The 288,358-nt window shown below is 36.3% G+C and overlaps 3 protein-coding genes across 3 annotated transcripts; 1 reads left to right on the top strand and 2 right to left on the bottom strand.

The window, feature by feature from the left end:
* Positions 1-73,243: 73,243 nt before the first annotated feature.
* Positions 73,244-91,839, bottom strand: ALX1 (ALX homeobox 1). The gene is made up of 4 exons (XM_005446210.2): positions 91,608-91,839; positions 89,093-89,397; positions 85,531-85,659; positions 73,244-73,564 (listed from the first exon to the last, which is right to left on the bottom strand). The coding sequence occupies exons 1-4, from the start codon at positions 91,837-91,839 to the stop codon at positions 73,244-73,246; spliced, it is 987 nt and encodes a 328-aa protein (XP_005446267.1).
* A 13,607-nt stretch (positions 91,840-105,446) lies between these two features.
* LRRIQ1 (leucine rich repeats and IQ motif containing 1) lies at positions 105,447-219,212 on the bottom strand. The gene is given in 27 exon segments (XM_027815279.2): positions 105,447-105,766; positions 120,531-120,651; positions 125,539-125,599; positions 127,145-127,277; positions 148,888-148,989; positions 157,154-157,239; positions 157,587-157,682; positions 158,278-158,402; positions 159,115-159,204; positions 174,653-174,772; positions 177,028-177,166; positions 179,003-179,479; positions 187,943-188,119; positions 192,233-192,326; positions 192,623-192,696; positions 198,847-198,974; positions 199,785-199,978; positions 205,899-206,049; positions 209,959-210,111; positions 211,039-211,119; positions 211,121-212,245; positions 212,416-212,490; positions 214,427-214,656; positions 215,361-215,463; positions 216,633-216,727; positions 217,722-217,833; positions 219,056-219,212. Coding segments are annotated over 27 exon segments (4,611 nt in total). The 5' UTR covers positions 219,185-219,212; the 3' UTR covers positions 105,447-105,626.
* Positions 219,213-220,023: 811 nt separating this feature from the next.
* On the top strand, positions 220,024-231,576 carry TSPAN19 (tetraspanin 19). Its single transcript, XM_005446211.3, is given in 10 exon segments — positions 220,024-222,456; positions 223,500-223,591; positions 223,700-223,773; positions 224,829-224,906; positions 224,909-224,958; positions 225,783-225,861; positions 227,666-227,770; positions 228,805-228,950; positions 230,273-230,407; positions 231,520-231,576. Coding segments are annotated over 10 exon segments (870 nt in total). The 5' UTR covers positions 220,024-222,402.
* The last annotated feature ends 56,782 nt before the right edge of the window (positions 231,577-288,358 follow it).

Below are 288,358 nucleotides of genomic sequence, written 5' to 3'. Positions count from 1 at the left end.
TGTAGATTATTGATTATGGCATTAAGAATTATTGTGTGGAAAAAAAAAGAAGCGGTGGGGAGAAAAGTTTTTTGGAATGATACCTTAAAGAATAGAGCTTATGGGAAAACATTTTTTAAAACATAAGATACAGGGTTGTTGGCTGCCTGCCTTTCAAATATATTTTTTTTTCCTCTGCGATGTAGCCACAGGCCATTTAGGTGGCAATCAGATCCAGCTGTAACTGTTGCAGGTGAAGGGAGTAATGCTGTGATTTCTTTCTATGAGTCATCTGGGACTCCTGTAAGTTGTTGCTCCATGACAGATGACTGACAGCTTAGAGGTAATTGTTTCAATGGAAGGTGGAAATGATATAGATAGGTGAAACTACGATAAATTTTCTCTGAAGTCAGATAAAATGCTCTTCCCTACAGCAGCTGTTCTAGCAATGACGCACCCTCTGTTCCCAAATGAAACATTTCAATGAAACCATCAGTATTTCATGAAGGTTCTTTCATTTAATTCTTTCATGAACACCAGAAAGGAATCTTAAAATCCACTTAAAGTCTTTCATAGAAACAGTCTCTTGGGCTTTTAGCTTGGTTTGTGTGGGTTTTTTTGGTGAGCACCTTCATGCTTGCTCTGATATTCACTGGGGTGTAGGCATCTTTCTGTTGACCTCAGAGCCAGACGAGTCTCTCTCCAGTGGTTAGCAAGTACCCTCATCCCACTGCAGCCTTCTGGAGTAAATACAAAACCTCCAATCTAACTTTTTACTTGAGATTTCCAAACGCAGTGTCGCTGCCTTACAGTGACACCTCGTGGAAGAAAGAAACACTCCGGCTTTAAAAATGTGTTATGCCTGTATCTTGTTTTTTTGAAATGCAAAGTGCACTGAAGTTATGTAAACTGCTTGATATAAAATACAGATCGGCAAGAAACTCATGTCAGTTGTGATTTCAGTTGAAAGAAAAAGCATAGTCTGATTTCATCCCAGGGTATTTTATGGTTCACACTTCTATTAGTAGTAGTGTCTGAACACACATCAAACTGAGAATTACCTGCTTCCTTCTCAAAGGACCATAGGAAGGAATAATGGTTTTGCCTAAAACTGTGGTAACCCTAGCAATTATATTGGGTTTTTACCTGAAAAGAAGCATTCACAAAATCTGGCTGACCAAAACCTCTGCAGAAATCTAAATCTGCACCCAAACCAGGTCAAAAAGTAATGCTTTCTACCTTCACTAGTAATTTGGCCCAAAGGTGTAATCCCCCTTGCAGCTGAGGCTAGCCACCAAATTCGTCAAATCCTTCTTTCTGTTTCCAAAGTCTATTTTCAAGCTGCTCTAGTAAGTCTTCTATTGAAAAATTCATATTTGTATGATGAGAATTTTCCAGTTTCTTACAGGATACTATCCTGTCTTTTGTTTAACAAGAAGACAGATGATATATGTGAAATCAGTGTGATCATCTTGTGCTACTCAAAGGCAATGAAGGGAGAGGCACAACTGCCTGAAGTGCGAGTAACTACTCTAGCTATTTCTGTTTGTATTGATTGCTTTTTACCTCTTTCATAAGCTACATGAAAGTTTGATTACACATCTCTTTCTGCCAAACAGGCCCGGTAACACCAGCACAGTTTCCACTGCAGCTTCCTGGTGTATGGGTAGAGACATTAATCTATGTTATGATAAGTCATAGTTTACCTAGCTCAAGCCCGGAGTGTTTATTTTTCATTTTAGCAGGAAAGCCTTTTTTGGTACACAAAAGCATTATAATCTGTGCTTAAGATATTTAAAATGCAAAAAGCAGAGGAGCTTATAAGGATTCTGGTTAACAGAGATCCCTCAGACAAGTTATTTTGCCACTTCTCTGATCTCCCGATTTCTTTGTCTTGGCAACATCTCTCCTGAATACTGTTAAAAGTATTTTTAACTTAGCTACCACATTCCAAACACCAAGAATAATGGTATGACTATGTAGTCACAAGGGAGTTCAACTGCTAAGAGGTTATCTAAGACCTACAAGAACAATTACATTGCTTTTGTTGGCTATGCATGAGCCTGGGCTTTCAGTTAACCACAGCACATGGCTCTCACAAGCTGGGTTCATACTGCTAAGGTAGGCAGGATTTGAGTACATTAAATAGGAAGGCAGATTTGAGCATGAATATGAATGCTGAAATTATCCACTTGGAGAGGCTGCTTGCTCGAGGGGTCAGCTGAATTGTGTGACATGGGTAGAACTGAGGTGCTCGTCTTGGGACCTGAAGTAATACAACATTCAGAGCAGGGAAGACTTCATTCTTTTTGTGCATCTTGAGGTTTCCTCATGCACCCTCTGATTGCCTGACTCCGTGTTGTGAAGAAAATTTCTGTCAGAGAAACAAAGTACTTGAGCTTGGGGGAAAATTGATTTCCACCATAACAGCTGCTGTTAAGAGGGAGAGAAATATTTTTGCCTAATAAGACATGGAGGCAAAAAGGGGTACAATCAGAGATCAGGGGTGTAATCATTCTCTCCACTGCCAGAAGGCAGAGCTCCCAGTCTCATTAGCCCTTCAGGACACACATGTCCAGAGCTTTCAAAAGCTGTTTTGTAGTGGTTTCCTTGCAGGCTGAGGAGAGAAGGAACAATGCTATAGAAGCCATTCCTTTCCAAGCCTGGCCTCGTGCCTGCATCTAGGATTACGATCCCTAGATTCTACAGCAATATGTTTACCTTTTGTGCCATGTTTTGAAGACAGGTGCTAAGTAAGTTTTGCTTTTCTGACTGTTGTATACTCCTAATTCAGTGGGACCCTGAGGGTTCAACATGTCTGTAAATCAGGCTATTCTGTTTTTAAATTGCAATTCTGTCAGAAAGCTTTTTACACACTCATAATTCAAAACCTTCTTTCCCAAACCAAAATTATGCTGGGGAACTGGATGAGTCATGGGACTGGGAATTGAATATGAAGCCTTTCATCTCTAGATCACAAGTTTAAATATGCCCTGGGTCACCAAGGCTTTGCCTTGTACTGGCTTTTCAGCACTGTAAGTTACAATGTATATGAGAATGGCAAAATTCCATTCTTCAGGACTATGGAGAAATTGCACAAAGAGGGAAAAAGGCCCATGCTACAACAAGTTCCATTTGCTTTGCCTGAAAAAGCAGAGGGTGGGGCGGTATTTTTAATGCCTTTTTTTTTTTTTTTTTTTGAGTGGGGGGGTGGAGTTGGTAGCAAAAATAAATGAATCTGCCTTGTGACTTGGGAAAATACAGATAGATAGATAGATAGATATACCTATTTAATTTAAAAGAAATGACACAAGAATTTTCCTCAACTTCACAGACAGTGGGGTGACTAAGCATCAGGGAGAATCTGACCAAAAGGGACCTGATAAACATGAATGGTTAAAATTAATTTAGGGCTATGTTACTGTTCTCTTATGTGTGGGGCTTTTTTGTTTGTTTGTTTGGGTTTTTTTAATCTTGGAAGAAATCAGAATAAAAGTATTGTTGATTAGGATTGTTATTATAGTTATCAATAATTTTAGATTTTTTTTTATTTGCACTTTATCAAGCCTTGCAGACTATATTTTTGTGTAGTTAAATCATTATAGATACATTTCTTTCAGCCCCCCCTTTCCTAAAACACTGAAAAAGGGAATGAAGATCTAAGATGGAGAACAAGAAGTCAGGACACAATATTTATGATCTCATTCAACCTCAAGACGTTATCAGTCTGGAGGAGAAATTTAATCTTGAACATAAATTGCATTTCCTAAAAAAACATAATCTTGCCTTAAGATACCAAACGCACTGATTACAGAGAAGGTCTCTGTTTACACATTTGTACAGACCATGCTGACTGTATTAGTGTCCTAGGAAACAAACTGTGCAGCATACAGACCTGCTCTAAGCACTAAGCAGAAAAAGAAAAAGAAATTTTGAAATCAGACCCTCTGATCTCTAAATCCTTTCAAATTCCTGAAGCACATTAGCTTTACTACTGCATGATGTGCACGGTAGTATTTCACCTAATGAAATCTGACTAAAAGTTTAAATGAGTTTAATTCATGAAATGTATAAATAAAATGTGGCCTTGATTAAATTTGGACGTGATACATAACTTAAATGGGTAGCACAAGAGCAGCTTCAGTATCATGTGTCCCAGCTATTTTAGGCTATGCTTTGTTAAAAAGGGAGTGAATTTTAGCATTTCACATACCTTGCAAAGAAAAAGTAATACAGGGAGGCTACATACAAACAATTAAACTACAACTCACTTTAAAAAAAATAAAACTACATTTTTTTCTCTCATTTTATAATGTTTTAGAAGGGATTGTTATGTCAAAATGGGTGATGTAATGTTTCTCCACCCACTTTGAAATAAAGTCTGTCTAGGACTGTCTGTGACACCCAGCTGACACACACCCTCCAAGCAGCCGTAGAAGTAGTACCAGCGCAAGATTTGTCACATTACCTCACTAATGTGTCTGAACCCTGACCTGTGGGAGCTCATTCATGGTGAAGAAGGTAATTCACCTTCTGTATCCATTAAACCTTTGGCTTCTTTCCAACATCAAAACCAGGTTACCTATGCAGTCTTCTGTCGCAACCTGTGAGAAGCTGTCAATTCAAGTAATTTTACAGTGACTAAAAAGAAGGTGCTCTTTCATTGTTATGTCTGCAACCTCAGTGGTACCACCACTGCTAACTTCCATTCAGCTAAGATACTGTACCTAAGTGTCCTCCAACAGACAACTTTGTGCAGTAAGAAAATCCATGTGGCCAATTTTCAGTCCACAATTCCCATTTCATTTGTTAAATTTACATTTGGGCTACAATCAGCTACAAATTTCCTTGAGGTAAAATATTCCAAGGGGAGAAGGATTTTCTGGGAAGGGCAGAAAGTTATCCAACACTAACATGTATATTTTCTGTTACTGTCAAGCAGATATGTGACAATCACAATCTTGTATTTGGGAGTCATTTACTACACTTGTGAACACCCTCTGCCAGGACTTGTTTTTCTCAGCAAGTTCCCTTCTGGTCTCCATCAATTTTAACCTCTGTGTGGACCCAAAACTCAATCCTTACTCCAGTTCTGTTTGTCCTGTAGACCCAACACTGATTTTCAGTAACAGACCCACTTTTGAAGTTAATAAAAGTGAACCTGAAAATAGCACTTGCTGTTCACTGAGAAGCATAGAGACTTGCAAAGCAAATTTTACCTGCTGAAAGAAGCGTTGCAAATTCTTATCTAATGAGCACTTGATAATATTTTCTCCTCTGCATAGGATCTTTGCTATATGGTTTGCACTCTACAGACAGTGGAAATGCAGATAGCGATCCCCTAATGACGGTAGAATTGACCAGGAGGAAAGTAAAGTCATGTTCAGATTGTCCCAGATGGTGGAGGTTCTCCTGGCACGTGTCATAAAGGCAGTAGAGATTATCTGAAACAAGCTAAGGGTTTTGTGCTACTAATGGTACTTTCAAAACAAAAGAGATGCTACTGTATTATGTAAATGGTTTTCAAGTCTGAAAGACAGCCAAAACTGCTCAAGCAACCCCATGAGGGGAAAAAACAGGTAATATTATACCAGCTTCTGCTGGTATTATTCTACACTCTGCATTCAAGTGGATTTTTCTTTTCCTGGTAATCGGAAGTACTGTCTTCCCATGCATTTTTCAGTAGGGCTCATCAGAGGAAGTACACCAAAATTTCCACAGACGCACAATGCCATCCTTCAAAATTTTGCTTCTTCTGAATGAGAAGCAATTCTTAAAATGAGGATTATTCCTAACATCTTCAGAAACATTCTCCAGGTTACAGCTTCATACTAAAACTGTACCTTAAAAAAAAATGAGTTTGCACAATGAGCAGCTTGAGGTTTTTGTTTCTTTTCCTTCTTTCTTTTTTTAAAGCTCACTTTGGATTCTGCCACTTCTGAAACAATGAACACTGTAAAATTGGATTTGAAACCACAGCATTAAATGCTTAAAATCGGATCCTTCTGTTGGGACCTGGGATAAATTAAGCTGATGTAGATTATTTTTAAAGAAAGGAAAAAATATGGGAAGCGGGTTTTGAAGCCCGAAGGCAGAGAACAAAACAAGTTATGCAGGTGATATAAACCATCTTATTTTCATTTTTTTAATGTTTTTCTGCTTCCATATGGTTACTCAGACTGGAAATAATTCTCTAGAAAACACATTTCAATGTAATAACTAAAATGATTTATATACATGTTTTACGAAATGACAGCAACTATAGCTATTGACTAAAATACAGATTTTTTTCCCCTACAGTTGTGTGACTTCTAGCACATAGTGACTTTTAATATATGCATACCTTACAGAGATTGATCAGGTGCAAATGCAGATTGGTAAACAGCATTAGGTGAGATATTTTAAACTATTTCTCATGAAACTAAATTAAACATAGGATGAAATTAGCTGTGATTTTAATCCAAAATTTAGAAATATAAAACAAAATACCATCTGGCACTAGCTGTGATGAACTTCTGGGTGAAATGTTTGACAGTAAATTTTTGATTATTAGCAACTGGCTCTGTAATAAAATATTTATTAAATTATTATTAGAAAAGAATATTCAGAATATCAGAATCAAATCAGTGGAGAGTAAGGGAGAACCAGGATACCTGAGAGTCTTCATGCACTATTCCAAATTAACTATCTATTCCTTAAAATTAACTTAATTCAACACAGAAAAAATACTTTCTTCACAAATTATACTCAGATATTCAGGATGACTGTAGAATATTTAATGAATTCAGCATCACCACAGGAATGCTATTCTTCCTTCTTAGATCAGGAAAGAGAAAAATAGATTGGTTGAATTCCCATCTGTTGCCTTGCAAAAGGCCTGCACAGGAGCATGTTCCTCCACCTAGATCCTCCTGCAGCTCTGAATGGCTTAATATTTCTGTTGTCCCCAGTAATGCAGTTCCAAACCCCTTTCATGTGCATCATGCACTAACTATAGCAAATGGAATCCAAGAGTGCAGAGGATGCACATCTCAACCTTTCTATCATCTCATTGCAGTAACATTTTGTTCCCAGTTTCAAGACTCACACATGCTCCAGACAATGGAACTTGCTCATAATCACAGAGCAAGTCTTGAACAGAGCAAGAAATAAAACAATCCATGATGCTGTTGCTGTTCAGAACTATGTTAGCAACTGAGAAAATCAATAGCTTTTAGATATCTGAAAAGGCCAAAATATCCATAGGAAAGAGATGTAAGTGTAGCCATAGGCTGGAAATCTTTCTAACTCCATAGGAGAATTAATATAATATTTGAGTATTCAGAAGGCAAATGTCTGAGGCTTGTGAAGGGGAACATAATGCGCCAATTCTGTGCAATAAGGATAGAGAGTCAGACATGCTGTTCTGGTTCTCACTGATCCATGTAAAATGGTTTGTATCCCTAGTCTGGTCCCAATTCCGTAGTCAACATGGTTAATATTTTTAGCGGCTGCATTCTTCTGCCCAGGACCTAACAGAACTGGATAGGATGGGACGACCTTGGTAGGAAGTGAGAGGAGGGAAAGGACAAGGAGTAAACGGCCAGGGACAGTAACCTCTTAATGCAGATGGTCAGGCAAGGTGGGACAGTCGCATCCCCTGGCTGGAGCTGTTGCTCTGACCTCAGACTCAGTGCATGGTCTAGATTACACCGTGGGGCATACATCATTGGAAGTACAGATACTTGTCCTGGAAAGGACAAGTCATTCCTGAATACAGCAAAATTTGTGAAAAATTGAATAACAAAGACCCACCATCTGAGTTAATTTATGGTCAGAGGGATATCTTATAACTGGTTCATCACTAAAATACCATATTTTAGATTTGTTTGAAATGCCTCAGTTTGGGTTTTCTATTTTGTTTTCCCTAGCTGCTAACTTTTAAAGTCTTTTCCAGCTTTGAGGAGTACTCAGAGTGCCAAATGGAAAGTGTAAATTTGTCACTAAAACTTTTCCAACTTCTTTCAGTAGAAGTTACGAGGAACTTTTTTTCTTTTCAAAAATGGCTAGATGAGGGTAAAAAACAAACAGAAGAAAAATGGCATGTAGAGACTGGAACTGATTTTACCTTTAGTTAAAAATGGGAAAAGGAAACAGAATTGCAAAATTCACGTTCCTTAAATATTTTTAACATATTTGAATTTCACAATAATACAACCATTTAAAAGCAACTCATGTTTTCAAAATAGTGTTATCCATGTTCTATACATGTTACATGACTACAGTGGTCTTGTTATGTATCTTAATAGTGATGATGATGCCTGTTTTTCATAATACATCTACAGTGAAACCTCATATCCAAAATAAAAGGAGCATTGTAATTGAATTCTGTGGAGAAAAGAGCCAAAATATCATCCCTTCATAAGGGTGTTTTGTGTTTTACATAGGCAAACATTAAACAAATGGTGTTACAGAGCAATAACTTTAACAGAGAACAAATTCAAAATTAATGAAGAGAATGTTTGAGAAAGCACTTAAAGCACAGTTCTACAATATATTGTGCCTCTTCAAGGTCCATTTGTAACCTTCTGTTTCATTTTTCAAAGTTGTTGTTGTTTTTTCAAAATCACAAAATAAAGTTTCCAGTAACAAATTTTTAATTCTTTGTGGTTTCAACAGCAGTGACAGGAACCATTCTGTACTACTTAAATTTGAATTGTCACCATTTGTCTTCCCAAAAAATAAACTGAAGCATATAGGAGATCTGTGTTGCCCTCTTGTTATCTTGCATATCTATATATGTCTACTAAAGTATTTATTACATTGGAATGGAATTTTTTTTTTGTTAAAAATTTCTGTTTCATTAGTATGGCCACCAATGAAAATTCATGTCTTTCTATGAAACTTTATCTCTGCCATCATATGGTTTTGTAAAACTCAAGCCTACTTTGTCTTATAACAAAAGTCAGAAAATAAATTTAACAAAATGTTTTCAATTTTTATTTTAAAAACAAGGTTAAAAAAAAACTTTCCCAAAATAATTGATTTTTCCCTGTAGCGTCTTTTACGTGGTTACTGTTGTGCTGTATGTAAACACCAGAATATAAATGAATTGTGGGGGTTTCTTAACATTTTGTCCACACTCCCAATAAACACTGAAATAATTTGTTGCCTGCAGTTATTTCTGGTAGTTCTATCATCTATGGGAAGCCAAAAGCTGTGAAAACCCCTTTAAAAAGTTTTTAACTTTCTATCATTAAGAAATGCTGTGCATTTACCTCTTTCTTATGAAGGAAATTATTATTCCCTCTAGCCTCCTCCTTTTAATCAAAAGCCCTTAGGAGTAAAGAGTAATTTATAAGGCAATTAATAAAATGTACCAGCATCAGTAAATCAAAATGAAGAAGCTGTGTCTGTGCTGGAAAAAATGGAGGAGGTCATTTCCTACTTTGACAATCTTACTTTTGGAGATCAAGACTGCAGAGCAATAGAATCATTTCATTGCTCTTGGCTTTGCACAGCAAAACCTCACCTCACGGGCAATTGTCACAGAATCTTAGAGTTTCATGGGCCTAAATGGCAAAATCGGGGTTTGAATTTTGTTTTTAAATATACTGTTTTGAACGTATTTGTGAAGTAATTGGGGACAAATAAATGACCCAAGATGTATATCCATTCTGTAGTGTCTCACTCTGTCTTGATTCACCATTTCTCTCGCAGATTTCTTGCAGTTCCCTTTTCTCTTTGTAGGTAAGTGTGGCTCAAAGCTAACATAATGCGTGAAAAGCAGCGTAAGCCTCTTCTTATACATTTTTTATATTCCAGAAGAAGCTACCCAGAATGACTTGCCATGTTGCCATTTGTCACATCGTATTACCTTGGCTACACTATGGTAACTTACAGCAAGGATGTGACTAACAATAACCACATGTAATGCTATGTAGTACCATCTTGTCTTCTAAGGAAATTTAACAAGGTATGGTTTCAGAGATCAAGACCTTTTTTGTAATTGCAGATTTTAGTAGCTAGATGACAGAAGTGGGGAGCCTTTAACCCATTAACAATCATCTTGTGTGCTTCAAAGGGTTCAGTGCTATTAAGCCTCATGTCCATATATACAATCTGTTTGTTCAATACGGCAAATTAAAAGTTAAAAGTGGAAGGAAATCTGGAGGCTGATCTTGCTCTTATTCTCACTGAAGTCAATGGGCAAACCTGTGCAAGTTCACCTGAAGAATGGGATCTCATTAGTCTTAAATCCAACAGCTCTGTAAACCTGAAGGAACTGTTGCTGCTTCAGGTCTTGAACTCCTGGAGTCAATAGGATATGAACCCACTATAGACAGTATCTAATTCCAAAGTGAGAAGGCCCAGATCCTCAGGTTAATTAAAATTTACATTTGCATTAAGGACCATCTGGTCCTTAAATTAGATTTTGTTCCATCGGTGTGTGCAAAGCAAAATGATGCAATATTAAGCATATTCTGATTCCTAAATGTCTAAGGTACTCCTAACCTGTGTTTTCTAAGCTTGCTATGTAGTATGAAAAGTGGTTGCTTGTCAGAAGTTAAATAAAATCAAGAGGATTAAACATATTTTTTAAAGTATCGTAAAATTTGCCTTGCTTTCTGTCAGTTAAACTATTGTTATTTGGTACACAGACAGGATTTAAGACGGCTCCTGCAGCATGGCAAGACATACACTGAAGATGATTGGCAGCTTGAGAAGAATGGGCTGAAAAGTGTTACTACTAACTGCTGCTTTCACAGGGTACAGTATTTTTCCCCTGAGCACAGTTTCCCATTGTATGTATAACCTTCCTCGAATATAAAAACAGAATAATTTTGTTATAACCTTTTGTTTTATACAAAGCATGAAGTAATGACTTTCACTGCAAACCAGTTTAGTTGTACACATATGTACAATGGAGAGTCTCTCAACAGTAACTGGTCCTGTTTTCAGCCTTTATAATTGTTCAGATTCCTAGACTTGTGTAATACTTGTGTCACCAAAAGGATCACATGGAAAACAACAATACTGCAGATGTGATTTCAACCTTTACATAGAAATACTTCTATTTAGTACAGTTCTTACAGACTTCTATGCTGTTCTTTTTATAATATTAATTTAGTGATTACAGAGAATCTCCAGGAGTTAGAGCTTAGAAAAGTAAAACTAAATTTTGAAACTAAATCCCCAAATCAGGGAAAAGTGTTTTGAGTTTTCAGAAAAAAAAAATAAAAAATCATTCACCACGTTCTTATGTCACCACCATTGCTCATTCCAGCATTTCCAGAAGAAAAGTCACTCAACTCATATTCTGTCATGGAAGTTTTACAGTGTTTTCTGATTTGTAAGGGAATATTTTATGCTTCTTCTTTCTTCCTGTTTAATTAATCTACATAAACACTGACAATATTAACAGTGTGGCCATAATTCTCATTTTTGAAAAACTGACTCCCATAGTCAAGCAGTTCAGAAAGGTATCAAAACTTTTTAGTACCTCTTATCCCTCAGCTAATCAGTTTGAATTTTATTTGGATAACTCATATAAAGAAAGAAAAATTAAAATAGATTAAAGCGCCACTATGTGAAGGGGTAGGTTGGCAGGTCAGTAAATGGTGTGACTGACTTAATGTGCCCAAAATTTCCTTCCTACATACTTAGAAAGTTGCTTCTTCCTCTTTTTGTATATCAACTTCTCTTTTGAAGTCATGCTTTATTAGCTTTTTTTTTCCAAGCTCCTATAATTTAATAGAGGACAGCAGAGAATACTTTAATCTTTAGATTATGCTCCTTATTTTGTGTTCATGAGGAGCATATTAATTTATGTTGTCACCACTATTTGTTACCCTGTGTCTGGTTCTGCCTGGTGCGGATAAAGTTTAATTTAAACTATTTTGGAGAACTGTTTACGGATCTTTGGATGTTTTTCTGTTTTTTTTTCCTAACTTTGTAAGAGTTCTAAGTTTTCTTGCCCAGAGGAGTATCTCCCGAGATGCTATTTTGTTACTGTACTGATTTCCCCTGAAGTAGGTTTAGCTTTCCTCACACCAGCTTGTATAGTGCTATGTTTTGGATTTGTGACCAACACCACTGATAACACACCACTGTTTTAGCTATTACTGAGCAGTGCTCACACAGAGTTAAGGCCTTTTCTGTTTCTCATACCACCCCTTCGGTGAGTAGGCTGGGGATGGGCAAGAAGTTGGAAGGGAACACAGCTGGGACAGCTGATCCCAGCTGTCCAAAGGGCTATGCCACATCATGTGATGTTGTGCTCAGCAAAAAACTGGGGGAAGATGAAGGGAGTGGAAGTGTTGTGGTATTTGTTTTCCCAAGTTACCATCACGCATGATGGAGACCTGGTTTCCTGGAGATGGCTGCACACCTGCTTGATGATGGGAAGCAGTGAAAAATTCCTTCTTTTTGCTTTGCTTGTGCACATAGTTTTTCTTTATCTACTGAACTGTCTTTACCTCAACCCACGGCTTTTCTTCCTTCTGCCATTCCAATTCTCTCCTCCATTCCTTTGCAGGGTGAGTGAGCAATTGGCTGTATGAGGCTTGGCTGTCTACCAGTGCTAACCCACAACAGTTAATCACATTAGATGGTCAAGCAAATTAGATAAAAATAAAATAGATTATGTATTGCATAAATGAATCTAACTTAAGCTGAAACTTCTCCTGAGGATATTACAAGATTGTCTTATCATTTATTGCTTTATTGTTAATACCATTTTTCAAAAATTAGTAAACTTGTGAGGTAAAGAGACGCAATCAGTTTGTGAGGGCTCAGTCTGTGGGTAAAGGAAAGGTTCAAGTAGTTCACGTACCAGCTATTATTCAAGTACTTTGAACTGAGTCCTCTAAGATGTTCATTGTGAGGCTTCTACATGCTGTAATAAAGTCATCCTATTGCTGTTGATCCTATACTACAAAAAGAGAGGGAACATCTCAACCACAGCTTTGGGACAGAAGCTCCAGATAAACATCAGTCGATGGTCTAACTTATAAGAAAAATCTAACTGTAAATACAGAAAAATTTGTTGGAAAACTAACCCCAGCCCCACCCTGTCTGCCTGCAATAGGCTTGCAGTAGTACTCTATTTTGTTCCATCACCATGTTACCCACTGCAGTATTTACAATACAAGGGGATTGCTTTTCAAATCCTGTCACTCTGCGTTACATGCTAGATTCATACTTTAATTATATTCATATTCATGTGATTTCAGGGAAATTGTGGAATTTTGTTTTAAACTCATCAGGTTGTTGATTTGAGAAGGATGGACTTAACTTTTTTATAACTTCTAGATATTTCATAATTACTGGGTAAATACAATTTGAAATATCAGATTGTTTATAATTTATTGATCCTACTTAGAATGCATGAAAGGAAATTTTCAATAATTCATAGTAGATGACATTTGTCAGATTCCATTGCTGTAACAATTAAGGCTTTTCTTAGTATTTTTATTGCAGAGTAACTGATAGAAATTTAAAAACTGACAAAACAACAAAGAAGCCTGATGATAAATATCAGTAAATTTTGGTAGTCTTGAACCTCATCCCTTTGTAAACTTTAGTCATATAAAGATTTTGTTGGATAAGAATTCCATGCATGAGCAATTTGGAGGATAAGAGCTTTTTCTGACAGAAGTAAAAGTTTAGTTGTATCTTGTACCTACACAATAGCAAATATATTGTAATAATGACATCATAAATGGGAAATAATGAAGGAAATGTCACAAGCTGTGACATTTCATTCATCTTATCTATGTTGACGGACAGTTTAAGGATGAGATGGAAGTTCACTGAGGGTCCAAATTTCTTACTATCTGCTAAGGTTGGAAATACAGGGTAATTAAGTTTGGGTTACATTGTGTTACTTGCCTTGCTTTCATCTAAAGTAGGGTGAGCTAATTTCATTAGTCAAATGAACTAATTTAGAAAACCTCCTAATTTTGGAGAGTAAAAATTGAGAATTCTTGACGCATGCTGAGATTTTCTGTCAGTATAGCTATTTGAGTTATTGAGATGAGGCTTTTGAATTTTTCTATGCCAGCAAGAACTTCATTCCACATAGTATAAACTTCATTCCACACAGTAAAAAATCATTTTCATATACATATATACATATACAATTTCATACACAGATACAGATACAGATACATGTATCAATTGAGGTGGCCAACATAAGCTTGAATAAAAGGTAAAGATATAATTTTATGTTTTTATTTTTATGTTTCTGTGACAGTACAGTAGGAAGCTCCTCTCTGCATGTAGAACTGGCCATGGTCTATTTGGTAAAAAACAAAGAGAGTTAATACCCTCTTAAATGCTGTTAATTAGAAACAGGGACATTACAAGAAAGGACAAAGTAAGAATTCAAATGAGTGAAAAATCCCAAACAATCTTATGCAGTTTTTGTTTATCCAACAATACTGTAAATAGCAAGCTGACACCCCCAGTGTTACATTTCACCAGCTATCTGATAAACCAAAACAAGAGACACATTGGCACACTGGGTAGTCCTGTCAGTCACCCTAACTAGTACACAAATGGCTCCACAGGACACCCAGACTATTCAGATATATAGTTTAATCTCTATTGTGGGCAAGAAACATTTTTTTAATTAATCTTTTAAGTAAGTGTCTTTAAAGAAACATTTTAGCCCATTAAGCTGGGCCTCAAATTTAAATCTGAATAGATCACTGAATTTTTATCTAACCAAATGTTAATAATACACAGACATGCACACAACTTTTGGTTTGGTTTAACTTATATAAGCGGGTTTCCAGGAAAAAGACATCTGCAGAAAAAATCCTGGAGAGAGAAACCCTTTTACCTATGCTTCCTGGGGTGGAAGGGAGAAAAAAGTAACACACAAAAAAAAGCGTACTACTTAGTGACCTGAGTGGATTTCAAATCCTGTTACTGAATGGATGTATAAGGAAAAGTTGCTACATGTAAGATGACAACATGTCCATAGGGTCAGGAAAAAAATTCAGATTGTAAAATGCTTTTCAAAATGAACTCTGAACCTTCATGGTTCCCCTTTTGCTCTGTGTTGTAAGCTGCCTTGGTTTATTGGGCATCTTACATCTATTTTCCTTCATGCCCTAAAACAGTTTTTTTGCTGATTAATCCTAAGAATTTTATGAATTATTTGGGGTCCTACCCCTCAATGCTTCTGGATATTAACAAAGACCTTTTAAAGGGGTTGCTAGATGGGGACTGTATTTTTTCAAGGAAAGCTTGGAAGTATTAATAAGGATTATTGCATACTTTAAATTCAAAACCAAAATAAAACCTAATACTAACTGAATGGTATTCAGAAATCAAAATCTTTAAGACACTATTGCTAAAGAAGATGTCTAGACTAACTTGAAAACTGCATACTTGATTTGTCATATTTAGCCACCAAATTAAAAATAAGACATTTTCAATTGAGATTAACATGCATTGTTTTTTTTATTATTATTATTATTATTATTATTATTATTATTATTATTATTATTATTATTATTATTATTATTATTATTATTAACATATCTTGACACAACCTTCTGTTCACTAAAATTTTCCATTGAGGAGTGACTAGTGATATAATTCAATTCATAGAAAAACAAACACAGACTGGCTTATGATGGATTTTTTAAGACAGATATATATATATATGTTGTCATCTAACCTTTCACAGAGCAGGTCTACATGATGCAAAGCACCAGTAGAGGCTTGACGTTATCACATTTACCGCTTCTAGTGTCTGTGCCTTTGTACTTCTACAGTGGGGGGATTCTATGACTAGCAAAATAAAGTAACAATCTGGTGTAAAAATCTTATGAAATACAGCAGAAAGAGATGAACATTTCTGTGAATTTTGTTCTATCTTTTAAGTACCAATAAATTACACTCCTTATATAAAAAAGTATATAATTTATAAATAGATACAGGATTTAAAAAAAGAAGAAAAACAAAAAAAAAAAAACCCAACCAACCAACTGCAAACCTTTAAGAAAGGAGAGTTTTAAAATACTTCCACAACTGATAAGTATGTTCTATAGACCACATTCTTCTGGCTTCTGGAAAAGGCCCATTGGATAAAATTTTTAATTCCATAGAAAGATCTGGTGGGGTTTTTTACCACAGTATAGAGAAAATTATGTCTATCAAGAGCAGCTTCCACTTATTCAGAGCTGTTAGGCTGTATTTGAAGCTGAGTGACTGCTCCCTTTTGGGCTTCAGGATTCACTAAGTAATGAAAAGATTACTGTGTTTCAAAAAGTGACATTATTTGTTAATTTTACTAGACAGGAAAAAATACAAAATAATCTAAAATAATAAAATGCTAATGCAATTCATTAAATAAATTTATATGAGTGGAGTTGGAACATAAATAAATGATAATTCCTGAAGTATGTGTATTTGTTTAAATTTTATTTTCATTGAAACACAAAAAATGATAAAGAATTTGTTTTGGTTTTCCATATCTTTTCAGTAAAACTGAACAAATAATATTGTAATTTTAGTGACTTCAATGTTCTGAATGTTAAAATAAATTTATGCAATATTTAATTTATTCCTTTACACTAAGGGAAATAGAAGTTTTGCCACTCTGTAACTACCAAAACCTTTCTCAGATTTCTTTATAATATATTGACTTCACTAAGCATAATGAAACCTTCCTTCAATTGTGTTTCCACAGGTTTCTTTCCCCAGGTAAAGCTAAATTATTTTTCTTTTCTTTTTAAATGAACCAATACTGTGACTCTTTCTGGAGAAATAGATAACTAGAAGTAATTAAACTCTCTATCTCTCCTCTGAATGGTTTTTATTTTCTCTTTAGACCAAACAATAATAAAAAATTAGAATTTAATATCTAAAATAAAGCTTGAGAAAACTTCCAGAGGGATTTAATTAGATTATAATACTGTAAGTCCTGTCAACCACTGCTGCATTCTCTTCCATAATGCTGTTAAGTAGGAATAATTATACTAAAAGTTTGCTTGCAAATTCCATAGGGCATTAGCCATAGCATATGGTTTTGAGTCTGGGTAGACTATTCCCTCATTTCAAACTAAAGTGCTGTATGGTATACATTTAGAAAGAATATTATTGCCTATAGTATAAAACATATCTATCATTTATAGCTAGAAATTGCATAAAGACACTTTCCAAAATACATTTTTTATTATTCCATAAGATTGACTAGTAATTTCACAGTCTAATAAAACAGCAATGGTATTCCACACATATGTACTACCCAATAATGTTGATCATTTTCTTTTCCTGGCATCAGCTGAAATTAATTTGAATCTCTCATTAACAAGCACACTAACATAAACCAAAAACATAATGTTAAAAATTGGTTTTCCAGCAAATAAATAGGATCTCTTGCCCAGTGGTGATTAGTGTTCCCAGGTTTTTTTTCTGCATCTGACTGACTTCAATAACTTACCACTGCTCTGGAACTTATTGATTATGTAGGCCTTTTCACACCCAAGCTATAAAAAACAACAAATACTGTTTTTAATCAAAGCCACATTTTATCTACTTCTCTATTCTTCAAATTTTAGTAACACATACATTGAAAAGGAATGTGGAAGTTTATTGAAACAAGAAGTTTTGTTGCTTTAGTGTTTTCACTTTGAGTCATCTTAATTATTTGTGTATTACCAGTTGCAGTAGGTCATATGACAATGTTTGGTTACCCTGAGTGAACAAGGGAACAAAAAGACATAAACCACTTGTTCAGCACCGAGATCCATGGACTGTGGGTAATCTCTGAGGTCACTGTCAGTGGCCTGGTGCGAGCCCATGAATCCGTAGAGCATTTACATTGTTTTCAATCAGATCAGTTAAATGTTATACAAGCTGGTATGTGAGAAAGACTGAAGGTCAGCAGTATTTTGGAAGTCAACGAACTAGATAAGAGCTATGAAAAAAAAAGAAGTTAAAATTTTACTAGGAAAGGCCTGGAGAGCTATAGCACAACCAGAGATAGTAAATCCTTCAATTGATTTGGGTCAAGTTGTAGCTACAGTAATAACTACACTTGACCTAGCCAGCGATCTGAGTTTGACTGTGGCATCATATTAATGTTGGCTTGTCCTTAGTAATTTAAAAGAGTTGGAATATAACATTTCCCTGTTCTATATAATGTATTAAAGACATACACACAGTTCTGTGTCTTTACAGGTCTGTTACACCACCACTTATATTAACCCAGTTCTTTTAAAGCTAACTTGTCACCTGTTGAGTACATGTATGTTAATTTTGCTTGAGGGGATGAGGAAGGAAAGATCAGAAAGGTCTATTGTGAACTCTTGCATCATGGTTGAAGGGAAAGAGTGTTGACATTTTAACAAAGATATCTTTTGTCCGGAGAGTCATTAGATGTTGGATAGCAGTCAGCAGAAACAATAGACCTAATTGCTTTTTCACCCACTGAAGATCAAGATGACCCTACAGAAGTTAATTCATTTGGGTGGTAGAAAACGATGTTTATAAGGCTTGCAAAAGCATTTTTCTTCAAATTTTCCAGTGTTGCACTACAATTTGGATGGAGATGTCAATTACAACATGAAAAGAACTGCTGACATATTATCTGCTGTCTCCTCAAAGCCTATGTTAAGCCATATGTCTAGGAGCTTGAGTCATCTCATCTAGATATATTTTAATCATACGAATCACTGGAGACAGACAGGAACACCTAGGCCAGATTCATTCCATCATAAAGTAGGGACAAAGGCTAAAATAGGTCAGGCAAACCCTGTCTTAGAAGTTCTGGCTTGAATCTGTTAATTAGTGGGGAGTTTAGTATTACTAACTCAGGTATAGAGATGCCTAAAGGTTGGCAAAACTTACCTTCACTATCAACTAAGTGTCCACAGCCACCTACAATACCCTTTTTTAGGAGGCTACAATACTTTTTGGCAATTTTTGTGTATATGAAGGAAATAATCCTGCCTTCCTTTTCCTCTTTAGTCTGCAGCCTGTGCCCAAGGAAGGAGTAACAGAGACACCAAGGATAACACCTTTCTTCAAGGCTGATAATGGAATGGAAAAGCTATTCTTTTTTTCTGAACACAGTTTCTGAGTAAAACATGTTGGCAAATCATTTGACATCCTAAAATCCCTATCACTTCTCTGCAGTTTTGCTCTACTGGCAATTCTGTTGAAATGCTCACAGCAGAACATTTCCATCATTCTTGAAAGCTGACTTTGGGCTCTTCCATGAATAGCAGAAGATTTTTAATTCATCAGTAATGCAGAGGTGAATATTTTGTCCCCTGTTAATTGCCCACATTTTTATAATTACCACATGACTTATTTGACAGATCACCTTCCTCACTGAGGGCATAGATTAAATGTGTTACTTAATAACTTTGCTGTACTTATTTGTGATGTGTAAACTTTGTTGCAAAATAAAGAAAAATGTGAACTAAGAATCAAGAAGTCTCGTTCTAAGAGTCACATGTTGTCTAATTCTGGAACCTACACATGCTAGTATGAGTAACTAGCTACCTTAAAATGTACTTGCTGAAATGTAAATGTTTTAAAATCCTAAAGTAATGGTTGTTAAGACACATATTTGAAACACTGTAGAAACTAATTCAAAGTGCATGTTAGTTATAAGCTAGCTTTACATTAGCCCTACAAAATAAAATCCCTAATTCAATTAACTTGATCAACCAAACTCAAGCCATGAAGTTCTTTTGGACAGATGTTCTACTTAACTACATTCTGATTTACTATATTAACTTGATATCACTTACTGCAAGAGCAGTCTCAAGCTAATTTTTAATTAAAAGAAAAAATATGCAGACATAAAATTGGTTGTGTAGATCAGATCTGTTTAATTTAACTTCATGGCTTTGTCACATCATTTTCCTTCTTTGAAGCATGCTGGGTATGTGTAGTTTTCTTTCTATAACAGGGGTGATTCGTAATAATAGAGTGAGGGAGATGGTTTTTGGACTGTTTCTTCCCTCAGTTCTGTCTGTCTTCACATCATCACATTTCCAGGAAGAAGAATTGGCTGAAAAATGACTCTGAGTAAGCCCTGCTTAGTGCTTTTTCAGTGTAAAACTTAAAAGTGACATTATGGTATCAGGCAGCTGCTTTTTTTTTTTGCTTTTTTTTCCCCCCAGCCAGATGCAAGGGCAATGATATGAAACTGAAAGAAACCACAGCTCAATCGTCTGCCTTCCACTTAATTTTTCATACAAATTTAAGGTCAGGTTATGGCCTGGTAACCAGTGAGGTGTATGTAACATTAGAACAGTAATTCTCTGAAACTGATTATGAGGAGAAACCAGGGAGAATGGACAGGAGCCTGCTCTTGGTTAAACTAAAACTAGATCAGCTCCATTACTGTATGGAGTAATGGACTTCTTCAGATTTATGCTGCTGTTAAGTAAGCGCAGAATCTGTCAGTGGATAACAATGACACAATTCTCTTAGACTTTCAAGAAAATTATCTTTTATGTGCATGTACATGCATTTTATATACTTTGCATACTTATATATATATGTTCGGGTGTATAAAAGACATGTATCAAAGCATGCCAATATGCTATATGCTGCCACATATTTCTGACTAGATAGTAAAATCATTGTTTATAATAGAAAACTCATTATTTACACAAGCAAAAGGACAACTATCAGTACAGCAACACTTAAAGAGCTTCCATTGTTTTTTACATTTATTTGTTAAATAAAAGATCTCCCCGTGCTTGTGCTTTATGCAAACACGTCTCTCTTATTTAAGAAAATACATATATGTCAGGGATAAATATTCTTGTGGGTTTTTTCAGACATTTCTGTATTGACAGAAAGGTTATTTGAAAATGTGACAGGATCTATCGAAATGTACTTTCTGTCTAGCTTTATTGCAACAGTGCAATAAAGCAATGCTGAGCCTAAGTTGTGGGGATGTGCAGAGGCTGTTGGGGACCCCTCAGCAGAACTATAAAGGTTCATGTTGCAGAAACTAATCCTAAATTTTCAATGCACTGAATTTTCTTTTGAAGTCTGTGAAAAAAATTACAAAGGCTATCTATGATGGAATGTAAAATATTTCTTCTTTGATAAATTCATGAGGGAACCCAAGGAAACCTCAAAACTGTCCTGATTCTCTGTTTTCTTACTTGCCTTCTCTGAAGCTTATCTCCTGAGCTTCCAGCTGTGCAGGCTTCCTCAGAGATTTATATAGTAACTGTATGTACAGCTATATATAGTAGCTTCTTAGACTCCCTAACTCTCAAGGCCTGAAAATATAGCTAACTTGGGAATCCAGGAAAAACAGGGACCCCAGCTACCCTCTAGTCTCTGGCCTGAGCTATCTCCATGTACCCTGACTCTGGAATCCTGCAACTGAAGGCTGCAACAAAGAACTTGCAAACACATTTATGTAATTCTTGTCAGATATTGCCATGTATGAAAACTCATACTAAGCCTAAGCATACTATTAACAACAAAAGCCTGACAAAAATATCTGGCTGTTAGCTAGTGGTGAGTAACTGGGAGCCTGAGGTATTCTGCCAGCGCCAGGGAGCCAGTGCCATTCTAACAAGAACCGACAGGCCACCAGGTGCCAGCAGAGGATGCAAAGGACATACAGGCAGAATGTCACATAAAGGCTCACAGTGAAAATAACACATTACAGTGTGAAGTGAAACAGTGAAAATTACTTTCTCTCTTTTTTTTTTTTTAATGTTTTGATTTTATCCTTGTATCACACAGGCCAAAAATTCTGCAAATGTGAGCATCTTCACTGAACCATAATGCCTTTTCCAAAAGTACGGCTGGCAAATCCACCCTTGCAAATAGTAGTCATTTCTTTATTTGACTGCAGAGAAACAAAAAAGGTCCTGTTCCTCTGCATTGCTTTGATTGATTTTTAAGACCTAAGCGTGAAGATCATCTCATTTAAACTTCAGTGTTAGTACGAACAGTTTCAGTGTTAATATGAGCTGTTTAATAATAATTCCTATCTGATTCTTGAGCATCAGTGGAGGGAAATACTAATCCCTTTTTACAATCATTAGATGGGTCTAAAATGAAAAAGTAGATCAGATTACAGCAGACATTTTAGATTTATGTCAAATCAGACAGTTCAGGAAAATATTCTGGTTAAGGCAGAGAACATCCAAATAGAAGAGCTTCAAATGCAATATTGACTCTTCCACCCCTTCATTGACTGTGTACTGAATAAAGTTTATTTTACAGTGTTGCTTGTTTACAGTATCATACACTAAAAGGTCAGAGAAGAACTTAGGAAAAGGGACCTTGATAATGCATAAGATGAATCTGTTACTGTGTGAGAGAGTCTCATATTTATTCTAGCCAGTTACAGACAAGGTTCATCAGACAGACCAATTTTTTACAACTGAGTTAGTTAAAGACAGTGAAAAACAGAACTGGCTAACAAAATACCATGATTTTCTAGCATCTTCTCTGAATGAGGGTTCTGAAGGCAGAAAACTGCCCGCGTTAAGATAATACTCATTCCTCTGTCAATGGGCAAAGTGATGGTGATTTTATTGCAAACATGTTCCCAGCCTCACTTACAAAACCTCAACGTTGCTGAAATAATTTTGATTTTTCCCATTAATTTCTGTGAGGCTTTAAGCTCCCCCTTTGGGCTTTTAATACAATGGAAATGTTGTTGACATTCACAAAAGGTGAAGATATCGGTCAAAAAAGAATAACCCTTACACTGTAGAAATTCAATAATATAATGCATCACAGATGAACAGAATAGCTCAAAAAGAGCAAATAATTTCCTGTTTAGATATTAAAGGAAGATCTAGCATTTCCAGCACTTTAAACAATACTGTATATAAGCTGTATAAATATGTAGCACATTCAACTTGCAAAAGTAGTGTATTTTAAGTGAAAATTTAAAAGTACTGATATTTAATAGCTGGCTAATATATCCATACCATTGCTCGCTGTTATGCATTTTGTTTCAGTTCTGCATAATGATAACTTTCTTGTCAATCACTGAATGTCCAGGAATGCAAATAAGAAATTGCATCTGTTACTTGTAATTTCCCCAATCAAACTCTGAACTCTTTCCTTAACGTTTTCAACAATTCTAGCATGTGGTACTTGAGATAATCCTGAACCCGGTATGTTTTCCTGATGGCTAGATTTGCCTGTCACTAGTGTTTGCTTACCAGCAGTATCATATGAATGAGGTGAAGTTTCATTGGAAGAAGCATATTGAAAACGTGTGTGTATCCTGCTTTGCTACATCTGTGTAAAGTTTCCCCCCTCCCAATGCAATTGTTTTTACTTTCTTTTAATCTTGCAAAGAAATGTAAAAGTGGAATAACTGACCCCATGTTCAAAGTCATTGTCAAAGACAATGAAGTCATAGGCTTCTGTTTTTAATAATGTCTTGCAAAACACAAAGCATCATTAATCATATTCAGAGGATAAAAGACACACAGATTTCCTATTCTCAAACTTTTCTGAAGTCTTGAACATTTCAGTGTTGTAGATTTGCATAGATAACATCCCACAACGCCACACAGAAACTCAATCAGCAAAAGAAATGTGAAATAAAACCATTTTTATTCCGATGTCTAAAAACTGAGACTGTTTTATGCAAAGCAAAATAGACTAGAATGATTCTGTAATAGCAGTTCAACACCAGATGATGTCTGTAAATAGATTGTCTTATTCTTCCTTTGGGTATGGATTCAGTTAAACTACACCTACGAACATAAATAAGGGTGTCCATGCAAGAAATAAAACATAACAATCACACTGTTGTGATATTCACATTCTTACTTCTTTCCCAAATACTTCCACTTGCAGACAAGCCCTGTGTTTTATTGGTTTTAGATGAATGGCAGGAGCAAAACTGGATTACAAATTCCTCTAAATATCATTCTCCTAGCCAACTGTCCAGATTTTCACACCAAGCCAACTTGTGCCAAATCTGATTACCTTCAATTTTGAATTAATTTTGTCTGGAAATACAGTCTTAGTTCATTTGTGCATTAAGACCTCAGGAAAATAATTTTGCTCTAAAAGGAGGGAATTGTAATAGTACAGTTGAAATTTGGCCCTCTTCAACCCAGTGCATGCCAAGTTGGATCCAAAAGAAGAAATAACCCCAATACTGTGTTTAAAGATGTTGGTCTCAGTTCAGCAAAGTGTTTGACAATTGGCTTTACTCTGGCTTAAGTTTAAACATGTGCATAAAATACTAAGATGACTTAGGACAATGTTCTCAATATGCATGTAAACAGGTAGTAAAAAGGGAAATGTATAATGCACCTATAACATATGCTGCCTTTGTCTGATAAGCAAGAAAGACTCTCTAACTCTCCTACAGTTACAGCTCATGTGGCCCAGACTAAAGGACTAGCTGGGTTCAGTGTAGTCTGCAGGGTGAAGTCTTCTTTGAAGCTCATGTGAGACTGATTTCAGAACAACCAAGGTTTCACTTTCAGAGTGATACCGCTTTGCACTAGGATAGATACATCAGTAAAAGGTTTCCCAACACTGAAGTCTAGAGAACTGCAGTGTAATTTTTTTGCAGTGTAGTTGGTTGATAGGAGAGGGGGGCATCAGGAGTCATCAACAAAGGGGTGAAATAATCAGTATCAATTTGAGAAAGATGTAGGGAAAAGCCTCAGAGGGATTTCCACAAATTTAATTTTCACATCCCATCATTCAGAAGCTGAGACCTCAACACGCTCCTCCCAGCACCTTGCATTCACACACACACCAGCACTCCACACACCCACTCACTGTTTTCTGTCTGTCCTCCAGTGGCCTTCACAGACCAACTGATTCATCTTCCCCACCTTTACAGCAAGGAAGCATGTAGCACAGACAGATCATTTAGGTTACAGCATCCTACCCACATCTCTTCAGACAACCCACTCCAGCCTGCAAAGCTATCTGCTGACCACCTACAGTACTGTCTTGAGTCAGCTCAAGAATACTTTTTTCCATTTTCATGACAAAAATACCTCAGTCATTATTTATGGGTTGGAATGATTTCCACATAAACAGCTTTTGTACAGAAGTGTATTACAAAAGACTGTGACTCTAAATTAATGACTTGGCTTAAATGTATCAATGAATTAATGTTATGGATATAATTATTGATAAATATGTATTTGTGTGACTTCTGTATAGTGCACATGCTCAGATCTGTGAGAAAAAGAAGAAATATTTTTTTCTTCATTCTTGATAGCAGGAAAGTACCTATCATCTACAATTTTATGCTATTTTTTTATTTACAGTAACCGTTTTCGTTATTATATTATTTATTTTTAGTGTTAAATGGCCCTTCCTGCTAAATGACTTCTCTGTTGATATTTAGTAAGGTCGTAAAAAATTAGTAGGGAATGGGAAAACTCCTATTCCCTTAAATCTGAAGGGAAGCATTTATTCATTGAAATAAAACTTAGAGGCCAGAAGTACAGAGGTTAAGTGAGAAGGTTCTACTTACTCCAAAGACTTAATGGAAAAAAGGTTTCATATATTTTGGTCTGGGTGTGTATAGTTATGGATTATTGTTTGGCTGCACGTGCTTCTCCATATTTACAGCAACTTTTGTAAACATTGCAAACACCTTCTGCAGCTGTCTTCAGAATTTGTAAACATCTAGACAGTAGTTTTATATATATATTGTGTTTATTCTAAGAAATTACTTTTTTGCATCTATAGCATTCAGTCACTATTAAGGAATGGTAATGGCAAGAAAAATTTCAAAATTGTGATTGTGCCTTTTCTCACTGAAAATCCAGTTCTGGGGATTGTCTTTATGCATTAAAGTAGTCAATGCATTGTATGATCTATTATTAAGTCAATTTGTATGATGCTATCATCTCAAGGTACTGTAAATCGTGTAACAGATGTGTTGCCAAGTTTGTAAGATGTACAAAGCTATATTCAGAAGAAACAGTTAATAAGCTGCAATCAATAATCTAGTTAAATCATTCCTAACAACAAGCGGGATGAAATGTAAAATAAAACCAGATCATTGCTCTATGTTATCTATGCAACAGTTTATTTTTAACTAAAATATATAAAATTTGTGGCCCAAGCTCTCCCTTCCTACTGAATGAATGAAGATAAAAATCATATTGCAGTGTTACAACATAAAATTCACAATGATGAGATCTTTAGATGTGATCCAGATTCAACAGCCGACTTTGGTTTTTCAGTGAAGAATAAATCTGTCTCTGAAAGCTGGGTTTCCAGGGAGCTCAGAATGTTCGTGGATGTATTGAGGAACTAGCTAACTGGGGTGGCTAAAACAAGGATGGGAAATGATTGAAAGTGGTGAAATTTCACTTTTTTCAAAATGTTTCTTTCTGGAATTCCACAATGCTTTTAGGGTATACTGTAAATTGTTTCTAGTTCAAAATACCATTTTTCATTTGAAAATTAACTGGGAAGTTTGGGGGGCAGACAGGGGTTTCAATTTTTGGGGTAGTTTTGTTTAGTTCTTTGTTAATTTTGTCAAAAAAAAAAACCTGGAAAATCTTTCTTTCCATTTTAGCAAAAGTAACATTTTCCTCCTACTATATTTTGTGGCTAGTTTAGTGCAGAGGATGCAATTTCTTTGCATCTCATATTCTTACTCATACACTTGAGGGGTTTTTGTGATTTTTTTACCTTGGTATCAAGTGCTTAACACCATTTTAAGGTCAAATATCAGTACATATTAAATAATATGGGCTGCCATATCAAGACTGAGAATCATTCATCACTGTTTAGTTGTCATCACAATCGCATCCCTGTGGACTGAGTAACACACCACAGGGTGTATGTAAACATGGTGGTGTTTTGCATTTGTGTGTACACTTGCATGTGAGGTCTTGCATAAACAAGACTAAAGACTGAGGTACATTCTCATTGGAAAAATTAATATAACCCAGCTTCCTATATTGCTATCTAACTGCACTGCAAGATGCAACTTTGATTATTCATGGAATGTCCTTAATCAGTGTTTTACTCTTTCTGAATTCTGTTGGGGTGTCCTTGAGTGTTTTAGACTTGACACAGATTAAAAAAAAAAGTTTCCTGGGTCCCTTCATTGGATATTTTTCCAGAATTCAATCCAACCTATGAATATTTATTCAATATAATCAAAAATATAAATTAAGAAGTAGGCATGAGAGGATTTTTGTTGTTGTTGTTGTTGTCTTTAAAATGCAGGTTTTCTTCATTTCACCATACATTAACTTTTCATTTGTTTTGGGCTCAAGTATTGTTTCTCACAGAACAAAATCTAAAAATCATATGCTGAATGTAATGAATGCAAGATGCAGTCTAGTGATAAGTAATTTGTGTTTAATAAAAACAAAGCTATTTTCTAATCACTTCATAATAATGATGACACAAATAAAACATATTCAATTTAAAAAAAAGACTCCAAAAGAATAATTCAAAAGTGAAAGAGTTAAAATAGTGAAAGATGGTGGGATGAAATAAACTAGTTGCAGTAGAGATCAGAGCCACAAAAATATAAGCTTCAAAAACTTTACTTATTTATTTCACAGGACTAGGAAATAGTACTGTCTTTCTTTACTGGGGATCACTGAGATATATATACTCCTGTTCCCATTAAGATTAAAAATTTAAATTATAAAATCATCTTTTGCACTTAATCAATATTAATACAACTATGGGGTACCTCTGACTGTAGCTCTCTTTAGTTCTCTTTTTAAACAGTCCTTGGCACTAAAATAAGTGGTCCACACAAACTGCCCCCCTCCTCCTGTTCCCTGCCCCACAGAATAACAAAAGCATTCATTTGTGGTCAGCTGAACTGGGAAACTGGTCTGTGCTGACACTGCCTTTCTTTTTCTTATGGACTAGATACATTCTCCAGTCTGATTTATTGCTCAGCTACACAAGTGCTTGTGACACTGCAAAACTGAGGCAGTAAGGGCAGGAAACAAGGATGTGGATAAAAGATAGGAATGCTTCTTTCACTAGCAGTAACTTTATGCCAGTTTAAAATGTACACTGAACGACTCTTTCAATCAAGGCTAAGGAATGTCAAAATCAAGCCTATGAGGGTGAAGATAAGAGATCTGCTGCCACCTCTTCTGCTTTGCTTTATTGTCAAATGCTACTGGTAAATATTGGGGGGAAATTTACACAGAGATAGCGTAATTCTTACTAGTGAAAAACTTCATAATGTTACACTGCAGTAAGTCCAAATAAAAAGGATATTGTTATGTTATATGTGTGAGCTCTTTTTCATCCAAATGAGTTTGAACAACAGCATCTGTACAATGAAAAACAAACAAAAAAGCCAACAACAAAAAAACCCACACCTCACCTAGGAGGATGTAATGTCTCTCTAGCCAAAGCACTGAAAATATATAGATGACTTTGTCAGTGTGGATACCATTCACAATATCATTATCTTTTTTGATGAGGGATTGTGGAAGGGACAGAGGAAACAGATCTCAGAATCTCATTACTACCCTAAGCTGAATGTTTTCATTTTTGCATTGTCCACTTCCCAAACACTGAAAGTAGCTGAGATTCGGTTTATTACCAGTGTATTTCAGTATGTCATAATATTGCCTAGAATTAACATAAAAAGCCAACAGTGTTTGTTACAGATAATACCTGACTTTACTAAGAGAGAGAAAAAACCAAGAGTGATTATTCCTGAAGTTTCAGAGTTTATCTTCTTTTGAGTTTACTTGCGCTTTCCTTTGTCACATACAAAAAAAATCACATGATTCTAAACAACTTGTGTGCAGGTTTTCCGAATATAAATGTGGCAGAGCTGTTTTTTACCACATGGCACAAGGGTCAGCCTTAGTCCATTACCTTTTTTCTATAGATGCTTGATTACTACTTGCTGATTTCTTTAACCTTGAACCATATAAATCAGTAAAACCTTTCTGGGAGCTGAGCCATTTAGTAATACAATGTTGAACATCTGTCTTTAGAAAAACTGTAAATTTATTTTATAAAGAGGCAATTCAGCATAACTAATAAATATGATTTCATGCTTTTTACTTCCCAGCTGGTTCTAGGTTCTGTAGTGTAATGAATTAGTAACTTCTGAAATCCATTGTAAGGGAATAAGCTACTAAATGAAAAAGAGAAGATTTCTGAATAATAACCTTGTACTTTACGGAAGTATTAAGGTGTACATTTCTCATGGGGACCACAAATCTTTGAGGCTCAGAGTTGTGCTGTATATCATTCTGACACTTTCTTAGCTGGTGTAAATATAAATGGTCTCAGTAGCTACAGTGAAGCATGTTTCCATAGCTGAATATTTAGCTTTACAGCTGTGTTTTGAATACCAGTTCTTTCTATAGTCTCATACCATTATTTATGTACCAGATTTCATAAAGAAACCTGATAATAGAGGAGAAGTAAATAGCAAGTGATAGACCACAACTGAAATCTCATCCTATGGAAGACACTTGAAACAATCTGATAAATTGTGCTGTGAAATCCTTTTCATTCTTCAGATGGTATGAGACAAGGATGACCAGTCCAGATTTATGCCAGGCCCTGAAACGTGGGCACCTACAGTTAGGTAAGGTGAATTTCTCAGCCTCTGTTGAGAATGCACCACCCTCAACTCAGTGTTGAAGGAGAAGTGTTACTCTTCAGTGGCGGCAGCTAGAGTAACAAGAATGACTATCTTTGCCTCAATCCTCTGGCCTTAACGTTTGGTTCTTTATTCAGACTTCTCCCACAAAACATGTTTATTTTTATTTTATAAGTAAATGCCCTTTGAACATGAGAAAAGTCAGTCTAAACTTTATTCTTGTTTTCTTCTGATACCATTTGGAGACTACTTTTGATGTACAACGGTATTCCTAAGGAATCTTGTAATTTCTTCTCATATTATTGTAGGTGTCAGTGGTTTGGACTTGGCTGGGTTAATACACTTAGCCATGCTTCCCAGCCTTCAGGACCATTAACCTGAATTTGCTGTCTTTGTTTTCCCAGAGGTGAGCCATCAATTAGATGCATACTAACCAGAATAAGAGAGGGACTGGAGGCATTAGCACTTCCTTTCTAAAATGGGAGCACCTGCTGAGTGCTCAGTGGTAAATGTGAAATGGAGGAAAACGTCTAAATATTTGCTGGGTAGATACTTTGGGTAACTATCCATCCTGGGCTGCCCATTAGGCTTAACTGCAATTAGAGGGTGAGTGGCTATCACTGCCCTTAATTCGCTAAGAAAACACGAATTCTAATTAGCTTCAGGCAAAAGTAGGAGTCTCCCCAGAGGGGTTCTAGGTCCACAAGGAAGCTCCCAGTGGGATACAGCCTGAACATCCTCCAGCCTCGTAGCAGGCTGGAGACGGAACTTTATTAGAAACATCTCCTTTTCCCCACTGCTGTGCCTTCAGTACCACAAATAACAGCACATGGAGTCCGTTTTTTATAAATCCTGGTTTCAGCTTGTAAAAAATCCAAAGGATATTTTATGTTAATAGCAACATCATGGGCTCTGTCTTCTCAAGCTTTACTGGGGACTTCACAGGCAAAATTGCCATAGACTTGAATAGGTGATTTGCCTTTGAAAACTAGGTGAAGTAATTGCTTAAATAACTAATTTAAATTTTCAAAGTATCCATAAAAGCATTCTCACTGCATTATTCTAAACTCTTTTAAGGGGTGGTTATGAACTACTGATGCTTTTTTAAGCTAACCACACTTTATTTCTTGGTTTGAATTGAACAAAAGCACTATTCAAATTTATGTGATTGGATTCCCAATGCTAAGAGTATCTCTGTTGCTTGTTGAGTGAGTCCTACCCAGCTTTCCTGTGCAAAATGGCTTATAAACAATTCTGCACCTAACACTCAGGGAATGGCATACCACTCAGATTATCAAAACAGTCTCTGTTCCTCACAGTCCTTTAACACACAAACTGTAACAATTCAACTTTCTAGAAATTTGAATTGCTCTCAGTTTCCAAAGGGATTTGCATATATTAATTTTATGAGCACAAAGATTCCGTGAAGTCTTTTTTGAGCCCTAGTTTGGAGTTTAAGTCTCAGTTTACCTTTATCAAAAAATGCTGGGGTCTGCCATTGCCTAGTTTGAGCTGTAGTGATTAGTGATTTAATGGTTCTTCAAATTTAATTATTCAGCCAGTGTGGTATTTAATCTTAGTTTTTGAATTGAACAGTTTCTCTTTCTTCAGCAAGATCCAGAACTCTTTAACTTTTTATCTTGAATTATCAGAGCATTAACCTCAGTGCTGGTGGACCCATAGTGGACTCTATGTATGTATCCACCCGCTTGGGAGCACAAAAATGACACAAAGTACTTGCACTCCCCATCCCTGGTCACTCCTGCACTGGAAGGACAAGCAGAAAGCATGTCAAAGAGATCACCATGTCAGCAGGACACTGGAAGCAAAATAAAGAGTGAAGGAAAAGGTGGGACAGGCAGAGGAATATGTCTTCTGTAGAGATTACTCTTTGGCCTGTGATCATTCAATATTTATCATCCGCAAAAGAAATTTTTACACAAAGTCTGCACTCTTCTAAAATACCAGTCATTGCAAGTTTAGCAAGAACTGAAACGTTCAGCTACTCTTAGCAATCTTCCTAAACTCCTCCTGTTCCTCAGTTTCCACCATAAACTGCTGTCTTTTATATTCCTCCCAGTTTCACATACATGAAAGGATGTAATGGAGAAAGGAACTGCTGGATTTTTACATTCCTCCCATTGTAGTTCTTTGTTTTGGTTTTATTCAAAATGCGGACGGCATGACTCCATTAATGCAATACCTCTTTCAGCCTAAGCCAATCACCCACATAATGATCAAAATCTTTTGCCTTTCATGTAGGACCTCAGCTGAAGGTTTTCTTACTCTCCAGAAGTTCTGGACCACTGGAACTTTAGTCTGACAATAGAAATTGGGAGGTATTTATGAATTCTGTACCCCTTTTACATCATTATTCAGATAGGAAGGAAGGGAATGAGGAAATGCAAGGGAAAGCAAGGCAAGGGAGGGGAGATCTTTTCCAACATAAAAAAGTATCTGACATCAAACTGAACTTGCTGTTAAAGAACAAGGATAGAAAGATAAGAATCAATGATCTGCAGTTTTCCAGGACTGTTGTTGGTCTGTAGCTTCTTATCTTGGTTCATGTAACATTTTTAGAAATCTTTAATCCATGAAAATTGACAATACTAGATTTTTTTTTTAAAAAAAGCTAGAAAACAATATAAGGAATATTGCAAAAGGTGATTAATTAGACGACCTACCAAACCCCTTGCAGATCTAGTTTATTCTAATTTCTTCACCTGGAATACAGACAAATGAGGTTACAAAAAAATCCCCTAAAATATTCAGTAAACTGGCCCATCTCTTTTTAGGTAGGTCAAGTGCTCTATGAGTTGTCTATCCAGACAGTTAGATAATGCTTTGCTGCTGCCAGCAACAAGTGCCAGTATTTTGTAGAGAAAGATGAATGTTGTACCAGCTGAGGGGCAAGGGAAAATTAATTGTTTTCTCACTATTCCTTCTCTTCTTTTTGCTTTGGACAGAGACTTTGATGCAGCTCAGTGCTTGGAATGCTTAAGGTAGTCCAGGCAGAGATGGATGAATAAGGCAAGCAAAGGTGGATGATAAATATAGTTTATTTCTTGACCACATATGTGGTACATACTTCTTTAGGAACAGTCTGGCAGGGTCCCAGGTATATACTATTCATCAGTATATTACACTGTTGCATGAATGTACTTTTGTTTTCATTCTCCTATTTGTAAATCTAGAGACTGTATTTTAGGCAATTTTAGGGCAAATCTGTAAGCAGCCTTCCAAAATTTTGTATAATTTAACAATTGCATGATGGCAATGAAAAGCTTTTGCAAAGTTGTAAACACACAGCCAAGTAATGTTTTTAACTTGGTGAATAATATCACTTGTTTCAAAATTAGTAAAGAAACGCTCAGGTATGCTGTTGTGTGGAAAGCACTGATGAAACTGTCTTGGTCACAATTCAGAAAAAAGTGCATTATCTAACTCTGGGCCTGATCTTTTCTGTTCCAAGTCACTTACATTCCTTATTTAGGATGCGCACTGCCTGCCCTTTGTGCAGGATGCACTTACTCTCAGGGATGCAGCTGGCTACAGAAGTCCCCAAGGTAAAATGTACAGTAAGCTGTAAAGGGACCAGCATCCTTTAAGTGCTGTGGGAAAACACCAGGATTATGTGCATGAACACCACCAGCGATTAGTTTTTCATGGATGGAAAATACTTTCCCTGAGGCAATAGAAACTAAATTAAATAAAATATAGTAATTCTGGAATCAGAGGGCATAACCAAATCGTTTCCTTACATATATTTTTTGTTCAAACTTATTTCCATTTTGAAGGACTGCCAAAATAGTCCAGCTTCTCTCTCCATAAAGTTATGTGCAAATCCCTCTGGAGTGGGTGTGGAAAGGGGAGTCAAATGAGGTATGTTATCAGGTAACATAAATAGTTTACAGTATTTAGAAATCATGGTGCCTTTACCTGACATGGGGAATTTTGCAAGTATCGGCATTAAAAGCAGGAAGAATTTAAATAAGATTGAATCCTAGCCTGCCAGAGGATGGTTCTTTATGATTTCACCCCAAACCTGCAGCCCCACTATTTTGCTTAAAAACATATTTTGGCTCCTCTCCATCTAAAATTTTGCTGATCCACTGTACTTGGCACAATTTTCTGTGATGATTTTGGCAGCCATTAGACATTGCCTATGCCTAGCATGGGGGGAAAAAAAAAAAAAGAAAGAAGGGAAACATGGATATGCTTGACATAGGGTAATTTTTCCTTTCTCTTGCATTACTGATAGCAAGTACCACTTCATTTATCATCAATAAAGTGTAAGAAAAATTAATAGAAAAGATATTATGATTTTTTTAATAAAATCTGACCATCTACATGTTACTGGATGCTAAGTAAGAGCTGCTTTTCAAAGCTATAGTACTCACACTACTAGTAGTTTACTCAAACTTTATAAAAATGTCTTTTACCAATATGGATGCAGCAAAACTTTCCTAAGGCCTAAGTGATGTCATTATCTGTCTGGCAAGTTCATGGTCCATACTAACAACTGAATAGCTCATTTATCACTCAACATAAAAAATGTGGAGTTGTGATAGAATCTTCTGCTTAGGTCCTATCAGTTTTTAGCTGCTTTTCCACACATTTCCATTTCTTCTTCTCTCATCTATTTCTTCCCTTTTGTCCTTGCAGTTGGTGAATAAAACCATGACATTAAGTCTGAAGACTACAGAGAGAAACAGATGCATCTTACTCATTAAAAACTTGGCCATTGCTGTAGAGCATCCCAGAAGACTACATTATTCACAAGTCTTACATTTTTCGTATACCAAAAACAAACACTGAAAATTTTAGATTAAAGGAAAGAGCAAATGAAAAGTTTCTCAAAGGGGGCATGAAGTTTATTTGTGGTGTCTCAAAATGCAGTAAATCAAATTATTAGCTCTTCATCCTCATTTTCCACCAAAAGTATGAAATCCTACATTGGGAGCACTGGGCTTGAGAGCAGAGCACTTGCTCGTCACACTCGTCATTTTATGAAGAAACAAGGAAATTGATGTGACGCACAAAAAGGAAAAGGAGAAACTGGAGAGGCAATTGGAGTATATCTAAAGTTCAGCACTGGAATATCATCCTTATTTTCTGCGTTCAGATCTCTCTCTACTCTGAAACTATGGATCAGATTCTGATCACTGTTGCAGTCTGCAAACAGATTTATTCTCAAGTATGTCTGAAGTTTCACTGGCACTGGAACATGAACATGAGCCTGAAAGAGCATTCGGTAAAAATGAGGATGTTTGGCTTAGTCTTCAGGTTTGTCACACACAAAGAGACCTCTCATGGCAGGCGCAGGAATCACCATGAAGCTACAATCACACCTAGAAAAAAAGGATTTTACCTAAGCCAACTATGTAAAGAAAGTAGTTTCAAGTAAGGAAAATAGTTCCAAAAAAATCACAATGTTTTTATATTATGTCTTGTTTTAATAACAGAATGCAGTGCAATCAAAATCAACCATAACTAGGTGAAAATCTGGGGAAAAAGGAGCAAATTTGGTGAAAAAAAGTTTCAATTGAACTACAGAAGGATTTATCAAGGTCCCATAGCAAGATTTAACAATTTCATGTTGCTAACCAACTCCTAATTTCCTTGTCATTGCCAGTGGTTTGTGGCTACAGTGCTGCAGTCAGCAAATATTAAAAGAGGTTTTATGCCAAAGCTGGGCTGGTCATCCCTCCATAGCAGCCAGTCTGAATATATATAGTACGTGGCATCTCTCATGTATCCTGCTGATGATACAGGATGCATAAAACAAGTTAAGATCAAACAAGTAAAATGTATATTAAGATTAAACAAAACAATCTGTTATTTGTGACCTGATTTCAAACTGCCTTATTCAGACTGCTTCTATTTAATAAACAAATCACCTTTTAAACATTATCAGTGGGGAATACAGTCAAATATATCCTGAAGCATGGTAAAAATTAAAATTTATGTGCAGCATGCACAGTTATTTTGAAGCCCATAATTTTCAACCAGTAGAAAATAGAATGTTGTGTGTAAGTGTGTCTAAAATCAGTGTTCATGATACAAGTCTTATGTTATGCACGGAGAAAATAACTAGCTTGGTCATTTTCTGTTAAAACAAATTCCTCCATCTTTAAAGAAATACTCTTGCCAACAGAAGTTCTGAGTAACTAGGAAATTCACAATTTAGCCAACGAAGAGTTTTTCTTAGAAAAATCATGGCTTATAATACATTTCTCAGCAATGTCATTTGTAAATTTAGGTGGAAGCCAGAAAGCATGAACAAGATCTCAGAATAGGCAGTACTCCTAAAAGTTAGAGAAATTTTCCTGAAGAGCCAGCTTTGTGCAATTTTTGAGACTTAATATTCTAGAGAAAAACACAGGCTGAGTGATGACTTTGATATGAAATCTTTCCCTCTTCCCTGGTATATTATTTCACTCTGGCTTAGCAAGCAAGTTTCTCAGTCTTTAAAGTACTCCCATTGAAACTATTTTGCTCTCATTAAATATTCATCGACAGCTGTTTCTGGAGAACTCCATGCCACACAGCAGATATATTCAAGAACTTGCTCTGAAACACATAGTGTTAGACGATGAACCTTAATGGATGTGCTGTAGCTCAGGCGGGTATTTACTGCCATTTCCCCCCTTCCTTGTCTTGGAAATTCTCTCTTTTGAGATGTCTTCAGGTAGAACAAAAACAGTGGTTAAAACCTCAGAGTATTTCAACCATTCTTTCCCAGCCATACCCAGCAAATGCAAACCAAGTTCATTCTATGAGGGTGGAAGCAGCACAGAGAAGAGGTGCAAAAAAAGAAAGTGTGTTATTCCATTCTGTTGATGATTTTTCATAGGCTTTTGTCATTCAAATTATCCTCAGATAAAGACAATAAGAAAATGGCTGATTTATGCATAATAGTTTCCTGCCTGCCTTTTGCATCTTCCCACTATTTTAGGAAGCTGCAGGGGTATTTTGCAGCTCTTAAAGGAGAGTAGAGGAAGATGTGGCTTTCTCAGTCTTGTTCTAGTCAGTCCAGATTTTATAGGAATGCTCCTCTTGTTTGATAAGAACTGTCTTCTAGAGCAGGCCCACCAGGACATATAACTGGTAGAGAGTCCATACCATGACTCCTGGTGTACCTATGGGTGCATTATCCCCTCTGTCTTGGCAAGTCTGGGGAAGTTCTGCCAACATCCAGCAGCAGAAATACAGGCAACCATGGTCTGCCAGGGCAACACAACATCTGAGCTAGACTTCAAGTACCTGAAATTTGGACTTATGGACCTAAAATGTGAAATTGTTACTCCTGTTCTTTTATGACTGTAGCTGCCACATTACTTATCCGCTGAATCTCTGATTAGGGCCTCCAGACAATACTGCAAATTAAAAAAAGACTTTGGAATGTAATAATTCTCTAAGAAAGTAGCGTAAATGCAGTCGTCTTTATTAGTGCTCTGCCATTCCTGTCTGGTTTTAGTGGTTTGGGGTTTTTTTCTCTCTCTCGTGGCTGACAAACTTCATAAAGGCAGCAAATAGAGAAGTTATGTGACTGTGATAAGCACTTACATACTCTGACTGTTGACTCAGCAGTGTCTCTCCCCAGACTTCCATAACAAAGAGCAAAGAACTAACCCCTGGGGAAAAAAAAAGATTATAAGTGGTGTGTTGCTCTGTGAAAATAAACACTAAACAAAGCTTTTGGGGATATTTTCCATGAAGTTATTGTGTATAATTATCAGCACCCTAAAGAGAGCCAAAATGAAAAATCTTGGAAAGGTGCATATATTTCATGTTACCAAATGTACTTTGATGTTTCAGTAGGAAGTACAATTAACATAACTCAACTTATGAATCATCTTTCAAGTTGTTTATACTTATTTATTCCTACTCTTTTTTCCCCTTTAATTATTTATTCAGTATTCCCACAGAGAAGTATATGAGGGGGAAAGAATTATTTATATAATGGAGACCACATACTGTATAACGAAACATTTCATAAGTAGCACACTCATTCTTGTTTTTCATGAGTGTTCTCAAAGAATGGTTTTATCCTTCATAAGGCATCCAAAGTAAACAATGTCCTCCTCGAGGAGTGTATGTTGACATGTTTGTGAAAAATGCACGAACTCTGCAAGAGAGACATTGCCCTGGATTACAGCTAAAAGCCAATAAAGATGGATACTTTTGTGAGATGGGGAAAATGGTTGCATTGAGGATATAATTCACGGTAAGCTTATTCAATTGAAATCTTTATATTTAGAAACAAATGCAGCATGTAACTATTAATCTTCATTTAGAAGGGGGTACTATAATAGCATTATGATAAGTGAACTGTTTGACTTCATTGTAGAAACAGTTGGGAAACTTTCAAAGAAACATTTTTTCATCTCCCTGCTGTTCATTGAGAATTAAATCACATGCCTCTAAACAGCACTGCACTGTTTCATGTAGGTGAATCAATACTGTCTCTTCGTCTCATTTCTCTGATAATAATCCTTTTTTCCATACTGGCTTATTTGCCCAGCAGTTGTGTTCAGTGTGTTTGGAAGCAAATTCTTATTTAGGAGGCAATTTTTTGGTGAGGATAGATTATTCTGTAATTATAAATGGTAAGATCTTTGAAAAATACTATTTCTATCTGAAAAGGCCTAAGTTAAGACTGGATTTATAAAAATCTAAATCTTTTTACATTTTAAAAAAATGCATCTTTGAAATGAAAACACTCCACAGAATTGTGCTACTATTGTAGAAAATGCATACCAAATTCAGGAAAGAAATATAAAAAGAGGTTTTTCAAAATACTCTACACTGTTGTTTCAGAAAAAAAAAAAATCTGTTTGAGTGATCTTTGTGTTGAAACTTTCCATGTTGTGATGGAACATACAAGTCAAATTCAAATAAAACATTTTGACTGAATGAAAAGAAAACTTAACTGCTCCTAGCATTTTGTTTGTGGATTATATGGAAATGCAGAGAGCTTGTTCTTAGTCAGAACAATCTCAAAACCTCATCTTCCAAATTGTAACTTCATTCTCCTGTCAGCTTTTGGTAAGGACCAAAAAATAGAATCAAATATTCACATTCACAAAAAATTATGGAACTTAGTCCTATATGCATTTCTGTTATATATATCTGCTCATCAACATTTGACTATTTAGCTGTATTTGATTCTTCTGTCATGATTTAAACACCAGTTCATTAAAATTTTTGTGGTTTCATATTCAGTTCACAAATGGAGGTCATCATATTAAAGAAATCATATCAAGAAATCAGAGTTTTGGTCAGCTCTTTGAAAAATAATTCTCTGATTTCAACTTTTTGCTTTCCATACTCTTGTCTGAAAGGGATGCCTTTTCACCTCCTCCATTATCTAGTTTTGGATAGATAGAAGAATGTGTGGGACTTTTTGTTCAGAAACCTAGGCAGAAATAAGACATTTAGACACCTCCAGAATGCAATGAATCTTCAAAAATCTGTATTTTGTATCTAGTTTTCTACAGTTACATGTAGGCAGTGGACAAGCATTTACAATTCCTTGGTCCTGGTGTAATCCTCAAGTAATGGCAATACTCCATGCTGGGGCAAGAGTCAGCTTTGAAGCCACTGCCCTCACTCCCTAGTTCCCCTGAAATGCTTTTTCTGGACTTGCTGTCTTGTAAACAGTCACAGAGTACTCCAAAATGTGAGTGATCTGGAAAATTAGGCATCTTGGGGTGTGATTTGTGTGCTACACTGTTTAAATTTATTTGTAGCCTAAAGTTCTGGTCAGACAGCTCAGTTCCTTAAAAGTAGCATGCAAAACTTTTAGCAGCTTATTATGTCACCAATACTCTGTTCCTTACAATTGGCATTTAGTCTATTCTTTAAGTACTTTACCCATCTATAAGAAAATCTAGAAGTTTGGCGAAGTCAAGCCTTCGATTGGATACTATTTTGTTCTTACATAGAGCCTCTTGTCTACTATTTTTTCCTGGAACAATGAATATTCAGAATGCTTATAATGGGAGATATCTTGAGACATGTAAGAAATACACTTCATGAGATGAACTGGCGTAGTTTAAATGAAGAGAAACAAATGTCCTGAGAAGCAGCTTTAGGGATGGGATCAGAAGCTAAGCACAGATTTTTTGGAATGAAAATCTTAACGAGGATTGATTTATGATTTATCATTGATTTGTGATCACAGTACAGATTATTATAAATTACCATCAGTAAATCTAGAGTGCAAATGAGCAAAAAAACAGTAAATATATGTAATTCATGATGCTGCACAGCCAAAGGGATGGATTGAAAGAGATTGGTTTTAACCTAGTCTCTTCACTGCGCATAGCATCAGATTTGTTCCCTGGTGCAGCTCGCAATAGCAAAGGATTGCACAAAAAAGGCCTTCACAACGGTTTCTTCTTTGTTTCATGCACAACAAAGCTAAGATTTCCGAAAGGAATTGAAAGCATGAGAAGCCCATCTGTTAGGCAGAAATCCTTATGGTGCCTTCCACATGGGAATGAGTTTTACTTGACACAAATAACCATGAAGCTGTTGTAATTGGCAAAATCTTTAGTCAGATAAGAAATGAAAAAGTTCACTTATTAGATTATATTTTTATTAGATGCAGTTTGGAAAATTTTTATGTGACATGGCATAAGTCTATTTGACTTCAATAATGCTTCTGATATAAACTCTTTGCATTAAAAACTACCACCAGGTTTATTTCAAAAAATAAAGATGCCAGTCACTCAGTTTAAGGTGAATTTGTTGAATTTTTTTAAAAAATAATTTCTTCAAACCATCCTTTGGAAATATATGATATAATGCTAATGATCCAACGGATGAATTCTCAAGAAATGACCACTAAGCGTACCATGCTGGATGTACCACCCCATGGACATTAGTTTTTTTTATTTTGTTATTTCAAGATGTAAGGGCTTTTATGAGAACCAACTCTTCTGCAAGGAAAGTGTGTCTCCTTAGCACTCTTTTGTAGTCACCTGGGAGAGAAAGGCTCAAAAATAAGCTTCAAGTCTTTTATTTTTCCAATTGAAAGGCTACATAACCTTAAAAAAAGAATTAAAAAAGAAAAAAAATCTAAGTACAGTGTTATGAAGTGTTGTCATAATGGTTTTCATTTACAGCCAAGTGCCCTTTCAAGGTTTGTTTATTACTTTTAAAATCTCCCAAATTGATTGTTTGCTTGTGTGCATACGCAGGGATTTCTGTATATAGTTTGGAAGTGTTTTCTGCAGGGGAAGGTTAAATGTTTCCAATGTTTTCATGAACTACCATCAGATGTCTTCCAGATCACTACTGGTTCCCAGAGCACAGATTGAGGAATACTGCATTAAAGGAGACATTTCCTTTTTCAACTGACTGTGGAGGGATTCTAAGGGGATTTGGCACCTCAGGCTAAGGTTAACCTTTGTGAACACCATCTGTAGTTTAATTTTAGACACACATTTTGGGGGAGGGTGTTATGTGATCACAAATGGTTAAATGTTCATGGATAGGCAGTCCTTAAGCAAACAGAGCTCATAGTAAGAAAGAAATTCATCACAGTGGGCCAATAAAAGCTGCTATACAATACTCACACCATTATTAAGACCTTATTGAGGTCTTCATGAGACCACAGATAAAAGTGGCAGAGATGATTGACTAAGGCAGGGAAATAGCTACAGATTCTATATGGGCACAAAGAGCACCATTTGGTCTGCATTCTTGAATCTCTTATATTTAGCTTTTTGGGGACTACCTGGGCATCTCCAGACCTTTGGGAGGGACTACACCAGGGACCTGGGATGTGATCAGGACTACATATTAGCATACAAACTGACATGCTTCTGGTAAAGTAAGTGGCATCTTAATCACTATGTCACAGTAGCTGTGTCTGGTATTTGCCACAGCTAGGGATATTGTAAGGCTTATGGGGTTTAGGAGCTTACAATAATTTTCCAGAAAACTTCCATCTACTGTGCCAGTGCTAGCTTTCAAACTAGAAGGATAAGGAACTAAACCAAATACATCTGAATAAATAGAAGCCACTACCCCAGAGCTTCATGCTCTGTTCACAGGGTGAGCTCAGGAAGCTATGAAAGCAAAAACAGAAGAGCTGGAATTGTATTCAGCTCAGTATGAGTGTCACAGGCCACCAACAATTGTGTTTAAGTTCAATATCATTTGAAGAAATAAGGAAGAATTTGAAATTAAGTCTGGGAATGAGGTAAAACTTATTGTTCATAATGGACTTTTCTCACTGAAATGGAAGGTTATAGTCCTTTTACACATGGAGTGGTTTTATTGTCTAACCAAAAGGGAGAACCACTTCAAAACACAGCGTGATATAAATGAGTGGTCAATAGTTGGCATGCATACCATATTTAATTCTTCTTTCAATATTTCCCCCTTCCCCCAAGCCCAGGTTTTTATGCTAAGCTCTGAAGTACCAAGACAGTTACTCTGCTGTTTCAAATTCCCACTTCATCTAGTCAGTAGCCAGAAAGCACGACGTTAACTGCCAAAATGAAAATCTCCAATAAAACAATGGGTTTGGACTGTGTTTCCTTCTCTATTAGAGCACTAGAGGTTAAATACATTTTCATAAGTATTTGTGCCAAAGAAGCTTACATTTTCCTGGAGAGAGGAGTCTACCACATGCAGATATATCATCTAGGTCACAAAGTATTTTAAAAATTAATACTTCCTGTGTATGCAGAAACAAATGATACTAATCCTTCTTAACCAGCTACATACACATGTGCATATGTGAGCATATATCCCACATACAGTAATATATAATGAATAACATAATGTATAGTACACAAATCAGACTATTTTTATACTAACTTGACATTTTCAAAGCTGTTTACAAGGAAGAGGAAGGGAGAAAGCTTTTATTACTTGTAGGACAACTCATCCCAAAGATGTATCAGGAGGATAGGTACGCAGTGTTGAAGCAGTGTAACTGTGCCAAAGCTGATAAGGGTTCAAGTCCTGAGCTACAAAAATGGAAGAAGGAAGAGACAAGCCCAGATAACTGGCTGATCAAATGGACTCCAAGAATCTTAACTAACAACACTACACTGATGAAGGGTAGAAAGACTGAGTCATCCTCTATAAATCACTAAGGAAATACCATGTTTGCTGTGATAATAGACATTAAAGCAGGTAAAAGAAGAAGCAAAGATGATCTCTTGAACTTTTCAACAAAATACCCGATTGCTGCTGGGCTGCTGTTTCTTCTCATAATGACTCCTGTTTTTAGAGGCTGCCCCATCTCTCCCTTGTCCAGCTAACATGTCAGAGGCAAGACAGATGGAGCAGGTTATCAGTGGCCAATACTGTCAAGCTAGCACTATAACATACTCTTTGTAGCTACATCATCTGACACTACATTTTTGGTTTTCTCAGAAATCTGGACCTGCGCTATACCATAATTTCAAGAAACGTCATGTGTAAAAAGTTAATCAATAACTAGAAACCAAACCCCTATATTTAAAATATCTCAGACTATATACAGTTTCTTAAAAAAAAAAAAAATCAGAGGCAAATTATAAAATCGTAGCTAATGGAAATGTTTCAAATATAAATGCCAGTGACACATCTGAAGGGCTTCTGGGCTATTAAAAGAATTGAAAGTTTTATTGCAAGATGATGACAAGAAGGAAAGTGCTATCATTCTGACTTAGGGTAGAGCTATTAGGAAGCCTGAAACCCTGAAACCAATGGAAAAAGGTAAGTCAGGCTCTAATATTTCTTCCATAATCACTTTTATATATACCAAAGCCACATGCTGTTCCATCAACATAACATCATACACAAAGGTGTTTCATTAGAGTGTAAGAGCTTCCATCTATGAGACACCATTCTCCTACTCTTTAACACGTGTGTAATGTTTACTTGCATGAGCAGGCTTACTAGTCTTCTTGGTGCAATTTGTACAGGCCTGGATGAGGTTCTGAGCAGGGATGTTTTCTCCTGTGGTCCTCTTTTAAGTATATTTTATGTGTACTGTAAGAATTCCCATATCCACAGCTTTTTCCCCTGTATTTACACCAAGGGAGCAAAGGCATGATTGGTTTTGCTAGCTTCAGCTAGGAGAAAAGATTTTATTTGAAAGATGGGAAAAAAATCAGATTTCTGCCCAACAGTTCCTCAGGTAATGTCACTTTGGTTCATATGTGCATGTTTAAACTCTATCAATAAATAGATGAAGAAAAGCAATGATTAAGTATTTGTGAAACATAAAGCAGACATTTAAAGGAGAGTCATTAAAGACAAAGACAATTAGTCAGACTAAAAAAAACAAAACACTGAGATATGTATGTCTAGCCTAGATACACACAGTAGCTGCAGTCTGGAAGCATTTATCCTTGGATTACTTTTTATCTATTAATAACATTTGAAAAATTATTCTTACCCCAAGTCATTTTCATGAGGCAAGTATAATGTAAAAACTTGTACAGTCTCAAATGTAAATAAGAGCTACAGATGGTACTTGAAGAACTTTCCATATGTTGCAGTCTCTGGACTAAGGTTCCCATAGAATTTTATTCCTTAAAATTAAGAAAAAAATCCAGCTTGTACATTCTGAACAATAGAGAAAATGTGAATTTATTTTATTTTCTTTGCTGTGACTAGCTTTATGCAGAGATGAAGGGCGCTTGAAAAGAACAATCAGATGCACAAGGAATAGCCTAAATTGACATGCCCTGAAAAAGCATGTTATTCATAGCCTGACCCAAGCCCATTAAAAACAACTAGAGTCCTCTCACTCATCTGACTGCATTCTGAATCAGAGCTCTAGCCATGAAAAAGTACAAAATCATGCATAGTCGACTCCTAGTAGCTGATTTTCTTTTTCCTGAAATATGTGAAACTGCATGATCAGATCGACAGTGAGAATATAGTAATGAGAATGGTGAGGAAGAAAATCCCAGAGGAGTATATAATGTGGCAAGTCACGTTCATTAAAAGATCAAAACCAAAGGAGAGTGCGTAAATCACAAGGCAGCCTCACTTTGAGCTCTGGCTGTTAATGCAGGTTTTATTGCAACCCTTTTCTGTGACTTTCAATAAAAAAAAGCATCTGCTGAACTATCAGCAGGATTTGATACATACACTGCTCCCAAAATACAGAGCACCTTCTGAAAGAAATGTGATCACCCCTGAGCAATTTGAACTGTTGAATCTTTTACTGCATTTTAAAAGAAAAATATGTTCTCTGTAATTCAATAATTTCCCCACTCCTTTCTTTTTCTTTTTTTTTTCTCCTTTTAATGTTAAAGTTTAAAAAGTTATTGGTTCCTAAATCAAAAGCATACATATTGTTCATAAGACAGGGCACATAAGAGGAAGCCTGCAGATGCAGAACAGTAGTAATATGAAATATATAGCTCTTGCATCAATAGTGAGATTATAGCTTCTTAACTATTGTCTATGGAAGCTTTTTCTCACTACACTAATGGAAATGAAGTAGAGATGTGTGCCTTTCAACATCTCTGAAGGAGCAAAAGTATTACGTTAACCCAAGTATGTTTCCAATCTACTTTTCTGACAGTCAGCTCTGCTTTTGCATCTGTAGCCTTCACAGAAAGATACTTTCTTCTTCCTGTGTAAGCAACTTGAATAGAGCAGAATATTGTTAATATGCAAAATATTTGATGCTTCTTGATAAACATCATGGACAGACTTAACGTCCCAGCACTACGGGAGACACAGAAAGGCACTGTCAGTCCTCAAGCTTTTTGTTATGTTGTTAGCTGGCAGCTTTTCAACAGTATGCCAGTTACGGAGCAGGACCATCACCAGCGTGAATTTGGTGGCAAGCCCATTGAAATGCAGGGTAGAAATTACTGTTATCGTCAGGTACCATAAGAGATATAACATTACTAAGTCCTGAGGAAGCAAGTACTTGTGCGGATTATTTGCAAATAGGCCTGTTAGGTATACATAAGTAAATGTCTCCAAATGCACATAATTATCACTGTACTTTACATCTCTAGCTGTAAAATAATAACCATCACCAAAACACCTTGAGAGAAGTTCCTCTTCTGGCAACGTTGAGCTTTTTGTGTGTGGATTCGTTTGTAAAACTAAAGGCAAGGCTAGGGTAAGACAGTAAAGAGAGGGCTGAGGGTCAGCAAGGTTGTTTTGCTCATTTATTGAGAGAATCATAGCAGCTAATAACAGCCAGCAGGAAAATAAATGTACAAAACAATTTGGTAATGAGAGCTACTTCAGATGTAACTGGTTTTCTTCAATGAGCAGGATGGGTTTAATACAACTTTTACAAACCAGAAGGCTAGAGTTTACAGCTGTAGTAAATGACACTTTGAAATAATATGTACTGGTGAGACAAACATGAGGTTGTCCAGTAACTCTGCTCTCACTACTACAGCCCAAATTAAACTGTGTTATTGTTACAGGATGATTTAGTCTCCCTGAGCTGTTAAGTTTCACTGGTTTTCATTTAGAAGTTGCTGGGAGAAAGACCTAAGTGGAAGACTGCTCAAGAGAAGTGAACAGTGTGAGCCAAGTGTTTAGCAGAAAGTAGTCAGTGCACTCACTGTTTATGAGCTGGGTTGTGAACTTGCGTAGAAAATCATAGCTATATGCTCTAACATAAAGACTGAAAGAAAAATGTTGCTCAGCTTAAACAGCTGACTTTTGGCTTGAAAAGGAACCTTAATGGTCGTCTTATTTCAATAGGAGTGCTGGCTGAAAGAGGTGTAGGTAGGGAAAACACCTGATTAGATGGCACACCTTTTAAGAAAGTTGACATTTTATTTTTCTTGTTAATAAATAGGAAAAAAAATCCAAAGATAATTTACTGTGTAATTGCCCTGTCTCCAGATGGACTAAAACATTATTTTGTGTAGTCTTTTAACTTAAAATAAGTTAAAATAATATGTATTATCTATAATAGTAGCAAACCTAACATGTTGCAAACAGGTCTTCAAGACTTACTTGATATAAAGGGATAATAAAAATACTAATACACCGCTAAACCAGTTTGAAATCACAGTGTCTCTCATTCTGAGTAAAATAAACAAGGAGAAGTACTGCTGTTACAACTGTGACAATCTCGAGACAAAAAAAGACTTGTGTGCCTGAATTGTCCAACATTTTTCAAATTTATCAGTTAATCCAATAAAAGAAAATGCTTTGTCTCACATTTATGTTTCATAATTACATTAGAAGGATTCATATATATATATCAAATATATAAAATCATATATATGTAATCAAATATAAATGTGACCGAATTTTTGTGACATCAAAATAATATAGAAAAACACTTTTAGTCTTGATATAAAAACAGAGATTGTGACATTCCATCTATCCCTGTGTTGTTGTTTCCTCTAATGATTAAAATCACATGTTTAAAGCTTACCTGTATTCCAGAAAATGTCTGGAAATGCCAGGAAATCCTACATACAATCCCAGAATGTTTGTCAGGCAGAAGCCCAATGGAACAAATTTTAGGGACATTTCAGACCATTGTGAAATCAGTGGGAAAATGCTTCTGGCTTTGTTGACATCAAATTTTCATCTTCTATATCTCCATCCAATGACTACACAAAATTTTTTGTTTTAAAAAAAAATATTGTACTAATATAGTTGATATTTGTTTCTTTTAAGCTATTTGCATGTCAGTGTGTATGTTCCTTACTGCAATATATGAGGCTCAATAATTGAATATAGTTCAAATTCAACAGACAAGATTTACTCACATAACTACCTTGTAAAGCTCCTTTAGAATGCAATGATGACAAATAGCTAGAATTACTGATGCCATTTTAAAGTAAAAAAAGCATTAAAAATACATTCTTGCCCAAATGCAAATAACTGTTCATTTTCTAAAGCAAAGGGAATTTGTTGGAGTCTGCAGTAAACTCCTAAAAAGCTTTTGCAGAAAATGTAGTAGCTTACATTTGTTTAGGGATTCAGTTGTTCTTAAGTTCCAGTTTCATTGTTTAATCAAAAACTTGTTTTATGAGGTGATTATTTTTTTAGCACAGGATAAAACCATTACCTAACATTAACATAAAACACTTAGAAAAACATTTGACTTAACAAATGTGTTCATTTCAGTCCAAATACCTGAGTAATGACAGTTATTAATTTATGAACAGCCTCTTACCACAATAAAAAAAAGATAATGCGCATGATTAAACTATTAATTATTTTATTTCCTCCCAATTTACTTGCATCACACTTGGATGCATAATAAACTAGACACTTGGTGCTTCCAGTGGTAGCCTTCAGCTTTTTTTTTGCTTTTTCTTCATTGTGACTAAAATGAAACAAACCTGTTTAACATGATTAAAAATATATAGTTCTGTTACTTCGCATGACATTTGAATTGCTGGAGACATTCTGCTTTCCTCTTCTAATGAGGTGCATTAGTCAAGAGCTAAAAGACCTTTGACCCTAGGATCAAGTGCCTACCCTGCAGGGACAGAGCTCAGTATATGGGATTATGGGTTGACAGGAGACAGCTGGTAGAATTACCTGTGAATTCACACTTAAAGTAATCCCTGAGAATTGAATGTAGGTATGTGGAAATAACAATTATGTTCTCTAGTGATGTTCTCTAGTGAAAAGCCTTATAAAAACTTAACAAGAGTTTTGGGACCCCATCAATGGCTGTGCTATTGAACGAAGCAGTCAAGCATGTTTAACACTGTGCTCAACAGGAACTGAAGTTTTGTGAATGAGCTTAATCTCCAGTTGATTTTATTGCTGACTCTTTTCCTCTGCTAATGATGTCCTGTGTTGTATACTAGTATAATACCACAGGATTTACTTGTTATCAAATAGCGAAAAACCAAATGGTTTATGTGTAAATGTTTTTCAGAGGAAAGTGATGACAGATACTTATAAATGCTTGAGACACATGGATTGATGGATACATGGAAGTGGCAGAATAAAAAAATTTCTCATGTTTTCTGTACAGAAGAGAGATCAATTCTTAAAAACAAAATGCTTTGTACACTGTATATTTAATAATTCATATTTTAAAAATCTAGCTACCTTTTTTGAGTTATTTCTCCCTTTTGTTCACCCATTTGTAATTTATGACAAGAAATGTGCCATTTAAAAACATTTTAAATCATGATAGAATAGATTCCAGCAAGAATTCAGTTTTTGATTGACTAGTAGAGTGAAAATATAGCAAAAAAATATTTTCAGCTCAACATAAGAATAATAACAAATAAATCTATTGATGAGTTTTGAACTTTCTGAGAGTTTAATTAAATTAGTATGTTTTCTTTATTAAAATGTAATTGTAACCAAAATACCGAAATTTAGAGTCTTCCTAAATTTCCTTGAGATTTATTTAGGTTTTTTCCATTAAACTATTTGCTGAAATCAAATTAAGTTTGTTAATTCTGCAAACCCTGTTCTTAGGGTTTTTTTAATGGGAAATTAATTACCTGAAAACATTTCTAAGTTTTACATAATAAATTTTCTCTGGGACAAGACAGTGTTAAGAGCTCCAGTTTTTACATAAGCTGAAATAAGATGCTTCTGTCTGCATCTTAAAACTATACTAGAACCTCCCATACACCTTTTTTTTTCTCATTTCTTGGGCTTAGACCAACCACTGCCATGACATGACACCTTTGTGTCTTTCCAGTGAAATGATCTGAGGCTTTTGCCCCTGCTCTGTACCTGAAAATCCTTATACTTCTTCAGATTACCTTAATTACAAAAGGCAAATCAGGAGGTCAAAACTGTAGCTGGGCCTGACACAAGAGGGGAACATTTCTTTGCTGCTACTCTGTTAAACCAGAAGGACAGAGGTGAGCAGGATGCAGCTGTCTTCTCCTTTTCTTTCTGCTCTAAGGGACTGTCCAGCACTGAGACAGTTTTCCAGTAGTACTATAGGGTCTGCTGATGTTGTAGCATGAAGCAACAATAAATTCCACCTGAGAAACTATTACCCAAACAATTGACCACAAAATGAATGTAGTATATCAATTCATTAAGTAGACTGTACATCTATTTACATTAATAGTACATTTACATATAGGTTGATTCAGATTTAGAAATATAAATTATAATTAGAAAAAATAAAATTAGAAAAATTTTATTATTAGAAAAATAAAATTACGTTGCAGAAATCCAAAAGCCTCCAAAGGTCCTGGGGAGGTCCTTAAAGCATTTTATGGCCTTAATCGTACCTCCAGTTTCTAGGGAAAGAGGTGGTACAAAACCAGTCTGACTGAGTCAAGGCAACCAGAAGTTCCAGGAGGAAACTTGCTTTCTTGGCAGCACATTTTGGTCTTTTGTATTCAATTGCTGCTTGGCAGATCCAAGCACAAGTTTATCTCGATAGCCTAACTAAGTGTTCAGACATGATCACCATGGACTATTGCTGTTTCTCATGGAAAAGTACATCATTTTTTATATATTGTATATACTTCAGGGTTGCCATTTTTAAAATTCAACTGTTTTAAAAACACAATCAGGATTTTGTCTCGAATGATAAATTACAATCTAAAGCTAAGTGAACTTGTTTTGTGATAATCCCTTAAGATCAACAGCTGCCTGGCTGTCTGGCTTACATTGGCTAAAGAAACCTAAATACAACCATATATTGCCCATTATTATAATTGCACGGAAAGGAAGCAAATCTGTCCTCCTTTCTGGAAAACAAAATAAATTTGTGGCAAGGAGCACATTTATTTACAATTGCAGCAATCACAAGGATAGTAATAAAATAAATCCTGTAAACAGTGCAATTATTCTGTTTATTGTAAACTTGACATTGCATTCGGAATGAGCTCCTGAGAGACTTCCCTTCCCTTCCACAACTAACAAGATGGATGTTTCTGCACATAAAATGAAAGCTTCTGTCTGTGCAGTATATGTATGTTTGGATGTGGGTGGGTGTACCTAAATTCTTGGTACAGAAGCAAGTGGGTTAAAAAGCCACAAATGTAAAGCAAGTAAACAGAATGCTCCACAGAAGAAATGCATGGAATAGCAATACCTATTCTGCAAAATAAGACAATTTCAGGTAATCTTTTTACTAAAAAACAGCATCAGAAATATAGCATATTTAGGGCATTGACTATATTAGTACTGAGGCCATCCTTTTTTTTTTTTTTTAGGTGCACTTATACACAAATAGTAGCATATAGAAAAATAACCCAAGTTGGAGTGATAAAAAGAGGAAAAGCATGATCTTAATTAACAAATGCTGGAGCACATCTCCTATGAAGACAGGCTGAGAGACTTGGGGTAGTTCAGCCTGGAGAAGAGAAGGCTCCAAGGAGGCCTTATAGCAGCCTTTCAGTACCTAAAGGGGGTCTACAAGCAAGCTGGAGAGGCACTTTTTGCAAGGGCATGTAGTGATAGGACAAGGGGTCATGGCTTTAAACTGAAAGAGGGAAGATTTAGACTGGATGTTGGGAAGAAATTCTTTACTGTGAGGGTGGTGAGGCACTGGCACAGGTTTCCCAGAGCAGCTGTGGATGCCCCATCCCTGGCAGTGTTCAAGGCCAGGTTGGATGGGGCTTTGAGCAACCTGGTCTAGTGGAAGGTGTCCCTGCCCATGGCAGGGGAGGTGAAACTAGATCATCTCTAAGGTCCCTTCCAGCCCAAACCATTCTATGATTCTATGCTTCTACAATAAATATGAGCGTACCAAAAAGAAAATTAAACTGATGTTGCATCCATCCTTCAAGCATTCTCCTCTGAGATATCATACATCTTTCCTAGTTTTTTGAAGCTATGCATAGGATTATGATGATAATCGGTGGGAAGGGACTATAACTGTTGGACTGTTTAATGGAAAAATAACTGAGGAGTATTATGGATTTCATTAGTCTAAAGCAGGCAGCAGCAACCCAGAGGAATCTAATACAAGCCAGTCTTGCTGTCACAAACCCAGTTCAACCCGGAAGGGTACAAGCTTTTCTGCAACATCTTACTATATTCCAGCCTTTACCAAGGGCCAAAACACCATCCTGGTTTCAGCTGGGATAGAGCTAACACTAAGAACACAGTGAGGTATTTTGTGTGGAGATTTTGGGGGTTGCGGGTTTTTCTTGGTTTTGTTTGTTTGGGTTGGTTTTTTTTTTGACTGGCCAAGTATCTTAGACAATTAGAAATACGTATTAAAAACATGTGTTTTCATCCCTGGCACAAATTCAATGATAAGGGTCATTAGAGAAAATTTTAAAATATTAAATGATTTTTTTTATTTTTATCTGATAGCTTTGAAAGTTATATTTCCAAATATTTATAAATTCATAAACATTTATTAATGAATTTAACTTTGGAAAAACTACTTCTTCCATTTCTTTTTTTAGTAAACAAATTTGTGCATCTTAATGTCAGATGTCACCTGTGCTGATTAGCATGATTGAAAAAACACAGGTAAAAGAAATTCATCTACTAACTTCTCCTAAACCTGTAACCTCTGTATGAGTTATAGCAGCTTTTAGAAGTGCATTCAGAATCTATCACATCCTTAAGAAAATTTTTCCAGTTGCTATTTGTTAAAAAAAATATATATTTCTAGCTAGGGAAATAGAAATGTGCTTGAAGCAATGAAATTTTATGGCTGTCAGTTAAACAAACATCTTTGAGATTATGATATTATCAACAGTTACATCTCTTTGTGTATTACCAGTTGCAAGATTGAGCTATCTGAGTGTAAAATTTTTAAAACATGATCTCTTCTCTTCCACAGGGGGCCAAGAATCAAAGAATCGTGATCTGAACTCGCCATTCCATGGAAAACCAAATATAAAATATGTTCACAACAGGAGTAAGGTCACAATGAGAAAGAGACTTTGAAAGCCTTCAGAAATATTGCAAAAACAGAGGACTCCAACTAGCTTGTGCTTTACCTTAGCATTCTATACATGTTTCAAAATTGTTTCCTATGTAAATATGAACGGACTAGGTTTTTCTTCAGTTTTTCCTAATTTCTCCCCCATTGGTTTGCCTTTTAGGACTCTGATGTAAGTGCAGCTGTGGTTTTTTAAGAGGTGTTTACACCATTTCTTGCACACAGCTCATCCATCACTCCACTTACATACAGCAAGAATTCCAAATGCAGCCTGAGTGGCACAACCTTTTGCCTTTCACAAAGCAGCTTAGCTGGACATAGAGCATCAGTGTGTCACCAACAGCACATTCTTGGATTGAATGCAGTGGTTTCTCCCGTGTTCCAGAATATGTCAAAGAGCAGAAATACTAATGTTTACATATGCTATAGTGAAACTGGAGACTCATGATAGAATAATACCACTTCATACTCACCACAGGTCTTACAGGGGCTCTGTTTCAGGTGTCATCCTTGACACAAGAAGTTCTCCTTTGCTCCAATTTACTGTTCCTAATTGTTTCTAATGAAACAGTTTCTGGTAACATATAATCTGTTTTTCTTTCATATACAAGGCCATCTCTCTGGCTAAGTGCTATATTCAGATATTTCATAATAAAAACATATTATCAGTTTCTGACATGGCTCACTCCCTTAGACAAAGTTTGACCAACTCCAGTTAGAGCTGCTTCCACACGCTGCTTGACAAGGCCAAAGAAGTCTGTCCAGAGTGATTAGTTTATATCTGAAATGGCAATTCACAAAAAATCCCTTCACCTTTGAGGGAAGTATACAGGTGGTACCAAATTCTTACCATCAGTGGGAGAAGATAGAGCAAAAATCTGTCCTCTGAAGTTATTGGATATGAAAATGTATCTGGTAGCGGCCCTGACTGAACACTGCATCTCATAACCTGCTTGTCTTATACCAGGAAAAAGGCAGAATTTTGTCTGTATTTCCTTCTCCCCTTTTCTAAACTAAATTCACATCATAACTGAGAAAAAAATAAACAGTAATAAATAGTCTTGATCAGTCCTAAGAACATAGAATTGAAAAATATTATTTTTAACATTAATTTGAGATAATTGCCAATAATAGCATAATTTTAACAGAAAAAAAAAAAAGTAAAATCAGTCTTAAGTTACTTTATTATCTAATAACTAGCGGGGAGCTTAGTGGGTGTACCAGCTGCAAGTCAAGGAAGCGCAAGCTCCAGATTGTTTTCCTAGGGACGGGTTTTCCAGTTTAGCTCAGGACTGGATATGCTTAGTTTCACCTCTGCAGAGGTGATTTCATAAGCACACCATTTAGAAGTCAGATTTTCAATACATCTCAAAGTTTTAAACTTGCATACTGCATCTCAGGTGCTCCTTCCAAAAAGGAAAATCATGGATAGCAATTTTAATAGAAGAATATAAAATCAAAATAAATTCAGCACTCAGAGAAGGTAAGTGTAAATTAGAGATGAACAAGTGCTACAATATTGTCTAGTCTCTACCAAACAGCCTGAGCCTGCTCTAGCTCAAGCTAAGAATCCTGGACTTCTAAATCTAACTCTAAGAGCTTCAACTTAATTCCAGGATGCTAACAAATATGTTCATTTTCACAAAGGAAGTGTTTGAACAAAATCTTCTATCAAGATAAGACTAACTAAAAACAATAACAATAAATTTATTATACAGTCACATAAATAAGTTTTTTAAAAAATCTAGAATGTGGCTTTATAATCTGCCATTTACCCTGTTGTGTTCTTACCTCAGAATAAATATGGGGTAGTATTTTGAGAGGAAAAGCCTGCATACAAACCGACAAAGCTGGTAGGCTTTACACTGCTGGTGTGAACCATACATTACAAAGTAACCTTAAGAGGTACCTGTAAGGAAAAAAAGTAGCGGGAAAAAAATCAAATTTTTTAACAACGAAGTCAATTTAGAGAAATAAACTAAATTTACATCAGAGAAATACTTACATTGTGTTACCATAGTGTTTTTTATCTAATACCAAAAGCTCAAAAGCCGGATTAATTCTATCATCAAACTGTAGTTCTTAAGAGAACTGTGTGAGAAGCAGGACTACCATGGCTCCTCGCAAGTTGTTAGCTCTGAACTCCAGCACTTCAAATAATGATAGCTAGTTGTTTCACTGCTGAGCAATAAATGTGTGGTCATACCTTGAAAAACTGTTTCAGTGGAGTATCTGGGCATGGCAAATGGTTTGTGCATCATCTAAGTTAAGTGGTGAAATGCAATCCATGTTCTGTAAATGTTACAGAAAAGTTAGTGGGATTTGAAAAAAGTTCCAATCAAAAAGGAAAGAGGTAGCATATATTTCATAACATTCAAAGAAAGCCCACCCGTAAAAGAAGAAACAACTACAAAGCTGATTGAACTATAAATCTGCAACTATTAACACCACAATGAATTTTGGGGTTTGAGAGCAAATCATGCTAAGATAAAGTAGAGGAGAAATGCAAAACCTTCTGCATTTGGTCTGTGGAAAACAATGTAAACACGCTAGGATAGTAGAGGTGACACAGAACAAGAATAAACATATTAGGAATTGGGGGAGGTTTTTCTTTGATTTCATCTAAATCAGGATTTAACCTTCTCTGTTCTGCGTATATCTTCTATCTCCATTAAGGAGCACTGAAAACTTAAGGGCACTCTATTCCATATTCTTGTATTTAAGATTTTTTAAATTGTTTTTAGGGTGTAATAGAAGAATAAATCTATGGACTACTTACTATCTGGCACTAGCCTATGTAAGTACTTAGAAAATCTCTTCTTAAAAAAAGAAAGTAACCCCAAAGCAGAACATGCCTACATTTTCCTGAAGTTTACTTACAAATATGAAGTTTAAATTGCTTTTGTCCCCACTTCTTTATGTCAGTTTCTATATACAATTTCAGAATCCTTCTAAACTTTGGGGAAGTCCTGAACTAGATCCAAACCTTGGCTACTCTACGATTTAAAATGTAACAGAAATGTGTGTGTTTGTCTAATAGTATGGAAATGGTTCAACATGATTTAAGTACACATGCCGCTTGAATTTATTACCCAGAAAAAACCTTCCTTTAAGCCTACCCCACATTGCCAGCTTTCAGCCAATTTACCAGCAGGGGTTTTTATTTATATTTTCAATAAATCATTGTTTTCTGCTAGCAGTTCTGCAATAAGCACTACTCATTTTTTCTGTTACATATATCTGGGAAACAAAAATATGAAATTACATGAAGATAGTCACTAAAGAATGAAGCACTAGGTGCCTTTCCCAGCACTGCTAGCTGGGCATGCCACTTGCCATGGTAATGGATCAGAGACACAGCTGTGGAATTATCTGGGGTTCTGCTAGCTGCAACCAATGTGAACTCTGAAAGTACAGATCTCACCAGCATTTCCTTTGATTCCAGGCAGCTTTGTAGACAGCTAGTCTCAGAGTGAACCACCTTGGACAATTTTGATTTACTCTCTGCCAAAGGTATTTTTCTTCATATGGATTTGATCCTATGGAGCCATTCTTTTTTTTTTTTTCCTCTTTTGGTGCTGCTTTCACATTTTAGGTTTGTTTAATGAGAAGATTTTTTACAAAGATGGAAAGAAGCAGAAAACTCTTGTTCCCATCTCTCCATCCTACTTACCTTTCTTTACTGAACATTTTTCTCCTATCCAGTCTTTTTCCTTGTTTCTTCTGATCCTGCATAACAGTTATTAACTAGATTTTTGTTTTTACCTGAAGTCCTTATTTAAGAAGAAAAAAAGTAGGAAAAGAAATCTTTGACCAATGATTTACTGTCCAAGCCACTATCATCTCCCTTATTTCTCTCCACATATATTGCTCATTTTACCCAATCAAATTACAAAAGTTGCATTTGATTCCCCCTGTTTCAGCTGAGTTGTACTTAATACATACACTTAAGAAAAAATATTGTTTCCAAGTTATTAATGCTGCTTCTGATCATCTGAGCGCAGCTTGGGGCCTGCCTGTCTATGACATAAATTAAAATAGTCTGAAGATCTGTGTGCAACTGACAGTAGTAACCTTAAATATCTTCCTCCACTGTTGTTGCAAAGGAGAGACAGCCTCCTTGATCAGCTTTGTATTGACTAGAGAGCTAGAGAGTCACCTTACTTCAAAAGTGAGGCACCAACTTTAAGATTCTAGTAAATCACTGGAGCAGTTGAAAGGAGGTGTATGAAAAATCATGCCTGCAGTTTTTCTCAAGTTGTACTTACTATAAATATTGTTACACATGTATGCTACTCAATATATGCATCTGACTCAGTTTCATGGAGGAAAACCTTAGTACTTTGCTAGTAAGGTCTAGATTGGTTGGTCTAGATTCACCATTTACAATATTCTCACAGCATATGTCATATACTATATGACTGATACTCAACTACAACTAAAATGTTTTCTGTGTAGGCACATTTATTTTCCTTGAAGCAGACAGAGATCCTGTTTCTCCCACTTCACTTGATTAAACTGAGATGTCTGGGCACAGAAATCAGGGAAAAAAAGCATTAGAAGACCTAAAAGTATATACAGTTTTGGCATAAGGCAACATTTATTTCTGAGAACAAGGAACTGTTATTCCTGACCCAGAGCTGGAGCCCTAGCCTCTTGTCTGCTCTGTGTCTTCTAAACTTGGTTTTATTAGCATTTTTTTTTAACCTTTGACTAGTTTCCCCTAGCTGGGAAATTGAAGAAATATAAACAAAGACAGACTGGATAAGCAAATGTATAGTTATAATGCACAGTTCTAAGTATTTAATCTACATACATAAGGTTATTTCACCTGTCCTTAGGTGAGGTGGTAGTTTTTGTGAGACCTCCTCTTCTGCAAGACACTGACAAAAGAAGTGTATGTTATTGTTTATGCGAATTCCAAGAGGTAAGGAATCACAAAATGAATCTAGCAGAGTAATAGTGTCATGTTCATTATTGCAAGAGTCAAAGCACAGGATCAAAGGCTCAGGAAAAAACAAAGTTTGACAAAAAAGAATCAGTTGGGAGTAAGGGTCACAGTCAAACAGGAACAAAAGAATAAAGAGCAGAAGAAAACATCTGCAAGCCTTGCTTGGGGGGGGGGGGGGGGGGGAGATGGAGGGATGGGGGTGGAGAAGGAAGTAGGAAGAGGGAGGAACCTTTCCACATACTTGCCCTCAGAGGTTTGCATGTATTTGTGCAGTCCACATTGTTTGAACCTGATTTATAAAATAGTTGCATTTCAGAGATAATGTACATCACAGATGACCTCTCCAGGGGGGTTTCCCTTCCCCTTTAGGGACAGCGGGAGGAGAACTTTCTTGCCACAGAATGTAAAGACTTTTAGGAGCTTTAACCACGTAACTCCCATAACTTTTGTGAGATATGTTACAAATGTAGAGACTGGGTCATGTAATTTGTTAAAAAATATAGTCTCCCTATTTCCTTCCAGGTTCTCATCTTAAACTTTACGTGTGGCTCCACTAAATAGCAGGGGCAGCACTATGAAAGAAAGAGCCAGAGGAGGCGAATTCATGTAGGGTGAGTAGAACCACACTTGCTCTGGCTCCTGGCAGAGACTCAGAGTAATGAGTCCCAGCCTGGGCAGCAACCAAGCACTTAGACAGAGACAGCATAGAATTCACCTTATATTTGTCCTTACTGCCCATAGTCATTTTGGGATAGGCTGCAGTAAGCCACTGCAAACCTAGGAAGGCTTTAATTTACACCAGTAGTGACTCTTGCAATCACCTTTCATTCCTGTGCCTTAAAGCCAGAAATATATATGTACCTTCTGCAAAGCAAGCCAGTGGTAAGGCCTTAATAAAACCATTAATTTCCCAAAGTGTTCACAAAAACTGAGTTCAGATAGCCAAGGCCAGCTTTCCTAGACTTCCTTTACAGCCAATGAGGTGAAAAATACTGGTTAGGAGTTTCCTTTAATATCTGAGGAGACTATCACTTTCTATTAATACGGAAGTTTCCTGAGCAGAAATATTCCTTTATACCACTACAGAATATTGCTGCTTCCTTATCTTGTCATGCTTATTTCCTGCAGAACAGGTTAGCAGTAGTAGATTGGTACATCTCCATGGACTAGTCATTACAGGAGTTGGAAAGTATCATACAACTCACTTTTTATCCTTTGCACTTTAGGAATGCATCAGGAAAACATCCTTTACATGTGTTTTCACAAATGAGTGTTAGAATATACAGAAAATGTTTAACAGGTAGAAATAGGGTAAACAATAGCACCCACAAAAGGGATAGTTCTTATTACTCCCTCTTGCATGTCTGTTACAGTTTTACAGTGCATGTTTTGCTCCTTATAATACTTACTTGGCTATTTTTTTTATTCACCTACTCCTAAGGTAATGCTACTATTTGTGGCTAATGGGATGTTTAAAGAAGTGCAGTCTACTCATCAAAGACCTGGTTCTGCAGTATTCTTATCTTCTTCACCCCTGTAAAGTTTTGGAGCCGTTTAATTTGTCACTGTGTGAGTCCTTTCACTGTGAATACTCGTAACTGCTGTCAATGATTTCCAATATACTGCAAAGGAAAAAGAGCAAAATTGGGAGATGGTCTTTCTAAGATGTGACATTAAGCTCAAAATAAGAAACCTTTTCTTCAAACTCTGACTCAGACTATTAAAACCTCTTTTCCATCCAGCTCACCATAAATAGGTATTAGATGTGGTCACTAAGTAAACTAGAGTCACTAAACTTCCCTATAAAATCAGCGGGAATTCTTGCAAAGTAGGACTGGTGAACTGTTTTGAGAAACAATGTTAAAATGTTTCACAATGGGAAGGACTGCCAAGTGGAACAAATTTGTTGTGGGCAGTGGCAGATTTTTAATAGCTTGAGATCTTCAGACTGATGACTGAAGAACATGTCTTAGCCAGACCCAGTATGCTGGGACCCAGAACCAGTTTGGTTATTGTGGCGGGCTAAGGTCGGCTAAGGGTCAAACCCCCATCCAGCTGCTCAGTCACTCCCCACCCCAGCATGAGAGGGGGAGAAAACAGGCTTAGAAAGCTTGCAGGTCAAGATAAAGACAGAGAGATTACTTACCAATTATTGTGATGGGCAAAACTACCTCACCTTGGGGAAAATTAATTAGGTTTTTTACCAGTTAAAATAGAGCAGTGCAGTGAGAAACAAAGACAAACATTAAAACAACTTTCTTCCCCCCTTCCCCAGGCACAGCTTTGCCCCTTCACCGCCAGCTCCTCTACTCACCCTGACAGCGGCACAGGGGGATGGGGAAGTGATGGTCAATATGTAATAGTTCCTCTCTGCCACTCCTTCCCTACCACACTTCTACCCTGCTCCAGCATGGACTCTCCCCACGAGCTTTAGTTCCTTCAGGAAATAACCATTCTGCCACAAGTCCTGCACAGGCTGCAATGGATGCCTGCTCTGCTGCCTGGTTCCACCTCCACCTCTTCCTCCTCTTCCTCTGATCTTGTTCCCTCCACTTTCTCATTCTTTTTGTTACCTCCTCTTCTCCCTGTCCAGCAGCATTGCCTTTTCTTCAGTGCTTTCTCAGAGGTGCCGCCAGCTTCACTGATGGGCCCAGCCATGTCCTGCAATGCACCTGGCACAGGGCAGCCCTGTCTCCTCCCACAGAGGCCTCGCCTGTAGCCCCCCACTGCCAGCACCTTGGTGTCTACACACAACATGGTTGTCCACAAGGGAAGGGGGTAATATCCAGCAACTGGTACTAGAGCTGGAGCATGAGCACTATGACATTAAAATTCTAAGTTAATCATACACACCAAGCGTTCTCATCTAAGCAAGTGCCAACTACTGATCAGCCACGGTTTGCACCCAGTGCTTGTAATTGCTTACACCATTTATCTGTAGCTTCTCTGAAATGTGAAAAATAAAAACCATATTTTTATGGAAGACAAAGTCAGAAATTAAAATTAGTTTCTGAAACTGGATACAAATCCCACTTTAAGGCTTGTAAATATTGCAGATCATGTGGTTTTGACTGATCAACACTTTAATATAAATATCACCTATCTCAGAAAAGCCACATAGTTTCAATTTCTGCATTTTAATGTCATTCGCAAAACTTTCTGCAAAGAATTTGACATACTGTTTAAAATATATGTAGAGAAATTCAAACATAAATATTTTATGACAGATAAAATATTTGCCTGTATATTTGGAATATATCAACAACATATTGTGTTATGCTGTCTTTGAATATTGAAATATGAAAAAGCAGCCTGGATATCCTTAATCATGGTAACACTGTTTTATACATATGGTAATAAATATTAAAACCTATGTAATGCACATATGGAAGATGTAGAGTTTTTGAGAGACACAGGGTCATTTCTGCTCTGCAAATCATGAACCTTAAGAGACACACCACTTAAAAGAGACAAAAGGGAGAAGAATTTGGGAGCAGGGTCAACATTTTATGATAGACCCACATAGGAGCTGTGGAAGATTTAGGTGTCTAGCTGCCAATTTATATGCCTAAATCTAAAGGTTACAACTCCAGCACCCCATCTAAGATGAAACCTAACCCAAGGGGTACCTGTGTCTTTGACTTTCAAGTATTCTAGGTGTGGGGAAGCCTGTTCTGGGCATGTCCTTAAAGGCCACCTTCTCCCTAGGTTTCAGGAACACAAAGCATAGCTCACAGCTAAAACTTTCAGGATCTGCAAAATTCTTTGCAAAAGGTGGATCTGAATTTTCAGAGTATGTGAAAACCTCACATAGGTGGGTTTATTACTGGGCTCTGGTTTTTATGAGATAAGGCTCCGCTCCTTCTTCTATTTGAAAAACTATAATAATTTTTACCCAAACACTATCCTTGGAACAAGCAATTGGGTATTTTAGGGAAAGGTGTCCTTCTATTACCCTCTGTTGAAATCATAAGCTTAAAAAATCACCATGCAAGCGGGGAAATGAAGGAAAATATGAGTAAAACTGACTTTTTTTTATCATCTAGTAGGCTCTCATTTGAAAAGTTTTCCATCCTCTTCCAGCAATATTTGCCAGGTTCATCAATTAAGTATTTATGGGAGTAAAACTGGACTCCTGTCTTGAAAAATTTCATGTAGCAGAATTCCCTTTGACGGTCTTGAGCTGAATAATAGCTCCATCATATCTCCTAATGATTTTTTCAGTCTTAAAGAATGATTCCTCTGCTTCAGATGTTAGTTTAAGTTTTCTACCAGGAGCTGGAAAGCCACTTCTCAGCTCCTATGATCCAGGCAAAGTAAAACTCATTGGGTAAATTCTTAGGGAAGAACAACTATAAGTCAAGTATACAGATTATGATTTCTAATTCTACCTTTAAAACCCTTATTTGCATTATTAATTAGACAGGTGGGAGGACAATACAGTTTTATGTATCTGTAGCATAAGGCAGCAGAAATGTGATGGCCAGCATCTTTACTTAAAAATGCCCAAAAAAGGAAAATGATACATCGTGGCTATTAAAACAGGAAATCTGTTATGTTCTGTGACATATGCAAAATCAATTGGTTCTATATGAATACGATATTAAAAAACAGATAAATCACCCAGCAGCATATAGTCCATATAGTTCTTCCCTTTCAACTAATCTCTCCATATTCAGTATATGAACTTGTTCCACGTGTTTGTTAGCCAAAGAGAAAGTTTCATGTAAAGGATCTCCTCAGGAGATACTTATGCAGTGATGAAGAAATCAAGTATTTTTTTCTCATGCCGCTGGAATTTTTCTCATGCAGCTGGAACTTTGCAGAAAGACAGCTGGTAAAGAACTAACCAGATCCAGGCAGGTGCCCATTGCTTGTTACACCTTGAGTGAGCAAAAATTTATAACTTATGGTTAATTTGTTTCTACCATGATTTCCCTACTACCAATATATTTGCAACATGAGTATGGTGCTAGTAAAAGCTAGAAGCTGACAGCACTTTTGTAGTAAACACTGAATGGAAGAAGTCTTTGAGTATGAATCACATATGAAAGAGCATCAGCAAAACCAAATAATGCACACACTTGTGTGGAAAAATATGTTGGCCGGTACATGGAAACTGTATTGAGCCTGCAAGCAGAAAAAGGGACTAGGCTAATGAGGAGTGATGTGGCTGAAAAAGGAAATGGACTCTGTATGGTGATGAAGTGTACTAGTTTATAACAGTTAGGGTCCTGAATAGATGGAAGGTATCCACTAGGAAGCAAATATAGAATCTTTATTCAGAATGAGAATTAAAAGTGAAGAAACTGAGAGGATGCATAAATCTGGTGACCTACAAAAATTATTTTACATAGTTGTTTGTGCCAATCATTCTGCATAAAATTATTTTCTGCTTTGAGGTGTCACAAGCTGAACATTCAGGAAAACTAATGGCATTAGATCATTTTTGTATAAATCCATAGCATCCTACAAAACCAAGGAAGACAATTTAAAAGAACTCATTTTTGAGTCAGCCAAATATTGCACGGGAAGACTCCAATACTCTATCAGGGCTAAATAAAAGGAGTATGTAAGTTTCCCCACAATAACTTTGCAAGCATCAGTGAAACAGAGACAATAGGTAACAGCCAGCTTGCGTATTAACAAAATAAAAGCACAGATGTGTGAAGCCCTGAAGAGTTACAATAAACTTGATTTTGTTTTGACATACTACGGAAATGTAACAGAACTACTTTATATAAAAACAAAGAGCTCTAAACTTAAACTGGAAAGTACCAGCTACACTTTATATATGCATATTAGATGCCAAAGGGGAATGGAGGTAGAGAAGTTAAAAATAAATAAAATGTCTTCTGTAGCAAGCTATTGCAGTTTATAGAATTCTTGCCTCTGACAGCTTCCCAGGGTCCCTCAGCTGAATACTGACACACCAAAAAAATGGAAATAGCACCTTTTTATCCTAGGCTATAGTTTCCAGCAGAATCAATAAAGCTGAAGGACAACAGAAATGTGATTGCCCCATTAATCCACTGCCAAATTTAGCACAGCAATCATCTCTACAAACATCCTAATGAATTTTCAGGCAAAACAAAACTGTGACAGTTGATTTCAGGATGAATTAGTGCTTTTAAAGAAATTTTGAGACATAGTAGAACATCTTTCACTAAGTATCACCCATCTTGAATGTTTCCTGCCTGGTGCAAAAGAGGAGAGAGGGACAGATTTGTTTTTGTTTCATTTAAGACAGATAATAAACCATGTTTTCTTCTTTAAAAAAAAAAAAAAAAAAAGATTAATTTCTTCCCAGGGTAATAAAAATTTTCTGTGAACTCTGATCTTCCTCTTAAAGAGTGTAAACAGATGCGTACTTACAAAAAATGTGAGTCAAGATAAATAAGTTACACATCAGGACTCAGTGAATTGTTCTTTGCTACAGTTTTCTCCTTTTTCAGTAACTTGTATATTTTAATTGTAAGTATACTGGGTCCAGGGCCCAAGGTCCTGAGTCCGTTCTTCCTTACACACCTGGAAATCAGAGTGGAGATGTGACTACAAAATGAGGGAAAATAACATCAGAACTGGGTCCCTCATCTCTGTATTTGACTCAGAAACACCCAGCAAACACTGAGAGAGAGGTGCATGAATAATGAATAATAGCTGTAAGAAGCAGGCAAGTGGCCTTTCCTCTTTTCTCAGCCAAATAGCAGAAGACCTTTAGAACCTGACCTACTGAAGAATAAGGCGTAAATCTGCTAAGCAGCTATGAATGTATGCAATATAGTGCCTTCTAAGGACTTGGGAAATTCTTTTCATTGTTCTGACCTCAAGAGGGTCAGCATTGTTATCTCCTGGCAATGAAACATAGTTGAGACTGTTGTTTTGTTTTTTGAACATTAAAGACCTTCTGTGACGAAGCAGGCAAGACTTGGACAGCATAGATTTCTCCTGACCTAAAATATGTATTGAGATCTTGGCTATTCACATAAGACTCATAAAAGATAGAGGCTCCATGTCTTCTGAAAGCTTTGGGAAATTTAATGGCTTGAAAGACTCCACATACGGTCTATTAAAGCTTCTAAATATTAGAAGAAGGAGTTCCTTCTCACAGTCATCAACCCTAACTACGACTTCTAAAACAGTATCAACAAAACCTGCAGTAAAACATTATCACTGTGCACAGGCTTACTACTCTAGACTTTGAGGTATGTAGTAACTTCACCTCTTGTGTTTGGATAGATGCCATAGGAAAAGCGAGTCTAAGAGACCAGTGAATATTTTGGTCATTTGCCTTCTACAAATGCTCCACGATTCCCTTTCTGGAGACAGAGAGGAGATTATAACACTACTGGCTCTGCTGGCACAACTAAGGTTGATCCAGAGGGGGATGTATGTTCTAGAAGTTACAGTAAAAGCTTTTTTGTCAGTATGTAGCTTATACATCTAGTGAGCCTTTCCTCCACTTTGCCATGAAGCTGATTGCCATGGTATTGCCATGGGTTGGCATATAGTCTTCCTTTACCACACAACAGGATTGCCTTTGAGCCACTGAAAATCCTTTTTTATTTTGCCTTTCTTACTATTATTGGACAGGACAAAAAGATACAGGTCATTGTGCTTTTGTAACACTGAAACACTGCTCCCACTTAAAAAGCACATGTGGTACAGGCTTGGGAGAGGAAGAGTTAAAATTCCTACCTGCAGTTTAACTATCCTATTAAAAGAAGAAAAGCTACCAGCAGAAATGGGAGCACTGGCTGGTCTAAACAACTTCATAGCAAGTCATTGACTCTTCATATTCTTTTTCCAATACTGGAAATAAAATAGAAACACAATGAATTGATTTTGTTATCCTGTTAGTGTTCTGACAGGTAGATGCCATCCAATTTCATACTGGACACTATCTTCCATATAGGTGTTGCTTATACAAACAACATTATAATAATGGCAAATTAAAGTATAAATTTGTGCTCTGATAAATATGCTAAATATCAAATGGAGTTCTAATTTGGGTAGTGATCAGCAACTTTTGCCAAGAACAAGATAGCAAGGTGGGTGGACATATTTCTATGCAGCCTCTAGGGAGGGAAGTAACCCTATGCTATCCCACTCTTTCTAGATACATCTGTGATATCTCTCAGCACCCTATATTTCAGGAAGTCAGCCTGTTTGTGAAGTTATTGTAAGGTAGCAGCGGGCATAAGTAAAACACTGCTAATATAGTACTTGGCCAAAAGTAGCCTCCCCTGTAGGAGTTTGTTTATAAATTGCTTTGGTCCACTTGACAAGGTCAAATCCATTCTCTTAATGATGAATCTCATCTGTTCTGGTGCAGAAAGAAATGTTTTCTTTCACTTCTACGTGTGGTAAGAGCTCATTCATCTCTGTATGTTCTAAAGGGAAATCTAGCTACATCAGAGAGAGAAGGAGTATTCAGAGGGCAACTGATGGCCAGGAAGATATATTGAATTCACTTTCCTGGGACAGACATTCAAATGGTAACAAGTGATAGAAAACAGCTCTATATTTCAGCATGATGTGTGTTCTCTCTCTTATGATTAAACCCCCTGTGGGCCATCTGCATTTAATGGGTTAGAACTACTTTGTAGCTGCAGTTTTTTCCTTCCATGGCTCTTATTTATTTGAGAGGAGACCAAACTGCACTCTTAAAAGTGCAGCATGTAGGAAACACTGCCAAAAGAATGAGAATGAAAAGGCAAATTTATGGGCCAGTGTTGTTTTAAGCATTTAGCAGTATAAATAGGAAGTGTAGATAAATGTAGACATATAAGTGACTTTCTGTTTATCTCAGTTACGCTATTTGCCTAAATTTCAGAAGAGAATTAGCCCAATTAGTTGATACAAGGGTTAATGATCTGCCTCTGGACTAGCAATTTAGCATATGCATAGAACTGTTTTCAGACTAAAACTAACACTCCTCCTTAGAACAGGTTTCCCTAAAAAGAAAAAACATTGCTCAGTCCATCTTTGTCTCTCTGATTCTTTAAAAAAAAAATCAGACACAAATATGGAAACTATTGTAGTAAATTAGGTGTAAAACACTGATTTAATAAAATGCAGTGTTTTAAAACTAACAGAATGGACTACCTAAAAAAAAAGCATTCATATAAACCAAGCAATTTTGTTCTAGGACAATTTGATTTAGCATTGTAAATCTATTCTATATTTATTAGGGATCATATTCTGCTCGCAAATGAAGTCATTGGCAAGATTCCCATTAACTTCAATTGGAATTTGATCATAAGGAGATTTTTGAGTAGAGTTAAGGAAATTTCATCCCTCTTTGCCAACACTGAGTTTTCTGGCTCTAAATATTCAATAAACTCCCAGCCAATGAGTGTATTTTACTCTTTTCTCTTTATATATACTAAAGCTTTTGCTAAATAATACTCATTAACTCAGATCTCTGTTCCAGATTTTTTTCTAAAAGGCTTCCAAAATCATTCAGTGTTTTATTTACCCTATGTGTTTGAGTGATATCTGACAGATTTTTCCATACATAAATGTGCATTTCATTATATCATACTTAAAATCATACTTAGCACTCTAGAAGCTGAGTTGTTCCCTTCTTATCACTTAGGAAAAAAAATGCAATGAACATGTTTTATATTGTCATTTTCACAATTAAAGATCTCCGTTGTTTTCCATTTTTAGTGATTAAAACAAAACCATTTGAGTAAATACAACTAGTTAAATACAGTCTTACAAGGATTCAGATACTTCTGGCCCTCTTTAAAGATATTGTTTTATGAAGTTTTCATTTTAACTATACCCTTGTCTTTCTCAGAAAGACAAAAATATTATGAAAGTGTTAACTAGGACCTTATTCCACCTACAAGCAGTTTGTTAATGAGACTGGATTTAACATTAAAAGAAGAAAAAAAAAGATTTTCCTGATTTTAACAAAAGAAGTCTTTAAGTCTTTTTAGTCATTCCTCTCCATATGAATAAACTGCTATTCATATATTCACAGAGGAATTTTGGGGACAAGAACCTAAACTTTTACAACTACTGGATTATAGCAGAAGACTTTGCCCAGCTGTAACGACAGTGGGATTATACTAAACTGTGTTTAGTACACATATGGATATTCTCACAGGAGTACAAGGCAGGGAGGATCAAGCCTATTACAATTATTTTTCATAATTAAAGGATGCAGAAACCATCATTGCGTCAGCTTCTGAAAGATGCAGTGGCCAGCTGTTAGTTACAGAGGGTTGCTGTAGTTAGAGCCAGAGCATGGAAAAGCACTCATGTAACAGGCTCTTGTGAGCCATTAAGTTCTACTGTATAAGCCAATCAGAAAGCACAATTTTAGTCCTGATGTTATAACCTACAGTTTTCCAAATGATGCTTTTCATTGTAAAAGCATCATTTACTTTAACCAGTACTATTGCCTATACATTGATCTACTTATTAGTCTAGTCTACTGCTTATTCCTATGAGAATAATCACTGTAATGAAGGTGGACAGCATGAGCTAAGTTGAAGTTTTGAGCTATTGAGTGTGAGGCCTCAAACATCTCTTATTCTTTGAGAAGATAATGGATTTGGAAGAGTCACCTATTTGGGTGTTGTCGGGTTTTTTAATATATTGAAAAATCAATGATATCTCATGTGTGAACTGCATTTGAACAAGCAGATTTGGTGAGGTGTTATGTATTTTTTTATATTGTTATTTAAATAGAGTAAAAAATAACTAGAAGAAACAAACCAATATCTCAAATACATCCTATGTGAGAGTGTTGTGTTATGTTCTCTTTCGCATGCCAAAGCTGTATGAGGTTTAGTGAGTTTGTGGTGCAAAAGAGAACTACAGGAATATGGTAGAGTCACTGGCCCAACCATCAGCATGCTTTAATGTTCTGCCCTCGTGCTGCCTTAAAAATGCAGGGAAAGAAAACCTGGAATTCATGATTAGAGATGCTTCTGCCCAAAAGTACTCTTATATTTCCCAATAAGTTTTTTTTGGCAGTGATAGTCATACACCTACCAGCCCTGCCTCTTCAAGACTTATTTTTGTGGGGTTTTATACCCTTCTTTAAACCCATATTGTTCTTGCAGATGGAGATAGGAGAGGTAGCAATAAAATAAATCTTATGTTCACAGGTCCTCATGAGACTTAGAAGGGGGAATTTAGAAAAGAGAGGGAAGGGAGGGCTGCACTGGGTTTAGTTTTCTTTCTTACTAAGGCACTGCACCCTGACTCTCCTCCCAGATTATTCTTCCATTCTCAGTCATCATACCACCACACTCACTGCACACTCCTCTCATACCCACACCTCACAATCAGTGTTTGCCCAGCCTGCTGCATATTTTACACAACTTATATCTAAAATATGTTCTTTCAACTACCACAACTTTACATTCTGGATGTTTACTTAATAAGTTGGCTTATACCACCAATATTTCATATAATTCACCCATGTACCACAGCTGTTTTGTGTTGCACTGGAAATACAAATCAGTTGTAAGCCTAGTTAAACTAGATATATACTTCAGCTTCTTTGGGCTACTCAAAAGTGGTATAAAATAAATGGGTCCCAATCTTTGGATAACTCACTATGTCTCACTATCATTCTGATGCGGGCCAAATGTAAAAAGATCACTGTAGAGGGATAAGAAGGGTGTATTCTGTAGATGAGTGGGCCACTTGTTAATTGGGTATGAAAGTGCTGGGGGAAAAATCGGTGCCTTGTCACAGGAAAAACTTCCCCTGGTTTTTAGAACTTTAGCAGTATAAGTGTTTTAAATGAGTTCTAACTCTGATTAGCCTGATTTCTAAATATCTCTGATATTTAGAAATTTATTAATAAAATATTAATTTCTTTGTGTCATTTTGAAAACACTATATTTTATTCTTTGCAAACAAAATAATTTACTTCTATCATGCTAAAGTATCTCAGTATTAAACGACAATATTGGTCATATTTGTTACATTATATACTTCAGGACCTTACCATGAAGTTCACAGTCAAAAAAAATGCCTTTAACATATTGAACTGGATTTTTTCAACACCTGAAAGTGTAAAATATTATGACAGTAAAGAAGTGAAGTGAGAAATAAAGTTCATTTCAGCTTATTCTCAGCAACAAAAGATGCCTTCATTGGTATGTTCCTGTGGTATGTAACACTACTGATTAAACTGTAGGTAGAAATCAGTTTTGTCAAACTTTTCTGACCATCTTTATGGTAAGGAGACTGAGTCTTTAGCTGCTAAATGCAGTGTTGTCCATCACTCACACGAGTCTTAAATCTTAAAAAGTACTTATAATTTTCATAGATAAATTTATATCTGTTCAAGAATTTGTTCAAATACAGGCTTAACATTTTCAAATTGTTGATGAATCAATCACTGGAAAAAAAACAACGCAGTGCTATGTCATCACAAATTCTTTACAGCAATAATTACAACAATATTTCACTTTCTCTTTTAACAGGATAGGGATTCTTTGCCCAGAAGTTCTATAAATTTACTTCTCAGCATTGCATGGTGATCACATATCTCAAACATTAGTTAAGGTACTTGGCAGGAAGGCTATGTAAATCACCTCTTTTTGTTTTTAGTGCATTTGCCACATGTTGAAGAAGCAGCAAAAAGATTAGTTGCTCATGCTAAGAAATCATTGAGTGGATAAAATCAAAGCACAAGAACACAAGTCCTGTCAAATGTGGGAGCATAGTCCAGTGGAAAATAAAATAATATACTTTTAATAGAAACTTACTCAAACTATTTACATATACTGAAATACGTTTTTTCTAGAATTTTCTTATTAAAAAATAACCCTACAAATAGCCCTGTTGGCTCTATTTCACTTTTTGTGGAATAAGGAGCTACTCATCTTGGTTAAAAAACCTGAGCCTGGCCTTAAGCCAGCATGGGCCAGATTCTGCCATCCTTACCAGAGCTGAATAGTACCTACCTTAAGCTGGGCCTGATTATGAACCAATTACTCATGTTGTGCTGAGCGGCTCTATGCATGAATGGGGCCATTGTGAATAAACATTTACAAGTGATTCACAATTTGGCCTATGTGAGTAGTCCCCCTCACATCAATGCGTCTACTCATGGCGTAAAGCACTACTAAATAAAAGTGGCAGAATGTGACCCTGTTGTAGTACTTGACATCTAACATGAAGATACTTTTTCATTAGCTAAATGAAACACTGCAACCAACAGACTATCATTCATTCTTTGAAACGAGGCTGATGCAAGAGCACGACAAGCTTAATGCAGGCCTGCAACTCATCACACCTCAGGTTTAATGAAGGCTTGAATACCTGTTTGTCTAATGCATAAAGTTATGCTAGCAACATGTAACAAATAATTTCCATTGCTAAAATTGAGGATGAAGAATTAATTATAATTGTGTCCCTTTCACTTAATTAAAATCAGCAGGAAGATGACATAGTATTTTATTTTCCCCTTTGATTTTGGAGGCTTCAGGCATCTAAAAATATTGTAATGTTTTGAAAATAGATATTTATTCTCCCCAAGTACTCTGTCACTGCAATAAATTCCTAGGAATTCTTTAATTTTACTCTTGACATAAAAAGCCTTATAAAAATGAACTTTTTCTGGATTTCACAAGACAATAATAGAGAATTCTGCTATCAAAATAAATAAGTAAATTGTAAGAGAGGTAACAATAAAATTGGCTTGAAGTTTACCAGCTAAGATCTTGCTTCTTTATCCACTAATGATACTCTAATAAAAATGATCTCGTTTTCACTTTGACATGTTCTAAATTCTATACCTTAAAAATAATTATGTCAAAACTATGGAAAAAAAAAATTGTAAAAATAATTGTGTCAAAAAAAACTAAAAGAAAAAAGAGAAACACATTTTGGAACTGGAGATCACTGACCTGCTTAAAAAAACCCTTGTATTTCCACCAATTCCATCCTTCTTTCTGCATGGGGCACAAGTGTCTATATAAAATTAGTATCTTTACCTGTACTAATAAAATTATTCTTTTGCTTTGAATCATAAAGTTCATTTTGCTACTGTCTAAACAGATCATAAAAAAGGAAAAGATAAATTCTAGCCAGAATACTGTTTCCCAGTTCCTCAGGCCAAAGTCGAAGTTAATTTTTGGAAGGAGAATAAAACTAGGAAACCACAAATTGGAGTATACGTATGTGTTAAACTCTGAGTTTATTACTAGTGGCAGGTAGCACAACCTTCCTTTCAATCATTTGTGTAAGAATCTGCTGTAAAATTCCCATTTTCAGATGATCTTAATGGTTTCAAAGTTAAGTTTGCTTATTCCACTGGAAGATTACAGAATGGACCCATCTCCTACCCTTGTTTTCAAGTTTAGCCTCATGAGTGGGAGCAGAGACAATGTGGGGGTTCCTGTGAGTTTCTGCAAGTACTGATAGTTCTGCAGTTGCTGTGATGAAATGTGCTTCCCTGATCTTCCCTTCTCCCCCCACCCGCCCTCCATTCCTAACTAATGGCCAAAGAGAAAAGCAAGAAAGAGCAGGAGGTGCCCAGAGAGTCGTATCCTGTTCTAATCACAGCCATGCAAGTCCTTCTTTATTTCAATTAATTTACTTTGCCTTTATGAACCTGAGAGACTGTTGCTTTCAAAGAGGCTGACATTTCACTCATCTGAAGGAGCTTGGAATGTGACAGGGGAAAGGGAGGAGAAGTAAATCAAAGCAGATAGCAATTCTCCAGATGTAAAGTATTTTTCTTCTCCTCTATTTTTTTTTCCACCAGAAATGTCAGAAAGTCTGCTGACATTTTAATTCCTTTGTGATAGACTGGGAGCTGAGAGCCAAATCCTGCTGCCACTGCAGTCGAAGATTTTTCCTATTGACTTTAAAGGGAGCAAACCAGTCTTAGACTGAAAAAAAAAAAAAAAACCCCTAACCCAAAACAAATAAGCAAAGTATCAACAAACTGTAACTAAAACTAAACTAAATGTGCTCTTAGAACATCTTGAGATCAGTTACAGACTGAAACTGGCAAGCCTTGTAGAAGTTTCCTCTTTTCAATTTGAAAAAAAACTAAAACTGACTAGTTTAGAAGTAACACTGCTGTTGTGGGTTTTTTCTAAATCTGGGTTCTGTAGAAAGTGTCTCAGTACTATTCCATGCTCTCTTCTAGTCACCTCAGTTTCAAGATACTCTATCTGCAACCTTGAAGATTTTATTTAAACACTAGTTGACTTCCATAATCTGTGCACATCTTCTTCGAAAACTCTGTTATACACTGTGACCCTCCTTTTAGTGGTATGTTTGGAAAAAAATCTCATCTTTAAATAGGAATACACTCAGGCGCATAAAATAAAGGAGTACCTTCTATTCTCATTACATTAGTTGTGCATTGATATAACTCCAACAAGGTCAACATGCATTTAGCAAAACAGCAGAACTGGCTCAGAACAGCAGCACAGTGCTGAGAGAGTTAGGTCTACAAGTTCCACCTACAACATAAGCGATCATATATTTGCTTCTCTGCATGGTGTGCTTAGAGATTTACTTCATGGTTTTAGTATAATAAATTTATTTTCCTTCACAGAGTTGTTCCCTTATGAAGTATTCAATTGTAAAACATTAATTAAAGGACTGCTAAAAACCAATGAAGTAGACATACTTGCTTAATAGTTTTATTCTTTCTTGCAGATTCTATAATCATATTTCATCAACTGGTACAACAAAACACATTTATATATAAAATCCAAGACAAAGAGGGCTTGTTGAGCTTGATGCATGGTAAATCTATTTGGTTTATTCTTGTTTTATTGTTAAATATTATATTGCATTTGTTTAAGCAGATATTGTGTATATTGTGATTTCTAGCATTCCACGCACAGCAGCTTATTGTTGTGTCCTTTAAATATGAGAAATAAAAACGTTTTCAGTTTGCTATTTAAAAAAAAAAAAACAAACAAGGAAATTAAGAAAGGGTATGGCTGTATTACATGGCCCAGGAAATATTGGCAGCATGCTCTTTGGCTTTCATCCGTAGAACTGCAATGCTGGAGGACCTCCTTTCAAACTCCGGCTTGGTTTCAAAAGCATGTCCATTGGTTGCCCCAGAAAGTAAAGAGTCAGTGAAAAAATTATTGAGGGGCACGTGGCTGAACTGATTCTGGTGGTTTGAAAAGCCTGTGTAGCCAGAATCTGTCCGGGGTGAATGGGAATAAGGTGTCATACAGGAGGACGTATCTCGTGGCAGCATGCAGGAGGTAACCACAGAACCACTAGCCGCGTTCCCTGCCCACAGATTGTTCTGAATCTGGAACATATAAAATGAATAAGATCAAATTTAGAAAGTTCTTCTTTTGTTTTCTGCAATGCTTGGTTTGCTTAACACATCCATCATTAGTTCTCCTCTAAAACAAGCAACAAGTACTTAACTAGTTCTCCGCAATCATATTAGATAATACCATGAAGACATTACATGAGTCAAAATATTGGATCATTCACGTAAGAGCAAGGGCTACCGAATCATATTCCTTGCTCTGTCATCCATTTGTTCTGTGGCTCTATCCTTAGCGTTTAACTATTGAACCTCAGGATGCCATCAGCCCAGCTAGTCAGTAAAATTAGTGGAAGCAAACAACTGACTTCAAAGAAAACATGTCAAAAGAGGACAATATCATAGTTGATTTCACCATCAAAGCTTCTCCTCATCAGAATTCTTCCTTAGTGCAGCGGTAGGAAACAGTATAAAAGGGTGAACAAAACAAACCAGGATTTCTCAAGCAACAAAGCCCAACAAAGATTTGCAAAATTAAATACTGAGAATCCTTGCGTAATTACTTTAAAACAAATTAATCCATAAAATACAGGCACGGTTGATAAAAATTCAAGAGTTTTTCCTAAAGTTGTTTCAAAGATGGTTTAAAGATAAAAATCATTTTCATGATGGTTTTATACAAAATTATACTTGAGGGCATTTCTGTTTCAGCTCTCTCAGCCTTAACTGGCTACGCTGTGCATCCCTGGAAAACGCTGCATGACAGACTAGGACACAAACTTTGTGGTTACCAGCAATGTCTGCTGAAGATCTGGAGGAACCACGTATTCAAGCTTTGATGTATAATGCCTTCTTTACTTAGCAATCACTTAAAGCTTCATTCTGAGCCTCAGGCCTTCTACTATTTTCTATGCATAGATGCTACTTATGGATAGGTATTTTTCACTTATCTGTTGCTAGATGAACAGATAGTAAGAATTAGCAAGGCCTAGCACAAGTCAGCTTCCGTCATTGTCTCAAACTGTGCATTCTTTCATTCCTCCTCTATTCACTGTGCTTGAATCAAACTTCACACTCAGCAGCTGTCCTGTCTTTTTAAACTCTCCACTCCATATGTCTCTGTCGGTACTACATGGATGTAATTTCTGACATACTCTAACAGTCATTTCTCACTTGTAGTCACCATTATAAAATGTACAGCTCTGTATTTCTTCTCCACTTTTACTTATATCTCTTTCCTGAGTACTGATTTTTTTAAATGTACAAATATCATGACACAAGACATTTTTAGCCCTCATTCATAGTACACAACTTCTCAGCCAGTAACTATATACTTTTATGTTTTACCTCACTAAAATTGTCTTCATCCTAAAAATCTGTTGTCTGTTCAGTGTATCATTTCTCTGATGCACTGGGATTGAGCCCACATGTCTTTGTTCTCTGCTGTACATTGAAGTAATTGCAATTACTCTTCAGTTAGCACTGTAAAGTGAATTTCCACTTCAAACTTAATTTTGTCTTCACGTTCCAAACCCATAGACAAAGGAATTTTGGCTTTCAGATATGTAGGTTATCACTTTAGCTGAGTGATTTTTTTCTGCCAAAGTAAGGTCAGGGGAAGTAATGAATTATGAAAGACACACACATACACAGAGAATGAAAACATATTTCTACTGCTGAGCTGTTTTTTTCCCATTGCCCTATTACTTTCCAACAACACATACCCACCAAACCACCAGCAAGCTAGAGATAAATTATGGTTCACTGAACTTATCTAGCTGAGATCTAGTGCAGATAGCAAGGATGAGATAGTGTCTTATTTTAAAAGTTAGTATTTTGAACAGTTGTATTAGCAGGGGTCATCAGGAGCTTGCAAACTAATATGGGCTCCTTGGCAACTGCAGCAACAAAAAAGAACGAGAAAATACTCCGTTTTCATTTCCTGCAGAAGGCTGGGGAAAAGCCATGGTAACAACACATCTCCCCAAACTCTTAGTCTGCCCAACTCCTAGTTCGCACAGACGTGCATACATACAGGCACACGTACACTTCCACACCCACTCACATAAATGCAGCTTGCCTTTCCACACGCGCACACACACACAGCTGGTTGGCCACACCTCAGTCATCTGCTCCTGCAGGTGATCTGCTGAGAGGTAATGGAGTGAATAAGGTGCTTGGGAAGGATATTGAGAATTTTTCCTCCTTTGTGTGGGCCTCCTGAGATCTACAGGAGGAAAGAGGCTCAACTGAGAGTTTCAGAACTTTCTAGTTCCCATCCTTCCCTCCTCCGTTCAACAGTTTTTAGAAGACTTTCAAACAACAGCCCACAGGAGACCCTCTACAGCAGGGGTCCTCAAACTTTTTAAACAGGGGGCCGACACGCGGATGCAGTGGCAGGCAGTCATCTGCGGCTGCTTGGTTTCCCCCCCCAACCCCGGGGGGGGGGGTGTCTGTAAATACGGGGGGCTGGATTGAGGACCCTGGGGGGCCGTATCCAGCCTGCGGGCCATAGTTTGAGGACCCCTGCTCTACAGCTTGTCATGACCCTCAGCTGCCTTATTACTCCTTAATTAACCCACCTGAGCCAGTTTTGACTTATAATCAAACTTTTTTGCTCTTCAGAGAACAGGTGGTTTACCTGGAGATTAAAAGACATGTCTTATCTGGACATGTATGAACCACTGTCTTGCTTACAAAAGTTTGTTGCATTCAACCACACAGAATATTCCCAAAGAGAGCAGTACATCTCTAATGGCTCAAAATTCAGGGATTCTTTTGTGTCCTGTTGCCTGGAAGGTTTCTCCAATCCTAGTACAGATTTACAGATTACGACAAGAAGGAAGCAAGGGACCCTGAAAGAGCTGCAAAGTGTGGTAGTTAAGTGTGCAGCAACTGGGAGGTCATCTGCTAAGACTCAAAAAGCTTACTGCCTCCTCAGACTTAATGTGTTTGGAGCCACATAGAATAATTAGAGTACAGAGGAAAGTAGTAAAGAATGTAGTCACTGAAAGCCTATAAAATCCAGAGAATATCTCCACTTTGCCTGAAAGCCCAAGCTGCACACATTCTTAGTCATGAACTGTGAAAATCAGAAACCCAGTTATCTGTAGAAAAATTGTTGTCTTTTGGGTTTTTTGTTCAGGAACATTAGAAACTTTTAACTGTACTTTTTAACTTGCACATGAAATGTATCATTTTGTGGCTACATATATGCTTCTTGCAGCAGCATTGTCAAGACTAAGCAACTGTTGGGAGTGGTTTTTCTTTCTTCCTACAAAGCAAGTCACCCATTCCTATTTCTGGGCTGTTCCATTTCAGTTTGTTTTGCTGGTACAACTCTTTACTGAATTGAAACAGTGAGCTGATACAGCTAAAAAAGAATCTGGGGGGGAGTTGGAGACATTTCAAACACATGCACAGAGAACCTCATTCTTTTTTTATGTTATTTCCAGGCCAAATAGTCAGCCTTAAAACCTTCACAACAGGATGAATTTACCCAGGGAGACACTAGTTCATCTGTGAAGCATCTAATACAGAAGCTAATTCTGAAGGAGCTCATCATCTGCAAAGCTAACACACATGTGACAGTCTCATCTACCTGACTTAATAAGATTTCTTTCTAAGAAACACTATGCCAAATGCTGCAGTTGACCAGGCTGCACAGGTATAATTATGAGAAGAATTTTCCCAAAAAATCTGTTTAAATAGGAACGTGTATGAATTTACCTTTAATATAATCATGATGGGAAGACTTCAAGAGGTTCGGAAGCTCAATTTGGAAGTGCCCAATAACCTATGTGGTCTGGAGGCATCACAAAATCACCTTTTTCCCCCATATTTCTAGTAGTTTGGTTTGCAGCAAACTAAGTTTCGTATGACCAATTTTCCTGATATTTTTATCCTAGACAAATCTCTTTCAATTTAATTTCAGTGAGATTGCACAGGTGTAAATGAGAACAGACTACAGCTGCAAATCCTAAAACATACTAATGTCTTGTTAAAGAAATATATGAACAAGTTATTAATTCCTAAAACTTTCAAAGGGATGCCCTAGGTTTCTTCCTTAGAGAAAGGAATCCAAATTAGAAAACTTAACTTGAAAAGTGTCACAAGTTGCTAGGAAAACTTTACATCTTTTCTCATGAGACAGTTATGTGTTTTGAAAGAATGTTTCAGTCATATCAACTTTCTATTCATTTTAGTTGGTCAGGTCACTTCACTTTTGACATTACATTTTCAGGTTTTAGCAAGGATTTACAACATAAATATCTTGTAGTGAAATTTAGGTGCAGAAGGTATTCCTGTATTAAAAATAAATACAGTAATGTTTTACAATAAGTCAAAATTATCAGACCCTCTTCTGGTATGTTGGAAGGAAAAGGGACATTATGTACATGAATTTTAAAAAAATATTTTTCCTCTTAAACTCTTGTGTGATCCATGAACTATATAAAAGGCAATTCAGAGACTGTGAATGAGGCTATACATACAGCACATCTCTGGTTTCTGTTAACATCACAAACAACTTGAGCTTTGCTCTTGTGGTTACCATGAAATTACCAGAGCCCTTCAATATATTTACCTACTGTATGTTTTATACACACACATACACACCCTTCCCAGTGGAAAAAAAAGAAATAGAATTTCATAGCTGTGACAAGAACATAACTGGAAAGTTATGGTTGTTAACATGGTTATGATATCATTTCCTAAGTATATGACCTTCTGCTTGACACGGCAGAGGAAAATTAGCTGAGGTAATTGGTCATCCCATCTGATGTTACTGCTTTTTTTCTGCTAAAATTTCAAGCTCCTGGAGCTTCAGTCTTCTTACACAGCACGTGGAGAAATAACATAAAGTCAAATCTCCAAATTTTCTGAGAGTTTTACTATCACTTACCCATCTTTGGTTCTCCCATCACCAAATGTCTTGACTCACGCTATTTGAGCCACCTACCTATCCAGACTGGTGTCTGTTCCCAACAGACACACATATGAGCACACACAGCTTTTGTTTGAGTGGACATGCGGTTTAGTGCTTCACATAGGAAATGTTAATCTCTTTTAAGATGTCTAGATATGAAGTAATAAATTATTATTGTTATTATATTGCATAATGTATGTTATGTTATATTGTACATTATTATAATTACTCTAGTAAGTAATACGGAACTACACATTGACTGTTTTCAGGCTGTTCCTGGGCATTGCAAGGGAGAAAACAGTGGCACTAACTGAAGAGTTAAGAATTTACCTAATTGTAGAAAAGTCAGGGACTGATTTGTTAAATTTTTGTCGCTCCTCTCTTTATGTGAAGCAACAATCCTTGCACTGCCAGAAAACATGAAACCTGTGCTTGAACAAGGAGCTACTTTAGGCAGACTAAATGAAATCGCTGTTTAACTGCTCAGAACTGCTAGTTTACAACTTATGACCTGCAGGCTACTTCTAGTCCATCAGCACAATTAATTTGGTCTGTCACTTGCTACAGTATTTTTTTTCTGGGGACCGCTTCAGGACATCCAAACTATGGGCAGAGATTTGCCTGTACTTCCTGAGTTTGCAGATTTGTAGATTCTCAGAATAATTTAAACTGACAAGGACCTCTAGGATTATTATTCCAAACCCTTGCTGACAGCTTAGAATTTAGATCAGGATACTGAAGCCCTATCCAGACAAGTTTTGAGTAGCTCCAGTTACAGAGATTCAATAACTTCTGTGGGCAACTTGTTCCAAGGCTTTACCACTCTCATTGTATTTTTTCCTTTAGACAGAATATTTCTTGGTATTATTTGTGATCATTTTATTGGAGCCACTGTACCTAATGAACATGAGAAGATCATCTGTACTGTATTGGATTCAGGCACATATGAGAGAGATGCAGCACGCCATTTTCAGATATGTCCATAAAATGCAGGTTGGCCCTTGGTAGTGAGAGGCTTAATGCTACAGTTCTAAAATAATGATAGATGCATTTAGTCCACATTTGGGCCTTACACATGGTGAACAAAATGACAACCTGTTCATTTGATTCCATGCTTAACAAGTTTGCTAAAGTGCAAAATAATGCAGGATTCAAAAAGTCATCAAGCTTTCATTCTTGTATGGGATGTTTTCTAGATAAACTGTAACTTCTCCATACTGCAATCTCAAGGCCAGTTACAATACAAATTAATTATATTTCACATTTATGATACAGTTAAAGACAGAATGCCATACTTTGAAAAATATTATTAAAAAAGTGTTTCTATCTCAGAAAAAAACAGATTTACCTTACAATTAAACCCCAGTTAAAGCTACTTACACACTTAAAGAAATACATGTTTCACAAAAAAAATATAACAAAGCGAGAAACCGAATTTTGAGACTGCAAGAAGGACCACATACAGTGATGATTTAGAACTAAGAAAAAAATTAAAGCACAGTGCACAAACTATTTTGTGTGGAACAGACACCACCCAAAAAGATTAGAAGTGTTACTCTTGTTGGAAGATCAGCCACAGCAGTGCAGCAGTCAGCACATATGCAGCGAGCAATGTACCATCCAGGTGGTGGCCCAGCCTGAGATCCATGCTGTCACAGCTAGACAGCATGAGTATATAATAAAACTTCTTTGAAGCTAGCTCAGATATGTCTACCACATCTACTCCTACTTAATCAGTGTACCCATGGCCTTAATGAACTATTGTGATTAACTGTCATTTATATGTCTATTACAGTTAAAAGAATTTTTAAGTCATATAACATGTGGTGTCTAATATATGCCATATGAAAGATTTAATTGGAGCATGTAACTTTGATTATTGCTAATGAGAATTACCCATATGTACTAAGGCTAGAGCAGAACTGTAATGATGATCCAAGGACTTAGTACATAACACATGTATACTGATACCATTTCTACACTCTTTGATTGCCAAAACATATCATGTGATGCCATGCTGTTCAACTTATTTGTTTTATCAGTCTGGTGGATGGAATGTAAACTTCAGCCTCTTCCTTCTATTTTTGACATTTCAACACTCTCCCTTCTTTCTATACCTTCTGTATCACTCCAGTTCCCGTACCATTGAAATGCTTTTTTCTTCTTGGGATTCCCACCTGCACTAGGCTGGTTTTTTTCCACCAAAAATAAAAAAGATTAAATTCAGTCCTATCCAACTATTGCCTGCATTTTCAAGTAAATAAAAGAAGCAAACAATACCTTTTACATGTGATAGCCAGAGGGAAAGCATAATGGTGTGACAATATAAACCCTTCCAAAAGAACTTAGAAGAACAATGGCAACAAATGAACCAGACTCAAAGAGGAAACAAGAAGAAAAGATGCAAAGTGTGGAAAGAGTCTACCCAGGGGAAGAGTGTTGCCCCTTATACCTGCTTTTCAAGGATACAATTTCATGTTTATTTACATACTGATGCACTTACATTTATAAACATAACATCTTTATAAATTTAACTCATTCAGGGAAAGCTAGGTCTGTGTGATAACAGTGTAGGCTTTTGATCAAATTTCACTCTCGTGTGTCTGAATAAGGAGGGGATGCAAATGAAATTTTGTCTCAGGTATTTTGTTCCCTTGCTACTTCTCATACTTAAACATTAAACCTGAGAAGGTCAAGTACCCTTTATAACATTAGCCTTCTCACTAGGCATGGGACAGCAATAGTCAGGTAAAGACCAATAAAGTAAGAGAAGAGCAAGGCTAACTAATCAGTTTATTGTTCCTTTCCTACCACACAATGTATAGATTTATGTAAGATGACTGTAAATGTCTGCAGCTGAACCAGGCATTGGAGAAAAATTACATTTTTAAAGATCATCTTACCTATTTTACACCTTATACTTTAGGAAGAAAAAAATAATCTACTAGATTTTCACCAACTTTGAAGGGAACCGTCCCTTTGACTAAGTATTTGTCATTTGACTGAGCACAAATGTCTAATGTTTATCCAATCACCAGCTGCCTCCCCCTGAAGGATGTATCCTTCTCATAAGTCCTGTTCATCAGCACTGTAACAATGTCTCAGATATCCCATGACATCTTTATTAACACTAGGCACTATATTTAGGTGATCAAATCAACTACTGCTTGTTTAGTGGCATTTACTAGAATGAGTTGAAATAAACATCTCCATGAAGTGAATGTGCATTCATTTCCCCACTGATGTTAAGATGCCCCTCTCAGCTTTCATACCATCAGCACAATATTGCTAGTTAATGAGGCTCAAAGTGTCTGGGATAAAAGTTTTACCCAGTGAATTGTTTTCTGAGTGCACTTAAGATGACTCAGACTACAATGTGTTGCATCTGCAAGAGAAACTTGAAGCTTAAATACTGAAACTAATGCAATTTAAACCTTTTACTAAAATGAATGAGAAGTACCATATATAGCACTTTCCTAGAAAAAAACTGATTTTTAGCATAGTGTTTTCAAAAGTTAGATATTTCATCTGAGTGAAAACTTAACAATGCTGTGGTATGTTTAATGCTGAAGCCAAATAAAAAAAAAAAACAACACATGAATAACAGATGATTATCCTTCTCTGCAATCTAGGTGTTGCCAGTGTAATTAATAGAAGATGTATGTGTGCAGAATTTGGACAGTTTAGGACACACTGAACTTCTTGGCAGCCAGCTGAGCCACTACTTTGCACATTAAGTAGCACCTGAAGCCAACATACTGTAAAAATAATTGAAGTAATACTGAATTAGCAAAGCAAACAATTATGATCTAGGAAAAAAACTAAATTGTGTATTACTATTTTGAAGATAAAGATGTGTAATTTAATAGCAAAATTAGACTTGATTATAGAAATGTGGGTTGGACCAGGCCACCTGCAGAGGCGTCTTCCAACCTCAAACATTCTCTGATTCAGAGCCAATCTTCTATCTGAAATAAGATTAAAAGATCGTTTCCTCACAAGAAAACATTTCAGGTTGCATAGTTGTACGGTACATAGCAGCAGCATGTTCTTAATTTGTACTTGATGAAGATAATTGGTAAAGAGAGTAAGCACAGGTCTCCACACCCTCTGTTGACTGCAAAAGGGACTGATGTTTCTGCTGGAATGCAAGTGGGATGTCCATTTTGTGAACATAACATATCCATGGTAGGATTCAAAACAGAAATCTTTAGAATGCAAAATCATATAATGCACACCAGAAATTCACATTTGTTCCCGTTCCTTCTGCCACACAACAGTAAATACCTCAGCTTGATTTGATCCTTTTTCAACATTCATCCTATATTTTTTGCCAGCAACAGAGTCTGTTTTCCCCTATGTTTATAAAGGCTTCATAAATAAGCTCTAGTGATCTGTGTTCCACAATCCTCAAGAAAAATTATTTACTCAAAAGTATGGCAAAGCTTGTCCAATATTTACTGATTTCAGGGTCTCAATAAGAGTGCTTGTACATGGGGGCAGGGAAGGGGAAGAGAAGGGGAAAGGAAGGGAAAATATTTTATTTCTTTTCTTGCATTAACTACACTGAAATAATGGAATTGTTTGGGAAATCAATCTATAACACTAAAACCAAATATGCAGATAACAATTTTAAATAACTTTCTACCTGAAATGTGGGATACATTAATAGGTTTATAGCAAGTCAAGTACTGTAGATTTATTTTCTTTAAGTGAGGCTAGTTCAAAAGATTTGAATGTAGTGATGTTAGTGGTTGTTTAATATAGATTTTCATTCTCTCAAACATTCTCATTGGAAATGTTATTTATGTGATACAGACATGGTTTTACTGAAGGTGAGGATTTAAGAATGTGAAACTACGAAGAATTACCACCAGGTTAGCAAGAATGTGAACTTGCATTGACTCTTCTGTGATAATCGCCTGGATACCTGTTCATAGCCCAGTATACAGCAAAGGAGCCACCTTCTTCACTGAGGAGTAAGATGCCTTGTTTTTATCATGTAGCCAAACTATGCATGCAAGCACTCAGCTGAAACAGCCAATGTGAAGTGGACTCACGCCTTCATTTAGCTCCTTGTTCCTGTTCATGAAGTACAGTACAGTGCAGTACAACACAACTCTCACATGCAAGTGACCAGACTCAATTACATGTTTGTGCCTGTTTACCTGCAGTGTGTTAGTCAGTGATTGTAGGTGAGTACTACACATTTATGTTTATGAATGAGTATATATTTTATATTTCTATAAACATTAGTGATGCTTTATTTAAGATTATGGTACCAACATTTCTGTTTCAATGTCTCGTTTTTAAGAACTTATAAATTAATGGTAGAAAGTTTTGCCAGCCTGAAATTTAGTTCTGTCATCAGCCTACAAAACATGTTTTGTAACAAATTTATAAATAGAAATCCAATTAATTCACTCATCTTTTTAACAATCTGAAAGTACAGAAGAGATATTTCATTTGGTTTAGGTTTTTATGATGATACTCTCATATAATTAAAAATTGTTTCTTTTTTAGAACTTGAATTTTAGGACAACCATTTCAAGTGTTTACCAATTGTTTATATTATTCCATTATCTTATGCTCATGAAACTTCTGTCAGTTGGGTAAATTTCTAGATGAAGTCCTACTAAAATTACAAAATTAACTTGGAGACACAAAATTTATTCTAAAGAACTGAGTCAGGCCCAAAGCTTAAGTACTATTCCTTTTGTCATCTGTTGTGATGCTATAGATAAGTCAGGTATCAAAAGATACTTGAATACCTTGAGTAAGATCTGTGAGTGATTGTGCATCTGTCTTTGTGAATCTGCCTAGGAGTGCTTAAGGTCTTTTTGCACAGCTCCACCTACATAGGTCTCCTCCTACTTAAACTTAAATACAGAGCGTGTCATGCAGTGGTTTCTGATGTAATTTGAGCTAATGCACAATTACATTATAAAATAAAAACAGGCAGAAGTGCCACCAAATCTGAAATTGTTGTACCCATATTCTGTGCTGCTGGAACACAAACCAGCTCTGTCCCAGGCATCAAATCTAGTAACATGCAACTTTTTCAGAGGTAAAGCACTTTAAGCTGGGTAGATAACACACGGGCCCAAGGCCTCTGGTTCAAAACTAATCACATTCAGTCAATGTAGAACATGACCAAAGCAAGCTCTCATAGAATGAGCCTATTCTTAAGGTTAGCAGAAACTCTGCTACCTAATGAACTAGAAGAGCACCAGGACAACAGCAGTGGAAGGATTCTGCCACAGGGACCCATACAAGATTTGTGCTTTGTATAGTACTTTTTTTTTTTTTTTAATTATGTGGTAAAAGGGCTGGGAAGCTAAAGACATGAAAAACAATGGTTTCAGAATAAAAGTATTCAATGTACTAAAACAAGCAAGAAGAAAAACAATAGCAGAGAATGAAACAAGGCAGTAAACCAAGGGACTGGAGAACAGGGACAGAAGATTATGATCTTATTACACAGTATACCTTACAGGGGGTGGGGGGGAACAACCACATGAAAACAATCAACTACTGTCTGAGAGAGCTTTTCTGTCTCTCTGCCTCCCTCTCCCAGATATATCCATTAAATTCTGATTGTACGTTGCCGTAGTAAGGTTTCATGCTAGGAGGAGACTACTTGTGTTCAATGGTCTGTTGAGGTCCGTAAAGAAATGGTGCCTGTTTAAAAGGAAGTTGTCTGGAGATCAGAGAGTTTATGCCTCATCTTACTAAAGCATACAAGACCAGAGTTGTTAAGTGATTCAAATCCCTGCAAAATTTTACGTGCAGAGAAGATTTAGCTGCACAACCACATTGCCAGCCATTCTCAGTACATAACTTATGCAAAACTCTGCAGCTCCTATAATTGTTTTAAAAAAACTTGTATTTTAAGAGTTAATTATTCATATTAGATGTCAAAACTGTTGTTCATGGTGGTAGGTTCTGTTGACATGGCTAAAGAACACTGAAACCTAACACAGGGACATCTTCATGCATCTTCTGTGCACATATGTGCCCAAGGATGGAAGAGAAGGTAAATGTAGAACCAAAGTACTACTGGTCTTTACCATACCTGAGGGTAGCTGTCAGTCCTTGGAAGAACAGATATGTCATAGGTGGCAGCAAAATGGCTCTTAGCTTGCTGGATCTGACCATAGCGTTCTCTTTTCCTCCATTTTGCTCTTCGATTTTGGAACCAAACCTATAGTATATGTGGAAACAATCACCAAGGTAAACTCAATTACATACTGTGCAAAGAGTTTTAGGAAAAAGCCAAGAGGTTTTGGACAGTAGCTTTGGAAATTTCTGTTTATCTAAGAAAGGGAAATTTTCTGTCTGAGGATGAACTTCTAGCAGTTTCAATCTTCTCAGTGTCAGACTTGCTTAAGTTTTTTCTGGATATTTTAAAAGTTTATATTATTTTCTTTCTAGCATCTAAAAAAAAAAAAACGCAGAGGAAAGATCAGTCTGTCAGGAAGTGCTAATTCTGACAGAGTTCAGTTCTGTAGAGGAAAATCAATAAGAAGCAGCAAGTCAAATTGTAAAGAAACTTTCTCTTAATTTCACATGCCCACTGATTTGATATGACTATCTATGATCTGCCTCCCAGAGGTATATATAATCTTTACCAAATTCAGTAATGAAAAGGCAGGGAGAGCTGGCACCAGGACAGTAGTCTGCAATGCAGAAAAGGTTTCTATAAGGAAGGCTAACAGGGCAGGAAGATAAAAAAGAATTATGAGATCACTTTTAAACTATTGTGACATTTTTTTCACATCTGTTAGGTGATAACTCTTTTTGAAAATCTAAAACTAAAGAATGACACTTTACATTTAGACTATGAAATAATTTAGACCTGAAACAATGTGTCCTTGACAACTAAAAGCTATTTTCTTTATGCTTAAATAACCTTTGCACTGTTCTGTAATGTCTTGAGTATCAGACATTATCTCAAAACCTATTATATGCACATTTCTTGCTGTGTCTGATACCTGTCACTCTCCTGTGGTTTTCAGATTTATTTTTTTCTTTCAAACAGTTAAGTTTGGACTGGCTAAGGCTTATCCTTATGCATTAAATGGATTGCTAAAAAAGTAATTGTTCCTTTATAAAAGTAATATTATCCAACTAAGCCTTTATTGTTCAACTATGAGCAAACTCATTCCAACTTTTTTTAAATAAGTCACACTACTAACAGAACCATTACTTTTTTTTTTATGGAAACAATACCATTGGCTAGTCTTCCTGCTAAATAGACGGTGAATCTATTTGGATAGATACAGACAATAAACAATTTTTTTAATATATATATATATATAGACACTGCCTGCGAATCCCATTTTGAGGGGTATATTCTTATCCCTGATGGTAGGATACTTAAAATAACACTGGTTTATAATTCTGTTTTTGCCTTGATCTTTGGAGAGCTCAACTGTCCTTTGATGCTGCTTAAGCATATGCTGTTTAATTCTGAAGGACTTGTTGCAAGTTTAGTATGTGCAATCTTTTAAAGTGTACTCAGCAATCAAAGCAAGGCCTATGCAATATATGCTGAGTATATATTGTTAGGGACCTTGTTGGTAAATTTGTGTTATTTATGATGCCTGAGGCTCAGCAAAAAGAAAAGAAAAAAAAATTCTGTCTCCACAGGAGGCATTAAGAACACACTAAGGGAATTTAATCTTGAGGCTTTTTCATTGAAAAAAGACCTTGACAATCTCCTTAAAAAGGGTGCCAATTACTTCACTGACATGCAGCAGGAAAGAGAACAACTTAGATAAATTAGATTCAGGTTGGCGCTCTCTGCGTGTATGCAGGACAAATATTAAATTGGATGTTGATGAAATGGCGGTGAAGGGAAATGTGGGTAAGGTATCCAGCTGATCACTCTGCTAAACTAAATCAAACAATTTGCTTGAATTTATAGAAACTAAAGGGAAAAAGTGCACATTTTTTTCCTTTGACAATCCCCCAAAATGTTTCTGTTTACATCACTTTACTAGAAACTGACTCTTGGCAGAGATAAAGTAACCATTTGCCTCCACAAAGCAATATAAAAATCTGCTGCTTGTTATCCTTGAATTGCCAGATGCTTGCCTCTAATGATGTAAGGCCTTTTAAATTGCTTAATCTTGTGATGGAATACTGTTGCTACTCTATAGAAATGATCACAGTTTCCTTTCATATTTAGCATACGAGAAATGCAAAGATCAATAATCTTTTAAGAAAGGGGAGAACAGGTTTAAATAAAATAGAAATAGATGTTCTATGGAAGTTTGGTGCAGTCATACAGAGTCATAGTTTACTCTAATTTTTAATACTTTTACAATATGAAGCTTCTAAAACTTAGGGAAAAAAGGTGACAAAAATTCAGTTGACCCATTTTAGACAAATTCTCCCCTCCCTCTTCTGACAATTAATTTATTCTTGGACTAGGTCTCATTATTCCAGATTTATGCAATTGTAAGAATAGTATTTCAACATTATGCATTTCAACATTACAGTTGAATAGACATGAAAAGAACAGTTCTTTACAAAATTAATCAGCTAAGTTCATTTCTGAAAGTGATCCTGGATTAATTTCAGTTGTGTGCATGTGCACTGATGTCTATTTCTCTATATGCATGTGTGAGTATGTGTTTAATTACAAGTTGTGAAGTTGTTATCATATTCAAGTGACTAAATTAAAAAAATTAATCGCAGTCTATAAGAATCGACAGGACTTCCTATCCTCTAAATTGAAATTATGATTATTACCAGAATGGGGAATATTTCTAAAAACAGGATAGACTCCAAAATGCAGCTCACAGCCTTTTCTAAGAAAAGATCTCTAAACGGGTTAAGGGCTGCACTTCCTGGATATTCAGCTTCTTTTCTCACCATTACACATCCAAAGCCATAAATGTTGTTGAGGTTACTGTACAAGCACATACCGCATGAATCGGCTTCATAGGCAGTTAAGATACCCAAATACTGCACAAAGTGGTGAACAGCATGCTTTGTTCCAAAAATTAGCATAACATTATCCATCCGCTGTGCAAGTTTAAAAGACAACAAATGTACTTCCCAATTTTTTGATTTTTTAAGTTATTCCATTCAACAGTGATGAAAGGATTACATCCTTGTTTTACACAGACACATACATATTTATCCACTTTTATGTATGTGCAGTTTCACTGCATGCTCCTTAGATAGAAATAAGGAATTTGATTACTTTTTAGATTGTACTGTTCATGCCATAACACACACAGAATCCTCTGCGTCCTAATTCTGCATCATCATCTGTCTGAACTACATGCAACTCTTCTCTTTAGCGGGATCTTTACATGTAACACACAATTTATTCACCGCCTGGAATGCTGACAGTAAAAAGGACTACCAGAGATCAAGACTGCTTTACTACTGATGTTATTTTCTCATCATTTAAACAAGTTTCTAGAACAGCAACACAAGCTATTTTTTAAAATAAGAAGTTATTTCAGTACTGCAGCATAACAGCTCATATCCATAAAGAAATAAAGCAAAATGAGCTATTTACTTCAGCTTTACAGGCTTTTGTACAAACCCCAAGAGTGTCGTTTACTAGTTCCTACAATGCACAACTTGTCATGGAAATGCTGAAGTTTGGTTCCTACCTGGACTCTGGCCTCAGTGAGCTCTGTTCTGAGAGCTAGCTGTTCTCTGACATAGACATCGGGGTAGTGAGTTTTCTGGAATACTTTCTCCAGTTCCTCCAGCTGCAAACTGGTGAAAGTTGTTCTGTGTCTCCTCTTCTTACTGCTGGAGACATTGCTGTCACACTTATCACCGAGCTCATCCAGTTCCCCTTTCTCCTGTATCCCTTTCACCGGAGACATCCTGAGGTTGTTGCAATTGTCCATGGGCCTGCTCAGCTCTGTGTGAAGAGGCTGTCCTTCCACTTTAGTAATCCCATAGTTCACTGTACACAAGGTGGGGGAGGGAAATAACTAGTTAGAGAGGGGGGGCTTTAGATTCAAAAGTTCATATCAAACAGTTTCACAGGGAACCAGGTCCTATGCGGCTGCATGTTTCTATAAGAGATGGTGGAAGAGGAATCTGTAGCATTAACAACACACAGGGTAAAAGTACTAAATCACACAGAATTTTAACTGAGAATTGTATCTGAAAATATCATCTAAAATCTTTCAGTATAAGGAGACTGCGTGAAAGTACTTGAATACTTTTACTCTGCCACTAAACTGGTTAATAGCCCGTGAAATCAGCTTCAAGTATTGTTGCACAGATAAGGAACCTTAGCCCAAACAGATTTTCATAGAAGATAAGTGGCATAAAGCTATTGACAAATGTGCCTTTAAACTTGGAAGCAGATGTAGAAAAACTATTTCTATGAGAGTAAAAAATAACTGTGAAGTAAACTAAATAGCTGTAAACTGACAAATCAAGAAGCGATTGAAACCGAAAATTAACTTTGCTTTACAAACTCAATAGATTCCATATACCTTCTTTTGGATTTGTAAAGTGGAATTGTTTCCAATTAAGTTTGTTATGCTTAGAAAATACAGAGACTTTCTGCAAAATGTTAACTTATTAAAAGAGATCGTTTCATATACTTTGTATAAGGATTGCAGGAACTATTTGTCTTTAGGTAAAATCTGAGTAGGAGAGAGAAGAAATATTCCTCCGTAGCTTCTTAATCAGAAATGGAAATATTTCCTACTCTTTTCGATTTCTACACGTCTCACATCACTGAAAATGTCATGCGATATGTTACAAGATTCGAAAAGATTTTGGTTTTCTTTTTTTCTCTGACACAGGCGAAAAAAGTTTAGAACTCTGTTGAATTTAAAATCGACAAAGATGGCATGTAACACATGATAAGAAGCTTGCTTTGGGATTTTCTTACATTCCGAGTAATTTCTTTCCTTTCAGTCCGAGCTCATTTTAACCAAACACAATTTTTAGACACTTGCTACCAGCACACATGTAGATAGGAAATGCCCCAAAGCCCCCAAGGTACACATTAAAGAAAAACTTCAATGTATAAACCAATTTTCTGTAGGGTTGTTTGGTTGGTTGGTTTTTGTTTGGTTGGTTTATTTTTTTAAGTTGCACTTGCAGAAATCTGTCATTATTTCTCGCAAACCGTTTCGTACGTTCTGAAAAACTAATATTTCAATGCCTCTGTGAAGTCAAAACCTGTGAGATGTTGTTAGTCTCCTTACCGTAGCTGGTGTTAACCACATTTTCCGATTCTGCCAGGAAAATATTTTTTAATTATTTTTTCTATACATGGTTTATATCCTGCTGGAAAAACGGGGGCTACCTTGAACGTTTCAAAAGTGAAACGTTCCACTTTCTCCGTGCCGATCATCTGGGAAAAAACACTCCCGGACGCTGGTGGCCGAGTTACCGAAGTCGTTTCGGTCGGCGTGAAGAGCGGCCGCTGCGCGTTATCGGGTAACGAGCCGAAAGCGGCCCCGCCGGCCTCACAGGGCGCCGCTAGGAAGCAGCAGGCTCCCCCCGGTGCCGGTGCCTGGCCGTGCCCGGGGCGCCGCAGCCGCCGGCGCCCGCCGCTGCTTCCCCGTGCCCTTGGCGGGGCGGCCGCGGGGGACGTCGCACGGCGGCCCCGGCGCCGCGCGGAGCCGCACCGGGCTGCCGGGGCCGAGCCCTCCCGCAGCCGCCGGGCCCCGCCGGCCGCCGCCGCTCCGGCAGCGCGGGGCCGCCGCGGCCCACCCCGCCCGGTTCCCCGCCGCCGGCCTGGGGGTGCCCCGGGCGGGCGGCTGCGGGGCCGGGCGGTCCGTGGCTGCGTGCTCCGCGCTGCGCTGCCCGCGCCCCGCGCCGGCGGGGACAGGCCGCGGGAGCCGGGCCGGGCCGGCAGGGAGGGCGGCAGCCGGAGGGCAGCGCTGGAAGGAGCAGAGCGCTTCGAAGCGGGAGATCGCCTGCTCCCAGTTCCGGGTGGTACGATTGTTACTGTTGTTGCTATTGCTACTGTTATTACCGTAGTCATTATCATTATTGTTGTAATGATTTACTGCTACCTGACAGCCCCCGGCACGCCGGCACGGTGCAGCCCTGGGTCTCGGCGGGCAGGAGAAGCCCTGACCTCCCCGTTCATCTGCAGGAGGGGCAAAGCGTGGCAGCCAGAATAACCTCGGGATGGCAACTCACCGTTGTTGTCCTGGCAGGGTGATGTCCTCTCCAGCCTCACATGATGCTCAGCCCTTTGCAGAGGGTTGAAGGCCTGCACACATTTGCTGCTTGACGTTTTGCTATAAAAGGACTCGTTGTCCAAAGTTTCCATAACGTGCTCCAAAGTGCCTCCTGCTCCCATGTAAAAGTCACTGTTCTTGCTCGGCTGGCTCTTCAGGGCAAACTTCTCGCTCAGAAAATCCATAATCATCTAAGGCTGCTTGAGAGCCTCTTCCCTAGACAGAGGCTGGACTGTGAGCAGGAGAGGGAGGGAGAGTGGGTGAGTGGATGGGAGGGAAGGAAGGAGGGAGGGAAAGACTTTCGGCGCTCAGGGAGCTGTTTTGCCTCTGAGCCTTTGATTTGTCTCGTCTTGAAAGGGGGAACCCGAAGTTGCTCTTATATCTTGAAGCTCAGCGGGGCTCCTTATGCAACCTCCCATTTCTAATGAATATGAAAATAGGCAAGCCATGTAACTCCACCCCAGGTCCCCCAAGACCTAATCCCAACACAGGAGGGAGTTCCAGGCCCATTTTCAACAGACAGATCTGTTTCAGACAAACAGACACACACAATCCTGCGAAGAGGGTGAGGAGACGGAGGGAGGGAGGGAGGGAGGGAGGGAGGGAGGGAGGGAGGGAGGAAGGACACATGAAAAGGACATTTCCCCTCTGCAACCTATTCACATTTCTCCAGGGATCCTGGAAAAAGAGTAATCCCTCACTTCCCTCCCTCTTCCCCAGCTCCCCGAGAGGCTTAGAGCAAGGTAATTTCAGGGGCACATACCCTCAAGTAAAGGATCTTCTTTAATCAATTTGACTGATACCTCGGTAGCTGCAGTCCTGTTCTCTGAAGCTGTAAAATTAAGAACCGGTGTTCCTTCTTTATGAAAAAGCTCAGAAGTTTGGTCCTAGAGAGGAAGTTCGGTCCTAAAGAGAGAAAGAAATATTATAGGCCGTTGTTTGTGCAGAGGGAACAAAGAATAGAGGAACTTCAAACTAGAAATCTATCCCATCAGAAACTGGCCTAGAAGAGAATTTGGCCACTGTCAGACAGACCTCCAATCTGCCCCTGTGTGCGTGTCTCTCTCTGTGTTTGTGCAAAGTGGTTAAAACGGCTTTTATTTTAAATCTCCTGAAATATTATCACTACCGACTTGGAAAAAAAAATACAACTTCTAAATGAAAGTATTAAAACAGAGTCTTAGGTAATAAAAGAAAAAGAAATGAGCCATGTATACATGCATTCCTATGGATATTGAAAAGGCGCGTGGTTTTCACCCAAAGTGTGAGCTTTGAAGTGTTGAATTCCTTGGTCCTTTAGCACACAGACAGGATTTACAACACAGGCAAGAGAGAGATAGGGAACTATTTAGAAAAGGCCCACTTTATGGAAAAGAGCTGCTCCCTGCTTCCCGGTAAAAGGAGCGCCTGTTGGAGTAAAGGAAAACCGCGTCTGCAATCACTTCGGATGAGTATTTCGGCATCGTGGGCCCGAGCTTGTCTGTTCCATTAAGGCTGTTTTAGAAATAGTTTCAGTGGCCCCTTCCCCCATGTCCCCCGGGGCGGGGGCGGGGGGAGATAAGCTTTAACGAGCGGTTGAAGTATAGGTGCGGGAATGACCGGCCGGGACCACTGAGCATTCGACAGACCTGTGAGCCCAGCCAAAGGGAACGAGAAGGCCAGCTCGAGTCCCGCGTTATCTCCCGGCGAGCAGCTCCTCTCCTTCCCCAGCTGGTCTCCGATTCGATGTTTCCCCGAAGAAACGGGTAGCCAAGTGAGGGATGATTGTTTCAGGTACAGTCGAGTACCTGCGAGCATCACCCGAGACAAGCACAGCCGAGCCTGCCCTTCCCCGCCGCCCCGCAGAGCCGGCCCGCCGCCCCCGCACCCCGCCCGCTGCCCAGCGCTACCTGCCTGCGGCTGCGGGAAGGCCGCCCCCGCCCCCGCTGCCGCCGCAGGGGTGCTCAGCCCCGCCGGGGGAGAGCGCAGAGGTGGCGCTCGGGGGCTCGGCGCTGGTCGGGGTGTTTTCGTGGGCGCGGGTGCTGCTTTGCCCGCCTGGGGAGAGGGAGAAGGGGCAGCCGTTCCCGAAAGCTCCCGGGGGAAGGCGCGCGCAGGGCGAGCGGTGCCCGCGGTGCGCGGCCAGGTGCGACGGGGGCCAGCCCGCTGCCTCCCCCGGGCGAGGGGCAGCGCTGGGCCCCGGAGCCGAGCCAGGGGTAATTACCGTCCCTGGATTTATTTGAAGAAGCGGTACGGTTCCTCCTTGCACCTTTTGGAGCAACGCCTGCTCCAGCCTCGGGGAAACAGGTCCCGTCCCTGCCCCCCGCCCCTGCCGCCCGCATCTCCGTGTGCTGGCGTTTCGGCAGCTTGTGTATAGCGGTGCCTTAAAAGCTCTAAATGCCTTGGGGGACGGACAAAAATGAGAAGAAAAAAAGGAGGTCTCGGTGTCTTTTAAATGAAAGACACATGCAACGTCGTTGCAGCCTGCGATCCACTTTTGCCCCAATAAATGTCCCTCTTTAAAGGCAGCTATTAAACTCCAGGGGAGCCGGGGACGAGGAGCATCTCATGTGCCCGTAAAAAAGCCAAGAGCTCCCAGCAGCAGCAGGGCTTTTTCGAGAGCGGCTGAGGAAGCGCGGGTGCCCGCCCGTGGGGACACGCGTGTCCCGCTGGCGGCGACGAGCCGGCGACGGCGCTCGCTCCCTGCCGGGCGGCGGCGAACAGCCCCGCGCCCCGGCAGCGCCGCCGCTCCTCGCCCACCCCCGCGGCCGCCCCGGCCACCCCGGCGGCCGTGGCTCACCCGCAGGGCGGGGGCAGCGCCGGCCCGGCTGGGCACCGGGCTCGGGGCGGGTTGCGCGTCCTCTGTGCCCCCCGCCCCCCCGCTCCGCTGCGGAGAACAGGGCCCCTCCCTCAGCATCTTCACCCCGCGGGGCTGCGCGCGCGTTGCGCCCCGTCTCTGCGCAGCGCTCCCCGGCGAGGGCAGCGCCATGAGTTATGCACGCGCTCGCAGCGCCGGAGTATTGAAGGTAGAGAGCGACACGAATTATAACCGGATTTCAAAACCCGTTCCTCCTCCACCCCGGAGGAAAAAAAAAATAAAAATCAGAGTAGTTCCACATCATTGTTAGCTCCAGGGGCCAAATTCTGCTCTCATTTACCTCTGCGCAACCCAGCTGACTTCAAAGGGAAGGGGAGATGTAACCTAGGGGAGAATTGGCGCCACGTATGGCGTTCGTTCTCTTTAAAAGCCTGAAAACAGAAAGCTGACTTCAGCGGGCTAAAACCATTTAAAAGGGGTTGGACAGATCCCGGGAGAGAAGGCGGCAAAGCAAAAAATAAAATAAAATAAAATAAAATAAAATAAAATAAAATAAAAATCCTGTGCTGAGGTGAGACAGCTTTGAAAAGCATCTTTCTTCAGGGACTGACTCCCTCCGCCAGGCAGCCCCGGTTATTAAGAGCTGTGTGCAGATGTGCCGCTGTGTTTCCAGAGATGGACTATCTCCTAAACCTTCTGTGAAAGGGTGTTACGTGTGATGGAGAGACGTTTCGTGGCCAGAGGTGGTGTGAGGGAGCTCGCCCTTGCCGTGCCTAGGAGCTCCTCGGGGGAAGCCTGCCCCCGGAGACACGGCGGGCGCGCACACCGCGGGAGTCTTCCCCGCCTCGGCACGGCGGGGCTCCTGCGGGGAAGGAGGGCTGCCTTCCCCCTCCGCTTTCGCATTCCTTCCCTTCCAGAACCAGAACTTAGAGAGACCCGAGCGCAGGAATGAGGATCCCGCATAAATCGCAAGCGTCTCGCTGCCGGAGAGTGAACGGGTTTAGGAGCAGAGATGGGCGAGCCCGGTGCGGGACGCGCGGTGCGGGACAGAGCGGGTTCCCAGCTGATGCTGCCGCGGCTGCTCTGGGCCGCGGTTCCCAGCCGAAACATTGCTGCTGCATGTTTGAGGGGTCTCCTCAACAGCCCTCCTCGCATTCTTGCGTTTGTGTATAGTGAGAACGGCATCACTGCGGGCGAGGGTCTCCCTTCCACATGCCCAGGAATCCCCACCCCCCCGGTCCCATCCTCCCCATTTCTAATACCGGGTTTTAACTGTGGATGTCAGGACACAGAGAAGATACTTCTATTATTTAATTTATTTTTCACCAACACTTCTCGTTCCTCCAGAAAAGTTGTAACAGGAAATTTATTTAGGGACTGAATGGGAAGAAAACAGCAGTACCTGGGACTGGGCTTAACGAATTTTGGGGGTACTGTTCGCTTCCTTCCACTTACACACACTCCAGTTACCCGGGAAAATGGAAGGGGAAGCTACGCAGGTGAGAGCTGGGTGTTCCGGCGGGGGGAACAGCTCCAGCAGCGAGGGGCGGCCGGGGGCTGGCGGCAGGGGCGGAAGGGGGGAGATGCGCTTCCTTGAATGGGATCGAATACCCCAACATCCGCGGGGGAAAGGAGGGTCCATGAAATGCGAAGAGAACTATCTCGAAAAACAGGTGCTCAAATGGTTCAGTATTTCCACAAGCCTTGTTTTCTTTGGTGAGGCTTTACCTAGTTGCTCATTCCACGTTCGGACCCAGAGCTTTCATGGCGCTAGGTCGGTTCAGCAGTTCGGCTACAGAGAGACCCTCCGAGAGACCATCACCCCCGTTTCCATCGGCTGGCCCTGGGAACGACCGCCCTGACCTGCGGAGGCGAAAGAAGGTGTAGAAAGACATTGCGCGACTTGCTCCACATCTCCCTCCCAGCGGAATGTGGCGAATTGCAAATTACAGATTCAAAATGTAGCTCGGCTGAGTTAGGATTTTCCAGACATCCTGTTTGTGAGAAGAATCATGTGAAGTATTCTTACTGCCAGCAAAAAAATCCTCGTGCAATACATCTCAATGAACACTGAAAGAAGCCGAGATTTGGGGGCTGTTAGACTTTTTTTGGGTGTCCGTCCTTCCCCCCCCCCCCCCCCAAGTATGTTAAGCATCACTATCCTAAAGCCTAAAAGTAACGATTGCGTTTCGGATCTGCGCAGCCAGGCTGCGAAAAGGTCCCGATCCAAGCCCAGTTTAACGAACTTTCTTCTTAAAAGGCAGTTTGTGTTCACCCCAGAAATCAAACAAACATCGGCTGGGGTGTGGGTGGGTACCCTTCCGCTTGGAAGGGAAGTGTCTAACTGACATTGGAATGATTGGAGTGACTTTATCAAAAACCTTGGGATCTGTATTTTCGGATGTAAGTGGAATAGCAGGAGCCAACCGACTACGCTTCCCCTCGGTACTTCAGTTAGTTCTGCGGGGGCAGGGGACGGAACCGGAGAGTCCTGCTCATCTCGCACAGGGAAGACGATGTGTCGTTCCTCGTTACGCTGGGCCCGAGGCCGGGGCATATCCCAGCCACACTCGAGGTTCAGACGCTCACAGGTTTTGCCCACACACCAGCCAACACGTAACGACAGCAGTCATTTCACGGTGCCTGCAGTTTGGCGCTTTGACAGCACCTCAGCTGTTCGGGAAGTTTCCTGCGTGGCACCTGCGCAGATAAAATGAAGAAACTGCGGTGAACGGGAAAGTTGCCCCGTCCCTCTTTTCCCGTTGGGAAAGCGGGATGGCTGTCAGAGCTAGACAAACCTCGACACTTTCCTTCTTGCAGCACGTAATGACTCTTCTCAAACCGTCTAACGTTTCTTTCAACACAAAACGGAATGAGATAATATTTAGTGTGTGGATTTAATCTTAGCCCCATAGGAAATCTCAGCAAAGATGCTCTATAAAAGTATTAATCTCTTATTTTGATCTAGTCCAAATTATAATGAATCCTACTTACATATGTGCTATAAAAACAAATCCTACAAGAATTTAATCTCTGTGTTATCGGGCTGCTATTGTAGCCCTTTATCAAGTTTAGAAAGGATTTGAAAGTCGGGCCGTGGGACTCAAAGCCCCGTGCAGTTTAACATTACCAGGAAGAAGAGATCTGTTCCTAAAGACGCTTCTCGCATCCGCTTTTTTTTTTTTTTTTTTCCCTCTCTCTTCCCTCTGCACTTCAAATCAGAGTAGGATCGCGCTTTCCACTCCGGATCATAGGGAAGACAGGCACAGCCTTTCTCTCCCTCAGCCGGAGGCGCCTGTCCCACCCGCCTTCGGGGGAGGGAGGGGGGCAAACCTGCTGCCTGGATTAGCCCAGCCGGGTTTGTGCCCCAGCGGCTGCATCTGCTCTAGGGAAGCTGAGTCCTCCCCCCGCCCGCTCCGCCCTGCTTTACAGCAGATTATAGAGATACACGCAAGGCAAAATACAAACACCATTCTTCATACCAAGAAACAGACGCCTTAGGAGAAAAATCCAAACGTTAAAAAGCTTACTAGTAGGTTACGCAGTATGTTATGGGTGAACATTTGCTTCTCCCCCCGCTCCCCGGAATTTATTTCCAAGGAAGAGGCGCTCCCCCAACGGAGCTGATTAAGAGTTTTAAATGTAGAAGTCTAATTAAATAAAGCTGTTTTGTTTTGTTTAGTTTTGGTTTTGTTTTTTGGCCGACGAGCTCATCCCGCTCTCCCATCGCGAACCGCTGCAGAGCGCTGACTGCAGAGCACCGAGCATTAGCGCACCTCTGCAAACGAGCAGAGCAGCAGAAAAACCCTCCTTTGCCAGGTACTCCGTCTGCCCGCCTGCTGGCAGTTTGATTAATATTGGGACGATTCCGAAAATATACGGGCTACATTACCGGAGCGACCCCGCGGCTCTGAATGTATCGAGGGGCCTGGAGAGTGTGTGGGGGGCTGCCTTGTCATCTCAGATGAATTGATTTCTTCTAAGGCATGAAATATAGGTCGACATTCTGGTTTCTAAGCACGAAGCTAAAGGAAGGTGTGAGACAGAGGGACAGGGGCTAAGAAATAGATCCCTGTTCAGGTTGGAGGCACTAACAAACGGATGCATTGAGCTGCTTTGACAGGGACTGCTGGTTTTCAAGGCTAGCTCGTTTGAAAGAACCGTTGCTTTTCCCGCCCCCCCCCCCCCCCCCCATGCGATGTGTGCTAGATCTGATTAAAAATGTGTAATTCAGCGATGCTGAAAGCCACAGAGCAATTTTATTCCGGTCTTTCAGCGCCCGGCTCTGTACAGTCTCAGCCTTATTTTGTCCTTTGCTGAGAGCTGCCTGTATCTTTTGAAACGCTAGCCTGCATTAAGGAGCATCTATCCTCGAGTCTTCAGACTCTCTGCCCTTCTTACCAGAAACAGCTAGATGAATACAAAAAAGGATTTAGTGGTTAACCGATATGCTGCTAATATTTCATCCACGGGCCTCCTCCTTCTCCTCCCCTTTTAAAACTTCAGCTCTTGGAAAAACAACATATTTTAAGTTTTCCACGTAAATATTGATATTGGCAAATAAAGCCAGCCCCCAGCCTATGGTTAGAAACAGTCTTCTTTTTGTTGCTACCCTGGGCAATCAAAATTAATCCAGTGTATTACAAATTGCCTCGGAATATTTCACTTTTCCTGACAAAACCCGTACTTGGCATATGTCACAGCCAGAGACCTTTTCCCCAGCCCGTTTGTGCGGTGGCTCTTCCTGGAGGGGTTCGGGCAGCGCCAGGAGGGGCCGTGCCCCAGCGGGCACGTCTCGCACTTGCGTCCGCATTCGCGCTGGGGCCGCGGGGTGTTATTAGGGACAGCGGGGGTGGTGCGAGCTGAAGCCTTACCTCGCCTCCTGCTGTCAGGCCAAGAGGTACCCGCCAAGAGAGAGGACGTCGCCCTCTGGACCACTTGACACCACGGCCAGCACATCCCTCCAGAGCCGGGACAAGCCCTCCCCGCGCCCTCCGGGCGAGGCTCCCAGCTTCACCCGGCGCACGGCCAAGCTGCACGTTACCAGAGCGCAGCAGCCTCCCGAGACATCACCTGCAATAAAAAAACCAGTGAAAATGGCACTAACGTGAGGCGGCTGCCCAAAGGGGCAGCTCTCTGCTATTGTTTTTTTGTTGGTTTTTTTTTTTTACCCTCTTTTTTTTTTTCCCCCCGGCAGGCAAAAGTCGCACAGAAATCAATGGGGTTACACCCGCAATGAAGAATGAAGCCGTGGCTCGTAAACTGGGGAACGAACGTACTTGAGGACGCCCCAAACGCAGATCCCCCCGCGGGGTCCCCGTCGCCGTCCCCACACACACAGCGGCACCCCGCGCCCGCGCTCAGCCCTCGGTAGTTTTCACAGGAGCCGCAAATTAAGAATAAACTGCAACGGAAGAGAAAACGCCACCAGAAATTACCATTTCTTGGGACTGCGTGGTCGATATGTTCTCCTTTTCCCTGCCGTCGCTCGCCTAGCCGTGCTGTCCGCCCCGCGGCACGCCTCTTTTTCTCACATTAAGGGAACTGTTGTTTTAAAGGCAAATTGCTGGAGCATTTTATTAAATCGCGCGAACGGCAACGTATTAGGCAAATTAGAGACAAGCTTACGGCTGACTTGTGTTCTTGCAATGAATAACCTCTCGAACTTCCCACGCATGGCGATGGTGGCAGAAAACACGCAATTTTGAAGGGACAGCTCTCACCTAATTAACGGAGCATAGCAGGGAAATATAATTTTTTTTCTTCTTTTTTTCTTACGTTCTCCTTTTCTAAGCATGGCTCTCACACACAGAAAATTAAGCTGTCTTGGAACAGAGGCATTTATCCTTTATTAGAATTTTAACTAAATAGCTATAGCGATCTTGACTAGAAAGCTGTCTGTCTTGTACCTCGGAATGTCTGTGGCGCACACCGGCTGTGGCTCCGTTAATTGCTGCTGCTTATTTGCGTTCAGGCTTGAAGTAGTGCCTCACGAAAAAAAAATATATGCTAACCTCTGGTTTCTTTGTCTAAGAGAAATTTAATAAATGAATGCACTAGGAATAAAGAAAACCCACCCCTCAGCTTTTAACAAACATTTTTTTTTTATCATGTCTTAACTTTGTGAAATCGGCATTGGTTGTTATCAATACAAAATGCTCTTACCTGCTTATTGTCAAAGAGATATCAATTGCTTTTCATCCAGAAGAAATTTTGCATCTAGCCGGGCATTTGAGCTTCTTTAGTGTTTGATGCAAAAAAATCCCCCCAAAACCTAGCTATATAAATAGCAATCAATCAACTAAGAAAGTAAGAAAATGTTGCTAACCCCAAACAAATCTATCATTCAAGTGAAGACCATGAGAGGAACAAATGCTAGTCCTTGGCAACTAGGTCTGTGCTAACCTCTTGTGTCAGCATCTATGGCTCAAAAATAATGGAGGAAGTCCATCTGTGCTCGTGAAGAACAATCCATTTGTCCAACTGCCTTGCAAATAACAGTGTAGTTCATAACGTCATTCATTTCAACTTCCAGTCCTTGTAAGGATGTCCAGTCTGGGGCAGTTACACAATATTTCTACCAAAAATCTCTTTGCAAACTCAGTCCCTGTCCATTGGCCACCATGGAACTTAAAGAACATCTCTCCAGTAGGGATTTTAGTGCTAACAAACCCTCAGCACAACTTGGTACCCAGAAAGTGCCTTGAGGATGGATCCAAGGACATGTGGTCAGCACTCCCCTGTACACCATCTACCTTGAAAACCAGGGAAGCAGTGCTCCAGAAGACCCAAAGCTGCTTTAGACTCAGCTATATCAATACTGGCAGGCCATACCTATATCTCTTTCCCTACTCTAGGAACACTTTTCTGCCCCTCTGTGAGAAGCATCCCATTCCTACTTAACTACAGCTACATCCATGACCAGCTGGCATCCCGCTTTCATATATATTTACCAGACAGGTGATATATACAGGCTCTAACAAGTGCTGTAGTAGCTCACTGTGGGGCACGATTTCCATTCTCTAAGCCCTTATGCAATAATGAAATCAGTAGTGACTGTGATTCATCTGCTTTCCACAGACTACTGGTGAAAGCTCCCAAGCTTTTTGCAACTCCTATAAAAATAAAATTAGTTAATTTGTTTTTCACTTATGACTGTAAAAAGAAATAAACAAAACAACAAAGTATGCTGAAAGTATGCTGGCGTCTTCCCGCCCCCCCCCCTCCCCCCCCCCCCCCCCCCCCCCCCCCCCGCTAGTACAGCTAAATACAAACAGCTTGGATCTCAGATGTGATATCAGGCTACCCAATCTTTTATAATATGGTTGAGTTCCTTTCCTGCCTTTTTTGGGCCATGTGGTAATAGCTATTTTTCATACGTGTTTTTCTGATTAAAGAAAAGCATACTAAGAAAGCACAGTGTCCCAGAATATTATCCTAGCTTTCATTAATGCTAATACAAGTAATTTCAGTGTGTATCAAAGATTGTACCTTCATGAATATACATTGTATTATCATAATGATATGACAATAAAATCAAAAGGATATTAATCCAGTATATTCTTCATAGTGTGTACAACACTTGTAGTGGGAGGCTAAGTGGCAGTTTTGCACCCATGTGTCTGAGGCCAGATTTAGACATCTCTTGTGGCATGTTTTTGAAAAATGTTAAACATAAAGTATGCTGGAGACTTCTTTAATGAATGTGTGTTTGAATAATAGTAAATAATTATAATTAATTATTCATAATCCTAAGTTGAAACGTGACACCAACTCACTTGCACCAAAGCAATGCCTAGGCTACAGATACGTTGTCTCCCTGCTATTTACAGATCTGTTAAAACAAGAAATCTCTTTGAGCAATAATCTTTTGAGGCAGCATGGTTACTGTTTCAGTGTCTTAGAGTAGGAAAATCTACCCACTATTCAGTAAGAAACGTTTCCTCACAGTGTTTTGTCATTCAGGTACGGGTTATCTGACTACCATTAACACCTCATTTTCATTCAGAATATGCATTTTGGGGTGCATTTTTTCTGTTGCAGCAGGTAATGATGCTCCTAATGCCACGCTTCAAACGACTGGGGGTTTAAAGAATTAATGTGCAGACCTTCAGGTAAGTTGCACAGAGAAAGGCACTCCACGGATCTATTTAGGAGAGTCCCAGAAAGCTTTTTAATTCGGTTTGGCACATGACACCCATCAAAGGATCAATGCATAAATGCACTTCGGTTGCATTTATGAAGTCGGTTGCTTCATTCTTAATTTTGAATGAACACCCTTCCACATTTCTGAGACCTGAGCTTCAAACATCCAAGGAAGGTTTCTTCAAGAGCTTATTCACATGAAGATTCACTCCTCTTTCATGTTAGACAATCTACAGGGATCAGAAAAAAATTCTGAGGAGATGATGCTAGTGAGCTGTGAAGAGGTCTGGAACACCACAAAGGCAGTAGTAGTGCATTTAGAAAACTGCAGTTTCAGGGATTTCTGGTGCAGGTTTTGCTGGGCTGTCACTGTGGCTCGGGCGCTCCAACATCAGAATAGATTGCCAGAGAAACTTAACTTTTAAGAGCATGTTATTGTCCTAAACGGGAATCGCTGTATTGGGTGGGGAGAAAGAAAAAAAAAAAAAGAAAGAGAGAGAGAGAGAGAGAAGGGAAAGAAAACCCAAGAAAGCATGGAACAGCTTTCTGCTGTGCAAAATAGGGCTTCATGTCAAATATGTCACCATGTGTAGCATTCGTGTTACCTCTGACCTTACATACTGTAAGAGTTGACTATGAATAGTAGGCATTTGTCCAGATCTAGGGTTGCTTCAGCTTATTCTTGAAAGCAATACAGATTTTTCTGCTAGATTGAACAGAAGTTTGCAGCTTGCATGTTTATTCGTATTTGACCAGACAGACTATGCTTTCAACATTGCAATTCTTAAAAAAATGTGTTGGATAAAATAAGATGACATCATCCTATTACACATCGCAACGTTATGTAATGAAAACAGCAACAAGTTTTGGCATATTTAATTCCTGTTGGGTGTAGTGTACTACTTAACTTGACAATATCAACTTACAGAATAGCAGACTGAGCATTTTATAATCTGAAAAGGCCTGTCAGTGAATATTGTCAATCCAATTTGTAATTTAGTAAATTGTATGTTAAAAAGCTACTATTTTTTCCCTTTTCAAAATAAAATGCCTTTAAAAATGTTGCTAAAACATATTTATTTTTTTTTTTTATTTCTCACTCAGAAACACCTGGAAAGCAAAAGAGATCAGGTATGATGACTTTTGTACAGCAGATCTTTTTTAGACATAGAGGTAGATATAGATGTAGAAAGATTTGTGAAATCTGAAATACAAGTATCTCTTATTTATGGCTGTGGCAATGTGCTGTATATTATGGACACTCTAGACAAATAGAGGGAATACTCTGCAAGAAGTGTTAAATTGTGAACTGCTTGTTTTTGCTTTTTGGTCTCCAGTTAACACCCATAACAGTGGTGTATCTATTTACTGACCACACTGCCAGGTATAGTGGCAGACATTTTTGAAGTAACAAAGTTTTTCCTACAAAACTTATATCCTTGATGCTACAAGTGAAATCACAAAAGCTTCAGTCTTCGGGGGTGACATTTAAAAGTCATTATATAGCAGATCCGGAAATCCTGTTTAACACTTACTACATACATTGGGAAACTAACTGGATAACATAAGCATCTAGTGGTATTTTATACCCTGCTGTCAACCACAGCGTTCTTAGAGTCAGGCCAAGCAACCTTCACTGACCATCACTCCTCAGAAAGGTAGAGGAATCTCTTCTGAAGTAGGCTGCATTGACTTTTCAACAGTAAAATGATAAAACCAGCATGCTGATTCAAACAAGCAAGGTTACTTACTGGAGGTTTTCCATGAGATCAGCCATCTTTTAATCTGAAAATGAATGCAAGTATTCACAAAAATGGAGATAACTGCTTTCAATCCATAGTTATATGGGTATGTTAGCATAAAAAGCACCTCACAAAATAATGTCATATGTAATGGAAGTACATTTTTAAAACAGCCACAGCATAAGAATTTATGTTCTTTACTGACTGAAGTTTCAAGCCCCATTACCCTCCCCACCTCTCTCTCAGTTTGTAGGGGGTTGAGGCTGCACAATATTGGATGAAAACAGATGAGGAAATACTAAAGACAGACTTCTCTAGATCCAGCTATCAACTCCTACCCTTAAAGTGGAAAACATTAAAATTATGTTAAGCTTTGAAATCAAGGAACATTTTCTGTCCTGTAAGTTGATGGACAAAGCATTCACTAGAAGTAATGAGTTAGGTACCCATGAATAGTTGAAATAATATTTCTTCTCTTTCTCTAGATCCCCTTGCACCACAAAACATTTACACATGGGTCTGGAGGACTCCAGCTACATGAACAAATAAAGTTGGGTTAACAGTGTCATGTAGATGCAATGTTACATTACCCCAGAAAAAAAAAAAAAGAACTTGGTAAATTTATTTTTTTCTTTAACCCTTTACGAAAATGTTAGAAGTCTTTGAAAGTACAAAATTATAACAGGTTGCTTTATATTATGACTATAATTTAGGATGAAAGCTCTAGAGGACTTGTATTACTAAAAAAAGGTAAGTGCATCCCAACCTTGTAGGTTGCTGTGAACTTTTGCTGCTTCAGTAAAATATTCTAAACAGACTTCTCTAAGAATGGCATTGCTGGCTGTTATAGCTCACAACATAGTTTCAAGCATGTACTTTATTTGTGGGAAAATGAGAATTCAGTATTTTGATATGTGACATATATCACATGAGCATGAACCATTATTACATTTGCACATCTCAATCAGTTCTTATAAGCAAGCCTGAACTTACTTACTGTACAACAATCCTTGTAGGGTTAATCAGTTCTGCATTCTACACCACATGAACATACAAGCAATTGAAAACACAAATTATGATAACTTACTGACAGGTATAAGATACTTTGACCAAAAAAAAAAAAATCCAAACCACTGTAACCATGTATAATAAAATAAGTCAAATGTAGTTAACTGAAACTGTTTATATTGGTAATAAACAAGAATCCAAAAATTGATATTCACAGGCTTAAAAAGAAACAGCTCTCCATATGCTCTCCATATTTGATGAAATCAACTAGTTACATTATCTCCAATATTCAGCTAGAATTTTTAAGCTTTTGCCTTTTCTTTCCAGCTCCCCATCCTCTGCTGAGCTGCACTGGATGGTCTCGAAATGATATCCGTTCCTTGTGAGATAGACTTAAACATGATTTTTCTGGAGTAGGTAAATTCTTTTCTAAACAAGAAACAGATATGTGAAATTAAAACCCAAACAAACAAAACTCCCTAAATTTCACTGCATTACATTCTTTTAAAGATAAAACTATACATCAATATGTCTAATTTTATAGCACACAACTTTCATAATTATGTATTGCTCACTGTTTTAAAAGTAATACAATTATTTTCACAAGGTAGTGCTTTTTTAAAAAACCAAACTCCTTATCAAAATACAGTAACATTACTCACAAATTATCATATTTTTAGAAGTGCCACTATCTGTCCATTTTGAACATACTTTAAACACATGCAGAGTTCTGTAATGTTTTTGACAGAGAAACTAACATCATTCATCCTTCAAGTGGATGGAGAACTAGTTCAGAAGATATATCTACATAGCAAGTTATTGGTTTAGTACATTAGATCAAATAAAAGAGTGACTTCTTTTTTTTTCAAAGCCCAGGAATACTTAAACTTTTATGCTGAATGGTGACACAGCAAGTTTAGGAACATATAGAACTAGTGAAATAATCACTTTGTCATGCATATAGACACTTGAGTAATTTAGACATTAGTTTTTACAAAATACTTAAGACAATTACTTAAATAAAAGAACCATTAGACCTGACCAAAGGTATAGTATTTCTTCTACACAAACCAACACTTTACAGATGGAAATATCTTAGACGTCTGTAAGGAAGAAAGCATCTGTAGAAGACAACTCAAACTTTGTAAGAGAACGAGATGATGTTCACAGTAGAGCAGTTTTTTATATATATATATATATATGTATATAAACTTAGTACACTATCTTAGCTTATCAAATAACATTTTTACAAACACCTTTTGTGACCTATCAAAGTAAAAGGTTACTAACCACTCATTTTTAGTAATTATTTTTGATATTTTAACTTTTAAGTATTTTCAATAGCAAAATTAAATTTCTCACAATGAATAGTCCCCCAAAACAAAACGAAGCTTAAACCATATGACTAAATATAATTCTATCTACTAATTTCTACAACATAGTTATACATATAAAACAGTAAGAATTTCTTCATTTTCACATGGATGCTTTTTTTTAGTCTGCTAGATCTAAATGTCAGGAGCTTTTCCCAGCCTACAGTTCCCCTTTTTAATGAAGTTTTAAATTATTGCAAATGTATCTTACTAAATAGTTATTTTTGCAATCAAGAGCTTTCAAGCATTTTTAACATGATCTCTGTTCATTTTCTTATTGCTCCACAGATGTAGTAAATTATTTTTTTTCTTAAAATATTTAACTCACTCTAGGTGTACCTCATAAATACTTAAAATATTCATGTCTTGCCTTTACAGCATTTCCAGTTTCCTTGTGTTTGGATCCTTTTATTTAACATCTCAAATGGTAGCAGATATCTCTTGGTGCAGAAAGGCTTTTGTTAAAGAGCAAAGAATAAAGTTGTTTAATCAAGCAGTAAAATTGCCATTAATTCCTTTGACTGAGAACCACAACATATTCACTGAAGGCTGAAACCCTCAAATTAGTAAATTAAGTGGTTAGTTAGTGAGACTTGAAAGTAAATCTGACATGGCAATAATATTACAAAACATTGCATCCCTTTAATTTAAAGGGATGTTTTCTGAAGTTGCAAAAATTGTTAAACAACAAAAAAAAATTAATACTGGAATATGTTCTTTGTTAAAAAAAAAACAAACCATGGGAATAGCTATTGCATGTTTAGACTGGAAAAGAAGTTTGGGGCTAAATCATGCTTGAGACTGACTTCCCTATGCATTCATCTTCAAAGCTGTATCAATGATAGGTAAAGTAGACATACCAGTTATTAATTTCTATGTTTTGAAAAATCAAATATTTTTTATTATATTATTTTAAAAACAGAATAAATACAAATGCCAGAATAAAAAATTTGATAATAAATTTTAAAATTAGTTTAGAATTGGTAGAGTCAATTTAGCAAATCAGGATGCCAACCTCATCCTAATTGCCTAATCTGGATTGTTTCTGGACTAACAAATTTACTTGTTTATGAACCTGTCTGTGCTGCTAAATATTATTTTCATGATGGACTTCAGAAATCTGTAAATATAGGTTTTCCTGCCTTTCCACTTATAACTATATGCAGTTCATTGGAATGGATATGTTGTCCTTCCATTACTATGAAATGTTTATTATTATTCCACAAAAAAATCCCCAGAGGCTCGCTGTAATTTGCTCCAAGAAACTTGTTAAAAGTCTTCCTAAGTTACTAATATATCCTTTTATTTTGGCAGAATAACAGCCACATCTGTCATAGCATGAATTCTACTTTTCTAAACTTCAGAGTCAAAAGTTCACAATTTTTATTTTTTTTTAATTTTTAATTGTAACTGATTTATGCATTGTTTAGAGGGTAGCATGGTCAAATATTCTGTGAGTAAAATGTAATAACTTATTAGTCTTGAGTGCATATAAGCTGTCTGACAAAACAATGTTTTACATGTCTGTGAGAATCATAGTTCAGGATTTGTAGACCTTCAGTAATTGAGCAGGATAACTTCCTCAGCCTGAATGTATTTTTGCATAATCCCAGAGGCTCTAAAGGTGTAGACTCTTTGCTCCCTTGAATGCAGGTTTAAGAAATCAGAGGCTATCCCAAAGTCTGACAGTGAGAACTCCCTTTTTCTTTATCCTGAAGTGCTGGTTACATTTCCTAGGTTCTACTTTAAACTTCACTGTACAGTAGTGACCTACACAAACTGAATTAAAGCATAGACTACTCTGTATTCTTTCTTTCCATCCCTTACACAGTTCTCAGCACTTTCAGCCAAATAAAATCAAACCATTGTAGGGAATGATCAAATAATTTAGAATTAAATATTGACAAGACAGGTTTGTTGTAAATTGCTCCCTTTGTATGTCCCATCTTCCCATCTTTGAAATGGGCATAAATATGTATGCTTGCTCTTCTGATAAAGCACTATTGATAATAACTAAATAGCACTAAGAGATGGGTATTGTTATCAACACTGCTGTTCCAGTTATCACTCTAAATGGGGTGACGAAAGACAAAACTGGCATGGAGATCCAACAGCCTATTCCCTGAAGAATTCTCAAAATGAGTCAGAAAAACACATAAACTTGGTGATAAAGTTTCCTTACTCCTATTCATATTATACCTAACTCTCAGACATTATACTTCATAGATTGCTTAGTGGCTTAAATGTTAGTTATGATTGAAAAATTGTGTCATAAACCAAAGAAACACCTAATTTACCATTAAAGTATTAGTCAAATATGAGAAAGGTTTTTGTTGCACTTGTAGTGAAGTAAGAGCAGTTTTGTACTTAAGAGTAAAGTAAGCATCTAGGTAGAGTCTTGCAAGAAGGAACAATATTACATATAAATTAAAACTAATCTTAGGTGGTTTTTTTTTGTCAATACCTGTGTTTACAACAGGTTTTCTGGTTCTACAGTACTCAAACAGGCAATTTTTTCTTTCAGAGATGTTTAATAAAGACAGCTTCATTAGCAAATGGTTAGAATTTTATCTAGATCAATGGGATGAGGGAAGACAAAGAGTCTAGTAAAGGATGACAATGCCACTTTGAATTAAGAGATGGAACACAGAAATTTTCCTTAAAAATAGTCTTCTTTTTCTAAATAATAATAAAAAAACCCAACAACAACAAAAAAACCCAACAATCCCCAAACCAAACAAAACATTAAAAAGAAAAGGTAACTGAATCATTATATTTTTCTCACTTATATTTGTTGTCTTTTCTTATATTTATTGTGCTTTACTTCTCCTTGGACATAAATACATTTATGCCTGCTCAGGGGAGGATTTACTGCTTTATAAGATTTTTTGATTTCAAGAATAGGGGAGAAAATAAAAAAAAGTGGGGAGCGCACTTAGTTCAACATACAGAAAAATAAAGCAAATATTACCAAAGCCCCAATGATTGATAGCAAATGAAAATATTTTTCATATTTTAAAATATTCTACCAAGCACACACCTGCTATGTGCTGCAAGGTCAGATATTCAGGTATTATTAAAATATTAAAATCTCTGTGAGACCTTTTAACTGTTCTTCAGGGTGCACTTTATTTGAATGTGTTATCTCATGCCTCAATTTTTTTTTAAGAGAGCTTATATCTTTCTCTTGCAGCATTACTAATGATGTGAACAGTTTTTACAGCAAGCTTGGATTTGCAATACCTCCGTTTTTTCCTAAACTGCTATGTATCCTGCAAATGAATGGTTCATGTATTAGCATATATAACTGAATAAAAATACTATTATCAGACATTTTGACCAGTAAAAGAAAAGGTGACATTCACAGTTATATTTTGCTATAAATATAAAGAGATTTGTAAGGCATATATTTCATTAATATGCATACATACACATAGGTATGCGCAAGTGCATTTGTGATTTATGAATAATTGTAAACATGATCATAATACTTTCTTTTCATGTTATCTTTCATGAATGTATTTGTAGCGGGCCTTACCCAAAGGCAACAACAGAAAGATACACATATCTTTAGTAGATATAAGTTAGGACTATTACATTGGCTTTACTCTCTTTATAGAGTACTAAAATTTTTGAATAACAACAGTAATAATGATGATGATAATTATTTTTAATATTACTGGTACTAGAATTAAATAGAACCTGGTGAGTGTATTAAGTATAACTTAAGATGTAGAATAATAACATAATAATAACACAGTTATTCTAATACCCACTTATATGGGAACAAAATCTTAGCCAAGAAAAGCAATTTAATTTCTCCTATCCCAAACTAAGCTTTGGAAGACAGGCTGTAATGGTTATTTACTGTACTTTCACTTAATTGTAATATTTGACTATATGAAGTTCAAGTAGAGTCTGAGAGATTTTCAGGTGCCTGTATATATCAAATAACCATTTCTTTTGAGTATGTGCTGAAAGCTTGTCTTGGGTTAAGTTCACAAGCTTCTATTTCTAAGCAGTCACTTTTCTGTTGCTTAATCTGTTTTCTGCTATTGATTTGTTCTGGTCTTTTTTGGTTAAAGCCTGGGTCTTTTAACAAATGTCAAGGTTTACATATCCTCTGTTTTGATAAGTAATGCAATATGTAAAATGCTTTGAATGAAATTCTTGGTGTCCAAGAAGAAAAGCTTTGTTAAACAGGTTATGATAGAAATTTTATGATGTATAGTAGACGTCATAGGGCATTTATCGATCCACCTAACATTGTGTGTCTGGAGATATAATTTATTTCAAAGTCCTTACCATATTGTATTACTTAAGAGCAAATACAGCATAAGAAGGCATGGAGAAAAAACTTCAACATTTTAATAAAAGTGACCAGAACAAATCCTTAGCAGCAAAGCGTTTACATCAATTTAAGCTCTGGAAAGAAGCTAGGTTCAGCAGGTCTGTGAAAAAGGTAAATGCTACAATCTCAGAAAGGTTACTTTTTAATAATGTTACTTATGGCTATACTGAAGTTGGATCAAAAATATATTTATTGTATTGCAATTTTACATTAATTTTTTGTATTCCATACTTATATTTGAATAGCATTAAGAAGCCTCAGGAGCATCTTAAACAAAATCCCACATAACATGTAAAGATATATCTCCTTTCCATATGGAAAGATAAAACATACTCATGATATTTTTTTTTTAAAAGCAAATAATTAATTTTGTCTGTAAATCTCCTTGACTTCAAGTTGGTAGGACTAGAGACTAATCTTAAAAATTTATAGAAACAATTAACTTGGACATATTTGTTTACCAAACATTGATGCTGTTCTAACCAGATCATGCTTGAATAACCTGAACTCTAAGATATGACACAGTCACATGCAGGAATTCAGGTAGATAAGCATTTACAAGAATAATTTATAAACATTTATTAATTGCCATTCTACACACTTAACATAAACAACATAATAAACCTAATGTTCCAAATACATTCCTGTAAAATATAACATTTTCCTAACTACAAACAGGACTTTTAGCACCATCAGTTATGAAAGCCCGATATTTATTTTGTCTTTTCAGCTTATTATCTATTTCCCAAATTTTGACCATTTAAGATGAAATTTCACATACTGAGTATGTGCCTTTGGTGAAGTATTCTGAAATGCTAGTCACTTCCAATAATATATGTGAAGTACTTATGCTGCCCTTTGCAGAGGAGGCTTGAAGTATGCCAAGTAACAGAGCCTTGGCTTTAGGATCTGTCCAAATTTGGATCAAGTATATACAAACTGAAGTTTCCACATGATTGGAAGGGTTCTTGATTTTTTGGGCTACATTCCCTAAAATATCAGTCAGCATGGAAACGTGCTTTACCATGATGTTACACAGAGCTAAGCAAAACTATTCCTAAAAAGAATGTTGAAGATCACGGTAGGTCAGGGAACTTAAGAGCCTGTATGTTTCATGCTCTCTGTGGCAGATGGAATCTAGCTACAGGAACCATGGAGAGGATAACAGCCAAAGCTCCTACGGGAAGGAGAGTGAGAGAAAAGGCACAGGGCTGGAATTAAAACCTGGCAGAGAAATGAGACTGACTTGGGAGTTAGGTGAGAGAAACAAAGGCTATCTTGGCAAACTATACCCTGGCATAGCTGGCACGAGAGCTGACACTGAGAGCAGAGAGAAAATGTGGGGAAGAAAGTTGTGAATTGGCAAAGGGGGACTGAGTAAGAATAAAGATGGATTAAGGGGCACTAGAATGGATCCTAACTCTCAGAATTTACATAATTACAAGAAGTGAAAATACAGGATATGATAATAAAGGATACAGAGAATAAGGACATTAAGAGTCTGGACTCAAGATCTGCCTAAATAGTACACTAAACCAGGCCAAATTAGCGGGAGTGTTAAACTAGGACACAATGAATCTGATGAATACTGACAAGAAATAGATGGATACAAAAGGGAGTAGAGAGAGAGAGAGAGAGGGGAAAAAGGTAATCAAACAAAGATCTGTGGAAATAAACACAAGACTTGATGGTGACTGTGGAAAGGAAGCCTAAGAATGGCTGTGAGATGAAGCTTATACTGAAATAAGTTGGAGGAGCAGAAACAAGAATTGTTCATAATAAAAGAAAAGATTACGGAACACAAGTGTGGAAAAGTCAGCAATAAAAAGAGACAAATTAGAAGTAAAAAAACAAGTAAAGAAAGTCTTGGTGAAAAAGATATCTAGACACATATTTGTCAGCCAATGCAACAACTCTGCAATAGTCCAACATTCATTACTGGGTTTTTCTGTGCACTGACTTGAGAAATATTTTTGAAGCTACTTGACAAATATCCCACAGCAAAGGAAAGCTAAAATTGTTATTACCTCATTATATCGTATGACAGAAATCCTTGTGGTAGGCCTAATGGTTCCAGGGTTCCAAGTGGGTATTTAAGTTACATGCAAGTCAACATTCCAGAATAGATTTTTAGTTTTTAACCTGGTTTCTCTTTCAAAAAAGCCCACATCTCCCAGGAACTCCCATATCCTACTAAAAGACTACCAGGCAGTAAAATTACACACTTAAAAATTAGGAAATGCCTCTGTGTACCTGTTATACATAGCTCTTGAATTATTTTAATAATTCAAAATACAGTTGATGAAATTACATGAGATAACATATCATTTCTCTCTCTAGCCTGCTAAATTTATTGAAAGCAAGTTCTAAGTGACTTTTAAAATCGGCATTTAAATAATATTTTAAATATGCAACCTCAAAGTGAATTAAGCAGCATTTTGTAAATTATCATTCTGTAGTCTGTTCAAAAACATTATGTATGCGCTATCCATAGTTAACTAATACATAGAAAAATATATATGCATCTCCATAATAATTTCAAATGGTGAGGAAAGCAGCATCCTTCAGCTGTGTTTAACAAATAGGAAAAAGCTCTGACCCTGCAGAATATGTCAAATTGCATGCTTGAGTATTCTTATTATGCAAAATTATACACAAGTACTTTCCTGAACCAGATTTTCTTCTTCTTAATCACACTCACAACTAATCAAATTTTTTAAACACTTGGGCATGGAAACCAGTGGAACTACACTGATGAGCCAGGCCTACATGTGTGTTCCCTTAAATTGCGGGGAAAAAAAAAAAAAAGGTATTAAGATTGCACACTATGAAACTAGGGGAATACTCAGATGTTATATCCGTGAATAGAAAAAAAAACAGTAAAAAATTGAATTTTTGCAGTATGTACTAGATGCATGTATCACACTGAAATCCAGCTTACTGGCTTTGATTAAGCCAGGATCTCACCTCAGAAATTCACTTCTACCTTCATGATTTTATGTTAATTTTTGAGAGAGAAGCCTTCTTCTCAAGCAGATAATATTACGAAAAATAGCTCTCTGCAGACATAAATGATGACACCTATGCTGATGTACTTCATTTCTAAACACAAGATTTATATCTATACTGGTTCCCAGTTTCATCTTTATAAACTGCTCATTGAATTTTTAATAACGTTTTTTCAAGGACTATTGCACTTCTATTGTTAATCAATATATCATCTCCCCAGTTAAGAAAAAAGAATCAGTGAATGTAAGAAACTCTGAAAGACTGAGTTAGACCTATGCTGTCACCAATTATTTTTATTTTGTGAATTAATCATTCCACCATTTGACACATCCATTGATTTTGTCAGCATACAGTAACCAGTTTGTCATTGGCATGGCTGTACCTGTGTATATCCATCTGTAACATTACCCCTTTGTTGACATGGCAGCTTCCAAATAGTTTATCCAGTTCACAAATGAGGAGAAGGCCCCTTCCCCTCCTAACAGTTAAACATTCTGATGCTATCATCTTTCACCAGCAGATACATAAACATTATACAAGGATGGTATATATAATGACTATTACTTCTGCAGATAGGAAAATTGATGCATATAGATTCAAAATTATATTCTTAATATCAACTAACAGGCTAGCGACACAACTGCAAAAAGGCAAAACTTTTGGATCTGTGGTCAAATACCTTCTCTCATGTGGATAAAATGTATCCCATCAGCACCACACACAGAAAAGTAGGTTTTAGTATGTAAGTCTGCACATTAAAAAGTTCCATTGTGCTGTGTATTTTTACATACAGGACACCAAGTAAAGTTCAGCACACTGAAGAATGTTTAAAATATAATGAAGAGTATTGTACAGATTAATTAATTTCTAATAAAGTGCCTTTTCTTACTAATTATTTAAAAGAATTATTTACCTGTCTGCACTGTAAGTCTGCAGGATATGACTGAGCTCTTGTTTGGAAGTCATTATAGAATTTCAAATATATATCTAGAGTTGTGCCACTGCTAAATTACCCTATCTCTGTATAGCTTTTTGCCTAGGTACCAGGCTATGCTAACACGTTTAAGGGTTTCAAGACTGCAGGTATTTTGCATTCTTTCAGCCTATAACATAGATTTAATTAGTTTCTACTGGTTTACTCTGACTATGTAAATATATGCTATGAATTAATGTATGGTGGATTGACAGCTTTTATTCTGAGGCATATTTTGTGTTCTGGTAAGATGTACAGAGATATTAGTATGTAAAAAAAAAAAAGTGTTGAAAGGATGTTCAAAACAATATTCATGCTTTCCTACTAGGTATCAAAGCCTAGTAAATATTAATTACTTCAGAACAGTAGAACATGTTGTCACCCACTATATGTCTTCATTTTCTGAGCACAAAAATTTTAAACATCTTTCATTGGACAAAATTCTTGTCCTTTAATATTCATGTCGTCACATAAGCTGATGTAGCTTACAGAAGAGACAGCTTTATTCCTAAAATTGTGACAACAGTTGGTAAACTGAGTTCAGCATTTTGCTGATGATAATATGTAGTTTGTACTGTAAATACGCTCTATAAATTTACAGTATTTCTACAAATTTCTAAGAAGAAATCATAAATTTTACTATTATTTTCTAGGGATTCTACTAAGCAAGGTAATGCTGAGAAATGAGAGGACTACTAAATAAGTACTTCCATATTTGATCTCATGCTTCTAAGATGTTTTTTACTCACTTTCTATAACATGGCAAACTAATTCAGACTGCATAAGAGGGGGAAAAAAAAAAAAGAAAAGAGAAAAATAAAAAAGACCACCAGACCACCAGAAAGCCCTTGGTAAAATATGAGTAAAAGCATGAAGAGAGAGAGCTCAAAAATGAGATGTTTACTGCACACAGGGAGTTTATAAATCCTAAATGAAAGACAGCAGTTATGGAACTAGAATATATAGACAATACTAATGCTAAGGAGAAAGATGCAGGAAACCAGGATTTTTTTAAAGACGTGTAGCTGTACCATACACTGTTTAAAACAAAGCTGAAGACTTTCTAAGGACTCTATCAATAAAATGAAGGGAAAAAAAAAAATCAAGGCAGCGGTTCTGTCAAGAGGAAAAAGAAGAATGGAGAGAAAGGTATAAAAAGGAAAGTGAAATAAAAATTATTGGTGTGTGTTTGTTTCTTTTTCTCCATTGAGTTTGAAGCCTTTCCACTATAATAAAGGCATTACTAAACTTTACTTTCACTGATTAACAGAATGGTTAAGTTTGAATTTATCTGAGAAATGAAACTGATAAATGTTTTGTAGTGGAGACAGTATTTATGGGACATTTTTTGAATGAGGGATGATTAAAGAATTACAAGAATCACATCCAAATCTTTAATTTTTTTTCTGGAAAGCAGTGTTTTACTGGTATCAGAGGCTCCCTGAAAGACTAGAATTCGGGGAAGAGAAAAATTAAGAATTCTGGGCAGTATTTCAAATAACAGAGGCACAGTTCCCATTGCATTCCACTTTTAAATTCTGATTCTTCTGGAAATCGCTGTCAAAAGATTGCAGTTCACAAGACAGGAAGCAAAATGAAAATAAAGTTTAAAATTTGCAGAGAAATAAAATGACAAAAATGTGATGACAGGTAAACAATGTAAACATGTAGGAGGTCCAATATTGGTTGACCAGAACCAGATTAGGATGACAGAATGGAGTTGACAATTGTCATAGTCTTCTCACAAACTGGACATTAGTATAAAAAAAATCATCCTGTCTACCCAGGTGTAAAAAAAAAAATAAAATTATTTAACTCCTAATTCTTGCAGAATATTTCAATGCCCATCTTGCCACTTGGTGCTGACTACACTACACTATTTAGAAAAGTATTAAACCAAAAAAATATAACTAGCAATTCACATCAATATTTATGAAATTAATAAAAATACCAGTGAGTGTAGGACTGATATTTGAATCTTGCATAACTCTGACTGTAAGCCACTAACCATCATGGCTGATGTATGTGTATTAAAGAGAAATTATACATCATGTAAAAAGAACTTTTTTTCTGTCCTTTTTTACAAAAGGAAGGTAAATTTATGGGAAACTGAAAGGCAGAAAATATAATAAACAAAAGGTCGTTCTAACACACCTACTTTTGCAACTTGCTGGCACTAGGTAACAGAGATTAAAATCTTAGCAGTGGTAAAACAAGGATGACAAAACAAACCCAAATCCAAACAAACAAAAAACTACACGCAAAATACCACCTCAAGAAATAAAAAAAAGAAATAGTTACCATGGAGCATAAAGAAATAACTATGATTTCTGGAAGGAATATAAAGTAGTATGAGAACATAACATACTAATTAGTCTAACTGAACAATTGCTACGCTCTCTTTAGGTTATATATATTTTTTTACTTTTTTTTTTTTTAATACTGGGTGAATTTAATGCACCGTCAATTTTCCCTTTGAACATATAACATGGAACCACATCAAATACTTTAAGTACATAAATGCTTTCCTTAAACTGAGATATACTATGTCCACAGCATTTCTTTTATTCTGTAATTCATTTTATTTTGTCAAGGAACAGAATTCAGTTATTTTAGGATTAAACTACCCCGTCCAGACTTTGAAGAAAAGATCTGTAAATTTCAGTGATAAAAACCTTAGAATTCTCTAAACAGGAATTCTAAGAACCTACCTTTGGAAGATAAGATCTATAAAAAGTACAACAAAGTTGAGCAATGCCCCAAAATATTTCTGAAAATCTTGACTTAGACTTTCTAAAAACCCCTCTGAATTAAAGGATAATAATTTGGAAGCACTATATGTTTTGTCTTTATGAAAACATGATCGTTCACATGGTCATGTCCCTGTAGTATATAAAATGCATTTTATTTCAGTATCATATATTTTTTGAGTAAATATACCTAAAATATAATTTATCCTGCATTTTTAGACCTCACTTTTCAGGCCTTAAGATGTCAACTATTTACTGATATAAATAGTGAATTATAAATATACAATATATACACACAATATATATAAATATACAGAAATATAAGAATATATAAGAAACATAGATGTTACCCTCAACTAATATCTCTGATATATACTAAAATCTCTCTTGGTTGTATAACACAGTTTGCCAAAGACTTCTTACCAATAATTAAAAAGAATTTTGAGCAACAACCAGGATTATGGATGTTGCAAAGTAAATTCAGTAACATTTTATTAATTAAAGCTTACTAAACCACTGACATTGAATACTCCTGAAAAAACAGTACAAGAACTTGATTTAACAATTTACTCAAATGGAAGCACCTCTAAGGTCACAGCATCTTTTCTAAGCTCTTCTGTAATACAAGTGCAGGCTAACTCAAAAGGAATACACAACTAAATCAGTAATTTAGTGATTGAAGCTTGGTTTCTAGGCTTCTTCACTGAATATTTCAGAAAGCAAAAATCAAGTACAACAGGAAAGTATATTATAATGAATAGATTATAAATAAAGGCAAATTTCTAATGTTTTCAGATTAAGGATACTATAGGGCTTATAATTTATTTCGATCATTGAAAAGAAGCAGTCTTCGGCAAACAGAACTATATAATGAATATGTTTATACATGGCATATAAATTGTACAAAGATAATAGTAATGTCTGAGTTTATATATAATATGCATTACAATTTAATGTTTCATCACTTTAATTTTATATAGATATACATGCAGAAACGTATATAGAAAGATGTAAGACCCGGGCCTTTTTTTCCTTAGTTCCTAGACTACTGAAAGGAGAATGAATATGTAATTGTGCTGTAGTAGATGTGTACTTTATGAAAATCATATATATAAAGGACACTGTAAACTGTCTCTCTGTCTGTCACACTTAAAACTCTGCCAGTTGACTGTTCTTTCTGCTTCTTTCCTAGTCTCCTCTTTTTGAAGGCATAATACAATGACTTTTTTTTTTTTTTACTGTTCCCAAGCTCCAAACACAGGAAAATTCGACATGCCTATTTTTGTCGGAAAAGCTTATTCTCATTTATTTTTCTAGATGGAGGTATAGTGTAGGTTACAATCTAGACAGCAGTTATACATTAATATGAATGCAGTGTATATTATTTAACTCAATTATTCAAGATATGCATATGTTTTATTCTGAATATATGAATATAACAATAATTTTGCCATTTACATCAGTAACTTAGACATGTCTCACCTAACTTAGCAGTTAGGAAGCTCATCTAATTTAAGTGGTGGGGCTTCATCACTAGCCAATAGAGAGAAATGAGAAAACTCAGGACACAATTTGTTCTATTCTAAGATGGCAGGCAGAAAGAAAGAATCATATTCTTTCTCAGTGGATGTAACTAATTTATACTAGGATGATAAATTTTATCTAATCTAATTTTAGGAATGTAAGTGAATAAGCACAGATAAATTGTACTTACTGCTATTTTTTGCCTGTGTGGACTAATATAATGTAAATACATATTTATTCCAAAGTCTTTACAAAGTATGTCATAAAAATAGAGATATCAAGTATTTTTTGCATGTTTTCCTTGATTTTTAATTTGTTTTGAAAGTGAAAAGTCAGCATATATGAAAACAATCAAAAAAGCAAATCCAGCAATTACATATAATTTACAAAATAATCTGATTTCTATTTTGACATAAAACATTTCAAGAAACTTCACTACTTAAACGGTTTTAAGAATTTCAATAATTTTGCCAAAGTTATTTAATACTGCTTATATTTTCTGTAATGTACATTTTTGGAGTTTGGAAATTTGTTTTATCTGGAAAAGACATTGTACAGAAATGACAAAATATAGTATGTCATATTATTAGAAATATACTAACATTTTCTACAGTTATATTACAGAAAATAAACCATGAAATTCATGATGCTACCATTCTATGATTTTCAGTATTATTTTTTTCATTTTTTCTATATATACAGTTTTTTGTTAATTTGTGGGATATTAAAGTGGTAAAAATATAAGGCTTTAAAAGGATCCTCTGCCAGTGAGCTATAGTAAGTTCAGTGGGATGCCTATACTACAGCATAATTGGTAATCAACATGACAGAAATCTGTGGCTTGATTAGGATACATGTTCTGGTATTCAGTTAACAAAACATGCATTTTTCAAACCTTTTTTGGAAAAAAATGAAGGAGAACATTAAAAAACCCACTATGTTTTATAATTTAGAGAAAAGAAAGTATTTTAAGAATACAATCATCAGAAGACCTAGCATACATCACAGGGAACTTCCTGGAAAATCACAAGAGGAAAATCTATTGATACTGGTGACATGGTTTTTAAACAGAATTGTAGAAAAAGTACTTTTATGTAAGAAAGAAACGGAAAGATAAGTAGCATGTGTTACCAGGGATTCCAAGCATGCTCAGTACCACCTAGCACTTTAAAGTGATCTTTAGAAGTGATATTGAAAAAAAAATGTAACTTACTTGAAGTTCTTTCTGAGTGTCTGTGTGGCTGCTTATTTTTTTCTCTGTTCTCAGTCAAAGTACTTCCACTGGCCATGGAAACAAGGTCTAAATCCGTGTCTTCTCTGCTTACAGGGCTTGCCTGGAAGCAGTGGGAGAGAATGTACACAATCATGAAACAAAATATAACATTTTCTGAATGCAGCTCACATTACCCCAAATAAACAAACAGGGTCTGTCAAACAACCTTCTTCAAAATGATACCACAATCCTTTATTGTTGCCTAGGCTGAACAAATGCACTATGTCAAAGCATTTTTGTAAATAAGAGCCGATCTTAAAATTGTGGTTTGTGATCTGAGTCAGTGCAACAACAAAAGAAAACATTTTAGTACAGTAATTTTGAAGAAAATCAATCTTGCAGATGGCTGATGAAACCTTAAACAGCTTAAGATCATTTACTGACCAGTCTATAATTTAAGTTATAGTTGAATGTCAGAGATGTCATACTGGATTATTTTCTGCAATATTTATGTTTTATCCAGGACACGTATCGGTTCAATCAGTCAAGGGCCCCAGTAAGTAATTTAATCTTTTAGGTTTTTGCTAATTAACCATAACCATCAGACAGCATTTTAATTACACTTTAGGTAAGAGTATTATATTAATTATAAACTTCTAACATCCAGTGGTGGTACGTTTTGGCTTGAGGCACAGTATCTGCACATAAATATGGCAAAACATAAATGAAAATCACATTTAATTTTAGCAATGGGTCCTTGTTTTGGGAACAGGTAGGACAAATGTTAAAAATACTGACCTGGAAGATAACATACACTGTGAACAGTAGATTGTTAGTTTCGCGGAAATGACTTTGCATTTACTGAACAAGAACTCCCTTTCCTTGAAATGAAAAGCTATTCAACACCAAAAGCATCCATCTAACAATACTGTTAACTAGATATTGAGGGTTGGTAACCATGACGGGGAAAAATCAGACACTGTGGAAGAGCGATCAACAAAATCTCCAGTGTAAAGTCAGTCAGCTGGAAGTACTGAACATAAGGATACACTTTTCTAGTCTCTGGACCTTCAGAAGCAGAGTCCAGAAGATAGATTAAGTCCTTCCTCTATCTGGGCTGAAAAGCCTCAAATCCTTTGAGAAGCTAGGTGTCTAACTGAGTAGGCTAATTTTTCATAAAACAAACAAACAACAATAAAGGAAAGACTATGCTAGTGGTAATGCCACCAAACTTTTGCAGAATATTGTAGTAGCTAGAATGCTCGATCAGGAATTGAAAGACTGGGTCTCAACTCCTCCCTCGGGGGGCTGAAGCCTGCAGCTCCCTTCTTCTCAGGAAAATGTCGTTACTATAAAGTTGTAGGCTACTCTGGAGGAGACGATCTCCAGACTTCCTGTTCAAACCAGCTCACTGTACCAAGAGCAGCACTGCACCAATGCAGACAGGCTTTGTAGTCCAGTGTAACTTAGAGAACTCGGATGAAATGTAGACCTGGTTCATTTCTTTGTCTTTACCCAGTCACTGTTTAATGTAAAATTCATTAACAAGTTCATGCATTTTCAAACCAACAACTCCAAAGATACAGAGATTTTACCCTCTTCCTTAGTGACTGTGTACCCTTTGTGTCAGCACAGAAAGTTTATCCCTTGTTTTCTGATGCTTGCCTTTTATATGTTTAATGACCATGATTTTAAAGTTTTGCTTTGCACAAGTAGCAGGCTGTATTATTGCAGTTAACATCAATATTTTATTTTCTCTTCCATAGCAGTGTCAACAAACTTTGAAAAGAGTAAGTAAAAGAGTAACAGTTTTACCCTGCCAACTCTTTATATTTTTCACCTTAATACAGTTTTTATAAGCTTGTGAGAGCTCCATATGCTCAAAATCTTTAAACTGAAAGCTTTTAGTATTTCATTAGTAAAAATAATACAATCATTGAGAGATTTAAATCAATGGAACTGATAATTCTTATTTCCATCTAACCTATTTCAACACAAAGCAGAAGTCTTCTAATGTCCCAATCCCAACCACTCAAGAGGCCACAGTATTTTAAACAGCTAACCTTTCCATGGAATTATTATCCAACAACTATCATCGTAGAATCCGATGTTCATCATCTTGCAGACAACAATATTCAGTGTTATATGCTAGATTTTAATAGGGCTGCCTGGCGCTCTGATGTAAAGTATTTGTTATTTTCTTTCAAATAAAGATAAATATTTTCACCCAATTACAGTCAGAGTAATATTTAAGGTTGTATTAATCACTGGAGCAAACTTAATTTCAAGTTTGTAAAGAACCTGACTGAAAGCCCTCTGAAGCTAATTAGAGCCTTCTCTTTTACATCTATAGCTTAAAGCCAAAAATTTGGAAGAAATTTAAGGTACTGGTACACTTTTTCACAGAGTGCAGTACTGGACTTTCATCTGTAGTGATCACCATATTTAACCCTTTAGACTTTTTGCCCTTATGTTTTATTGCTACAAATCCTTTTTTCAATTGGAAATAATTTCAATCAGGAGGAATCTTTGCCTTGAATAAAACTCTGCACCTGAATATTTTTCTTTTCCTATGTTAAATTACCAAGAAATTCTGTAACCTTATGAGGTAAAAAGCGCTTTTAAATTCAAGTTATATCTTAATGATTTGGAGACACTGACTAATATTCAAGTGGTTAACCATGCAGGTAACTTGAACTATATACAAAGATGAATCAGGAAGTCTATCCTACTTGTCATTCAGCAAAATCATATTAATTTCAAGAGCCCAGTTTAAACTGTTAGTCAGCATGCCCTCCTAAAAAATTATGCAGTGGTAGTAGTAAGCAAAATTATCAAAATTATCAAGATTAACATAATAAATTCTTAGATTTACTGCAGGTTACTACATAGGGTTTATTCCTCAATGAGAAGGGCTAAGACTTTATTATTAATACTCAACCACTGAAATACCATTTTGTATCCATGAAAAAGAATGTCTTAAATTCTTGGAATGTGCACAAATATAATTTAGAAAATTATATTAATTTAGTATTTTCAGAATGCAGGCTTATGGAACACATTCAAATTAGGGATACTATTATACACCAGGAAACTTTATGATTGAGCACATGAGATATGAATAAACTACTGGAAATACTCAGGAATGCTTTCCTCATTGAAGTATCTTTTTTTTTTTTTTTTATGTTTATTTTCCTATTTCTTTCAGTTTACCAGAGCTTTTCCTACTTTTTGATAAGGATTGTAGCTGTTAACTTTGGTTTTGTTATAATTTCATAGCTTTTATCTGAGTTACTGTGCAAAAGCATTAGAAGTATGTTCACGTTTCAACGTTTAAAAGTTAAAAGAACCCATATAAATTTTAAAACTATAATTCTCCAGCCATATATATGTACAAACCACATCATTATTTCATTGCCTATACAGTACTTCTTTCTGCATTAGAGATATTTTATTCATTTTTTCTATTTTTTGACCTAATGTTGTATTTTTCTCTGGATTTCATTCATGTGGAACAGCTATGTAATTATGTGGCACAGGCTGCGACAATCCCATAACATTGCCAGTTATGTGGACACACCACATAATACTGTTGTGGGATTGCAGCAGTATTTTGTGGACAGAATTGCTTACTGTAAATAAGATACAACCTATCTATCTGCACATATGCTTACCAATAATTACATAATATGTAATTTAGATAACCTTATTGGATTATGATTTGCTCAAATTACAGCAATTACTATTTCAGATTATGTAACAAATAACTATTAGTGCTGCTGCAAAACCCATTGTAATGGTCACTTGGTTCACGATTTCAGCCACTAAACTTTAACAGGAACCTAAGAATTGGACACAACACAGAGAAAAATCTTGGACAAAATTTAAAAAAAATAGTAATAGCAACATTTAAGTCTTAAAAGCATTTTTCCAACAGTGAATTTTAGAAGAGTTTATGAAAGCATTTCCAAAACATGCATATTACATAGGCGGTGAAGCTAAGGAAGACAAAGATTAGAAAGGGCCAAGATTTCTGACTACAGAATGAGGCATATGACACATCATCTAACTGGGAAATACATTTTATGCAACATTTTACTTTATGTATATGAATGTAAGACACTAATTCTGTGTAGTCTGCAAGGTTTTGCCTCATTTTTTTTAACATCCACAATCACATTTAGAAGAATATTGCTAACTTGGCAATAAAATGTGAAGTCAGTATGTGTGTGTATATATATACATAAATAAAAAAGTATAAATTGGCCTGTAGGCCTCATAACAGTGCTCACTATCAAAGGAAATTTTGAGTATCTCTGACATTAAGTCTTTTCATTCTGTCAATCTTCAGATCATTAAATTGTTCATATTCCCTTTCCTCCCAATCTACAGGACTAGCCTTTTCCAAAAATACAAGTTTTTTAAATGCTGCAAAGGAAAGAATGCATCATGAAAAGAGTAGAGGGCATTTTATGATTTAAAAAAATAGAGAAAAGAAATTTTAGGAGTAAGTCTGATTTTATACACTGTTTTTAATAATGTCACTGTATTAATATGCACATCCAACTTACTGTCTTTCAATAAGTGACACTGTGGGGATATTAGAATGATTTAGGTATGTGACTTACAGAATTTAAGAACATTTAAACTTGTTTCATTGACAAGAATACACATTTTCAGCAAATATAATTGGTGCTGAACTGTATTTAATTTTTTAAAACATTACTTAAAAGGTCAATTTAGACACTTTAAAAAACAGTAACATTTGCTGTCTTAAAAACAAAATCAGTATCAGATTATGAACTAGAACCCTATATACACATAGGTTCTTCTGCTCATTTTCTTCTGATCTCCATCAATGGCTGACTTGATGGCCAAATAGAGATATCATTAAAGAATTATATTAAATCAAAAAAATGTCCTCTTTTTTTAAATCAAGTATGCATTTGGAAACACCATTAAGGCATAGCTAAATTCTGAAAAATCCCACAAGGAAACAAGTTCTTACCGCAAGTTGTACTTGTCTACTGTCCTGTATTGTAGGATCTAACTCAGGCAAAAAATGACAGCTGGGAAAAATGTAGAACAGAAATTTCAGTAAAACCCACTGTACTGGGTTCACTAAAATACCTGCACAGAATCTTTTCCTGGAAACACTCTTGCTTAAGTAGAAATGATACTATTTAAAATAATTCCATGGTTAAGATGTATCAGAGTAATTAATATTAATTGATAATGTTAAAGTATCAGAGTAATTATTTTTTAATTTAAGTTTAAAATCAATAAATCATTAACAATTAATATTTTTATTCCAATGAAAGAATATGAATTAAAAATATAAATGTCAATAAACAACCACGTATGAATTTTTGTATGTATTGACATAAATTATAGCCACGTAATTTGTCACATTACATAGGAATAAAATTGTTTTCAGTTACATAAATGTATGAGCTGCTCTAAACAGTCTACCAGTGATGTTCCAAAGGAGATCAGTGGGAATTTTGCCACATTCAAAAATGGTATCAAAATCTTAAAAAAATGACAATACAAATATTAGCGCATAGCACACACCTGCAGAGGTAACACAATAACATTTTAAAAAACTGTTCTATAAATTTCCACGTCTCCCTACTTTCAAACATCATTACATGTTCTGTTCCAGTGTTTTCATTCAAAATAAAAGTCATGGCAATTTTTTTAAACAAACAGTTAGAGTGTTTCACTATTATGGAACATGACTGACAGATAAATATTTCCTAAAGAATATGTGCTGCATATACTACCTACAGTCATTGATACAATTTAGAAATGTGGAATATTTTTCCATACAAAGCATAACAATATGCAGTCCATTTCATCACAAATTAAATACACTTTTAATGAAAATAAAGTTAAAATGCTTACACTAAATCCATAGTTTGCCTACTGACATCTTGTTTGGTTTTATTAGAGGTGCTTGGCATTGTGTCTACTAATGACTTCACTAAGATATCAATGGTTTATATTGAATTTATGACCAAAATATACTTACTATGTCTTCATGTTAGTTTAGGGAATGAGATTAACTTTTTCTTTAATTGTACTGATATTTTACCTGTTTAATAACCAAAATTAAATATAGAAGTAGCATGTTTACAACATTTTACTAAAGTATACTATGGACATGTAAAAGTTGGGTTTATGTTTTGAAGTTAAAAAGTGGGTCTTTTACTTCCTTAATCAAATCTAACAATATAGGTAATGTTACAGTTGATCTAATTACATAAAATCATAATATATATCAATAAATTTATAAAATATATGACAAGCACTTTTTTCTACACTCCTTACAATGTAAAAATCACTGCATTGCTAGCATAAAGCTATGAAGATATTTATCATAAGATTCTGCAGTATTTTTCATTTAATTATCACTGTGGAAGAAGTATCTGTGCAATGACTACCAAAAAAACCTCTAAAGGCTTCCATGTTTGGGACCCAGAAATATGGTGTACTGCCTGCTAGCTACAAAGTCATATTTGTTTTAGAACTGTTAACCTAGCTTTCACTTTGCAAGATAAATTTAAAATAAATAAAAAAAAAAAAGTCTAATTTAAAGGTAATGACCTCACCAGTTCATATTTTTGGAACTGGCTGCTTCATAATCCAAAAGCTGTGTATGAAGCCATTGATACGTAAAGTCTTGTCTCCTTTGTAATTTCTCATCTAAAGTAGTATCCAGCTGAGAAAATTCTTCTTTTTTACCTGGGGAAGAAAAAAGATACTCCTGTCTCATTACTTTTTTTTATTATTTTTTTTAAGATTCCCCACATAAACTTTGAGCATATTGCCTTTTACAAAAGAAAAAGGGCATTTACTTAATTTTCTTGCAGAGTCCAACTAACTCAAATTTCTTCAGATATATTTAAGAAATATTTTTAAATAAATTTTGAATTGTATGGTTTATTTTCCCTTTTGATATTGAAACTGGCCTTCTGGATGCATTTATTTTTATTGGAAAGTAAAATTTTCTTTATTCTGAAATACATACAGAAATATAATATTATACATAAAGCTTGTCATAGCATCTGTGAATGTTTCTTGTTGTACTATCTCCATCATTAAAAATACAATTCTGTTTACCAATCTGTAAGGTAAAAAAAGTCATCATTATATGCAAGAGTGGACACATGGCAATCTTATTCCTCTGCTCTGTCTTTTACTGAAATGACTTATTAAGAAATTTTAATGGCAATTTCTGATATTAGATTTCAAAGCAATCGCATACCCGATATTATTTTTCACAAATGAATACCTACTTTTGTATCACTGAAGATACCCAAAGATAGAGAATAAAATAGTGACATTATGGATAAAAGCTGTACGATTCTGGAGGCCCTTCAGTTTTTGGGACTATTCCGCTGAATCCCAGATATGTTTTGTAGCGCAAGGAAGAGGATTCCGGAATTGGAAGAGCCTGCAGAGGAAGCATTGTTGTTGCATGGGGACATTCATGGATTAGAATAACTTTTCTTTTTCTACCCTTGTACATCAGCCTTACAGGTTATGTCTTTGTGGTACCTTTGACTGAAGGCTTTTATGGGACATCAGAAAACCTTTTTTTTTTTTTTTGTATAAAAGTTTTTTGATTTTCTTTTTAATGTTATTTCAGATGACACTGAGTTATCCCCCCTCTTGCTGATTATTTGTTTTCTGCTTTCAAAGACTTTTCTTTCTCTCAGTGATAGGTCAATTCAGTAGCTACTAGAAGTTGCTTAGTAAACCGTAGGAGCATACCTGTCCTTTTGACTTGAACCAGCAAAGAATGTAGGTCACCTCACTTTGTACCAAGTTCATTTGTCCACTATGAAAGATTTAAGTATCAATAACTGTAAAGGAGGTGGGAGGAGATGTCAGACTGTCTTTGAGGTGAATGGTTTCCCCACACTCCATATTTTAAACCTTAGTTTTCATTCATGTTTTCACAACAAACTGAAGTAACAGACTATTCACCAACTCACTTTTAAAGAAGTCTGCTGCATTCTCTGCACTAATTTTTAAACTTATAATTTACTTTGCACAAGCTGTGAAATGTAGTTTCTCACTTGCGTTTTACCTGGATTTGCAGTGAGCTCATTGCTTTCATCTTTTAGCTCTAAGGGAATATTGTTAAAGTATCATAGCTTCTTATTTCATAGTCTGAAACACAGATGTCTTTTAGTTGTCCTTTCCATTTATGTTGGTATAGAGAATCTCTATTCATACCAAATCTGTTTCTTAGGCTGAACATGTTCAATTGCCAAACCCATACTTGGCCTAGTAAAAATAGGCAAGGTCCTGGTCCAGAACATGAAATCATTTGTGTCTTGCCAGTTCCTCACAGACTAGAGCTTAGGCAGAAGAATTTATTCTCAGTTGATGTAAAGAACTCTCATTTACCTCCTTAGGAAGACAGAAAATGGAAGACTTGGATGGACAGTCACTGTATCTACTCAAATGAGGTTGTGAGGCCTGACTAAAAAGGCCAAGCAATGAACTGCTCCATTACTACCAAATATTAAAATATAGAGAATTCTAATTAAAGAGTTCATACCTTCCTGGATTAAAGTGGGAGTTATTTCTCCCTTTCTAAGCGTATGATATTGCTTTCTCCCGTTCTTGGTTCAGAAGTACAGTTTTCTGACCTTTAAGTTTTGAAAATGTATAGGTACCAAGTCTGCAACTACACTGGCACCCTTATAGCTCTTCAGATGAAGAAGATGCTAATTTATAACAGGAGTAAGAAATTTTCTGCATGACTTCATAAGAGCAGTCTTGGAGATGGAGCCTTCTGTGTATGTTCTCCAAAGAGGAATAACTCCCCAAGAAATTATCTTTAGGTTTTTTCTTATCCATATTTACAGAAAAGTTGGCCCAGTTTTATCATCTTTCTCAGAATAATTACTTCTTCCTATTAAAAGGATCAGTATTATTTATGTATTTACTAAAATGTTTGTTTCCTTTTCCTCCATTAAAATCAATGTAGGGATTTAAAATCAGCATTAGAAGTTCATGTCTGAATCTGTGATGGTCAAAAGAAGGTGCACATACAATAAGCTATGATAAAACTTATTAAAAAATGAATATTTTTAACTTGACAAGTTGTTTTTCCAAAATGATTAATAATTTGCCTCAGGTGCAGTTTGAATTTTTGACTGAATTGTTTGAAACACAACTGGCTTTATTTAGTAAAATTTTATTTAAAATTTGTTTTAATATAGTTTTGCATGTTAATTATTGAAACATTATTGAAACAAGAGTGCCCAAGATAAAACGACAACAATAGTGGGTTTTTTCCCTTAAAATTATATATGCTATAAAACAAAGTATTCTTGTTCCATGTTAGTGTTAATAGCAGCTTTTTTTCTCAAATGGGCAGACACTGTTCAAAAATTTGTTTACTAATACTGCAGAAAACTGTATTCTGTTTTCTTATTTGGAACATACTCGTATTATTACTTTTTAATAGTAACATCTCTCTTTTTAATTCTTATAAAAATACTATGTTATGAATTAAAACACAGCATTATCACTTTTCTATTCCACTTATGAACATCATGTGTTTGAGGATCTGGTGTAACAGTATCATTAACATGCATTTGCTTGATAGCTTTCTTAAATTAGAGCTCTGGGTTTTTTAAAAACCTGGACCTGATTTTGTTGAAGTACTAACACTCACAAATTCCACAGAAGTTCCAAAGAGCTGTAAGCATTATGCATCTTTGAAATGGATCAGACCTATAATCTTTAATTGTTAAACCCAGACAACTCTTAGAATATCAAAGAAAAAGGAATACATCAAAGAAGGCACAACTCTGTCAAAAACCAAATTAATCTCAGAGGTATTTAAAGTATCGTACCCTCATTAGATTATCACTTCTAAGCTTTCAATCTTTTTGACTTCTTTTTTTTTTTTTATGACACACACGTTAATAATTTAAGATTGGAATAGCCGTACATTTGGCATTAATATCATAATGATTTTTAGGTGTTGCCAATTAACCATCTGTACCCATACTGTGCACTGTAGGCCAGATCCAATGCAGCTTTCAGGGGCACCTACTGCCATTTTCCTACAGAATTCGGGCATCTAAATAAAGAGAACTTATTCAGAAGAGCCTGGGCACCTGAAATGTCCTTGGAACTGAACTTTACAGGAAAATAAGATATTCTTTTCTAGGTCCCCAAATCAACATGCAAACCCATAAGAACCTGAATTTTGGGATCCAGAAAAATGTTATCCTCTGTCAAATTTATTTGCTGGGCATGCTCTGAGACAGCATTGACTCATGTTCAATTTAAAATATGGATGCTACTTATGTACTCTACTATCTCTGGATATTCCATTAAGTGAGTTAAAGGAAAAGGGCTAAGAATCTGTGAACTACTTCTGGTGAAGTGCCCTACGTTCTAGATAGAGTCAGTTTTCTTCTCATGGACTTTTCTTCAAGATTGATGCAGCTTGTGACCTCAGTTGTACCAGTCAGCTTTAAAAAGAGGACTGAAACACACCCAAAGGGAATAGCTTGGCATGTGGAAGCCTGAGATTCAAATCTCACCAGGCCAAGGAGTATTTGAAACCTATTTTTCCCACTGCCTAAGGAGCACGTCATACCCATGTTCCCCAATCCTAGGGCAGGTGTTCTTAATAGCAAGCAAGTATACAAAAAGAAGGAACATGGTTACACAATGTGTACATTCAGGGGGATCTTTCAGATTCTGCATTCTAGCTTTCAGATTCTATGCCCTGGAAACATCGATCCTAATTGTTGTAAATCCCAGTTAGCTACTCAGCTCTGTCAATTTATATGCAAGAGGATGCTGATTCAACCTGATTCAACACAGCGATTTTTTTTTTTCCAAATCTATTTGTTGATGGGAAGATAAAAGGTCTAACTAATATATCATGTTTCTTGAAACAGAGAAATGCGTAGAGAAGTCTGCGTTGTATCCAACCTTTCAAAGTTAAATTCTGTGTTTAGAGGGTGATTTAATTCACTTCAAAACTTGCTTCATACAGAGTAGAATACAAATAAAGAAAGAGACTAAGAAAACTAAGACCTACAATGTGAAAGAAAGGCTTGGAATTTCTTCAGCATTCTAAGTTTTCCACCCTTAATATAAAAAATCTGTGACCAGAGTTAATTTTCTCAATATGTATTGTGGAAATGGTGCTCTTAATACAGGAATTAAGTAGCTGAGCTTGGATACAAAATTAATGTCTGTGCTATTAATACATTGAAATTTTTCTTATCTGTCAGTATTCTGGTATACATTAGTGGTCAGCAATATATATTAGGAGGGCATGTGCATGTGAGTGTGTATGAGTGTACAAATGCTATAGAAATATTATACTTAATGAAAATTAAAAGTATAGATATCCTGCGACGATTTTTTAATTGCCTTTATGTCTTCTATAGTAATGTTATAAATACACATTAATAAATAATCTTGAAATCCTAAAACTAAAATCCAACATTTTAGCTTTTCTCCATACATTAGTCAAAAACAAAACCACATCATTTCTGTCACAATCTGTATAATACTTGCAGAACAGAAAGAACAACAATATTAGTAATAATACTGGTATCAAGGCAAGAAAACTGAAGAATTTGGAAACAGACAGGAAAATAACGATAGAAAAACCACAGCTCCCCCACCTCCACCCCCACCTCAACCCAGAAACTTCCAGTAGAATGTAAAAGAAATCAGAAGAATTTCTTCTCTTCCACAAAAAGCTTGACACATTTGTCAGAAGCTTACTTGTCAGAAGTCACTAAATACAGCTAAGCATTACATAGCAATCACTACATGCCCCAAATACTGGGTTTGGAAAAAGAATAGTGGTCTTTAGCTCACAGGTATTCAGCGAACACATTTATATTAGCAATATATATAAGACTTTCAGACAGTTGGTAGTATCTTGTGGCATTATTTGATACAGAGTTCTTTTCACCTAAAATTATAGTATCTCCAGATTGTTTACCTACAACTTGGGTCTGGAATTTTCAGATAACAAAACATATTTCTACCTTACAAACACAGAAACTTGTTTGTGAGAGCTATACTGTACAAGTTAGTTAATTCTAGGTGTTACTTTTTCATCTGAGTAACTTTTGACTAAATCAACTTCCATCTCTAGGATCAGAATGAATGAAATAAAAATACAGCGGTGTCTGAGTGAGCCCACAACTGAATAAAAGATGAAATAGAATTTTTTCACAAGAATACCACATCAGGTTACTATGTACAAAATTTCTTGATGCTTAAAAATGCTTTATCAATTACATCACAAGGAGTTTTGAACACGGGAGTGCTGATCAACCCACAAGAGCACATCTCCAAAATTATAAAAGTGAAAATAGTGAAAGGAGAAATAAAACATTTCTGAGTATTTTTTCTAAAGCTTGTACTTTTTTTTTAACCAGATATTTCAGATTCTTTTTATTTCAGACTATAAATGAGGTCTACTATGTTACTATTCCATCTGTAAACCTCCTCTAATCTCTTCATCTGCTATTGTAATCACCTCTTTTTTACCACATGGCTATTCTTGGCTTCATCCTGACATCATTCTTCCTTCACTGAATCTAGGTATTGATCACACCGTCAGTTAAGACCATAGTCTTTATTTTGGCTGTCCTTTTCTTCCCTGTTTTCATTCCTGTTTTTTGCTGTCTTTCACACTGGGCTCTATTTCTGGGTGATTAACAACCAGTAACAAAGCTTCACCTACTTAGTTAATTCTGCTTCAGTGGTTATCATATTTCAGCCTGTGCCTTCTGAGTTCTCTCTTTGGTATCTTACTATTAAGTTATGCAGAAGCTGAAACCTTTCATTGATGCTCCTAAACCACTGAAACTGTACAAATTTCAGTTTCTGAATTCAAGGAAAACAGGATTTCATACTTGGGTCTTCCCAAACATTATTTTCTATTTTGCCACTTATTCCATCTTGCCTCTGCAGAATACACCACTACTACTAGTTATCAGTAGTACTTAGTATTTATCCCTAGCTTATTGTTCATGCTCAGTTTGTCCCTTTCCCCACATTGAGGCAAAGCCATGTCTTACTTAATCTTCAATGGTGTACTTTCAAGAAACCTCATTTAAAGTTATTTCTCTCTATTCATATCACATTAGTGATGATGAAGTTCTCCCAGTATGTCCTGATTATTTATTTTCTTTCATTGCAGCCCTCTGATCACACAAACATATTGCAAACTATTACTCCATACTAAATTTCTTGTGTCTTTTACTCTTGTGAACATGGTATGTTTCCCTTTGAATGGCTTCATAAGCTTCACTTTCCTGGCACTGACTTCAAGGCAGCATTAAACATTGTTTCTTCCAACTTATCCAACTTCCACAACTTTTTTGGGCTGTCACCATTTTCTGTACTCCTCCAATTATGTTAAACACAATTCCTCAATTATCTTCTATAACCTCCTTCATAACAATATCAGTTTCATATCATGATATTTCCTAAGACATATAACACCTGAGTTATCTATAAACCTAAAGAAATATTTCACCTGAGGTGTGAACATAGGCAATTGCTGATTTCATTTTTTTGCTAATTTATGACTGTTCTGATCTGATTCAGGCAGTGAATTTTGGAATAAGAACTTGAAGATCTATTTGAAGGAAGACATAGGGATTAAATAGTGGAGGGCTAATAATAATAATGCAAGAATGGGTTGCTTGGGTCAATTAAAAATAAGTCACAGAGGTGGGAAGAAAAAATAAAGGAACAATTGCGCACTGGTTTAACACAGATCCACAGTCTCTATTAAATTATATGAGATTCCCTTGTCCACCAAATAAAGATTTGTATCTTAAAAAAAAATATCCAGAAAACAGAACAATATTCTGCCATTTGATTACACTGGTTAATTTTGTAATATTTAAACCATTAAACTTAGACTTAAGTAGACTACTGTTCAAACACATTCATATCAAGGAAATAATCAGAAAAATTGATTTATTTCTTCAGAATGCTACAGCAGTCATTTAGCACTGGGATTAAACAGAGTTATGGCTATTTACCTCAGTAAATGACAAAGCCCATGTCGATTTTTCACCATATAAAATCAGAAGAAAAGTAGAAGAAAAAGCAAGAGAATGAACTGCACAAACATTTGGAGATCTTGAGATTCTAATTTCTCTGAAACCTCCCAAGTTTGGAAATGCAAATACCAAGCTCTGGTGACTGAGTCTATGATTTTGCATTTACTAAAATTTTGATTAAATGCTACATAGTCACAGACTCCATTCAGCTGAAATATATCAGCTGCTCTGGGTATTTTTATCCAAGCATCAGACTCTTCAGCCCCAGTACATAGGACTTTTACATGGTGGTAATAGTATAAGAAACAGCATTGCTATTAGGATAGTAAGAAATTTTCATATTGGATTAATGCTGCTGTGAAAGTGAAGATAGATTGTATATTACTCAGGAATAAATGTAAAACAAGAGACAACAGATATGATTAAGAGTATATATACAGAAGAATTGAGTATCACACAAATTGAAAATTGAGTTTCCTCAGGTTCCCAAAACTTGAAAAGATGAAAGTTGCATTACAACTAACATTTCTCAGTCCAGCCACCCAAGGGCAGACTTGTTTTATGTATAGGCTGGGAAACAACGCTAAACAGCTTCATGTTTGAAAAACTAGGTTGGTTCTTTCTTAAAAAACAAACAAAATTACCACAAACCCAAACCCCACTCTACAAAGGAGAAACTACAGGGATGATATTCTACCCAAAAGCACACAGAGAGTTCCTGATGTAAACTACTCCTTCCTGCAATCAACACTCCTCAAGATCCACTCAGGCATTTACAAGTTCAAAAGGCACATAAAAAAACCTTACAGCACCATGCTGTACTTTGAGAGTATTCTTTTGTATAGTTTTCTATGAACAGGGTGTTTTGTAGTCTATATACTACCTGCTTCAGCCACTTGGCACAGACAAATTTCAACAGTGCTGCTGAGAAGTAAATTTTGGAGTACAGCCAAGAGTTACCCAGAGATCTTTGGCTAGTCAAGGCCCTTGAAGAACTAAAGAAACCAAGGAAGAGTAAAAAAATATTTTGAAATGGTATGTTCAGCATTTCTATGCTTAGTTATCCATTAGTAAATGTAAGGAATAAATAAGATGGATGTACACTGAGCCCATTTAGTTTTTTCTTACCACCTACACTCTCACATGATTTCTTTCTCATCCCCCAAACCTGCTTAGTACAGACCCTTACTGTAGTTTTTCTCATAATCTTTGGGAAATAATAAACTCCTTAATGATGGACGTTCTCTACTGAAAAGAGGAATGGATTTTATATTGCTCAGGAGAAAATTAATGGGTGCATAACAAAAAAAAAAATTACAGAATATTTTGATAGATTTTATTTCTATACATTCCCTGTTCTTGAGATTAACTGACAAGAAGCTTGAACAAAAGTGTTTAGTTGCTCAGTAATGAAACAGCATTCCCAAACAAGAAAAAATTATCACTTCATATGGAGGACAGAGGAATACTTTTCTCTAAATTCAATAAAGCAACCAAAATTATTTAAGTCGTCAGATCTTCCAAAGGAATTCTCAAAAAAAAAATACAAAGGAACATTTTGTAAGAATGAAGAAAGTCTAACTACTATGTTGTCCCCTATCAAGAGGGTAAAAAATACAAAATGTAGCAAATTTTATTGAGTGTGACAACCATTAAGGTAGGTTTTGTTTGTATTGAAGGACTTAAAAGTACAAGAAAGGAACAAAAAAATCCAAACCCAACAAAAATTTGTTCAAAATAAAAATTTTAGGTTTCTATATGACAAGAAGATACATGTGCCAAATATAAAAATATAATAAAAAAGTCATTACTCAGGAGCAGCATGAAGTTAGTCAATGAAGCTGACTTACACCACATTAATAATTGTCTCATAATTTTTATGAACAAGTAATTAAAATAGGTAATTCTATCTCATACCTTGGGAATGTACATTTTAAAAAGTCTTTATTATGTTTACCCTTGAAAATAAACATTTTTCCTAGATAGTTATCTAAATAATATATGACTTTTTTTTAATGAACTCATGTTCGTCAACACGTGATGTACACAAGTACCATATGTGATTGGTACTTATTAATGAGAGTGAAATAATGAAATTATTGTATCGATGTCAATTTGTAGTTCAGTTATGAATACCTATGAGGTTATATATTGTATCTATTATGTATATATAACATTTTAAATTTAAAAGTTTTATTTTGTGTGGGTGAAACTATTTCTGACTTACTTTCTGATGTTGACCTGAAATACCTGTTGGTACTTGATGAATGTACTGCGACAATAATTCACAGCTTTGTCAGTGCTGTAATGCATAACAGCAGAACTACCCTACATTGTCAAATATACACACAAAGTCTACACAGACTAAGTGCAAGGCTGCTGTTGAATTTACTTTATAGTAAAACCCAGAGGTACCACTGAAGATCAGGCCTGTCATTATGCCAAACATTGTATAAACAAGGCTTGATTTAATGCTCATTGAATTAAATGGAAAAAAAGTCTCAGATAGAAATGGTTCTTTTTTTCTTAAGACTCTACATCTAAAGTGAGTTAATCCCCAAGTGTGTACAATTCTTACATATAGCTTAAAAATAACCATAAATACTAAACTTATAAGTGACTATAAATAAATATAGACATAAAAGTACTAATTCTTCTTATTAAGTTATACTTAATTGGCTGATACATCATGGAAGAAAATAAACAATATGAAATTCCAGTGTCTTATGGATCTATTAAAAAAAAAAAAAAGGAAATTCCATTTTAAAGAAGGACATTTAAAAAAAGCAAAACAAAACCACAATTTGCTATGTTGCCCCAGGTTAATTCTTAATTCATATGGCTCAAAGAACTTAGTATTTTTATATATTTCTTGATTAATTGGATAGAAATTTTCAGCTTGTAAACACATGAAAAATGCAATAATTGAAACACAGTATATAATTTTAGAGAAACCAACACTTATTCAAGAGTATTCAGCCCCATGGGAATTGAATTGCTTTAATTATTTTGATTTTGGATCAGTTATAGTTACAATGGCACAGGTCTTGTGGGTTTTATTTTCTATCCATGCAGAGAAGTTTTGAATGATTTACCTCACTGAATGAAGAAATCAGAGTTGAAAAAGGAATAAATTAGCCCTGATTCATCCTGTTCTTTTATAGAATTTTTTTTAGACCTTTATTTAATTTTTTTTCTAATGAGAAAATGAACAAAACAAAAAACCTAGTTCTATTACTGAATAATTTAATCTTCCTTAAGCTTGACAGTAAATATTTTATTCTTAAAGTAGGTGTGTTTAAATTAGTTTCTTTTTCACTAAACTTACTAGCTAAACTTGGTATCAAACTCTGCAACTCACTGACATATATATTTCTATGTACATATATATACATTTTTTTTGGAAAGGAGGGAATAAGCTAAATACCATGATGACTCTGAATAGGTGAGTTTTCTTCATGTGTATTCTGTTTACATTTGCAATAGCTTTCAAGACAGCCATAACTAACTTAAAAGTATAATCTATTTTATCTGTTGCCTAACAACAGGTAAAACAGTTGTCCATCCCTACCTTTGCAGCCAATTATCTAAGATCCAGCAAATAGCACAGGAACTTACAGAGCATTAAGGTCTGATCCAGAAAGGAGTGAAATCCCATAAACTCCAATTAGGTAAGCAAACTCCCACTTGAGATTAAGGAACTTCAGTAGTTAGTCTTATACTATTTACTCCAGAAGAAGGGAACAGAAGATTATATTATGTGTTTTACAACATTATAGACTAAATTAGGCTATTAAAATTGTATTATCTCACATGGGAATTTGCTAAAAAAAAAGAAAGAAAAATATATAACTGGCTAAAGATTTTACCTCCACTGTAACAGTCACTGTCATGAAGAAGAATGAAGAGCATTTCATGGTCAAGTTTTAATGTAACAAGAAAATACGTGCTTTCTGCCTTGCATCAAACTTGTTTTACAAGCAAGATTCTAATATAGTTTCCCTTTCATAGAAGGTATAACAATTTTAACACAAAGTAATCTAAGTGAAAAGGTGAACAGAATTCTTTAAAACAGTTAAGAGAAATATTGAAATATTCAATGGAAATATTTACAGAAAAATTTTTAATGTAACTACAAAAGTAAGCACAAAGCATTATTTTGTTCGGCAAGAACTTTCTACTTTTTCTGTAAATCTAAATACATTGAATAGAAGCAGTATGTTAGAGGTACTGATAACAGAGGATAGAAAAAAGTGTACATCTGCAATGAGAATACAAAATATGTATGTAATCAATACAGAAACTTGTCTGTAACTTGTACCACAGTTCTTGAAACTCTCAGATCTTTGAACTTCTCCATATTTTGGTTCAGTGAATGCATCAATGGACACTAAAACTGGAGAAATGCCTGAATAGCACCATCACCCTCAAGGCAGCCAGGTCTCTGAATAGCCTTTCCTTCAGGATTCTGGCTAGAAGAGGAAGAAAACAGGAGAAAAGAATGCAATGAAGTAGCAAAATAATAACGAAAACCAAGATATCTAATTTTCAATTATATTTAAAAGTCTTAATTCTACTCACCTTCTCCTGGTTTCCAGATTCTTCAGCTTTCACCTGACTGATCCTGAATAATTACATCTCACAGTGCTCTGGGTGCTCATCAGTACTATTTCCTTGTGCAACTATATTAATTATGCAATGAAAAAAGGGGATTTGCCCCTAGTATTTCCATAATGAACATATTGTTGATGGGAAGTCATAGAAATATGTAACACTTGCACAGGGGAAATAAATTTCAAAGTAAGGAATTAGTATGATGCATGGATAACAGCATGCTTAGTAATATACTGAAATAATACTAACTATTTGTACAAAGGTATAAAAAACAAAAATCCCAAGCAGCTATAACTGTGGAAGAAGCAAATTTTAAAATTTATTCCAAGTAAGCTTTCATAAATATTTCCATTTGCAATAAATGAAAGATGTTTGAAAGAGAATTTTGAATACAGTGCACACAACTCACATAGAATGATGACAGCCTATGCAGTGTTTTTAGCATATGCAGACCAGACTACAAGTAGAGTCCGACAAAAACTAAGAAGGCAGACCTGGCTAAGAGTCAGGAGTCACGCTTATTAAATTGAACTCTCAGGGGTATCATGCAATCAGGGGTCACAATCGAGGCAACAGAAGCAATGTCACGATATCAGAGAAAGGGCCAATTCAGACCTGCTCCCTGACAGGCAGTGAGGTCACGGCTTGCGGCAAATAACTGTATTAAAAGGGAATATTCTATGCACACTTTTAGAACTGTCATCTGAACAAACAAAGCCAGGTCATTGGTAGGTTAAATCAGAACTTTCTGCCTCAGCAGCACATAGCTTCTTTTCTTTTTACATTCACTACTAATTTCTCAATTACCAAATATACTTCAGCTACTAAAGCATATTGTCAGTAAATTTAACTTTGAAGTACACAGTAGTGTTTAAATTCATTCTTCTTAAAAGTTAAATTCTATCCTGATCTCTTCATAAACTGAAAACTACTGAGCTTGCTTCTTATTAGAAAACAAAAAGCATACAAGTGCTTTAGCAAAATGACTTTCCACATTCAATTTTTTAGTCAGCCTGATACTCAATCTGCATTTAGAAACCATTCAAAAAATTAAAATTATTCATAATTTGCTTGTTTAATGATGATTGTGAAAGAGAAATTAAGTTATTTTGTGTAGCTACATGGATTTTGTTATCTCATTACCTGGACTGAGTTATCTACAAGATTCTAAAAATACAGTAATTACTGAAATTATAACCGTGTTGGATTAGCTAACCGGACAAGAAACCTGCAAAGGATGAACTATTCTAGAATGTCGTGTAAATAAAATTTTATTCAAAAATATTATATCTGTATGCAGTCTTTCTTAGGAATACAAGAAAAAATACATATGTAAATACATATATATATATATAAAAGTGGAAAAATCAGTATTTCTGCCTTTTTAATATGTGTAAGCCACATAAAATATCTGCAGTGCATACATCAAAACAGCACAAACCTACAAATTTCAAACAACTGCTAACATGTTTTCATATTGCAGGTGATAAGAATTGAACTGTGAAGTTATGAAGTTGGAAGATGTACATTATAGAAATAACAGTATAAAAGTTACATAGATATCACTGCATGATTGAACATCTTCACTAAAATATTTGATTTACTTGCAGTTCATTGTAATATCATTGTCTACCACACATACCATTTTATAGATTCTATGAAATTTCTAAAAGTTATAGAACTTTGCTATAAGGGTTAGTATTGAACAGCATAGAATTTTTAATACCTAGATTTCAATTTTGAAGTTGTTTTAATGTTTTGCTTGAAAAATGTTGCACACTATGCAAATATATAATGTATATGAATTACAATATTATTTATAAAAAAGAAAGAGACTTAAATGTGTGTTTCATATTAAATACATGAAAATGGCTTTTTTGTAATACTGTAGATCTCTAGCCTCATTAACACTATTAATTCTCCATAACACCACATTTCTCATTACAGAATAGGAGAAAATGAATTCCTGTATAAAAAACTTAAATCAATCAATGAAAAGCTCTGGGGTGAAGGCCTTCCTTTAATTCACCTCTGAAAGTACTTAAAATATGCATAGGTAATACTACTAAAATTTATAGCTACAGGAAACATTTCTTTCACTGTACATTTAAAACATGTCATGTTGTCCAACTGAAATAAGATTTGTACCTATAAAATATTTCTAAGAATACATTCTATCCCTTGTCCACAGCTAAGCATTTGTGCAATGCAACATTCATGACGCAGACTATACAATTTCTGTGGCCTATATGAAACTAACATTTGTATAGCAATATGATTTTAATGCTTGAAACACTCACTTTGGAAAATGCTTGGGGTATATCTCAAAATGCACTTTTAATGACCTCTTCATTAGCAATTAGTTTTTTGAAGTGTAAAAAGACTATTGGATACTGTTCAGAAAAAGCAAAACAAATAAACAAACCAACCCTTATTGACTACAGTCCCCAGGCATCCAAACAGATGGCAACAAATTCAACAATTACCTTTAACTAGACGTACTAAATCCAAGTGCTGTTAACATTATTTTAGAGGAATTTAGCCAAACCTATTCTCCCTTACCCCCTCCAACGAAACCATTTGGATTTAACTTGTTGCTAAAATTATCTCTTTTGCACTCTAAGACCTGGGTCACAACCTTACTTAGGGACAGGAAATAGTTATCAGGTCACTGAATGGTCAAATGAAAAAGGATTTGAAATGCTTCGGTACTCAGGGATCTATTCATCCAAAATGACTGCCTTATGCAGTATTAAAACCTGTGGTTCTGAACGTGGAGTCAACTTCTTTACATATACAGTGGCTGAGATGCAGATGTCTACACTACTGAGCTTTTGGCCATAAAATGTCAAGGAAAGAAAAGAGGTAGAATCTCAGTAAGTGCAAATAAAATTATCTGAACTATTGTGTTACCTTATTCAACAATGAGAAAAAATAGTACTTAACCTCTGATGACAGTTTGGGTGAAATGTCATTCCCACTGAAGTCATCATTGGATAGTTACTAGCAAAAAAGCAGTAAGACTTTTTTTTTTTTTTTTTTTTTTTAAACATGTAATTCCTTTTAGGTTAAAGATTGGTAAATTACTATGCCATGAAAGCACAGCTGACAGCCTACACATTGTACAAAATTCAGGTTTTGGAAGTTTTTTGGAACACACACATACGCTCTTAGCTTAGAGACCTCATTTACGTCTGATGCACTAATAAAGTCCTTAGACCACCACAAATTACCACAGTCTGCAAAATAGAGACAGGAACAAAGAGATAATACATAGGCAGGTGAAATGCGGTCAGAAACCTTTAACATATGAATACAGGAACCCTGAAGACTAGAACCATGGTGAGAATTCATAAAATTAAGCTACTGTATAGTACTTAGGGCAAATACCTCTGTTCAGGAGCTTCAGGCAAATAGAAAAAAAAACATTTTTAATTGACTGTGAAAAGCAAAAATATTAATAATAAATGTTGTATGTCTAGGTCATTTATAAATATTCAGGCACTGAAGTACATGGTATAAATGCACATAAATGATGGTTTACATATTTATTTTTAAACATATACCATAATTTCTGGATTACTTCATTCCATGAAGGCTGAAAAAATCCTACAGTGTCATTGATGGACAGGAGGCTAGAAAATTAGGCACAGATTTCATTTTTTAGTTTTATTTTATAATAAGAAACTGGGCCACTAGAACTATGTAACCGAAGCTTGAGTGTGTGCACTGTAAGGCCCCTGAAGTCTTTTACAACTTTTCAGCGTACCGCTGTTGTGAACTGGGTTTGCACTCTGCCAGCAGAGCAGCTCTGACCCATGGAGAGCACTCCTTCAGATCAACACTGCCTCAGGCTTTACTGCTTTCTCCAAGAAGTCTTACATTTCAGGCATCAAGTTGAATTTCTTCTGGAGATGATTAACCCAAACCCATGACAGATTTTTTCCAAGATATCCAACTCCTTATGTTTATTTTATCCTGGCTCTTTTTGGATGTACTGGACACAAGTAACCTACTCATTTTACATGTTAAAGGGCTGGTGGAGAGCCATTAATTCCTTAAAATGAGAAAATATTTCAGTGCGAGAGTTCTGTTGTGTGAGCTCAAACTATATAATAAGAAACAAAGCTATAGAATTTTGAGTTTAAAAGATAGATCCCCTTCCACACTACAGGTTTCTGTAACACATTTTCATCACATCTCAGGACAGATCATACATTCTCTGGAAATGCACTATTCTGTCATTTTTCTCAGTGCTGTATGGTTCAGAAACTGCTTCCCTAATGTGGCATACAAATTTAAAGCGTGGGAGATATGTAATAATTGCATTGGTATTGTAAACATGGCAATTCAGCTAGTAGAATTGCAGCAAGGCCAGATTTAGAATGTGGTTATTAATTTTTTCAGACCACAGCTCAGTAAAAGATGACTTAATTTAGAAATGGATGTTTACAAACAATGTACTTCCTGGGAATTGAAGCCATTTATATTTTTCCATTGAAAATAGCTGGTTTTGTATTTTAGAAATTAGCTAACACAAATTATTAGCTATAGTTCAATGTCTTTTTAAACGCTCTTAAATAACAAACAACAAATGATTTAAGGCACAGAAATAATGAACATTAGCATTCCACTCTCAACACCTTCTATTAACTCTCTTGCAGATATTTAAAAGTATCAGCAATTTGAATCAATATAAATTCTATTTAATTACTGCATATACCTTTTCTTCAATGTATTCATACTGCGTAACAGAAAATCTAAGAAACTATGTTGATTATTATGTAACCATATTTTAATAAGATTACACATTTAACTCAAAGGTAACCTTAAAATTCCACTCTCTAAAGTCTCTAGTTCACATTTTTAATTAGCACTAGTAATAATAATCTATAAAAATGTTTCGCCGTATTTTTCACTTGAGATTACAAGAAGTTTCATAATTGTGAACTATCAGAAAGCTGGAAAACAGATGACTTTAAATGGATCCTTGATATTTATATTCCAGTCATATGACATAATCACAAGATCATTTTACCTCTTACTCTTGTTCCAGTATGAAAAATAAATGTTATTTCTACTGACAATTTAAAGAGAAATGAATAAATATTTCCATAATTAAAAGCAACCCGAGAAAGCATAATCTGTTCATTATTAAATTTGTATTGGTGAAATCTGTCTTAACATTATACCCATTACGTTTTCTTTAGTCACCGATTAGCATAAAATGACAGGAAATACAGTACTGCCAATTAGAACTACAGGTTCCCAAACTACAGTAAACATATCTTGACAGCATAGTCCAATGCATTTTTAATATAGTTAAACTTCCTGGCAGTGGTCATTGAGCACACTCCTGGGTAAAGTCAAGTTGTATTGTTTCCACTCCTTTGAAGTGTATGGTATAGACGTGCCACTGCTGGATATGGATATGACTAAAAATAAATGTACTATATGTGCCAATAAATCACTTAATCTACATAATTAATTAGAGCACAGTCTATGAAATTCTGAGAAAGTAAGTGAATTATACCCAAATAGTACTTGGCTAGTTTGATTGGACTTTCAGCTGATCTACTGTATCCTTCCAACTTGCTCTGCAGATTGGAATCCAGTTTCCCATTCCACTGAACAGAAATTATTTGGATAACCCACCCAAATTGTTGAGGTAGATGGATTAAAGAGGACTCCAAAAGATATACACTGTTCCCAAAGCTTGTAGCAAAACAATGTGCTAGGCCTCGGGGCTCATTCTTTAGTTTTCAGCTGCTGTGCCAGGACAAAGCACTCACACTGTTGGTTGGAAAAGTAGGTATCCTTCCTCTGTGTAAATGAAATTACAGACCCTGTAATTACAGACCCACAGCCGGCAGAGATGCTCTGTTACACAATTCAGCCAGGACTAACTGGAATTTCCCAAGAGAAGGAGTCAAAGGTAGATTCTTCCTTCAATTCCTGATCTACTTTATCCAAAATAGTCAGACTATTTTACGTTAAATCAATAACTGAAATAGCCTCCAGACAGCAAGAGGAAACACAGTTAAAAAGCTTTCTAAAAATACGCTTTGCTGCAAAATAGGAAATAATAAAAATTATCTGTGTTTCTTACAATGTTTCCAAAATTTTGAGATCTTTGAAATGTCACCAGCTACAAAACACAAAAATGTCCAAGAATATTCATTAAAAGAGTAAACAGGCATATTTCTTTTGTCAATGAACTAGCACTAACTGAAAATCAACAATTATGGTGGAAGCATAACCCTATCACATCAAAAAAAGCGGTGTAATAGACATAATCCCAGGAAATGTCCAACAAATCATCAGAAGTGAAAGTACATCAAAAGTCAGGCTTTCCTCTGTCTTCAGGTTTTTGATCAGGCTATAGCTTCTTAAAAGAAGCAGTAAACACATATTTATAGTTCCATATTCTGTGGCTTCACAACCTACTGAAGTTAATGTCACAATATATGATTTAAATAATAGTTTTAATGAAACTGTATTATACAATGACCACATGCATTAAATGAATTTTAAAGAAACTGAAACAGAATCTAGAGAGAAAGCATTAGTAGTACAATATGCACTTTGATACTAGAAATTACGCCAGAGATTAATTGTTCATAATTTACTTTCCTTTCAAAACATACAACTATGAAAGCATAACTGCTATGCTTATTGAATTCATATACCTACTTATACTCATGGTATATGCATACATATTTGTGTGCGTATATACACGTATATTGTACAGATATGTATTGACACATACACATATATATAACAAACACATGCACTAACAAACAATTAATTACATTCCCATAGTTCACACCTTCAAATGTTCCTTGTATTTTTAAATGCTTGGTTTTTGTCTGTCAGAACAATGCTTCCTCGTGCTGTTGAAGCATGTCATACAAAGGGGTTTGTCTGCCTAACTTCTGTGTGCTATTGCGGTACAAATGTGAAATAATGGTCCCCTGTGGGGATTTTTATAACATCAGTGAGTAAAGCATGATTCTTCTAAAATAATTTATGATGTCACTCAAGTTTTGAAAATGTATTTTCCTACAACGTTTATGTCAAATTAGAGATATGTGAATTTTCTCAGGGGATTAAATTTATGCAAAAGTTTTCAAAGTCAGATATTAGCATTTTGCATGCCAGCTCATCACAACTTCTGTCACATGAAAATAGTTGAATACTGCATCAACACTATGACCTCACTCTGTTTAGATATCCCTTTACAGATGCTGCATGATACTACACTATCACTATGATGCAGTAGCTTAGATGAGAAGGCAAATTATGACACAGCATAACCCTTATCTCATAAACACACAACCGTCAGATATTAAGCTCATTCCTTTTCAGTCTTTTATACCTCTTATTTTGTTATTCTTTTTTCTTATTTGTATTTTTGAACACAAACTAAAGACGCAATAAAGACAGAAGACATTTGTTACACATTTTAACTGGATTACCTCTTAAATATTCACTACCATGATGTGTTCAGTTTGAAAATCTAAAACCACTCTAATTGTTTCACTTCTGAGGACATCCTGTTTAAAAAGTAGTGACTCTGTTATTTAACAGAATTCCTCCTTGAATGGAGGAAGCTTATTTTCACCATGCAATGGACTGGCCTGCATTCTCTCCTGACCTAAAATATGGTGTCCACAAGATTTATAGGTACAGAGTGAAAACAGTCCACCTTCTTGTTACAGAAAGAACTCCTGTCACAGAACAGACCCAAAGAAATCTATTCCAGGCAAAAGAGGAAGAAATGGTCAAAAGGTGAGAGAGGGGAAATGGGAAACACACTTTTCTGTGAGTGAGGGAAAAAATGACTAATAACACAATTCTCTGAAATTATCCTGCAGGTGCTTTGCTTTGCAGTAGATAACATGCAAAGTGTTACCAAATTCTAAATTTAGAACCTTTTAGTTCTGTCTGACGGTATCTCATATACGCATAAATAAATACTTTGTGCTGCACTCTGGGCTCTAGTTCACAACTAGTGTTTTCTGGCCATACCATCTGAAGTAGCAATGCCTCAGGTAGAAGGACAATTTTATATTTTGGTTAAGAAAAAGGGTATTGCTTGTCCTCTTGAAGGCAACAGATTGTATGTAAGCACCCAATAAAAGATTGCTGAAAACAGAATCTCAGATTATTAGCTGGCCAAAGGAGTACAATGGTCCTTGAAATGAAAGATAAACAAGAGTGCCACTACAGTGCTTGCCTTTTGATGTCTAACCTGCTGTGGTGCCTTCTCTCCATGTATTCAAAAAGTAATTTTGGTAATCTTTAGAATGCATACATTGGCTTTCCTAAACAAAGGGAAATGTCTCCAGGCAGGAACAGACAAACTGGTGGCAGAAAAGCTAGGCTAAATGTACATTGACTTTAGGGTACTGAACCTGGGATCAAACTCCTCTCTTCAACATGGTTTTGAACATTCACACTACTACTTGTAGGCTTTGAGCACCCAGTGTTTTGCAGACAGTCTGCATGTCCTACTTCTCCAGCATATGTCACATTTGAGCATATAAGCATATGCCACAGGAACAGATGTGAGACACTGGGAATGCTAAATCAGGCACAGTATATACAGACTCTATATTCTAGGTAAATTCATGCTTGGATCCAAGGCAAGTAATCATGCAAACATTTTTCCTCTTCAGAATTCACCAAGAGTTGTTTCCAACCAAATTTGAGCAGGGTTTATGAATGTGAGGCAAATCCAGACTTTCATATAGCTAGGTTAATTGACTGAATTGCAGTTTGGGTATACTCTGATTGCACACCTGTCTCAGACAGGTTCTAATTTCTATCCTTATTCAGTGAATGTTAATACAGTTTTATTATTTTTAATTTTACTTTGTGGGATTGGGAATAAATCAGATAGAGTATAGCTGTGTCTTTGAGAAAGATAAAAAGACAGAGGCAACAACTGACAACTTACTGAGCACACTATTGAGTTGCAAAAGGAATCAAAACAGTCTAAAAACAATGCCTCTGGAGATGCTCAGCTTCTAACATCATGGGTATTTTAAATTGACCTGGCCTTACTGAACCAAGGAGAGTTTTAACATGAATTTCAACAGTAAAACAGCAACATCAGTGTTTAAATGTTTTTGGAAAGCCAATTTTATATTTACATGCTGAAGGTTCTTTTCTTGTCTTCAAGAAGAGAAGAATGTCAAATGGTGGAGTTTTAGGGAATATATGTGAAAGTAGCTTCTTAAAAACATTACGGTTGTCAGGAATCAATGGCTAGCTTGAGGAAAAGTGAAAATAAGATGAAGAATTTGAAGTGATATTTCATTTATAAAATTTTATTCTAGTGCTTTGTATTTTATACCTCTGTGACATGCTTTGATGGTTTTTATGATGAAGATTTAATAATAATAATAAATAAATAAATTAGTCACTAGTTCATTACAAATTAATGTCTAGGAGCACCCCCCCTGCCCTCCCCAATGAATTGAAATGTTTCACTGATGTAACTTGAGATATCCAGGAACAGATAAAAACCTTAAACTCCTGCTTTCTATTTGTGCATATTGTTTCACATTTCAAGTAGGCTTGCTTAAAAGACATTAAAAGTTATATATGCTTATATGCATAAAGCTAAGTAAAATACTTGTTCATACCTTCAAAGTAACCAGCATATATAGGCTGTGTCTTCCTTGGTGGTTTCACATGGAGATGTTTATTTTCATTGTTTTTGAACAACGCCAGGCACACAGCTGGGTCTAGATGACAAGAACAAGTTAAAATCAAAGGTCAGACCTGGCTCATTCATTCCTTCAAGCAGTTTTTCACCTTTTAGCCACTTAATAAATGAAAATACCTTTAAAATTAGGTTTTATATTCACAAAGGATTATACTTTGTAAAATAAAGCAACATAAATACACGTGCAACCGAGAACCAAAGTCACTATTTTGCAGGATTTTAACACTAGTAATCTTTTAGCTAGCTCATCTCCAAATTAAAAATAAATTCTAAAGCATATATTTCCAGAAAATATTAAAAAAATCCTGCTTTTAAAGCTTGAAATTAAAGCAGAAATATTAGCAGAATATATACCAAGCACTGTTTCTAAAAGCTTTGGTTCAGAACTATTCAGCAGGCTAAATCAAGTCATTTATACCTATAAAATATTAACAGGAGGAAGTTTATTTTTTAAAGGCTAAACTTAGAGATAATAAGCTAACCTTCTTTCACGTCCCATCTTTACTGAAATAAAAAATACTCCAAAAGTCTTTTTATACCACATTATGAAATCTTGAGTAGTTTCCTGTTATTTTGAAAACTTTGCAAAGAAGCAAATGAACACAGAATTGTATATAAACCTAGACAAACATGTTCCTAGACTGGAAAAAAAAAAAGAAGTTTAATTAAACAAGACTAAACTATTGCCAAACCACAGAAGTCAGGAAAGGTGATTCTGATGCATTTTTTTTTTTTATGCGAAGGAAGAATTGTTTGCTTGACACAGGAGGAAAGTAGGAGTTTAAGGGAAACTGGGTTAGGAAGAACGTGAAAATTCTAAGCACAGTGCAGAACAAACCAGCCAGTTATTAAAAAAACCCAAAAACCCACACCAAAACCCAAACCCCCAAAAAACCCAACCAAACAAAAAAAAAACCCTTGAGAAGAATGTAGAAACAAAAGCAGATACATAATAATGAGCAAAAGTATATAGGGTTTTGTAGGTATGACACTGAACATAAGATGAGTAAGAGAAAGCCAAAGGAAAAAATCAAAGGAATATATTTCATATGGTTAGAAGAAGAAGAAAATAACACAAGCAGAGAAATTTCTGAATATCTGAGAAACAATAAGCCAGAAGTGGTTTGTCTGCAAAGGTGACTACAAACTATCAGAAAAGAGTAGAAACTAATAAAAGTCAAGAGGAACAGCAATAGAACTTAGCAAGAAAGTAGATATAGCAAGGAAAGGATCTAAATTTTCACAAAGAATGCAAGTGTAGCAAAAATGAATATGTAAGACACTGCCAGAACAGACAGAGCAGTAAAACAGATGAGATGGAAAGACTCAAAAGAGCATTCAGACAGAATACATTTACATGACTATTCACATCTGATGCTTCATTTAGAGTTTGTTACATGACCTTATTGGTATTTATTGAGAGTTTATATGAGCATCTATAATACTGCATCAAAGTAAGCAGGTTTTTGTGTGTGTCCTTATTTATGGAAATAAAGGATCAGAATGCCCTGTTAAATCATTTTTTTATTTATTTTATTTTTAATTCGAAAAATCAAACATTTTTTACCAAGTTTAACAGCAATTTATAAAGTTGGTTTTGACTAGATCTATAATTGCAGTAGACTCTTCAGTTACAAATTAATGGAACATAACAGGATCTGAAGAGCTCCACTTTTTCTCAGAGAATGCTCTCTTGACATTAGCAAGACATGCAGGCATATTGGAACTTTGCCTTGTAAGCCCAGAGATGTCTAACTGGGTGTGGATACTTTAAGAGAGAGCAGGTTGAGAAAACACATCAGAATGTTATGGTATTTGTCAGCCCACACTGCAGCAGCATTTGGATGACAGAATGTTCTTAATGGTGTTGATTTCTCATAAAGCAGCAAACTTGACTAACAAAGGAATCAAATGGAAGTTAGGCCATGCCTTCTTCCCCAGGCAGAATTGGCAATACTTTACACTTTGTTATCTCAAATTATCTAGAAGAAGCTCTCTCATCTTGTATGATGATTATAGCTTCCAAATTAAGCCAGACGTCAAATTTAAAGAATTTTAACCCACTTTTACTAACTAAAGTATAAATTCAATGAAACAACACAAGAAGTACAATAAATAATGATTAACTCCACTAGTTTTAAAGGTAATTATTAGACTTACTCTGATCACTTTATTCACAAACTGGATTACCAGATTTGTAGGTATTTTCACTTTGCAGAGATGCATAAAGTATGCCTATTTTGGCATGTCTCCCAAGTCAAAAATAAATTTGTAGCAACCTAGTGTTCTTCATGGTAGCAAATATTTGGGTGAGTAGATCACAGTAAGATTTGTGATAAAAATATCTTGTGATAGTAATACATTATATTTTAACAGTTCTCGCTGAAATGTTAAGTAACAGAAATTATAAAAATATTTTAAGTATGAATTATTATTGTGTTTTCTGTACTTGTAAGATAAATAGCCATACAAGTGCTATACATGGATAAAAAATTTACAGAATAATATTTTTTAAAATTACAATTTTTCCAGCACCCACTGTTGGAAACTAATAGTGTTAGTAAAAAGACTTCTAGCTTCTTCTAGCTTTATGCTAGTTACAAAGCCAGTGTTTCTCATCAACAGAAGACCAAAGACAAAGTGACAAAATTGATTAAAAACTCTTATGACAAAATGTGATGGAGGATTTCTATAATTCCTTAAATAACATACTTTTTGCCTATGTGGGTCTATTGAAATTGTTTCAAAATGGCTTAAAAACTTCATCTTTCCTTAATCCAGTCTCCCTCCCAATTCCATGAAAACTCCATCCAGTCCAAAGTGAAACTATACCAAGGATATTTGGGTGAAGTCACATGAAGTTACTAGTTCCAACCTAGATTTTTCAAAGATTTATTTGTGCACAAGGATATCAGTAGTAAAGAAGGTCCATGAACTGGGAAGAGAGGGAAATGATGGAAATTGTTCTTCTAAGAGATTTCTATCAGAAGACTTATCTTTGAGTCTTTGCAAAATAATTTAAATAACCTACAGGGATTTAACACAGTGCCAGACTACTTGAATTTGTACCTACCTGGATCACCTCAACCATTGCCTACAGCTCTTTTGTTATTAAAAATGAGTCCTTTTCTTTACCTAGTCCCAAACGTAGGCAATATTACATAGATTATTTTATAATACTAGTGCTTTTCAGTCTCTGAGCGAGCTAGGGAAATGAACTGCATGTACGCTTTGATGACAAGCAATCAAATGTTTTAGATTTCACACAGAGAACTGTGAAAGAGTCCAATAATTCAAAATCATACAAATATCTTCCTGGACTCTGGCATACTCATTTAAATGTGGCTTATTAGACAATGATCTGTGCTGGCAATCTAGGAACCAGGGAGGTAATTTAATGCACATTGCTTGGCTGACTCCAAATATAGAAGATAAGTCGGACAAACACAAGAAATGTTATAGAAACAATATGGAAGGAATAGTTACTGCCTGATCTGGCATCACATTTGTTAAACAACTTCTTGATAATATGTGAAACTGGAAGAATTAATATTTGTCATTCATTTTTGTTGTGCACTATCTGTAATTAGAAAAACATAAACATATCTGTGCCAACTTTAAAGAGCTGATAAATGAAAGTAGCACACAGTGACAGATACTTATCTATAAGATAATTAAATCTGTAAATTCATTTTGAAGAAAGACCACATTTTGTTCCATCGTTAAACAGCAATGAGAACTCCAACTCATCCATGGCTGAAGTTCCTAGACTATACCACTACATGGAATACACTGCAACAACAGAAGTAGCTTTCTTTCTGCTACTAAGAAAATATAGACAAATAGTCATTTATGTAATGTGTAACAAGGAATAATAATTTCCCCCAGGTTTTTATTCTGACTGTTGTTAATTCCACAAATCCATGTTGTGCAGTCAGGTCATCTGTTCTGGAGTTGTGGCTTTTGAGGGGGGTGGGTTGGGATTTTGTTATGGGTTGGTTTTTTGTTTGTTTAATTAGTATTGCATTGCTGTCTTAAATTCTAAACTGCTGCTAAAAATAGTTGCTGATCTCTGTGAAATATCTTTATCATTGTGCTCTGGTTCTAGGAGTCAAGGCCCACTCCAGCTGCTTTTTACCTTTTTTTTTTTTTTTTCCCTACCTATGTGGCAGCAACAATTACCATCTGATGCGGTCAGTCACTGACAAGAGAGCTTTCCATTGGAAAATAAATTGTTAAACAGAAAGTAATACAGCTCTAGGAGAGAGAAGCTGAAAGCAAGACATGGCTTCCAGCTACCTTAAAAGAAAAAGAAGTTAACTTTCAGAGGCTACTACAAAATCCACTGAATCAAGGAAATTCAAAGTTAAGCAAGAAATTCTGTACTGCTGTGCCAAGACATCTTTAGGAAGATAAGATTGTTATGAGTCATAGATGCTTAATTTTTTTAAGCATAGTGAGGTGAATTAATGTCTGCTGTATTTCAATTTTTAATTAGAATTTCCATAGAAGTTTAGGCACCCCTGATAAAACAGGAATATTTCTGACATTATGCCAGTTTTACTTGGCTGCAAAATTTCTGTTTTCTTCCCACACTTTTTGTATTATCTTACTGTGGAGTAAAAATAGTTGAAGCAGACACAGCCTACATTTGGTATTGTTAAAATACAGGCCACAATTTTATTTAACTACATAAACAAGCATACATAACTGTAGTGGATTAGGGCATAACAGGCCTTAAGGCCATTAGTTGGTGGGACTGGTCTACTGCAATATAAGCATTGCCTGAATCACTCTGTGTTATAAGGTTATACTACTTTAAGCTCTTCCTTGTAATACAAACCACAGGATTCAGTGCACTTGCCAGTATTTTCCATATTTTTTCCACTACTGAGAAGGTACATGGCCAGACATATGAGGTAAGATATTTCTCAGTTACTTCTACATATCTACAGTTTAACTCTGTATTTCAGCCAGTCACTCTCAGTTTTGTGTCTAGGCAATGGAGAACTATAAGTGCTTTTACAGTGGGATTCAAGTAGCCTGTTTTTTAATTGTTTTAGGAGGAAATTAATAGCATTTAAGGTATCTATTTCTTTGCATAAAAGAATGCAGATGACTAGCTCAGATGTAGACTTCTATAATTTATCAAATTAATCCCATCACTGTTGTGCTAAGAGAAGAAAAATGTTTTAGATGGAAAATGGAAAGAAATAAATTCCTACACCTGAGGATGTTAAGAACTGAACCTGTTCATGAGTGTTCAATCCAAGCTCCAATTCAGCAGATGCCTTGACTATATTAATTGTAAAACTCTCTGAATGGAAGCTGATTTAACACTTTGCATTTGTGAATCTAAGGCATAAGGCAAAACTTTGATAGCATATGGAAGCAGACAGCATACTCTGACAGGACATTTGTTTCTACAAAACCCATCAGTAACTTAGCAGTACTTGCAATAATAAGACCATTACCATAGACTGTTCAACAGCACATAAAAGATGTTTGGGATGATGCCAAAATCTTAGAATAAAAGCTAAAAGTTTATTTGTTAATAGCTTATGATTTATGTATCTAGAACTTTTAGATGCTTTTCTTTTTGTCAGAACTTAGTGTTTTGCTCTTAAGTCAGATATGTAGTAATAAATGGATATAACATAGAAAATAGATTTTTTACACCTTACAATTCACACTTTAAGTGGATGCTGGCTTCTTATTTTCTAGTGGGTAGGAATCTTTATCACTAACAAAATTATTTAGAAGGTATTAGCACACCTTCTACTATGTTAATTCAGGAAGCTAAAATGGAAACAGTTGCATTTGTAACACTGAGGACCTGGAAATTCTAACAGAAATAATAATACTTAAAATATATTCTATGACATTTCATACATAGCTTCAGTAAGTACAAGATGGGCAAAGCTCATTTCAGAGGAGATGAAGGTGATGGGATGCTAATTTCTATAGAAACGCTACAAGACAGCGTTGACATTTACTTATTCAGATGCATTTCAATCTGCTTTTAAATACTAGAAGGAATAAAGTCTCTTATGAAATTCCTGCTTCAGTAGGATTAAACTCACAGCAATGGCCTAAGATTGTGAACTCTTTCTCTCTAGGTATACTGGAATTGCAGTAAGTATTCTAGCATGAGCTGTACCACACAGAGATCCAAGAAAGATACTGACAGCCTAATGGCTCTGGTTACAGTTTCCTGATCTGGAGCTGGCTAGCCTCAGGAGGTATATATACTCTAATTTAAATGCTGTAAAGTCCCTCTGTTCAACCAGACCCTCAAAAAGACCCTGGCTTGCTCTCACCACTTCAGAGGAGCTAGCTGATGTAAAATATAGTTATATACACAGAGATTCTTACATGAAGAATATCCCATCAGGATAATTTTTTAGTGCAACAGCTGAGATTTAGCATCAGTTTAAGATAAAAATACTTGTTTAGTTGATAAGGTCTACTTGGTCCTTATTGACCAAGGAAGGCCTGACTTTGCCAGTGTGGTATATAAGAAAGAATAGTTGGCTTGATAATCTTTGTACTGAAAAATGATTGAGTATGCAATATTTTCAGTCATATTTCTTGGTTCTGGAAATTATGCTTTCTTCCAATGTGAAAAAAGACTGCAATTTCAATGACTGTCAGATAACTCTATAGAGAAAAATTATATATATGGGTTATCTTTGTGCATGTGATAATAGTCAGAAATACAAAATATGTCTATATGAGGCAGTGTCGAGAAGAGAAAATTTGAACCTATAAAAACATTATGCAAAAGTTTTTAAATTTTTTTTAAAAAATAGTAATATACTTTGAGAATATTCCAAGTGGTACATTAAAAATCTCAACACCCATATACCATATTGAATAATCTGAACAAAGTGAATATAAACATATCTAAAAAATCTATTAGAACTACAACAAAAATAGGATAGCAAATTTGATACGCTCAATCAGACATTTATGACTGGATTAATTACTACTAATGTAAACCAGAGAGCATATAGAAAAAAAAAGATGATATAACCTAATAAGCTCTATTCATTTAAAAATGATACAGAGGCTACCACATGGAATATATGTAAACAACTCAGCTACACAGCAGATATTTACTTCTTTTTTTTTCTAATGTAACATGGTAGGGCATCATGGGAAGCTAACAAGATTTAAATATAATAACTAAACTCCTATCCATTTTTTCTCCTTTAACAAAAAAACATAGTTTGCTGATTACACGCCTGTCTCCACCCTCCCCCCCTTTTTTAAAAAATATAATTTAAACTAGAGATTTTTTTTTGTCATATTTACTTTTAGGAATGATTTTTAAAGTAGAACAAAATATACAAAGAAACATTTTTCTTAACTTTATCTGTAGGCTGAATTTTTTCCCTTTGAAGAGCAAAATGTCTTTCAATATTTTCAACACTTAATGCAGAAGAGATTTGCAAAGTTATACAAAAGATGAAAATTAACTGTAGCTTATGATAGAATTTTTTTTTTAAAAGTAAATAAAGATACACTTTCCAAAGACTATTTAGAGTTAGGTCCTGTTGCCAATCAGGCTCTTACATATGTGAATGTTTCTTATACTAGCAGTATGTTCTTAATATTTTTATTAACGTCCATTAGCATATCGTACTAACAGTTAATGATTCTAAGAAAGGTTCATTGACATAAGAAGTATCTGAGAAGAACCAGAAGACAATTACAGAGAAGCTGGATAAACACAATCTATTTCCACAATGCATATTTAATATAATAAATGACTTCATTTCATATGTCTCTAAATGTCATTTTCATAATAGTTCCAGCCTAAGTCAATAATTTTAACCTGATATTCTCCCAAGAGGAAAATACAAGAAGCACAAAATGCAGACATATAAATTCCATATCTAGAAAAAGAGATACATGAACAAAAAGAAACAAAATTTCTGTTTAGCATAGTTGTCACATACTCATCTTCAAAATGCAGTAGAAAAATTTTAAAAATCTGAATATTTTATCACTGGAACAAGTTGATTTAAATTGAGTTGCTTTTACTGAATCACACTCCACCTTTATTCAAATTAATGTTTAATGTTGTGCAGGCAAACTTCTTAAGAGAAAGACACTATTTTGAGATTTAAGAGTAGAAAAGTTTCATCAATATAACCATTTTTAAACTGTTGACTTACCTAAATTTTTATTACTGTATTTCTGGGGCTTCATTTTATGGGACCTCTTCAGCATTAGCTGTGCAGTAGAAATATCTTTAAAACCCCTAGGGGAAGAGAATAACTTACTAAACATTTCACATGTATTATGTTACACCAGCTGCATATTATTGTATAATGCACTTTTCAGAAAGAATACAACGTGTATAGTATTTCTTATGCATAGCATGAAACTTATGAAACTTTCTGAATTACACAGATAGCTGCAATGCTTATCTTAACATTACATTATTGCAACTGTCTCCCAGACACTTGTAGATGTGATTAGAGTAATTTTTACTTTGGTAGAAAACAGAGATTCTTGAAAGGTGGAACTTAAGTAACAGCAAGCAACAGCCAGCTATACTGTATCTAGTCCTGGAAATCACTAAGTAAGCAAAATAGCTTAACATACCATTCTTCTGAAATTTTCTCTTCTTTTTCAGACATGAATGAAAATTTCTTTCTTCCCTTCCAGTCAGAGAGCTGTGACGTTTTTCCCTTCCTTGACCTGAAAACAAAGTACAAGAGTGGTACTGAAAGGCAGGTAAAAAAGAAAGGGTCTCGGATGATTATTTTGCAGCCTTTGTTATTCTGCAAGTTGTTTGTGCCTTTTAAAGGCACTTTTGAAGCTTGGAAATAATACAAAAAAATCTATTTTAATACTCCAGGAAGGCTTTATCTTGGAGAGTAATAAAAGTCTGCCATCAATTTGAAATGTTTACATTTCAATTACTTGATGCATATTTCAGTCCTTTCTCTCCAAAAGAATGCAGCTGTGTAAGAAATCCCTTTTAATCTTTATCTAGTCTTACAAATCTCTATTTCAACATCTATGTTATGATATATGTGAAAAAATATAATTTTTATGATTTATAGTCAAACCTAGATAAATCAAAATACACATATATATTATATTCTTAATTCTGGTAGCCAATGAAAAATGACAACTGATATTTGGTTTTAACAAGTAAATGGCTTTTATCTCCCATAATATATTAACCAAAAGTAGCAAAAGCATCAGAAAAGCCTCAAGTTCTCCTAATTGATTTTTGTAAAATTCAAACGAACCAAATAAAATGAAAAAAATATATTATTTGACTTACCTGCCATGAAACTGGCTATTTTCTGCTGCATATGAATGTGATCTTTTAACACACTGCCAAGTGTCCGGTGGGGACAATGACAAGCTATTTGAATGTTCACTGGAATTTGAAGGCCTAGAATACTTCTAAGTAAAAGAAAGAAGAAAAATGCAGTTGATGATTCCTGCAAATTTGAATTTAAAATGCGCAAGTAAACCTGCACCAGGGTTTCAGTCTGTTACTGTAACAGAAAGGATTCTTAATGGTGACATGCCCATTATAGACCTTACTTTCAACTAACTAAATTGAGCTAAAAGATTATTTTAGTTATGAGTAATGTCCCCAAATATAATGAATTTATAAGATTCCTTTATTTTAATTGTAGGAAATAAAACATCAGTAATATTACACTTGTAACAAGAAGAGAAAACCCTACCAAAACAAAAAGCTAAAACTTCAAAGTTTAAGAAATAACTAGCAGACATTACAGTTCAATGACCTTTAGCTGTTCTGAAAACATTCAGCTGTTGTCATATAATGCAGATTTTAGTATTTTTAAAGTAGTGTGTCAACTAGCAATTTTTAATCCATTGCCAAATGTACAGATGAAGCACATCATCTTTTTTTTCTGCTACTGTGAAGTAAAGTGTTGAAATAAATCCAAAATAAAGAAAAAACTAAGCAAATGAAAGAAAATCTAAAAGAAAAATTGCATCTGGAGATGAGGAGGAAGTCTGAGACTTCTAAAAGTAATTGTGTTTTTCAAGTCAATAGATTGTCTTATTAATCACCCCAGACTAGCATATCCTTAAGGAATGAATAAAGACTGAAGAGTAAGAAGTTTCTGTGACATGTTACCTTTGGCCAGTCCAGCTTGTTTGAGAGCAGGAGTGTTTTTGAAGGGAAATGGGTGGAATCTAGAATTAGCCATTCCTTCTCTATTGCAGCCTGCATGAATGAGTAAAGTCAAAAAATGGACTGACAAAATCAGTTTAGTTTGATCACTTTTGCAAAGTCTCTTTTAAATTGTGATGCATACTGTTTCAAGTGTTTTCAAGTTGTATATCAGAACTGCCACCTGCAGAGCAATCTTCAAACACCTTTGGAGATGCTGTGTTGTATTGTTCTATTTTAAACAAATCACATTAACAGTATTTGTGGGTTGTGGGGGTTTTGGGGTTTTTGCATTTGTTTTGTTTTTTAAGTAAGATGCATCCCTTCCTTCTCAAATTCTTCTAATTTTATCCCAACATTGTTAGTAAATTCAAGTTATTAAGAAAGACTGCTGAACTCTGAAAAAAGGCCTAAAGACCATGAACAGCTTTGTTTGCTGTTTTTGACTGAGCATTTTATATCAGATGTAGGTGCCTGACGGTCAAACTTGCTTTTGCTGAGTTGAACTGAATTAGTGAAGAGTTTTCACTGAAATTTGGATTAAAAGCCTGAATGTTATATGTACTTATTTTTTCAACTAATTTATTTTTGATGTAACAGAATAATTGGCAAACTAAAATAATAGCTTGCAAAGAAGAGAGGTGACTGAATAGGTGCTATCTGTAGTGTCAAGCACTTCATGGCAGAATTCAGTTTTCTTTCATAAAAAGAGAATTTAGATTTTGTTTCAAACTCAACCTGTATATGACATTTTTTTTTATACATCCTTGAGTTTTTCAACCACGTGGTTTTTTTGATAAGCGAGAGAAGCAAATTACTTCCACACAGCAAGTAAACACCACGGAAGAATTTGGCTCCACTTAAACAGGGCTCAGTCATTCAGGCTGTTCTCACTTCAGCAACAAAGAGTTTGGGGTTCATTCCTTTTAAAATGTCTAATTTATAAAACTGGACTACCTTTCTCCTATTCATAGAATATTTCAGATTGCACTGATTTCTGACCCTAAGAAATTATCCTGACTTTGGATACTTTAATATGTATTTTGTGTAGGACTTTGCATGGCCTTAGATTGGTGAACAAGATCTTCCGAGCTCTCTGAAATTCTGACAGACAAACTATATTCCAACTATTTTGAGAAGGTTGCTTCAGGTACTAGTCACATAGTTTGGTGACTCTAAGACCACTTGTTTTATTTATAAGGTAACTGTGAGCCACTATTCTTCCATTCTGACATAGCTTTTTAAAATAAATTTTCAATAAACTCTGACTTTATTTGCATGTCTTAAAAGGGATGCATTCTTACACTTTGACTCCTTGTTTCTGGAATTCTGTATTCTTTGATTACAGTATGATTTGGGTTTTATTCTTTTATTTAATAAATCTGGACAAATTCTACGCACTTATTATTAACAGATAATACCTCTTTACCACTCTTCTCCTTCGTACCATTTCAATTCAGGATAAATATAAAATGTTAACTTTTTACCACACCTCCCCTCTCAGGTGGTCATATGTATTAAGAAATCTATGTAAATAAACCGTAGAGCCAGGCAACAAATAAAATCTACCACATTCTGTAACTGTTACATTTACCTACAACCCACTAACTTACCTCTCCTCAGTTACTACTCTTACACTGACAACCATTGAATGGTTGATTAAAAAAAAACAACTCACAGTTAAAATCTATTCCAGAAACAGGTTGTAGTAAATCAAATCCCAAAAGGTGATCATTCAAAGATGTGAAATTGGTACAATTCAGACACAGAAGACTGACAACTTCATATCTCAGCTGAGACACAGCTATGACACATTCAAGTTTTGCATTTACCTGGGGTTTATGGGCAGAACGGTCAAAATGAGTAACTATGAGAAAGGGAGACAATCTGACCAAAAACTTGCCTTGAAATTAGATAATTAGATGTTATTCTTCCTTGAATTTACTCTTCAACTGCACTATGAAAATCATATTTGTAGTTTTTCAGATAAGAATTTTTCACTTGTTTTCTAAGTGTGGGCATGCAATCTAGTCACAGGTAAATTCAATGTCTGTAAAAGATGTGTCTTCTATCTTGCTGGTATATAAAGCTATACAAAAATGGCAAATTTCTTAAGTATTTTTTTCCTCCTCTACTTGCAAAAGAATCAATACAGCTGGGAGAGAGTTACATGTACAATTTAAATGTCAATCAACTTAACTGGTGTGTACCATGATGTACAAGAATCACTTAAGCAGTGCACTGATCGAATCCTTTTGCTTTATAGTTGTACCATAATCCAATTAAAGTTCTTTGTTCTTAATATTTAGGTTGAAACTTTTCTCACAAATATTTTCTTAGCCTAGTGTCTGCCATTTGCTAATTTAATATTCCCCACAGTGTTTTTATTTCTTTCATAGCCTATAAAATGTCTTTCAGTGTTCTAACTGTTGAAAAGAAGTATCAATGAAAATATAAAAGCATGATTCAAAAGTATAAATACACAAGTAAAAAAAAATAATGATTTATTATTAAGCACATTAGGCACTCCTATGAATTTGTAGCGTATTATGGAAGTATATCACACTGTTGTTTGCTTTGGCTAACAAAAATAAACACATAATTGATTTTCAAATATATGCTCTTCAACTACTTTTATCCCTAGAGATTTTGACAGCACCAAGTTCAAGAAACTGTCCATACCTTTCTCATAAGCACAGTCCTAAATTATAATTAATGCAAAGTTTATGACAGATTTACCAATACCTAAGGCTAAAAACTAGATCAATTTCTTCTGATATTGTCCACTAAAAGAAAAACACACACCCACAATCATCCCAGATAAATTACAAAGCAAATAAAACTATAATGTTTAATTGTATGAACTACATAAACAATTATAGGCATACTATATTTATGTTTATTTCTAAAGCCAAATTAATTCCTTAATTTCATAAATACTGAGGTATATAACATATCTTTACACATGTAAATCACATACAATTGATTTAACACACATCATTTTATCTGAAGCTTTTATGTCATCCATAATTCAGTTCCATTGTTTGTTTCAAATCAAAGACTAAGTTTCAATTTTCACGAGCACACAAAACATATATAGACCTTTCTGATTTTTTTTTTAAACTTCATAGAAATAAATTCACTTCAAATTACTGTTTGAAACACATTTTTAATACCTGGCAAAGTTTTTGATTTTTTTTTTTTATTTGGGCCTTTTTTTATGACTTTATGTTAGTTTTCATTTAGCTCTTGCTCAGGACACAAACAACATACTTCCAAGACTAGAAAGAATACAGAAAACCAAATTCACTGTTAAACACAACACAATTATCCCTGATATTCTTCAGCAAGAAGGTGTGAATATACTTGGTTTTAGGGTTTTCTTTCTGGATTTTAATAATAAAACCTAGCATTTGCCATTTCCATTTATCCATTAGGATTAAGAACTTTTTCTTCTGAATCAAAAGGCTTTTTTCACCCTTTAAGAATCTAAGCCTGCCAGGGTTCTTCTCTCCCCTTTGATTTTGTAGCTCACCAATGAACTCTGGAGGCTTAGGGATTGTTTTTCATGGCATGTTGTATTTAAACTTTTTTGTTTTGTTATTCCTTCATTTTTCAAATATTTAATTTATCCCTTTCTTTGCAAAATATAATGACTGTTTACCATCAAATATTAAACTTCTGTGATCTCAGAAACAGAATCCAATCCTACAACCACCGCAGTCAGTGAGAATAGTTCTACTAAAATGGAGACTGAATGAGCTACTGAAAAGCAGAGTTTTAGTGCAAGCATTATTTAAACAATCTAAATCTAGGCATGTTTTATATGCTCTGGATTATATTCTGGAGCTACATAATAATTTCTGATGATTATACATGTAATTTGGGCTGTTCTGAGTCATACTTAAATCATGAACAAAGAACAGGTCACAGGACACAGTCTTAAACTACACTCAGCTTTGAAGCACTCCTGCAAGTAACTGTCCAAACTGGGAATAATCCTGTCACATATTGCCTGTCATCTCTCAGGTCAAGGAGGATCACAAGAGTATAATAAAACCCTAGCCAATTCCCAAACCTGTACTATGGTTGAAGCAGAGGATGCAAGAAGGCATTAACAATAAAGGTTGAAAAGAAAGGCCAGCATTTGGTATGTAACAACTCAGTTCTGGGTCAGACCATGTATCTATCTACATCAGTACTCTGCTATGAGAAGAGTTAAGCAGCAAGTGCTTATGGAAAGAATGAAAGGACCTGGACATGTTCAGGACAATCCTTCCCTCAGTATATTCTTTCAGACCTTGGAAACTGTGGTTTAAGGACTTTCTGCTAACATCTAGGAAAAGATTCTTTAACTCAAAACAGTAGTCTAACTTCTTATGACAAATATAGCCACGCAGTTAGTGTGCTTGCAAGGTCATTTCTGCGTCAATCCAGAAAGAATGCAAATCATTTACATTTCTCAGAGGATGGTGAACTGCAAAAGGCCAACATGTTGGCTGCCATGGGAGCTGAAGCTACCCCAGGTTTCCAAACACAGTGGACCTCAGAACCACGAGATGAATCATCATCTGATAAAACTGTGGAAGTATTTTTGAAAATTTGGGAGAACTAACTCTTTATACCTCTTTCCTTTCTTCCTTCACTTCTTCATTGACTCATTCACTGTTTGCAGGATAGCAATGGATTAGCCAGAAATTTTTTTATTGATATTTATGTAGTGCTTTATTTATATAGTATCTTAAGATAAAAATAGGAAAATTGCCCTACAGAAGTCAAACAAGCAGAACAAAATTAATATCCAAAAATCACTCTGAACTCAGAGTCATGACTGGCTCCTGTGCATTACAATAGAATAGGAGGAATGGTGGATGGGGGTTGGGGAGCATCTTTTATTAAGAAAAAAAATATTTCCACATTAGAATTTCACAGAAACAATGTGTGGAATTCTTTGCTTTTAAAAAAAACATTCACCTCCCAGTTCCCCTGCCTGGTTTTGTCTAACCTGTTTTTCTGGACTTCTGTTCCCCACAGTGAGGCAGCCCATTAGTGGCATTTTCAGTCAGAATGGCCCTTTTTCAACAAGATTTCACTAAGTATCTTCCCTTTCTAGATTCAAATTATTTTTTAATAAGAATAATATGTAACATGAATAAATAAATAAATAAATCAGAATTAAACTTTCCACTAGTTTTCTCTACAGAATACAAGTTTAAATAAAGTTCTTCAGGGTGATGTCCTTGATTTCTACTTTCCTAGTTTTTGGTGAGTATATTTGAACAGCACAGTTAAAATCTAGTTCGCTCCAAGAAAATAAAAAAAAAGTTAAAATGAAAAGACAAGTGAAAGCTAGTATTTTAATCCAAGGCAGAATGTTCAACAGCTTTCTATGAGTATTTCAAATAAACTGACAAAATTTCTTCTTGGGCAACATGCCACATGAAGAACTATTTTTTCTAGCGTTAGACACCTTGCAGGTTAAATAATTGCTCAGACTGGGAGAAGGAGTGGCCAGGCAGAAGGATCATAAGCCAAAGGTTAACCCTGTGGATATTCACAACAGAACAGGGCATACCACAGCCAGCCATGCTGTACTGTCTTTCATCTGGCAGAAAGCTGTAACTTTCTCTCTTGGTTTATGGCAAACATATTTAACTCTGTGGCATATTTTGTTCAAATCCTGTGCTACTGCAGGACAACATCTTTAATTTCTTTTTAAACTAAACTTCATTTCTGCCAAGGCCCAAGTATTCTTTGCTAGAAATGTCTTCTCTAAGGGCATAATGAAATTTTAACAAACTTCTTAAGAAATCACAAATTTTTAGCTCTTATAGCTGATACAAAAGGACCAGATCACTTTTCTATGCTCACTTACATATTGATAGACTGCGACCGAAAACTTCTTTAGAAATTAAAGATCTAGATATTTTTGTGTATTTAGCCTTTTCTTTCATCCAGTCTTTTCAGGAATCAGATTACTCTATGGGCTAGCTTTTCTGAGAAAATAAAGTTCACGTGTAAAGCTTAGTTCAGTGTCAGGAAGTTGAATGTCAGTGCAGGCCCAGACTTTCTAAAAAACTTCCAAAGCTAAGCCAATATCAAATATGATCAACCTTAACTAAATCATCTATTAGTTGCATTATTATTCCATTTCTAATGCCACAAAAATTCAGTCTTAATTTCCACCATTTTAAAACTATATGTAAATGTATTGATTTGAACTATTTTATAAAAAACTGTATACAGACGTCTTTTTAATTAGACAGTTTAGTGAATATACATTTCATAGAAAATGGATCTCTGAACTCCAAGCAGTAGGAAAAAATAGTCTTTTTGTCTGGGTTTGTCTTTCATGCTTTTTCACATATTTTATGTGGTGAAGATAAATAGGTTAGCACCCTAATAAAGGTTATTTTAACCTTTGGCAATGCTTCTTTTTCAACCCTTTCTTTATATAAGACAACAGAATTAGGAAAGAAAGCTGGGCACGGCTACATTCTTATGACTGCTAAAACCAAACAAATTTTTAAGCCAAAAATAGTAGTGAGTATCATATGTATTCCAGAGAAACATCACAACGATTAATTGATCCCAAGAGATCTTACAGACTTACAAAAGCTGGTTAATTATTGGAGTACATTCTTGTAAGAAAATCAGAGGACAAACATAGTTTTGTAGTTGTCCATTTATAAGAAAGATATATTAACAGTTACTAGAAAAATCACAACACTCTGTTAAGAAAAACATTCAAGAAAATTTTATGGAGGAAACTTTTACTCCAAATATCTTTTTTCCAAACTGTTTAATAAACTCAGAAAGCTAACCGTTCTCTCAAATTCTAATGCATATCTATAAATTCAATATATGTATGTGTTTTTCTAAATACATAATACTAAAATTATGAAAATAATTTCAGAATATAAAAAACTAAATGAATAATGAAAATTTCAGTGACCCTGTAAGTTTTCGTTCACAAAAAAGTTCGAATGTATACGTATGTAATTACGTCTCCAAAAGCCTGAATCTTATTGTAGTTGATGCCAGTCATTTGTGACCTACATGACCCAAACTTTTCTAGACATGCATTTTTGTCTTAAGCCTGACAGTGTTCAAAGGAAGCTCTGGGTCCTACATCTTTTTTTGAATACAGGAATAAAAAATACAGATGGGTGAATGGTAACCTCAGCTTCAGAGGTTAGACACAGTTCAAGTAAGCATCAGAAATGTATGCTTCAAAAATCTTTTGAGATGTATACCCCCACTCATCTCAATAAACATCAGGATACCGGCACCTTCGGGCCACCCCTCAAAATGGCTCTAAGACCCCAGATGCAGTCTTTCCCCTTTAAAATGTCACAAGTCTTCAGGTCTTCCCCACTCTGACTGCCACATTACACAAACTTTAGGTGGTACGTCCCTGTAATCGTTTTTCCAAGTTCTTCTACCTCTGTAAAAACAAATAAAACTTTCAAGGGGCAATGAATTAAAAAAAAAAAAAAAACAACCAACAAACAAAAGAGCTAAGGGACCCCTCATCCCCACACCTTAAATACTGCACATTCAAAGAATACGCAGTTTCAAAGGAAGATAACCCCAAATGTTCTATCAAGTTTGGGGACTGAATACTAAAAACACAATAGAAAAGAAAGCCTTACTTTAGCTTGAAGTTTTGTCAAAAGAAGGAATCTCAGGCAGAAGCACAGGGTAACGAAAAGTAGACTAGTCACAAGTTTATAGTCATCTAGCCTTTAATATATTTCAAAATTCACGTCAGATGAGAAATTTGATTCAAGACAACTTTTCCTTTTTGTTTAAAAGTCCCTATTTCCGAAATAAGAACAAAAAAGTATTTGGAAGATAAAGAGCAAAAGAAGACTAAGTTGTAAGCATATATTTTTTTGAAACTGATAATAAAGAATCTCTAATTACACTAAAAATGCATAATTCTAAAGAAGATACGTCTTAATCATCTCTCAGCTTTACTCATACTCTTCTTATACATTCCTAGCACTTCAAATCTTTTGGGACCTGCACTGCTACACTCGGGGAAATTCAAGAGCTTCAGGATCTGGTTCTTTGGATTGGTTTCCTGTTGTAAACTCAAATTTGTGAGATGATCAATAGCTATTGCTATTACCATATAATATAAAATTTTCCAGTATTTTCCATAAAAAAAAAAAAAAGTTAAATTGAATACCGGAAGATGGTTTTAACAGTATTTAGCATTTAGGATTCCTTAGCCTACTCCATTCAAGGACAAACTAGACAAAGTTAAAAAGCTTTTTAGCTAAATTAAGATTGCTTTATAGGGTATATTTTTGGTTTTGTTCCTCTTCTGTGCTTCCACTATTAGAAATTCAAGAATTGCATGGTGAAGCAAGTCCATCAGAACCCTAGATCCTTTTCTGTGGTGCTGCTTCCTAGACAGTCAGCCCCTAGCTAACAGTGTTGCATGGGGTGACTCTAGCCCATATATCAGACTGCACTTACTCTTGTTGAAGATCATGAGGCTTTGGTCAGCCTGTTATCTAGCCTGTGCAAGCTCTAAAGAACACCCTGATCCTTCAGTATACTGACTGCTGCCCCCAATTTGGTATCATCTGCACACTTAGTGAGATTGGACTCTGTTCCATCATACAGGTTGTTAACTAAAACATTAACTAATTTGGTCCCCTACCATCTATGATGGGCTCCATTAATTGGATTAAAATTAATTCTGGATAAAAAAGTCCACAAGTTGGATTTTGCATCACAGAACACAACTGTTTGAGACTGGTAGTCCAGTCAATTTGCCATTTACCTTACGGTCTACTTGCTCAGCACATACCTCAACAAATTTTGAGAACAAGACTCTAGCAGACTGTCAATGGCCTAGCTAAAATAAAGGCATGCAATAAGCACTGTCCTCCCCTTATTCATAGTACCAGTCACCTTGTGACAGAAAGCAATGGAGTTGATCAGCCTTTGGTAAACCCATGCTGGCTGCTCCTAATCACCTTCTTTCATGGGTTTAGAAATGGCTTCTGAGAGTATTTGCTCCACAGCCTTCTCAGGAACTGAGATAAGTTTGCCTAGCCTCTAGTTCCCTGGATCTTTCTTCTTGCCTTTCTTGAAGATGGGTGTGATGCCTGTCCTCTTTCAGTCACCAGTAACCTCTCCCAGTTGTCACGAATTTTCAAAGATGATAGAGAATGACCTTCAAAATGACAACAGGCAGCTTGTTCACACCCCTTGGATGCATCCCATCTGTTCCCTAGGACTTATTATATGTTCAGGTGAGCTAAGCTGTACTGTGCTTGGGTAACATCTGCTATGCTCTAAAATAAAAAGGATAAGCTCCAGGCAATGCGATGTGTATGAATTTAAGTGTGGAGAAGAAAGGAAGCTGACATCTCACTTTCCTCTTTTTCTTCAGAAGTACTGCTGTTTAACTCAATTACAATACTGGCTGCTTCAATGGCCTGTTCTCACAGAGTACAGACAAGTCAGTCCACAGAGCTCCTGAAATTTCTAAATAGGCATTACTAAACAAAAGATAAATCTTTTTCAATGGAGATCAATGTACGTGGACGTGCTAAATATCAGACATTTTATGAGATCCTTTAAACACAATCTATATTTACACTAAAATGTCAGTTTTAACATTACATAAAAATTAAAGAACTCAGGGAAGTCATATTCAATGATCTGAGATTCTTAGCTCAGCTTTCAACAGACTCCAGATGCAAATGTACTTACTCATGGAGAAGAGCTGATGGCTCTATTATTACTTCCATTTACAAGGATATAGTTGGCTTCAAGTGATTTTCCTTTGAGGCTACAGTAATGAGTCTAAAACTCCACAAAGACATTTTTTCACTTTTATACATTTTTCCATTGCTTAGCTTGTTTATTCAATTCTGATGCTTGACTTTGCCTTTACAGAACTAAGACTAGGAAGTATAATTAATGTCATTGATATACTTTGATATGTCACACAAGCTAAATATAATTTAGAAAAACACTATACCATTTGGCTAAATAAAGGCTCCAAATGGTATCTTTAGTGTCATGCATTATTAGTGGGCTTTCCTTTGGAAAGTATTTGTTTAAATCTAGCTATTTAACCAAGAATTAGGCAGAGACAAGCCATGAATATAGCTTTTGTTTAAAAATTAAAAGCATTTCAGGTGGCATCGAGAACTGAGATCTCATGGTGGAAGCCCAAAAGCCATCAGGCCACATTCTGAATGAGCTGTGAAGCTGCCTCAACTCCTAATAGCTGTGTTTGTGTTTATTTTATCAGATACTGACTGCAACAATCTACTTCCAAGACCAGGATATCTATCAGATAACTAGAAAACAGGATTTCAGCATTTTAGATATGTGTCATTGATGAAAGAGGAAGAAGAGATGCTTTATGTATCTGATGATGCCACAGACTGAGAATGGCATGCGATTCATTAACATAGCAGCTGAAGAAGCAGGATCACATCAAGAGACTGTTGATACACACACATTGAAAACATTGATCTTCTAATGTGTTACTTAGGAGAATTTTTCTCCTTTTTAAAAGAAGAGGATGGATCTAATCAAATTTTCATGACAATTTTTTGCTTTTCTACAACACTAACCTTATAAGAAATTTGACGAAAAAAGGATCATATTCTTTGCAGTATACAATATGGAAAGGGTGGATTCTGATCTGACATTTATAAGCAATTACAAGAGCTAGACATGTGTAAGAATGTCAAGATACAAGAAATGTTATGGGGACCTTCTAATCCATAGGCTACATTTATTTCCTGGCACTAGCAAGAAAACAGCAATCACTGTCCCAAGCCCACAATCACAAGCTCACAGCCTGAGACAAACCACACCATGAAGGATTATCTGAAAAGAAAACAAAACACATTGTATGTGTCTAGTTTGGATACGTGATAAGCATACTAAAGATGGGAGATGTAAAGACATTATTCTAACTGCTGTTTGCTTTTCAAGAGTAAAGTATGCACATGAGGTAGTTCATACTTTGCACCTCTGAAAAAAAGAAGAGGAAGGGGAAAAACAAAAAAAGGGGAGGAAGGAGGAAGGAAAAAGGGGAGGAAGAAAACCCCTGCTACATAGCTGCCATGGAAGGCAAGCAAAAAAAGCAGAAATGACTATGTGTCTGAGTGTGGATATGTTAAAAAAATGTGAAGGAAACTCCTGCTTAATAATTTCAAAAGCTGTCAAAAAGACTGTGATTTTAAAGTTCTACATAATCAAGTTCAGAAGCAGAGCAACACTGTCTCAGGGCAAAAGATTTATTCTCTTTGATGAAGGAAGCAGTGACGGATTTCTTTTTAGTTTGGTCACAACTTAGAAAGCTACTTCCTTTTTGAAAAAGTATGACTACATAGCTGTAAACTAAATTAAAAAAATAATGAGGTTTTGAAAAATACAGTACTTGCTTTCTTGTGCCACGTAACCCTCAATATTGATATTTATCTTGATGAGAATAAAAGATATGTCCATCTGCTGACTCACGGTAGGAAAACAATAATTTATTCAATGGTTACTGTTCTGACAAAATTGCCATAAAACTGATCATATTCAATTGTTTCAGGCTTTCTGACACACTGACAAGTTCAGTCATTTTGCACTTGGCTCATAGGATATTCTCATCAAGAAAACAACAATGCTGACTGTTACATGGTACAGAAAGTAAGAGCTGTGTCAAGCAAATGTGTTGTCAGATTTTGTCCACCAGAGGTAAAATGAGCTGTGCCTTGTAGATCATTTGCTACATGGATGGACTGCTGATGAAAGGTTGCCTTAAGATCAGCCTTCTGGACCATAGAGGCTGGAATTCTTCAGAGTCCACATGAAAGACATGAAAATATCACTAAATACCAGGCTCATACTTTCTAAGACATCTGTTGGCCAGATCTTTTATCTCATCTAGGATAGCCTGTTTGACATTGCACAATACAACAGACAAAAAACACTACTGCCATCAATTGCCTCTGAATGTCTTTGGCAACATATGGTAGCTGACATGAATACAAGAAAGTATCAGTAATTGTTCAGGTGAAATGATTACTAGTCATGCTATTCTGAGCAAGATAAAGGCTCTTCCTCCACCTCAATCTCATGCCATCCATCTTCCATGTGATATGGATTTGGCATCATCTTTATGTGATATGGTGCCAAACTTGGACTAAAAATATACCACTGCTCAACATGCCTAAATGAAGTAAACAGAAGATCTTCTGCAAAGACTAGAGTTTTCCACATGCTGTTTTGCAGCTTCACCTTCCAGAGAGCACTGGGTACGCTGAGTTTATAATGAAGATATTAAACAGCAATTCTGTGAAGACTGGTGCTTAATGACTCATTGCATTGTGGTATTTAAAAATGGTTTAAATAGGTGCTGGCACACTAGTGATTTTGTAGAATTCCAGATAACACTGAATAAAATCATTATGACTGAAATCTACCTAATGCTGGTATTAAAAAAAAAAACCAAACAACAACAAAAACCAAAACCCAAACCACCAAACCCCAAATAATGACTACACTACAAAATAGTGGACTACTCAAAAAAAACTTTTGGACAAGATTTAATACATTTGTATTGGTTTGCCATAAGGAAATGTTTTTCTGCCCTTCTCTCTCATTTCACTCACCCTATCAAACAGTAAAATCTGTACAAAATGGCGTGCAGATACTTTTCTCTTCCTTCACCCCTAGCATATGGGATCTCTCAGCCCAGCAATATGTATTCCTCCCTACATGCTTGTTTGAGACCCAACAGATAGCCACTGATGTCATGTACCATTATTTGGCTCTGCTTCAGCACTTTCCTATGAAACACCGAGGCCAGAAAGGAGGGAATAGGAAGTAAAAGACTGTTCCCAGCTTCTGCTGCTTGTTTCTGCAAAAGTAGAAAGTCCATGTGACTTGGCATCACCCACCTGCAGAGAAGGAAACAGCTAAAGACACATGGAATCAGGCAATCTAGTACTGAAGATGGCTAGTCTGGGCTAGGCAGAACAGAGTGTATGGCCATTACAGTTAAGCCACACATTTCTCACAATCAAACTCCAGCACAGACAAGATATACGCTTGAAAATAAAAAAAATAAAAAAAAAAAAAGAGGAAGGAAAAAAATGTGATAAAATTGCAGAGTATAATTCTAGTTGGAGCCATACCTTGAACACCGAAATGCTCACTCACTGAACACAGTATATACTTCATGGGCGCACACACAGTAAGTTTATCACATACACAGCTCTGTAGAAAACAGATGTTCTTATATTTTTCATGATAAGAAGCTAAGGTAACTTACTTGACATCAGTCCCCAGTTCAGCAGTGCAAATTAAAATGCCAGCTCATGGTTCTCCTATCATCATCTGAACCTAAACACTTTCTATGAGAATTGCTGCCTAAACCCATTTCTTTTGTAATAAACTCAATAACAAGTAAAAAAAATAATAAAAGAAGAAATGTGTGGCAACACCAGAGGGTGACACAGTGAAAACCCCTCTGAAATAAGCTGGCCTTTTTTTCCTGCCTTCCCCACTCCTTTCTTTTCTTGCTGGCCTCAGGAGCACCTGCCCACAAGCAATTGCCTTGCTGACAGACAGATGGAACAAAACTGCCCATGTAGTTTTAAATTTAGCAATTAAAAAAAAAAAAAATCACAGGATTATTTGAGCTGAACAGAGTGAAACAAGAACGGCTCAATTCAATTACAGTATATAAGACTCCGGCCTACTGGCTGAATAATTCAAAACAGGATATTTTCCTTCTTTAATACATGAACAGATACTTCCTTCCTGTGTGAAGAAATAAATCCTCCAACTTTCTGCTTTTTATTATTTTAGAAAGAAGCCAGGGATCAGAAAACATCAACTAATGAGACTGTTCTTTTTTGTATATATATTTCAAATTAAAAAGAAGAAAATCCCAAAATTTAAGCCAGATCTCTATGTTTACACACACACATTTCCTGTCTACCAAACGATGCCTGGGACTCCTGCCTTAAACATTTTGCATGTTCTTACAATAAGACAGCAATACTTAAAATGAATGGTAAAATAGCTGCTGAAAGGGAGAAGGAAAAAAAGAATACTCCAAGACATCAAGTCATTGGTAATAATTTCATACAAAGGCCAACTATTTTCTAAGGGAGAGGGGTGGTAAAAGAAGGCTGATACTCAGATGACTGAAGACTGATCAACTGTACACTGCCCTGCTCCTGTTAACAGCATACTTGGTTTCATAACTCTCTATGAGCCATACAAACATGTGGTCATAACCGAGATCTATTCCTGCCAGTAGCAGGGCTATCACGTCATTCTGATTTGCAAAATTACAGTGGAATATTGACAAATGGCCCTGGCAAAGATGCAGCAGCTGAATAAGCACATTTAGAGACATGGGTTAATGGAAAAAACCCTCTGTCATATCCTCTTAGATCTCAGATGGCCACATTACTATCAGTTTTCATTGCTTTACCTGAAACCATTAAAAAAAAATCAGCCAATGAATGTGAACAATTAGAGAAAGCAGGGCTTCAGACAAACATATAGTTAAGTCATCAACAGCCGCCTTACTATGTGTACGGAGTCTAGAACTTCCCACGTAGACTGTGTATTTTGAGACTATAAAAGATAAAATTGGTTTAAAGATTCTTTTCCTTGCGTACTGAATGACAATACTGATCCTGTAGCCATTTTTATTTTGTACTTAATTATCACTAGATTGAATTTTGAATGTGATGTTATTCCTCAGATTCCTTTGGAGCACGCTTTTATTTCTTAGAATGGAAACTTCTGAACCAATTTCAATCCTTTAAAACTAAAAGTACATTATTAACTCTATATAACTTGGAAAAATTACTAGTAACAATTTCTAGATTTTGTGCATTACAGGCCTTCTAAGTGTGGGTTTTTTTCTGATTTAACTGTCCTCATAATTTACTACTGTATTCAGACTTGTGGTTTTTTTAGCACTTCACCTATAAAACAAAACAGCAGCTTGCTTCACCTCTGGTTTTGGGAGCATGTTTCTTTTACTGGAATACTGCAACACAATCTCAGCTACTTTTTCTATATTTTCAGCTATATTATTGCTCTCATTCTATTATGAAAATGAACAAAATACTCAAATGTTGCTGACATTATAACTTGTTACTAAAACACTAAAAAGCTGAACATGTTAGAACAAAAGTAGTGTTTCCTTATTTTCATTTGATTGTCCTTTAACTGTAGAAATATATGGGGTTCTATGCTGGATGTGACATTAACAGCACAGTAACTACCAGGGTATTACAAAGAGCAGGAAACAATCCATGATGAATAAATTTAAATGAGCTATATATACTAAATGCTTCTTTATTTCTGGACATCCAACATGTTCATTCTAGCCCTGGTAGTCATTTTAATTTCATTTATTTCCAATACCTACACAATTGCTTAAGAAGAATAATATTTATTTTTTAAATGAAGTTTTCATGCTAATGACTGCACTTACTTCAGAAGATGTGAAATCATCTGCTTTTATTTCTTCATAGTCATCCTCCACTTCATCACTTTTAACAGCTGCAAGAACACTGGCCAGTTTCTTTCGCAAAAGAAAACCCTTCCAAAATGCCTAAACAAAAAATTTAAAGCATGTTATACAAAGCCATAGATCAAACCCAAATCCAGATTCTCTATGTTATCCCATTAGGAAGATAAAACATCTTGGGCCTTGGTTTAATAGCTCAATGATCTGTTTTTTGAACTTTATGTGACATTTAAAACTTCAAGACAAATTAAATGCCAGCATATGTCTAAAGCTCAGAGTACTCAAGAGGCTCTCCCCAAGTAAGCAGAAAGGAATCCTGCAACTCCCTCAACTACAAACCTGGGTCAACTAATTAATTATTTGACAATTCCTTTAGGGACTATTACAAACTGAAAGGAAAGGCTACATAAGAAAAGGCTGAGTGTCAACTTTCAAATTACTGAGAATAAAAATACACTTGTACTAAATGTCTTATAGTTTACAAGTAGCAATTCTTGGAGACATCTCATGCAAGTGACCTAGGTCAGTTACTCTTTCCTAACTGTCGAAGATCTTTATTTAAAAAAAAAATATTACCAGTAGGCATAATCATACCTAAGAAAAAGAAACACGTTAGGAATTAAATGCTGGAAAAAGAGGAAGGGTGTAAGGAACACATGTCAAGCCGTAGAATGAGATCCATGAAAACACTTCAGAGATCAAAATGACATAGATAGAATTAAGAAAACTAAATTCAAGACAGCAATTTCCCCCCAAATGAGTGTTTGGCATCACTAGAGTTCAAGATGTCCTAAACATTTAAAACATCATGCAAACATTTTCCACTATGCTGAAAGCTGTAGTGTTGTCCACATTTAATGGCTTTGCAATGAAGGCACTAAAATAGGAAGTGTAAATCTCATTCTGGCTTAACGTTCAGATTATTAATTTTTAGGAAGTGATTGTCTAACTGCATATATTAATGAAAATGTTACTATTTTTACACACAGAATTCCTGATTATTATAAAAATTACTAAAGGTGTTTGAACTGCTTTCCTGTAATTTCATTGTTGTTATTTTCCTACAGATCTTCATAATCATTCCGATAAAATTTTCTGAGTAATCAAATGACAAATATATTTCATTCAACAAACAATTAATTTTTACAAATGCAATTAAAATTAGTATTTATAAAAAATAAAATATAAGAATGGATATGAGACATCTGAACCCCTATAAAATGCACAAAGATAAATAGTGTAAGACTCTTTTCATACTAACTTTGGAAATTATCAGGTGTGAAAAAAAATAAAAGGAAGCACATTTTAATCCCTATATAAATTTGTGAAACTTATCACTTTAATATAGAATAGAGGTCAAATACATAAGTTAAAAAAAGTGGATTAAATAAATTTATGGAGATCAATTGTTAATATACGAGCTACACACTATACTCCAGAAACGAATTTTAGCTCAACTTCCCAGATAACTGACTGCTGTAATATGATTCTCTATTTGTCCTGTTTCTTAGTACGCACATGTACTAAACATGTTGCTGCTGCCCATTTGTGGAATAGATACTAATGAATTACTTGGATTTTCAGACTGAAAATGGAACTTAGGCTCCTAAATCACTTTGGCACCTTTGACATTTTTATAGAAGACTTACAATATCAAATGTTTTTAAGTTAACTTGAAAATTGAAATCCATAAAGTTCCATTTGCTTAAAAATGCAGACCCCCCCCGAACCCTGGCAACTTGACAGGTAAATACTATATCTGGTTGGCAAACTAAACAGTCAAGGCATCGACTTCAATTCTTGCACACAGTAATCCATTCTGTTTAACTGTTAGCTCAGTATCTACCATAGGACAGCCTAGGCTATGGTCTGTTCCCAGTGGCAGTATGGATGAGGCAATCCCGTTTTTGGGAGACAGGGAGAGAAGGAAAGACAGGTAGGTAGGAGAGAAGAGATGGGAAGAGTAGTTAGTTGTATAGATATCAGACATGATGTACCAGTTATGCAGCATCTGTCAGTTTAATAGCATAGACATGCCCCAGTAAGAACATGGACACAATAGGTCTTAAGCATAATATTAGCATTAAATCAAGCAAAACTAATTCAGGGAAATACTTGGTGAAAAAAAACCAGAAAATATTTTTATGCTTCTATAAAAGTTTTTGTAAGGAAGGCTCTCTTTTAGAAATATCAAGCTTATGCTGATTAAATAAAAATGTTCAATTATGAAACTATGAATAAAATCATAAACAAAAATAGAGAGATTGTAAATATGCAGAACTAGTAAGTTTTTTCTTATTAAATTTTCAAAATAAGTAAAGGGAATAACATCAACCAACCTGGATTTGTGTGGCAGCTTCATGTTTCTTTCTCAAAGCTTCTATAAACTGATGATCCTCTGTTTTGGTGCAGTCCGTTTTCCTCCTGGCATGGTACTGCCGCCAAAGGGACTGGATGACTGATGCTGCCATATGTAGCCTCGTAGAGAAAAAAATATACCTTTATGATTGACATAACCTCACCAGTACAACTGGATTATCATAGCTGCCAGATTATAACCATAGAACACAGTGCTATGTGTTGAGACAAATGGAAGACTGTAAAATGATTAAAGAAATTACAATCCAGATGTGACATATATGTTCAGAATCATGGGAGGATATTCACATCACATAGTTAATTGGATTTCCAGAGTTAAGAGGACTAATCTCTACTAGGCTGTGTTCCCTGTGTATTTACTGGAAAGGAAGAGTCTCCTCAAAGGAAGGATTAGGAGCAGAAGTGGTTTAACAATGACTGAATAAACTATTGGAGGGATTCGCTTATCTCCACTGTCTATATTAAAAAACAAAACAAAACCCAAAAAACCCACCACCAAACCACTAAAGAGAGCTAAATGCTGAAAACTTCATGAGACAAGTATCTCCAATGAAGCAGACAGGAAAAACGGAAAAAGTGCAATTTCACCTTTTGCCTACATTTACCCTTCAGTTTAACCCTACTGACCACTGGTTATATTTCTACATTTTTTAATGTGCTCATTGTTTAATAAGCACTGATTACAGACTATTTATATTTGTTCAGTGATTAAAATTCCTAAATATATGTTCAATTAATTTATACTGAAGGAGAAAAGTTTTAATGGTAGCTCTGCATTATGACTTCACTGTCTTGGAATGCTTTTCTCCACAAAATTCTCATTTCAATTGGACAGCGGGTCTAAGAAGAGATTTAAATCTTCCCCAAACTTTACATATTTAAAAATATTTTTCTAAAGAATTCATCTTTCATAATAGACTACTGTACTCTTACTTTCAGCTTCCTGAAAGGCAATGAATTCTATTGTCTTCCTGAACAATAGATTTTATGACAAATTATTAGTGTCTTAAGCACCTACTAAGCACTACTGCATATTTACCCTAAGTCTAAACAGCATAAAGCATCACCCCTTCCATGCTTGCTCTTCATACCGTTCTCAAGATATATTTTTGAAACTGAATTCTTATAAAATTGTATCTGACTTTTTGTACCTTTAGGGCAAAAATTTCAGCTTCTCTTTTCCCTGACTGTACAACCAGAACCACACAAACCAGCAGTAAATGCATTCCAAAGAGGTAATAAACCAGTCTGTTTCATGTAGGAGAATATTTTGGGGCAGAGAACAAGTTGAACTAGCCCCTCACCCCAGCCTCTACTTTTAAGCAGCAGGCCGAGGCATGTTGGAGGAGTACCAAGGGCAGGGCAAGCTTTTAACTCTTCAGTCATCACAACAGCAGGAGACTGGCCTAAGGTCAAGGGAGCAGGATGGTAGATTTAAGCAACTTTTACCTCTTGCCTTCTAAACAATATTGACTGTAAACTACACAGATGAATTTTGAATGCCTAATGAATAGCATATCAAAAAAGCTTTACCCCAATTTGTAGTTTAAACTGCCCCAAAATTCCTGCAAACCATTGAGCATTTTCATCCCTAACATTGTGTATGTCATTGAACTGATGTCATAAATTGCAAAAAAAGAAGAAAAAGGTAGGAAACCAAGAGAGAAAGTTTTCAAATTTTCTTATTATACAGTATTTAAAAATTATTTTAAGTACATATGCATCTATATTGTAATATATCAACTGATAGAACACCATAAAGGATTGTTGTTAATATGGAAGTCTATGGTGCATCACCTTTATATAACTCTTTAATGTCTAGTAAGTTTAAAAATATTGTTTTCTTACTACAAATTCTGTCTCTTTTAAACAAGAAATCCTTACTCCTATTGCCTATCCATATAGTCTATCTGAAAACAATCTGACATGTCTTACCTTTCTGTATCGTTCTCAAAATACTGAAAATCTCTTCCCATATTACTTGCTACTGTCACTGACTGTTGCAGTGTGACTTGAGCTAATGTGTTATTGTTGTCTTTCCTCTCCCCACTGCAATTAACCCAAGATTCAATGCTCTTCTGCTTCACTCTCTGATCTTCTTTATTTTCCTTTTGGTGCACAGGTATGGAGGAGTTAATGAATGTGGCCTGAATATGGCCAGTAGTAATCCGTCTTTCAGAAGGCTCCCACAAGACCTGTTTATTTTCTGTCACACCCATGATAAAGAGGTTATTTTCCTGTAGGCAGCCAGTGGATGTTTGCTTTAAATGACTTTGCAGTGATTCTGGTCCATCTCCATCAGTAACGTTTAGTTCACCATACTCATGTGCATGACGATGTTTAATACTAAGTTTCATCAATTGATTAAAATACCAGCATTGTTCCTGTGCAGAATCAATACAAGAGGCAATCCTGAAAGAAGATAAAAACGTTTTCACATGTGTTTCAGACTTAAATGCTTTTTAAAAAATATACTCTGTTATTTTCTAAACTACCTCAAGTATCCTTACATGTTTCCATATTCTTACAGTGAACAGTAATGATCCTGATTGAAAACCAGTTTCAGTATTTATAAATTTTAATTGTATTTTTCTTTTTTTGGTAGTATATCAAATATAATCACATATACTAGATTGCTTATTTTACTCTGACTTTTTTTTTTTTTTTTAAGTTTTCAGTCAGTTTGAAATAGGCACTAAGTTGTGCATTTCACTATTAATTTTCTGTGTGGTTAGAGGCATAAGATGCCAAAAATATAAGAGGATTTGAGGCAATTTTGTTATAAATCCTGTAATATTCTTAATGATTCAATTTTATCTGGGAACTGTGAAAGCTAATACAAAAGCAACAGTAATTTTAAAATATAGATTAGAACTACAGCAACAAAACCCAAACACAGATTCAAACCAACAAACCATAATGCCTAGAGAGAATTTCAGAAAACAGAAACCTTTTTTTAGTATAGATATTTTTATCAATAGAAGGGAAGGTACTAGACTGAAGCAACATTAATCTATAAAGTCTGGTGCTCATTAGTTCTTTGTGTTATACTATCTGACTGACAAAGATGAGTAAGAGCGAATATGAACTAGTTGTTACAGATTCAGAAAGCTGCCTGTATTTGGACAGTGTACATTGTATTAGGCAGCAGGTACTTTTGGAATTATGAAACTTTTCCTTTCACAGCACTGACAGATGCAGAGATCTGTAAATTGCCGCTATTTTCAGAGGAGCGCAAAGTCAGTTGTAGGTCACCAATCCAAGAGAAAAAGAAGAAATAAGATCAATTCTCTTGGGAGTCTGGAAAAATCAGGTCTTAAGATTGTAGTTTGAACAACAGAACTTTCCTGCCTGTTCATCATTCTTGAAAGATGAAGCTTTTGCAAGGTTTTATTGTGAAAAGAATTCTTGAAAGAGGAAGCTTTTACAAGGTTTTATTGTGAAAAGACTCTTTACTTACAGAACTGTTTCCTCTAATGAATTTCAACTAAGGACTTTTTAGACTTTTAAGAACATACAGAATCAGGTCTTACAAAAGTAAAAAAGGTCCTAACTCTTCACTAACTCTGCTAGTGCAACCTCGGTGCTATTGGACAAAATCTGAATGGCTAAATTAGAAGCCAAATCCACACAGCCTAATTACACAACTCACTGCGCATTAGCTGTACATTTGATTGTCCATTACACATTACTACTACTCCTGTTAATTCCACAAATACGACAATTCCTAAAAATATTTAAACCAGTGCTTAAGAATCTAAAAAATTCTTGCTGTCTCCTACCACACAATAAGAATAGAAATTTCTTCAACATGAAATACTTAAAATATTATTTAAATACTTTAACTAATTTAAGATGACAAATTTGGTACAAGATCATTACCAAATTTCTACAAAACATGCTATGGTTAGAAGACCAAAAAGTAAAGAAATAAAAAACCTCCAAAATAAATTCCCACCTTCCCAGTCTCGTCCCCCGTTCCCGCCCCCTCCCCCCCCAGTTGGTTTGTTTTAGTTTTCTTTGTTTGTTTATTCAAGGATTAAAATATCGTGGACAAACCCAGAATGTTTTATATACTGGGCAAAACAAACTTCTGTGTGAAAAACATATCTTAAGTATACTTTTCATTCTGAAAAAAAGACAAATTAAAAAAAAAAAAAACCACACCGTAACAGTGTACAGAGTGGAATACTTTTGCATCCTTTCCTCTGATGTAGGGGCATCTTGAGCAGCTCTTTCACCCTTCCAGTGGCTATGATAGGGCAAGCAGAAATGGGAGGGGAGGCTGCAGGCAACTGAAAATTCGGGCAGGGAGTAATATGGTCACCAGGGATTATGTGTTGATTTTTTCACAGAAGCTGCTTTTGGGCAGTTTTTCCAAGCAGTGGTTGCAAAATACAGACTTGTTGCTGTGGGCATGCACCCCATGTCCCAGCTGACACATTCCCTGGCAATCCACAATCATACTCTGATTTTGTATGATTTTTTTAGGCTCCCCTCTGTCTTTCAGTGGCTTTCCTTTTAGGCGGTCAGATCAGCCTAAGTTTCAAGAAGCTGTAACGGAAACTGTATTGACATCTCAGAGAATTACAAGCAATGAAGTGGCTTGGTAACTGTGTTTGGGATTCTTCTGTAAAGGTGAGGTTCCAAAGCACAGATAACAAATATTAAGATGGAGCCTGAGGGCTAGGTGGCAGTCAGCTTGGTGGTTCCCTTAGGTGAAAGGGGATTTCAGGCAGCTCTGGAGAAAAAAAGAACCATCCAATAGACTTGGGGTAGAGCTATTGTATCAATGCACTGCAGCTTTCTCAGTGTCTCAAAAGGACTGCATTCTTGGCACCGAAGACTTGTTCCTGAAGACCACTTGTTCAAACCACAGAAAGGAAGCTGCTATAATGGAAAATATGCAGACCTGATTTACTTCCGTAATGGAAAAAACCCAAAACACATACAAGGAAGGAGAGAAGACCAGGTAAGAAATATCACAGTATTAAGACTACCTGAAAAGGAAATATTGTGGTATCAGAAAAGTAAATCAGTTGCTTGCCTTTCAGACCTCTCTTGGCTTTATAGGTCAAGGGGTCTGGTCACATTAACTCTTCTGGAATTGCTTCTTGGTTAAGATACAGCCAAGGTTTTAAGCATAAATTGGCATCTAGACCAGAACAAGAAATGGGATTATCCTGATGGAAGCACCAGTAATCCATATACTGCCTGGCTGCTTAGTATGTAATGAAATGTAGATGAATATGACAGTCTTGCTACAGCAAAATTTTTATGGCTTCCAGCTTTGACCAGCACATTCTCTCATGTTCAATGGCTACCCACAGCTTTATTTTGATTTTAACAAGTGGAAGTAATTTATGACATATGTAAATTTTAGCACAGCCACAAAGGATATACTGCTTTTTCAGTGGGAGGATGGGATAATAAGCCAGAAGAGGAAGGGATGGGTCTTTCACAGCAATGTACCAATGTGCTAGATCTGTCCCTGATAGTACCCAAAGACCAAGATATTACTTTCACAAACAAGTGCTAAGAGCAGAAATTACCTGTAGCTTTCTTACCAAAAAATACCTCTCAACTTGTGCCAGGATTTTCCAGGAACTTTGAGGAAAGATAAAAGCATTAGAAACAGATTTTAATCTATTTAGAAATTCAAGCCAGGCATTTATTAATGCCTGCTACAGCTTCAGTCCTAACATCAATCCACCAAGGATATCCATCACTGTCATCTTGGTTAATTTAGACCAAACCCTACTTTCACGTGCAGTGTTTGGGGAAGGAAGAGTAGAGGTGGGGAGCAGCAAACCCTTACTGACACCACCTAGGAAGTATAAAGACCCATGCACAGGCTGACTTAACCGATATGGAAAAGAACAAGTTATCCATTCTTAAAGGCCTTTCAGTGGAGTTTAAATCAGCCAAAATGTTGGCACTTAGAAAGTTTAAGGTGGCAGCGGAAGCTTGCTTACAGAACTGACACATTTTGTATAGAATTGCAGATGCAATTGCAGTAGGAAATGACAGCCAAGTTGTTCAAAGAGCATCATTTTGTCCAAATGAGACAGTAAAAACTATATGGAGAAGTCAGCAGAACAAAGCTCTTGGAGGCAAAAAGGACAGTAGACAAACAAGCTGGTTCTAATCAGCAATGGCAGCTTTCTCCTGGCCATTGCAGCTAAATCATAAATAATATTCTACCCCTTTGTGTGCTAGTCAGAATTTTGCTTAATATTATGTTTTTCCCTTTGCAGCTCTACTGCAATTTTCATAATTCTGATACATGGACTACTCAAATAGTACACTCCAACTTTAACTGAGCTTTTGTTTGTAATAGTGTGGTAAAATCTAATTTGCCTTTGGGAAAACTTCTATAATAATCATTATTGATGTTCAACTGCAGGTTACAAAAGTCCCTTACAAACACATGAAAGAAGTAACTGTTTACATATTTTCTCCTGTAATGCCATTTATGAAATTCCCCATCATTTTCACTGTATTATACATACAGTATTTATAAAGTCCAAGTTCCACTAGCCAGACATCTGCATATTTGATGACCGAAAGCAAATTACCGCAGCCAAGGTGTCGTGTTTTTTTTTTTTTTTATATGATTACTCACTACAAGACATCTAAAGTGACAGAAAGCATTTATTAGAATAAAGTTAAGTTTAAAATGTGTTTCATTCTTAAGCATGGCAAGAACAGTGAAATTTCAGGCAGAAAGCACAGAAAATTTAATTGGGCAGCAGTGGCGTATGAAACAGGGATTAGGGAAGCAAGCAGTGATTACTTTTGGCAGCTTACATACTTGAGGTCACACCTACAGGGGCTCATAACTTAGCAAGATGGGAAACAGACAGAAGTTTGCTCTATTGTTGGACTGTTCTTTAGCAATGTCACATTAATTCTAAGTATTGCAGTATGCACATATAATAGCTATGCTCTTAAGGCTTATATACAAACAAGTTGTTTAGAGTTCCTTTTATGAACTGCAGTTTTCAATGGTTTTCAAATCACCCATAAACTGTACTTTTAGTCAAAATAAACCAGAGGGTTTTAACACGCAATAAATTAATTTTAAGACTAAATTTGATAAAGATGCTTCAACCATGTCAAAGTCACCAATTTATAAGATTGTGAATGGATTTGCAAAACCTTAAAAAACCCACAACCCCCCCACCCCACCCCCCTCCCCGCAAAACATACATTCAGGAAAGGAGAGACATTTACATAAATTCTGCTCCCTAGTATTGTTCTTCTCAAACACCTGCAAGCTTTTTCAAACAAAACTTATATATAACCATAGAAAAATTCTCAACTGAAGCGACCTCAGGAGGTCTGTAGTCTAACCTTCTCCTTCAAAGCTGGGTTAGCTCTGAGATCAGACCAGGTTGCTCAGAGCTTTATCCAGTCAGCTCTTGCAAACCTTCAAGAACAGAGACTGTACAACCTCTCTGGGCAACCTGTTGCAATTCATCACTGTCCTAACAGGAAAGGGTTTTTCCTGCTGTCCACTTGTACTGGGACTGGCTGGGATGCAGTTAATTCTCATTATAGCTGCACATACAGTGCTGTGTTTTAGATTTGTGACTGAAACTGTATTGATAAAACATCAATGTTTTGCTGAACAGTGCTTGGACAGAGTCAAGGCCCTCTCTCTCCCCCTCAGCAAGTAGGCTGGGAAGGAACACAGCCAAGACAGCTGACCTGAACTGACAAAGGCTATATTCCATGCCATGTAACATTATGCTCAGCAACAAAACTTCGAGGGGGGCAGAGGAGGGAGTGTCTTTGCAAGGAAGCCATTGCTCAGAGAACAGTTGGGCATCAGTTTGCTGGTGGGAGGCAACTGCTTTGCATCGCTTCCTTGCTGTTTCTTTCCTTCCCCTTCTTCCCCTCTTTCCTTCATTTATCAAACTGTCTTTATCTCTTGCTTCTGGTCTTCTGATTCTCCCTCCCATCCTGCTGGCGGTGGTGGGAGTAGCGAGTGAGCAGCTGGTAGGTGCTTAGTTACTGACTGCAATCAATCAACCACACCAGCCTGAACCTCTCTTGTTTCAGCTTAGATCCTTGTTGCTCATCCTCCTGTCATGCACCACTTCAAACAGCCTGGCTGTATCTTCCTAAGCATGTGCTTGAACCCCCTGACCATTCAGTATCTTCTATGTATTGGTGACCCAAAATATGGGCACATTGTTCCAGATGCAAACTAACAAGGGCTGAAGAGAGGGAAATGATAACTTCTCTCAACCTACTGGCTATGATCCTGTAGATACAGCCCAGGATGTTCTTAACTTTCTTTGGTACCAGGGCACACCACTGGCTGACATTCAGTTCCTTATCTATGTAGATTCAGAGGTCCTTTTCAGCAGAGACATTTCTCAGCCAGCCAGTCCCGGACTGTACTGTTGCAAGGGGTCACTCCTTCCAAGGTAATGAACTTTGCACTTGTCCTTGTTGAATTCACAGAGCTCCTGTTGGCCTGTCTCCCCATCTTGCCTAGGTCCTTCTGAATGGTAGCCTTGCCCTCAAGCATGTAAACAGTTTCCTCCAAATTGTTGTCGTCTGCAAGCATGGTAAGTGTGCACTCCACCTCCTGCTCCAGGTCTTCGATAAAGATGTTAGAAGACAAGTCAGCCTCCGTAAGGTAGCATGAGCATTAATTATTAATAGTTAATGGATGACCTGAGGCTGACTACCCAACAGAATTCTTACTTGCCTAGCTGCCCATTCATGCAGACCATGGTTAAATGAACCAGTAGATTTTATAAATATCATCTTTCCTTCCCATTTTTTACCATCTTGTAGAAATTTATGTGAAAGCTAGGTCCTTAGATTCTATTACAGCTCTCTCAGAAGTTATATCCTAATTACAGATTGGCATTTTTTTCTGCAAAGGATACTGATGAAATCAGTCCTAAATCTTAGACATAAGAAAATTTTCTCTACCATATAGGAGGAGTACTTTTTCTTAAAAGGCAAAAAGGAGAGGGAAAAAAAAAAAAGAAAAGAAAAAATAAAAGAAGTGAAAGAACACTTTTTCAAAATGGTAAATAGATTAGGAAGTATCAGCTTCCCACCTGCAAATCAGAAGCCAAAAGTCACAAAAGAGAAGACATATCTTAAGGGTTTAATGGAGAAACACATAGGAGTTCTAGGAGCCACCTGGACCTTACATCCAGAAAACTGCACTATATAATTTCTCCCAAACTAATTTAAATCTAATTCTTAATATGAAGCTCTTTTCAAATAAATTTGTTTTGTGAGCTATGAAGATTTTATTGCAGCTTAGTAACAGCTAATAATACATCAATGTAATAACCTGTAGGCAGTAACAAGGTACCATGGATATACGGGCTTACAGGTAAATACAAAGCAGTTAGATTATGAAAAAAATGTGGCTACTTTTCCTGAACCAACAAAATACACAAGAAGTCCAGACTAAAGCATTGTTAAATGTCACATGCTTCACCTGCTCTGGGATAATGTTCAGTACCTGCTAGGATCAAGGAAACTATCTTTCCAAGCATCAGCAGACAAGTTGTATATTGAAAGGACTACTGGCTAGGAAATTAAAAGGAAGCAAGAAAGAAGACATGCAATATTACCAAGTGTGAAAACATGAGAAAGTCAGATATTGCAAAATGATGAAGATAGCAGGTATAAACGATAAAATGCTACTTGCAATGTTGTCACAGTTTAACCCTAGTCAGCAACTAAGTACCATGGAGCTGCTTGCTCACTCCCCTGCACCCCCCTCCCCCCACCACGGGATGAAGAGGAGAATTAGGAAAAAGGCAGAACACATTGGTTGAGGTAAGAACAGTTTAATCACTGAAATAAAATATAATAATAATAATATCTGTAATGAAAAGGGAGACTACAAACAAGAGAGAAATAAAACCCAAGAAAAACAAGTCACACACAATGCAGTTGCTCACCACCTGCTGACCAATACCTAGCCAGTCCCCAAGCAGCAGTTGGCCCCTCCTAGCCAACTCCCTCTTGTTTATATACTGAGCATGACAGTCATTGGTATGGAATATCTCTTTGGCTAGTTAGAGTCAGCTGTCCTGGCTGTGCTCCCTCCTGGCTTCTTGTGTACTCCCTCATTAGCAGAGCATGGGAAACCGAGAAGTCCTTGACTTAGAGTAAGCACTTTTTAGCAACAACTAAAATATCAGTGTGTTATCAACATTATTCTCATACTAAATCCAAAACACAGCACTGCACCAGCTACTAGGATGAAAATTAACTCTATCCCAACCAAAAGCAGGACAAATGTCTAAGATGAAGTCACTGGACAACTAGCCATGGTAATAATAATAAAGGTAGCATGTATGACAAAATCAAAGACCTGTAAACAGAGCCATCTGATCAACTACTTTAAGAGAAAAGAGGTCAAATCTTTTGCAATCATTTAGAACATGAATAATACAGACATGGAAAACAAATGCAGGGAAAAAAAATACATGCATATTGCACCAATAGCCAAACTAGGTTTTATGAAGGTAAAGATGAAAATCATGTTAATATGGTTATACCACTTCCAGGATTTAAGCTACTATTCCTGCATGCCACTGTACTATCTTGTGTGTATGGATTCATTCAACTACTGCTAACTGAAGGTTTTGAAACTACTTCAAAGGTTTTGAAACTGTTTTCTCAAACAAACAATCAAAAGTCAGGGTCCACATATTAAAATATCTGATTGAAGTACTCTCTGCACTGAAGTCAATGATTCTAATCTCTTTCTTAACATAATACATTTCTAGGCAAAAAGCTAAGTAACGTTTATGAGATGCCAAACTGCACTTAATACACGAAAACATATTTCTGGATGCAATTTATATTCACATAAATGCATACCTGAGTTCAGCAGCCTTTTTTTTTAGTAGAACATTGTCTTCAATTTGAGCTTGACAAAGTTCCAGAAAAGTTCTTGATTCTGATCCTTTGATTCTTTCAGTTGTGGGTAAACTGTGACACCTTAAGACTTCACCATCAAGAACCTGTAAACTAGGAAGGACCTTAGACACAGAAGGCCTTAGAAAAGAGAGTCAGAATTAGTTTTACAAAAAAAAAATAAAAATATATATCTAATGCTAGAACTCCCACTTTATTGATATAATCATCTAACAAGACAGAACATGACAGTTTCCCTAAGTATTTGTATATATCTGTCCTTATTTCATATGTTTATATATTAACTAAAACTTTATTCTTAATAAACCACAGAACTTAGCAAGATTTCTTAATGCTTTATTGGCACAAGGACCACTGCTGAAACACTGACCCCAGGGGGGTCAATGGCAACATTCTCAATTCACCAGAGCTAGCATTTTCCCTACTTAAATAACAAGAAAACTTGACACACCTGTGCATAGGCACCTGTAATGCATTTGATTAGTAGGGCACACAACAAATTAAGTCATGGGATTAAGATACAGCTCAAATTTTGTTGACACATTGAAAGGTTTAGATTTAAAAACTGCTCAGAGTACTAACGTTGTCAGTCTTGCTGCATTTACCATTTGCATATACCAGACAAAGCAATATGATATTCTGTCTGACTGACAGGAAAAAGTTCACTTTTGAAATATTGCATTTGGGTCAGTGAAAGGGATGACAGTAGATATGACATTTCCTTGTTATGAAAAAGACAACTGGGGCCACTGATGTAATAAAACAATATATATCAATTAAAAAAACCCATACCATCAATGCTCTCTCTTTTAGGTTATTTTGAAATATAATCTAGTACTGCAACCTTTTTTCACATATTTTTTATACCACACCATGTTTCTTGAAAGTTCCAAGATTGCAAAATTGTTTAAATCAATACATCAACAGTCAATATTTTCATTAAGTTAGTTTTAAATAATACTTCAGAACTCTTGAAAGAACACTTAATGTAGGCTGTAAGTCCCCTTAGTAAAGAAGATAATAATGTTTTCAACAATTTAGAACTCCCTGACTATTCTCTGAAAGTAAAGGACTGTTACTCAGCTCAGACAATACAGACTAAATTTAAAATCAGAGAATGTTTCTATAACTGAGATAGAATATTCCAAAACGTAGCTCAATAGAATAGAATATTAATTTTTTGCAAATATAAAACTTACATTCTCTGCTGCCCATTAATGTAAGAATAACACTGTCCGAAATACATTTGGAATAAAACAATGGGTGTAGATAAGACAGTCCCTGAAAAAACAGGGAGAAATTACCAAAGCTGATGTTGAATAGTGATGCATCAAAAAAGTGCCATATCGAAGTTGATTGATGCTGGAAGTAGTGTGTCTTAGAGCTATGGGATCTCAACACTAGTTTTTCCAGCTGGGTTTCTCCTGGTGAAGGGCTGAGTCAATATTTCATTTAGTGAAAACTTCCTGGTGAATATTCTGTCACTTAAGAGGCTCTATTAATCATTACAGCATTGAAACACATTCCCCTAGGAGTCCTCATACTGATCCCAGGGTTTAATTTTTAAAAAGCAATTTCTTACTACTTCACTTTTGTTGGTGTTATCACTGGCTGGACATGAAAGTACAAAACCAATTGGGAAATTTTACAACTAATTCCTTTGTTGGTATCAAGGGGTTATGTAAAGTTCACTGGAACATATTGCCTGAAGTTACGGTCAATGCTGTATTCAGCAAATCCATATTTTATAGTATCCCATACTTTAAATCCTTTAGACAAATGAATCTTTTGTCTAATCACAAAAGCTCTATTGGGTCAAGCAATCTAAAGTGTCAGTTCTTATAGTTAAATTGGAATTCAGAAAGCTTTTCCCCTCCAGGTTAGAAATGAAACACTAGTTAGTGCTGTAAAATAGTGGGAATTAAAACAATGTAAATGGGAATTTAAAATATTGTCACAGTCACTGAATTTTATTCACAAAATTACCTGCAGGAACTACAGTAGTGCAAATAAGTCTGCTCATTAAAAACCAAACAAACCAACCAAGAATGTATTTGTAAAACTATCTCTTAAACTACTCAAATATTTCCAACCAAAAGTTTCAAATAGATGTTTTTTTCCATTGGAATACTAATCAAAAATTTGTACAAAAATCTTCTAATGGAAGATGCACATGTAAGAGTGGGGGTTTTTTTTGCTTTTTGTCTTAAAATACAACATATATTCCAAAACACATATACCCCAAAATTTGCTGTTGTTATACTAGGTAATCTAATATAGCAAATGTGAACACAATTTATCTAACCACATTCTTGTATAACATTGCAGTGTAAAGTCTCAAATTTAACTGACTTGATATTATACAAAGAACAATTTTGGCCATTCTTCAAAATTGCTTAGCTTAAAAAAATCATATTTTTCTAAAAAACACAAAACTTCAATCACCTGATATAATTACATCCAAAATAAAAGTCCAACTGCTGTGTCTTATTTACTACCTCAGACATTTTATTATGTCAACAATTTCCTAGGTAAATACTTTATTTCCTTAGCTGAAAGACTTGGTAATGATTTAAATTCTTAAGAATTAAATTCTTCTTTGTATGTTTAATTAAATGATGGTAAAAGTTCACTAAAAGACACTACCATTTCAACACATATTCTTGAACATCACCTAAAAATCTAAACTTGCATTTCCAACTTGTCGTTCTGCTCTTGAAGGCTGGTAGACTAGAAAGTATTAATTCTAAGGAAGATGAAAGAACACTTCACATTAAATTTTTAATTTTTTTAAAGTTTTAAATTAAAGTTTAAAAACTGTCCTTTTGCTGAGCAATTCTCTCAAACAGCTTTAAGTTTTGATAGCATTGGCCCATACATACAGGATATCAGACCAGAGAATTCTCAAAGAAACAGGAGACTTCTACAAAATACAAAAAAACCAAGCCAACCACAAACAAAAACCAACCCCCCCAAAAAAACCACAAAAAAACCCCTACTCATGCACCATTTTATTCATATGGCTTGCAAATACAATCCCATCACAACTACTCATATCAGAGATTCTGGTGACTGCATCTCATTTCATATGTCAAGTTGCCTTTCTACCTTATCCAGTTTATATATATATATCTATAATAGCCTCTAGGACCAGCTCTTTAATTTTTATTTTTTTTTTTCAGATTATGAGTGTTATACCTCACTGGAGAGCAAAGAACAGCATTCCTTTTATACCTGTGTCTAAGAGCTATTAATTTTTGGTGTAAAGATAAGGAATTCTCAGAACAAGAAAACAGTCTAAGCAAAAATCAACCATTCATTCCAACTTTTTCTTCTTCTAAATTTTTTTTCCTTAAAAGATAGTAAGTCAAGGATTCAATGATACGTTTATTACAGACACCACCTTTTCTCTATGTGCAGTGTGAACTTGTCACAGCAGCAAGACTGTTACGCAGTGAATGGATGAAGTGATGGGAGTAAATAAAAAAAAAAACCAAGACAGCAAAGCAGAAACTACAAGAAGGTACATGATAGACATGGAAGTAATGGTTCTGAGAAGGGCAAGTGAGCAGTGAAAGAACATAATTAATAAGAGAAAAAATAAAGGTTTGAAACAGTGCAGATGAAAGAGAAGGAGAAAAAGATTGAATGGATGGTTATGTCTTTGTGTAAAAGTTTTAACGGAATGTGCAATAGGGTAATAAGGGTCAGACAAAAGTCAGTTAACAAAGGTGGTAAATTTGTCAGTAAAGAGGAATAACTAGAATTCATGTTGAAAAAGACAACACTGTGATCAATGGACAAAGAAGCAGTTACAAAGAAACAGCACAGAGAAGGCCTATACCATCTTTATAATTTCTTTATTTGCCTAAAAAAACTGTCATAAAGAAAAATACTCATGTAGGATAATAATTAAACAGCATACAGAGACCACTGCCAGTTTTAGCACAAACTGCTTCTTATTAAGGTTGAAGTACTAGTTCAAACATCAAGATTTTTGTTTGAACAAAACTAAAAACTGGAATTCTTAGAAAATAAAGATCTCAGAATTGCATTTTGTTTTATTTTCATGTAATTGTCTTCCAATTTGTGGTAATGTTCATACTTACCTCATTTCTACTGTTTAACTAACATACATACACCAAGTTCTTGGCTGATTGTTATTGATGAGCAAGAAGTATATACGCCTAGGTTTTGCCTGAGTGATTTTTTGATTTAACAAATTTTTCTTACCTCCAATTCCTGTCTTGGAGAAGAGGATTTCCACCGAGTGACAACTCCCTTAGTTTATGACAGCCACTTAGCCATGTAATGACATCTTTAAGGTCTGTATTGTAGTAGGAAAGAAAATTAAATATGAATTTGAATGTAGAACCATAATATTTCTCATAAAATCTTACATGAACGTAAAATGTACCAAACCCATGAAGTACAACAAACTATTCTGTTACTTATACTATATAGTTACAATTAATATCTATAATGTTCATGTTTGGGAAATATTTATATGTTTTCTGTATAAATGTCTCATAAATAAATTGGAGCAATCACATTCAAATAAATTCATAATCTAATAAAGAAGTTCTTGTTTGGATGAGGTTTTATGTTCTTTATACAACTCACCTAACAAACAGTTATTTTTGATATCCAGCTTTTCCAAAGATACAAATGAATTTAAAGGCACAAGCTCAGTTAATCTAAGAACAAAACAGAAGATATTTTTTTTTTTTCAAGTAAATAAAGCAACAGTTCATGAACAGAAAGGCACTGGAACCTTTTACAGTTATGACAATTTGCTTATTTACATATGAAAATACTCATTTAGCTATCCAAGGTGCTAAAATTAATTACTGAAATTTTAAATTGAAAGCATTTATTAGCCTTCTCTGTAGCTCAGGTTTTAATATTTACTCATTAATGTTTTATCTGGTAAATATTTAATTCTGTTTCTTGCATTTAGTGCTGGGGATCTGAAGTCTTGTAAAATTTACACAACTCAATTGGCTTTTCATTAGGCACCATAACTAGAATGAAACTATCAGAAGGCCCTGATTCTGGAGAAGAAATAAAATTTGCTTTTCCTCTTTCCCTTAGTTTCTCATTGGTCAAACTTCTTGTCAGTTTTTTTTTTCTCTTCTCCACTCAACACATTATTTTCTAGATCCTGAAACTAACATAATTGCTGTCAGAGTTGTATTTCTTAACAAGTTAAGGCTGCACTGTCCTGTAATATATTTTCAGTGCTTCCTCTGTCTTACTACTTTCTGTAACACAGTGTCAAACAGGTGCCTGTTATACAGACAGTTATGGAATTGCTGTTCTGGCATATCAGAGCTTTTCTTGTGCAATAAAGCAGCAAAGCAGTAGTAAAACGGTGACAAAATTCTTATTTGTAGTATTGAAGAGTAAATGCAAGAGCTGAAATGAGCTGAAATTCACCTGTACAAAGGACTTTGGACTGTAAGATGTGTATTACCTCTACTACTAAAACATTATTTTCCAGTGTTATTCAAGTTTCTTTACTTAAAAAACTTGCACTGGTGCAACTAGGAATGAATGCTGAATGGCTCGGTAAGTTGCCAGGCTATTTCCAACTATCACTTTTCAGTTTTAAAAGTTTATTTTGTTTTATGTTAAATGAAAGAGGGAGGAAAAATTAAAACCAAGATGCAAAAAAATCCCAGTCTTCAACTAAAACTGGAATGTTTATGTATAAGCACATACTAAATCAACTGTATCTTAAAAAAATAAAATAAAATACATGTTTAGATAACTTGTTTCACTTCTGTAAGGACAAGCCCTAAGCATAAGAAGAGAATGGCAACACCAATGGCAATGTGTATGGTCACTTTATGACTGCTAATTTTCATGGAAAGCAGTACTTTTTGAGGGTTATGGTGCCACTGAAAGCTATAAACAAGAATTCTTATGGTCAGAAACATGACCATGCAAAATACCAACACCCACTCACTCCACGAACTTACAAGTGGTCAGAGCCAAAAATGCTTACTTGTTGCTGGAATGTGTGGCCAGGCATTACAACTGAAAGGCAGAGCTAGATTTAACTCTGGTACACAAATTCTGGACCAAATTGGTTGTAGATTTTTTAATCTTACTGGTAATTTTACTATATGCAAAACAGAAATAAATAATTTCCATGTTCAGTTGACAAGTATTTCTATATGACAACATAACATTTTAATAGTAAATTCAGAGAAACAGTCATAAAGTTAATTGAGTATACGTCACTATACTTCTATTTCCTTCTCAAACCATATTGTAAAGTCCTGGTTCTAGTCCTGTTTAGCTCTATTACCTCCCTGCCAGTTTTCCATGGAATCAAATAAATATCAAGTATTAACTCTAAAAGGCATTGCCTTCTATGCAGATCTGTACATAGTACTACATATATCACCATTTTAGATTCTCATGACTAGTCAATAGTACACAAATATATATAGATATTAATGGCTAACAGTATGGCTGCAAAGATTAAAAATCCATGACTCAGATTATAGATTCACATATTCAGAAATATCCAAGAAAATAAACATTGTACTTTGCACAAGAGATGAAAGATAATGCAGTATATTTTTATTTATAATGAGTGAGTTCTCTGGATCTTCATCAGTATATGCTGTGGTGAATCAGAAATTGTCTGCTGGACTATCCTTGTCTGCTGGTGGCATTATAAGAGTTAAAATATTTTCCCGTCATTCTATAGCTTTCCCTTTACTGACATTCTTTGTTAATTTTTTTCCTAAGAAAATTCAAACCAGAAAGACAAAGGACATTACTGAAAACTTAATACTACTTGACCTTGTCACATTAGCCCTGGGCATAAGAGAGAGATAAATTACAAAGAAGACACAAAAGTAAAATTCACCAAAAAGCAAGCTATAGCTTCCTCTTTCTGCTCCCATTTAAGGCTGTAGCAGGACAGGACACAGACAGACACAGAAATTCTGTCAGAAAGCACGACTTAGGACACTAAAAGAGTTCTAAGTATGCATCAGAGAAAATAACAGATTTCTATTCTGAACATGAATAGCATTTACTGCTCAGGATGGTCCAAATCCTTCTGTGCATCTTGCTTTTCCCCAGAAAAATTATCGCTGATGTCAATGAAAGGTTAGCAGGAAGGAGGGCAAAATAATTAAAAATAAGTGTATATTAATCCAGACCTTTAAGTAAAGCCCATATTACTTTCTCATTCTTTAAAAATAAAAATATTTTAATAAATATTTTAATTTGCAATAGTTAATATATTTATAAGTAGCAATCAAATATAATGTAGGAAATCAGTCAGCCACTTGTTTCTTGAATAATCTAGCAGGCAGTACTTCAACTGTATTGCCCATGGTGCCACATACTTAGAGATAAACTTATCACCAGTGAAGAATTACTGGAATTGATCAAAAATATCTAGACTGATAAGGGTGGGATAGGGAAAACCACTACACATAAGTATAGCTTTTTAATGACTGACTTATTTCAACATCCAATGACATTTAGATTTATTATGATGACTCTGAAAAGTAGTCAAATTCTCAAAACATGATGGCTTGCAATGACAGTGAGTTCAACGCTTACATCTGAGAAATTAGGCAAAAAACATAGAGAGCATATATATTTAAGCACGGAGAACAATATGTACTAAGAAAGAATTGAGCTGACATTTTGGCATTTCTATTATAAGACTTTTAGGAATAATATGCACCTAGTTGCAAAACCATGGGAGCAACATGTTCAGAAAGAATTTGATTCTGGCTAGATCTGTTTCCCCAAAAAAGGAATTTTTGCAGATGACTGAATTTTTCTAAATGTTAATTTTTTATCTATCACACTTGGGCTATCTTAATGAAACACAAGAGACAGCAAAAAAAGAACTTTGCCATATTAATAAAAAATTTTAAGAGGGATAGATTTGTTTATTTAAAGTTGGAAAAAAGAAAAAAAGAAAAAAGAAAAGGGAAAAATAAGTAGTATCTACCTGAACAGCAGATTGATTTAGTGTCTCACTGTGAAACTTTTAAATGAAGAAGACATTAACAAGCTACATAATTACGTGGGAGTACATGTAAATATAAATACCACATGAACTCTTAACACATTAAATACATATTAATTTCAGTCCTAGGGGCACGGTTTTTCTCTCCTACACTTAAATCTTTACCCACAGCAGAACAAAGAAAATGTGCCTTTTAAAAACTAACTTAACAGTGTGTTCTCCAGCTGCTGTAATATAAGAGCATGAATCTTCATAGTCCCAATTCTGCAGTAACCAAGTCAAAGAGGATACTCATTATTGGCTTTGGTCAATTGCACACTGACCAAGCACATGCTTTGTATGTAAAAGCCACAATAAAATACTTTAAAAAAACAGTAATGGTGAAATAACTGCCATTTTTATATTTGAAGGAGTTAATCACTACCTATTATATTATAATTCATTGTTGCTAGGGTGTAGGTTTAAAACAATTGATTTTTTGAGTTTTATCTTTGGCAGTTTCTGGTTTATGATACAGACAAAGCATCTCAGGAATAAAAAAATCCTGTAAATTAGTGTAAGAATTTTCTTTTCACAGTACTCGATTTTAGAAAGAATACAGATTCACAGCATTACCATTATATGGGCTTCCTGCAATCAGTAAAAAGGAAATGGCACTCAGTGCATGCTCAAAAAAAATTCACAAAATTGCACTAGCTGTAGGATAAAAGTAAAGAAACAGCTTTTCTTTCAACAGCTTACTCCATTACATTCACTGTTTCTATAGAACATCTAGTTACTTATGCTATAGCCCACACATATGGAGTTGCTTATAAGTGTACATAAAGTGAGCGTAACAGAGCAGGCTACTGAAATGCCAGGAATTTTGAGGCTTTCAATATGCATTTAAGGCTATCTTGTCCTGTCTGTCACAAAGATTTGACATAAGCTATAGATACATCAAGGAAAGAAAAGGAATTGTTTGGGGAGGAGGTGTGTGGTTATTTTCAGCACATCCGGTTTGCTGATGCAAAAATGTGCTTTCTCCCAGTCCAGCTGAAAAAAATTCAGTGGACCAAACACTGTCTCTCAGCTTGGCCACTGGAAAACCAGAATAAGCACTACTACAATGGACATTAAAGACTGAAGGATTATGGGATAGGTGAGAGACATAAAGTACATGGTCAGTCCAGCACAACCTAGCTCCAGAGGCTGCATTCAAGCTATGCCTGAGACTGTGTGACTGTGCTCCTGAGTTTGTCTTCTCCCTAGCAGGCATATGAGGCCTTCAAGCAGTTTGGAAAACTTTTTACTACACACAGCATAGCTACACCTTAATATTAACAAAAACCCAAAACCAAAACAAAACCAGAGGAAGAGGAGGAAACTACAAGAAGATAGAGCCACATTACTGTACATTCCACAAAAAACTAAACAGGACAAGGAAAAAAATTGTGAAGAACCTGAATTAAATCAATATGTGTGATTCAGAATCTAACACTTAACTAATAATGTTCTTGTTAATCGCAGGCAGACAGCGCTTTCTCCAAACTCCAGAAGAATTAAAAAAGAAAACCCTACAAGCCCAGCAACTTGAAGATTAGATTCTTTCCAAGAGAGTACATGCATACTAATTAATTAAAGATGATATAAAACCAATCAGAAAAGTTAGATAAAAATACAGGTTGTATATACTCAAATAATACCAATTTTCCATGAAGGGTATTCCTTATAATAACAGGACTCAGTCTTACAAATCTTTTCTCCCACAGACTCCCAGCTACAGTTGACTCTGCTGAACTGAATGTCACATAGGATGGGATTCATCTGTTCAAATGTGGACACCTATGTACAAGCTCATCATTTTAACTCTGTTAATAGTCAATGAAGATGAACAGACAGTTATGGGGTATGATTAGCCTCAAAGAAAACAGCTGAAAATGACAGATGAACCACACTTTAAAAGCATCTCCTGTTCACTAACAGGAGAGTAAAGTGATTAGTTCAGAGAGTATATTCTGTATATTGTAATAGAGTATATTCCATTTATTAGCAGAGATCAATCTTCTTCAGAGCAAAATGGTCACAGCATAGAAAAAGAATTAATTTAAATACTAACTTAAAATTCATTTTACTGCTAACATTATAAATTATAATTGTTCCTTATTTTTGTAGCAGTATTTAAATTGATAAAAAGGAGGTGGGGGTGGGTAAATCAGAATTATGACTCCAGAATATCTGGTCATTCTAACTCTGCAATTGTACAGACTAGTTTAGAAAATGAACAGAAAGCTTATTACAGAGTACTTGAGTGCATGATCCAGTTTTACGCTGCTTGTCTTGATCCTTACTTTTTATACCTTTCCGACTGAATCATAAGAGTGAAAAATTAAAGCAACTATGCTTATTTTGGAGGGCATTAACATATGTATTAAAATAAAACTCAACATTCTCATTTGTCCTTTTTAACTCTAGTAGTTGCACTTAACCATGCCTTCAGAGTCTGTTTTGAATAAGCTGGCTGTGAAATATGAAGTTTGACAGACATACTCTAGAAACAATTGCTAAAGAAAGGGAAAGAAAGAAACAACATGGTTTTAATAATGCCACAATGCTCAAAAATTATTTTCATATAACATCTAATAGAAAAAAATACTTTTCATATTTAATGCTGTTTCAAATTTTCTTAGCTAAAGGTAGCCAATATCATTACTTGTCAACCTCATATTTTCAAAGAATATCTGGAAAAGATAGTGATATTTTAACCATACTGAGAATTATACTTTTCAGGTAAGTGTTCCCTGTTAGTAAATTCCTCTGTATCGGTTTTTTAGGTGGAAGAATGTTTCTTGCTTACCTGTTTCGAGACAGCAAAAGAATCTGCAATAAAGGCAACCAATACAAAGAAAGCATTCTCATAGCAGAAATGCTATTGTCATCCAAATACAGTTCTCTTAGGAGAACATGATTTTCCAGTCTTGGAAGCTAAACAGAAAAGAGATGGTTATTTAAAATTAATATAAATTAGAGAAACAATAATGGAATGCTTACCAGATGCTTTTCATAAATCATTACTAAATACAAGCAAAAAACACATTTTGGATATATATATATATATATAATTTCCTTGTTATGTACGTACCAGTTGTCACACATAGTTTCTATGTATCAGGTGGTGAGTATTTTTTAAGTCTTCTACCTAGTCTAAATAGTCAGTACAGGAAAAAAAAAAAAAAAAAAAAAGAAGGGAAAAAAAAGTCAAGAGCCCAAGAGCCACAGTCTTTCTTTTTTAGCCAAGCTGTTATTTGCTGCTTATTGACAATGGTTTTCGTCTCTCGGATTCATAAGAGAATCATTGCCAGTAAATATGACTAAGTGTACAGCTAGAAACTACCTTCCTATTTTAAATGCTGCAGCACAGACTTCTATCAACTTCTGGAGGATCAGCATACATTCAAACAGCCTGAACTATTATTTATACATAACGATAATAATATTTTGTTACATTTTTAAAAGAGAATCAGCATCATGTAATACAAACAAGACTAGATGCTGTAAACGAAGGAGGGAAATATTACTGAGGGCCACTTTTTCGAGGACTTAGGAGCAAGAAAGTACTTAACTGTTAGGCATTTCTACCTTTGAAAAACCTCCCTCTAATAGGGGAAGAAAAAGCCTACTGCCTAAGAGCATGAAATATCCCACAGCAAACAATGAGTGCATGATCAGCATTCTGAAAAATATGACTGTTAACAAAGATGTATGCACAACAGCCACTAAATTCGAAGTTTTTACCTCCTGGAGGTTATTGCCTTGCAACTTCAGAACTTGAAGTAGGCCACAATTCTCAATGCCTTCAACTTCTGTGAGATGATTGAAAGAGCAGTCTAGGTGAACAAGAGTAGGTGCCTCACAAAGACCTTTTGTGCTGATTAACTGATTATGGTCCACAATTAATTGCTGAAGATTTTTCAATGACTCCAGACCACCTGAAAATTAAAGATTTTAGCTGAATCAAGCCACAATGAAAAAAAAATCTGTTGGTTTTCAAATACTAAGAAAACTGAACTTTCAATGTATTTATATTATCTATAGTAACCATTAATATTAGTCCTGTATAAGGCTTAAAAACAGTTACTGTACTTTGACCCTATCAAATATACAATGCATATAGTTCAAATTTCTGATCCTGTTAACCAAGCAATAATAATAGTTCATAACCTCTTTAGCACTTCTGTTGGAATAGAACATTCTTTTAGTGAAAAACTATACTTATTATGCTTTAAGAATTTTATAACTGCTACTTAGAATCCTGTGGGCTATGTGAAATGCTAACAGCCCTCCTGAAATCACCCTTCAGAATGGAAACAGTATTTATGATTAAAAGTTATTTTTTATCATTTTAGAAGATTTTTTTAAGTTATCAGTGAGGTGAGAACAAATTGCATTAAAATATAGACCAACATCACCTCTATTATATAAGTGCATCTTGTTTAAGGAACAATGGCATAAAATGTTTTTAATGACTAAATTTATAAAGAAAACTCAGTGCCTTTAAGTATAAAGCTGTATTTCTAGAGCCATTACACTCTTGACAGATTAACTCCTGCCAACTAGTGCAAAAAGCAAGATTGTGTGTGATATCTACCCCAAAAAGATGCAAAGGAAAAGGTTCCTGTCAGTGTCTGTTTCTTTCACAGAACTTTTCCCAAATCATCCTCTTACAATGGCAAAAATCACACTGTCTTTCCATGGTCTTACACATGCTAGATGTTCTGCAATGGCACTGATGCATCTGACTTGCTACAGGTCCAAGCAGTTTTTCTGTATCTCTGTAGTAAAATGCCTGTGAAGGGACACCCTTTACAAAACATATCTAAAATAAGGAGTTTCTGAATTTACTTGTCTTTCATGTATTCTTCACAGGATTGTTTGAGGTCATACTTGGTCTCATCTTTCTCTCACCCAAGACTTCCCAAGTTCCCAAATGAAGCTGAGAAAGCTTTACAGAACTGAATGTCTTTGTGATTGTCCTCTGAGAATAAATTGGTTTATGAGACCAGAGACCAGCTGGTACCATACGTTATTGAGAATACAGAAGAATTAAAAAAGAAAATTATCTGTAAGGAGAAGAAATAAAAAAAATAAATGCCAAAACTAGCAATACATTTTAAAAAAAACCAATCAAATATAGGCCTTCAAATCACAGTAATTTAAAAATGGAACTCCCCTAGTGGAAATAACAGTTGCCTGATATTAAAGAGACAGCATCCTAAATCTAAAAAAAAATATGCCACGCTGTAACTTCAAAACCCCCTACTTTAGGAAATAAATATCAAACCTTTAATTATTCTGAAAGAATTTCAAACATGCCCATGACATACTATTCTGACTGCAAGAGCCTCATCGGCATTCTTTTATGTTGGGATAAAAACAAAAAAGGAACCAGCACCATCTAGTGGTCTCAAAAGAATATCGTTTACAGGCAGCATTCACAGCTCCCAAGACTTCTCACAAGAGCAGTCCTTAAATCTCCACTTTTAATTTATCAGCATACCAGTACTGGAAACTTTAAAAGCTCTGAATTAGTCTGGAGTAAAACAAAGAGGAGAGACTGCACACACAGTAAGAAAAGGCATGGAGTTTATACAGGATCTGGAAATCTCCTATTCTGCATGCTGCACAAAGCACCTTTTCTACATCTCCTTCTCCTCATCTATCTTGTTTATAATTAGACTGGATGTCATTTGGAACAGACATGCCAAGGCCATATACATTGGGATCACAGTCTATTCTGGAACCATCAAATGCAGTCCAACAGAAGTATACACAAGAGAGAATAATGTAATACAAACAGATGGCATTTTAATGTTTCTTCTGCACACAGGCAAAATTAAAAATAAGCATTAAAGTCTTCTGCACATTTCCAGAAGATATTGTCTGTTTTACATATGATGGAACTAACAACAGCTATAGCAGTATATGGAAAAATACATTCTGTTGAAAAACATATGGTTTCAGCAAGATTTGCGGAGAACCTTTATATAAGTAGCTCTTAGCAATTTGCAAAGCGCAGCTGGAGTCTGTTAGCTAAGGACTTTATCTTAGCTATCAATAAAGTTCTGAAATAACTTCTATGTGGGACAAAGATGAATGACAAGAGAAGAGTGAAAGCTGACAGTGAACATGAAGATGAAAAACCACATAAAAAAAGCCCCAAACTGAAAGATGTCTGATTAAAAAAAACCCCTCTATGTGCTTTCTCAAAAAAAGTAGGTCCAAAGAAGCATTTATGACTATCTACAGTTATGCACTGCTATTCTTAGCACTGCCAGGATTTTAGCCAACACACTCTGGCAATATAGACATCCTACAAAAAAGCATATTCTATGACTCATGTCAAAATTGTGTAAGAAAATTGTTAAGTAAAGCATTCATCTTCAAAATACAAACATATGCACTGAACTTCAGTGTTTGCTGACACAATTACTTGATTTTTGATCAGTTCTTAACTGGAAAGGCATAACTGAGACATAGTTCTCATAATTTTACTGTTATTTTTAAGGCTTTTCTGGCAACACTGATTTTTTTCCTACTGATGCTATATTTCAGTGAGAGGAGGAAAAAGAAAAAATAAATCATAGTAAGCTTCAAGTTTCCTACAATAAGTTATTAAAACAGGAGTATTACAATCATAAATAAGCCTTACTTCTTAGGAAAAAAAATATTTAGGAAAAGCTTTATTAAGGCTGAATGAATGGAGAATATTTCACAGTACTGCAGCTTCCAAAACTGCTGAGGGACATCCTGCAGGATATACAGATGGAGGGATACATTAACTTCTTAAACCCCATAAATCCATTTTTGTGCATTCTATGTGACTACTTATAAACAATATGTTTTTATATGAAATAAATCCTGTATTATACACCTGTTTTAACCAGAGACCCTCAAAGCAATTCTGGAGAGCAGAAAGACAGATTCCAAGCTGATTTTTGTGAACATTTACCCACTTAAATTCATTAAAGATTCAGTAAATATGGCAGCGCACTGCAAAAAACAGAAAATACAAGATGATTTTACTCGACTTGGCCTGTGCAAAGATAGTACATTCCACACAGATGCCACATTCCTAAATGCCACCGACTAATACTGCATCATTCTTACAGTCATGTTGTGGACACTTATCAAATGAGATAAATTTGAATAAGAATCTTATCCAGCATTATTTGCCACAAGGATACAGAAGAAGCTTAACCAGTTGATTTAATTGTTTCTCATTAGGGTAGTGATATGCTTTTACAGTAAACATGGATATTCCAGTACCTTTATTCTCAGGTATTATAAACTCTGTTCACAAGTACTAACATTCCAAATTTGCACATATTAGCAAAAAATATTAAAAATATCACTATTAAACCCTCTAAATCTACAGATTATCTTTTTTTAAGCTTTCACATTTCCTGTTTGCTGTGCCTTGTTATTTATCACGGAATCATATTATCCATGTTCATACTGTTTCAGTGGTTTTTTTTTTAATAGTGCAAAACTTTGTATAAATTTTTTATGTGAATGTTTCATCTATCATCTTAATAATTGTTCTACATTATCATTATTTTCCTGCTGTCCAGCAGGAAAAGAATGTATATCCACAACTTTAAAGAACTTCAAATGTTTAAATTAAGACAAATAAACCATAGCATCATAGAATGGTTTGGGTTGGAAAGGACCTTAAAGATGACCTAGTTACAACCCCCCTACCATGGGCAGGGACACCTTCCACTAGACCAGGTTGCTCAAAGCCCCTTCCAGCCTGGTCTTGAACACTGCCAGAGATGGGGCATCCACAGCTGCTCTGGGCAACCTGTGCCAGTGCCTCACCACCCTCACAGTAAAGAATTTCTTCCCAACATCCAGTCTAAATCTTCCCTCTTTCAGTTTAAAGCCATGACCCCTTGTCCTATCACTACATACCCTTGCAAAAAGTGCCTCTCCAGCTTGCTTGTAGACCCCCTTTAGGTACTGAAAGGCTGCTATAAGGCCTCCCTGGAGCCTTCTCTTCTCCAAGCTGAACAACTACAACTCTCAGCTTGTCTTCACAGGAGAGATGCTCCAGCCCTCTGATCATCTTCACAGCCCTCCTCTGGATTCACTCCAACAGGTCCATGTCCTTCTTGTGTTGGGGGCATCAGATCTGAACAAAGTACTCTGGGTTGGATCTCACAAGAATGGAATGGAGGGGGAGAATCATCTCCTTTGACCTGCGGGCCACACATCTTTTGATGCAGCCCATGATTTGGTTGGCTTTCTGGGCTGCAAATGCATGTTGCTGGGTTATGTTTCTCAAAATCAAAATTGAAATCTTCTTATCTCCTTTCCATTCCCAGCTCTGCACTCTTTCCAAGTAACATCTTTAGATTTAGCACAACTAAGAGTACAACTAGAAAATCCCTTTTTCAGATTCTGTGTTTCAATTTATACAAAATTAATTAGTTCATCATATGCAATTTTTTTCCTAGGCCATAAGATTTTATTTCAGTAGACAAATCTTTGAAGATTTATCTCTGTTAAGACTATAATACTGATGTTATATAGTCATCTGTATTCTGGTGGCCTTTACAAATTTCACAGCATGTCATGCACCAAAACCCAGGTCCCTAGAATACAGGGAGGCTGTTAAATCTAGTTCCATTCTATCTGATGTGTTGCCTTCCTGAAGGAAATTTGTGACTTTCAAGCCTTGTGAGCTCCTTTTCAAGTAAAGATTTGGCAATTTACTACTACCTTTTCCCAACTGTTAATGTTGCTTTTGGAGGACTACTAACATGGTCCTCCAGACATACATCATTCTAAAAACAAAAAACTGGCTTCTCCACTTACATGCAGCAAAGCTCTTCGTTATTTTCACTGCACTACATTTCTCTAACCTTTTGTCAGTAGAAAAGGCTCTGGATCCTGCTTGCATCTATACCATGTCTACATAACACAAGGCACACAATGCAGTATTTTTGGCTTGCCAAAAGCTGACACACAGTATCTATACCTTAGGCAGTTTATAATCCAAGCAGCAGCACAAATAAAGTGGCAAACACTTGTTCACTGCATGAAAAAATCCTGGCTGGACAACAGAAAGCATCTGTCTCCTAGCAGAAGGATTTCATGTATTGATGCAGCTGTTGAGTCGTCTGGGTGCATGTAAATTCTAACAGGTTGACTGCTTGCTAAAGGTACACCTATTGCCTGCCAGTTGTTGGACAAACAAATATAAAAAACTGCCTTTGTAAATATAATAGGGGTTACCACACCTGCTGTGCCTAAATGATTTTACCTTAGACTCTTTTTTTTCTTTTTTCCAGCTTTGGTGCAATGAGCAGCAAGGAAGAGCCAGAGTGGAAGGAAACTATAGAATAACAGTTTGGAGCCTGAAAGGGCAGCATTTTAGTAGAAAGAGAGGCCATGGTCCAGTCTTAGCATGATACACAGAGTCAGACAAATAATATGATTTCTATATAATTACTTACTGTGTTAGGAACACACCGGAATTCTCTGCAGTTTCAAGGCTAAGCTTTATATTAATTGTTTCTGTAGTTAAACTGAACTCAGGCTACTCACATATCCCGAGTTAGTGCAGGTAATACTAGGGGTCCTTCTAGAAAGATTTTTAGTTCTCTTTGCCTGAGAACAGTTACATGACCTGGTAGATGGAATACACGGCAATAGCTAAACCATGCTGCAAATAAATGTGAAGTTGAGTATGCTTTAAAATGCAAGTCTGTTCTAAGTCTGTTTCCTCATTCTCCTTGGGCTTAGCAGTTGGCTGGCCCTGAAACCAAGGGAAATAGAATTTTGAATATAAACAGCACAAATATTGTTATACAAACTGGAATAATTTTACATTAATTTTCTTACCAATTCGGGTGATTTTATTGTAGGAAAGTTCAAGATTTTGGAGACTTATGCAGCCATCTAAGCCACAAACTGATGAAAGATGGTTCTTATTCAGAATCAGAATACAGAGATTTTCTAGATTTTCACAGCTGATCATCCGAATGTTGTTTTCCTGCAATAAAGGAAAATGAGACTATTAAATAACATCTTAAGTGAAATAGCAGAATTAAGTGCAAAAATATGGTAGATTGTAATCATTGCTTACTTTTATCCTAAACTTCTAGCTAGGAGCAAGGGCATCTCTATTTTTTCCATTAGGAAAATAAATTGATAAATGAGTCATAGAAACTGCCTTTTGTGTCCTGCTGGGATAGAATAAAAATGTATCTCAAACTTTATTCTGGCTCTGAAAAAGCCTAGAAGTTAAAAAGTGTAAGGAGAAGTTAAGCACAGAGTGGTCTTTTCCATACACTGTCCCAGCTTCCCAAACCCTGGGAGACTGAACTAAAAATGGCACAGAAACCATCATATTTACTAGACATGCATGAAAACAGTTATGACTTTGCTGGAATCCTATTTACTAACAGCGAAAACCTGCTTTTAAAGGTATTTTGGTCACAAACACTGACACTGCTGTCAGTTAACGTTCTTCCCCCAAGAGATCTTGCTCTCTTAACATCCCTTTCCCCAGGTCATTTAATAATGCTTCCTCAGATTTTTATTTCACTATTTGCTGCCCTTGCTATTTTCTTCTGTTTTTCACCTGCAGATGCTCAAACACACAAAACTTAAAATTCCCTGCCTTTGTGACAAACTGATTAAGCCAAAGAGTCTAATTCCTATTCCAGAATTAACATGCCAACTAGATTTAGGTGCTAGCTAGAGCTGCAGGCAGACATGTGTACAGGTTTTCCTTTGGAAGCCATAATACTGATTCCTGCCCTTGGACAGCCCCTTCAGTTGTCCCAGTAAGTTAAAGCAGAGAACTGATATGGCTCAGATGTTAGGTTTTCTATCAATTGAAAGGAGAGGCAATATCAAGTAGGAATGAATGTCCAAGGGAAGCAGAGGCAGCTGCTTTAGCTATGTGAGAAATAACCATGGAACAATCTTGGACTGTTTCAAATATCACAAAAGAGGCTGTTTCTTCATTAATGGAAGACAACTGCCACATCAGCTGGCACAGCAAAAGTATATATTATTAATAATAATACTTTATATAATTATTAAAGTATTAATCAAGCATACTTAAAAGTATTTCTCAGGGTCTTCTCCCTGACTAAATTATCCTGGCGCATCCCAGTGAGGCAATCCTGTATATGGTTTAAAGCATACCATTTTAAAATTAAAAAAAAACCAACCCAAAACCCCAAAACAACTAACAAAACAAACCACACAACCAAAACTGTTATGCAAGAGACAATATCTGATCTAAAAAAAATAAATATCACATAACAATCTTAGTAGGACTGGCAGCTTACACTCTCGTACTAATACTTTGCTCTTGTAATTTGAGGTACCCAAAATTATTGAATCCCAGAAATTACGTTCTGGATAGATAAGAAAACTGAGAAAATGACACAGGTATTTCAACCTGTCCTATTGCAATACTCTAGTTACTGCACAGACAACATTCCTTTAATTGTAATTATTATCAGCTCTCTTCTAATTTAATTAAACAAAAAACCCAAATGAATAAAAGCCCCATACTTTGGAAAGAACACCAGTTACTGAGCATGTAGAAACATTCAAGATTTCTACAAATAACAGCCATAGAAAAAACTTCCAACAGTTTGGGTTGGAAGGGACCTTAAAGATGATCTAGTTACACCCCCTCTGCCATGGGCAGGGACACCTTCCACTAGACCAGGTTGCTCAAAGCCCCATCCAGCCTGGCCTTGAACACTGCCAGGGATGGGGCATCCACAGCTTCTCTGGGCAACCTGTGCCAGTGCCTCACCACCCTCACAGTAAAGAATTTCTTCCCAACATCCAGTCTAAATCTTCCCTCTTTCAGTTTAAAGCCATGACCCCTTGTCCTATCACTACATGCCCTTGCAAAAAGTGCCTCTCCAGCTTGCTTGTAGACCCCCTTTAGGTACTGAAAGGCTGCTATAAGGCCTCCTTGGAGCCTTCTCTTCTCCAGGCTGAACAACTACAACTCTCAGCTTGTCTTCACAGGAGAGATGCTCCAGCCCTCTGATCATCTTCGTGGCCCTCTTCTGGACTCACTCCAACAGGTCCATGTCCTGCTTATTTTGGGGGCCCCAGAGCAGAACACAGTACTCCAGGTGGTGTCTCATGAGAGCTGAGTAGAGGGATTATGCTTCTTTTGATACAGCCCAGGATTCAGCAGGCTTTCTGAGCTGCAGGCATATACTGCTAGGTCATGTTGAGCTCAGCAACGAACTCCCCCATGTCCTTCTCCTCAGGGCTGCTCTCAATCCATTCTCTGCTCAGCCTGTATTTGTGCTTGGGATTGCTTCAACCCATGTGCAGGACCATGCACTTGGCCTTGCTGAACTTCATGAGGTTCACACAGGTCCAGCTCTCAAGCCTGTCAAGCTTTCTCTGGGTGGCATCCCTTCCCTCCAGCATGTTGACCACACCACACAGATTGGTATAATTGACAAACTTGCTGACAGTGCACTTAATCCCACTGTCCATGTCACTGAAAAAGATCTTAAACAGTGCTGGTCCCAGTACTGACCCCAAGGAACATCACTTGTCACTGGTCTCCACTTGGACACCAAGCCATTTACCACAACTCCTTGAGTGCAACCATCCAGCCAATTCCTTATCCACTGAGTGGTCCATCCATCAAATCCATGTCTTTCCAGTTTAGAGACAAGGATGTCATGCAGGAGAGTGTCAAACGCTTTGCACCAGTCCACGTAAATGACATCAGTTGCTCTTCCCTCGTCCACCAACACTGTAATGCCATCATAGAAGACCACCAAATTTGCTAAGCATGATCTTCCCTTAGTGAAGCCATGTTGGCTGTCACCAGTCACCTCCTTATTTTCCATGTGTCGTAGCATAGTTTCCAGGAGTATCTGTTCCATGATCTTGCTTGGCACAGAGGTGAGACTGACTGGCCCTTAGCTCCCTGGGTCTTCCTATCTTCCTTTTTTAAAAATGAGGTTTATGTTTCCCTTTTTCCAGTCAGTGGGAACTTCACCGGACTGCCACAACTTCTCAAATATGACGGATAGTAGCTTAGAGATGTCATCTGCCAGTTCCCTCAGGACCCATGGATGCATGTGGTCAGGTTGCATGGACTTGCATGCCTTCAGGTTCTTTAGAACCTGATCTTCTGCTACAGTGGGCAGTTTTTCATCCTCCCAGTCCCTGCCTTTACTTTCTGTGATCGGGGCAGTGTGGCTGGAGCATGTGCCAGCAAAGACTCTGACAAAAAAGTCACTGAGTACCTCAGCCTTCTCTATGTCCCAGGCATATTAACTTTCTTGTGAATTGGTGTTATTAAAGCACATGAAATAAAAAAATGTGAATAGAGTTGCTTCATGTAAATCGTCAAGTTCTGGAATTAAGATGCATCACAGAGCAAAATGTTCTCTTTAGTCATTAAATTTATAAGGCCATGTAAGACACTGTGCAGTAGCAAGTATCTGGACATTATGTCTCTAGTGTAACTCAATATACTGTTCCTTGAGCATATATGCGAGTATTTTAATATTCAAGGTGTGTATTGCAAAGGACTCTTCGTTCTGCCTCCTCCTGCTTAAGATGAGCATCTGCTATGGTAACCACATCTGCCTACTTATGAGTCAGAGGGAATGAAGTAATAAAGATCTATCACTGTGCCATACCTAATGCTAATCCTAGACTGATACTATCATGCACTTTTCTTAGTATATCTTGATTCATTTGCAGGATGTTGCTTTAGTACAATGCACATTATTATCTGCAATGCAAATCTGCTGGTATAACTTTGGGGATATTCCTGTAGTCTTAAGGCACTACAAGTTACATATTCAGTTAGATGCAACTGCACAGCCAAATAAGCAGCAAAACAGGTAGTCCTCCTGGGTTGCAATAAAGAATCAAACACACTTGGTACCTCCATGTTGATATACTTTAGGTCTTTGCAGTTACTTAGTCCTTCCAGTGCAACTAGTCCACAGCGCCTCAGGGTCAAAACTTGAAGATTTGAACACTTGGATAACGTGGAGAGGCTGCAAGCTGGCAAATCTTCAAGTGTAAGTGTTGTGACCTACATGCATTTATTGATAAACAAAATTAATTATTTGTATATTGAAAATTCATTATATAATGTCACATTATGGTTAGTTTCTTTTTTTTTAAAAAAAGAGACCAAAACTGCATTCTACCAACACTTTAGAAAATGCAAGTAACTAATGTTAATACTTTCATATAGAAAAGGATGGCAACGTTGGGTTTGATGTGTTAAATGGGAGAAGTTATTATGAAAACAATCTGTTTGATTTCAACATCCACCTTAAAATAAACACAACTTATACTTTGGTAATGACATTGCTTTGAATGGATGGAAGATTAACACTGAGCAAAACAATTAATAGTGTGAACTGTTTCCCATCATACTAACATAAATAATAAGTGACTGTGCAAGAACAGACAAAAGTAGTTCAGATTAAGTTTGTGTAGGCTAGTATGTCATCAAAGAGTGGATACCAAGACAGGAGCACAGAGCAAACATACAGTGGTAAGTTACTAAGTGATAGGAAAAGTAAGTGCCGGGAACCAAGAGATGTTCTTTATGGAAAAACACCATTTGTAAGCTGATCGGCAATGACTTGCTTCTGGAAGAGACTAGTATTCTCAAAACTCTGAAGGGGCTAGATGAGCAGGAGCTGAAATGCAGACCCTCATACAAAGGCAAAACCATGTTAATTTAGCAGAAAACAGGAGCTAGGAGCTCCTGCCTTTTATAGGCTTAATATACTATCAATCATCTGAAGACTAATACCACAGTGCTCTACAGTGCTCATAGGAGTTGCAAAGTGATTCTCATTGCTCTTATTTTGCACTTGTGCAGAGGAACTCTCACTCTCACTGAGATCTGTAACCTGCTCTTTCAAAACAGCATTCTGCTGATATACAAGGAAAAAAAATAAATAGCATGGCTTATCATTTCATTCTAAATCTTCTATATAGTTACCTGCTGCAGAGTACTCCAGGGGCCACTATGAATTATCTTTTCTGTACTTAGTGAAGGCATCTTGCTAAATGAACTTTTCCTTGGTTTTTTTTTTTATAGTTGCTTGCTTTCTTTGGTTTTCCTCATATACTTTAGACCAAGATTTACATGTGTTCATCCAGTTTATTCTCTTTTTTTCGATATCATCAGGAAGAATTAGTCTGCTGGAACACTCAGCTACATCTTGAATTCTGTTCCAGGTCTCTCTGACTTCCTCATTAGCATCTCCCATTAGAAACATAGTTTTCTTCATTGTGTCAGACTGAGAAAACTGATCTTTGACTTCTCTAGTACTAGCATCTGGCTTGACATTTGGTGGACTGTTGTGTATATTGTTTGTCTTATTTTCTATCATGTCATTAGCTCCAAAATTAACAGATTCATCCTTGGAAGTATGAATATCCGAAGCTTTATTAAGAACTCTAGTTTGTGAGTAATTTTCTTCTACATGTAGTATTGAATTCAGGTACATGTTCTCATTATTTACGTGAGAAGAGTATTCCCTCTTCTCTGAACCTAGCACATTTGGTGTTGGTGTCAAATTTCTTTCTGCTGGAATCATCCAATTATTTGCTTCATCCATCATTTCAGCCTGGTCTTCTTTTTGTTCTTCTGCTTGTTTATTTAGTTCCTTCTTCTGTTCTCTTATTATTTCCATATTTTCTGTCTGCTTATCATTTTTTATGCTTTCTTTGTTTTCTTCACTGTCACTCATGACAGCTTTTGCTCTTTTTTCTCCTAGTTTTCTGTGTTCTTCTCTTATTTGCAGCTTGTTTTCTCTTTCAAGTCTCAGGCTTTCTTTCTTTTTCTCATATTCCTCACACCTCCTCACCCATGCCAAATATTCCTCTCTTTCAGGTACTTCTTGTCTTTTTTTCCCCTCTATTTTTTGCCTATTTTCTTCCATTTGCATCTTCATTTTTTCCTCTTTTTCTTTCATGTCTATCTCTATTTCTTTTAGTATCTTCTGCTTCTTTTTTACTTCATCTTTCCATTCTTTTAAGATGGGAGCATATTTTTTATGGACTAAAAATGATCTAAATCTAGCTTGGATTTTCACAGCTGCTCTGTTCTGTTGTTCTGCCAGGTGTTGTCTTTCTTTTGCTTTCTGCTTTTCCAAGGCCTTTTTCTCCTCTTCCATTTGCAGCTGTAGCTTCGTGATCCATTCCTAGGCCAAACAATTAGGATATACTTCAAACACACTTAAAATAGGACAGGTGTTGGTACATATTTATCATTAATAAACAGAATCTGGGGTATTAACTGTTCCAGAATAACATTTATTCCCAAATATATGATAGTAACCTCCCAGTTCTTTGACAAAAGCTTATTGTAGACCTCATGTTGCATCATTTTGTCTCTCCAAGCTTTCTTTTCTTTCTGTAACTCATCTTCTACTGCAGTTTGGTGTTTCTGCGCAACAATTTAACTTAAATGAATATTGTATGAAACCTGGAACATCACAAAACACCCTCTTTCCAATCTCCCCCATCTTTTTGACTTTCTAACAGTCTACTTTTGTGAACGCCTGAATTAAAATGAGAAATTCAGCTGTGTGAGTATCAAAATAAACAACTAGAAACTTGCATCAGTAATGCAGATTGGGTCATGTTCTGAGAGATGCATACCTTCAGAGACTCAGTGTATTGGTATTGACCCAAACAACTGCCATCTTCCTCTCCAAATTCCATGCTACTATTGAAGATGAAACCTACTTTTATGAAACAACCATTCAAAGTACAGGTAGATAACAGAAACATTATGGAAACAAACACTCTGAAAGTAGCAGTCTCCCTTTAATTAGACTGGTATGATGCTGGTAATCTTAAAATCTTTCAAACAGGAATTTTGTCCAGTAAAGCTAAAGAATTTTTTTTCACTGAAATTGTTTCTAAACAGAAAATGAAAGTTCAAGTCTATTTTCTCGCTACTTGCAAATAAATAGCATGTCCCTCCTTTCCCAACATATTCTCGATCAGAAAAAAATCTCCAAATGATTTGGAATTACATCTGACTGAAAATTAGCAAACAGTAAGCACCTAAAAACCAGAGGCTGATCCAGAATCACATAGTTCTTGGTGGAGCCAAGACAAATCAGTACCAGCCAAATCAAATACACAGCAGGACATGAAGGAACAAGTACAAATAAACTACCATTTCCAACTTGGAGCATGAAGTCTCCCAGGTGCCTAAGCACTGCTTTTCATGCATATTCAGAAGCATGCCGTTCAGACAACAGGAGACTAGACTTCTAGATAATTCTGTAATGGAGGAAGTTAGTCACTTCTCTCACCTCCAAAAAGAGTGCACTAGTGACAGTACTATCAAAGTGTCTAAATAGGGATGTGCCCTAACTTGTCTGGAGAAAGAAAGCCATTCTACATCCAAAAATGGTTTGTGACATCAAAGAACAGAGGAAGCCTTATTAATTTTGTGGCCTATTGAAAATGGAGCTATATCAGACACTGAGCTGGCCTTCAGACATCAAAGGTCTTTTCACTTACTGAGCTCTTCCTTAATTTTGGTGACCTGAATTACCTTGCTGGGACCAAATTGCCCACTTCTTTCAGAAAGCTACAAATTAGTTAACTGAAAACGCAGTGTTAATGCATCTCTCAAAATACAAATATTTAGGCTAAATAATACAATATTGTGGCCCCACATGTATAATGTCTGAGGGTTACATTTCTTCATGTTCTTATGCTCTTGTGGAGAGCTATCAAATTTTATCCCTCAGTATGCATCATGCACTACAGCAAAACACAACTAAATACTCTGAGAATGTGACCGGTCAACATACGGAGACATGTTCTGTTGTGGCAGAACTCCGTAGATGAAGTCTGACTCAATTTCCCAGATACAGACAAGAAAAGGGCATATTGTAACTTTTACCTAGATGAGGTACAGCACCAGCATTTCTGAAATTAGTAATTTTGGTTCAGATTACCTCACCTACGATTTTTCATCTAAATATGAAATTGGGTTGGGAGGTCCAAAGTAATGAAGTATTTTCTATTAAGGCACAGTGACTATTTTTCATTTGCAAATAATTTAGCACAACTCTAATTTCCAGTACTTTGGCTGGTGTCACAATATAAAAACTGAGTAAGGGTAAAGCCTAAAGAATAATTTAACATCTAGCATAGCAAATTCATTCACTGCTGAACAAAGCAGTAAACACATAAACCCCAATGGATTATATATATAAATCTTACATCTCGCTTTGGTATCACAAGTAGACAGAGTTTAGGACAGTTATACAGTTTGGGATAGTACTCTCTTTTTCACATTATATGTTGAATTCACATAGTCTAGATGGGAACAGGTTGGCTTCAGTATCATTAATTACCTTATGAAGAAGCTCTAACTTTATTCTTTCAGCCTCAAATTCCTCCAGATGCAGCACCCTTCTTGTGTGTTCCTCTTCATTCCATTTTTCATGTGCTTCCCCCTCAGCTTTCCACTTTTTCCTCTTCTCATCTTCCAGCTCCTTTTGTCTTTTCACCCAGTACTCAAACACCTGTCCACACCTTTCTTCTGCTTCACAGTGAGTAAGGCTTATGCTCATTTCAGCATCAGCTATGAATTTGTAATCAACCAAGCAAACCTTTTATTTAACTTCCTAGTAAATATTGGGGGACATTAAACAGTCTTAATGACAAGAAAAGGATTCTGTGCTGATACAGCCAGGTATATATATCCCCAAGGAAATCAAAACTACAACATGAGTCTTTTCTATCAAAGAAGTCTTATTATCATGATGCACACTTACTGACTCTGCTACAATCGTACTTATTCTATCAATGTATATTTCAGGATTACACTTTGGCTTCAGGATTAATGTCATCTGTAGCTATCAGCAGGGGTTTTATAACAGTTGCACTCTACCTCAAAACATGTAAAGGGTACAGTGAAGTGAAATGCTCTCAGCCAGTGTGGCTATAAAAAAATAAAACAAGTTGTGGCCACAGCACAGCCTACTTAGTGTCTCTAATCTGGCTTCCATTTGTATTCATAATTATTTAAATAATTTTTGGGTAGTATTTTTTGAAACAAATTTCTATCAAAACATTAAAGACTAGGATACTTTTGTGATCCTGAAATGAGATAAAAGCACAGGTATTTGCTCATGTCCAGCTCATGAAATAAAAAAATCTATTGCATACTGTGCTGTGTCATTCTTTACAAAGAATGTTACAATATTTATGAAAACAGAAAAGCAGGAAACAGTGATGTGACACTAAAAAGATCAGCTCACCCAAACAACTAATGCATTTGCTTACCTGTAACAAAATGGTCATCAGTGACCACTTCACTGGTGGACCGACTATTATAACTAGGTGTTGCAGCAATCTGCAAGTCTTCATCTTCAGTTTCAAACCGTACCTAATATAATTTAATATTGTCATTAAAGAACAAGAAAAAATTAAAAGCATAACATTATAAAAATCTTCCAGAATAAGAATGAGCTTTTCATGATATGACAAGCACAGTAATACAAAACCTACTACTGACTGGAATCCTTAGACATTGAATAACGCAAATGTACCCATCAAAATATTGTTTGCTAGAGTAATAAATATTGGATTATTTCTTTGTGTTTTTTTAATATATTTTACATTTTTACCTGAAAAATAAATGTTTGCGTTTGGGATTTGTTTTACTTTCTGTGGAACTAAGCACTATTTATGCATTAATACTGTTATGCACATAGGGGAGGAGATAGTTACAAAGTAAATTTTTAAGAAGTCTATGTGAAAATAATGCTATAGGCACAGAGATTGCTATATTTATTTCATTGTTCTTTGCTGGCAAGAAGTAATCTATTCCTTCTCATTTATCATCTGTTCATCACATGCGTGGGGCATATGTTAATATTTGTAATGCTGCTGAAGTCACATAAAGTAATTGTGCTGTTCTAAACAATGGTCTTCGGAGACTCATGTTTGCAAACGTGCTCCCAATAAAAGCCAGACAACAAATTAAAAGTGATTGAATTAAATACAGTTTTATGTTTTTCTTAGAACTTTAGCAAGTTATTTAATCGAATCGTATGAAAATATAAGAGAACCTAGGTTCATAACTCTTGATTTGTCTTTGAAAGTTACAGACATTATGTTTACCTTTTCTATAAAATAATGGAATATATTAGTAGCAAGATTAACAGTAGCACATCCTCCTGATCATCATAAAAGTAACGATTAGAGAAGTTTAAAAGTGTTATCATACTATTGAGACAATATTCTGCAAATAATTAACAATAAAGAGTTATTCTGTTTTGTTTAATTTTGGCTTTTGTGCTCAGCAGCTCAACTACTGACACAGAGAATTTATTCCAAATTTTAAAACTTATAGATGTGGTGTATTACAGCTGATATCCCAGTTCTAAAGAACAGCATATACAAACTCATCTTAACACTTTATGGATAGTCTGACAGCAACAAAACTGAACACATCTACCGGTCTCCTCAGGAGGCCAACAAAGCAAGTGTAAATTATCTAAATTACTTAATAGATTTTTTTTTCAATATAAATATTGTTTAAATGGAGTATACCTCTTTTTTAAATTGATCCGGATTTTCATTATATTCAGAAGCCAATTCTGCCAAGTAATCTGAAGCATGGCAAGAAACTACTCCATAAATGTTACCTAAAGAAGAAATAAATATAATTTAGTACATAAAGAGACAATCCCTTACCAGCACTCAGTTCTGCTCTATATTGCTTAGCTACTATATTTCCATAAACTAAAATAAAGGATTGTTTTTCCTTTAAAATTCTTACACGCCCACCCCATTTTTACTCAAATATGTATGGGAGTCATTTCTCTACATTAAAAGCAGCAAATACATGTAACCAAAACACACACTGATATTGTAAGAATCCAGTGACAGCAAGTATGAAAGAGAATTTCACAGCACAGAACACAGAACAACATCTTCTGTGTAGAAAAACACAGTAGAACTTGTATTGGGCAGGTCAAAAACTGACAAAGAACTGAAAAAGTAATAAAAAAAAAAAAAGTGTCCATTACAAAAAACAGATAGAAAGAAACCTTCCTCAAATATTAAAATATATTGACAATATTGAACATTTGTTCACAAAGACTGTTACACTAAATGAGTGTTAAACCCAAGATGATGTGAAAAAGAACAGAGCAGCCAGCTCTCTGGCACATAAGACTATGAGCTTGTCCTCAGTCACACAGCTGACATGGCAATATTGTTCCCCAATGACAAGGTCATTTCATTTAATGCTAGCTTGGATATCTCTAAAGACAGACTTTAAACATACCCTATGTGGTTCAATTGTATCTGAACTCTTAGCTTCATCTCCTAATGACTTCATTTCAGATTAAGAGTCTGGCCTAGGTCCTGGTCCAGGGAATGATCCTGCACCTTACCTCGATCTATGGTTTGGCATCAGATGAATTTTTAGAAAAATTCAATTCATACTCTGATGTTAGACAGCATTGCATAGGTTTATTCCTAGAGATTTCCAGCATGCATTCAGAAGCTGTTGCAATAGGTTTCACTGCTTGCTTTACTTAAACATTTGCATCGTTTTACTGATGATTGTTAGTCAAACTTTGACTGGCAATACAAGGTGCATAAATATTTCATTTAACTGTGACCCCTGCTTACTTGTCGTTCCTTCATCTTCTAAGTCTTGCAGTATAAGTTTTTCAGCATCTTGATTTCTGCTCTTTATAAAGTTTAAATAGGAGAGAACTGATTCTGGCAAGTCATCTGAAATCTAGAAAAACATGGCATTTGACATAAATTCTACATTTTCATATCACAGCCATTACCAGAGGTAAATACTTGACATGCAAGAACAAAGACTCACTTTTGGCTTCACCTATAAAGCACTGATGGAGATTTAGTACCTGCTGCTAACAAAATTGTTCCCAGTTCCTGTACTCTTCGCATTGTCTTACCACCCACTGACCAATTAATAATTCTCATTTTTAATTACATTCTAATTAAGTTTTGATTGGAACACATTTTAGTAACTTATTTTCTACTATCTTCAAAAACATGTTTCAATTAACATTTTCTTTATAATTGTTTTGGACCAAGAAATTACGGAAAATGTTAAGACAAAAATTAATGAATACCTATGATGCACAGGATCTTTTTCTTAAAAATGTTCAGACTCTTTAGAAAATAAATTAATTTTAAATTTACTAATGTTTAAAGTATGCACGCAAATCAGATGCTTCAACTTTCTTTACTGCACACTTCCTATTCAAAAGACCGCCTTTTACTGCACGGATTTGGGAAAATGGACTGCCTTCTCTCAGATATGTAAATTCAGCTAACATTGCTAGCATTCAGCATGTAAGTGCTTAAATAATTCTCACTGATGCCTTTGCCTATCTTTATGTCATATTAAACACATGATTTATGGTCACATATGACCAATATCATGTGCCCCAATATCCTACGGACCGATCCTTTTGCTACAAATCTGAAAGATTTAAATAACTGAAAAGGAACCAAATAACTGGTTGGATTTCAAAGGAAAATCTTTCCCCAACATAAGAAGCCATCCAAAAAGAGAGGACCTGAAGCACTACTTTAGATGAAATTAGTATCTGGAAGTCTTAAAACATAAGTCAGTCTCTTTTTAAGATTTAAATACAGATTTAAATAAAGAATCATTGGCTTATTCATCCGTATTTAATCTAACCCATCAGCTTAATAAAAGCTTCCAGCTTCAGAGGATTCTAAAACAAATCATTATCTCAGCATCTGATTTTCTTACTTAAGCAGAATGCCAATATCCATCTCATTTATTGGCTTGTCACCACTGGAGGTTACATTTTTCATGAAGCAATATTACTGAGACTACTTTTAGAAGAAATCTTCAGGCTAGGTATTTCAGGAAAAATTTCATTCACGAGATAGGCTTTCCTACGTCCATATTACTTTCAAGCAGAAATAGAGTAAGTTTTAGCCCACTAAATACTTACTGTCTCACTGTCACTCAAAGCTTCTTCTAATACCTCTGTGTCAGAATTATCTGCTTCAAGGGAAGAAACACTAATTCTGCTTAATTCTGTTTCTATTTCTTTTTCAATTCCTTCAGTATCTTCAAACATTCTGCTTTTCACAGTGTCTTATCTGTTTTCAAAGCTACACAAAGAAAATACAAACTTTCAGCAGTGCATGAACCAGACGGTGCTCATTTAGCATAAATTTATTGAGATGTATTTATTGAACGTGAAAAAGGAACAGCAGTTTGTTCTGAACAGCTCACTCCATACCAACAAGCAAAAAAACAAGAAAAATGTGGTTTGTGATAAGAGAATCCGTCCTCAGTCTACCTCTCTAAATTTTGCAAGTGTTACAAAATTTGAGTGTTAAAAACCTCTGCTTGATTGCTGCTCCTTGTGGACAGGATCAGCGGTATACCTAAGCCTCACAAGGCTGTTTGTTTTTTTTTTGCAGCCCTAGTAGCTGCAAAGAAAAAAAAAAAACTTCAAACAATAAATACATATTAACAATTACGAAATAAGACTAAGAACCTAGGAAGCACTCCATGAAGTTGCAATGATACAGAGAAAGCCATGAGAAATGGCCCAACTCACTTAAGTACAAGACTTTATAGACGGATGGTGATAGGAGAGGAAGGGGTCCCTCACAGTCCCCCGTCCCTCCGCAATGCGGACCCCTCTCCTCAGCCGTAGCTCCGATTAGGGGATAAGGGGGGCAGTCTAGACCCGCTACCTCAGAAGCAGCGAGCAACTGCTCGCCCCTCGCCGGCCCCTGGAGCAGAAGGGCGGCGCTGACTGCACCTCAGCCGTGGGGGCGGGAAGCAGTCCCCCCCAGATCAACTACAGCTCCCAGCAGGCCCCGCGGCGGGGAGCCCGCCCGCCCACCGCCGTTTCCCGGAAGGACCGTTGAGCCGCTCTCTGTATACTGGGAGTTGCAGTCCGTTCCTCAAGGCACCTATAGCCCTCCGCGACCTACTCGGTGTGGCTACTCACCTCTTGTTCAGCCGAGGTCCTACCGGAGTCGCCGCCTTTCTAGCTGGCTGCGGAGACCGCCCGCCCTCCCGCCCCGAAATGCCACAGTTCCCAACCGCCCCTGGTCAGACCCTCCGCGGGGAAGCCCGGAGCTCCGCCGCCGTGCTGTTAAACCGGGAGCGTCTCCACGGCAACGGGAAACAGCGGCCGCGAAGGCGAGCGGGAGGGTCCAAACCTGGCGAGCGGCTGGCGGGTGGCGCCGCTGGGGCGGGCGGCCCCCGGCGGGAGCTCCCTGCGTCAGCGCGGGGCACAACAGCGCGCAGCCCTTTTCGTAGTGTTTATTTGGTTTTGGTTATTATTATTATTTAACGTATTTTAAGCAGTAGACTGGAATTCAGTGTTTAGAATAACTTGGAATCAGCAATTAATTGAAAAAAAAAATAATAACCAGACCAAAGTATAGCAAAGGTGGCTTAAAATACAATGGTTTGGCGTCCTGTCTGCCAGGAGAACTGCAGAGGCGTGAGAAATGAGAGCCCGCCAGGCAGCCCTTCGGCATTCGCGGGCCGGGGCGCCGCGGCGGCTTGGAACGGCCGGCGGCCCGCTGGCGCCGGGGGCCGGGGCGGGGGCCTGCGCTGGGGGCCGACAGCGACAAATGAGAGTTAAAAATATATATCAAAGAGTGCAGGGAATGGCTCATACAAATGACATGAGAGCTGGAGAAAATGGCCAGTAGTTGGAGAATTAAAGGCTCCGTGCAATTCAGTCTAGCAAAAATGATACGGGGCAGGGAGGGTGCAGATGGTGATAATTTCGGTATGTAGCGGTGCTTGTAGGGTATGCATCTGTCCTTAAAGTCTGATTACGAATACCAAGGTGCAAAGGAAGGTTAACAGAAAAATATGAGCTGAAAGGTAAAGACAGGTTTTACATACAAAATGAGCACCTTTATGAGCAATGAGAAGGATCTGCCCAGGATGGTAGGCATTTTTCCCATCTACTGTCTTTAAAATAAACCGAGTACCTTTCTGAATGACTTACAGATGTTAACTGCAAAATACAGGATTCATGAGCAATCATTTACTATTTTGTCACTAGTATTAATGGATGAGTAAGACATTTAAATCTTAAAACAATGGAAACTCACGCTTTTGAAATCCACCCTGCGATTTCTCTCACTTTACAGCAGCGAACTTTTCAATGTGGTCAAGTCTTCAAGCACTGAGTTGAATGTGCACTTGATAGTTGTTTTGTAATGTGTGTTATGCTGTGATCATGGTGACCGAAGACCATGGGCACTGTGTCATGCCTTTAGCAAACAACTTTGCCAATGAAAAAGATGTTTCTGTTGGCCTGTTACCTGTAACCAGGAGGTCAGGACCAATCAACACAAGAAAACTTCTCTATGTAAGGATGTGGTTAAGTTGGACTTTAGGTAAAAAACATCGTTATGAGACTGTGCTCTTTAAGGTAGGAGAGAAGTTTTCAGAGGTGGTAAGGATTTTCTTGTAACAATGTAATGTCAAATTATATAATTTTATAAAGATAATATTTCTATTTTTCAGATAAACTGATTTGTTATTAAAATGGCTCAAAATAAAGCATTGAAACTGCATGGTTATTACAACAGACCTATTGCAGGTGGCAGTTTTCAAGTGAAGTATGTAACCATTCAGGGGTTTTTACTAGAACGATGCATTGCACTAGTGTTTTAATACATTCTGGTTTTGAAAATTCTGATGAAGTTTAGTTACTCTTAAAAGTAGTGGATCTTCTTCAGGGAAAGTGCAAAACTAGTTATCTAATACTGTCTATAAGTTTACGTGGTGCATTATTGACTCAAATCCACTGCTGAGCTAGTTTGAGAAACTTACAGCTTTTTTCATTGTGCAGTTCAGCAACAGAAGTTTTATAATCCAGGCAATGAGGATCTCCACAGGCCAGGCAAACTTGTGTTTGCTGAATCTTTTCTTCTATTCAACAAATTTGATACATATGTTACATATGTTTTGTATGTAAAATAAGTTGTTAATGCAAGGTATTTTGTGACCGCAGAAGCTTCATCTTTGTCATTTTTTTCTGTTTTACAAGTAACAGAAGACATAACTTCTTATTGTAATCAATCTGTAGTAATTCTGACAGCAGACGAGAACAATTCCTTTCAAACAAATCCCTTTGCATTAGAAAATACTTTCTGAAGAGTATGCCTATGCTGGTTATGTTCACACATCTGTGCATATCTGTGTGCCTGCCTGCCTTACATATGAGAAGTGTAGCACCACTGCCGTTGGCAGCCATTGCAGAAACCATTTTCTAACACTGCTGCTGTTGGACTCCTCTCAGCTTGTACCATGAAGCCAGGCAGACCAAAATGCCAGGGTATGTTTACAGAAGAGGCAAGACAGGCGAAAGGGAACAAAGGGAAGTGGGGGACAAATAATACAAGTTTCACTCTGTGCAAAAATCTTGACAGGCCCAGAAGACATGGTATCCCATAATGATGATGATGATGATGATAATAATAATAATATATACATATAAAAGTACTGTAGCAGAGAGTCTACAGTGCTAGCAATCTTTCCCGTTAAAATATGCTAAACTGTGCTCAAGGTGAGAATGCTTATATGACTTCACTGCAGTCCTTTTGACAGCTACAAGTGTTTGCACTTTGAGTTGGTACTCAGGTTCTAAAGCACACCTTACATGTATTTCAGGGGCAGTTGCTACGGGCAGGGTTTCTGCTTGCCCTTCCATTGGCCAAGCACCCACTTGCTATTGATGACAGATGATTTCTTGATTTAATTTAAAAGGTATTCAACTTTTCACACCCTGTTACATTCTGCAACAGAAATTGGGGGAAAAATTAAGTGGGGATGACTGGGAGATTCACTTCACAAGCATAAAGTTTTACTTCAGAGTTTAGTCCGAGACAGTTGGTAGCACTGTTTGACAGCTGTCATGGCTTTGCTAGAATTGTGTGCTGGATCGTGCTGAAATCATTAGGCTGTATCTGCTATTGAATCAGGTTGTGTAGACAAAGGAGGGCTTATATCTTTACTGTCGTTCTTTCTCTTCATTTCAGCTGGTATCCTTAGTAATTAGTAAACTAAGTGTAATGAAGAATGTACGGACAAGTGTATGCCAGGCTATGTAACTCTTGCCATCTTTGCGATATAAATCTTGCTATGTACATGCTGCCTCCAAATGTCTTTAGTAGTTAAGAAAAAAATGCTAAAAAAAGAAATACATATGCACAATGTAACATTAAAAGAAACTGAGACCAGACACCATCTTGATGCTTCTACTGTTGCTACTATTATCTTGTTCAATGTATCAGGTGACTGTTTAAATTTATAAAGCATTACCTGAAGAAAATAAATCCTGTTGTAATTGATAGGCTTAGTTATATCTGTTTCATATTAAACTGAATATATGATTATATTTTCAGCTGTGATTCAAAACTGAAAACAGAAGAATGAAAATAAGATAGAAAATACCAATACAGAAGTACTACTTAAATGTCTTCAATGGAATTTTCTTGGTAAAAATTCTGTTTTCAATTTCTTATTTAGCAGCTTCAAACTAATAATTTAAAAATGTTTTGAATTAAAAGAGTAATCCTCTTTTCCCCACCCCCCGCCCCACCCCGGCTCTGTGTCTTATGCTTTAGACATTTGGTCTGTGGCTTTTATTTGACAGAAGCAATTTATTGAGTGTGTTATGTGAGTATAAATATATTTTTTCTTTTGTTTCAAATGACTGCAGGATAAATCAACAGAAACAGTGATAGATTTTTTTTTTTTTCACAAGGTGGCAGTATTGGATTGAAATGCATAGGGTTTTTTTTGTTCTGTATATTTTTCATTGTTAGTATGATTATCAAAATAGGGGAAATATATATCATTATATCTACAATTTATATATCATTATAATTTATACAATTTATTTCTGTTGGTGTATGGCATATAGATGAATCACTATATAAATCAACTCTATTGATCTTTTCCTTATATAATTTTCCACACTGCATTTGGCCTGCATTTGACAAGAGTTTAGATCCCTTAGATGAATATGTGGGTGAAATAAACACAGGTTGGAGCTTGGGCCTCTCCATATACATATTCCTTTTTCCCAGGGTGTCTATCAAATCGTTTCACAGAGAAGAAAGTTTTGGGTCACATAACAACAGTTGTGCCCTTAAAGAGTTGTCTGCATTGGCTATGCCAAGGAGCATCAGTTCGCAGCTGATGGGATGGGAACCATGCAATGCAGTAATTCTGGGATGAAGCATTTGAGATGGAAGTAATGAAAACCCCTGCTACTTTCCATATCTGTGCGTAAATGGTTAAAGTAGAAATAGAAAACCAGCCAGTGACAAAGAGGGAGGATAGCATTGAATCTGTTCTATTTAATGAGAACTATATCTTTGTCCACATAGTATTTGTACATGTGCTACTAATTTTTGGCAAACAGGAAAAATCTGTAAACTTGTAATTGTTCTCTGATTTCATTGGGAGTGGTTCACATTGTTCAACTTAGTATGTTCTGTTTACATCTCATACGTTGTTACCATCCTCTGAATTTATTAAAATATCTCTTTTTATTTCTGTGACTGTAGAGAGCATAAATAATAATAATACCCTTTTATCATACAACTATTTCATCTTTTCAGTAATTGCATTGCAAAGATTGAATTGTTTTTTTAGAATAAGTTTGTAAATGGAAGTCTCAAAAAAGAAAAAAAGAGAAGTGACAGTATGAATACATTGTGTTACAGTTTCTTCAGGTGAGAACCAGCTAGTGGCATATATTTCTTGTCTGTTAGTTGGAATTGGATCTGTTATTACTTTTACATCAGCTTGAGATTCCTTGGAAGTGTTGTGGAAATCAAATGTCTACTAGTTAGAGTAAGTGTAAATCAGACTCCAACTTTCTCATAAACTGAAAGGGAGTTTTGTTTTTAATTTAGTATTGAAATTATGCAGAGTAACTATCTCTCAGTATGTGCTCATGTGCTTAGTATGTGCTGAAGAAATAAAAAGTTTGCCCCAAAATATGGAAATTGAGAGTATGGTTATGAAGTTGTTACCTATGCAGACCTACCTGGATACTCCAGTTACATACAATTCCTGCCTTTTAAGGGAAGAAGACTTTAATTTTTAAAAATTACACTGTAACTATACATTCTTATGATCACTTTGATTACATTTTTTCCTTTGCCTTTTGTTTATTGTCACCCTTTTTCAGTGATCTGTTTTAGACTATGTGAAGGCTGAAGCAGAGAACTGTTCTACTGATTCATTTGTTAAGCACTATAAATACCAATTGCCACAGCAGTAAGAGGAGCCCAGATACTATATCTAGACATCTTGTTCCTTCTTCCTGCTTAGGTACTTAGGGTAAGTACCCTGATAATTCAAACAGGAAATAACGAAATGAAAGTTTTCTTTAGTGGGGCGTAGCTGCTTAACGGTGGCTTTTGTTCTTCATGTCCAAGACAGTTACGGCTTTGTCTTTAAGCCCAAAACAGTGAGTTGTGCTCTGCCGGAAGCATGCCTCTTAAACTATGATGTCACTTTCTAAGGGTTTCCAGGAAAAGAATATTTCTTACTTTTGTTGGAATGACTCTAAATAATAGTCATGAAGGATTATACATGAGCTTCTGGAATTTTTTGTTGCATTGCTCACTTTCAGTATTATGTTTGTACATAATTTGGGGGTTTTATTTCAGTATATGAGTTTTCAAATCCTGGTGTTTTTTACCCAGATGGCAATACTGGTGTTGATACTCCTGAAGAAAGAAGAGATATGTAAATAAATTATGTGAAACTGCTGATAATTTCAAAATAGTTTCTTGCAATTAATTAAAAAAATGCTTTTAGTCAGTTCTCACTGTATGCTGTATTACTGTTGGTTTGAACGTACGCATTCTACACGTCAACCAGACATAGAAGATGTGGAAAACTTAATTTGAGGAATTCAGATGCTTCAATGATTTTAAAGGGGAGTGCATGATAATATATTTTCAGTTTCTCCTCTGCAACAAAACATACTCTTCCTGTTCAGGAATGTTGAATCAAGACTGTAAGGGACAGCTTTATTCCTTTTTGAGGAATGGCCTGTCCCTCTTTCCTGGACATCAGCAGAGGAAGGAGAAGGCATTAGATGCTAACCTGTGTCTGTTAGCAGGTGACAACAGTACTCTACTATACAATTGATAATAGGAGTCATTGGTATCATGGCATGCAAAATATACTAATGAATTACTAATTTTATTGTTTGAGCCTGTATTTTAGGTCCAAGTAGAGATCTAATATAAGGAATATGTATTTTCGCTTTTAACAAGAGGAAGCAACAGTAAATACCAACATAACTGTTGTCACTAGTAACTTCTGCTTTGAAGCTTTATTCAGTCATTTAATTTTTTTACATATAGCAACTCCAATAGCTTGAGCACTCCTCACAATATTATATGAAAGGTAATCTATACTGAATCCATACTGGTCCTGCTGCTTCCCTGTTCCATAATTCCAAAATATATGGTTTGAGAAAACCTCCCCTGACAGTGGTTTCGTAAGGTTCATACAGTTCTCCCAATCCAGCTGCTATTCAGGCAGGGTATAGCGCAAATAAATTAGTTTTACTCCATCAAAATGCATCTATATCATCAAAATTTTTTTCATTAAATGTTAATTTATAATGGTGGAGCCCTCCTTGTTTTATGTGATAGTTTTGCATATTGAAAGATTTGAACTGTCAGGAATGATGCATTCTGGAGTCAGCTATTTGTGCTAGGAAAATTGGTTGAAAGATTGCAGTTAAATTTGTTTTATAGTAACTGTAATTGCAGTTGATCTCAACCTTAATTAAGTGTTGCTGAAGTATAATAAATGACGGTAACATCATCATTCACTGTGCAAGGTTTTGAATTTTGTTCTTAGGCTGGCTGTAGCAAGGGGAATGAGTTGGAGAAGCCTCACTTTTTTCTTGTTTTGCAATGAAACCTTTCAGTGGCCTAGGAGTTATCCTCTGTATGTATTCCCTGCTACAGTGTCTATAAATCACACTGTGATCAGCTTGCCCACTTCAATTACTGCTGAAGGTGTATTTTAATGGGCTTTGCAAAGATGTCTAATCAAGGGCCAATATGAATTACTAACTCCCCTAGCCCAAAGCAACACGCCCTGGCCAGATTTGTGCTCACACAAGTTTGTATCACATTAGATATAGAATCAAGTTTGGTTTTATGCTTATTATTATATGCCTCTGTGCTTATTAAAAATGAGAGATAGGAATTACTACTTCAGGACAGAACAGATGCATCTAACTATGTTCCCTGGCTCTTTGGGCTCCATTCAGGCTAATCACCTTGTGTCTGCTAGTGCTATGTATGTGATTTGGGTCATTTCATTGATCTTTTGCTTTCAACTTTCCCATTAGTGCAATGGCTATGACATGTCTTAGATCATTTTGGCAAATTGGTTAGAATGCTGCTGCTTGCAAGTAACCCTTGAAGAAACCTGAATATCAACAAAAGATCAAAGATTGTATGATCTGTCCACACTCTTATCAATATGCATATATCAAATGCTATACGTATTTATGAACAGCTCCACAATCAATGGAACAAAAGAATTGATTAAGTTATTTCTGAATATGGGAATGAGAATCTGGCTGAGCAGGTACCTCTGCGGAACATTCTGAATGCTGTGCAGCACAATGTAAGGAAAAAACCCCACAAAATATCACCACCAAATACATTGCCTCAACCAAAAATGTGTATAGCAATCAGAACTTTTAAAAAAACCCTCCGTTAGCAAAATATTAATTTTTCAAGATCTGCTGCTAATATCTGATGTGAGTGGGCAGATTCCTTGCTGTTATATGGAATATTATGGATGAGATTAGGCTTTTGAAGGACTATGTAGGAGCAGAAGTTCAGGTCACTGAAGTTTACTGCTGCTGAAAAAAAGATGAGTTGCCTAATATCTTTGACTGCTAGATATCATGAAACACTTGGTCTGCTTAGGTCACAATACTGACCTGAACCATGGACAAGCAGAGACACTATGAGGTCAAAACAGAGCTCCTACTGTGAGAGCATTTAAATAGGTATTGCACTGAGACTCAGAAATAATGCTGAAAGCCTCAAATGAGCTTGCAAATCAATACTGTCAGCACACATACTTAATTATTAATCATAGTAATTTTTGTGGCCTGGCAGCATGTAATTTGTTTAATTTGTTTCCTTTTTCAGAAAAGTCCTTTAAAGCATTTGTATAGGATCAGTTATTCTAGAAGTTGTTAGCAATGTTTTTGACCAGTGGCCTGCTATCTATGCTTCAACTTAATTCTGCATCATGAGCTTTTAATTACACTACAATTTAACAGTTTAATATGGTTTAATATGCTTCTATAGACCAGCTGTGAGTCTGTTAATATAACTTCTTGCAGAGGTGAGTTTCATAGTTCTGGACGAACATTGAAGATAACTTACGAGTCTGAAAGAAAGTTCCTTTCAAAAGTGTATTTTAAATTCATATTTTTCTTAAGTCTGTACTGTCCAGTGCATATGATGGGAAATGATACACAAAGGGGAATCATCCCCTGCAGAAAACTCTCTCTACTGAATACAGAGGGAAACTATGTAGCTAATTTAATCAACTAATAGCTAGCAGTAGTTGGGGTGAAAATGCCTCTGTGCAACAGTCTTTATACATATTAGAATTATCACATTACAGGATTTCTATTCTATATGGAATGCTGTGGAAGATACAATGTCACACAGTGGGAAAGGAACAAAACCAAGGAAAATAGTACTCAGATCCCATGTTCATGCACAAAATCCAGTCTGAAGAAATGGTTTTGTGATGTCCCAAGTGATTCAACATACAGTATCGTAAGAAATAAAAAACTTGTCTTGAAGACTGTAATTTTTGCTACTAAATGGACTTTGGAAAACAATATGTACAATGTGTTTTCCACCAAGACTTGTTTTACAAATGCCAAAGTATTAATAATATTCATTATTTTGTCTTTGGTCACTCTGAAGCCTTGGCTTTTACTTGTTAGGTGTCAGTCATGTAGGCAGTTCTAAATTAAGGATACTTCAAGAAAACAGGAGTTGTGCCTGGTCGGTATCACAGGGACATTTAGTAGTAGTTTAAGAAGTAGTAGGTGTCTTGGCATTCTGAAATCCATGCTGGGCAAATCAATGATGACAACGGAAAGTGACAGTATATAAAAAGCATACAGTACATTTTCCACTTGTAATTACTATTCATTACTTACAGAACATCAGCAATGTCTCCACCTGTTTTTATTATCTGTTTCCAGAGCATCTCCAGTACTTTACAAGACAGAAGGAATGAGCAAGGCATTGAAATAGGCTATGTGTTTCCTGAGATCAGTTCATGTTAGCATTTACATGTCTTAATATCAAGGGACTAGTTTGCATAGGACCATCAGATATCATCACCTGAGCTGGAGCGAAGTGATAAATATTGTCTTCTATAAACTCTCCAGTGTCAATAGTACTATCCAATGAGAACAAAAATTAAATGGGCAAAGGTTGTTTCTTGAGAATGCAGGACAGTAAATAATAGAAAGGATGTTGTCAAATGGCATCTAGTTTTGTCTTCCCTCACTCATCAGTTTGGAATTGTTCCCTGTTTCTACAGACCCTTGTCATTATTAAAAGATCACTCCAAAGTATAGAAAGCATTTATTTATATATTTTATCATATTTATAGCTACTTTAAGCTATGTAATAATTTATACTTTGTTTGTAAAAGCAATATAATAAGCATAGACTGTAGTCTGGAAAATACCCATGTCCATTTTGGGATGCATAATGCATGAAAATAGTGAAAATTTGAAGATATTCTTTCAAGCTTTTACTTGTAAGGTAATTTCTCAGTTATGCTCACATAAAAGCAAATTCCCTTTTGATTAAGTCACAAGCTCTGGAACATTTCCATACAAAAATATCAGATTTACTTAAGAACCATCTGTTTAGTTTGGATAATTTTAAAAATGTTATAGCTAACTCTCTGCAGTACACATTACTAATGTATTTGCTTTCTGGCAAGTAAATATCAGAACCCATCATAACATGCAGAAAGTTCTGAATATTTTAAAAGTATGTTCTTATAAAGATGCAATATGAATTCAAAAGTTGAAATTGTTTTTCCTGAAAACTGTTCATCTGTACTTGCTTAGGGATGTGAAGAATATTTAAATATGTGTTTTGAAAACAATGTTTTGATCTTAACTGCGATTACTATCAGCCTGCTGATTAGCCAGGTAAGAATAGTTTTAAGCAAAACCCCACAAAATACTAATATTCTGCTGGGGGTAAAAATCAGTTCAGTGCCATTTGGCTTTGGCAGGCTTTCTGAAATTTTGTAAAGCTTTCCATCAGTTTTAATTAGAAAATCAAGCACTGTCTGCCAACAAACTCCCATGTATTCAAGGATCATCACAGATGTCCGAAGTTTGTTGTGTGAAATATTTGACCTGACTTGTGAAAGCAAACAGTATTGCAAGGACAGGAAGTAGTTAAAGAGAATGTAAAATCTGTAGAGTAAAAGACCTCTTTTGTCCTCTACTTGTACAGAACCTAGTCCATGAATATGCTAAACCAAACAATACAAAATCATGAAGCCATGCTCCCCACATATCTATGAGAAAATTTTATTGGGTAAAAAGGAATAAAGCTTTCAATATCAAAACAAAATCATATGAATAATGGCAACAAGAATTGATTGTTCACTCCACAGACACCCTGAAAGTTGAGTATTGTCAAGCAGGCAGAATAATTTTTAATATCTCAATTTGTGAGGTTGAACATGAGAGTAGTTCATTTTTACTCAGGGAAAAGTATGACCTATTTTACCTCTTCCATATGTAGTACCTTCCCATAGAGGTACGTAATAGAAATATTCTGGCTATGGAGTGGGTCAGTTCAGTAATGAAAATGTTTCTTATTCATACTCATCTAATCCTCGCTAGCGCAGTATGTGTCTTGTGATCTTCCATGTACCATCATTGACACCTTCTTGTCAGATGGGAAAGAGCTGTTATCCCCATTCAAGGAGTTAAGACCAAGAATCAGAGAATCATTTAGGTTGGAAAAGACCTTTAAGATCATTGAGTCCAACTGTATTTAGATTCACAGGGCACTGGAACACTTAGCACTTAACTGAATTGTGTGACACTTGAAATAGATTCAAGATACTTCTGTAAATGTAGGTCCAAGTGACTTGCTGGAGATTACACAGCAAGCCTGTGCCAGAGCAGAGATTTCAGTTTGTGTGTGTCTTCAGGCACATGTCCTGATAATTCTCCTTTTTATTCTTCTGCATTATTATTCATAGGAGCCAGTTTAGCAGTCAGATTGACTCCATCAAGAGTGAGTAGCAACACTTTTTTTTCCTGTTTTTAACTCACCCTTTTTACTTTCTCAGATATTTTTGATCTCACTAATTAACTGGTCAGCTATTCAGAAACATCAGAAAGAATAAGATTTAGCCAAATGAATCATGAACTCTTCTGAGCATTGCTGTGATGCAAGAATTATCTGATCTGTGCCTATGACAGTCAATGAAGTGACTTCCACTGAAATTTTCATCAGGCTTTACACATTGTAATCATTAATATATTAACATTTGGGCTTTAATATCTTTGTTTATTGTTCATGGCTATGGTAGTATGCTACAAAATTGTGTGTGTTAAAGTCCAAGGTACTATGCTGTTTACTAGCTGGTTAATAAAACTTCCAGATAAGCTGAACATTAGTTCCTGAGTCTCCAGAACAACTTGTTCAAGGTGTTGTAAATAGTACTGTATAGTATACTGCACTTTGAAACAGAAGAAACCTTCTATCCAGTTCAGTCAAGAAAAAATATTTACTAAACATAGCTGATACTTCTTTAGGCCTTTACCTTTCCTTCTAGTCTTTCTCTGTTTTATCCTTGTCTGTTGTACAATTTAATCTCAAAAAATGTCACTGAATCTTTATAAATATTGGACTTTTATCAGCTTTTCCAGGAAGTGTTGTAGTAGACATCTTTCCTTCTTGCTGAATGGCTCTTACTATTCTTTTAATGAAATTGCTTCAGTGGTTCAGGTGGAGTAAGCTTGAAACCCTAAAACACTGTTTGTCCTCTGAGCAGCGAGGTGACCTGAAATATCTTGAGGAGAACTGGGGAAGACATGGTTTTACAGTGATAGCATTGTGAATTATTTTTTGTCTAAAACTTTCCTTTTCATTAACCATTTTCTGATGTTTATAAGTTTGGTAACTTCTTTTTATTTAGCCTAAAAGATTTCAATTTCAATTGCCTGCCACAGGCTGAATTTCTTATTTGGAGAACTTAATATAAAAGAAACATGTCAGTCCACAGGTAAATGGCATGCTTGGAACAGAATCTGAATTCTAAGCTTGTATTTTTTGTTCTGCCACCAGCAAAAAAATCTAAGGAACACAGTGATGAAGTCTCTCACACTTAAGTGTTTATTTGCATTAAGAATAACAGATACCTGTTAACTTTATGTTTGTAATGGTAGAAGAGGTTTTGATCTCATTGTTGATGTAATTCAGTCTGAAAATACAATTTCAGGAGGATATTAAATAATAATTAAGCAAACAACACTTCTTTTCAGTAATCTTCATTTTGCAATTTACAGAATACTTCAGAAAATATGAAGAATCTGAATTTTAGTTCATAAATATAATTCCAAAATATCAAAATAACTTAAATTCACTATAACAAACATTATGTTTAAAAATCCCAACAATCTGGTAAAATAATAGAAGATACTTTTTCATTAGAAATTAGATCCATTTCATTGAATAGGTGTGTAATACAGAGCAGGATATAAGCAAGCGAAAAATAGTTCTTTTCCATGCATGTAATATTCAACATGGAAACTAAATACAGAATCATAGAACCATACAAAATAACATAGATCCAAATGGACATTTGGAGACTATGTGGTCCAGTCCCCTGCTGAAAGCAGGTCCACTTAGATCAGGTTGTTCAAGGCCATATCCAGGTAAGTGTTGAGTATCTCCAGGGATAGAGGTTCCACAGTCTATCTGGGCAACCTGTTCCTGTGTTTGACCACCCTTCCAGTGAGAAACTTTTTCTTTACATCTGACTGGAACTTCCCATGTCACAGCTTGTGCCCTTTGCCTCTTGATCTGTCACTGTGCACCTCTGAGAAGAGTTGACTCCATATTCTCTGCCACTTCTCAATATGTAGTTGAAGCCAGCATTAAGAATTCCCTTTAGGCCCCTCTCTTCCCAGCTAAGCAAACCCAATTCTCAGCCTCTCCTCCCTGTGTCACGTCCTATCGACCACTATTCTGGAGTTCTCTGCTAGAACTGCTCCAGTATGCCAATGTTTTTCTAGTACTGGGGACCACAAGACTGGATGCTGTACTCTCACAAAAGAATTATTTCCCTGAGCCTGCTGACTGCACACCTGCTGATATATCCCAGGATGCAGCTGGCCTCTGCTGTGAGTGCACACTCCTGACTCATGTTCAATTTGTTTTCTAGCAGAAGCCCCAGGTACCTTCTGCAAGTGTGTTCTTCCCAGTTGCCCCCCCCCCCCCCCCAACCTGTACTTTCAGCCCACTTATCCAGCTTGTTAAGGTCCCTCTGAATAGCAGCTCTGCCCTCCAGATTATTGACTGTTCTTCCTACATATTTGCAGAACTGCTGAAGGTATGGCTTATCCCATCATTCCTGTCATTAACAGGTGGTTAATCCTGGTTTTGATCCTTGAGGGGTAACATAATTAAGAAGCCACCACCTCAGCTTTATACTGCTGATCACAATCCTTTGAGCCAATTTTCCTCCCCATAGTCCTCTTATACTGTCCTTTTATCATCACTTTGAATATAAAGATATTATGGGAGACTATGACAAAGGCCGCCTTAAGGTACTTAGTGGTCATTACTTTTTTAATTCCTACTAAGCCAATCATCTCATCATAGAAGGTAATCAAGAATGGTCACCCTTGGAAAAGTCAAGGTGGCTGTTTCCAATGACTGGACTTCTTCATGTGCTTAGAAAGAGCTTCTGGGAGGATTTGTCCCATCATATTCCAAGAGTGTAAGGTAAGGCTGACCGCCATGTGGTTCCCCATACAATCCTTGTACTTTTTGAAGATAGGTATGACATTTCTTTCTCTGCAGCTATCAAATCTCCCACACACCCCATAACTTTTTGAAGATGATAGAAGGTGGCTGCTCAGTGGTATCAGCCAGGTCCACATGGATCCATGGGCTTGTGAATGTCCAACTTGTTGAAGCACTCTAGCTTCCTGTACCATAGGTTATTCTCCCCTCCTTCAAGACCCTCCTACTAGGCTCAAGGATCTGAGGTGCTGGAGGACAAATATTGCCTGTAAATACGGAGTATCTTAGCCTTTCCATGTCTTTTATCACTAGATTCCCCACCCCATTGAGCAGTGGTCCACATTTTCCTTAGACTTTTGCTGCCAGTCTACTTTACAGAAGACTTTCTTGTCACCATTCACATCCCTCAATGTTGTAGTCCAACTCAGCCTCACACAGGGCACCAGTTGTTGCAGCACTATCAAAACTAGCCAGCTGCAACAAGGCTGTTACCATCACACATCAGGTTAACTTCAATAAGTAGTTCCCAGCACAGCCACCAATCCCCCACAAGGTTTCAAAAGTTCACCTACTGTCCATGCCATTTCTTCATCCTCTTCAGGCTAGTCCACCCTGCTTCTTGCTTCTGCTGCATCTAGAATCTTTCTTTTCTAGGCTTCTCTTCCAGCCAGCCTCTCCTCATCCAGGCCCTCTTCTTCTCCTAGGACCTCTCCTTGTCTCTCCTACATCAGGGGCTTCCCTCTGCTTCTTCCAGGTCTCCCTTCATCTAGCACTCCTCTTCCTTCAGTCCTCCTCTTCCATACCCCTTAGAGCTATTTAACTACTTAGCAGGAACCAGCCACAGCTGCACATTATCCATATCAGCCAACCCACGGCCCCTGAAACAAGCCCACCGCTGTATATTATCAATGTTAATTAACCTGCCTTCGTTCCTCTACAATTCCTCTACACCTCAAGAGTTTCAGCTCCAGATGAACATTGGCTTTCCTGCATCCATCCCTGCATGCTTGGATGGTGTCTGTCTTTTCCTCCTGGGGAGCCTATTGCTATTTCCACCTCCTGTATACAGCCTTTTTGTATTTGAGACCAGTACCCAGCTACCCCAGTTTTGTGTTTGAGACCAGCTGACCATTATTCATACTAGCCTGCCACACTTGCACAAATTCCTGCACATCAGCATGGATAGTTCTTGCACTCTGAGGAGGTTGTCCTAGCAAATCAGTCAGCTCTTTGGGACCCCATTGTTCTTCATGGTAGTCTCAACGTGATCCTGCTAGGCAGATACCTGAGCAATCACTTACTTAAGGATGTGATTATCTGGGTAAATGCAGCCATGTAAAAGCTGGACAAGTATTCTAGTACATATGGAGAGTAAGGTACTCCTGTAGAGTGATTCATCCTACTTTTCCTGGGTAGATATTACAGAATGACATCCTCTAGAAGCACCTTAAATTTTCTGGTTTGAGTGGGAGCCTAGCTGCACTACCTTATAGTTTCTACAACTTGAAATGGCTAACACTAGATTAATTGGATCACACTTCAATATTACATAGTCAAGAATTTAGGAGGCCCCAAATAAAGACACATGTGGAATCTGATTTTTTTCCTAATGCATCTGTATTGTAAAACGGTTGTCAATTATATGCTCACATACTGGCTTTCCACAATAGGCTAAAATCCAAATTCTGTAAAAATGTACTGTGATCTGTACCCTAATATTATTTTAGGATGACTAGAAGCAGCGCCTGTTGTCCTCAGTGACAGTTTGGCATGCCCAAGTGAGAGGAGAATGTGCTTCAGTACATAAGAAAAAGCTATACCATACTACCAATACTACACTACTACCCAGACCTGCACCAACATTCACAATAAAATGTACATACTGGCTGCTAAAATGTCCAGCAAGCACACAGATATTGAGATAATAGACATGTGTGTGTGTGCAATAAGATCATATATGTAATTGGCAATACTGCCACATATGCTGCTGGTGCTTAACAAGATAAAATAGTGCTATAAAAATATCACTTTTACTATAATATGTAGAAAAAAAGGAATAAGAAAGAACAGAGGAGAAATTTTGTAGGGTGGATAGTTAATTTTTTTAATGTTTTGAGAAAAGAAAATGGAAACAAATATTTGCCAATTAGTGCAATTCTGATAGGCAGACACTAGAGGACACAGGGAGCTTAAGAGTAATACAGGACATAGAAAAACAAGATTTACAGAATGCCATAACATACATATCTTATACATAGTTCACACTTTAAGATATATTGAATAAGTCTGAAGGTGATAGCCATGTGGCACTACACTGTCAGAGAAATTATGTTCAGAGACAGTGTGTTGTCCCATGACTGGCATGGGAAACTGTGTTAAAACTCAATAAGATAGTGAGTGGATCCAGTTCAGCTAATTCAAAAGTTGTATCACCAAAATTAGGAGATTGTCCCTAAAGGGATTATTGGTGTGGGAGTGCAGGGGGAAATTATAACTGCATAAATCCCCTCCACAAATTGGTATTAGAGACTGTAGTTGCACAGTTGCTTTCGTGTGGCCTAAGAGCACTCTGCTGATAAAGGGATCATCCTGCTGCCTTTAGCCCTGCTCCCAGCCCTGGCTGGGCACTGGCACTGATACACATGCAGCTTTCTGGGGAACTGGTCCAAAGCCCTGGCTGGTCTAAAACATAATACTACAATAAAAAACATGATGCATTTATGTTTTTTTTTTTTTTGTTGGTTTTATTTTTGTGTTTGTTTGGTTGGTTGGTTTGGTTTCTGTATTTGGTGGGTTTTTTTGTTTGTTTGTTGGGTGTTTTTGGCAAATACTTCTCCAGTGTAAAATATTTATACATTTCAGGGGTTGGAATTTTTGTTCTGCCTCTCAGTACATAGAGTGTCCTAACCCCTATATTAAAATAAGGCTCCTTCTTTCTTCCTTAGTATCTGCCTGACGGTGTTACGTGCCTGGCTACACAATGGTTAAATTTCAGTAAAAGTACTCTGAATGCTCTGACTCGCAGTGTCTCATGACTTAAAATATCAATGTGGCTTCAACTCTTTGAGGAGAATGAGACTGAAAACTCAGGTTTCCTAGCTCTGTATTTGGTACTCCAAGTATTATAACACTAGATAGTATAAGGGGATGGAATCACTGTCAGTATTACATCAAACAAATAGTCATGGTGTTCACTGTGAATAATGCTTGGGGAATTCTCCAGGGGACTTAAGGAGAATTCAAGTGACTCTAAATAAATCCCACACTGCTCAGTTTAGGCTTGAATTTTGATAGAGCTACAGTTGCAAGCTAGATGCCACATACCAACAGAGCAGGCACTTTGAAATTGCATAGTGACTGAAGCTCCCAGCAAATTTTTGAACAAGGTAGGGAGGCACAAATGAACTATATGCCTGCCTACATGGCTAGGCAGTCCTAGAAAAACAGTGGTGTGAATGTCTCCTGGTTATTTTGTTCTCATATTCTGAAAGAAATAAAAATTATATGTATTTGCTTTATATGTATTTGCTTTGCACTTATATTCACCATACTGCTCAGCTTTTGGGGGAACAGAATCTGCATTTCCCAGAGGGCATTTCTAAGTTGTTTGGTACTTTTTACAAAGCTAATTTAATCGATGTGAGTTTTTCTGTCAATGTCATGTGTATGTTCTAAAAGGGGAGCTCCCATAATACTATAGATAAAGCTACTCTGCTACAAAAGTCATGGGGAACAGGTTCAGATATTTTAAATATTAGTTTGGGCTAGAACAGATGGGGTAATTTCAGGTATGGTCTCCAAGAATTTGAGGATACAAACTTAAAAGAACAGGACAGATCAAGGAGGTAATTTGTCTAGGATGAAAAGCTCTTTGTAATGAAAAATGGAAACCACTTTTTAATAGAAGGATAGTAGCAGTTACAACACTATCATCCATCAACAAAAACACCCAGAATGAAAATGTAAAAGAAAAAAGTAAGGTGTGAACAGTTGTTTTTTTAGACTGAGTCAGAGCTGCTAGCTCTTTGAATAATCACTAGCCAAGCTCCTGTTCTCCATTCTTACAAAAATATTCAGAATTCCAAAAAGACTACAGTAAATATTATCCTTCTTGCTTTAACACATGTAGTGACATTAACATATGATCCCAGCGATCTAATAATATTTCAAAATGGAAGGTGACCTTTCTTTCTTTAAAAAACATTTTTAAGCCTCAATTATGCTAAATACACATGCAGGCAGTTCTGCACAATGCTTTGATCACAGAACTCATGGAATTTATCCCTTATGACAATAAGGTGATTAGAATGATCTGTATATTTCATATTTTGTAAAATAAAATCTCCCAGCTAGATTTCCATCATTTATTGTCCCTTGAAATAATACGTGTTTATATTTCAATTTTTCGCAGCCTGAACTATTTTTAAGTAAATCAAATTTGTTTTATATTGACTTAAATAAGGAGTTTCCAAAGACAAAGGATCAATGTTTAATTCCAGATAAACTGGATAAAGCATTTAAATACCCTGAAAAGACTTTTTTCCTCTGCAAATTACTGGAATTTGGGCCTCTTTAAATGATCGTTTAAAATACTTCTGTCTGCAAATAAAAATCAGTGTTCGCATGCATTAGCAGTTTCAAAATCTTGAACTACTGGAAAGTAACTGTAAAATTAGCTTACAGTGAGTGTTGTCTTTTATGTAAACACATTTTACACTGGGTTTATTTTAATTAAAGCTTTTAATAGTCTTAGAGTGTGCTCATTCCTAGGGTTTGTTAAATGTGAGATAATACTTGATTTGTTTCTTAAAGTAGATTCTCATGTGAGAACAGTGGCTTTCATTATAAAAGTTCATGTGTAGCCTTCCTGGCTGAAAAGAAAAGCTTACAATAAAACATAGAGGCTTAAAAAAAGACTGGGGGTGGAGGGGAGCCACAGATTGAATTTATTAAAAAGCTTGTAGAAAATGATCAAATCTTCTATTTTGTGGGTGCTTGGCTTGGCTGTAGTTAGTAATACTGCATGTCTTGGGGTTTTGGTGTAGCTGCAGCTGGATTAAATTTGCATTACTGTGTGGGTTCCCAACTGGGTCTGTATGTTTTGCAGGCCCAGCCCAACTCATTATTGCCAACACTCAACAGGGCACCTATTGTCAATGAACTGTAAGTTCAAATCCAGTGAATGAAAATGAAAGCTGCGAGAGAGATGATTGCCTCTTTGCCTGTAAACGCTTTATTTGGATTATCAGACAGAATGTATAATTCAACCCAAATTCAATTCCATTGCAGTGTGCTGAGACATCATGAAGTGCAAGGGGAACTTCAAAGGGCCTTCCAGAGTAGGCAAAGGACTTGGCAGCTTCGGATGAACAGACTGCTAGTATTAGACATTTATGGTGACCATGGGAAGTGCAGGGACTATAAGAGAATTTCCACCTCTCCTCTTTTTGTTGAATGTAGGATAAAGAATTTAATGGTGTCCGAAATGGCTGGGTGGTGCAACCCTTATTATCTCCATTGTATGAAACAGATGCAAATGGTTTAATGTTTCCTGAGCCTTAGTCCTACCTAGATCTCTGCCTGTAGTTCCACACTTTCCCTGTGCTTTGGAAGCCACGGGTTTACTATTTGGCTGTTGGTCTTATTTTAATATGGTTGCAGATATCAACCTGAAGTATTGAAGTCTAGTACAGCACATGATTCTTAGATGCTACATTGCTTGTAAACACCATGAATTGACAGTGAGTGTTTGATCATGAACATCATCATTCTACTTTGACTGAGGAAGGCGACATCCATGTTTTTGAATGACTACGTTGAAACTGGTTGTGGTTCTTCAGTCTGCAGCACAGCTTGGCAAAGCACTGTTTCATTTAATAGGTGTAGTTACAGGAAAAAAAAAATGTTGCAGAATGTAAATAAAGCCTTTCCCAATGGCTTTTCAGTCTGAACCAGGGTTCAGTGCTGGATTATTTGATAAACACGACTGTTACAACCTTTGTTACCTTCATCTCCAGTATGCTCAGGCTGGGACTGGGATATGTTCTCATATCACATTGATCATGCTCTTATTTCTAAGTAACACCATTCATCAGTAATTATCAGAGTGATGTTTTATATGGTTAGGTGGATTAGATACACTCTTAATGTTTCTGTGAAACCATCTTACTTCCTTTGCCAATTCAGACACAGTTATGTATCATTCATTGAGCAGCTCAAAGGAATGGAATAAAAACTTCTGGTAACATCCCTACATTCACCACAGAAAGTAAAGGCAATAAGTACGGTTTAAATGTCCCTAGTCTCAATCTAGCATTCATTTTGCTACTCCTAAGCAAGCCCTTGTTGGATTCTTGTGCTTAGGTATTCTGACCATTTCTTTTCTGTATAATATCTTACTTTACTAATCAACGGTATGTTTATGTAGCAGCCCTTCCTCTAAGAGGCTTTCTCCTATCCTCAGTCATCTGCTTTCACTACTATAATAGGAAGGAACCTTCAGATTTTCAAACCTTTCAAACCTTCCTCTGGCAAATCTGGATGAGAGTGGCAAAGAGATGCAAAAGATATGAGGAAGGAATGACAGATGGACCCTCAGGCAAGGATGCGTCTGCATGTCCCTGCATGCACACTTGTAGCCTTGTGTGCTCACAAAGGTATTACAGCATGGCTATGCCATCAGGTCTTCTTTTCCTAAGAAATGCTGCTGAAGTGTTAGACTGTTAGCATACTTCCTAAATCTGCTATCCTATAGCTCCATGTGATGTGATCTCCACACTCATTATTACACTGGGTTATGACTGTATGTAAATAGCTTGAAATACTAATTTACTAGAAAGAAAAGTATTCTTTTTCATTCCTTCTGACAGATAGCTTTGTGCCCTTATGTTTTTCAAATCCTGAACATAACCCCAGTAAGTTCAGTCGTCTGTGGTAATTTACACTAGCTAATTGTGTTCTTATCCATATATTAGAAGTAGTGATGTTTTAGAGAAACTAGACTAAAAGTAACAGAGGTAGTCTGATATTTTAAAAGCAAATAGCAGAGTCACTGGTATGCTTTTTCCAAAGTGCTAAAGATCATGTCAGTGCTAAAGATCATAGATTTCTAAGTGATTCTTGCTTATATACACTAGCTCAAAACCTCCAGGTCGCGATTATTTTTTTTTCCTGCACAGACTTGTTATGTTTTGCTGAAATAATAAATACATATGAAAGATCTGAGAGCAAACATATTTAAAATGTTGGCATGGCTCTGCAAACACGAAGGGGAAAAAGGCCACTGGAATATTTCTCTATATTTATTTATAGCCTTTTCAATTTCCTCCCACTCAAAGACATATTGATTTTAAGTGCATCATGAAAAAAATATATCTTTCAAATAATGCTGTAATTGGCTTCTTTGCATTGCACTCGTTTCATTGTGTCCTGTGTAACTGTAAAAGCCAAAGAGGAATTCTTCAGGAAGAGGAAGGCCAGGTTCTTCTTTACCTCACACCAGTTCACGTGGGTATAACTCCACCACATTTAGTGGTGTTCCTCAAGATGAATAACAGTGCAAGCAAGAACAGAACTTGGATCACGGTGCTTTCTCCAGCTTTTTTGGAGAAAAGAGGAATGTCCAAAGAATTGAATGTATATATTCCCTCTCCTGCCTTCATAACAATAGATGAGTATTTGTTCATGTGTCAAAATTTAGATTTACTCCTTTAGATTGTATTTTCTATAAAATATATTGTGTAATGTACTGAATGTGTTATTTACAGGTAGGATAAACTATTGTGAGTATTTTTAGAAATGTAAATAGAAAGGAGAGGTTTAAGCTTAAAAAAATTATTCAAGACCATCATTGGCTGGATCTTGATGTAGAAATAAAGTGTTGAAATCAGCTTTAAAGCACTGCACTTAGGACAATAGGCAAAGACTCAGAAATTCTTGATTCATTTTCCTTCTCTGCCATTGATATGTTGGGTCATTGTAGGCAAATCTTTTAATCTCTTATTGTTCCAAATCTCTCTCTGTAAAGTGGAACAAGGACACTTCATTTTTGTGTTTGTCTGACGTATTTGTTTTAAATGTTATGCCTTTTGGATATAGGACTTGCTTTTTAACTCTGTATATTTGTTTAGTGGTCTTTGTTGGGAGTCACTGGGCACTGCTGTAATAAATAGTAGTTCCACTGTTATTGGTAGGGTTAGTTGAGTCGGGTTCTCCAATGGTAAAAGTCAAAATTCACATGCTAGGATCACAATAAACTCATTTATAAAATTCAAGTGAAGCTGCTTCAAATCCAGCCATCAGCAAGCTATGTCTGCATATTAGACATATTAGTCCTATTAGCAACAATCAGTGCTTCTGCTCTTTATCAGTGAGAAGGTGTTCAGTGCTTTTGTTGAAGCCAGTTAAGTCCAGACAAGGGCCAGACAGCTTCATCCACAGATTTGCACAAAGCTTATACCATCAATAGTAAATCCAGTCTAAGAAGACACAAGTTTGGATAGCATTTCTGTTTATATTACAAAGGTATTTTTACTAAATGCATTTTAGTACTGTGTTGTTAGGTTTTCTGTAGACATTTTCATACGTATCTGGCAAAGAAAAGCGAGAAGTTTATGAAAGTACAGAAAATAAAATTCTTCTGAGTATGTACTGCCAGATGATAGTACAATGGAGTAAGTTTTGAAATTTTTGGGGGGTTTCTGGTTGGAATCTCTAGTATTTTTAGCTGTTTGCTTTTGCTTTGTTATGCAAAATTGCCTTTAAAGAACTTCTTTAATAAAGAGATTATTGATTGCAATATCCCCATGCTGACAGAGGATTCTGGTGGACAAGATCATTTGAATGTTAAACTAACTTACTTGTGGTGGGTAAAATCCAGACTAGTTTATTATTAAATTTAGCCCTCAATGACCAGGAGGAAAGCCTGACACAAGACACATTTTTACAGTCTGTGAATCAAAAAAAGAGTTACTCTACAAAATATCAAATGATACGTAATCTCTTTGTCTTATGAATTCTGACATCCAATAATGACAAGGCAGAGGGAGTTTCAAGGTTAAATCTGAATCTTTTTCATATCTTAAGTCAGACTTCTGACATGTTTCATAGAATTTTTGAATGTTCTTGACAAGTTCACCTCAAAGGCTGGAGAACTGGGTCAGCTAAGCTGTCCAAAATACAAACTTTCAAGATCATCATAACTAATTAGGTTTACAGAATTCTTCTAGACAACTCCTGAGTCACGAGAACTCCTCTGGAAGTGTGAACTCTAACACACTGGGAAATACTTTCTTTTATATGTCAGATAACTCTGTTAGGATGATTCCATTGATAGAGGCCAGATTTGGTTCAAATCAGAAAAGCTTTGACCCCATCTTTCAAGTTAGCTGTACTTTTTTTCTTAGTTCTTAAAAAGATTGTTTTCTCCATAGCCAAAAGAATACATGATCTCAGAAGGACCCTCACACCAACAGTTAGTTTTTGATTTTCCTCCTGTTATCCTCATGTTTCACGAAGGAAGTGGAAACCTGCAGCTTAGCTCTGCCTCTTTAGAGGCAGCAGTCATCAACAGTTCTTTTTTGCTTCCTACTTATATGATCCAAGGCGAAGGTAAATCAAGCACTCAAGATGTAACCAAGAGACACAGGAAGTGTAATGCTGTTGAAATTTTAATGGTAGAAACCTGCTTATTACTATAATCTCAGGTCCAAGATATGTATAGCTAATGGAGTGCTATAAACTTACTTACATACCTTTTGCGCCCCTTACTTGAGTGTGCCAAGTGGCACGTCAGGACAAATATTTCCCAAATCAAAAGGTGTGTTAGTATTCTATTTCCTAGCTCTGTAGTTTCAAGTTTTTTACTGTAATTCATGGCATGACTAGGTTTTTAATTTTCTTTTTAAATTCTAGTACTTAAGAAATGGAGACCTCAGTTTTTAATTTTCACACCTGAAAACTTTATTTTGGTCTTTTGACATTGAAATGCATTTAAGCATGCTGTTTCATGGAATAAGTACAATTATTTAATCCCCAGACTTTTACTTCATGCAAAATGGAAGAAAACATATGTGAAATTTGTATGAAACAGAGCTTCTAAATGTGAGAAAAGGCATCAGTCAGCAACTAACTCAACAGGATAGTTTATTGAGCTGTGGTGGCAGGTCAGCCCAGCTAAGCACTCAGTAGTCATCCTTGAAGACCAGCCTTGCAGACAAATTGTAAATACACATAATAACAAAAGTTTCTCTGCACTCTGTGATGACTATGAACTGTTGTTCAGAGAATGTAAATGATTTCTGTAAGGTCATACGCAGGGACTCAGGCCATGGGTACACATTATGCAAGAATCTGTGCAGCTGGCAGAGCGCAGTGAACAATGTGGCAGCAAGAGCAAGCAGGTCTGAACAGGGAATGATGAGCAAAAGAGATTCAAACCATCCCTACTAAGAGGTTGTTCCCTAACCTACACCTTAATGGTAGCGAAAGAAAATTATAACCCAAATCTAATGATTCTGAATTTATACTTAATCTGCTTGGCTGTGATTGTAGGCCAGTACTGTACATGAGAGGGTGTGTTTGTAAAAGCAGTTTACCTATGACACAAAAATGAGGTACTGGACTGTTTCATGGCATTAATGAAAGAAGTTTTTATGTGGTTTCTAATAAGTTTTAACCTGTTCAAATAGCATCACATAATAGTTTAACATATCTTGTAATTGTCTTCAATAATTATAAACTAGCCTTAAGGGCAGCTGACTAACAGCAGCTCCCAACAATTTTCTTGCATCAGCAGCTACAGAAACAAATTCAAATCCTAGAATGAGAAGGTCAGCTCCACTGAAATAGGTGAGGCCACATTCAGCCCAGGCTTCATGCTTAACAGAGAAGCATCTATGTGTTTCCCCTTTAGCTTCAAGTAATTTTCCTAAACAGGACACAGCCTTTCTTCCACTCTCAGTAATGCAGAGGTATAGAATTCCTGTGTGATTTCTATTCATAACCACACTGCTGTTGGATTCTTTGCCATTAAAGTCACCATTCATAATTTTCAGGTTTGCTAGAAATTTCTTTGAAATGAATTTGCACTATACATACCTGTCCTGTGCATTAACACAAGACTGGGTCTGTACTATCTTTTGTTGAACCTGAGTATATGACTGACTTATCCTGTGGTGCAGTGAGGCCCTTGGATCTATTTTTGAATGACTGATGGAAAGATCTGTTGACAGTAAACAAGATTTTTCTCCCAGAAACTGCTTAGCCATTAAACCAAGAAGTTTCAGTTACATCTGAGATCTATGGAAAAATTTTAAATACTCAGGATCCCTGAAATATGGAATAATAAGCTGCTTTTCTCCCAGTGAGTCCAGGAAGTTCTAGTAAACCCTCAGGTGTTTGTAAAAGACACTTGAAATGAGGTATGCATGGACATTATTCTCTGGATCTTTCTGCCGCAGTCCTGGACTCTGTTCACCATCAGGGCACAACAGCAAACTTCCTTGTCTTTTAGGAGTGAAAGCTGAAAAATCATGTTTACCTAAAACCGTAGGTAAGGCCATAAATAGCTGAGGGGAGTGTCACAGCCCCAATTTAATTGGGGGAGAGGTCTGCTTTTGATTTGAGTAAAACTACTTATTTTAAATGGGGTTGAAAGAAGTCAAAATCCAGAAATTATGCAGTCTCATGGAGAAAATTTTTGAGAAGTACAACTACAACCAAAACCATGAAAACATCTACCATCAACTTGTCTTTCCTAAACTGCTTTCTAAATTCCTCCACAAATTTATTTCCAATTGATTTATGAGTTCAAAAGAAATATCAGATTGATTTCTGAATGTCAAAGAGGGAGCTCATAGCTTTAGTAGTTGATTTTATTAATATTCTTCAAAGAATGAATGACATTCTTGGATTCTTGGTACATTTTTTATCCTTTTGTAAATGGTGTTATGTGAGCCTCTTCATATCTATACTTGTAGTAGCTTGATGAGGCTTAATTATCATTCATATAGTTTCAGTTATAAAGAACTAGGAATTGGAAATGCAATTTATGTGTAAAAAATATAAACCCCAAACCAGTTAAATATGACCACTGACAGATGTGTCATGAGACACATTGTTTCACAATGGTTCAGCATATCATTTAGGATTTGACAATAATAACTCTTTGTGCAGGAAAAGTCTTAGTTTTTGAACAGATCAAGCAATAACCAGGCTTACAGGATCAGCTGAGTGCCCTGAGGTTAATAAATAATCTGAAATGTAAAGAAATAAAAGAATCTATATTTAACTAAAGTTAACATCAGAAAAAATGAAGTATAGACAGACACTACAGAAAACCAAAGCTGTGGGTCTGAAAAATCATTAGATTTTTCTTGCTTTCTTTTGTTTAACTGTATTTTATGAGGTTCATCCATCTCCACGACCAACGCTCAGATCATTTCTTGTCTCTAAACCCAAGCAGAATCCACCAGCTGGGTCTTGTCCATTGAGGTGCTTAGCCCAGCCAGTGTCCTTAGAGCTCACTGACCACGTGGGATTGCAGACAAGCAAACTTGTGTGTGCAATTGCACACTCACCCAACACGTGGAGGACTTGTGAGTGCTTGCAAATTGGGTTTGGTGGAGATAGGACCAGGGAGTGGAGCTCTGCAGAATGCAACAGAGAAAAGGAGTTATGGGTTTGTTTTGTGCCAAGTTAAACAACCTTCTTCTTTCTCCACTTTGCCTCTGCTCCTACCATGACAGAGTGGCTTCTGAAAGGGAAGGAATAATCCCAGACTGAACTCAGAGGTAGGGATATGCAGGCTGAAAGCAACAAAGTTCAAATAGGGGAAGGGAGGCATAAAAGGCAAACTGATTTTCAGCTGAAGAAGTTTGAACATCTTCAATGGCTAACTTTGTATTTCCTCTCTATTGAGAGAGGAGAAGAGCAGCAGAAATTTCCTGTGATGTTACTGAGTACACAAGGGTGGTACACCCTTCTGGAATAAGACACAGCAGTAGGTAGATACACCCTTCTGGAATAAGACACAGCAGCAGGTAGAGGTAATTAAGCAGGTTTAATAGCCCATTTAAGAACTAGCTCACTCCTGGGGGAGTGTCCCAGTCACTGGATGAAACAGTCAAGCTTTCACTTGTTGCCGGTTTGTGCTCTACTAAATCTAGTGTTATTTTCCTTCAGAGCATTGCTATTCCAAAGGCAGAGGTGAAATTTACCCTCTCATGCACTCTTTTGGAAACTTAATGAGGGGTGGGCAGGGCCCCAGATGCAGCTGGAGGATTGCTAGGTTGTAAGACAGCCCCCGGGCAAGTGAGCAGAAGTGCTCTAACCACTGAGTTACCACCATCTACAGCTGGGTTTTAGGAGGAAGGAACAATCTCTGTTCCACCTTGGCTAGAAGGACAGCGGTAGCTACCTTTAAGAAAGGATTCAGGAGCTCTGCCTTCCAAGAGGAACAAAATGCAGTCAGGTAGCTTTAAAAAAGGTGAAAATGTAGCCACTCACCCTCATGACTTTGGCCATTTCATTTTCCCACGTGGTGTTTTCAGATTTAATTGTGAGGGGTTCTGAAACGTATCCTGGTGCTGGGCCAAAAGCCTGCACCCGTGTCTGGATCTGGGCTGACTCATTCTTCACTCATGTTAGACAAGCTTGATAGTAACACATGTTATAAAAGCTAGCCTCAGACATGGTGTCTCTACCGTGGAAGGACCAGTATTGTAAGACACCAAGATTGATTCCTTATAGACATTGCAATGATAATGAATGTTTCAGACTGCTTTCTACATGCAGACTGCAGTTTTAATTTTGCTTTGAGTTGTCTTTGTGTGCTTGACAATGAAATGTTTTTCACGCTTATCACAGAGATAAGGAAAAATGAGATTCAGAAAGCCCAAGTAGAAATCTCATACATTTAAAGTCAAGCAAATAGGTAAATGCTTTCTGAGTAAGAAAATATGCAATTTGCCCATGATGATAACAGGAGGTTCTGGCAAAGCACACACAATCTGGAGTGAAAACTTGAGCCCTAGAAACTAGTAGAGTGTTCTTTGACTTCAGCATGCTTCGGCTTTCACCACACATTTTTTAATGCTCAATACTTTGCCTTAATCACGTCATCTCTCCCTGCATGTGTGAGAATGAAGCATGTTTTCATGCCCAAGAACTTGTTTTATATATATTTTTTTAAATAAAATATACAGGATTGAAGATTTACAAAGTTATTCAGGTCAAAAACTACCTAGCATTACAACATTTTCATTTTTTCTGTATTCAGAAATGTGTCATATTAAATAATTCCATTAGGGGTAATCTCTTGGATTTCTATCCTCTCCAGTCAGTGGATGTTTACAACGCAGTGGTTCTCTTTACAGAAGTGATGCTGTTGCCATGCTATAAATTTCCTGTGAAGACGATATAAAGCTTATGACGACTTCTATTCCCAAGGAAAACCGTACAGCAGAATTAGCGAGGAAGTTATTTGTCCTGGGCCGCAGAGCCTGACAGCGGAGCAAGCAATAGAATGATGCCCATGTAGTCCTTATTGGTCAGCTACCATATGTATGCATGCAATATTTTTTCTGACAAATAACCTAAGCCAGAGATATTCACATCTCCTCATGCAGTGTTTTTCAAGGGGCTGTCTCTCTGTTTCAGAAATAAATGAAATGATTTAACCATTCAGTCCCCCCTGACATTGATTGGATTTCTGTAGTTCACTTTCATATATCACTTTTGAGTTACAGGAACAAATTTTAGCTTTGTCTCCAATTTTTATCTGTACAGCGTGTCTGAGGAAGAGCTATTATTCACTAAGAAAGTACAGAACAGACTTGCACAGTTTCTGAGGCAGAAGCTGTTCCTGTCAAGATAAGGAGGCAGTAATGTTCAATAGTTTGAAGCAGAATCTCGTACTAAACAGTTTTCCCTGTCTGTGCTCAGGTGTTAACAGTTGGTTCCTTTTTAGGAAATCTGAAGCCATTTGGGATCAGGAAAAGAAGTTCAACCTCATGTTGGGCCTGCATGGTGATGTGTATAATGCTGGGCCCTGGAGGTGATGGTGGCAGCATATCTGTGCCTCCTCATTCTGCTGATGCAGCTGGTCAGGAAGTGGGTGGGTGGGGAAGGAGGTTAATTTTACTGTCTCCAAACATGTGAGACTCATGAGTAGGGCCTGGAAATTCCGTTTGTCTGACCTGATGCTCACAAGATTAAATAAATAAAAAAAAAAAGAGAAAAAGAAAAAGAAAAATTTTCTTTCTACTTTATGATTTCTGAGTCTCCAGACTACATACAGGTTTCATGTTCAAGCTTTTTTCCATGTATGGTAGGATTAGAGCAGCATACTGTTATAAAGAAAACCTTAAATTCCTACCTAATTGTACCATTTTGGAGCAAAAACTTAAAAAATAGCAAATATTATGAAGTTTTCAATAAGGCAGTGGGAACTGGCAACACAGAGAGGATGGAGCAACAGGCTGCCAGCCAAGCTAAAATGTCGAGAAAAGAGGACAATTTGTCACCACTACAGTACATTACTATCTCAGAACAAGGGAAAAGTGAAAAACTATGCTTGTCACTCTTAGAGGAAATTCTGCAAGATCAGAAGAAAAATCTTTGCTTTTGTAACAGTTTGCTCTTACAAGCTAGCTCCCAGATGCTCACCCCTGTCCTCTGCAATGAACTGTTTCCCCCTTGCCTGCAGCTGCAGAAAACAAGTCAGACATCATCACCTCCGTGCTGGAGTTGCTGAAGTGCTGGCAGCTGTCCCACAGTCTGCTGCACCTGCCTGTCCTTGTAGCAGACTCAGCAGAGAATGGGATGTGGAATCTGGGACCAGCACACTTTCTGCTCCCCTTGAGAGGCTGTCCCATACACTTCAGCTGGAGCAGTGAGCAGAGAATCACATCTGCATCTCTAACACAGAGAAGATGAAGATGTATGCCTTATTCTCTGCTGCCCTAATTATTGGAGTAATTACTTTCAGCAGCCCAACAGAACAGATTACATTTTAAATTAGTGAATTCAATTCGGGGTAGAATTTGCATGATTTTTTTGTGATGTATTCTTCCCCCTATTTACAGGAAAAATGTATGAGAAAGCATTATTCATTAACCTAATTTGAAAACTCTTCTTTATTCAATTACTAGAAAAAATGTAGTGGCAAAATCTCCTTTTATGAATAAAAGCATTCTTAAACCAGCACTATTAGAATGGCTAGCAGTTTATTTTAAATTAACCCATTATACCTTCATCTCTCTCATAAAAAACCTTTTTACTCAATGAGGCAAAGATTTCTTTGAGTGTGTTGAAAATAAAATAAAATGGCTATCTACAAAATTACTTTGCATACACAAACACAGAAAAATCTTATATAAATGCAGATATTCTTCTTCAAGGACTGGAAGTGTATCCACCAACACATATTATCAAGTGCCTTGCCATCCCTAGAAGAATTTTGGAACTGACCGTGCTGTGAGTTTGTGTTATTAAAACACAGGATGACATACTCCTTAGTCCAAAGATGCATAATATGATGGTAGGTTGAATAATTAGCTCAACCCCTTAATGAGAGAGAGCGTAATTATTGGCTCTGAAAGATTAATGCTTAGATTAAATTGTAATTCATATTCTTGTCTCTCTTTCCTTCAGGAGGAAGTATATCACACAAGTATTTATGTTTGGTGACACTTATTTACCCCTTTTAGTTTTTGACTGAGCTGTAGTGGCAGGTGCATTAGATTGGAGAAGAATCACATTTCTCTTACATCCTACCTTTACACCTACCTACATGGAAGCTGATGTCTTTTGTGTGAGATGGTGGGTAATCTTCATGTGGTCATAACAGCGGAAGGACTCATTAGGGCTGAAAAATAAAATTAGGGATTTCCTTCTGTTAAAAAAAAATAAATGTAGTTATACCCAGGGGATGACATCAGTGGCCCAAATAGTCAATTCCAGGACTATATCGTATGTAATCACAAATGAGTGCCTCAAAGATGGAAAGTGCAGCAGACGTGAGAAATAAAATCAATTGTGAAGAAGCACCAACATTCAAAGCTAGAAGTACTTTTCACCAAAAAGCTTCGTGCTAGGTTTCTGCAGTAAGCCACTCATATGTTATAAGTGGCTTTGCCCAAGGCACTTCTGAAACCCTTGTATAAAAAGAAAACAGGAAATATTTATCTCAAACTGAAGATTATCTCAAACTAATTGTTAACTTGAAATTCTGGCTTAGGAGGGGTTTAGACTTACAATTTGCAACTGATTTAGAGATTGATCAAATTTGTGTTAGGAATATAAAACCATGATTCCACAAACACTTAAAATTTTGGAGAAGGCAAATAGGCTGTTCTAAAATAATACTACAACTATATTACAGTTTTCTTCTTAATTTAATGTAATAATGGCTGTAATAATGACTGGAAAAATACAGTCTATTGTCTTAGAGAGAAGCTTAAAATTAAAAGAAGAAAGATCAGACTTAATAGATATTTTCTCCATTTTGTGTCATAATAACATGAATCACAAAGGAATTGTGTTACAAAACCACACCGTCTCACTGAGGAAGAAAGAATAAAGTCTTAAACCTGTAGCTTCTTAAAAGATTCAGCAAACATGAGCTTCCCAACACGCAAGTGGTGGTGGGGCCATGACTTTGTTGTATCTCTAGTGCAGGCAGATGGGTTAGGTACTGCTCTGGACTAAATTAGTGCCTTCATCTACTATTTCCCAGGATGATTCATACTTCCCACAGTTCCAAATAGTTTTTGTGATTTTTACCCCTTTTCAGCCACTACTAATTTGTGCTAACGTTGTGGATGGAAACCTCCTCAAGCCTAAATTTTTCTGCTGTCCCAAGAATATTCCCTGCATAGATCATGATCTTCTCTCTCCATGTGATTCCATTAGAGCACTTCATAAGCCGTTATCTTTTGTCCCATGATATGTTCTTCCATTGGAATGTCTTAGCTCAGTATTACTAAGACAAGAAGTACCTCTGGAGAACTGAAGTAGTGGAGTGGAGCAGTGGGGCAGGGAAATAAAATATAACAGTAGTTTCTCAGATATCACTCACCAGTTGTCTTCATCAAATACACAAATCACAAAATGGACTGGGCAGTGTCCCCAGGTTTCTGTCACACACACTGTGATCTCATTGTGTTCTGTGTATCTGCAGTGTTTTTTCTACACATGCTATTAATCTTCAGTGTGATTAATGGAATTTGAGTCATTTTTAGCTATGGATCCTCAGTAGAGAATTATATTTTTGGTAATCCTGGTCATTGTGTGAGGACTTCAGCCCTTAATACTTTCACTAAGAAGGTCCTTTAGCATTTTACGGTTTGCATTTATGCTGTGAGCCAATGTAGCTCAGACTGTGACTGACCAATTAAGACTTCTCAAGTCTTAAACCTGAATGAAACTTAATAGTCACTTTCTACAAAGCAATCTCTTTGCCAGTCCTGTTTTTTTTTTCCCCAAGTGTTGTTCTTATTCCTCTAATAGGATTATAATTTACAACACATTATCTGAATTTTTAACTGCTATGACCCTTGAAAATGTCTGTGTTCATCGACATTGTCACATCTACTTTGTACCAATTACTGAGTAGGATGAGGGGGCTTGACTAGTTAGTTATGTCATCACTAAAATAAACATTCAAGCATGGTGTAAATGCAGGTGCCTGTGGATTACAAGAATACGATATGGTTTTTGAACTGGATTATTAAGGTTACTAAGTATCTTCAGTCATTGCTGTACGTAGTGATAATTGAGAGTGCAGAAATGTCTTGTAGAAGTAGCTTGCTATACTTCAGGGTCATAACTTCTAGTTTCTAAATTACCAGTTTCTTAGGTTCATTAATCTAATACAATGATTTAAATTTACACAGTCATTTACATTTACAAGGATCTTCACATACTTTGTTAAAACTTCATCTCCTTATTCACATGGATAAGTCATTCTTAAATGTAAGACTCTTCACATGGATAACAAATAAAGTTGCAACCATATACACCTTACCTACAAAAGCATTATAAAAGAAATTAACTGTGTAGGTACTAGTCAGTTACCCCAGCTGCACCATTTGATTTCATGTTGTCATTCACTGTATTGCCACAAAAGTCTTTCTCCCATATTTAGGTTTACTGGAAGTTTATTAATTTTAAATATTTTAGATTAGGACAAATTTCAATACCTCTTCTCTTCATTGGTAACAGAAAACAAAGAAGATTTAAAAAGAATTTTAAAAGGTTGTAAAATATTTTTAGGATGTCTATTTTTTAAAAAAAAAAAATATATATACATAAGGATTTTTACAGTGTGTTACATTGCAGAATTTTTTCCTGGTCAAAAGAGTAAATCCTTCTTAACCTCTGGGTTAAAGGAGTAATCCTTTGGATACATTTCTATAAGATCTTGACCTATACATCTTTAAGGCAATAAATACACATACACATGTGTATATATACATAAACTGTTTTTACTTCCTGGATTAGCCATGTTATGTCTATTGTGTCACTCATGAATCAGCTATAGCATATTTCTACGACAAAGCAAACCCTAATTAGACATCTTCTGTGTCAGCATATCCGCTGCCATTAAAGGAAGCCATAGATCTTCTTTTGGTCCATATTAAAAATAGATAATTTTTTTTTCTACTGCTGTATTTGGAAAATTGATGCAGAAACTTCTGTCTAATCTACATCCAAAATTTATTCCTGGCTGTTGGTCTTATGCCAATATAAATAACCAAAAAGACCAGTAGAATCTCACTGTACTGGAAAAATATTAAACAGGTAGGTATAATGGACCCAGGATTTTTTTTTTTCCTTTTTTTTTTCCTTTTCTTTTCTAAACTGCTTTTTTTTTACCCCCAAATAAAAATATTTCCCTGAAAAGCCAACTGAACTAAGGAATGCCAGGTATTGTATGAGGAAACATACTTTCCTATATATTTTTTTTCTTTTCACCTAGCACAGAGCTAGAATTTTCCAATGAAACCAACTAAAATAGGATTTAGGACTGCCAGTCAAACTACTTTTACCTTTGAAGTCAGACAATTCAGAACAACTACTTATGTCTTTAAAATTAAACACTGCAGAACTAGGTTGAATTGGTGCTTTAATCACATTTACTGACCAGAGGTACTTAAACTGATTTACTAAGAGTGTTTAGAAAATCAAAGCCATCTATGATGAAACAAAGCCTTTTTCGTCGAACATGGGAACATGCTTTCCAAGAAGGTGTGAGGTCTTCAGCCTTGGATATTTTTAGAACTCAGCTGGACTAGATCCTGAACAACCTGTACCAACACTTAAACTAACCTTGCTTTGGGAGGCACCGTGAATGTCCCATGGTCCCTTGCAGACAAAGTTGTCCTTGATTCTATGAAATATATGAAACAGTTAGAAACAGGATTATGTTTACATAACACCATTATTATGCAGAGATGTCTTAAAAAATTTCCAATGTTTCTAAGGGGTATAACAGCTATGATATGTTTTTAAAGATCCATTTAATTGAGTACATAAATCTGTATGACCAAGTAAACAAACAACTAGACATTTCTTGTATAAGAAATTTTTCGGGAAATCTGAAGTCTTCAGAGTTTTACATGGAAAAATGGTAATTGTGTATCTTGTATCTTAATCATGCTTTTCTTTCATGGACATCAATAATGTAATGAAAGATATTTCATATGCAGAACAAACTTGAAAATATAAATATAAAATCAGTTTATTTCTCTAAATTAAAAGAGTGATCAGGGAATTTTCTAGTATGTTTGACCTTTTAAACATACACCTTTTATTTGAACCTTATTGAAAATTATTCCTAAAAATCAAATTTTATGTTAAATCCAAATACCCATGTGGCTGAAAACAGAATGGATGAACTCCCAACCTCCACCACTAGAAGAAAGCCCTAGTAATAACACAGCCATTTATTCTGAGAATTCTCTGTATATTTTTAACGGTCTAAATAAAGGTTGACATTTCAAATGAGATCCATTTCATAAAGAAAAACATGACTACCTCTTTTGGAGACTTACAATTCAATTCCTTGCACAAAATGGTCAGAGAAATTCTTCTTCCAGTCTTTCTGCTCTCTACTGTATCAAAACCAGTTTATTTACAGTTTAAAATTTCACTGTACGTAGAAGAAAAAATATCCAAGGTGCAAACAGTAATCCAATAAACAGTCCTTCATTAAAAAACTATTCTTCAGGAACTCAGCTTGCCAGCCATCTACAAAATACCAGTATTGTGATTCCCTGCCCAGCCCCAGCCATGCTAGAGTTACAATCATAGGGTAACACAGCTGTGAAGTCCAGTTGACCAGCAAAGTCAGCACCTTTGCATGTCACTTTTGCAGTATTTTTTGTCTACATTTCCCTTGTGCACTGGAGACTGAAAGGAGAATGTTGGTAACCAGCTATGTCTCTTTTGGAGACATCACCTTGGTCAGGGAATTCACAGCTACAGCGACTCCCCCACTCCTGCTCTCCTTGTGTGACTTTCAGGGGAAAAAAGCCCAATGCTTGGTCCTCCTGACAACCATTTGTATATATTCTAATAAATCTCCCAGTATCAATCCCTCCAAGACTTCATGGGACAACATGGAGCTACTTTATCTCTGAAAAATTACTTTTAGCTATTTCTATCTCCTGAACTACAGTCAAGGTAATAAAGTTAACCTCCAAACCTCTTATTGATGCAGAGTGATGTGACTTATGGAAAACCCAAGTACTGTGAAAAACCTGTATTTCTTCCATATTGAATTGACCTCTGACAGTTAAGTGCTAAATAGGCACTGACCTGAAAGAACCGATATTAGAATAAATAGCTACCAGTATTCCATAAACCCCAGTGGAATCCAGCTGTGACTGTTGAAGGGCTGTGTCAAAGGTGGTGCTTGAATTAAGAACAGTCTGAAAGCTGCTCAAATGTTTCTTAATTTTCTAAAAATCAGTTATCTCACTTCAGTGTAAGTTAGTTGGCAATGAAATTACAACGGATGTTTTTTCTTAAGGGTGACAACATTTCAAGCAATACGGATAATTTTACAGTTTATTTATACTCTTAGCCTTGCGATACGTTTCTAAAGCTCTATCTCAATCAACACAGACTATGTTTTCCCTTGCTGTCTCCTTAGTATTCTCTCAAAGATACAGGCGAGAATGAAAGGCATTTTATGTATTTCATTTGGCAAATAAATTTTGAGCCTCTGCTTCTCAAGAACAACAGAAGCTTCATACACAACTTAAATATATTTTCCAGCAACAATGAGAACTACTTTCTATTTATCCCATTTGCATAGTACTATTCACACTCCTGGAAATCAGTAGTGTTGAATGCGGTAGAACAGTTCAACATTAGTAATATGCAGTGCCTTCCTCTTTGTAATGAATGATCTTAAAATAATTCTTGTGAACAACAAAACTGAACCATAAATGCCCAGGTTTGCTCTTATAATTGTATTGTTCCTAAGTGAACTTTTGCTCACTCAACTCCTTCCATCCGATTCTCCTGTGCCTACTGAATTCTTCAGTGTGGACTTGGTCTGAGGGGACCATCAGGAGCAGAAGGGGCCTATGTTTTGTCAGAGGTATAGCTCATCCTAGCCCTTTCCCAGTGCCTGCTTGGGAGCAATGGGTATCATCTCTGTCACAACCACTGAGGACAATCTCAGTAGCTGGTTCTGTGCCAGCAGGTCTGCTATGCTGCCCAGGACAAAGTATAAGGCAAAGGGCGAGATCTAGACCAACATTCCATATCTTTCAAAAAAAAAATTATCACTCTGAGTATTAAAAATCTTTAAGTATACTTGCTAGTTCTTTAGGTGTCTAATTCTAGACAACTACACAGCAAATAAAAGTATCCTACTGTAGGGGTGAGGGACCTATCTCCCAGCTAATAATCCCTGTGATACGTGTTTAAGCACACAGCTGCTGGTATTTGGCTTTCTTCAGGGGGAGAACCTGAACAGTTGGTTTCAGATTGTCAGAAAATTATTAATCTGATCAGTTATGCTTATTCATTTGAAAAATAGCTGCCAGGGGAGGTGACCACCTTTGCATGATATCAGAGCAATTAGAGCACTGGCCCAACAAAATATGACTTCTGTTGTAAAGGAGTAGGTGCTTTTTGGGGTGCAGTTTTGCACTGTTGTCTGGCTGCATCACTAATTTTACTTACTATTTATTGTTTGTGATGCCAGGCAATCCAAATGTTGTGATGTCGCTCTTGAGAGGAAGCTACATGAATAAATCTCTAGTTCACATCATTGGGGCTTGGCATAGTTCTGTTGTTTAAGCCAACTAATTATCATCTGAGTTACTGCAGTTAGCTGTACCTTACTACTATTAGGCTTTTGGAAATGAGTTTCATGAAGCCACTTAATTACATGTCTGTACTAAAGCAGTAGAAGCAGCTGCTGGATAGCCAGTACCTTTTTGGCCTATTGAGGAACCATTTTGTAGTCAAGCTTGGTTCTCTTGGAGAGCAAATAAACTTATCTATAACTAAAACCATTAGTAAGCTTCTAGCAGTATTATTTCTCTCCTTTTCCAGATGATCCCAAGTATATTGGATTAAAAGAAAGTGTTGCTTTAGAATCACAATGAAAATTTTCGCACTGTCAGGTCACCCAATGATAATGCTAGAAACATTTCTGAGAGGACGTTATGAAGATGCAATGGCATAAGGTCAGCTACATTTCTCGAGGTAAACCAAAACATATTAAAGATTAAAAAAACACAAACACTGAAACAGGGAAACTTCAAAAACATGTTTTACCAGGTTTCTTTTACTTTCTTCACTTTGGAGAAATGATTACTTCTACTCAGAAAAAGAAGAAATATTGACTTGTTTTATTTTCTGGAGGTATACAAAGCACCTCACAAAGGAATATTTCAACATTTTCAAAAGTAAAAATGTGAATTTTGCAAGTCAAAAAGATCACAATTTAAAAGCTGAAGGTGGATGTAGTACAAACAAAATCAAAACAGATTAAAAAACTGATTAAAAACTGATATTTTTTTTTGCCCCCTCCCCTTTTTTTTCCCCAGAGTATTTCTCTGGGTTTGGGATAGAAATGTGTTTATATTCACAGAATGAGAAATATGGCACTGAGCTCTCTGCCTGGCTGCTGCTGCATCTTAAAACACATCTAGAAAAATGTAGGAATGCATCAGAATGATGTCACAAGATAAAATAGTAGGGCTGTCACTGGGAAGTCCAGATGGCCAGTGATCACAAGGCAGTAGTAGAACAGCAGGTGATCAGAAGAATCGTAAGAGACACCAACTGAGAGGAAAGCAGAAATTTTCAGCTACTACTCTGCCAACTATTTCAGCACAGCAGCTGCAAAAATGGCAGGGAAAATACTCAAGGCATATCCATAGCCTGGTGGCTATGGCTTGGACAAGTGTTTGAGAATCATCCTGCAAAAGTAGAGTGGAGCGGAGTACTGAACTGAAAGTGCATGTGCTGAAAATGTTCTCAGCTGAAATGAGGTTACTGCTTAAGCAAACTGGGGTTAGTCAAAATGAGGCTCAGAAGTGCTGATTTTAATCAGAAATATTGATTTCAAATACAATTTGCACTTCTTGCATGGTGAGAAATGATTCTCACTAGGTGAACTCTCAGGTTATCCATAAAGTTAAATAAATTAGCTTCTTATGTAGTACACATTTCTAATCACACGTACTTTCCTGAAGACATGAGTTTGACTTCTGGCAACATTTAGGGATAAACTACACTTTAAAAAAAAATCTGCTTTATAATAGAATATTTATTTAACAATGAAAGTGATTTTTTTAAAATAAAAGGAGTTCTGTTGTCGCTCCAAGAGTGAGAGAATGGGATTACAACTTTGTCAAGAAAAAAAAATTCTATACAGTCATACTTCATGTGTGAGTGCTGGTGGAGGCACATTCCATTCTTTTGAATCCATTTGTAGATATTAACCATGAAAGAGAAAAAAGAAGCCTCAAAACTGTAAAAAGAAGCCTCAAAACTGTTATGTTCATAGAAATCCAAGTTTTCTGAAAATAAACAACTTGCTCAGAAGAAAATTCACCCAAACTCACTCTCACTCCTAAATAGACACCAAAGAATCCAATCTTCATATACAAATACATAAGAAAACTGGCTTCATAATTTCAAATTCAGATAAAATATTAGTACAAGGCCATCAGACAGTACTTGTGAGAAAATACAACAGGGGTGCTCTGTTTGTTCCTCCCTTTCTCCGCCACTGCTGAGCAGAGTGCATATACCATCAAAAGCACGAAGTTAGGCAGAATAAATGTGGGTAGCACCTTTTCTGCTTAGGCGTAATGGACTAATGGTATCAAAAGAAGTGGCTGGACATAAAAACAGCATAAAAAGTACTCTATAGAACACTTTGGATTGTTTCCTTTAGTAATAAAGACACCACCCATGCTAGTATCATCAGCAAATTTGGTGAGGGTGCTTTCAGTCCCATTGTCCAGAACATTTATGAAGGTGTTGAACAGCGTGGGGGCCAGGACTGATCCCTGGGGGACCCCATGTATGACAGGCTGCCAACCTGAGTAAAAACCATTGATTGCCACCCTCTGAGTGCAGCCTGTGAGCCAATTTCCTACGCATCTCTCTGACCACACATCTAGTCTGTATGTTGCCAGTTTGTCTAGGAGGAGGCGGCTGCGGTTAACAGTGTCAAACGCTTTGCTGGAGTCCAAGTTTTTGAAACTGCTTTAGCTGTCTCTTCTCAGCCTGTGAACTCTGCTGCATCTCCAAGAATCCTTAGAGAATTTAAGAGGTCATTGATTTTAACAGAACAAGTTAAGGAAAATAATATGGGGGTTTTTGCATTTTGGCAATTTCTAACATTACTCCCATCTGGGAATAATTTGTAGAACTGGGAACAAAACCAAGATTTTTGATACTTAACGTTGTGTATCTAGAGAAGATGTAGAAACATTAAACTAAAATCTGGATTCTGGGTGTCATGTTCTTTTCTCGTATTTTAATTTTCTTATTAACCCATACTTTACTGTAAATCTAGTTAAGTCCCTCTGAACATTTGGCATGGGTTGCTCCTAAACAGCAACTATTATAATTATAGTCTTCAAATCTACTAGCTTGCACTTTGCCTATATAAATAAAAATTACAATTATGTTATATTGTTTGGCCAGGTTCCCCCTACAGTTTAAAGTTCCTAACCTATGAGAAATAAATTCAGAATGCATGTCAGGGAATGTTCAGGTTCTTTCCTTGTAAATTATTTCACCTGTAGGTTTTCCAAAACAATAGATGATTTAACAAGATCATTCTGCCTAGCAGTAGACTCTTCAAATACCTTTGTTTATTGTTCATTCATTTTATGTTATTTTTCAGTGAAACAACTATCCAAAGGTACATGATGGCACTTACACAAGGTAAGCCAAAAGTCTAGATTCAGTATAAATTGGGGGGTTGACCAAAATGTTGTTTATATGAAACTAACTGTTCAGAATTTATTTAAGGATGCAGAAACAAGAAGTGCATGAAGGAAAAAAGGAAACTGCCATGTAAATGCAAGTGCATTTGTCACCATCCTTTTGTTATATTTCTCTGTATGGAATAGGTACTTACATGTTCATATGTCTATATGTTCATTCTTATACCTATATACGTGTATGCACATGTTGTTGTTCATTGTGATATTGTAGCAATGAAATAAATTCAGGCTCCCAGTGCTAAACTATGTAGAACTTTTATAACTATGGTGCTTATTGTAATCATATGCTTTTTTCTCTTTTTAAGACTTTCCCAATTATGTGATACCATGAAGCAGGGAAAATGTTAACAAAAGTGGTAATGGTGTATTTAAATCAAAGCGGTCCTTCAGACTCCCTCTTTCTGTTCTGAAATCTCTGATCTGCAAACAATCAAAAGAGTAATCTTGATATAAGATATACAAAGATTCACAGAATTAAACTGCATTATATTACTGTGATTGACTGGATGTGAAGGGAAAAAGCAATAATAATTCCATTTCAAACTGTCATCTCACTTTCACTTTAACCAGCCTTTTGAGTGTATCTGGCTGAATGTGCGGCATCCAAATTACTTTTACAAGTGATTTCCAGTAATGGTGGCACCAAGAAAGCAAGCCTAATGAGAAAGTTATCTAATTTAGAAAGTAATACAAGGCTTTTCACATCACAAATGTTTAGCTTTGATATAAAATAATATTTTGGGTTTTTTTCTAATTACTTTACACGCTTTGAGTATTAAGCCAGGTTCTTTCCATTTCTTGAATCTCTGCATTTAAAGAAGTATAATGTTTAATACATAAAAATGTGTATGTTTAATTATGTTTTAGGCATTTTTTCCTGGCAGAAACTAAGTTTTGAATGAAGCACATAGGCTTCCAACAAAAAGGAAGTGGAGAATTAGCTGTTTCAGAATGGGATCCAGAAAGGAGATGCTGGGAAGTGGCCAGTCTGCACAGCACACTGAGGAACAGCACATTTGAAATAGTGGGTTGCAAAGGAAGAGCAAGGGCTGCAGAAGAACACTGTATTTTTAAAAGGTCCAGATGAGTGCATGCAAACTATGGCAGACACTTCTGTCCATTCTTTTAAATGGCTGTGGGACTTACTCTTCTTTAAATTTAAGGTGTGGAGGCAGGGAGACAGGGAGAGAAAGAGAGGTGTAGTTGCTTGTCTTTTACACCTCTGTTAGAAGTTGTCCCCACTTGGATTCAAAATTCTTAGTAAGAGAGGTTCAACGCCCTAAAGCTTCATTATATGGTAGCAAGGCCACACATTCACTGAACAATGATTATTATGCCTGGTTAGATCCCGTTTTGCTGTCCCTCTCCACTATTGGCACTGAAATTCATGATGCAAGTGCAGGAGGGTCTTAGTGCTGTAGGCTAATGGCCAGGACTTGAACAGTGCTGGAGGATTTCTGGGTCCTTTCTCCAAAGACTGTAACTTTACATCAGCCATGACACAGACTCCCTGTGCTCAGACGGATGCCCAACTAAGAACCCCTAAATCCATCTGACTTCTGTTTTTAACCCACAGAGATAAATATTCAGAGAGCATCCCTTCAAATACTTGCTTTGCATCTGTTCCCTCAAATAACCTACAGGTTCGTTCTTACATGACTTTCCTGGGAGGTAGGTGTTGTGGGTTTGAATCCCTCAGGCGAAGGAGAGAACTCAGTCCAGATTGCCTGTTTCCTGGTTGAATGCTTGAATCTCTGTGGCTACTACCTCCCCGCCCCAGCTGCAACTGGAAAGAAAGCAGCCACAACATTTTTGTGAGGTCCTGTCAGCCTTTGTCAGACCCTGGAGGAGCCTGGCAGAGAAATGCCTTGTTTCTGGATCTTCACCAGGCTTAGGCAGGAGATAAGCACCTCCTGGGGCTGGGGAAGCCCTGGGCATGCACTGAAACAAAATTTTAAGAGTTTAGAGAACTTTAAAATCAAACAGGGAGGAACCAACTGATCTTAGCAGGTTTAGACACCACTGTGTGGGAGTATGAGGAGATTTTTTTGTTTTAGACATCTCAGATCTGCCTAAGTCCCATTATGTTCTCTGCTACATCCAATAGAAAGATCCTGTTGCAGACTGAATTAGGGTGTTGAACACTTGCACAATGTGATGGTCTGACAGCATAGGTTTCTACAACTTGTGTGTAATTTTATTCTTGCAAAAATAAATTTCTGCTGAAAAAAGCATTTCCTCAGAAAATATTAAATAATTAAAGTATAACAAATAAACTGTTACTATTAGAAATATGGCTCAGGTGAATGCAAACCCCCAAACTGCTTCAATCAAATGCTTTGGAGAATTTTACTTAAAGCTCCTTATTTACCAGACATCTGAGTCATTTTTGCTGCTGTTGTTGTTCAAACACAGCCTATAACTAATTATTGCAGCATGTACTCATAACAACTGCAAAGGTGTAGGGTTTAGGTATTTTTGTGAAAAATGTTTGTGAAACATTTTCAGAAAGGATATGACAAAAAGACAACATTATCCTGTTTTGTAACTTAATGAGTAAATTTTTGCTGCAAATACAGGTTTATGAGCAGAAAAGGATTTAAACTTCTGCAGACTTTTTGACAATTTTTTTGTTTAGAAAAAGAAAAATTGATTTACATGAAATGACATTTCAAAATTACTTTTTAGTTACTCGAACATCTAAAAAGCATTTTGAACCAGCACTGAAGTCAATATATTATCCAGAATATATGCTTAAAAAATAAATTAAAAAAAATTTGATTATGAGAAAAAAAAAGTTGAAACACTGAAATATGCAACATGGGAAAAATTTCCAGCTTGTGGGACTACCCTGAGTAGTTATGGTGCAAATCGTATCTCGACAAAATATGTTGTGTAGTATTTTCTGATATAACACAATTCCACTTGGAGACTTTTAACTTGCTGTACAGATAATGCTTCTAGATATCTACTGGAATTAAGATGAATGAAAAATAAAATTAATGGTTTTGAGTTTCTGGGATATGGCAGGAGCATGCCATTCTGTCTGGCTGCAGGTACATAGTGGGCTAATGCAAATTTAATATCTGGGTATATTGACTTGAAGCCTATGAGCACAATTTCTCAGCTTGCTTTGTTTTATCATTATTTCAGTTCCTGGGGGTAAAAGGACTCTGAAAATTGAATAAATCTTACCTTTTCTTCTTAAAGCTTTATACATTCTACTTCATTCTTTATTTTCATTACTGAATATATGATAACCCTCTGTTAATGTCTTGGCCATTCTTTTTTCTTACATTATGATATAGTAGACAAAGATGAAAAAAACACCCCGAAGCTAGTGTTTTCAACGCTGAGATAAGCATACCTGCTTGATTTTTTTTTTAAATGGATAATTCTTCAAAATTCATCTTAGAAAACTGATTGGCTTTTCTGCCCACAGGGTTTTCATTATACCTGTCCCCTTTTCCACCGGAATTATCAATCTGCATTATGACTGCAATGCACTGGGAAACTCCAGCTGTCCAAATCAATACTTCCACCCCTCTCATCTAAATACAAGCTCTCACTGTTGTTGCTGTGTGGTTGTAACACACCAGAGCCATCACATGCCTCCCTGTTGCTACAGGCAACGGTGTGGTGGGTGAGAGCTGGTCCCTGTACATCACATGGTGAGCTCCAGCCTCTCCTTGAATTGCTTAAGCTGATGTTAAGATCACATGATCTTCCAAGAACTATACTAGTGCCATTCAAAAATAAAATTGTATTTTCTTTGTTACTTCAATAGACTTGCATAGCAACTGCATCAAAGCACATGCCTGACTTTCCACTAAAAGAAGGGGTACCCAGCTAATGCAAATTTATTGTCCTACTTTGGTCCCATTAATTCATGCTGTGAAGGTATCTCAGATTTGGTTTTATTGGCAAATTATATTTTTGGACTCTTCACTTAAAAATTACAGCCAGCTGAAAACCAGTTATTAGGCCATGGTCTTATAAACTGGGGAACCCTGGATTACATCTCTAAGCAATCTTATCTGGAGAATTGCTTCAGGTCACAAGTGGAAATTAATTTCTTGATGTTACTTTCCTATTAACTGGCTACACATCCACATTACCATAGTTTGCATGACTGTCAGAGTTTGCTCAGGGGAGGCTTAGTACTGGAATAGCAAGGTCATTGCAGGTCAAGCATGCTGTGCATTGGCAGAAATACAAGACCCAGTTCTAAAATAAAATTCTGTCACTACCATGAAAATTAGGATGGGTATTATTGCAAAAAAAATCTATTCTCAGATTTGCATTCTTACTTGCCACACTTAAGGCATAAGTACATAAGTAAAACTCAACAACCTGATTATATCACTAAATACATATTTTGATGTTTGAGTTGGTTAGAGGTTTTCTAAAAAAATAATGTTTCATTTGTTAGTATTAGTACTGGCTCACTTGAAAAGTTTTATTTCAAATATCTTCAGGTTCACCAACTTTCAGCAAATCCAGTGCTACCCAGAGAGTTCTCAGCAGGTGACTTCTGGTATGTGGGTCCCAGGAGATCTGGTCCTCTTTACACAGGGCAGAAAGAACTGGGTCTACCCCAGACTGGGGATGTTAGGGGCTGCTGGTAGCTGGGTTTGTGGGGTTTCAATTAAGAGACTAAACATAGATTCCAGAATGCTGCAAACCTTCAGAACAATGCAGGAACTAGAAGTATTTTCTGGGGAGTGAATACTGGATATTTTTTATTTACTCTAATTTCAAGAGATGTAAGCATCTTCTGAACACAAAATCCTGCTTTTCAAGAAATGGTGCTTATCAAATCAGCTGAACTGCTCATCACAATTTATCACACTTAGTAATCATCATAAAATAGCCCTTTACACTCTAGATTATTAACGCCTGTCTTTTCAAAATGCCTGGGTTGAAATGTTAGCATGGGGTAGCGTCTGTATGTGACTACAGGTGAGAATGGGTGTGCCCATAGCCGGGAGACTACAGGACTCATCCACACTGAATTGTTACAGTCATCTCATTTCACACATTTTTAAAATGTCTCATCTAATCTTTCTCTACCTGAGCTCCACAGGACATATATATGTATCCAAGGGGAAGAAATGCAGAAAGAGGACTTTCTTTCACTTCAAGACAAATGTGGGAAAAAGTTAAATAGTTGCAGAGTCTCTGAATTAAGCCATAACCCCAGATTTGGAAAACAAACAAACAGCACCGATTAAAATCATTGCTCTCTTCAAAACACAGAAACTCTGTGGGTTAAATTTCTGTCTTTTTAATCATTCCTGCTGCATGCTGGGGCATATGAAAGCTATTTCTCTTTATTGTATTTACAATTCACTCAACTTCCAATAAAAAAGAACACAATGTGGAAAGAAAATCCACTGTCCATAATTAACCACCCACAATGAACTTTGTATTATCAGAAGTTCAGCTTTTTTTAGTTCTTTCATGTTTGATTTTATAGAAGTTATTCCATGTCCTTTATCAAGATGATCTGTTGATAACCAAGTGAGTTTAATAGTTAAAGAAATTTCTTAGGCTCCAGGTAAGGCAGGAGAGATGGCAGTTTTCTAAATTGTATTTATTTCACTAAGATACTCCTTATTCTACATCTTTTTATTTATATTGCCAATATCAATTGCAGGAAATGAGCAGTAAAATTAATGGGAGAGGAAAATGTATGGTGAAAGACCTAAAATACCATAGGAACTGAGACTTACCCTCAGACACTGTTGAATGTCCTTCACATAATCAAATTTCTAGGATTTTTGCTTAGGGAATTTACTTCTTTTCTCCTTGTAGGGTTTTCTGTAGGTCCTGTCACAATGGCATGTAAATAGTCATAGATAAACCCAGTTAGCACAGCAAATGTTAGGAGCTGGGCTTACTGAAGGAACCTGGATTTTGGCTCCTCAAGATTGCAAAAAGCTGGAATACGTATGTTAAGGTATAACTCTTTCAAGCATAATAGAAAAGACTTCTTAAGGAATTTAGTTACTTGAATATGCTGTGGTAGTTCTGCATCTTATGAGCAGTTATAGAAGAAGAATTTGTCCAAGTTGCAAGTATTTTGTGTTTACTGTAGTTAACTGTACTTCCCCCTTGTCTTGATGGATCATAGGGGATGGTACAGCTACTGATGTACCCAGGTCCTGTCTAGATCCAACTGAGAAATACTAATTAAATGCTCATAACCTACAGCTCATAGCCTTGTAGTGGAGGCATTTAATTACAAAATAGAAGTCCCAAGTTAAAGTGCTGGTTTAATGTTTTCAAATGAGGACATGAACCTGTATTTGTTACATTTCAGGATCTTACGATCGGTATCCCTCTCAAAACAAATAATGTAGCCTGAGAAATTGGGGAAGTAACTTTATAATCTGAATCAGAAAGAACAGAATTTTAAGCCCTGTCCCCCATAGTCAAGACAAGAGTGATAACTTTAAAACTATTGCTTATTAAATGGAGAGGAAAGAAAGTAATTTCTTATTCATTACAACTCCCTCCCTCCCTCCCCCCCCCAAAAAAAAAAAAAAATAAAATAATGAGACCCCCAGGTCTCATTCCATTCTGGAATCCTGAAATGTGCTTAACATCTGGAAATACCATTGCTGGGGGCAAAGTGTTTATACATTCTTGATTTTTTTAGGAAGCTGAGCAATGCAACTTCTTGAACAGGGAATGGGAAATGATTGTAGTGATTCACCTAACTGAGGACCTGGCTGTCCCATTCCCTGCAGTTGGAACACTGCCCTGCTCTCATCTAGAGCCAGAGATATATAGGTTTATAGTAATGCAGCCTGGAGATGGCAAGCATATGGAAGTGATGAAGATTTTCAAATGAATGTGTTATCTCCTTAATAAAAGTCCATAGGAAAAGCCAGTTAATGAATTTTCTACTCAGATTACAAGAAATCCTAATTTTGAGATCTCTGTTGGACACTTGCTCTATTCCAGAGTAATGAGTTCACTGTAGCTATCAGAGTTTTTATGTTCAGAGTTGAAGCAATAAACATATAAAACATCTTACAGTACAAGGGTAAAGTAAAAGTGTCAAAGTACTTTTTTTTGCAAAAGCAGGTTCAAGAAAATAAACTACTAACAGTGCCAGACTGATAGCACTCAGGGAGACTTAACACAGGCAAAATATTAGTGATAATTAAATTAAAACTAATACTCCACCCTATCAGTAGTACAAATACTTGTTTCTTTTCAACTTTCTGTTCTTGTAAGCTTGTAGAAAATTGTGTAAAAGAAAAAAAAAAAAAGGAGAAAAACAGCTGAGAAAACTGTGGTCTTTGGTAAAGATGAGAATGGGTATGTAAGGCATACCTTAATACTTGAGATGGTCATTTATAGAGCAAAAGTTATAACAGAAAATAGCAATTGATTGCTCAGGTTATAGTAACCTATTGGAATTAATTGATTTTTTCTTTTGTTCAGCTGTTCATTCCAAGAAAACGTATTTCAAACATCTGCAATAAAAAAGATAATCTACAAAGGTACAGATTCACAAAATATGTTTTCACTCATACTATTTTAATCAAAATGAGCTCAATTGTAAAATATCTAGATGCTTTGCTTTTAACTCTAGCAGCACTAAGTTTTGAGCCAGTTTTCTCTACATTCATTTCATTTGTTGCTGTTGTATTAATTTTGATTTGTATCTGCTATGTTCTGTTTCATTTTATGGTGAATCTAATATTCTGTATAAGCAAGAGAAAGGTAAATCCTTGAGACTTCTAATTTCAACCTGTGGTCATTATATAAATGGATCAGAACTCAAAAATGTTGCATCCTGCCTCACAGCTTAAGAAAATCTCCTATGATTGTTGATAGAGACAGATTTCATTACAGCACAGTTTCACAGAAGCCTAAGCTTATGAGCACAGAGTGGACATGAAGTGTAGAAGGTCCATTTTGGCAATGTTTCAACTGCCAAAGACGAGACTAGAGATCAAAGGAAAGAGTCATAACTCCTAATCTCTGTATGAAAGGCTCATGCAGTCCAGGCTTGCTGGCAGACCCTGATCAGATTATTATTCATTATTGCTTCTGCTATTTCTAGTTATAGAAGAAAAATGAGGCTTGCCTATGAGTGTTTTAACAAGAAAGACAAAGAGATTCTCAAGAAAATCCTATAGCCAGGGCATGAAAGAACACTTTTGCCCTGAGTTCTAACTCATTTGAACACTGAGAGTTTAAACTTAGGTCCTTTGCAAACCTAAGATTCCATCAGATTTTGCTTGTTTGCTTTAAGTCCTGTGGCCCCAGTGAAAAAACTCCTTGTGTACTCACTTGATAGCTGAGTTTTGGGATAGAAAAACAGGTGTTTCCATCAACTGATGCTTTCAGCATAAACTAGCAGCAACCTATAGGTATCTGATGAGCTATTTTTGTGTAAGCCTGTGCACTTTATAATAAAGCATACATTTCTTTAGGGACAAGGAAGACAAAAGAACTGCTTACTTCAACAAAAAGGGGGAGAAAAAGAGACATCTACCTCCCCTCCCTCATCTCTTTCCTGTCTCCACTCTCCTCTCCCCTCCCCATAAAAAAGAGGGATACACATGTACTTACCCACTGCATTCCTCTCTCTTGAGGGTAAAAAAAGCCTTCAGAAAAAGAAGATGAATATATATGTACATAATCTGCTCTTCCTTTCCTCTGAGTCAGAGAATCTTCATCTTTGCTCACAGTAAACACAGTTCTTAGGGCTCCTCGGTTTGCTTTTAAAAAGACATGAATTTTCAAAAATTCAAAATAAGTTCTGAAAACTAAACCACACTCATATTTTGGAACATAATTACTCAGATACAGTTTGTGTTAGGGAACTGTCAGATAAAATAAGCTTCAGCATTGGTGTTCTCCTTTGTTGTATGAAACCTTTGGCATTGAAAGGCCAAGGTCAGTAGCTTGGCTAAGGCTAGGCAAAGGCAGCTCTTTTGTCAGAAAATTATTTCACAGAGAGCCCTGTGTATGTGAAGGAGATTTTCTGAGGTTTTTCCAGGTTCTGGAAAAAAAAGTAAAAATCAGTGAGACTCTGGTCTCTCCATATCATATAAAATACAAATAACCTTGCACTATGGCTAGAAAGTTCTCTGAAGGCATTCTTTGTTTGATATTAATTAATCCTGTTACTATGAGAAAAAAGAGTAACGTTTGATTGTACACCAGCTATACTAACAACCTGATACTTCCTATGTCTTTTTAATAATTACAACCAATGCATTTTTTTTCTCCTAAACATATGAGTAAAATTACATGGTCATTAAATTACCTTGTTCTCCGTATACAAATCTTTTCAATAATACCTTATTATCAACTTTATAGGTCTTTATAGAACCTTGAAGTCTGAAATAGCAGAACTAAGTTTTGAAGTTACATTTGAAAATGAATCAAGAAAATTCAATACAACACACTCACCTCATAAAATAGGTTCTGGTTCTGTTTCCCTTGAAGCCAGTAGGAATTTTATTTGAGTTCAGTGGGAGTGGGACAGGACCAAAAGATAGTCTGTTTCCCTGGGAATACTTCGGTATGTAGATTTCCTAACTTATTTTCTTATTATAACCTGTGGGATTTGAGCTTACCCCCCACCCTCCACCCCCCACCCCCAACCAACATTTACTGTAATTGGCACAAACCTATTTACTTTTACTTTACTGATCCATTCAGCAATGGAAGAAGGAAGTGGGATGGGAAATTGCTGAGGAAACCTGCTGGAGCTGAGAAGGGGGATTCCCTGTAGTCATCCAGTCCAACTTTCCCATACTTCCAAGGGCAGTATATCCATGCCTATTCCTATTCCTGCCCTTCCATGTTTCCTTTACTTCTCCTTACCGTGGCATAAGCATCCTCATCCTGGTTCCATTTCTGAAATACTGAAATTCAATTTGCCCACACTGTTGAGAAGCCTTGAGACAACTCAGTTTCATAAATTGCTGTGGGATTGTTTAGTTAGATCTGTTGCTGCTGCCAAAGTAGTAATCACTTGATTTTTGATCACCTTCCCTTCAAATGTTAAAACAACATTTATGCCTTCCTTGTATTTTTTAACTTCATAATTTACAAAGTATATAGCAAAATAATGTTGACATATAAATATGTCTGGATCTTTCAAGGCAGAACTGAAAACCTGACTCTTAGTCTGTACTTGAAAACTTGTAATCAGGTGACAAATATCCTTTGACAGATGCATATGCACACACCAGACCAGATTATAAATTAGTCTCCAAAAGGGATTTTTGTGGTTATGTCTGAGCCTCTCAGGCTGTACAAGGAGACCTGACAGAAATAGTTTATATTAGCTAGGTATTAAGAAGAAATCTTGTGATACAATTGGATTTCATTTTCACTAGCTGAAAATCTCTTCTTACAAGAGGCAGTTTAAAATATCCTAGAAGGTGTGAATTTTAATTAAAAAAGACTGTCTGCATATTAGAGGTGAAAACAATGTGAAGTAGGTGAAAAAATGAGTTCTATTTTACTATTTAGGGTACGACTTCATTATGTTTTTTCATACAGCAACTAATCACCAGTTGCAGAAGCAGGCTGTCTCCCATGGTATGAAGCCTCTCCTATGTTCAGGATATAACCCCAGTGATTTTTCCTAGGCTGCGCAATTGTGTCCTGCTGTTGGGTCCCCCTCCCTGAGCTGTGCCACTGAATGATGAGTGCATCAGCAGAACTTAAATAGAAAAATGGTGTTCAGCTATGAAGATTAGCATGAATATAAAAAAATGTTTCCACATTTACTTAAAATACAAATAGTTGTGTTGCCATAGATTAAACAGTAAGATACCGATTGAAAAGTTTTAGTTCTCTATCTTTCAAATGCAGTTCTGCAGACTATGAATTTTATGTTATTCATTCTCCTGAGATTACTAAAATACCGCTTATGTTCAACCTTCCTGTATGACTGCACAAGACAGATACTTCAAAAGGGCACAGAGAAACAAATGAGAGAGCTTAAATCGTGGTCTCTCAGAGGAATGTTGAACATCATGTGAATGTCCACACTGCAGATGAAGAATTATTAAGATGACCTCAGGAGAACACTTGAAAAAATCTGCTAAGGAATCATATTTTTCTGTGGACATACTGTCTGAGAACAATTAACTCGTGTTGCAGGGAAAAGGAAGGAAAAAAATATGAGGAGGGACCAGTACGACATAAATACTCAGCTCAAAATACTCAGAAGGGAACAAAGATTTTGTTTGTCTTATGACCCCAAATGATGGAAAGAGGTGATAAGCACTTTTGAATTACAGATGTCCTATAAATAGAGAGATACTGTTAACATTTTTGGTAGCATAATTCACAGCATATCCTGTAAATGTATGTTCAGTTCATCATATTATTTAAGGATGTACACAACTTTGCCATTAAATTACACTATTAATACTTAAAAATAGGAGTCTTCTAAATTACATTAAGTGTACTTAACTGAACCAAAGCCATAGACAGAACCACCAAATCTGGGGAAGCCATCTCTAAAATAAAGCTCTATAATTTCTACTGCAAAGTGCTAAATGGGCCAGGTTTGACATGACTGCAACATCATCTGAGGTATTTCAATATGATCTTAAATAAAACACCATGGAAGGCCCATCCAAGTGTGGCTTGTCTTGGGTTGAAACTAGCTAGCTGAGGTACTGCTGGCAGTGTACCCATGCTGCAGCTGAGCACAGTGTCGGCAGGACATTCATTCTGCTTCTCAGGAGATTTTCAGTATGTGATAGATTTTTATTTCCCCGGTTAGTTAGCTAGCCATTCAGTAGTGACTGAACAACTTGGAATGACAAGAGAGAATAATCAGAAGCATCTTGCCATTTCTTTTTATTGTACAGATGGTGACTGAAAGCTCTGGGAATGAGAAGCTTGCTCTTGTTGCTCAGTTGGGGAGCATCACCCTCGACTCCCTAGCTGCACACTGCATCAAGTTCAGGATGAGTGCCCTGGAGCATCCATACTGAAGATACCTCATGGGCTACTAATTAAAAGAGTTATCTGCCAGGTGGAAGCTGTACCTTGACTCACTTTTAGGTTGTATGGGGTCTGCAAGCTAGGTCTCTCACTTCCCAACAAAGTGGTTTAGACTTCTTGACTCTTGAGCTACAAGGTAAATATAGTTACCATATTCCTTCCATCATGCTTTTCTCCTGGCAGATGAGATCCCAAGTGGCTAAAGGTTCCTACCACTAGCATTGGTTTCTTTAGGGTAAAAAGACAGCATCCAGCTTAGCAAGACTTCTGCCTCCAGTGAACTCCACAGTTTATATTTCCTGATCTAGTATATATGAGTGGCTCAGGCTACTACTTCAATAGTGGGCCAGCCACCAAAACTGTGAAGTAAATAGTGCTTCACTGAAGCAACCTTGGGACAGCACTCTACATATGTTCTTAAATTTATCATTCTATACCTGCATAATGCATCAGAATACAGTGATGTATGGAACGGACATGGCAGCTATACTGTAACAGCAAAGGTCTGCATACACTACAGCAAAAAACTCCGTGCTTTTTCTACTATTGCTCTAACAGTTTCCCAAATTAAATAAACTATGAGACTGAAAACCTGTTTAAATCATGACTGCTCATAGACCTATTCTAAGATTTTTGTAAAAGACATGCCGTCCCTGAAAAAAATTTATAACTACACACTTCTTTCCTGCCACAGCTTGAGTCATCAACATTGCTTAAGACAATACAAGCCATTCGTATCATGTTTCTGAGCAGAGGAAGAAGGAAAGAGTGTGACAGAATGGGCATTGCTGATGCCTTGTCAGTGTAATTAAGAATTTTTCTGTCCTTGAAAGCTGGATATTCATTATTGTTATATATATATATATATATATATATATACACACATACACACACACACATATATATACAAACATACATATATATATACATACATACATATATGTATATATATACATACATATATGCATATGTATATATTATAAGTTGGGAAGCTCAACAAAATGAAGATTACTTTTTAAGTTCACAATGAGAAGTTTAGGTTATTGATTGCATTTAATTGTTTTAGCATTTGGGTAGATAATTTTTTTTAAGAGGAAGTGTGATAAAAGAAATTTATCTGTAAGATTTTTTTTTTAGGTACTCAGAGTATTTAGGAATGAAAAAAGCTCAATTTCTTCCCATCTTGACCTCAAGGAATCAAACAATGGAATAAAATTTCTGCCATAATGATGAGCTAGTTTTAAAGTACTACATTTTTCTACGTTATAAGTATAGCTGCAACTTGTCTAGAGCTAGAGACATGTTAAGATGCTGAAAATTATATTCATTTAGAAATGCATAACAGTAGAAATATTTAATTTTTTGGCAAGCAAATTTTCCTGAACATGTAGCTTCATGCACCAGTAATGTATTGTAATTAACCCCAATTATCTTTTGTACCTTTAATCTACACATTAACCACATATCTGTGTAAATGTTTTGGAAAAGTCACTTAGTAGACATTTGCTATGGAAAATGAGTGACACATGAATATTACACTGTATTTAGGGTATTTCCTAAAAGGAAAGAGCAAGAAAGTCAGAGAAAATGCATCTACAGTGACAAATGCTGGCACTGAACAACTGATCTCACTGTAGAGTCAGTAATTAAACAGTTCAACAAGTTCAGGATCGCAAGGAAGAACTCAGGTTAAGTTAAACCAAATTCTGAAATCACTGAACTGCCTGTTGCAACCTGCCTCTAGCCTGCCATACTGCATGTTGTTGTTCCCCAGTATTCTGGAAAGTGGACTTTGTGCAGTATTGCTCCACGCCAGGACAACATTGTCCTGGGCTGGACTTTTTAGTTTCCATACCAGAGTGTGCTAGAAAAACCTAATTCCTGTTATCTTAATTATACTCTTGCACCAAGAGACAAATGAGTAAGAACTGAAAACCCTTGAAAAAGTGGTGCTGAGGGAAAAAATGGCAAAGTGAAATACAATAGATATTGAAGCAAAACAGCCAGCTATGCCTGTATATTGAATTGTTGATATGAAAATAACTTGCTTTCAGGACTGCTTCAGAATATAAATACTGTCCCCTAGCAATATTGAAAAGGACTACAAACCAGCAATGAAAAATTAAAACAAACCCCCAAACACTAAAACAACAGCCATCAGCATACCTTTTCCAAACTTTAACTAAAAGTGAATAAAATCCCTGTAGTGACTCAGTGGTGTGCTCTGTAATGACAGGTTTACTGCATAGTCTCGTGTATGTCAAGCATTCATTACAAATCTTGGTCCACCTACAAGGAAAGTTCCTTTGTGATTCTAAGAACTTCTGCAAGAAATATCTGCATGAGGTCTCATGAATCTCTGTTCAAAGGATCTCTTGAAAAACTAATTAGATTTTCTGGATTCTCCAAAGCAAACCAAACTCAAGTGCATGTGAATTCCAACTTGCTAAGTAGATAAAACGCAAGTGAGCCTTAAACATGTAGAGGGAAAACAGAACAGCCTGGAAGTTTTTAAAATTATATGTACCTACTTGCATACATACATGCATGAACAAAGCCCTGGGAACACTACAAGACCCATTAACAGAGCTAAGAGTGAAGTCTGGTCTATTCTTTGCCAGGCCACTCCACTTCATAGCTTGTAACCAACATCCATGTTGGTACAAACTTTAAGAAAATCAGAACTGCAGATATTTCAAAACATTTTATGGATCTTTAAATTGCATCTTTCTACAAGTTGCCAAAGGGCTGCCATAGAACTCATTGAGGGGTAATATACAATTCAGCATGAGTCACGGAGACATAACAAAGGAATAAACATTTCACGGATGAATGATGACAATTTTATTCTGTTCTCATTCAAAATACCCAGACACACTTTTATTTTATGTAAGATGAAATTAAAATGGCATCTACATATGAATATTGACAATAGTTGGCATATGTATATAAGAGTGTAAGGTAATTAAAATCTTATGGGTAAAACTGGGATTATAATGTCATCTGTCCTAGTCAGGCTAAGGCATTCTTAAATTAGAAACAAATGTCTTGGTGCATAAGCACCTCTGCCTCAGAAGAAATGCAGCAAATGTGATATGCAGACCACAAGCAAAGCATTTGCATGAACTTATGTACCGGCAAAGTCTGTGAGAACCAGAGTAGGGTGTGAAATAGAGAAGTCATTTCTGTAACAGACAAAGAAGTTAAAAGTCTAAATGATCATGCTGAGACAGCTAAAACAATCAGGAAAAGATCCTAATCTTGTGCCTGTTCAACCTCAGCACAGTGATCATTAAGTTTATTTCATCCCTTGAAAATGAACTATGTCATACAAGTTTTAAAAGATTAAATTGCAGCATTTTTTCTCCCTGAAGATACCAATTTCATATCTTCAGGTACTTCTTTGTGGTTTTGGGGTTTTTTTTGTCAATATTTTCAATGTCATTGTTTAAACTATTTTGTAGTTTATGTTTATATGGCGTTCAGTGAATGTCAGTCTTCACCTCTTTTTGGCATGGCAGCCATACAAAAAAGCTTATGCAAATTCTAACATTTCTTAGTTCTTTTTTGGTGATAGAAGGTGCCCTAAAATCACCTTGTGCAGGAAGTAGAAGTTTGGATGTTGGAAGCAAAATTAAGGAAACTGGAGTTGAAATATAACTGATATATGCAATTTTTCCTCACTTATATGTTAGTTTAGTATAGAGTGATGGTGCCTAAGGCAGATGACTGAAGTCTTCAGTTAATACACTGATCCTGGTGGGCTATTGCCACTGCTGTAGTAAAGCTGTTGCACAGCAATCCTAAGGTGACCTTGTGGTCTTTGAGGAATCAGGATGAGTTAAAGACACCTGCTAATGTACACCACTTGTATTGGTGGTTAAGTGACCCATGCAGTGACCATTACTCACTGAGCAGTGACTGAAAAATAGTGTATTTTAATAATTCTGATTGATAAATAGTGACATGAATAGACACCAAGAGCAGGAATCACCTCACTTGATGTATCCAACACATCACATCTAGTCATTCATACCCTCCTTGTAATCAACGGAGAGAAACTGGGGCATCTCAGAAAGAGTTCACCTTGTCCTGAGGTCAAGTCCCTTGACTGCAAAATTTACTGTTTCTCTCATTTGGTTGCAAAGGAACAAATCAGCTATAAATGTCTGTGCTGCAGCCAACTAAATTCAGATGTGAAGCATTCCATCAGTGTTGTTTGCCTTTTGGGTCCATAGCTGTCACCAGGCTCCATCATTATCCATTTTCAGGCATAAAAGCTCTATTTTGAGATCATATATTATTTCAGCAGAAGGTGCACAAAAGGATCTGCTTAGCTTTACAATGGAGGAAAATACTTGTGGAAGTTCTGTTAGAGTCAAGTTTTTTACAACAGGAAGGGGGTAGTTACAAGTCACGTCCTGAAACGTGCTTGTGTGAAAACTGAAAACAAATTTGAAATTAAATACAACACATTGACATATTTATGTCAATATTAAATTAAAGATGTTAAAAACATATTCAAGCATAATATACTTTGTATATATATGTGTAATTTTTCTGCATATCAATCCAAACAGTTATGAACCAGGACTGTTTATAGTCCCATATACAGAATTATTTTAATTACAAAACTAATAAAAACAACAAATGTTTGAAAACTAAAAACCCAGCCAAAAAAAAATGCAATTAATTTTGTACTTTAATGTATGTGTTTTGGCTTTTTTTGTCCTTTCAGCACACACTGTAGCAGAAAAGCTGGAAAAATTATATGTGATTTTGGGCAAGACTTAAATTTTCTGTAAGTCTTAGTCTTTTATATGCAAAAATGGGACAAAAATTATTTGTTTGTCATTTATCTAGTTATAATATATGCTGCTTATGCCTGGGACTGTCTCTTGCTATGGCATACATATTGACAGAGCCTAACTAAAGAGAGTTTGGATTTCAGCTGCAATCATTAGGAACGTTTATAATGCAAACATGAAAATAGAGTATTTTGAAAATTTAAAATATAACCTAAATTATTGAAAAATATGAAACAAAATATTTGCTGGATTACTCAATTTCATGTGTGCACACATCACAGCTCTTGAACAAAAATAATATTTCAATATTTTTTCTGACATTTCTTTAAAAAAATATGTGTTATATCAAAGTAGTTCATACCTGAAATGCTTTATATGTTTTACCTTCATCTAATAACTACGAGAAGAGAATGAAAGGGAGATCAAAGACTGTATTCACTACTACATGCCATCTCTTTCCTATCAGATCTTATTACTACATTGCTTATAGTAATAAGTAGTTGGGGCATTGTGATGAACCTGGGCCTCCAATCCTTTCCTCTGTATAATTTCAAATGATGTCTTCTATGTAATACAGAAAACTTAATGTTCACTTCAATATTTTAGTATCATGAATGACCACAATTAAAAACCATTTTGAAATCATATTTAATATGCATGTGATTATTCTGGATTTTACAGAGAAGGGACTTGTTTTTTAAAGGACTGGAAGATTATGAACTGAGAAGAGAGAAATAGAATGCTTAGAACATTTGTTCAGAATGTCAATATAGATACAGTAAATAGAGATTTGAATTTGTGCATTGCTGCTTTTTCTAAAAGTGGGAACCACTTTTAATTCAATAAAAGGGTTTTGCTTTGTTTTGTTTTATTTAAAAAAAAGATGGCTTTAAAATAGCTCAGTTTCAGTTTTCTTTATAAAATGAGTAATGTATTGCAAAACAAAATCATATGTGTACTAGCCATTCAGTACGGCTGAAATGCTGGCTTTCTGCGAAGGACGATATATCAATACCAACTAATATAAATCTATAGGTATGGACAATTTTCTTTTTAGGAAGTTCAAGTTAAGAACAAAGTCATATGCACATGCATTATATGTAGGTTGTCAAGGGACATATCTTCTTCTGAATACTTTAGGATTAATCAGAGAAATGAACTAGAAAAGAAAGGTAGCTGTGCCAAAATTAGTGATTTTACAATAATCAAATATCAGGTACATCTCTAAAAAAACCCCTATAGGGTCAAACTGTTTATTATAAAATAAGCAACTATAGCCCTTAAAAGGATCTATCCAGCTATCTGCAGTATAGTGATCTCTACAGTTATTGTGGGACTCAATGTGGGAAAAAGGCACATGTAACAGATAGGAAGGAGATAAATTATGCATGCCTAAGCTTCTCTTTGCAAAAGGATGGTTACTGCACATTGCTTGCCAAGGAATGATGATTTTTCCCATGACTTCTCAAGATGTGAAGCTATTAAAATAAAATAATACAGATGGATTCAAATTTTCAGAGGGACCTGATTTTACAGGATAATTGCTCATCACTTTTTAATAATCAGAATCCTTTAAAATAAACTACTAAAATACTAGGATTGCAGAAGCCTGGTCACTTTTAGAAAATGAGGCTGTCACAAGAATAATTCAAAAAACCCAGCAGCTTACTACCTTAATCTGAAAGGTATTTAATGATTGAAAAGGAGGTTAAAGATTCAGTTGTACTTGAATATATTTTCAGAGACCACCATGTGCACCATCTGCATGGTTCACTGAACACAGCAGCCTTTCTTCATCTTGGACAGGTTGCAGGCTTGAGTAAAGTGAACTGTAACAGGATAAAATGATGTCTCCACTCAATAACTAATTCATTTAATCAGTGTATGAAAATCACTGGCACTACATAAGTTAGTATGCAGAAATGACAGCATGCAGAGAAGCAGAGTGGAGCTAGCAGAGGCTGAATATCAAATCTTAAAGAAACAGCGACTGATCAGGGAGGCATGTGACCCATGTTATGGTCAGAATGAGAATAATAATTAGAAGGACTGTAATTAAAACATCAAGGTCTTCAGGTCACAGAAACACTCCCTACATTTTTCAGTTCATAAGAATCAAGCTTAACATTAACTCTATGTTTGCAGTACGTAGTGGGAATAGATGCATTATTGCAGTGCCCAAGCCTTGTGGCTGCATTTCAAGTCAATAGCAGAGGAGGACAATCCCAAAACCCGACATAAAGACACTCCCAAAATAATGATAATAAAACCAAACAAATGAAGAAAAAGAAGCAAAATAAATACACACAAACTATAATTAGGTTGAAAAGTGGTTTGTGTTTTTTTTTTTTTTAAATAATAAAAAAGGTATCTCTATACCACACAATAAGAGTGCAAAGCAGCCCAGGCTAGCAGAGAGACCTGAGAATCTGCAGGTTCTTTTGTTGTGTTGGCCTCATGCTGCTAACAAACCTGGCCTTTCAGTATGGGTAATTACACTGTGCTCCTCATTTTTTCAAAGTACTTTGGACATTCCTGAATTGTTATTGCTAGTCATATTTGAAAGAGAAGGTAACAGAAGCTTAAGAAAAGCCATATGGACCAATAGGTCACTTATTTCAGTACCTGCCCTCCAACAGCAGCCAAAAGTGGGTACCTGGTGAAGGGTGAAAGAACCCAGGAAACATAGCTCCCCAGAGGAGCCTGGCAGTCACAGCCATCCTTCCAGCTTCTGGTTTTCATCTCCTGCATCAAAGACTTCGAGCCTGACCTGCCTCTCCCTGCTCCTGTCGGTTTCCAGCCAGCTGCTGGGACTGCTCACCACAGCAGTTTACAGCCTGTTGTATTGGGGTAAACCACCATCAATTTCAGTTTTCTGTAATATGTTAGATTGCATTTTGTGGTAATTCGAAAGCAGCTGAGCAGTTTAAATTACTCTGCCCTACTGACCCCTGCAATGCACCTATACCCATGGTTTAGGGTTAACTGGCAATGTGCTGTGGGTTGGTTGCATATCCAAGTGTGGAACTTCTTGGCTTCCTTGGGACAAGCAAGGATGCTCCTAGCCAAGGGCAGTATTGACATGTAGATTTGTGATGACTAAAAAAAAAACCAAAACACCCACATATAATAGCACTGATTTGCTACATCATTTTTGATGAAACATTTAGTAGTTGATAATGCCTAGTAAGTGTGGTAGCTCAGCAACTTCAATTCTCTGTTACAGACATAATAATTAATATTTTATCAGCTATAAGATGGCAAAAGGCTAATATATTGCTACCAGTTACAGCTGTTAACTTTGCTTCACAATAAGGTATTGTTGTAATTTGCTTTAGTATATATTGCAGTGAAAGGGACATTATTTACTGTATGCAAGTGCCATATAATTTAAAAAGAATTATGATAGCAGAAATAAAGAGTGCATTAAGGTTCTATAAAACAATTTAATATAAAAAAAAAATTCCACTTTTCTTTGCCTTGAATGGAAATGTAAAATATTTAAAACAACTCATCAGACTTCCCTTTACTTACAGTTTGGGTAAACAGTGTAACTTCCTTTTCTCCTTTTTTTGGTCTTTAAAGTATAACATATTTTATAGACATAAATGACTTCTGAACTATAACAGTAAACAAGTTCCATACAAGCATATAGCACAAAAATATACAGCAGAAGTATAAATGCAAATGTTGACCATTTCTCAATGAATTGTCTATTAATAATGTAGTTTCCTTTATTCCTCATTAAAATGGACATATGGAAAACTAATGGATGGGTACTTACATATTTTACCAATGAAATAAAAGATATTTAGTAACACAACAAAATCTACTAAAAAATAAAGACACAATAGTAGCATATGTCAAACAAAGCAGGAACTGGAATTTAATTGTATGCTTAAATGTGAACCTCTACTTAAGATCTTTTAAGATTAGTGAACCACTCAAAACTTTAAGGTCTATATTGAATTGTAAATAAGTATTCAATGTGCAAAATGGTACATGATAATGTTATTTTCTATTGAGACCATTATCTGAGATGTATAAATCATTGTATTTTGAACAATGAATATAAAATCAGTCTGTCTGCCTCAAAAATGTAAGCCAAGTGAGAAGAAATTACAGGCAAGTTTATTCTTGTATCATTATTTTCTTCTCTTAGTGCTTTAGCTCCCTTTTATAGTTTGTACTTTTCCTTTCCTTCTATTCCTTTTACATCCATTATGTCTTTTCTCATAAAATACTAACAAACATTTCTTGTTATAGCTGTTCTTTAGCAAAAAAACCAAAGTTTTTATCTTTGATTTTGTATAGATTTTGAGCCTAAGAATAGTCTTGTGACAGTTGAGTATGACTGAAAAAGGAAGTAGTAGTTTAAAATATCAAGTATAGTATGAATATTGAAAGAATGTATTTATGAATTATAAAGTTATACTGTGATAATATAAGCATAAGATTTTCTGATAGTTATTTACCCTATAATTTGTGTCCAGTTTTTCTGGTAGCAAAAGCAAAATCTTAGTCCCAAAGACTCTGATTATTTATGAACTACATGTAATATTACAAATTTAGTGTCTTCTGTATGCCTATATTCAAAAGCAAAAATAAACTAGATGAAGCAAAGAGCATTATTTCTTCATATCTCTCCTGTCAGTGTAGCTTATGCTATTCGATATGTTCTCGGTTAAAGAGTACTAAGGAAATGTAAGACTTCAAAGTAATCTTTCAAAATTAATTTGTCGAAGCAGCTTGAGTCTTAATCAGTTTGGGGGCTTCCAGAAGAGAAAAAAACAAACAAACAAACCCAAAACCAATAACCCAACCAAACAAAAAAACCCCCACAAATCAACTGACAAAAAGAAAGCAAGCCACTCAAAATACTGCAACCCACTTCCATCCTTTGAAAATAATTTTGAAACTAGCTAGAATTTTTTCTTTTTCTTGTGATGAGAAAGAAACTGTCTTTCGTATTACCTGAGAAGTCAGGCTTGGAATGTGTTAAATAGAAAACAGAAGGTGAAAAAGTCTATTTCAGGAAATTTTTAAATTAACAGCCAAGTAGGAGATGGCCTGACTGGCGAATAGAAAACTATTGATCATATCAGAGAAAAAGACAAGTAAAAGTGAAGGCACTTCAAAATGCAGCCAGAAAGCTTATGTTAGCTTTCAAATTAATTACTAGAGGGAATTACATTTTTCCTGTTACCTATGAAAGGACAACAAAGTAACCTAGTCCTCATAGATGTAGATAAATTAGTGTGCCTAAACACAGTGCAATACACTATAACTATTATGTAATGGATTGCAACGTAAGATGGAGGAGCTCAGACTGCCTTTACATGGCCCGGCTGAGGCAAGGGGAGAAGTTCAGCTGCAGCAACCTGGGGCACAGCGCAACTGGCCATGGACACAGGCTTACCTAGCAAACAGCAGTTGCCCCAGATGTGTGTGACTCTGCCTCTGCCAGAAGTTCTCACATCCATAACCCACAATGAAGTGCTTGCTTCCTAATTGTGTTTTTGAAAAGTCAGCTGGTCAAATTGAACAGCTGACAAACAATTTTCAGTAGAAGAAATAAATCAGTAAACTACATGGCAGAAGCAAAAATCAATGAAGAATCAGTTTGATAAATACAGAGGACTCTTCAAATATTGCTTATGAAGCTAAACAAGATGCAAATAAAGTCCCTATATTACACCCTAAGGATATAAGCCTAAAATCTAAGATTTATCTCAGATAGAAAATTATCTTGATGTTGTGCTTTAACCCCAGACGGCAACTAAGCCCCACACAGCCACTCGCTCGCTCTCCCCACAGTGGGATGGGGAGAGGATCAGAAGACTAAAAGTGAAAACACTCGTGTGTTGAGATAAAGACAGCTGAATAGGTAAAGCAAAAGCCACACATGCAAGCAAAGCAAAACAAGGAATTAATTCACTGCTTCCGATTGGCAGGCAGGTGTTCAGCCATTCCCAGGGAAGCCGGGCTCCATCATGGGTAATGGTCACTAGGGAAGCTACTCCCTCTGAAAAGTCAAATGAAAAAGAAACCTCTCTCTTCTATATTTTGCTTTTGTTTATTTACATCTTTTTCCTGAGTGAAATTTTCATTTGCAACCTCTTATGGCTAAATCCACTCCTGCACAACTCTTGACTTTGGTGGAATTACGCACAGAAAGGGTGTGGCACTGAGATGTACTTGGTTTCTTTGACTTGCCTGTTAGAACGACCAATTTTATTGACAATACGGGACAGTGAACAATCACTTTGATGCTTACTGCATTTATCTCCCTTTGGAAGTAATTAGAAGACCAAAACCTCTAAAGAACTGTATTCACTCATACTCATTCCACTAGTGCCCCATAGAGAGGCAACATTATTTTTTTTTAACATAACATTTTACTAAATAATGCAGTATCAGGGAAGCGGTACCTCTTGGGCTGTTATAAGTCAGAAACAGATGGAAAAAAATGTGACTGCGATGCAGAATATATTAAACTGTGGATTTGGTTTTTTGAACGTGTTTTCCCCCAAGTTCATCCAGTTGATTTTATGTTTTTCATTTAGCATTTATGTCTTATCCTTCAGACTAAAAGCTTTTAGGGACACAGACTTTCTCATCAATTATGTTCATGCAGTGTCTGGCACAATGAGACCTAGACTTATTTCTAAGTGGTAACAAAATCATAAAAAAAAGTGGTAAATACAGGTAATAATTTAGCAGTAGTGACTAAAGGCTGTCCTAACATGCACGCATGCATACAAGTGAAACTTGAGAAAGCTCTCTGCTGACATGCCTAGTGTTTATTTTTGAGTGTATCTCCATGATCTTTTGCAGACCGACATGAATGAGCATTGCCTGACTCCAAGTGAGCCAGGTGCAAGCCTGCACTGACATGGAAGCCACATAGCTGGGGATCTGGCTCACAAACTGCCTGTTTGGACAGAGATCACTGTCACCTGCCTCCAAAAGAAGTGATGGAAACTCTTGACCTGCTTTAAGGCAGAGTATTTGCTGCTCTGTCTTGGGTTTGAGAGGGTTTACTTGAACTTAACAAGATCTGAACAGGTGGGCTGTCTGGAGGAAGGTGGTGTCTACTGTGGGAGCTACGTGAGGAAAAGGCAACAGCAAGAGCAGCTTAGTCTCACACAGAGACTAAAAAGACTGCAGTGAGCAGCAAGGAACAGACAGACATCAGCCTTACCAGAAAGTGCTTTGCAGGGACCAAAGCAGAGCTTGCATTCCACAGAAAGTCACTGAGGGACTGAGAGCAAGGACCAGCCTTCAAGAACACAGCTGGCACAAGGAGAGGGATGTACAAACCTTGTAGCTTTTTCTTCCCTAATTTCAATTTTCTCTATTTCAAAGATGCATGTCTAGTTTCAGAATGGAATTTCCACTCTCACTTTAGCCAAATGAAATTTTGATCTAAAAAGTTTGTAGATCTCCTGGGAGAAATCTAAGCACCTTTAAATCAAGCTTTATTAGTCTACTGGAAAATATATTGAAGAATATGAATCTGTTACTAGGACTATGTGAAATGTATAAATAATGAGAGGTCAAATGTTGTAGGACAAATTTCTTACTCAGAACCTTCAAAACTGTGTAGAACTGGTCAAATCTGCACTCTTGCACCTTAAATATCGTCAGGACTCTGGCTTGTACTTGCTTGGCTGAAGAAATACAAGCTTGCTCATGTATACTCTGGCAGTGTGAAATGGTCTAAGAATGAACAGAGAAACCATTGTTTTCCCCTTTACTTAGAACATAAGTAATTAGTAATAATAAAAATATTTTAAAAGGACAAGAACCTGCATGAGAATGTTAGTAAAATAACCCATCTTCTCTTTGCTTGAACATACATTTTAAAAGACAGTGTCTGTTCTTCATATCTGTGTAGAAAGTCCTATTAATTTGACTGTTTGATGTCACCTTCTGATGATTAGTATTAATTTTGTATAGCTAGGGAAAAAAACCCAAACCCTTATGTCTTTCTAGCCAAGATAAACAGCCACTGCCATTTTATAAAATGTCCTATGGTTTGTGATTGTGCTGTTTTGTGGAAGAGCACGCTGCTTTACCACAGTCCTTTCATCACCACACGTCTCCGAATTTCCATTCCCACTTTACATGCACACCACCTCTGCAGCATGTTTGAGAGGAAGCTGTGAACTGAAAAGCATTTTAGTAAGAGGATAGCAGGGTTACTGAGCAAATGGGTGGATTGTGTCGTTTGCCCTTTGAAGCAATGGCTATGAATGAAGAAGGGCAAATAGAGCTTGGCCTTCCTCAGATGCCAATATGGATATGGGCCTGGAATTTGCAAGAATCAGTGCTTTTGACCAAGGAGCTCTTCAGGTGAAAACAGAGCCAGGCAGAGAGGGAGGAGCTGGAAAAATAGACTGAGCTAAGTGGTAAGGATGGGTAAATAGATTATGCACATGAAATAAATATAGCCATTCTCTTTTCTTACAACACAGCTTTAGCAAATTTCAGTCTATGGCTTTTCTTTCTCAGATATAAAAGGTGAGAAAGCAAGGTGTTTTCAGAATTTCAGAATTAATTTGATATAGTTATCTGACATAGGTACCAGGCATGGTTTTCCTGTGGATGGGAAGGAGAAGAGCTAAGTGGGCTGAAAAAGTACTTCCCCATGCTGTCTGTGTGATGCTGTTAATTGTATTTGCAAATTACTGTTAAAAACAGAGGGGCATTCTGTAAATCAGGAAACCCTGAATTAGGAATTGAAGATTATGTAGCTAGTGAACTCCTAGTGGATTTCTGTGAACTAAAATCTAACTTTGGAGGGTCAGAAGGTGATACTCATGCATAAGAAGTGCAGCACATCTATTTCTTTTTGCTCTTAATGAGAAGCCAAGACCACCTATGTCTGTGCAACCTGGAAAACCTCTGTGGCAGTGTAGCCCCAAAACAAACCTAACCCCTGCAGTTCTGGTATGTCTGATAAATGGAAAACATGAAAGAAAAGTTCAACACAGAAGCTTTCAGAGTCACTATACCTCTCACATGTCTCTTTTTGCTCTAGCTCTCTATAAAAAGGTTTTTTTCTCAGACAATCATAGCTCAGTTCCTCTGTATGAATGCATTATACACAACACTTCAGTCACATGATCAATAGAAATTTAAATATAACATTATTATTATCTGCATTATTTTAGCTACTATAAATTTAGTTTGGAATATAGTGAATACAAGAATAAGAAACTGTTTATTTGGTTTTGTTTTTTTCCCCGAGGTCTTTCAATTTAAGCAATCAGAACTTGCAAATGATGGGAAGGGAGTCAGTGAAAAATGGATATTTTGATGAAGCCCATGTGGTAGGACAGTGTGTGAGCTAAGAGCAAAACCAGATCTCTTCAAACCTAGTGCCTTCTTACAGTGACTGAGACTCCCTCTCAGTATATTGTGAACTATTTAAAAGAAAGTTTCTTTCTGTTCAAGTCTAGGGTCTTACATCCTGCTATTGATCAGGTATATGAACACCATGAGCTCAGTTGTTTTACTTTCCAGTCTTTCTCATATCCCCCAGCCCCCCATTGCTAATCAACACATAATTCTGGAATATTGATTTGCGATAATAAGCAAGTGATAATTTTTCTAGAGCCTTTTAAAAATTAGGTATCTGTAAGATTACTTACAGATTACTTAAATAAACTGCTTTGAGCCAGAGCGAAATGAGGTTCCGTTCTTACATACCTGTATTTTCTTCTAGCATTTGCACTTACAAAGGAGCCAAAAAGGAATCTGTTTTATATCAGGCAATTTTCAAATACATGGCTGTGTTGCTACTTTATGGAATAAGACTCCACCAGTTTTAAAACTGGTATTTGGAGGTATGTTGATGGCTTCCCAACTGCACATGGTCCCCTTACCAAGCAAAACAGCATATCGCACATGCTTTAGTAATGAGGAAAGTCAAGGGGTATGGACTACAATGAAGAAAACTACATTAAAAAGTACTGATTTATCACATCCTGATGTTCGCTTGGGATGTACATGTTGACATAATGTGGCAAGACTTGTTTCTGGCTTTTGTTATTTGGAATGGAAATTACCTTGTAAAAAGAGTTGTGCTAACCAGGGGGTTAGTCCTATCAATGGAGAGTGGATTATTTTTCCTTCAGTCTAATGTGTCCACAGATTGTCATTAGAAGGCAAATATCTTTTAACAAAGTCTGAAAACTGTGGATTCTAAATTTTCTTTAAAAAAGAAAATACTCAAATAACAAAACACAAACTGAGGAAAAGTAAATAAAGGTGTAATTGTCTTGTACTGGCCAAAACAATAGTCTTTCCTGACTCAACATGTGGGCTACTCTAAGCTTATTCTAAAGTTCAGGTCAGAGCAAGTTTTGACAGTCACATGAGGAAGCTGAAGGAGACGGGAGGAGTGAATGAAGAGAAGGATGACTTTAACTGTTAGCGATAGCAACAGCATAATTATTGAACTTCACAGAGGAAAAAAAATATTAAATAGTGATAGCTGAATAGTCAGCTGAATTCAACTACAAAATAGTTTTAACAGTTCAAAAAATAGCCTGTAGTTATATATGCATATTAAAATAGGGCTCTTTAACCTGCCAGCAAGATTCTGAAATCTCTATCTAGCTGATCAGATAAAACACCGCTGTATTAAAGGATTCCTCAGCTCCTGTGAACTTGCCATTTTTCCCCAACCACTTACGTTTTTCCACAAGCCCTGGTCTAAATTAAGAAGTTATTTTAAGACAGTGCGTCAATACCTTCCTCTTAAACACGAAGCTGTAGCAAGCCACTGCAATGAAAAAAAATCTTCATGGTAGAGGACGAAGCTAAGCTCATGAACAAC

Source organism: Falco cherrug, chromosome 5, assembly GCF_023634085.1.
Source record: "Falco cherrug isolate bFalChe1 chromosome 5, bFalChe1.pri, whole genome shotgun sequence".
Taxonomy (NCBI): domain Eukaryota; kingdom Metazoa; phylum Chordata; class Aves; order Falconiformes; family Falconidae; genus Falco; species Falco cherrug.
This window is presented reverse-complemented; position numbering and strand designations above follow the sequence as displayed.

Excerpts from the sequence above, each read along its gene's own strand:
- ALX1 (XM_005446210.2), bottom strand. The coding sequence starts at position 91,839 with ATGATTATGGATTTTCTGAGCGAGAAGTTTGCCCTGAAGAGCCAGCCG. Across the intron at positions 85,660-89,092 it reads TCACTGAGGCCAGAGTCCAG|GTTTGGTTCCAAAATCGAAG; the intron begins GTAGGAACCAAA and ends CATATACTATAG. Across the intron at positions 73,565-85,530 it reads GGACTGACAGCTACCCTCAG|ATTCAGAACAATCTGTGGGC; the intron begins GTATGGTAAAGA and ends TATATGTTCCAG.